At 35.5% G+C, this 280,802-nt stretch overlaps 3 protein-coding genes, 1 long non-coding RNA gene and 2 other non-coding genes across 11 annotated transcripts; 3 read left to right on the forward strand and 3 right to left on the reverse strand.

Moving 5' to 3' along the window:
• Window positions 1-290: 290 nt before the first annotated feature.
• On the reverse strand, window positions 291-43,793 carry DHX29 (DExH-box helicase 29). Of its 2 annotated transcripts, XM_010966282.3 has the most exons (27): window positions 43,462-43,793; window positions 36,526-36,599; window positions 35,321-35,434; window positions 34,293-34,422; window positions 33,401-33,546; window positions 31,636-31,761; window positions 28,616-28,742; window positions 27,713-27,871; window positions 24,822-24,987; window positions 24,439-24,562; window positions 22,571-23,179; window positions 21,201-21,344; window positions 17,270-17,446; window positions 16,720-16,860; window positions 15,435-15,579; window positions 15,182-15,299; window positions 14,471-14,555; window positions 12,891-12,979; window positions 11,681-11,809; window positions 11,457-11,532; window positions 10,462-10,686; window positions 9,218-9,354; window positions 8,695-8,788; window positions 5,063-5,365; window positions 4,119-4,250; window positions 2,978-3,074; window positions 291-584 (listed from the first exon to the last, which is right to left on the reverse strand). In XM_010966282.3, exons 1-27 carry the CDS (start codon window positions 43,637-43,639, stop codon window positions 529-531), a joined length of 4,101 nt encoding a protein of 1,366 aa, XP_010964584.1. In that variant the 5' UTR covers window positions 43,640-43,793; the 3' UTR covers window positions 291-528. The 2 variants fall into 2 exon arrangements, with proteins under 2 accessions (XP_010964584.1, XP_074214359.1); XM_074358258.1 differs by lacking the exons at window positions 34,293-34,422; window positions 35,321-35,434; window positions 36,526-36,599; window positions 43,462-43,793 and having other exon boundaries at window positions 31,636-31,783; window positions 33,401-33,537.
• A 140-nt stretch (window positions 43,794-43,933) lies between these two features.
• MTREX (Mtr4 exosome RNA helicase) lies at window positions 43,934-124,953 on the forward strand. Of its 2 annotated transcripts, none has more exons than XR_006728765.2 (27): window positions 43,934-44,217; window positions 51,372-51,509; window positions 52,780-52,846; window positions 55,534-55,596; window positions 56,504-56,616; window positions 67,274-67,448; window positions 68,460-68,550; window positions 69,770-69,894; window positions 70,976-71,074; window positions 71,711-71,813; window positions 73,273-73,404; window positions 74,724-74,803; window positions 77,173-77,283; window positions 78,522-78,623; window positions 80,918-81,043; window positions 84,610-84,760; window positions 89,406-89,578; window positions 90,185-90,253; window positions 100,975-101,103; window positions 104,607-104,717; window positions 105,989-106,177; window positions 109,983-110,146; window positions 113,819-113,924; window positions 117,070-117,126; window positions 118,136-118,298; window positions 123,129-123,229; window positions 124,661-124,790. XR_006728765.2 is itself a non-coding variant. In XM_010966283.3 (27 exons), the coding sequence occupies exons 1-27, from the start codon at window positions 44,084-44,086 to the stop codon at window positions 124,711-124,713; spliced, it is 3,129 nt and encodes a 1,042-aa protein (XP_010964585.2). In that variant the 5' UTR covers window positions 43,934-44,083; the 3' UTR covers window positions 124,714-124,953. The 2 variants fall into 2 exon arrangements, 1 of the variants encoding a protein (XP_010964585.2); XM_010966283.3 differs by having other exon boundaries at window positions 123,125-123,229; window positions 124,661-124,953.
• On the forward strand, window positions 85,876-85,948 carry TRNAA-GGC (transfer RNA alanine (anticodon GGC)). The gene has a single exon. It is a non-coding gene; the product is annotated as a tRNA-Ala (tRNA).
• Window positions 124,891-216,610, reverse strand: PLPP1 (phospholipid phosphatase 1). Of its 4 annotated transcripts, XM_074358301.1 has the most exons (7): window positions 216,139-216,610; window positions 190,068-190,210; window positions 184,703-184,857; window positions 153,784-154,064; window positions 136,211-136,268; window positions 125,845-126,021; window positions 124,891-125,300 (listed from the first exon to the last, which is right to left on the reverse strand). In XM_074358301.1, exons 2-7 carry the CDS (start codon window positions 190,087-190,089, stop codon window positions 125,169-125,171), a joined length of 825 nt encoding a protein of 274 aa, XP_074214402.1. In that variant the 5' UTR covers window positions 190,090-190,210; window positions 216,139-216,610; the 3' UTR covers window positions 124,891-125,168. The 4 variants fall into 4 exon arrangements, with proteins under 4 accessions (XP_074214402.1, XP_074214387.1, XP_074214391.1 ...); XM_074358286.1 differs by lacking the exon at window positions 190,068-190,210; XM_074358290.1 differs by lacking the exons at window positions 184,703-184,857; window positions 190,068-190,210 and adding an exon at window positions 158,691-158,842 and having other exon boundaries at window positions 216,139-216,606.
• LOC123611673 (small nucleolar RNA SNORA31) lies at window positions 152,791-152,918 on the forward strand. The gene has a single exon (XR_006718775.1). It is a non-coding gene; the product is annotated as a small nucleolar RNA SNORA31 (small nucleolar RNA).
• A 37,223-nt stretch (window positions 216,611-253,833) lies between the features above and the next one.
• On the reverse strand, window positions 253,834-258,893 carry LOC141575229 (uncharacterized). Its single transcript, XR_012502664.1, has 2 exons — window positions 255,795-258,893; window positions 253,834-255,314 (listed from the first exon to the last, which is right to left on the reverse strand). It is a non-coding gene; the product is annotated as an uncharacterized LOC141575229 (long non-coding RNA).
• Between the last annotated feature and the right edge of the window lie 21,909 nt (window positions 258,894-280,802).

The following is a 280,802-nucleotide window of genomic DNA, read 5'->3' on the forward strand; positions in this document are numbered from 1 at the left end:
GTGTGCTGAGTGCATGTTCCTGAAATAGGTGGCATCTATTAATAGTGTGCTACCTTATTTAGATTTTGACTTTGGGTATCAAATATTAAATAACTGACTCCTGAAGTTGTTCCTTTTCCTAGAAATTTAATTACAACTGGTTTTGGAGGTCATTTTCTCCACTGGGTCAAGAAGGTCTAAACTCTCCAGACATAAGGGACTGAGAGAGGATGAGGTGGGTACACAGGGAATCACAACACTTACAGACACAGGCTTTGCCCCGTAAGGCACATAATGATGTATACTACATGGATGATACCAAAGAATTTATTGTAAATGTAGTGGCAAATACATTGAGAAGACCATCATTAAAAAGAAATTAGAAAATTACACGTTTAAAGTGTGTGCTTTTTTCCACCACCTTTAATTTATGCCTAGTGCCAACATTTTAAGTACTGAAATACTTAATGGGATAGTCCATTTTCACATAATTTCATGACACCTGTCTTCCTCTTAATTTTTAAAGCAGTTGACCATGAAATTTCAGTTTTAATTATTATTCTCTGTCTTTATCAATTCTGTAATGATCTGTAGAATCTTATCATCTGGATAGAAGAAGAAGAAAAAAAACCCATGCATAAATTCATTGTTGACTAATTTTCCAATGTATACACATGTAAATAACAGGTATACTTCATTAAATGATTCTTTAAAATTAGAATACAGAATTAACATCAGCAATATTCACTATAAAACTAGAGATGCCTCCATAATATAATTTGTTGTCCTACAAATACTATTTTAATTATCAGTATAGCTATACCACACCTACTTTGACAAAAAGCAGGCAAAGGCCTGAAGAGATCATGTGATATAACTGTTAGTCCTTTATAAAAATTCTTTTAAGACAGGAAGTTTCCTAACTTTTTCACCTGGCTCAGATATACTAAAGGCTTTTTGATTCTTCCATGTACTTCAGAATTTGTCAGGATTCCAACAATATGGGCAAGGAATAAGGAACTGTTATCAGTTTCTCCATGTTTAATCCAAAGGAAACTAAAAATTTTTAACAGGGAAATGCTCTTAGAGAGGTGTCAGTGGCAAAGTGACAAACCTCTACACAACAAAGGAATCAAATACCAGTTAATTTGACAAACAGCAACAGAGGCTACATTATTTGCTAAAGAAGTTTTGTTAACAGCTGCTTCTACTTCTGCTAGCAGTATCAGTTGCTCTGATACTGTGACTTTCTAAGAACTTCATAACCACTCTCTGGGTGCTATAATTATCAGGGCTCCAAGATTGAAATTCTGTATTTATACTAGACACTTCAATAAGAGAATGCTCTGTGCTCTGTATTTCAATGATTGCAATGGGGAATTCTGATAAATGGGCCCATGGCCTGACACTCAGGTTCCTGGAGGCTACAGTGGCATTTAAAAAAGGAAGGGGGCGGTGCATGGAGAGGTCACCTGCTGGCTGGTCTAAAAAGAACCATGATTTTTAGTCTGAGGAAGAGTAGAAGAAAGCACAAGAGCAACTCCAGTCATTTCTTTTCTTACTATAAAGTCCAAAAAGGGAGGACACTAATGTACTCCATCCTCCATCCTGAATCAAAAGTATATAGTTCACCTAAGGGCAAGTTCTGCTTTCTCTTTTATGGCAAAGAGAAACTGACATCATTTTAAAATTCACTTTTCTTAGTTTGGAAGTTGAGATTCAACCTGTCCTCTATATATAATGTAATTCTTTCTAAGGCTGAGTTGTAGTGCACTAAGTTCCCTAAGAAAAGAGCCCACATCTCTCTCTTTTTTAATGGTGGTACTAGGGATTGAACCCAGGACCTCATGCATGCTAAGCATGCACTATACCACTGAGCTACTCCCTTCCTCCAAGCCTACATCTCTTAATATGCCAAGACCTAATCTAAGTTTCCAGCAGTATAGGAAAATTAATACAATTTAATGTTTATTCATTCACTTTCAGTTACACAGATAAACACTGAGTGTGAGGCTTCAGGGTAGTAGCACTAGACCAGTAGCTCTCCAACTTGCCTATGAGAATTAACTGGGGTACTCGTTAAATATAATCACACTGATCAATTCTTAACATTGTTAAAAGCAGGAAAAGCAAACTGGTGTGATACAATGGGAAAAATATAGTACTAACCAAAAAATATTTTTTTCCTAAAAACCTGATTCTAATCAAGTCTTTAGATATAACTACCAGGTTTGCAGGAAACAAAGAATGGAAAAATACATTAAATCAAAGCATGAAGACGCAACCAACCAAATCCTAAAGGGGGGAAATTCTACCAGAAAAATAACCCAGTTTATTAAAAATAATTATATTTAAAAATGGGGAGGGTAGTAGAGGGGAAGTGTTACAGATTAAAGGAGATTAAAAAATAATACAGCCATATGCCTCTCCCATAGAGGAGATTCAGTACACCTGGGGTAGGTCTTAGGACTTTGTATTTTTCACAACTGCCAGGAAAATTCTTATGATTTGGCAAGTCTGGGAAACACTGTACAAGACTAAGTGGAAACTCAGGTGTCTACTGCAGACTTCTGTTGAAGGACAATGTACTTATTTTATATAGACTAATGGGTCTGCATTTTTGAGAATGGGAGAGAAAACATGCTGGGAAGCTCACAGAAAATCCCTCTTTTTAATTTTTTATAACTGTATCACTAGTTTACTAGTATGTCAGTAAGTAGCAAAATTTACAAATGCTCAGTTTTATCATTCTTTTTCTGTGAAATGGCCAGAAGTTTAGAAGTGAAACTTAGAAGAGGAAGGAATAAACTAAAAGAATCTTAAGAGGATAAGTAGGTTGTGAATAATGAAAATTTATCAATCTAATGGAATTCAGTATAAAATAAATTTTATTAAAATAATTTTTAATCATACAGAATTTAAGACTTCAGTGAGCTATAGTGTATGCCAATGTTTAAAAGTATACTGTTTTCTACCTACATTATAATCAAATACTTACTTTCAAGGGACATCTTAGGATTTTCAAGCTTTTTTCTTAAAACAGAATCAATGAGAACTCTTAGCTGTTTGAAAATGACAGCTATCTTTACAGGTGCCTATTGAGAGGAGATGACAAATTTGACAAAGTTAATCCCAGGAGTGTGAATGTGTCTAAATAAAATCAAGGTAAGCATGTATACCTTACGATGTGCACATCTAGACTTTAATATAATACAAAATGTTATGGGAAAAATTTAAGCAGATTACTTACTGCAGCTAAGATACACAAACCTCAATTTCCTTATTAAGTACCCATATATTTGATATCTCTTTCCAAAATAAAGCAACCATTATTTCAATTATTGTTTTCTTAACATCAGCTCTGTGGGAGTGAAGACTATAGTTTCTGAGATGAAAATTGCAACTATCACCACAATCCCGTTACAGAACACTTCCACCACCTCAGCCTCTTTGTAAGAATTGCATATATTTTTTAAGTTGCCTTTAAAATTTTTATCTCCAGTCTTAGACAATCAGTTATCATGGTATTTCACAGCAGAATGTATTAGATTTACTCAGTTTAAACTGGTCAGTGTTGATGAGCTACAGAGAAATAAACTTACTGCCAGTATTGCTGGTTGTTCTGATTTTTCCAGAGAAGAATTTGACAATATGCATGAAAAGCTACGAGTCTGTATCTTTTTACAGCACAAGGATTGTAAGTGGAAGGATTATAAGTCTGAGGATCAGACGGTTCTAGGTTTAAATCTTGCTCTACCATTAATAATGGTAAATTACTTAACTTCTCACTTGAGCTTAAATGCCTTGTCTGTAGAAAGGAAACTATAGAAATTATCTAACAAGATTGTTAGGGTATTAAATTTGGGATAATCCATGTAAAGCTAACTATTGTACACAACACATGGCAAGTTGTAATTGTTACTGGCAATAAATGCAATCTGTAATAGCAATATAATTTGATTTTCAAATTTAACAGATTTAAAACCATATAGATAAGATACAATAAGGAAGTCTTCTATTTTAAGTCAAATTATAGGAAGAAATTATGCAAACTCCAATAAAATTTTTAAAAAATCTACCTCAATGATACTAGAAGTAGAAATTGTAATGTAATCAGTAAAATCAGTTGTAGCATGTACCTGAAAATAGATCCAGCCATCAACAGAGAGAAGACGTTCCCGGTGCTGAACTTCTATCTCACCACCAAAAAGTAAAACTGGAAAAGGGGTTATTAGGGTAGTTTCCCTCAGATAAACTCGGGCATACCTTATCTGCATGAAAAATAGAGAGAGAGAAAAAAAAAAAAAAAAAAAAAAAAAAAACATTTCACAGACTAAAAATGTAAGAAATTCATTTAGTCTATTTTACATAAGCATTTTTCTGTAATCTGCCACTATATATTTTAAATCATGCTTTGTAAAGCTACATGTCTACATTATCATATGTGTGTAATTTGTCAATTTTATAATCACAATCACCATCTGGGCATTTATACTATTAAAAGGATTTTAAACATTAACTGTAAGGCTGAATTATATACCTTCAACATAAATAGAACTATGAAGAAGTAAATTTATAATGCTAATGCTGTTAAATAATTAGTGTAAAAATGATTAAGTTTCAGAGTGTCTGGTTTCTAGACCAATGTTCAGCTATGGCCATTAGTCAGGAATCTGTCACGTTTTACATTTAAGTTTGATGATATGCTGGGAATTATTCAAGCCAGTCCTTGAAATTATTGGTCTTTGTTAATTTAATGAGCTATGGTTCAAAAGGTTGACTGTTTTAATTGTAATCTACAAATATTTGCTATTAAAATTATCTTAGGTTGCACTGTGACTCAAACTGTTGCCACATCATATGTAGTTCTATCCCATCCCATATCTCCCTTATTTGGAAATGTGGAAAAAAGGCACATTATATGTTTTTTTGAGAAACCATATACAGCTTGATTTCAAACAGGAACAAAAATGAATAGCTCAAAAAATTTAAGAACCAAATGTAATATTTGTTGGGAATCCTAACTTGTTATGACTTCCAGAATAATGCCTTGAATACTGGAATTTAAGAATGGGCACTTTACCTTCTCCTGGTATAAAAGCCATCCATAAGTTTGCAAATCTCGATTTACTGAGGATGGATGTACTTGTGCTTTGCCTTGGGCTGTCTCCACAACGCAAGCCAATTTTTCTGTAACATCAACTGATTTTGTATAGAGTATCTTCCCCACATTGTCATACAGTCCGGCGGTCAATACAGCTTTAAGAAGAGCAACTTCTTGGAAGGAAAGGGTCTGTAAGGCTCTGTTTCCTTCTGAGCCATTAGAAGTTGTGGATGATGAAAATCCTGCTGCCTTAACCAACTTTATTAACTCCTGCTTTACATCCTAGATTGGTTTGTTAAAAAGAGACAAGATCATAACTGATTGAAACAGAGAAGTTGCCAAACAACCTTATATTACTATTTCCTATCAAAATTGATAGGATGCCAGAAAGCTAAAATAGAATTACTACATGATCCAGCAATTCCACGCTAGGTATAATATCTGGAAAAAAATGAAAACACTAATTTGAAAAGATAAATGCACCTCAGTGTTCATAGCAGCACTATATACAATAGCCAAGATATGGAAGCAACCCAAAGGTCCATCAACAGACAAATGGCTAAAGAAGATGTGGTGTACATATGTAATGGACTATTACTCCACCATAAAAAGAATGACATTTTGCCATTTGCTATAACATGAATGGACCTGGAGGGTATTAATGCTTATTGAAATAAGTCAGAGGAAGACAAACGCTGTATGTTATCACTTATATGTGGAATCTAAACATAAAACTAGTGAATATGACACAAAAAAGAAACAGATTCAGAGACATAGAGGACAAACTAGTGGTTACCAGGAGGGAGATGGAAGGAAGGAGAGGCAAGAAAGGGGTAGGGTAAGAGATACAAACTACTATGAATAAAACAAGTAAGCTACAAGAATATATTGTCAGCGCATGGAACATAGCTAATATTTTAGAATAACTATAAGTGGAGTATAACTTTTAAAACTTTTGAATCACTATGTGGCACACCTAAAACTTCTAAGTATTGTAAATCAACTATACCTCAATTAAAAAAAGCCTTTGTGGAAATGTGGCAGCATGCTAAACATTTTCATTTCTAGCCTTATTATAAATACTAGTATTCATTAAATATTTTCCTAGTTCGTCATATTACTAAGTAAAGCAAGCAGCATAAAGCATATATCTCTGTGCATTATTCTTTGTATAAATAATACTTTGTTAAAGTTTAGCAAACTTTTTAGATTATGCATTTTATTAATATATCAGTTTATTTGCAAGTTTAGCACCAGCCAACACTTGTGAAGAAATGTCTTAATATATTACTATTTCTCAAGTTCCATAAATACCTATTATAGTAAAACTTTAAAAAAATGAAAAAAAAATTCTGCCATTTGCAGCAATGAGGATGGACCTAGAAAGTATTATGCTAGTAAATAAGTCAGAGAAGACAAATACTGTAAGATATCACTTATTTGTGGAATCTAAAATATAAACAAATGTATATAGCAAAAGAGAATCTGACTCACAGATATAGAAAACTGGTGGTTACCAGTGGGGAAAGGAGGAGGGGCAAGATAGGGGTATGGGATTAAAAGATACACACTAGTATGCATAAAACAGATAAGCAACTGGGATATATTCTACAGCACAGGCAATTATTGCCATTATTTTGTAATGACTTTTAATAGAGTGTAATCTATAAAAATACTGAATCACTATGCTATATAACTTAAAACGAATATAATGTTATAAATCAACCATACTTCAATTAAAAAAACTGATAGGATGCCAAATTATTATTTAGTTAAGTGTAGCCCAAATTACATTAGGGAGGAAAAAAAGATACTGGAAAGTCAAGGATTAAATGGAGTCACCTGATTCTGCTACCCTAAGACTTCAGACATAAAATGTAAGAATGTCTAAAATGTGAGAGCAATAAAAATGTGCTTGAATGCATTTTCACTCAGTATATTTACTGCAATAGTAGCTCTCCTTTTGCCATTGTTACTGCGTAAGTATGGTCACACAGAGAACACTGTGGAAGAATTACAGAGGACTGATCTTCACTTGTCTCTGGGACACTCACCCTAATTTCCTAAAGAATTCTGACAAAGCTTATTAATGGCAACAATCTAAACTTGTTGCCTAGAATCTTTTTCTACCTCTAGCAGTGCCAATCAGCTAAAATACTATAGGAAGGATGAGCATTTTTAAAAGTAAAGAGGATACAAATGATTAAAAGGTGACATTTACATTTAGGAATTCCTTTAAGTTTCTGGTTTGGGACTTAAGGGATTTTAATTCCAGGGGAGGAAAGACCAGACAGACAGTAGCTGTAATACTGCAGGGCTGGTGAAGAGACTGAAAACCTTGCAGCCCAGAGGAGGTTAGGAAAAGGTTCACAGAAAGAAGGGGCTAGGAGGCAACTTGGAGGCTGGGAGGAAGTGGAGTAGAGACAGAAGAGTGCTGATTAGCTCTCCATATCTTGAACCCCGGTCAGTTGGCCCAGAGGCGGCTATTCTTCAGTTTATCCTTCTGCTTCAAGGACAAAGTTCATTCCACTTAAAGAAGTCCTTGCTGTCATCTCGGCAGTTATTTTAAATCACAAAGAAATAATGGGTCAAATTATATGCAAATAAAAAATTTTTTAACCTTTTAAAATATGAGTATAGAATAGCAGGATTATTGAAAGATACATTAAATTTATTTTCTAAATAGTTTTATAGCGTGTCTGCACTAAACACCATTTCCCTTTAAATGATGTACTAAACTTAGGAGACATTATTCAATGTATGGACCTTGTTTGGACCATGATTTGAACTAGCTGTTAAAAAAACATTTACGAGATTATCCAGGATATTTAAACAGTGTATAGTTGATGATATTAAGGATTTTTTTTCTTAACTTATTGAAAGACATTTTATTATTGCTGTTCCATTCTTTCTACTTAGCAAGGCACTGGATGAGATGACAACAGGAATTACTTTTTTAAGATATGGTAATGTTAAAGAAAAAAAGAATCCTATACTTCAGAGATATATAACAATTTGACTCCTGGATTTTGCTTCAAAATAATCTAGAGGGCAGATAGTGGAATAAAGGGAGTATAAGTAAAACAACGTTGACCAGATGTTGATAATGATGGAAGTGGGAAATAGGGACATAGGAGTTCATTATACTATTTTGTTTACTTTTATGTATGTTTGAAAATAATAAAAAGTAACAACTGATTTTCAGAGTTGAGAAAAACTAGAATATCCCTATTCAATTCCTTTTTTTAAAATGAGGAACTGAGTCTTAGAATAATTAACCTCCCCCTGAAAAAAAAAAACTCCTCCCAAGCTGAGCTGTTGAACAGACAGCTATCCTAATTCTCAAGCTAGTGTTATTTTTATGAAATCATGTTGCATCTTTTATCCTTTCCTGAATATATTATGATTACTAAATACTATTTTGAATCACTGTGTAATACAGGTTACCTGTTGGGAAAAACAACAACAAAAAATTACAGATTTATTAATTCAGCAAATATTTATTAAACCCTTACTATGTGTCAAGCACTATCCCAGGCATTTCTTTTTCCAAAATAATCCTATTGGTCAAACATATGATGCTGAATTAAGATAGTTGTATTAAGATTTACCTCTAGGGTTAGCAGTGATGTTCTATTAAGAAAATTCCTCCGGCAATATGCTATTTCAGAACGATAGCCTCCTTCTTCCCGTGCTTTCTTCCATCTATGTAAGAAAAATGACCAAGGTTTAGTATGTTTGCTTCTCAAACTCTCTTTTTCAGAGGTACTAACCAAAGTAAGCCCTAATTAATTTATAATCCTTTAAAAAGAGGAACGGTTTTGCTTGTTTTAGGAACTAGCCAATTGTATATAAGAGTTTCAACTACAATATAGATTCTTTTTATGTATAACAGAAAATTATTAACTTCAAATACAATGTAATATACATATAATAATACAAAGTACATTATTCCTAAATTTTAGGATTATAAAAATATGAATCCCTAAAACAATTTATACCTTGACAGATTAAGTAACTAAAAGTAAATTTAAAATCTTAAATGCATCGTTTTAATAAAGTCAAAGATAATTTTTTTAAAAGGTAAATACCCTCAGGTTTGACCTACTGACAACATTCAGATTATTTCTTTACCCCAGATATGCATTGTAGATCGTCAGATGGTCTGAATCTGCCATAGCCAAAGCCGATTTTGCAAGATCTGCTTCATCTTTTCGACCAATTGGTGTGGTAAAAGGAGACTTCTCTGTCATAACTGCAGCTAGTGTTGCCTATCCATAAATAACCAAGAAATTTATCATTAAAGAGGTATATATTGAAAGCTGATCTGTAATAGAAAGCAAATCATAAAACAATTGCACTTTCAGGTTACATGTTTCTTTTCAATTTATCATATTCTATAATAGCTAACATATTTTCATTTTAATTGCTTTTTGTTCCATTTTATGGAATTTGAAAAATATATCACTTTACTTTTATACCATCTTTGTGAGAAAGGGAAGTTGAATCACCACAATCAGAGATTTTTAAAAATGAGTAAGTGATTTATAGTCTGTCACACAGTTACAAGCAGTTGCTGAATGATGGCTCAGATATCCTGACTCCTAGTCTGAATTTCCATTGCCTGCAATACTCTTTAAATACTTCTTAAATAATCTGGACTATATAATGGCCCATTTGTTGTTATTGCAGATTTCAGATCAACTATTGTGGGAGAGGTTATTTCTTGGGCTCAGCATAATTCTGGTGAGAATTTCTAATACTAGAGGTAAGTCATACTCTCTCCATTTTGTTTTCAAACAGCCTTGATTTGCAGTCCCAGAAAAGGTCACAACTTGATAATGCTGGAAAGTTGGAATGGCATAGCAGGCATACGAGCCAAGAGATTCAGACAGAGGTACAAGGTGTTAATTTTGAGGTAATTGAGAAAATAGAATTGCTGGTAATTGCTGGCTTGGAGATAACCAAAAAAAAAAAAAAAAAAAAAAGAGGAAGTTTTGATTCCACTTGTGTGTGGAGTTCAAAACTCCCTAAGAATCATCCACTATGTATTCAGTTAATATTTCAAGTGGGATGTCTGATAGCAAACTCTACACAAACCAAAACCCTCCTACAAAATTGTACCTACAATACACTTAGGTAAAATTGATAATAAGAGTATTGAAGTAAAATGAAAAAAACGGATGAATATATTTTCTTGTATATAAATATAAAAAGTTAAATATTCAAAAATTCTCATTAAGCATTCAGATTTCCTGATATTAATGTTAGGACATTCTATTTAGTTAAAAAATTAAAAGTTAAAAGTTGTTGCCAAACTTAAAACTTTCCCAGCCAAAACGATATTTAAAGTGAAGAAGCAACAGTGTTTGTCTTACCACTGGATCAAGGCAGCCAAATATGGCACCAAAAATAAGCATCTTGCCAATCTTGACATTCACGGGCAAAGCTGCTAGGTGTTGGCCCAGTGGAGTCAGTTTAGGCTCATTTAGTTCACAAGCTCCAATTTTTCGGAGTAAATTCATTGCATTGCTGATTACTTGAAGTTGAGGAGGATCTAAAGCTTTGGAGAGGAAATCTTCAGGAGAACCAAGATTGCATTTCTGCAGATTGAAAAAGTGATAAATTGGTATATGATCAGAAAGAATTAACAAAGAGATAGTCAAACTAGAACTAAATTTAAGTAAAATTTTAAGCAAAGACAATAAATATGTGTGCGTGTTAAGGGTGTAAACATGAGGATGAGATCTTCTAGTCCATATTTTTAGTTTCTTCATTACTGATTTTTATGGAATCAAAAATCTAGTAACTGACATAGCTTTTAATAAAAGATGTTTAAAAAAAAAGAACACAACATAGCTTTTAATAAAAGATGTCTAAAAAAAAAAATCTAGTAACTGAAGGATATTATAGATCTTTCAGACTAGGAGGCCCTTGGTCTAGGTCAGGAGTTCTCAATTCCAGCTCTGTTGTTATTTGGGGCCAGACAATCCTTTGTTTTAGGGGACTGTGTTGTTCATGGTAGAATGCTGAGCAGCATCCTTGGCCTCGACCCACTATATATCCATAGCATGGCTCCCCTCTCCCCCTGGTTCTGACAACCAAAATGTCTCTTAACATTCCCAGTGGTCCCCTGGTGAGCAATATCATTCCCAGTTGAGGACAACTGGTATAGGTTATGAGACTGTATTTTAATCTATAAAGTATGAGTGCCTATGGCAGATTTGAAGCACAGTGGGTTTACTTATAAAAGGTGGGGGGAGGGGACATTTATTAAAGAACCATAAATAAAATACTTGAAAATCTAGAGCAATTTTTTTTTTCTACAAAGAGGTGAAGAACAAAAAATTCATCCAAGTTCTTTTCAGATTACCATAATATGAAGACATAATTCCTCCAAAGGCACACGTAAGATTTCAGGGACAGAATAGTCCATAAAGCCTTCAAATCTGAAAATAAAATAAAACACTACTAAATACACATAATACTGAAGTCCATCAAGCCTTCAAATCTGAAAATAAAATAAAATACTACCCAATACTAGAAATGCCACACTGTACTGGTTTATGCATTTTTAATGTCTGGGCTACGCCATACCTTTCTCTTGTGTACATTCGGAAACAGAAGCCATCTCTGACCCGCCCAGCTCTCCCCTGGCGCTGTAGAGCACTTGCTTTGCTGACAAATGTCTCCACCAAAGAACTCATCTGACTGCTTTCATGGTACCTAGAGAAGTGTTTTAGGAGAGAATATATAGATAATTGACTTAAATAAAAATATGAAAAACTGGAAATATTTAACTCAAAATTAATTTGTAGATTAAAAAAGTCTATTATCTCTGTGGACCAACATTTTCCAAATTGTGTTTCATATTTAAATAATTTAGCAAATACTGCATACTAAAACTCGTATTACCAAATTAAAAGCTCCGACACAAGGAAAAAAATTGTTTAATTTAACCTTTCCCAAATTAATCTGACTATGGAACCTTTTTGATTTCAGTGTAATGGTTATTAATTATGCAATAAGAATTCTTTGAAAGAGTTTGAGAAATGCCTCTGTGAACATTATAATTCAACACATTTTTCACAAGATACAATTCAACCCTGAAAACACTCCCTCTAAAGGTATGATTTTAAAAAATCAAGGGTTTATTTTGTATTGAATAGTCATCCTTATTTCCAAGTATTGCTAGTTACCTAAATATTAATAAGGATAGCGTATATAGATTATAATAAACCACTAAGGTAGTCTCCCTTATTTATGCAGTATGAACATTAAAATATTTACAAAGTAGTAATCTTTGCACTGAAGATTCAGATAAAGTTACCTATTATATGTGTCAATTGCTGTACTATGCACTTTCAACTATGAAATTTTAATTTTCCTCATTTACATATGAGGAAACTGATGATTATAACTGATGGTCACATTACTTGCTCAAGATTACAGATCAGAGATTTAAATCCAACTCTGATTCTAAAACCCATGTTCTTTTCCTATACTTTCACAAATAATGCTTTTATAAAACTATTTACAAATTTATAAAAATTTATGTTCTGAACATTTTCTCAGCACTTTTCTAACAGTAGCAGTACACTGACATTACTTATGGGAAAACTTATAGCATGAATTTTGACATTTACTCTCAGATATTTTGAAGTTTCTATAGTTTCTCTGAGACTTCGTTTTGAGCTGAATTAGGACATTTGGGATTTTCGCTATGATTCTGTGATTTCTCCCAAGAATTCAAGAGTCCCAACCCTTTTCAGGTAAAAATGTTTTGATTTGGGAAATTGAAACTTACTTATTTTCTTTTGTTCTTCCAGTATCAATTACAAATACAACATCTGGAATAGTGATACCCGTCTCTGCAATATTTGTTGCTAAGACAATCTGAAAATAAGAAGCCAAAACATTTAGGTAACTACTTTCAGCAATGTGCCATCATTTAAACTTCTTTAGTTTTAGCCACTAAAGTTTAAAAAGTGAATTTCAATTTTATTTACAAAAATTCACCATCTAATTGCTATTACTGTGTAATTTAAATTTGTTCTAATTAGTTTTATCACTTCAACTTGTTAATTAAAGTTACAGATTTTTATTGTTAACAAGAATACTATTCCGCTAATTCTAGTCAGTCATCCTAGACACAGCAGCATGGGAAATTGGATCAGAGAATGGAGACTGCCCAGCAGAACACTTCACAGTTATTAGGGAAAAAATAGTAGTAGTTCTTCAGTAAGAAGAACTGGTGGGTTGCTGCCCTGGCTTTGCTACTTATTATGTTAGCTTTGTGACCTGGGCAAGTCATTTTACTTCTTTGGCCTTCAGTTACCTGACCTGCAAATTAGGAGGTAGGAATTCTAGCTATAAAATTCTTAATGGTGATGGCTGAAGAGTGCAGTCTTCTGTGTTTTGTTTTTATTTTTCTGTTGAATCCTCGGAGGTAAAACATTTAGGAAATTCTAGGTCAAATTCAGTATATTATCACTCTAGCTCAACTTTGTATTTTAATACTGAATGCCTGCTTTTCTTATTCACTTATTCTAGGAAATAGAACCCAGATTATTAAGACTTAGATGGGACCTAGGTGATCAGATTTTTTAAAGAGGTGGAACTTTTTTCTTCAGACAAAATTTTACAGGGAAGCCCAAATGTTATAGATCAGAGCACAATCTTTGAATCCTTGGAGATTTCAGAGCACAGTTAGAAACACATCAGTTTAATCCATCTCCTTTTAAAGATGAGAAAGTGAGGCTGAGTGGGTTGCCAAAGGCCACAGACATCGCAGTGGCTTAGAGGCAAGAACTCAGTCCTCCTACATTATAGTCCAGTCTCTTGCTGGGGGCTCTGTATTCCTCACAGTTTCTACATTGTGGTTTTTTCCTCTAAGAGAGTGTCAAAATCTGAGAAACTCTCTTTGCCAAGTATTTCTTCATTTAGAATCCTGAACAGAGGAGACAAAATACTGAGACTGTTTCCTAACCGAATGCTCTGTGTATTACAAAAATAATCAGGAATGAGTAACCTAGAGAAAAACAGAGAACTCGCTCAGGATTCAAGTAGCTCCTGACAAGCAACATCCTTTGTGATATCTTCTTGAAGGAAAAGTAGTCATTTTTCTTTTCTTTTCACAAGCAACATCCAAGCCGTATTTTAAAACTACCACTCCCCGAAAGTCTTTAACAATACATAATATAAACACCTAATATAAACTGAATTTTAATATTGGGTTCATTTTTGATTATGTTAAACTGCAGAGCATCTGGAGTCTGCCACGCATCATAAGACACTTAATATTGTCTTTGATGATAAAAAGTCATAACACTTTCATGAAATATTCTTCAGTTGGATTACATATAAATTTGCTATACTGAATTTTACCTTCCTGACTCCTTGAGGAGGAAGTGTGAATGCTGCAGCTTGATCTTGAGTTGAAAGAATAGAATGCAGAGCTATCACTTTATATCTGAAAGTTAAAATCATAGTTCTTAGCAAGTTTCTCTTTAGAAGACACTGCAAAGAATAACAAAATTTATTTGCAAATAAGAAGCAACTTTTAAATTTTTTATTATGAAAAGTTTTAAACACACAAAAGTTCTGAGAACGGGACAATGAAACCCCATATATACTCATCAAAGAGAAAAAAATTAATGTGAATGAATCATATAGAATGTAGGGTTTAAAGAATTTAAAAAATATATTCTGATGTTGAAGTGATAACCATAATAGCAGTAATAAACTGTATCAAAACAGACATAGTGAAGAGCCAATTCAATATGTATGGATGATAAACTGCAATTTTGTTGGGGTTTTGCACTATCCAGTGGGTTGGGGAGGGGAGTCACCATCTTTATTCTTAACCACAGGATTCCCTCTGCTTAATCATATTAAGAAAAAAAATGCAGAAATAGTTATCTAAAATTTTTAGTAGATAAAATGCTGTGATAGAAATTTAAAAAAGAAAACTTACTTCATTATGGACAATTTTAACTGAAGGTGGAAAGACTCTGACAACCCTGATCAAGAGTTATAATACACAAAACATTTTTCTATTTTAAAACTACCAGGAATATAATGAAGTTTTATAGTTACCGATCTGAAAAAAATCTTCTGTCAGTGGATAAGAGATCATACAACTGCTGAATATGAGCAAGGCCTGGTAGAAAGATCAGTACTGCTCCTTCAACATTTTTGAACTGGGGACTTCTGTCTGAAATTTTTAAAAAGATACAATATTCAAAATAAGGAAGAGCATGTAAGATATTAATAAAATTAATAAAACATCTCTAGCTAGTAGAAAAGTTTTATCAAAACAAATGGAGACACATTGGAAAGAGATACATACCTAAGTATGTCAGAAGTTCCAAAATGAGATCCAGGTTGATTTTATGAGGATTCATGTAGAGAATAGCATGCTGAGTGCGGACACTGTACTTCTGGTAAAATGGATTTAAATCAGCACTTGTTCCAGTCTGAACTGGGATGTATTCCTAAAAGAAAACAAAATCAGAAAGAGCTGAATAAAAATATTAAGAATTTTTATAAGACAAAGGAAAATATATTTGCATTCATTCAAATCTGTATTTTTCTGTCACCATTATTTGGTTAAAATATAAAAAGAATACATTTTTAACAGTATTAAAGTATTACACAATTTCATCTCTCTTATTAATTTAATTTCATCCAGCCTCCTTAAGAAAAGCTTTTTATCTTGGCATGTAAATACTAAATTAAAGAAACAAAGAAAAACAGAACAATGGATGCATTTTTCTGTGGCAACTGAAAAGCAGTCAGGCCAAGAGAGGTCATAACTTTAATAAGTAGTATACACCTGCCTCATTCCTTCTAGATTCTACTTTGGCTGCTGAGTTCCAGTCATCTCTTTTGAAATATTACCTTTAAGTTTTTGAAGTCTTTCTTTAGTTTCTAATTTCTATCTCTGCAGTTTTAGGGAAAGATTTCAGCTTTTTGGTATCTTCACTTATATGCTCAATCGAAAGATAAAGTAATCATAGCTTTGTGCTTCCATCAGATAAATGAAATATCATGGATATAATGAAAATAACTGTATATAATACCACTGGCTAAAAGGCAGAATAAGGTAGCTCTTGTGATATTTCTAAAACTGTGTCATTGAAACTGAACTAACTCTATGAAGAATTGTGCTTGCCCTGGATAGCTTCACTATAGGACTAAAGTTGGCTTATGCCAGGTCAGAGGCTGTTAGAAAAAAAAACAAAGGCAAGGATCTAGATATTGGACCTGCCACATTTCTGACTACCTAAGGTGTTGAGATAAAGTAGAGAAGATCACTACAAATTTACTGCTCAATAATTGATCCCTGCTACAAAACAATAAAAGCTGCTTTTAATTTATAAAGTCCTGGACTTTTTACGTGTATCTATATGGCTAAGAATAGTTTAAGAAGACAAAATATCATAAACTGAAGACTAGAGTTGTGAAACAAAGATTAAAGAAATGACCTTTAAAATTTGCTCATAATCATATCTATCCTCTTCTACCAAATTATATTTGAATGCACTGTGCCAGCCACATGATTTAAAAACTCTCATGGCAGTCTGTGCCCTGGATATCACTATCAGATGTCTTTCAAAATATTTTATTTTTACCTGATACTTTTTTATTCCCCCTGCTTTGCTTGTAACATTAATGGTTATTTCTTCTTCCTCTTCCAGAAATTTCTGACAATATTCTGAATCTTTCTCCAGGACAAAGCCTGTTTCTTCTATTATATCTTCAAGATGAAAAACCTGCACAGATTAAGGCATATAAATGGTGAATTCAAATTCATTTCAGTAAATACATTTTAAAGAGAACAAGCGATTGTTACCTTTTGAATGTTACCTAATGCTAATTTAGAATATTATGAAAAACGCTTTTCTTCTGCATTATTTGCAAATAAAGAACTTGGCTGATACAAATGGATCTGTCTGTCCCTCGAATTTTTCAGGACAAAGGACATTATGGTGTATATTTACATGTGAAAACCAATTAAAAGAGTAGTCTTTATCAGCTGATAAAGGCCATCTCCAGGCCCTCTCCTGACTTTCAATACCCTAGAAATAGTTCTAGGCTCAGATTATACGGGCCTATCTTCTGGGAACACTCGCTGGTGAAAATGCAGTTTCTGTTTACATATGCATTATGAAGAAAACTTACCTCAACAGGGTAACTTCTTCCTGAAATTCTCAGAATAGGGCAGTGTGTGAAATAGGTAGAAAACTTCTCACTGTCTACAGTGGCACTCATTAGAATCAAATGTAGGTCAGAGCGTTTCTGTAAAATTTCTTTCAAGATAATTAATAGGAAGTCTGACTGGACACTTCTTTCATGAACCTAATATAAAGGGAATAAAAATTAATCATTTATAAGGTCTAGTAAGAGGCTAAAACAGTCAGACCCTCAAATCTTCTAAAAGGTAACCAATGGTTACATACGTACACATGGAGGGAGAGAGAAGCTGTATGTTTCAAGTAAAGCAGATCTTTGGAACTGAAAATAAAGGCACCCTCCAAATTTGAAGTCAGTAAAAATCAGCAAATAATGAATAAGAATAGCTATGATAGTAGGTCTCTACCCTAGGAGATGGTTTGTTAGTGTTTAGCTGATAAGATTAGGGTATCTCCCAAATTTCACTTAGAAGCCAGAGTAACTCTTAAAGCTCTGCTACTAATACAAAAATGTACAGACACAAAACTGCAAGAAGACAGATGGTTTATCCACTATGTAGAAAAGAGGGAATCTGATTAGTAGGAATTTGACAGATTCTCTATCAACTGTCTAAGAAAAAGATTCTAATGCCCTTCCAACAGATGTATTTTTAGTGAAGAGCACTATAAACTTGCTATAGAGCATGAAAACATGGGACACTGTCAGAATTTAACATCTGCTGGATAAGTACTAGTCTATATTCCAACTTTCTGTACTGGGACTTATTTCTATGCATTTTATTTTATAAGATTTCAGGTAGCACACAAAAGATAGAATACATCAAAATAACAAAAAATAAAACAGGTTCGATCATTCATTTGCTTAGAAGGGAGGCAACAGTGGCTAAATGTTCATGCTCCAGAATGAATTGCTTCAGTTCAATTCTTCTTGGCTTGGTCACTTAAAATATGACTTTAAGTTATTTAAATATCTTTGGGTCTACTTCTTTTTCTATAAAATAAGAATACAAATACAAACTATAGAGTGTTTGTAACTATCAAATGAGATCATGCAAAGCCCTTTGAGCCTAACAAACAATACTCAGCATCGTGCTAAATGCTGGGAATTAAAAAATGATCAAGACAGTCTTTTCATTTCAGAGTTTGCAGCCTCGTAGGAGGATATTGTAGAGGATGGTTTGAAATTATATGTGAAGGGTAGCTAACTCAGGCGGTCAGGAAGGCTACTAAGAGAGATTTGCCATTTATGCTGAGAACTGAAATATGAGTTTGAAAAAAAGGAGGAAAAAGGAACAGCATGATAAAATGAGAAAAAGTGGTCATGGGATACAACTTGTGCTAAACCACGGTGGTCAGGAGATCATAATACATTTTAGGAAATGGAGAAACAGAAATGATGCCTTGAATACGGGATGAAGAATGAGCAAGAGAGAGAGCTGGTGAGGTACTCCATAATCTGTCCATATAAAGTCTTATAAACCTGTTAAGGAGCTGAGACTTTATCCTAATGAGTTAGTGTAGTGAATAAGACATTTTAAAGCAAGGGAATCATGTGGCCTGAGTTTTGTTTTAAAAAGATAACTCCAGCTATAATGTGAAGAATGTAGTAAAGGACAACAAAACAGAGAGCAGGAAGTTTAATCAGAGACTTTTGTAGTAATTAGAGAGATCATGGTAGCCTACATGAGGGTTACACCAGTGAATATTGAGAAAAGTGAATGAATTTGAGAAAAGTAAAACCAGTAAGTCTACGTGACTGAATTTAGGGGATATGGGAGAAAGAAGAAGGAATAATCTTGGATGTTTTTACTTTGGTGGTTTGACCAGGATATTTATATCTGAATCTCAAGAGAGAGATTTTTTTTCTGATGGATGAAACAGATCTAGAGAACCTCCTCAAATAGATGGTAATTTATACAGATACTGATTTTTTAAAAAAAGAATAAAAAATGATGATAAAACATAAAATAGAACTAATAAAAATGTGTACTTTATTAAGTACACCTGGGAGAGGTGGGCAACAAGTCTGGCTGTAAACATACCAGCAGTCAAAGGAAAAGCGACTTAACTCACACACTGACTGTAAACAAACAAATCACACAACTATTCCTAATAAGAAAGCCAGAAGTATTATCCTGAGCATCTTAATAAAGAAGGTCCTGAATAATACAATGAACTCTGTCTCAGCACCTCTTACATTGTTATACTCAACTTATACTCAATGATGATGAACTTCCCTGGGCTTCTTCTTACTCTTACTGTACTGTTCAACAAGAAGTTGACAGTATCACATGAAGCACAATTCAGTAAATCACATCTACAGACTGTTAATACTAAACCATTAAAGAGCAGCTCCCTGAAGTTGGTATGACTTTTAAATTATGGTTCACTCTGATGTATATTTACTAAGCAATTTTCTAATAATTTGGGGCTCCAAGAAAACTTACTGACTAGCTAATACAAATGTTTTATCTTACCTAGCAGTAAAAAAATTCTCACTATAAATAGATAAATTAGCATTTTAACTTAAGTTGATTCCTGAGGATACTGATAAATCTAGGTCTTGGCTATGCAAAGCTATGACACCCCATTCTCCACCCATCACTGCCAGAAGCAGTTACCCATGGGCCTACTCAGTTAAGCAGCCATACATCCTCTTTCTTTTTGCATCTTTATTTTTTATTTTTTTTAATTTTTAAGTGGAGGTACTGGGGACTGAACCCCGAACCTCACGCATGCTAAGCATGTGCTCTACCACTGAGCTATACCCACCCACCAGCTTTTAGACACCTTAGTGATAATAGTACAGTTTCTTTCCCCATTAAAGAATAAAGACTCCAAAGATAAAAATGAATTCCTATCTCTTATCTATTACCAAAATATATTTAAACACATCTTAACCTAAGCTTGTCCAACAACAGGAAAATGGTTAAATTACGGGATATCCAAATTATATATTATTATAAAGCTATTAAAAATGTTTCTGTAGACTATCAAATGATGAAAGAATCTGAAAGTAAATATACACACATACTAAATATACACACACAAAAATACACAAATGTCAACACTGATTTTTTTCCTGGGTCATAATACTATAGATAATTTTTATTTTCATTTTTGTATCTCTCTATACTTCTAATACTTACTAACCAAAAGGAGACGCAATAATCTGTATGTAGTCTATTAAGAATCAAAGAATGACTGAACTTTCACTAATGCCTTCTGAACTTTGTGAATTAACAGATGTTCATACAAACTTTGTATCAGGAAAATGAAAAAAATTTTTGAATAATAGAAATGCTATACATCTTATTTCTTCTTCAATAGATTATATACAAATCAGTTTACATATACTAAGTTAGTATACCATTTACAATAATTCAATTTTAAATGTGTATTCAACTTTACTCAAGTAGGGGTATATCTATAGAGAAAATGACATGTTGATGAGGATTCCTCATTTTTATAAGAATCAGAGAAAACCTTTTAACAAATGTAGTTGAGCAACAGCAGGTAAGAGATGGCTGCAGCTGGATTGCTGGGTTTGAATCCCCAGTTGCAGAACTTACTGGTTGGGTGAACATGAGCAACCTATTTAACCTTTGTGTGCCTCGGTTTCCTCAACTGTAAAATAGGGATAATAAAATCTACTTCACTGGATTGCTGGAAGGATTAAATGAAATTATATATATGAAAGTCCTTAGAACAGCACTGCATCTAGCAAATGTTATACAGTATTTGTTAAATAAATCAATTAATATGAGACACATTTGTTAGAGGAAATTAAATAGTAGTTATATGTGAAGTGTCGAGCATTTATAAGCATGAAGAAAAAGTTAGCTAATATTAGGAGTAACATCATTTTGATACAAAAATGTTTAGAATTTTTTCTAAACATGACTATAGAATCTACTCACCTCATCTACAATAACATGAGACACATTAGTTAAGAGACTATCTTCTTGAAGTTTCCTTAGCAAAACCCCTGTTGTACAATAGAGTAACCTGGTAGATTCACTAGCTCGAGACTCCATCCGGATCTGATATCCACACAAAGAATTCTGAAGGGAGGACACAAGGCCAAGATTAGATTTTCACAAGTGATCTAGGAAACAAGCCTTAAAAAGTGAAGCACAGGTGTTGATCCCGCTACTATATGGAGCAGTCTAAGTAAATCTATTTGGTGCAATTTATTACTTTCCCACGGTCTTCAATTATATAAAACTATAAAATGTTTTGGCAATTTTAAACAAGAAAAATCTTTTTTATTTTCAGAGTGTTGAAACAAAAACTGTTCACTGCTTTGAGTACTGTTAACATGATTATGAAAATATTAATAGATTTAATTAATTTCTTATTAAATTTTCTTGGAGCAAAACATTGAGGTACTCAGGAACAGAATTCTGGAGCAGCTCCTTCAATTTGGTCTACTTTTCTATCAGGATCTCATAAAAGCTGCCACCATTAAAAACCAGTGGTGTCTGACAGGAATCTTTCTATCACATTTTCTTTCTTATTCCTTCAGTCATTCCTTTGTTTTATTTGTATACATATGTCATCCCTTTAAACCCTTAAATGTAAATGCCTTTTAAGACAGAAATCATCTTTTTAACTATTACATTTCATGAAAGAAACCTAGACAAACTGCCACATAAAATTTTTTAATGAAGGGGTACCTAGCTTAAAGATAGAGACAAAAATGTTAAATTCTGTATCTAAAAAGAACAATTCCAAGTATAACTCAGCTGAGTTATATGAACTTGGAATTTATCGTATTTGGTTAAGGTCCAGCCAATTTTGTGTATACTTCCATGGCAAAATGCACAATAGTAGATATCTAAGTCCTTTTTCTATTATTTTTATATAACAGGATTTGCAAATAGTCTGGCATTTTCTTCTATATTGTTTTTTCCTTCTGTTCACTGAACTTATGAAAATCATTCAGGAATACATTCCACAGAAAAGATTTCCAAAAACTTGAGATATATGATATTAGAGTTATATTTGTATGTGTTTATATTCTTTGATGAATTTAGTATGTAATATATTTGAATACTCAATTATTAAAGTGAGTGTATTTTTCCTTTTATATGAGAATTTTAATAACAATTACTGACAATCCTTTTCATATGAAGAGTGGCATAACATCACATCATTCAAAAATATGGAAAGTGCCTGGGATGTGCTACTGAACAACCAGTATCAGTCAAAACTCACATATGGTACGGGTGCCATTTGGATCCCAAGACTATGGGTGAGTAATGTTACCATTCAAACAACAGCTTACCTTTCCTCCAGGTCCATTTTCACAGCCCAATTCATCACACACTCTTGTGGCTAAACTCACCGCTGAGATTCTGCGGGGCTGGGTACAGACAATGTTACATTTACTTGTTCCACACTCATTTAGAAGCAAATCTTCCAACAGAAAATGTGGCACTTGAGTACTTTTACCACTCCCTGTTTCACCTGCGACAACCACAACCCTGTGCCTTTTAAGAGTTTCAACAACTGAATTCCTGTGTTTGAACACAGGTAACTGTTGCCTTTCCTTTAGAAGTCTCTGGTACTTAGGTGTGCTTTGCAACCTTCTAAAGAGGTTCCTAACAGGTTCCAAATCTTCTGCCTTTTCTGATTCCAAGGACAATACAGAGAAATCCTCATCAGAAACTAAATTTTCCCAAGACTCCTCAGGATCTTCTGAGTTTTCTCTCTTATTTTCAGAATGCTGTTGTTGCTGCTGCTGCTGCTGTTTCAGTTTACTCAGAAGTTTGGCAATAAAAAGATCACGTGGTTTATTGGTTTCCATTTTATTTAATTCTTCCTTTTTCTTTTCTGTATCACTCCACTCCAGCCAAACATCTCGGTAAGTGGGAGGAAGCAACTGATGAACTGACTATAAAGGGGGAAAAAAAAGACCAAAACCATAGTATGTTGTTTTCACTAACACTCGATACCAAAATTCAACAGATTAGAACTTAAAAGGATAGCTATCTTCTTAAAATGTCTCTTAAACTAATAAGTTATTACATTAATATAAGATATACATGCATATGATGCAAATTTACAAACAGCTTATCATATTTAGGCTTCTAGACTAACTAGCTGTAAGACCTTCGGCTTGTAACTTAACCACTCTGTGCTTTAGTTTCTACATCTGTAAAATGGGGCTAATAAGAGCACTTCCCTTATAGGCATACTCTGAGGAAGACTAAGTTAATCATGTAAAATGCTTATTACTGGATCACAGGAAACTACTAAATACATGTTTATTATTTATTCTTATAGTGCTGCTATATGAATGTGTAGATGATCCATAAAGCATTTCTAAAACAAGTTCCCTTTGAGAGTCTGGCAGTTGTATAATTTAAAAATGAACTACACTGGATGGAATCTAAGTTATTCTAATTCTGTGTTATAAAAGAGCCCACAATGATTTCTATAACACTGGTAGTCATTTCCTTCAGTTAAGCTTACCTTATGATACCTTATTTTGCAAAATGAGGGAAATAAAGACATTAAGAGTGTCTACTGACAGAAAATGGAAAAGAACTATTGTTTGGAGTTCCACTTAATCACTGTCTAAATTTTCAGTGGTTCTAATTTCCCATGAAGAAAGATACACACATTTATTATTTTAAAAAAGGTGACAATACCACTCCCCACCCCACCCCACAAAAAAAGGGGCATTATAGTCTCTTAAAAGTGCTTTCTTCAGTAGTACTTTATTTTCATCTTTCCTTAAACTGGAAGCTTATAATCAATATAGCCTGAAATTGAAAACTGGAACCAATGTCTAATTTTTTATAGTTGAGAGACAATGTAACATTTAAGGAAAACAAATTTTAAAATTCTCCTTAATTCATCCACTCTAACACAACTATTTTTTAATCTGTAAATTAGTACAGCTTGTAAACGGTTCAGAGCCTTTGGTCTAAGGAGAAGACTGGATTATCTTTAGGGGTGCGAGGAAGTCAAAGTTATAAATAAGCAGAAACAAGGATTAATCAGAAGCAGCATTCAGGAAAAAGAAAACTGGCACAAAGGGCCATAATTAAATACTACCTTCCACATGCAGGTACAGTTTTATGTTGACAAAATATACTCATTACTCCACAAATGATTTTTGAAACACCTAGATCTAAAAAGTCTCACCTGCCCTTTCACTAAACGATAAAGAGCTAAAGTAGCTCCCAGGTGCTGAGCTTGCATGCCATCCTCTGTTAAGATTGTAGGGCAGACCACCAGTACGTCATCTTCAGACTTGATTACCCTTACCCTACAAAGAAGCCGAAAACATTTAAAAATAAAACTGATGAAGTAAAAAAGGTCAGAATTCCATTAACACTGAACTGTAGTTCACACTATTTAAATTAAATTATTTCCATGGCAGACATTGTACTAGATAGTAACTTACAAACACTATCAACCTGAGATGTGGAATTAAGCTTCCTAAACGTCTACTTAACTCATAAGAAACAAAAAGATTCTCATCTTAGATTTTCCTAAAAGTTCATTCAATTAACTGAAAAACATACCTACATTTCCAGTATCTACCTACTGGAACTTTTTCAAAGGAAGGATTTGGACTCTTGGGAAGATTCTTCCTGACCCAATCAATCAGAAATTGTTTGGGAGATTTTCCAGTCCAGCTTCGAGTAGTATAGTCAAAATTTCTTACATCATGAGGTTCTTTCTTTTTCCCTAAAATGACAGGAAAAGATTGGGTCTTTAAAATGGACATGCAGTAATATACAATCTCTTCTGAGGGATTTTAGAAGAGAATAGGTTAAGAAAGGATAGAAAGAAAGTTCTGCTCTTCTATAAGTGATGCAAGGAAATCCTCTTGATGGACAGAATTAGTGAAAATCTGACTTTTAAGAAAAGTATCTTAAGTTACATATTCTTGTAAAAATATCTATGATACTATGCATTAATGAATTGTTTAGAATACTTTGAATTACAATGTCTGGCAGGCTGCCACACAGGAAGGGCAATCCTTTGGAAAGATATAAATCAGATGTCATTCTCTGCTTAACAGCTGCCACTACCACCTTCAATAGCTTCATGTTATGTTTAACATAAAGTCCAAATTTTTCACTACTGCCTAAAAGCTCTCCATGGCCCATCCCTGCCTATTTGTTGTCACTTTTCCATCATTCTCACCATGCAGCAGCCAACACTGGTTATTAGTCAATTCCTTAACTGCTCTAAATCTGCCTGGCCCAATACAGTGGTCACCAGCCACATGTGGCTACATTTAAATTAATTACAATTAAAATTTCAGTTTCTCAGTTGTACTATAGTCACATTTCAAGTGCTTGATACAGTTGACCCTTGAACAACATGGGTTTGAACTGCACAAGTCCACTTATATGCGTATTTTTTTATTAAAAAAATTTTTTTTTGTTTGGTTTGGTTTGTTTTTTTGGGGGGGAGGTAATTAGCTTTACTTTTTTATTTTTAGAGGAGGTACTGGGGATTGAACCCAAGACCTCATGCATGCTAAGCATGCTCGTTACCATTGTGCTATACCCTCCTCCTTTTGAAATAAATATATAAAAAAAATACATGGAGAACATCATGTGTAAGACTTATATTGAAGTGGACAGCCTATCCTTACATAGGCATTAGGCGATATTTAATATAAAATTGATAACTTGTTAGTTTTCTATTTTATAACTTTGCTTTCAAAGAATTACACTACCACACAATATGCCCCTCTCTCATAACTGGAGAAACTGCATGTCAGGCTATCATCACAGGTGTTTTTTTAAAAAATGTAACAAAGTTTCCAATACTATATTATGAATATGACTGTAATACTGTAAGCCATAAAAATTTATGATTCATTCATTAGTGTATAAGGCCAGGCTACAGCAAAGCAACTTTGTCGATTACACTAGCCTATCATTAAAGCTACTTCTTTGTTATCAATGCATGAATTATTGTACCTATAAACAAGTAAGAATTTCTTTTTCACCTTATCCTTTCATTTTTGATGTCTAGTGTTAGTAATACATATAGCACCTACAGTGTTTTGTACAATGTTGATATAGGTACTGACAGATGATTCCTCTTGTAAACAGATGACGTAAACTCATGGAATCAATACAGAACAGTACTGTAAATGTATTTTCTCATGATTTTTCTTAACATTTTCTTTTTTCTAGCTTACTTTATTGTAAGAATACAGTATATAATACATAAAACATACAAAATATGTGTTAATCAGCTGTCTGTGTTATCAGTAAGGCTTCCAGCCAATAGTAGGCCATTAGCAGTTAAGTTCTGGGGAAGTCAAACGTTATATGCAGATTTTTGACTGCACAGTGCCCCTAACCCCTGCATTGTTCAAGGGGCAGTTTACTCATATTTGGCTAGCAGCTACCACATGGGATAATGCAGATGTAGAACATTCCCATCATAGTGTTCTGTTGAATAGTGATGCGCTAAGCTTTTTTCCACCTTACACTTCCAATGTACTGTCCCTTTCCTTAGAAGGTTCTTTCCACCAGCTTATTACCAGCCAAACACCTAATCATCTGTCAGATGTCAAAGCAAGGTATCAGGTTTCCCTCATCTAAATTAGGCGCTCTTGTTATCTCTATTGATAGAAGCCAGTTTTCTTTCTTTGATAGCACAGATCACAATTTGTAATAATGTATTTGTGTATATTTAAAGTTTACCTTTCCTCCTAGACTGTGTACTTGAAGAGGGCAAAAACTAAGTTTTTTTTTAGTAACTGACACTGTGAACAATAAAAATTCAATAAATATTTATGGAAAGAATAAGAACTGACAATTTAGTGTGGGACTCAACTAACTATATTACAGACTGATAAATACACTAGCTAAATCAGTAATTTACTTAGAAGCACAAAGAAGAGAACATTTACACACCTCTGGTGGTACAGCAGGAATCAGGGAAGGTTTAAAGAAGAGGTGCTGTTTGATTTGAGCCTCTAAGCAAGGGAAAGGTTGACCAAGAAGGGGATAACAGGATGAGCAAAGTCATGGAGCATATGTTTTAAAGAATGATGTGGCTGTGGTACATAGCTTGGAGAACAAAGTAGAGAGGTAGACTGTGGCAGAATGCAAAGGATCTTCAATGCCATGATACAGGATTTGAACTTGTTACTGATTAAAGTTTTTCACAGGAAACTTACATTTAGATCTGTGTTATGAAAAGATAATTCTGGCAGGAGTTTGGAAGATGGGCTGGAGAGAGATGAGGCTGAAGCAAGATATTTGTAATCACCATAAGTTATCATAATTATTACTTTTCCAAGACAGTGTGTGGAAGCACAACTCTACTGCTATCTTATGTAGTTTGCCAGAATACAAAGTAATATAATTTCTCAATTATACACTCCTTGACATTTTATTATTTACATTTTATGCCCTGGAACACTTTTCCTTCATTTTACCTTTCTCTTCTTCAGGAGCAGCTGTAGATTTTTCAAATAAATTAAAGTTCAAAGCACTTTCCCCTTCTGCGGCTACTGGAGGCTTCTTCCTTTCATTCTGTTGATGTGAAATCTTTATGGCTGGATTAAATACTGGATGGTCTTCTAAAGTTTCCATTTCTATCAAAAAAACCCATGATGCTTATTTGTTTTTGTTTTTGCTTATATTTATTTTTCATGCCTTGTTACTTTGCAGATTGGTTTTTGAAAAAAAAAAATTCCTCCTTCCTATAGCCAATTATTCAACACTTCCTACTAGGAATTTGTGCTAGAAGTCAGAGGCAATTTATTTTCACATCATATACTAACATTTTTAAAACAAATTATTTAACAGATGTAGAAGGCCTGGAAAAACATCTTCACTAGAAATAAACACTCATGGAATTGTATTCACCTCTCCTTCTTGAATGGAGATGGAATTTTATGTATACATCTGAGGTTGATAAACTATGGCCTACAGGCCAAATCCAGCCCCACTGCCTATTTCTGTATGGCCTGTGAGCTAAGAATGATTTTTGCATGTTTAACTGGTTGAAAAGACAAAAAGAGGAAATATTTGGTGACATGTGAAAAATATGAAATTTCAGCATCCATAAATAAAGTTTTATGAGAATGTAACCATTCTCTTTATGTACTGCCTATGGCTGCTTTTATGCTGTGACAGCAGAGCTGAGTAATCATAACAAATTGCAAAATCTACAGTATTTACTATTTGGCTTCTTGTAAAAAAAGTTTGCCCACCCCAAGTATAAATTATTAGGAAAATTATTAGAAAAAATTACTAGGAAAAAAGAGGCAACCTCCATTCTAGAAAGGCTGATAAAGAAAAGACATTTATACATCTAAGAATTTTGATGTGTTTACCTCTTTGAAATTTCCTTATTTTTTCTTGAGCCTCTTTTTGGCCTTGCTTGTTTTTTTCTAGTTTACAAGTAGCTGCTTGCTCCTTTGCATCCAGAAGTTTTGCTGCAAGGTGCAAGTATCTTTCATTCTGTTGTTTCAAAGATGATGATGATAAAGAAATAAAAAGGCCAGATTAGTTTATCTATCATCAGTGTACTATATCAAAACCTGTGATCTTTTTATCTTATTCTTTGAACCAACAAATCTACTTCTAGAAATTTTTCATAGAGAAATAATACAAATGTGCAGATTTGCAGGTATATAGATGTTTACTCCGTACTGACTGAAAAAGAAAATTGAAAATCAAGTGTGGTACATATCTACAGAGAAAACTAGTCAGCCACTGTAAAAAAGATGAGGTAGCAAAAGAATGAAGGTGATCCACATGGAGAAACTTCCCTGACATGTTACATAGAGCAAACTACAGAATAAAAAGAAGTATGAGCTCACTTCTGTAAAAAGAAAAATTAAATTTTTATACGTTTTATAAATACATATTTAAAGGATTGTATACACAATAATACAATAATATTCTTATCTGAAAGTTACTTTCCTATAATCTCTATCTTATGGAAGATAGGGGCATTAAAAAAAATGGCCTCTGGGGAAAACAGGTGTTATAAAACTTAAGGATTTAACTCTGTTGAGCAAAACCTGGACAGAGTTTAAAGCTGAACTCAAATTACTGGTGTTTTTCTTTAGGTTAGGTTAATAGATGAGAAGCATCAAAGCACCAGGGTGGAGAACAGGGCATGTGCAATGCTGCTATTTAAAACAACTGCTGAGAGGAAGGCAAGAGACACTAAAGAAGCACAACCACCTGAATTCTGGGGCGATTTTGTGTAGAAGTCAACATCAATACAGTGTAACAGATAGAAGGGTTAGCTATCTTCTCAAATTCAACCAAATCATATTCATTCTTTCAATCTTTCCTATGTGTGGCATTGATACCACCACCCCTTCACCTATGAATCTCTTGCTGTCTTTGGCTTAACTTTTATATTCAGTAAGTCACCAATTTCTATTGATTCTTGCTTTAACTGTTTTTCTTCTAATTTCCAATTTGGGACCTTATTATTTCATACCTGAGCAGGTGCAGGAGCTACCAAAATGGCCTACCTTTTGCAAACCACCTCAAGCAGTACTAAATTTGACCTAAAATGTCAAATTCTTGTCAGTCACCTGCCCCCACACTTCTAGCGACTCTTCACAATCAATAGGAAAAGTTGTCAAATTCATATTCTGGGCATCAAAATCTTCTAGTCTCAGCTGAACTTACCTGTTTACTCCTATCTGCCAGTACTCACCTACATGTTCTGCCCTCTATCTATTGTTTAATCCCGAAGGCCCCTTGCACAATTCTTCTTCTGTACCCTTATTCACACTATTTCATCCATCTGGACCATCTTCCCATTTTTTGCTGCCTTGCACACTTCATATATCCTTCAAGTCCCACCTCTCTTCTATGAAGTCCTGACCTAATACTCCAATGAGAAGAAAACTCTTCCTTCTCTGAACCTCAAAGTAAGACTTGTACTGTCTTAAATTCTTTTTGTTTATGCTACTTCCATACAGGCACATGGTTGAAAAAGCTTAAAGGATACAGAAGATTATTAAAAAAAGAAGCCTCCCTCCCACTCTAACAACCCCAGTCCTAATAACTAGTAATAGCTTCTTGTATATCTCTCCAGATGTTTTCTTTCTGCACATAAGAATGCAAATATATGTATATATATTTTTTTCTTTTACACAAATGAGTTCATTAGACCACGTATGCTTGTTCTGCAACTTCCTTTTTTTCTTTCTAAACCAACTTTATAAAGGTATGATTCACTTATAATAAAAGGTACCCATTTTAAATGTATAAGTGAATGTGTTTGATAAATGTATACATCTACATAACCATCATTATAATCAAGATATAAAACACTGCCTTCACACCCAAAAGTTTCCTCATCATGTCTAACAGTCAATCTCCTTCCCACATCCCTGGACTCAGGCTACCAATGATCTGCTTTCCCTCACTAGAGATTGATTTTGCATAGATGACTTCTCTGGAATTTAATATAATGAAATTGTTCAGTATGTACTCATTTGTGCCTAGCTTCTTTCATCCTTATATAATGTTTTTGAGGCTTGCTTGCAGTGTTTGGCTATTATAAATAAAGTTGCTAGGAACATCCGTGTACAAGTCTTTTTTTGTTTACATTTTCATTTTTCTTGTGTAAATACCTAGGAATAAAATTGTTAGATCATATGACAAGTGTATGTCTAACTTCATAAGAAAGTGCCAGTCTTCCAAGTGGTTGTACCATTTCATTTCGTACTCTTACAAAGTATGAGTGTTCCAGTTGCTCCACATCCTCCCAACACTTGGTATTATTTACCTTTCTAATTTTAGCTATTCTGATAGATACACAGTGGTATTTCATTGCAGTTTTCATTTCTCTTGATTACTAGCAATACTGAACTTATTTTTACATGTTTATTGGCCACCAATGTAACTGCTTTTGTAAAGTGTCTGTTGTTCTTTTAAAACTTCTTTATAAATTCTAGACAGAAGTCCTTTATCGGATATATCTTTTATATTATTTTCTTTCCACAACTTGCTTTTTTCCCTTAACGTTGTATTTTTAGTTTATCTTATGATATCTAGGTTTTTTCTGTCTAGGTAATGGATTTCCTCTATAAAGGAATGTGCTTTTAAAAATTATCCAAATAATTTAGCATATTCCTTACACATAACAATCATTTAAAAATATTTGGTGATGATCTCTTTAAACACAGAGGAATGCACTTAACATCTATTAGGCAGTTATTCTGTGTAATGTATTTCCCTAAGCGTTATTTTGTTTAATCTTCATATAAACTCCAACAGGTAAGCATTTCTTCAATTTACCAATGAGGAAGCTAAGTCTCAGAAAAGTTAAATATTTTGCTAGGATTATCCAGCTAGAAGCCCAATATAAATTTCTACTCACAGGGTCAAATCTTTCCTCTTCTAAACTTTTAGAGTTCTCGCTTTTTTCCTCTTCATTTTGTTGTTCAGCGTACCTCAAAATCCATTCTTTCATATTTACTTCCAAATTTTTTTCTTCCTTTTTTGGCTAGAAAGAAAAAAACAAATATCTGAAAAACCAAAATTAGAAAAAGGTGTCAAAACTATCATCAAGTGTTACTGCTTTTATAATTTCTTTACACTCAGAAACAGGAGACACATATGCCTCAAAAAATCACATTCTTTACTGTTCAGTGAAGGACAAATGAACTTAACTCAACATTACATTAATAAGTCTAAATTCATATAATCCAAAGAATACATTTACAGAAAAAGGCAAAAATAAAAGAAGGAACTGTTAAAAACTAGTGTTATTCCTTAAAAACAGTGATTTTGTGGGGATGATGCTTCCATAGATATTGTTGTTTTGTTTTGTTTATTGACGTATGACTGACACATTAAAAACTGCACATTTAATGTATATATTATTATAAGAATATGTTAATTTATTATATGTATATATAAACTCATCATCTTTAGGAGTTCGGACACATGGATATACTTGTAATACCATCACTACAATCAAGGTACTAAACGTATCCAACACCTCCAAAAATTTTTGTGTATTCTTGTGTGTGTGCATTTTGGTGGTTGGGCAGAGGGGTAGCTCCGATAAGAATTCTTAACATTAGATCTAGTCTCTTAACATATTCTAAAGTGCACTGTACTGTTAGGCGCTATGTTGCACAGCAGTTCTCTAGAACTTATTCATCTTGCATAACTGAAATTGTATAACCATTAAGCAACATTTCCCCATTTGCCTATCCTCCCCTTAGCCCCAAGTAACTACCATTCTATTCTCTGTTTCTATGAATATGATTATTTTAGATACTTCATACAAGTGAAGTCATGCAGTATTTGCCTTTCTATGACTGGCTTATTTAATTTAGCATGTCTGCTAGGTTCATGCATGTTCATAGATGTTCTATGATATGTAGAGTATTTGAGAATAATGCCCTACTGAAATTGAAGTACACTTTCCAGCATTAATGCATTTCTGTAATCCTCTTCCACACAGATTTTCAATTGGCCATATGACTTGCTTCAACCAATGGGACATTAGCGAGAGTGATACAAGCAAGGGAGAAGGGTATAGCTCAAGTGGCAGAGAGCATGCTTAGCACGCAAGAGGTCCCGGGTTCAATCTCTGGTACCTCCTCCAAGCAGAAATCAATGAAGAAACCTAATTACCTCCCCCTCAGAAAAGAGTGATACAAGCAAGAGCTTGATAAAAATTTGTACATTGGGGCTTATCATCTTAAGATACTTGTTCCAGGAAGCCAGATGTCAACATCACCATATGAGAGGAAACCTGAGCTAGTCATCTGGAGAGAGAGAGATGCTTTGCTAGCCCCTAGCTGAGGCACTAATCATGTGAGTAACGAAATTATTTTGGATGTTCCAGCCTGAGGAGATACCTCATGGAACAAAAGAACTACCTAGCTGAGCCAGCCCAGACTGCAAAATCATTAGAAAATAAATTATTGCCGTAAGCCACAACGTTTTTGGCTGGTTTGTTATGTAGCAATAGGTAACGGAAACTGGCAGTGATAGAAGAGTTTGGCAAACCATTAGTCACTTTCAGTAAGTAAAAATGTTACTGCAACCTAGTAATTATACTCTTATGAACTGCTGCATGTGCATCATTCTGATTTTATACAACTCTGAATGTTTAATTCTTAAATTACCTTAATCTTAGGATCTCCCTCTTGTTTTTTGGCTTTAGGTTGCAGTGGAAGTGAAACAGTGGCTTGTATTTGAGGAGACTGGAATTTTGGCCTGCTTTTAGGTTGTTGCTCTTCAAATTCCTGACTGAATCCCTCAGGAAGTGTATCTTAAGAGAAATTGGGATGAAAATAAACATGTACATGATACATAAAATACACAAATATTCATTAAACATACATATAAACCTTGCCTAGGCAAAGAGTACTTAATTTTCTTCTACCCCTCATCTTCTAAGAATAGAAACACTATGAAGAACATAGTTTTATCATCAAACCAGTGGGAACACTCACCAGATGACAAACAGCACATCTCTATTTCGCCATTTATTTCACCCTCAATGGGTTAAGACTCCTAAATTTTCTTCATAAGAAAATCTTAACACTTCCCTCTCCTTGGCTGCCTGTCATACTAAGTGGTAGTATCCTTAACCAGCCATATAAACAATTTGCACTCCAGGTTCTTGCCAAAGATTACAACCTAAACCTTCTGCTTAATGAAATATTATTTATTCATAAGCAGACAGCTCTAGTTTTTAAACCAAAACAAGGATACACAACCTGACAGGTTATAGATAGGCAAACTTTGAGAATTTGCTGTCTCAAGTGCATTGCAAAATGGCTATCAACAACTGAAAGCAGCACACAAAAGAATAATTTCTTCTTGCACAGACCACAACCTCTAAGAAGAATATACTGAAAAGATTAGAAAAAGATAAGAATATTCTAAAAATAAAATTAAAACAGTGAAAAAAATTTTAAGTACAAATCAAAAACCTGATATAAATATCATAAATACTGAAATTATTTCAAAAAGTTTTATAAACTGAAAGACTTTTATGACAATACTGCTTACCATCTGAAAGGTTTAAACAGAGCCAATCCAAGGCAGAATGAAGATCACCTCCATGTAAGAGTGTGTTTGTCATGGCATCTTCAATGTCCTTAGTCTTAAATGAAAATGCTTGCAAGGCCATATATAAATCCTATGAAAGGAAAAACGTAAAAACATCATTCTGTCCTTTTTTTCCCCTTTCATTTCATAAGGCTATTCTCCCATTAATTTTAAACCAGAAACTGACACAAACGTAAAAAATATTTATTTTCCAGTTACAAAAGTTCAATGTGCTCACTGTATTGAGAATTTGAGAACTACAGAAATAAAAAAGAACCAGGAGAAGCTGCTCATATTCTCTCTACCAAGATACTGTTTACATTGTAGTATTCAATGTAGTTTCCTTTCAGTCATTTTTCTATGATTTTGTAAGAACAAATTTCGCTCAACATTATAACATAAGCACCTTCCCAAATTATTTAAAGCTGTTCATCACTTTTAATAGTTACATAATATTCCTCTGGGTAGAAATATCATAATCTATACATTTTCCTATTGGTAACCACTACTTAGGATTTTTTTTTTAAATTATAAGCAGTGCTTCAGTGAACATGTTCATACATAAAGCTTTTTAATGTACTTTCTAAGGCATGATTTTTAGAGCTGGGCAGGATGGGTTCAAATCCAGACTCTGCTTTCTTTGCTACTTAGTAATTAACAACTCAGGCTATAATTCATGGAACCTTTCCAAGCCTCAATTCCTTTATTTGAAAAGTGGGGCAAAATACTTCCCAGGATTTGTATGTCAGAGAAAAAGTATGCAAAGTGCCCACCATAAGTCCAGCATAATTTTAGGAATGTAACTTATTTTTCATATCACCATTTTAATATGTGCACTTGTATCTAGCACAATTCCTTCCCCATTCTTGCAGATGGAATTAATATGAAATCTCAATGGACACTGAAAATGTCATTTTATCTCACAAGTGGAGCTATCTTTAAAATGCTCCACTAAAAATAAGTAGCTTAAAAAAAAGTTTGCAAAATACCTGTAATTTTTTGGCAGTAAGTCTTCCAGAAATCACTCCCTTGTCATTATTTTGCTTTTTATGTTCATTGATCACTCTAATAATTTTTTGCTCTAGTTTGTTATTAATTACCACCTGTTGAAGTCAAAAAGTCATATCAATTAGAAGCTGAATTATAAAATAACATTTAATAATGAAATAATTAGAAGCAAATCACACAGTTTTCTATATCCCTGCCAACTAAGACCAGAATTTCAGTTAATCAGATAGTGATTATCATATGTTGTATCATTACTGAACCACATGCCTACCATATATTTAAGAAAAAATGGGATATGGAAAAAGCAACAACATGCGGCAAAAAAAAAAATCCTTTTATAAAATCTCTTGCAGCCATGTCTCAAGACACTGTCTGTGGACCACCCTTTAGACTGTTACCACATAGATTTCTAAGCTCTATCCCAATATACTGAATCAGAATCCTTGGGGACAGAATCCAGAAATTTGCCTTAATATAAGCCAGCCCAAGCATACAGCCTGAAGGAATGGATACTACACTAAAAAGGGGTATATCAAGTAAAAGTAAAGCTATATAAATTTTAATAGTTAAGTTACACAAATTATTTTGGCTTCCAGAGTTTGTTCCCTATTTTTCTCCTACTAGCCATTCTATCTTCTGCTGTTTCCATATATTTAACCTAACATTACACAAACATCTATCCACAGGAATACCTTCCTTTTCGATTACATCTTTACTCAATGCCCACTATGACCAAAGCACAAAAATATACTTCAGGAATTCAGTCTAGCACAGGACACATGTATAAAAAGATAAATTGTAACCCAGCATGGTAATTATTTAAAAAGATACAAGAAGTGCTGATGGAACCACCAGTAAAATCAACCTGGTGTGTTAGCAATTTGGGGGAACAATGAGATGTGAACTAAAATTTTAAGTGGAGAAGAGGCTAGAAAGGTATACTAAGTCAGATATGAAAGGGTGTGTATGATACACTCAGAAGTCTGGACCTTATCCATTTCTTTCTTAATTTCTTATAGGCTCTCAACAGATGTGTATGATTTACATCTATTTAGTACAGATGAGCAATTATTGCACTACTTACAAAAATTCAAAACACCTCATCACTTGCTTACATTTAAGAATATAATATTTTTCTTTTTTTAAGGTAATATTTCTTGAAATGACTCAAGATCTTGGTACTCACTTTCAAAATAGATTTATCCAGATTTGCAGGACCACCAGAATCATTTGCGGAATTAAAACTATAAATTTTCGGACCTGTATATCACAGACAATAAATAGTCAAGGCAATTTAATGGTTAATACCCATACACATCACACTATTTTCCTCTAAAAATTGCTAAATATTAAATATTTGATTTCAGCTCTCTCTTTCCCATTTCACCAAATAACTCAATCTAAAAGTCAGCAATCTTCCCTCTAAATTTTGGAAAACATTTTACCACTTAGCACTCTCTAGGTTAACCAGTTTCTTATAAAGTACAAATGCCTGTTTATCTTGTAGATTAAATTTACCTCCATGTATTTAAAAATTGGATGCTTTTCTGCCTGGCACTTGGCTGAAGTAAGACCTCTCAGAGAATATTTGATTCCTGGCAGAGTAGATGGGTAATTTTGAAGAGAAAGTATTCCTCCTAAGGCAAAAAGGAGGTGGGAGTCCCTATCATCCTCTTCCATTAAGTACAAGGTTGCTATATTTGTTTCCAAGGCTGCTGTAACAAATTACCACAAACCTTGGTGGCTGACCATAACAGAAATACTCTCTCACAATTCTGGAGGCCAGAAGACTAAAATCAAGGTGTCAATAGGACCATACTCCCTCTGAAGGCTCTAGACAAGAATCCTTTCTTGCATCTCCTGGCTTCTGGTAACCCAAGGTGTTGTCTGGCTTGTCTGTTTCCTTCTTAAAATGAGTCTTCACATGGCCTTCTCTGTGTCCAAATCTCCCTCTCCTTTCTCTGGGTAATAGTCATTGGATTTAGGTCCCTATGTCCAGGATGATTTTAGATCAAGGTCCTCATACAAAGATCTTATTTCCAAATAAGATCACATTCTGAGGTTCCAGGTGGACACGAACTGCTGGGGGGCACTACTCAACTCACTATAGTTGCCAAGTCTCTTCCCATCTACAGAAATGCTATATACCAGCAGTCGTCTAACAATGAATAACCAGGAAGGAATAAATTTATTTTCAAACCTTTGGTCTCATGATTTCCTTACTCTTTAAAAATTATTGAACATCTACAATTATTTTTGTTTATGTGGGTTATAATTTAATATTTATCAAATTATAAATTAATGGGAAATTTTATAAAATTCATTAATTCATTAAAAATAATAAACCCACTACATGTTAATACTTTTTATGAATTCGTATATTTTCCAAAACAAAAGAAGTTTTATTTTTGCAAATCTCTTAATGTCTAACTTCTGCATTCAATCTTCTGTAATACCCCACATCATGTAGTCACAATACATTAGTAAGAAAATTAGCATAAAAATGGCAAATAACATTTTAGATTAAAAACATAGTTTGATCTCATTAAGCCTCTGCTAGAAAGGTCTCAAGAATTCCCCAGGATACCCTGAGTGCACTTTAAGAACCACTGCTATATAAAAATAATCCTAGAATCATATAGAACCTAGTCACCCTGCTTTTATAAATCTTAAAATAAGGATTTTTTTTTTCATTTTAAGAGAGAAACGTAAACATTAAATTTAAAAGTTGCTTATTATGATTTTAAAAGTCAAGGACTTATATTGGGTTGTTCTTTTTAAGATGCTACTTAATGAAGCATTTAGAAAGAAAAACCAAAGTTTTTGAGAATAACTATTTACATCTGAGCAGTCTGAACTAGGGATATTTGTGGTTCCCTGAATTACTTCTGTGCTATAGTTAAGGAGGTACTCAAAGTTACCTATAGAATATGTTAAAAGATAATAACAATTCTGGTATAGTATGGTTAGTTTCCTCATCTTTTAGTCTCAGACTTTACCTTAATTTCAGTAACCTTGCTCTAAACCCATGCCAATGGTCATAAAGAAAAATATATGTAGTAGTCTTTAACCATTTCTGAGGGTCTTACCCATTGTAGTAAATTCATTCACAAATTTAGCACACTAATTATAGAGTTTTAGAAGTCCCTAAACCCACAGAAGGGCCAAATTATAATCCTTTTTGAAAAGGTACAGACTGATGAACATTTCATTACCAAGATTATACTGAAAAACAGTTCAAGATTGATGTGTAAGATTGTAAATTCCTTTAATAATCTTTTTTCGGTTTTATTTTTTTTAATTAGTGAATTAAAGATTGCAGTCAGCTCTCATTTGTCTCCAACCACTTAAGAGGTCCAACCATATTACCTCCTTGAGGTCAGCTTACACTGCAGACTTGTAGAGGGCAAATAAAAGATCTAAGTTCCCAGAACATCAGGAGAATGAACACACACACTGCTGCACATTCACTGGGTGTCAATCAGGGCCTCTAAAAATGGTGTATTCTCATTTTAATCAATACTCTGAGGAACTGAAGCAATGAGATCTTGCCACAGAGATATCACCATTTAAATCAAGTAAACCAGTAAGGCCCTTTCATTTTTCAAATTCTTCCTAAAACATGTTCATTTAAGATTTTTAATCAGCATGAACAAAAACTCTAGAATTTCAAATGCGTTTTAAAAATAATTTGATGTAAATCCTTGTAAATTGTATTTACATTTCCTGCCATAATATATATTACAGTAAGCAAAATTCAAAGCCTTTCATGATGCATTACTTATTATGAGTATCTATGACCATGCTGAGAAGATTGCCGAGGCTACTCAATTCTCTGAGGCTGCTCTAATTTTCTATTTGGTGATTCTTGGTCTCCTGTCAGCTGCCAACTTTCAGAATGCTAACCTAATAGCTCCTCACCCCTAGATTCTAATCTGTTACCTAGGGAAAAGTAAAGGTACCACAAGAAAACAGTTAATGAAACTTGTAAATTAGCAACCTTATTTTCAAATACAATTCTAAGTCAATAGGCCATGGAACAACGATGGTTCCCATTCTTTTTGCCAAGTAGTGTGCATAAGATTTATGACAGCTATCTTTCTTGCTGCTTAGAGACTTTTCTCTGTAAGTTTCGGTTTTCTGTTTGAGATGGAGGGAGTTACTGGAAATAAGGAGGTGTGCAGTATGTATCTCCAAGGCAAAAGCACTAAAGATTTAAATTTTATAATGACAGTTCATGAAACAATGCATCACATATAACTGGCTCTCAAAAATATTTATTACATTAAAGTTGAAGCAAAGAAAAACCACGTGATTTCCTCAACATGACTCAGCCAATAAAAAAAAAGCATCAACCAGAATCTACTTCTCATTGCCTAATACTCTTTCTTTTAGAACATATTCCTTTTATATTGTATTGCATTTTACATCATAGTGATTATAAAGGCCCAGTATCACTAAGACATTCACATTGAGGTGCTGCTGCTAAGTGCACTGAGGCACCCTGACTCCCTCTGACCAACAGCACACATCTGCAAAGGGGATCAAAACCAGCCAAGGGACCCAATCAGGGATAAATAAGACCCATTCCTTATCCTCATGGAGCTCATACACTGGTGGAGTAACTAAGCAGGTAATTATCCAAATAGGCTATAAAGGGGAAGGACAGGGTATCTAGAGAATAAATGAGAGTGAGCTGATATATTCTAAGGTTGGTGAGGAAGGCTGTACTGCCAGAACTACCTGACTAGTCCCCTTGCTAAGGTCTTTCTCCCATCTAACACCACCACCAGCCCCTTCTCTCACTCCACCCATACATTTCTTCTTGTCTTCCTGTACCATGCCAAGCTTGTTTCCATCTTAGAGCTTTTGCTCTTGTTTCCTAAGCCTCAAACGTTCTGTCTCCAGATAGAAGAGCTGGTTGCTTCCAATAACCTCAGCAGATTTTCCTCAGAAAAGCCATCTCTGTTCTAAACTAAAACAGACCAAACCACACCGCCCAATTTATTCTTTATCAAGTCACTGTTTTCTAACCTTTATGCACCTTTTCTGTTTTATTTTGGTGACCTTAAAAATATTTACAATGGTTTTTAATGAGTTTATTCATGACATCAGTCCCCTAGTCTTATTTTCCTCTTAAGATTTTAAGTCTCAACTAGATTTAAGGATTTTCACAAACACAAGCCTTATGGCTGTAAGCACCCTCCACCAGCCCCAAATAATGTAGGCTTCTTGAAAGCAGTGATCTCAGTCTGTTTTGTTCTGTGGTATCCCCAGCGCCTAAAATCTTGCCTGGTACACAGCAGCTCTTCAAGAATTATTTGATGAACAAACAAAATGAAAAGACAGGAGTGGAAGATTACTCAGAGTTGTGCCAACAGCCATTTTGTGGCACTAGTCATTTTCTACCTCTAGACAGGAGTTCAATTTTGAGAAAGTACTCTATGCACAATCCTGCAATTGTTTGAGAAGACAGAGAGAGATGGATTAAACAATTATATTTACATTAGGAGCAACAGAGTTCAGAGATAATGTTTTTTTGTGTACTTCTCCATTTTTTTTCAAAGTAGGCCTATTATATGTCATATAAAAAAACCAAACAGGAAAAAGAAAACAAAATCAAGTGTCAATCTTGTTATGTTTTATTTATACTGCTATATATACTGATTCATGGTTATAAAAAATTCCTACAAATTTGGTAGATAACCTCTCATTTTCTCTTTCTTGATTTCTTGGTCTTAATAATTCCTCTGAATTTTTCCTCGTCACTAATCCAAGAAATTTTTTGAATGACTATATTCATAGCACTTGAGTAAATACTGAGGTATATTAATACATATCCATGAAACTGTTCCTACCTCCTAAAATTTTGTAAGATAAGTAAAATGTATAATTCCTCACATAGGCAAAATCTAATACCAAATACCATATCATACAATAGTCAATATTTAAATATCAAAAAGAATGATTCAAACAACAATGATACATGAACTGTGGATACAGGAAGAATTCAAAAAGTAGTTGACATCTGGGGTGGGTATTATAGGATTTTGGTAGATAGTATTAGGGACAGATGGCATTCCAATAAGAGAAAACAGCAAGAATAAACATAAGGAGGCAGAAAGCCAACAGCTGTATTTGGAGCAGTAAAAATACACCAGACTTAGCTGAATACAGGAACTAGTAAAAAGGCTAAAAAGGAAAGTTTAGATACTAGCTACATGGTTTGTATTTTATGACAAAGTCAGTAAGGATGCTGAGAAAAACCAGTAAGTGATAATGATCAAAATAGTGGTTCTGAAAGATCAATCTGATGCTTTATGCAGGACTGGAGGAGGAAAAAAGGGCACAGCTAGGGAGACCCATGAGAAGGCTGTGTTAGTACTCCAGAAATTCATGAGTGCCTAGACTGAAGTGTGAACAGTATAAACCAAAATTGAAAAGAGTATACATGGAAGATAAATAAGTGAAGACTGCACAAAGCTTGACAACAGATTGGATATGAAGAAGAAAGGAAGGCAAAATAACTATTGACATTGGATAAAGAGGAATATGTAAAGACAGAAACAAAGAAGTCAGAGGAAAAACTAGTTTGGGGGAGAACTGTAGTTAGTATTAGCCAATGTTACATTTGAGATGCTTGCAAAATAGGGCCAAAAGTCCAAGTAAATGTAGAAATGGCTCACTTGAGCTTGGACTAGAGACCAAGACTGGACATGTTGATTGAGAAGTCATCTACAAAGGAAAAGACAGAAGAAGTAAAGGAAGTAGATGAACTCTCCTAGAAGGGCTGAAGAGAGGTGACCATATTGTCACCGACTGACATCTTTGGTAATGGCCATATTTTGGGGCTAGGGTATTGGGAAGTCAAAGAACACAAAATATGACTATTAGAAAGTTCAAAGAATTCAAAGAAATATCAGGAAAAGACAAAGGGAGAGTCAGAAAGAGACTGATTCACAGAGTAAAAGTTAAAACATAACAGTAAGTTGCATGACAAAGAATTATTATGTAACTTCTAGTTGAAGGTTTGTTACCTGCCTACTTCTTCAGTCTCATCTCTCTTCCTTAGGCAATGCTTACATTCTGAGTATCTCAAAGGTCCATGCTGTTACCTGACTCAAGATTTTTGCATATGGTGTGCCTTACCTCTGCCAGGAATACTATTTCCTCCATTTTTACAGAGTTGACACCTATTCGTCCTCTAGATCTCAGCTTAACCGTCACTTTCTCAAAACAACCATCCATGACCCCTCTTCTCCCCAGCAAAAATCAGATTACCCTGTTAAATTTTCTTCCTTAGTTTTTCTTTGTGGCACTTATCAATCATAAAACAATGTTTGTGTAATTACTGAATGCCTGTGTCTGCCATTAGACGGGCAAACTCCAGGAGACATAATTTGTCTATTTTTCTTATCCCATCCCTAACATCATGCCAGATACACAGTGGGTTTTCAATAAATATTTGTTAGACGCATATTTCAGTAAGAACTACAAGCTAACAAGTTAAGCAGAACAAAACAGCTGTAACTGTTCATCTTTTGAAATCTGCTGTTATAGTGTCCTGTTCATCTGCAGCCGGAATCTGCAATCTCCTCGTTATTAAACCACACTGCACAGTAAGCAAAAGTGCACTGCTGCAGTAAAGACCGCTGATAATTTTACAATAGATTATACCTATATTCGGTCTGTAAGTGCTGAAATTCTTAAGTACTGTTTTTTCCATAACACGCGGAAACACTACATCGTGGCTGAAATTGTCTGAGGAGCAGATAGAAAATGCGTCTGGCTCCAGCAGGTTAATAACTCCATACACTACTCTGCATTCACCTTGCTAGTTTAGATGATGGCTCAGAATTGATCCCTGCTAAAACAGGAGCTAATGCAATTTTCGTTTTCTTTTCAGGAGAAAAAGTGGAGGTTGGGTGCCAGAGGCCAGTCTAAAACAGGTTTACGGTCGGAACCCTGGAGGCCCAAACAGCTTACACTGATTTAAACAATGCTACCCAGCGGCTTCAGGTGTGGGAGATACAAATTTTAAGGGTCCGCCCAGGTGCGAAGGCTTCTCCCTCGAACTAGCAGCCACCGGCTCGAGAGAGAGCCCGGGGCCGACCGCTCGTACCTTGCTTGACTCTGGGCTCCCTGGTGCTGGCAGAGGCAGCGGGGGACGGCCTGGCCACAGGCTTCTTGTTTTGGGCCTCCCCGGCAGCTCCTGCCTCGGCGGATTTGGCTCTGGAAGCAGAGACGGCGGCCCGGACAGCCGCAGCCCCCGGCGCCTTATGTTTCTTGTTCTTGCCCATGTTGGAGCTACGGCAGAAGATTCCTCCAAGTCCAAGTCCCGGAACAGCTCCCGCACCGCTTCCTAGAGCGCTTCACATTCCCCGGGTCCCACGCCGCCACCGCGCGTCCTCCATCCGGGCTTCTCGGGCCTAGAAGACCGCAGCTTCGCAATTGGTCCAGATCACCAAGGTCCCGCCTTCTCACCGTCCCTGTAGGTGTCTGCTGTGTGCCGGCATCCTTGCTGCATACTCTCTTTAGCCACGGAGCTGCCCATCTACTAATGTTTGGAGAGAAAAGAAAAGATCGGAGGAGAAAAAGAAGGGAAGGAAGAACCCTCGGCCGCCGTGTGATTTGACTAATTTTGTCTCCCACGGGCCCCTGTTGAGGCTTCCTTTGGCGTCACTGGCGGTGCGGTCGCGGAGCATCGTGGGTAGGAGGGAGATTAGGTCTCACAGCTCCGGAAGATGGCGGACGCTTTCGGGGATGAGCTCTTCAGCGTGTTCGAGGACGACTCGACCGCTGCGCCCGGAACCAAAAAAGACAAAGAAAAGGAGAAAGGGAGGTGGAAGGGGCCATCAGGGTCTGCAGAAAAGACTGGGTAAGGATGATATCCAAGGTATCTTTTTTCCATCTCTCAGTGCTGGGGAAGGAAAACCCGATCCTCTTTTGAAGACCACGAGAAAGTGGGGAGTACTTGAGTGGCGTAAGAAGTGAAGGAGTTTAAGAAAAATATTGAAGAGGGTGGAAGAATGTTGGTTTGAGGAAACGGGGTTTTGGTGTTGCCCGTTTGGCCGCAGGCAGCATGAGCTTCTGACGCGGCATTTCCCTTTCGTTAGGCGGGAGTCTACCCCTGTCTGCGCGGTGGAGTCGTGAGGGCAGATAAGCTATTTTTTAGCTTCTGTACCCCTAACACCAGAATAATACCCAGGCCAGAGCCTTTAATACACAAAACGAACGATCAGTAGAGTAAAGGGTTAAGCAGCTTAGAAAAAGTGACTTGGATTGATTTGGAGAGGACATGGCAAGGACCAACAGAAGGTAGAGAAATTTAATCTCCATGCTCCAGTTTTTTTTGCCTATAATAAATGCTAACTACTACGTTTTTGTGAGGATTAAATGAGATAAAGTGCCCAACTGTGCCCAGTACGTAATAAGTTCTTAAATGTTGGTTTTCTCTGAGTTTATTAAAAAGATTTTTTAAAAATTATTGGTTGCTAAACATACATAACCACTAAAAAGTGTACAGAATTGTTCATAGCAAAACAAGGAAAAACTACCACTTGAATTAAAAGGAAGATGATTCATTAATCATGAATAAAATTTACTATTGACATTGGGGGAGATACGCAAAAGATGCTTCAGTAAAATTAGACCTGATTTTGCTCTGAAGGAATTTTTAGTCAAGGTAAGCTGGTAGAACAGTTTAAAGAGTTAGTACAAGATTGAAATACAGTAAGCTGTATATAGAGTTAAGTGCTGTGAAAGTTAAAGAAAGAATATCTGTGATGTCTAGAGAGCCTTCATGGAAGAGGGTATTTTGGGCTAAGGAGGTGATTCTTTACTGCTGCTGAGAATTTTTTGAGTAGCACAAATTGAGCTCTAGGGAGTGTTTGCTTATGGACTACAAGAGGTAAAACAGAATATAAATTGGTTTTAGATTATGAAGGACCTTGAATAGCAAGCAGATGAGTTTTGATTTCATTTCAAAACCCTGGTGAACATTTTGTTTTTGTTTTGCTAACTTGGTGATTGGATAAGTAGAGTGATAGTTAAGGAAAATTAATTTGGCAGTGGTGGTCAGTGTATTAAAAGAGTAGAGACACTGATAGTAAAAGTAAATTAAAAAGTATTTAAGTTATCGAATTACGTGATTATGAGATCCTCAACTCAGGAGGTGGCAGCGGGAAGGAAAAGGAAAGCTATAAAATGTTGTGAAGGAAAAAACTGACAGGCCTTAATGTCAACAATGGAAAGGGGGTCAAAAGAGACATTTTGAATTTTAATGTCAGGGAGAAGAAAAATGGGAAATTTAGGGAAGATTTTGATTTAGAAATAAAATTAATTTGGCTTGAGACAGTGAAGTGATGGTAGTATATTGAAGTATCTGGACAATTTTTTTTATTTAAAAAATTTTATTGAAGTATAGTTGATTTACAATGTGTTAGTTTCTGGTGTACAACATTGTGGTTGAGTTTTACATAAATATTTATTCTTTTTCATTATAGGTTATTACAAGCTATTGAATATAGTTCCCTATGCTGTACAGTATGAGCTTGTGGTTTATCTGTTTTATATTTAGTAGTTTATATCTGCTAATCCCAAACTCCTGATTTATCCTTCCCCTCCTCTTACCCCTCTTCCCCTCTTGTAATCATAAGTTTGTTTTCTATGTCTGTGAGTCTCTTTCTGTTTTGTAAATAAGTTGTGTCATTTTTTTAGATTCCACATATAGGTGATATCATATATTTGTCTTTCTTTGTCTGATTTACATCATTTAGTATGATAATCTCTAGGTCCATCCATGTTGCCGTGAATGGCATTATTTCATTCTTTTTTATGGCTGAGTAGCACTCCATTGTGTGTGTGTGTGTGTGTGTGTGTGTGTGTGTGTGTGCGCGTGCGCATGCGCGTGCATGTATGTATGTGTATACCACAACTTCTTTATCCAGTCATCTGTTGATGGACATTTAGGTTGCTTCTGTGTCTTTGCTCTTGTAAATAGTGCTGCTGTGAACACTGGGGTGCATGTATTTTTTTGAATTAGAGTTTTCTCCAGATATATGCATTGGGCAGTTTTAATCTGTTGGGCAATTTTAATCTGAGTTTGGAGAAATAGGCAAACTGTAGGTATATATTTGGATGTTATTTGAATTGGTACTGCTTGAAGTAGAGATTCCTGTGAGAAAGTACAGTTATCCTACACGTAACATAAAGATTTGAAGGGTAGCAGGATAATTAGGAGTGTGAAATGTCACATAAGTAAGAATGAAACAGGAGAAAAAGTCTTTCTCATTGAGTTAGAGGCTGTAGTAGTTTTGGAGAACTTTTCAGGGAAAATGAGAACGGAGGACAGATTCTTTTTATTTTTTTCCAAACAGGAATATTTAATAATTGCTGTAGTTTGAATGGGGAACTATGAAGTTATGAAAACAATACATATATAATTTCCTACTGTGGTAAATACTTGGCTTTAAAATTACCAGGATAAAATTCACTTTGCAGTGTTATTTGGGGTAAGCTGTTTTCCACAGCCTTCCAAAGTTAAAATTTGTAGGATATAAAAAAATCTAATTTATATTTTAACTTTACTAGGAAATATGTGAACGTTAGAGAAGGGAAATACATAAGAAAGTGTAGATCATGACTAACTTAAGGGACTTTGTTTACTACCAACACTTCTAGCTAGACCTCTAGGTATTTTTCGGGAAAAATCCAATTTGGCTGATTCCAACTATCATACTATCAATTATTATTCTTATCATAATCTATATGTATCATGATTTTCATCTAATTTGTATAATACAAAGGAGGATGAATCATGGAACTTCAGAGGATCTTTTGTTATGTATTCAATATTCTAGGCTAAATAGATGCTCTTCAAAAAACTTTATATTATGAGAATTGTCTAGAGAGTGAGAATAATATGAAGAACTTCATGTATGCATAACTCAGCTTCAGTAGTATCAAGTCATGGTCAGTCTACCCCCACACCTCTTTTTTGTAAATCAAATGCTACTAATTATGTTATTTCTTCTTAAATATTTCAGTGTGCATCTCTTGTTGATAATAACTTTCTTTTCCAACATAACTGGCATGCCATTGTTATACCCAACAAAATTTACAGTAATTCCTTAATGTCATTGAATAGTCAGTCCAGGGTGAAATTTCCCCAGTTGTCTCAAAGGTATTTTCTTTTGTAGTTGGTTTATTTGAATCAGGATCCAGACAAAGCCCATATACTATATTGGTTGTTAAATCCTCTAAGTCTTTTATTTTACAACAGTGTCCCTCTTTTTTCCTTATGTCATTGATTTCTTTTGGAGGGGTGGATGAGAGACAAAACCAGCTCCTTTGTCCTATTATAGTTTCCCACATCATGAATTTGCTTCCTTATGCTGTCAATTAACTAGCGTCTCTACCCTCAAGTATTTACTGTAAACTGTTTTTATATCTAGAGCTGAACTGTCCTATGTGTATAGTCCCCCTTATCTGAGGGGAATAGATTTCAAGAGCCCCAGTGGATGCCTGAAACCATGGATAGTACCAAGTTGGTACCATACTATTTACAGTATGTTTTTTCCTATGCATGCATACTTACAATAATGCATAATTTGTAAATTAGGCATAGTAAGAGATCAATAATAACTAATAGTAAAATAAAACAATTACAACAATATACTACAATAAAAGTTATATAAATGTGGCTCCTCTGTCAAAATACCTTATTGTACAAATGTAATGCCTTTTCCATCTTAACTAAGTGCTTGTGCACTGTGGCTGTAACTTTTGCAGTTTGAGGTCCAGCAGCAAAACTAGCACAATTTCAAAGGATTCGTTCATACTGTAGATCTTAGCAACCTCAGCAATAGTTGTTTTCCTTCCTTTTTAAGTCAAGAACTTTCACCTTTTCACTTAAAGTAAGCACTTTATGGCTTCTCTCTGACACGTCAAATTGCTGGCATCACTACTTTTGTACTTTGGGGCCAATACTAAGTAAAAGAAGGGTTACTTGCACACAAGTGCTGCCGTAACATGACAGTGATCTGATAACCTAGACAGCCACTAAGTGACTAACGGGCTGGATACTGTGGGCAAAGGGATGATTCACGTCCCATGCAGAATGGAGCAGGAATGCAAAAAGAGTTCATCATGCTACTCAGAAAGGTGCCCAATTTAAAACTTATGAATTCTTTATCTCTGGAAGTTTCCATTTAATCTTTCTGGACATCAGTTGACCTTGCTTTCTGAGGCAAAAACTGCAGATAAGGGGGCAACTCTTGTAATATAGCTACTACCCACCTGTAGCTATTGAGCACTTAAACATAGCTAATCGTAATTGAGGTATGCTGTGAGTGTAAAATATACACCATATTTTGAAGATAATATAAACAATGTAAAATATCTCATTTTTATCTTGATGATATGCTGAAATAATATTTTATATGTTTTAGGCTAAATGAAATATATTAAAATTAGTTTCTTTTTAAACTATTTTAATGTTACTATAAATTTAAAATCACATAGGTAGTTGGCATGTATATATCTTGGACAGCGCCGATGTAGAGGCTTGATTAGATTCAGGTTCAATTGTTTAGATAAGGATACAGTTGAATACAGTATTAAAGAATGATAGAGGTCTTCTAATGGAAAGTATTCTATCATTAATTCAGGTTTAAAGCTTCTCAAAGGTATAGGAACTATATGTTTCTTTGTTTTATAGTTGTCACTGACTCCTCGCAGGTTTTAATTACCATAATTTGGTTGATGCTTACTAATTCAGACGTAGAATAATAAAATTTTAGAATTAGAGGGATCTTAGTTATCATCCAAATGTCTTATTTTACTGAGGCCCAAGGATATTGATGGCTTGTCCGAAGGAGTAATGTAAGTAATATGGAACAAATATGAATATCTATTCCACTAAATTGGTAATGAGAGGATTTACAAATTTCAGGTTTTGCTAAACATCAAAAAATAAATTTCATTATGGAAGTGTTCAAACATATAGAGCAATACTACTATTTGTTACTCTTTTTAAAAAATGTCTATTGAAATAAAACATATAAAGAAAAGTGGGAAAGTCATGGGATGAATTTTTATAGCGTGAACATGCCAATGTTACCGTCATTCAGGACAAAAAAATAGAATATTGCATAAAATCTTGTTTTTCTCCAGAGCAGTGACCAGTCTGATAACCCACGTATGTTAGTTTTTTTCTGTTTGTAAATATAATGTAAATAGATTCAAACACAATATGTTTTTTTATGTCTGGCTTTTGCTCAACATGTTTGTAAAATTCGTGACTGTACCTCTAGCAGTACTTCTCAAAGTATGATTGAATTTTGGTGTGGAATTAGAGGAATATTCACAATTATCTGAAAAGTCTGCTTTTTTTCAGCCGTATATCTGTTTGAGACTGGATTTTTCTTCATATACTTCAGCTAAAAAGTGTATCACAACAAGTTGAATGTAGAAACATATGAGAGTCCAGCTGCCCTTTATGAAGCCACATTAAAAAGTCTTGCAAAAATATAAAACAATGCCACTCTTCTCATTAAAAAATTATTTTTCTAAAGTACTTTTTTTAATAGAAGGTGTTAATTTATGTTAACTTCTAATAGTTTTATTATTGCCATTTTTAAATGGGTAAGTAAATTAAAATTGTTTTCAATTTTAATGTTTAATATGGTAGGTATCAATAATGGAACTACATAAACAAAATTCATTGGAATTTTCAATAATTTTTAGACTGGAAAAGGATTCTGAGATCAAAAATTTAAGAGCCACTGATCTCGTATAGTCTGCTTTCATTTACATTTTCATGATAATTAATGGTTTTTGAGTTCCTTTCCATATGCTTATTGACCATTTGAATATCTCTTTTAAAGTGCCTGTTCAAGTCTTTTACTCATTTTTAAATTGTTTTGTCTTTTTTTTTAATTTGTAGCCTTCACCTCCAGTATTTTAGAAATGTATGCCTTTTGTGAGTTATATGTGTGTTTTCTCCCACTCCTTACTCCCCTAAAGGTACCTTTTGATTTACATAAAAACTTTCTTTTAATATTTTTTTTAAGTTGAAGTATTGTTGATTTATAATTGTTGATATATAACAATTACAATGTTGTTATAATTGTTGAAATGTTAGTTTCAGGTGTACAGCAAAATGATTCAGTTATATATATATTTATATTTTTCAAATTCTTTTCCATTATAGATTGTTACAAAATATTGAATATAGTTCCCCATGCTATACAGTAGGTTCTTGTTTATTTATATATAGTAGTGTATATCAGTTAATCCCCAAATCCTAATTTATCCCTGTCCCCCACATCCCCTTTTTACTTTTTGGTAACCGTAAGTTTGTCTTCTATGTCTGTGAATCTGTATTCAATCTTCAGAAATTCTTAGTTTCTTAGTTTTACTGTAGTCCAATTTGTCAAACTTAACTTTTTGGTTGATAATTGTATGTCATGTTTAATAAAACAAAGATAATTTTCTTATTTTATTTTCTTGAGGCTTTCTTGTTTTTGTCTTTCACAATTATATCTAATATCCATATTGATTTTTGTGTATAATGAGGGTAGGGGTCAGGTTGAATTCCCCTTTGGCTATCCAGTCCACGAAGCACCATTTATCATTACTTTCAACCAGTGAATTCAACCACACAAAACAATTTTCTCTCAAATAGTAATGTCACGTCATTAGAGAAAGCATTAAATGTTTATTAAAGGAGCACATGTAAATGTCTAGCCGTATTTCACAATTTTAAGAGTATTATGTTAATAGTTATGTTAACGTGGGTTGCAAAATATTTTTAAAACAATTTCCAAGGAAATATGAAATGAGAAAGGAGTAGTGCTCAGTTTCATTAGTTAAGATTATGGTATTCTGAGCTTTAACCAATTTGATTTGTAACATCTCTTTATATGCGTTTTTCTGTTAAGAGTGTATATTATATTTAGAATAATATTTTATGAAGTCACCAGGAAGAAGTGATACTGTGAAATTCATTCTAAACTGTTTACTTTTCAGAAAACATTTTGATGGTAAACTACAATCTGAGTCAACTAACATTGGAAAAACCAAGAGAGATGCAGACTTCGAGGGCACAGATGAACCCTTTTTTGGAAAGAAATCCAGGGTAGAAGAGTCAGTAACGGAAGACTTAAGGTAAATATTAGTAACTCTTAAGTTAGGTGGTTGCCTGAAGTTTTGAAAATTGCTTATATATTGTTATATAGTTAAAGTATTTACTGAATTAGAGAAATGGAGATAAATATTCTTTATTTTATTTATACTCATTCAAACATATAAATGTAGAACATTTATTTAAGTTTGAGGAAATGGAAAACAATATAGAAAAGATTCATCTTTTAGTACTTTAGAATCCAATTTTAATAAAGAATCTTGAAGCCTGATTTTGTTAAAAAAGAGATGACACATTTCCTTTATTTGTTAATGTCCCAAGAAGAGGATCACTAGAAGAGTGGGATAAAAGGAAAGAATGAAACTGATCCAATGGAAGGAATAAGTGAGAAGGAACATTAGGAGGAATTAGATTTTCACTATTGCTTGTAGCAGTAGAGTGGTTATAAATCTCAAGAGTCAGTGAGGGAGACCCATAAATATCTGTGTCTGAAATAGCTGGTATCTCTCTGATTTTGAAAGTTGGAACTTTCTGGAAATTCATGCCCATTTCTTAGGTTGACCTGGTTCCTATTGTAGTGATGATCATAACTGCTTTTCCCTTCTTTGCCATATTCTAGCTTGGCACTAGGAGGAAGAATTTATTCCTTTTTTCTTTTAACCAGTTAGCTGTTGTAGCTAGCAAAAGTAGCTACTGTAACTGGTGGTAGATATGTCACTGTGATATTTAAGATGCACCATTTGTCCAAGCTAGTGGAATAGGTTACAAAATAATATTGACAATTTAAAATCATTGTTGCTTACTATAGTAACCCTTGGGTTTTATCCAAAGTATGGTTATTGATTTAAAGTAAAAATCGAATGTATAATCAATAAGAGAATGAAGAATCTAGTGCAGAAATTCATCTGTTTTGTCTCAGCTTAGCCACAGTCATGTTCCTTCAGAGTCCAAACAGAGAACCTAAATAAGTGTAATTTAGGATTTTGATGCAAATAGGGAGCACTTCTATAGATTATAGAAAAATTTGTACTAGGGTAGTTTATTTTATACTTCCTATCATGTAATGGTTTTAATAAACAGCTTACTGTTTTGAAGTAGTGAAAATGTGTTGGAGAGGTACTTTATTCAAAATAGTTAGTGAAACTAAGCTGACATAATTCTTTGAATTATCCACTTGGAGTCTGTTTGTTTTGTATTTGTAATAAAAGATGCTAACTGACCATTTTGAATTCTCGGTGTATCTAATTCTCAGTAATTTATTTTAGTGTAATTTAAACTTTTTTTTTTTTTTAGTTTGGCAGACTTGATGCCCAGGGTCAAGGTACAATCAGTTGAAACTGTTGAGGGGTGTACACATGAGGTAAGCACAAACAGTACATAGTAAATTGGTGTTATAAACGGGATTTTGATTTGAACTATCTAGTATGACACTCAATAGGCAGTTTGTCCTTAAGGGCTTTGGAAGCAATAAGTAGTTTCTGTGAGATGCACATAGTATAGTGGAAGGAGCTGGGGCTTTGTAATCAAACCTCAGCTTAGATCCTGGCTCAGGACTTTTCCTAACTGTAGTCTTGGATAAATTTCTTAACCTCTTTGACATTGGTTTTTTAATTTGTTAATTTGAAATAATGGGATTTACATCATAGGATGGTTGTGAAGATTATGTAATAACATTAGGTTAAGTACCCAGCACAGAGTAGATGTTTATGTTCCCATGCTCCTAAAGTCATGTAGCAATGATGTTTTTAGGTCACGGTCTTTTTCAGGTATTGCTTTGATGACTGATATATTGTAGTTTCATTGTTCTGCCACAAGATGGTGGTCATTGATGGTTTGTGTAATTGCTTATCAGTGAGAGTTTATAAACATAAAGGACATAAGGAAACTGTAATACTAGTTTTTTCTATTAAGTCCTGTCTTTACCATGTAACCTTATAAGTTATTGTTACTGGTAGTTGGGAAATCTTATTAAAAAGCAGAGTAATTCCAAATTAACAAAAATTGCTTTTAATGTAGATTTAGAACCTTATATTTTATTTAAAAAATTTTCTTTTAGTTGAAGTACAGTCAGTTACAGTGTGTCAATTTCTGGTGTATAGCACAATGTCCCAGTCATACATATACATACATGTATTTGTTTTCATATTCTTTTTCTTTAAAGGTTATTACAAGATATTGAATATAGTTCTCTGTGCTATACAGAAGAAACCTTTTTAAAATCTATTTTTATATATAGTAGCTAACATGTGCATATCTCAAACTCCCAAATTTATCCCTTCCCACTCCCTTTCCTCGGTAACCATAAGATTGTTTACTATGTCTGTTTATTTCTGTTCTGTGGATGAGTTCACAGTGTCTGGAACCTTACTTTTAAAAATAACTGTTTTTCTACTTGAAAGTTCTTTGTCTTCCTTTAGAATAGCACTTAGTTTGGCAAGTATAATATCCATGTGATCATTTAATGCTTATGTTAGACCCTATTTGATGCTGTTGTCTTAAAATGATGGCAAAAAAAACCCCAAACACACAATTTTGCTCTCAAGAGGTCAAAAGTTCTGTCTTCCTTCATGATTATCCTCAAGCCCTCCATTCTGTTATCTCCTCTCACTTTTTTAGCAAGTAACTTTACCTTTTACTTTATCTAGAGGTTTGAGGATATCAAGTTGGAGTTACATCCACTCAGAGGAAAAGGTTCTGCCTTGTTTAGACTAAGGACGGTTTCTCTGTCACTGTTCTTGGTTGTATCTTATCCTGCCTACACAAGATTTGGATTATTCCACTTTCCCTTAACTGTTTCTAGTGTCTCCTTTTCTCTGTTTGCCCTTTCCTAACATATGCATATTCAAAAGTTTCTCTTTTTGTAGGTTGCTTTTTAGCCTCTGTATTGTTTTTCTTCCTCCTCATTGTAGTCATTCATTCAGCATGTATCTTTTGGGTGCCAGGTACATTTTATTATTCACTGAATATAAAGAGATAAATAGAAAAGATATGGTCTCTTTTCAGAGTTGATATTGAGTGCTCTGCTTGGAACATCCCTGCTAACTTTCCATTCATCTTTTAACCTACCACAATTAGACTTCTTCTCTCTCCATTTCTTTCAAACTGCTCTGGCAAAAATCACCAATAACTAATTGCTAAGTCTGTTTGACTCTGTTACTCTGCTGGTTTTCTATTTGTCTGACTCCTTAAGGGCATCATCTTGATTGTAACTGAACTGCAAATTTACTGAAGTCTTTCATTATTTCTAAGACAGCTAATCTTGTTGTTCTTGTTGTTGTTGGTTTTTTTTTAGGGGGAGGTAGTTAGTATTTTAGGTATTTAGGTGTTTTTAGGTAGTAAATTAGGTATTATTGGAGGAGATACTGGGTATTGAACCCAGGACCTCGCGTATGCAAAGTATGAGCTCTGCCACTTGAGCTACACTTTCCCCCAAAACAGCTAATCTTATCTCATTTTGGTTTGCTGAAGTTTTGCTCTTAGAAATTATTTCTAATTTCTGTGTGTACTTTACTTTGCCTCTGTTCATTATTTATATACTAACTGGCTTAAGTCTTGGAAATTTAGATATATTGTGAATTGCTCTCTAGTTGTTAATCTTCACTAGAGAAAAATTAGTTTCCCGTTCCAGGAAATAAGAGTATCATTTTATTCCGTATAGTTTTCTTTCATATAGTGACATCCCTTTTTATGTTCATTCAGCTTTTTTGAGCACTTATTAATATCAAGTAATATATTAGATGTAGAAAATACAAAGATAGCTGAGATAAGTCCTAAACCTCAATAAACAATCTATTCAGGGAGGTAGTGTTAAAAGGTTTAATTATGTTACTATTAGATAAACACTAGTAGAAGTTTTTTGAATGTTCTGGCTTTTTGCATTTTGCTTTGTTTCTAAATGTAGTTATTTATCTTTACAGTGTCTAGACTGTAAGACTGTCTGAAACACTCTAGTTTATCACTGCTGTTTTTTAAATCATCATTGATTATGGAATGCTGGATGCATCAATTCTCAAATAGTAAATAGATTTTTTTTTTTTTAAACATCAGGTTGCTCTTCCTGCAGATGAAGATTATCTACCACTTAAACCTCGAGTTGGAAAAGCTGCAAAGGTCTGTATTTGAGGCACTACAGTGTACAGTTTTGTGAGTCTCTTTTCCTTAAAAATCTTAAACTCCTTCAAATGAGATTTTTATACTTTCTCAATGTATATGTACTAAGAAGAAGCCACCTGTAATCAAATATGGTGAGAACCAAATTAATAAACTTACCATGCTGAAAACCAAACATCATATAAGATTTTTAAAAATTAAAATGATTCTCAACCTTTCTAAAGAATCTAATGAAAATTATCAGTCTTTCTCTACAAAAAAAAATGCATGTGTACAATAAGTTTTGCATATAGTTTTTGTAGTTTAGCTTAAAGCTTCTAATGAAACTTAAACTTAGGTGGATTTTGAAGCCCTAACAGACCATAAATGATTAATATAAATGTTTCAAGTCATTTTCTCTAAGTAAAAAAGTCAGTATGATAGAGTAAGCATGAGCTCTTAAAGTCTAATAGATGTATTATTCTGCCTCTGCTGAGTGAACTTCATTGAGGAGTTGACTTTTCAGAGCCTTAGAGTTTCCATCTGTGAAAGGAAATAATACCTAAAATAATACCTACATTAGGGGTTGCTGTGAGGATTAATAATAATATGTGGGAAATGTGTTGCACAGTGATTACCATAAAGCATATTCTTGATAAATGGTAATGATTATTGTGTTGTAATAAACATGATCTATATATGTAAGCCTAATATAATGATTGAAAGATTAGACTGCAGAAATAACTTATGCTGTCTGGTTAAAGATTTTTTTTTTAATCTTCCTAATTTTTGTTAGTGGGTAGCATATTTCCTAAATAGACTCATAAAGAAATGCTCCCAGAATGCTTCTAGGGATAGTATCTCTTGATTTTAAGTGTGATCTAATCTGGCTAGGTATCTTCATGCAGATATTATTTTGTTTTTATAGGAATACCCATTCATTCTTGATGCTTTTCAAAGAGAAGCCATTCAGTGTGTTGATAATAATCAGTCTGTTTTAGTATCTGCACATACATCAGCAGGAAAAACTGTATGCGCTGAGTGAGTAGCTTTCTTGTTAAATGAAATTTTAGGACTGTTAATATTTGCTTTATACATTTGGGTGCTCCTATGTTGGGTGCATAAATATTTACAGATGTTATATCCTCTTATTGGACTGACCCCTTTATCATTATGTGATGCCCTTCTTTGTCTCTTGTCACAGTCTTTGTTTTAAAGTCTGTTTTGTTTATATATAAATGTATCTACCACTGCTTTATTTTAGTTTCCATTTGGGTGGAATGTCCTTTTCTATCCCTTTACTTTCATACTGTGTGTCCTTTAGAGTGAGTCTCTTGTAGGCACCATATAGCTAGGTCTTGTTTTTTTAATCCATTCAGCCACTCTATGTCTTTTGATTGGAGAATTTAGTCCATTTACATTTTATCGTTGATAGATGTGTACTTACTGCCATTTTAATTGTTTTCTGACTGTTTTGTATTTTTTCTCTGTTCCTTCTTACTCTCTTCCTGTATAGTTCAAAATGACATTTTAAAATAACTGTTTCTTATCTTACTCTCTAAAAGTTTGTATTTTTTCTGTTTGATTTCTGTAAGTAAATTTAGACTATTTCCTTCTACTTTGGGCTTCGTTTGCTCTTTTTCTAGTTTTTTAAATGCAGAAAGATGAGATCATTGGTTTGAGACCTTTCTTTTTCTAATACAGTTATTTAGTGCTGTAAATTTCCCTTTAATATTGCTATAGTTGTATTACAAATTTTATTATGTTTGATTTGATATGTTTGGGAAATGTTTTTGATATAATTTGATATGTTTTAATGTTATGTTTGAGCCATATTTTTATTTAAAATTGTATCATGATTCACTGAGGCTATGTTCATTTTTTGTGTTTCATCTCAGGTGTTTCCTAATGCCATATCTTCAGGTTCATTAATCTTTGCTTCTGCATTACCTAATTTGTCATTAATTCCACTCAGTGCATTTTTCATCTCAGACATTATAGTTTTCCTTGCTAGAAGCTCATTTGTATGTGGGTGTGTTTAATGTTTTCTATATGTCTACTTAACTTTCCTCCACCTTCTTGAACGTATAGAATACAGTTTAAAAACGTTTTAAATGTTCTTGTAACTACTTCTTTCATCTGTGTTTTTTCCTCATCTGTTTTAATTAATTGACTTTTCCTTTCATTGTAAGTTAGTATTTTCCTGCTTCTTTGCATACTGCTTTGATGGGATGTTTGGCCATTTTTAATTTTATCACTGACTTTTGGCTGTTTAGTTATGATGTGACTTTACATAGTTCTTTTCATGTTTCTTATGCTGGAGTTTGTTGGCCTTCTCAGTTTCATAGGTTTATTAGTTTTCATCAAACTGAAAAAATTTCAGCCCCTTTTACTTCAGATATTCCGTCTTCTAGTACTTTGGGGACTTCAGTTTTACTAAAACCTGCCACTTTAAGTTGTTTCACAGCCTACTCTTATTATTTATTTTTTGGTGGTGATTCTCTGTGTTTCATTTTGGTGATTATTCTTTGTATTTCATTTCTTAAAAGACTTTAAGTTTATTCATCTTTTTTTCTGCAGTGTTTAATCCACTTTTAATCTTGTCCAGTGTATTTCATCTCAGATTTGGATTTTTTATCTCTCAAAGTTTGATTTGGGTCTTTTAATATTTTCCATGTTTATTAATATACTATTTAATCTTCAATCTTCTTGAATATATAGAATATAGTTACACTAAAGTAGTAGCTTTCAGTGTCCTTGTTTACTTAAGTCTATCTTCTGTCTCATTTTTGGATATATTTTTATTTATTTATTTTCTTACTCCTTATTGTAAGGTGTATTTTCCTCCTTGTTTGCTTATCTGTTTTTGTTTTTTTTTTTAATTACCTGACAAGATATTGTGAATTTTACCTTCTTGGGTGATGAATGTTTTTCATTTGTCTTAATACTCTTGAGCTTTGTTCTGGAATATTGTTACTTGGGGGAAAAAATACAGTCCTTTCAAGGGTTGCTTTTATGATGATTAAATGCAGTATTTAGTTGGCTAATTTTCCCCACTATTTAATTAATATACTTGTTGGTATTCTAGTCCGTATCTTGTGAATTATGAGTTTTTCCACTGTGGCTGGTGGGAACCGGAATTACTTCCAGCCCTGTGTAAGATTTGCTCATTTTCAGCTCTGCTCCATTTAATTGGTTTTCACCTGGCCTCAGGTAGTTTCCTAACATTTATTCATTGATTATTACTTACTTGAAGTCATGGAAATGCTCGACAGATATTTGGAGCTCTCCCTCTGTCCAGCTCTCTCCTCTCTGGTTATTTTTCATTGCAGTCTAGCTACCTTGGCCTCCCCAGACTCCCACCTCTGTCTGCTTAACTTAGAGAAACATCTAGGGTCCACCTCCTGGAACTGTGGCTTGGAAACTCTGTGGACAATAATCTGGGATTGCCTTATTTGCTTCGCCCTTCTCAGGGATTACTATGCTTGTATCCTGTGTCTGAAATCATTGTTTGTGTATTTTGTTCTATTTTATAGTTATTTCAGGTGGATAGGTAAAGCCAGTCCCTGTTACTACATCTTGGATATAAGTGAATGTTTTCCACATTATTATTAATGTGTGTTCTGTATCACTACAGTAGTTCACATATCTAATTTGTAAATAAGTATGCATATTATCTCTGTTTTAAATTTTTTGATGTCTTTTCTTCTAAAATGTATTTTAAAACCATGTTTCTGGAGTCTTGCTACTCAAAATATTGTCCTGGACCAGATACATGAGTATTACCTCAGAACTTGTTAGGCAGAATCTTAGGCCCCACCCCAGTGAACAACTGAATCATACATAATCTGTATTTTAACAAGATTACCTGGTGATGCATATGTCCATTAAAGTTTGAGAGGATCTGGGCCATTCTGAAAGTGGATTGTGCTCTTTGACATGGATGGGATTTTGCAGTCTGTTGGTAGATTGACTTTGTGGGTTAACTTTTTTTCTTGACGTATGCAGCTGTCACCACTATCTAGTTCCCAAGCATCTTCACTGTGGCCGAAAGAAACCCTGTACCCATTAAACAGTCATTCCCCATTCCCTTACCCCCAGTTCTTTTCAGCCACCAATCGCTTTCTGTTTGTATGAATTTCCTTTCTCTGGGCATTTCATATAAATTAAATCAGACAATATGTGACCTCTTCTTTCTGTCTCATTTCACTAAGCATGTTTTTTAAGGTTCATCCATGTTGTAGCATCTATTAGAGCTGAATTTCTTTTTATGATTGATTAATGTTGTGTTGTATAGATATATCACATTTTGTTTATCCATTTGTCAATTTATGGCAGGGATGAGTGTTTCCGATTTTTTGCCTATTATGAATGATGCTGTTGGAAATGTACAAGTTTTTGTTTGAAAACATGTTTTTATTTCTTTTAAGTACCTAAGAGTAGTTACTGGATGATGTTTAATTCTATGTGTAACTTTTTGAAGAGTCACCAAACTGTTTTCCACAGCAGCCTTATCATTTTATATTCCCATCAGCATTGTGTGACGTTTTCAATTGTTTCGTATCCTAACACTTGTTATTACCTTTTTTTTTAAAGCTGGTTACATAATGAATTTATTGTACAATTTTTTTTAACAACAAAAACATTTTTTTAACATGGATTTTTAGCCTAGTAGAAGTTAGTCAGAATAATACAAAACATTCTTCAAGATGAACAAATTAGGTTTCTGCAAAGAAATCCAGAAAGAAAAAACATAATGTTAATATTTCTAAGCAAGATTAAGGGTCTGTGGATATTAGTAAAACTGTTTCTTATGTGCATTGTTTCTGATTTCTGATAATCTGAAGTTTTATTTTATTATTTTTAAATTATTTTTTCTTCCTGTTTTATTGAGGTGTACTTAATGTACAGCACTGTTTAAGGTATACAGCATAGTGGATTTGCGTGCATCATTCATCTTTATCCATTCATGTATTGATTATCACAATAAGTTTGGTGAACATCCATCATTTCATACAGATACAGAATTAAAGAAATAGAAAATAATTTTTTCTTGTTATGAGAATTCTTAGGATTTATTTCCTTAACAGCTTTCATATATAACCTATAGCAGTGTTAATTATATTTGTCATGTTATACATTACATCCCCAGTACTTACTTATCTTATAACTGGAGTTTCTACTTTTTGACTATCTTCATCCAATTCCACTATCCCCCACCCCCTGCCTCTGATAACCACAGATCTGATCTCTTTTTCTGTAAGTTTGTTTTTGAAGTATAATTGACCTACAACATATGTTAATTCCTGGTACACAACATAGTGATTTGATATTTCTGTGCATTTCAAAATGGTCACCACAGTAAGTCTAGTTATGATACGTCACCACAAAAAGATATTACATAGTTACTAGACTATACTCCCCACACTGTATATTTCATACCCATGATTGATTTATTTTGCAACTGAAAGTTTGTACTTTTTAATCTCCCTCACTTGTTTCTTTTCCTCCTCTCACTACCCTCCCTTCTGGTAACCACCTATTTGTTACCTGTATCTATGACTCTATTTCTTTTTTGTTATGTTTGTTCATTTATTTTTAAGATTCCACATATATGGGGAAATTATACAGTATTTGTCTTTCTGTGGCTGACTTATTTCACATAGCACAATACCCTTTAGGTCCATATATATTTCACATGGCAAGATTTCATTCTCTGTTATGGCTGAGTAATATTCCATTGTGTGTGTGTGTGTGTGTGTGTGTACTTACCACATCTTTATCCATTCATCTATTGATGGGCACTTGGGTTGCTTCCATATATTGGCCGATGTAAATAATGTTGCAGTGAACATAGGGATGTACATATTTTTTTTAATTTAGTGTTTTTGTTTTCTTAGGATAAATACCCAGGAGTGGGATTACTGGGCCATATAGTATTTCTATTTTTAATTTTTTGAGGAATCTCCGTACTGTATTCCATACTGGCTGCACCAATTTGCTTTCCTACCAGCAGTACCCATTGGTTCTCTTTTCTCCATATCCTTGCCAACACATGTTATTTCTTGCCTTTTTGATAATGGCCATCCTGTCAGGTGTGAGTTTGATACCTCATTGTGGTTTTGATTTGCATTTCATTAATGACTAAAGATACTGAGCAGTTTTTCATATGCTTGTTGGCTATTTGTATGTTTTTGGAGGAATGACTGCTTAAGTCCATTGTCTGCTTATTCATTGGGTTGATTGTCTTGTTGGATTGTGATAGTTCTTTTGTATTCTGATACTGGCCCCTTGTCAGATATATGATTTGCAAACATGTTTTCCCCTTTTGTAGGTTATCTTTTCACTTTCTTGAGAGAGTCCTGTGAGATACAAGGACTTTAATTTGACAAAGTGCAATTCATCTGTTTTCTTTCGTTGCTTGTGTCGTCTTTAAGAAACCATTGCCTAATCCAAGGTCACAAAGATTTACAACTATATTTTCTTCCAAGATTTTTGTTATTTTAGCGGTTATATTAAGTCTTTGATTCATTTTGCTTTATTTTTTATATAATCTGTAAGGTAAGGGTCCAACTTCATTGTTTTCGCATGTGGATATCCTGTTGTCTCAGAACCATTTATTTAAAGGCTGTTTCTTCCCCTCAGTTTTGGCACCTTTTTAAAAATCAGTTTGAGTTAGGTTAACTTTTAATAATTTGTTACATTTTATTTCTCAATTATGGAAAAATTATAGCTTGCCTATTGAGCAGCTGTATTAGGTACTCTAACAGTGATCACCTAAAGAGTAAAGAAGATCGTAGAGAAAAAAATAGATAAAAATAGCACAACTCACCGTTTATCATTACCATTACTTTGGCATAATGGTGGAATATTTAATGAGTTATGGAATCTTGTTCTTTGGAATAGCAGGCCTGTCTGGTTGCTGTATATTAGTCCTTCCAGACCTTGGCTTAGGTGTAACTCAGAATTTTCCTCTTTGCAGCGAGGTTCGAGGAGTGAAGCTTTGGATCTTAGATTATCATTCTAATGGTATCAGCCAATTGCCAATAGTCTTCATCTGTTTCCCAGCTTCAAACATATTGTGGTCCTGTACTGCCCTAGTTTTATCCAATGGAGTAGATCTAATTTTTTACTGATCCACCTCTTTTCAGAAGGTGCTGAGGTCAGAAACTAGTTTCCTTCTAAGGCACAAATATAAAAGAGGTTTGACTGCTTTTAGTTCATTTATTTTATCTCACTTAGAAAAGTGTACAGTATGTTTGGTGCATTATCCATTTAAAGCCAACATACATAGTTGTTAGAATTCTGGGCATTAATATAACTTATTTTTCCTACAAAAGCAGGGAGATTTTCAGTACACGAAGTTTTCATATATATGCTGACATCTGCTCTGATACTCTGGGTTAAGAAACCATAAAGAGAAATTTAAGAAATTTACCAGGGTTATAGATACTTTTGAAAATCTGGTGAAGGCTCCTATGGAAAACAGTCTGATAGTTACTTAAAAAGTTAAACATAGAATTACTATATGACTCAGCAATTCCACTCTAGGTATATACTCCAAAGAATTGAAAACAGATACACAGATACTTGTACGTGAATGCTCATAGCAGCACTATTCAGAGTAATGGAAAAGTAGGAACAACCCAAAAGTCCATCAGTGGCTTAGTGGATAAATAATTTGTACAGTGCCTGTCTGTACAGTGAAATATTATTCAGCCATTAAAGCAATGAAATACTGATACATGCTACAATTTGGATGAAACTTTATGCTGAGTAAAAGCCAGACCCGATAGGTCACATTGTATGATGCCATTTGTGTGAAATAGCCCATGTGATCTCATTTATGTGAACTATCCCAGTTGGATAAATCCCTTAGAGACAGAAAACAGATTGGTGGATGCCAGAGAATGTTGAGAGGAGGGGAACAAAAAGTAACTGCTTAATGGGAATGGGGTTTTTGAGAGGATGAGAATTATGTTTCAGAACCAGGTAGAGGTGGTCGTTGCACAACATAGTGAATAAAATTCTACTGAATCGTACACTTTAAAATGGTTAATTTTATATTGTATGAATTTCACCTCAGTAAAAAAAACAAATCTGATGCGGTGTGTATTTGTATATACATACCAGATTTTATAATTTCAGGGAGTAGTTCACGGCTCTCAGAGATTTCCTCTAGGAATTCAGGGATTTAAGGTGAATTCCAACTTTAGCTGATAACTGTAGCAAGTATAACATTAGGTGCTAGGTTTAACATTGGTAGCAGATTGTTTATCTATGTGATTGAGTAGTTTTCTTGGTGTTGTTGGTTTTTTTATTCTATATAAAGCTTTTTTAAATAGCTTTATTATTATATAATTTACATACTATTAAATTCACACATTATAAGTGTATAGTTTGGTGAGTTTTAATAAATTTGTACAGTTGTGCAACCCTCACCAGTTTTAGACTTCCATACATACAGTATTTTGTGTTTGCATTCAACCTACCCATACCTCCAACCCTAGGCAAACACTGATCAGCTTTGTCTGTCTAGTTTTGCCTTTTTTAGATATTTTATATAAATGAAATCATGTAATATGGAATCTTTTCTGTCTTTTTTTTCCATTTTGTATAGTATTTTTGAGGTTCATTCACATTGTCAGTAGTTCTTTTTTTTATTGATAAGTAGTATATTTTATGGATACATGACATTTATTTAGTTGATAGACATTTGAATTGTTTTGTATTTTTGGACATCATGAGTAATTCTGATATAAACATTCATGTATAAATCTTTGTGTGGACATGTTTTCATTTCTCTTAGGTGCATACCTAGGGATGTAATTGCTGGATTTTATGGCAGAATATGTATTTAACTCTTCAGGAAACTGCCACACCGTTTTCCAAAGTGGCTGTACCATTTTGTATTCCTACCATTACTGTGTGAGGAGGCCTGTTTTTCTATGTCGTTACCGACTCTTGGCTTTATCTTTTTTGATTATACCTATTTTATTGGCTATATAGTAATGTCATATAGTGATTTTACATTTCTCTCATGACTAACTTATTATTTCATGTGTTTATCAGCCATTTATATGTCTTAAGTGAAATAACTGTTTCAGTCTTTTGCTTATTATTTAAATTGGGTTGTTGGTCTTACTGCATCATAAAGAATTCTTTAAACTATCTTAATGGTATCTTTTTTAGAGCAAAAGATTTTAATTTTGATGTTCAACTTCTCAGTTTTTTTTTTCTTTTATGGATTGATCATGCTTTTGATATCTGTACTTAAGACATTTTTGCCTATCCTGATATCACAGATGTTTTCTCATGTTCTTCTTGAAGTTTCTAGTGTTAGCTCTTCCATTTAGAATTATGGTTTCCTTTGACTTAATTTTTATGTATCATGTGAGATAAAAGTAAGGGTTTAAATTAATCTTTTTATATGTGGATAATTGTTCCCGTTGAAAAACTATTATTTTTCCACTGAATTACCTTTGAACTGAATTGACCATTGAACTCCTTGTGAATTGACTATAAATGTATGGGTTGGGTTTTGGACTTCCTGTTCTACTGATCTCTATGTCTGTCCTTATTCCAGTATCACACTATCTTGATTTACTGTAGCTTTAAATTTAAGTATTGAAATTAGGTAATAAGAGTCCTCTAACTTCATTTCTTCTTAAAACTGTTTGGGCTTTTTCAGGCCCTTTGAATTTTCCAATAAAATTTTAAGATTAGTTTATTAATTTCTACCAAAAAAGACTAGTAGAATTTTTAGAGATTGTATTGGGAGAGAATTGTCTCATCTTAATATTTTTCAATTCCAATCCATGAGCATGGTATATTCTTTCATTATTTACATCTTTTAAATTTCTCTCTGAAGTATTGTGTAGTTTCAGTGTATAAGTCTTACATTTTCTTAAATCTGTAAGTATTTTACTGGTTCATACTGTTGCAAATGGCATTCTCTCAAGTTCATAGTTGGATTGCTAATAGCTTGAATACTAAAGTATAGTTTATTTTTATATGGTGATATTTTGTCCTGTGAATTTGTTAATAAACTTGCTCATTAATAAGTTTTAGTAACTGCACACTCTGTAAGACTTTCTGCGTAGACAATGATATTGCCTGTGAATAAAGACAGTTTTTGCTGCTTCTTTCCAGTATGTTATGCCTTCAGTTTCTTTTTCTTATTGCATTGGCAATATCCAGTTCAAGGTTGAATAGTAGTAGTGAGAGTGGACCATCTTTGCCTATTCCTGAGCTTAGAGAAAAAGCATTCAGTGTTTCACCATGAAGTGTAATATTAGTTGTTTTTCCCTAGGTGCCCTTTATCGGGTTGAGGAAGTTCCTTTCTATTCTTAGTTGGGAATAAGTGAAAAAAAAGTTTAAAACATATGTTTGAATGGCTGTTATCAAAAAGATAAGAGATAGCAAGTGTTGGCAAGAATATGAAGAACAGGGAGCCCTTGTGCACTCTTGGTACAGCCACTATGGAAAATAGTATGGAGGTTTCTCAAAAAAGTTAAAAATAGAACTACTATATGAGCCAGCAATCCCACTTTTGGGTACAGTGAAATTAATCTCTCAAGGAGATAGCTACATTCCCATTATTCACAATATCCAAGACAAGGAAACAACCTCCATCCATTACAGTTGAATGGATAAAGAAAATGTGATATGTTTGTCTTTCTGTATACACATACACACACACACATAATCACAATGGAATGTTATTCAGCCATCAAAAAAAGGAAACCCTGCTATTTGTGACAGCATGGATGGACATTGAGAGCAATTATCCATCCAGATAAATCAGAAAAAGGCAAATTCTTTGTGATATCACTTACATGTGGTATCTAAAAAAGCTGAGCTCATTGAAACAGTGAATTAAATGGTGGTTGCCAGACGCTAGGGTGGGTGGAGTGGAGGAAATGGGAAGATGTTAGTCAAAGGGAACAAACTTGTATTTATAGGTTCTGGGGATCTAAGGTAGAGCATGGTAACTGTAGTTAACAATACTGTTTTATATACTTGAAAGATGCTAAGAATATAGATCTTAAATTTTCTCACCAGAAAAAAGCCAAAAGATAATTATTGAGGTGATAGATATGCTAATTAACTTTATTGTTAATTATGTATGTATATCAAGTCATCATATATACCTTAAACTTATACAACTTTGTACATCAATTACATCTCAGTAAAACTGGTAAAAAGCCAAGTCTGTTGAGGATCTTATAAGAAGCAACGTATTTTATCAAATGCTTTTCCATCTATAGAGGCAAGGATGTGGCATTTGCTTTTTATTCCATTAATGTGGTACATTACATTAATTTTCTAACAGGCAGAGGCTCTGTAAACTTCTAGAGGCCTATCTAGAGAACCAGAGGTGTTTCACTTTCAAGAAATAGGGTAACCATTAGTAATCCATTGGTATTAGTAGTTAATGTACATTAACTTCAAGAGACCAGAGTTAAAATTAAAATGTTCTTTTTTATTTAGACCAGTATACTTCAGATTTATCATAATTACTGCTGTAATAGTTTGTTGAAAGTAAGTAGAATAAGATATTAATATTCTAAGAAGTTCACTTAACTGATTGGGAAAGTATGGACACAATTTATATATTAATAGAATTTTTTCAATTGTATACTTTTAAAGACAAGTTTTTATAATACTTTATTCTTACTTGTTTTCACATTTTTAGATATGCCATTGCACTGGCCTTAAGGGAAAAACAGCGTGTAATATTTACCAGCCCAATTAAGGCTTTGAGTAACCAGAAATACCGTGAAATGTATGAAGAGTTTCAAGATGTTGGTCTGATGACTGGAGATGTTACTATTAATCCTACAGCATCTTGTCTTGTTATGACCACAGAGGTAATTTATATGGTGTCTCATCAGATCTTTCCTTTTTAATTTAATTAATGTGGCTATTCAATTAAAATAGCTAATGTTTTATTACTTGCTCTATATAGATAAAATGTAATACTTTACTTTCTGAATAGATTTACTTGAAAGGGATAAAGTTCATCTTTTAAAGGCATATTGTCAGTGACATGAAAATAGTTTGATGGTTTTCTGTAGTTTTAAGAATTTGAATACATTGCTTCAAATTAGTAGTGGCGCCTTGTTCCTTGTGATTTTTTTTTTCCTTCTGCATCTGAGTGTTGATACAAATAGATAAATAACTTTAAAAAAAAATACCCAATTATATTTAGCTGCTTCCCATAACTACAGTTAAGTTTTGCATATACTTACAGCATCTTACATTTTGTACAGATCAGCTGTCTTTACAGTACTTTTGTACATGCTTTAATTTTAATCTTTGCATTTTTACAAAGAGACACTAGAGAGCATAAATTTAGCTTCTTGTATGTAGCAGCCAAAAACATTGCTCACTTTTCATCTTGGTGCCCAAAATCAGTTCATTTCCATTTTCAAAACTTTTCTTCTATCTGTGGAAGATTTTCTTTAACTCAAAATCAGGATAGTGATTGCTAGAAAGTATCTATATTGTCAAAATGAAGTAGAAAAAGTGAATAAGCAGTATGAGGTTCATTGTATTGGTTAGGAGATAACTCTAAATTGCTCTCATATCCTAGAAAGTGTATGTCTTGGGATAAGTGCTGTACCTATAAGGAGGTGGCTTCATGTTCGACATATATAGAGATAGAGATGATAATAATTCTCTCCATGGATTGTATCAGATTAGTAATTGTTGAAAAATTTGGATTATTTATTTTGGATTTAGAAAAGAAATGTTATATATTTAAGATATGTAACCTCCTAAAATTATTTTAATATTTCCATTAAAAAAGAATTCCCCAGATTCCTTGTTAGAAGAGCTTTTCATATGTCACAATCTTGCTAAATCTTCTTTTACTTTAGATTTTGAGAAGTATGCTGTACAGAGGTTCTGAAGTTATGCGAGAAGTTGCTTGGGTCATATTTGATGAAATTCATTACATGAGAGATTCAGGTATATCTTCCTTGTTGTTGAGACGTGTTCTATGTTTTTTTTCTCTAAGAAAGGCATTAGGAATTTTGAACAAGTAGTTGTTGAATTTTCATGTGGCTAGAGTTCTAGTCAGCTAAATTGTGGACAACGTGATATATAGCATTTCCAGTAGGATCTGATTCAGTTACAGCTTCTTAAATAGTAACAATTTCTGGATGCGAAAATGCAAATTTGAATTTAAAAATGGGGTTAGTTTGATTTTAATAGAGTTCTCTAACATAACTAATGTTAAGGAATTTCCAAAACTTACAGCCTACAGTTTCTTGATTTTTATTTATTTTAGTTTTTAGAAAACTAAGAAATGCATGTGTATAGTAAAAAAAAAAAAAATACAGTGAGGATTATGAAATAAAAATGGCCAAAAAGAATAAAATATAAATATCCCTTTACTTGAACTGTTAAACTACTGTAATGGAAAAAGTAAGTGTACTTGGAATTTTGGATGGCTCTTGGAGGATGAAGATTAACAAACTCATTTAAAATTAAGTGTTTAATGTGCATGTACACACTTAAAACTTAGTTTTTATTTGAGCTAAAGCACTGTTAACCTCTATTTATAGTGAAAGTAATACAACTTAAGAAATCCTTTACTCTTTAAACATTTACTCTTTAACAAATTTATAAGATTAAATTCTGAACAGAGTTGTTTTGGTTATTAAATCATGAATCCTGTATTGATTTGTTCTTGTTGGGGGGAAATTTTCTAACTAATTTTTCTGTTTTAATAAAACTGACTTAGAGTTTTGCTGTTCATCAAATCTTTCATCTCTAGAGGTTATGAGGGTAATTTGGATGAAAGATGCTGTATGGTATAGTAATGATGTTTCTATGAAATTTGTTACTGTGACTTTCTATAAGCCAGTAACTTCTGTTTCTCAAAGTGGAAATACTATTTCCATTGTCATGGGACTCTTGTTAGGCTGTTTGAAAAAGATTCAGTTTGGAGCTGCTTTTTGCTGTTATTTCAAAGTACGTTGTCTTTATGGTGGTTTAGTCTGCTGACTTTCTACTAGATAAATTCAGTGTAAGAACTAAAGTAGTTTACAATAAGGGTCTGTGGCTAAAAATATCCTTGTGTAAAGTCATCTGCATTTCTAATTATTGATCTTGAGAGGAAAACAATTTTAGATTCTTATCAATAAAGTGACATTGAATTCCAAGATATATTTGTATTTTTCAGAGCGTGGTGTCGTATGGGAAGAAACTATTATTTTGCTTCCTGATAATGTTCACTATGTCTTTCTTTCGGCTACCATTCCAAATGCCCGACAGTTTGCTGAATGGATTTGCCATTTACATAAACAGGTATTTTCTTTCTCTTTTTTGATGTTTTCAGTATTTAAAATGTTGCAAGTTGGCCTTACTATGTCCTATACTTTGTTCCTAGTGCTGCCTAGAATAAACAAGACATTTTAATGTGAAACTACTTTTCAAATCAGGCAAGCTTATTATAATCAACTGACTATTTTTTTTTTAAGTGTGGATTTCTGGGTCCCATCTCAAACCCAATATATGAAAACCTCTGGGAGTAGGGGCCTAGAAGTTCTAACTTTTAAAAGCTCCCAAGGTGATCCTGATGATCTGCCAGGTTTGGAAACTACTGCATTGTACAGTGAACCATGAGTACACAATAGAGAATTTCCTCTAAGACCTTGGTATAAGGAAAAAACTGGGCATCTCCTGAGCATGTGATTTGATTTTTCTCATGTAAATGCAGACTTTTCATTGACTTTGTTTCTCTTTTTACTTTTCTAGTCCAATATCAACAGCATTAAAGGATTTAAAACAAGCATTTGTTCATGTATACTAAACTTTTTCTTGGTTTTATTTTTCTGTCCTTATTTTCCCTTTACACAAGAACCCTCACAAATTTATGTTTAACTATCTATAAGCTCTCTAATGATGTTTTTGTAAAACATGTTGCTTCTGAAGAATAGAAACCCAGTGGATCTTCTGAAGGAATTAGATCAACCTGCTGCTTTAGTCAGGCTTTGAAAAGTTTCTGTGGGGTGGAAAAGTTCCATTTTACTTAAGGGAGCATTCTGTGTTACCTTATTACTGCTCCATAGAAACAGACATCTTTAATTATGGCATCATAGGTATAGGGTATGGGTCTAAGATCATTATTGAAACTCAAATCATGTATTTGGCCCTGATTAGGGAATTAGTAAAACTGAACAGATGGTAGTATGATTTGATAGACCTAATTTTTCCAAATTTTTTCTTACCTGGTTTTTAAAGTTTTTTTTAAAAAGTGTTTTCTTTTTGAAATATTGAATTCAAAGATTTATCTCCTCAGAATCCTTTAGGTAGGTCAAATACATGGTATTATTTTGAAGAAACAAAATATATGCTTAATTATTTTTTTGTTTGTTTGTCTTTACAGCCTTGCCATGTAATTTACACAGATTATCGGCCTACTCCATTGCAGCACTACATTTTTCCAGCAGGGGGAGATGGTCTGCACCTTGTGGTTGATGAAAATGTAAGGGAGTAATTGTCATTCTTACATCTATAATATCATACCTTGCTGTTTATACCTGTTTTTCTTTAAACTAGGTAAGAATAACAGATCCATTTTTTTTCTTAAATAGTTTTATGGTCCAAAGTTATTAGTTTTTTGTATTTTTCTTTCAAAAATTATATTTAGGACTCATGTTTTTTTTAATTATTATTATATTTTATTTTTTAAACTTTTTTTATTGAGTTATAGTCCTTTTACAATGTTGTGTAAAATTCCAGTGTAGAGCACAGTTTTTCAGTTATACATGAACATAACATACATTCATTGTCACATTCTCTTTCGCTGTGAGCCACCACAGGATGCTGTATATATTTCCCTGTACTATACAGTATAATCTTGTTTATCTATTCTACATTTTGAAATCCCAGGGACTCGTGTTTTTTTTAAATGCATGAATTAGATTTCCCTCATTTTCCATTGTTTTCAAATGCCTGGAGAATAAGGGGCTATGGACACATTTCAGATATATTTCGCTTTTCCCAGTTTTATTATTATATTAAGTTATTATTTGAAGAAGCTTTGTTTTGAGGTATGAAAAATGTTTGGATTATGATTAGGTATTTGTTAAGTTACATAGAAAAATATCTGTAATTCCAGGGTGACTTCAGAGAAGATAATTTTAATACTGCGATGCAAGTACTTCGGGATGCTGGTGATTTGGCAAAAGGAGATCAAAAGGGGCGGAAAGGAGGAACAAAAGGTAATTTGGTACTTTGTTTTGAGAGAATTTTACATATATTTTCAAGTTACATTTTATGTTTTTTAACTTTTTTTCCTCAGGAAGCTATGTTAAAGATCTAGATACAGAATGATAAAATTGGATGAATAAAGGTTGATCTCTTTTTCTGATATGAGTTTTATTGAGATATAATTCATATATTCTACAATTCACCCATTAAAGTATGTAACTCAGTAGTTATTAGTATATTCACAGAATTATGCAAACAATTTTTTTATTGAGATACAAGTCATACCATAGAATTCACCATTTTTAAGTGTATGATTAAATGGATTTTAATATATTTACACAGTTGTGCAACTACTATTTAATTTCAGAACATTTTCATTAACTCAAAAAGAAACCCCATACCCATTAGTGGTCATTCTTCATTTCCTTCCAACCTCTTCCCCACTACCCCTCAACCTTAGGCAATTACTAATCTATTTTGTTTCTATTTTTCTTTTCTGTATGTTTCATATAAATAAAATCATTATATATATGGTCTTTTGCAACTGGCTTCTTTCACTTGCTTGTTTTCAAGATTCATCCATGTTTGAAGCATGTATCAGCCCTTCATTCCTTCTTATGATCAAAAAATATTCCATTGTATGATATACCATACATTATTTATCCATTCTTCAGTTGATGGACATTTAGGTTGTCTTCCACTTTTTAGTTGTTGTGACTAATGCTGCTGTAAACAGTCGTGTGCTGCAAGTTTTTGTATGCACATGTTTTCTTTTCTCATAAGAATACACCTGCGAGTGCATTTGCTGAGTCATATAGTAATTCTGTGTTTAACCTTTTGAAGTAATTGTCAAATTATTTTCCAAAGTGGCTGTACCATTATACATTCCCATCAGAAGGGTTATGAGGTTTCCATTTCCTCCACACCCTCGCCAGTACTTACTATAATCTGTGTAGTTGATCATGGGCATCCTAGTGAGTATGAAGTAGTATCTCAGTGTGGTTTTAATTTACATTTCTCTGGTGGCTAATGATGTTGAGGATCTTTTACTGTGCTTATTGGCCATTTGTTTATCTTTGGAGAAATATCTATTCATATCCTTTGCCTATTCAAAAATTAGATCCTTTTTGTTGTTGAATTATAAGAATTCTTTATATATTTTGGATCCTTGATCATTGTCAGATACGTGATTTCCAAATATTTTCCCCCATCTGTGAGTTAGAGTTGTCTTTTCATTTTATTGTTGGTTTCTGTTGAAGTACAAAAGTTTTAAATTTTGATGAAATCCAATTCATCTGGGTTTTTTTGTTGTTTATACTTTTGGTATCATATCTAAGAATGCTTTGCCTAACCCAAGATCATGAAGATATACTTCTATATGTTTTTTAAGAGTTTTATAGTTCTAGATTTTACATTTGTCTGTGATCCATTTGAGTTAACGTTGGGGTATGGTTTATGTCCTCTTTGCAGGACCATCAAATGTATTCAAGATTGTGAAGATGATTATGGAAAGAAATTTTCAGCCTGTAATTATTTTCAGTTTCAGTAAGAAAGATTGTGAAGCCTATGCACTTCAAATGACCAAATTAGATTTCAACACAGGTACTATGTAATTTCAGTATAATTTCAATGTTATGTGGTTATGTGAAAATGAATGTAAATGTATTTCTGATAAGGCATTATCTATTGTGTATTGTTAGGATATGCAGTTCATCTTACAGTTACAGGAGTAGGTACTCATCACATCTGTAAAAGCTTTAAGAGGCCCCCAATTTATCATTTCTTTCCCTTTCTTCTGTCTTTTACTGGAAGATATGTACATTGTTCTATATAAAATCCAGAGAGCCCTACTAAGAAATACCAGACTCATACATACCTTCTTATACTTCATTGCCATAGCTCCTTGGTTACTGTGGTTTTCTATCTAACTACTTAAGGTAAGTCTCTTAGTCAGACTACCTTCTGTTATGCTTCGTTCTTCTAGAAATTGAAACCAGAAAAACCTGCCCTTTACCTAACTAGGGTTTAATTTTTGTATAAAATACAATACCTTCTAGCAGATTAATAAATTATTCCCATATGGTAATGTAAATGTAAGTCACCTAAAGTCACACAGCTAGATAGTAGCATTGCCCAGGCAAAAATTGCAGCCTGCTGAATAACCAGTGAAGTTGCACAGTCAGCCTTTTACGTATCTAATTCTGTACAGTGAGAAATAAATAATATCTTTAGTCATCCAAAATCAAATTCAGTTGTCTTATTTTCTTTATCAAGGTGTACAGGTCTAATCTTGGGTATTTTAAAGCTAATTTTTACTTATCCATGGGTAAAAATAACAGATGACAGATAACGCATATAACCTTATAAAGCCAATAGTATTTTAACTTTTTGACAGTGAATTGCTCTACTTAGAAATGTTTTCTTAAAATTACCAGTGATGGATATGCTTAATGTTTCATAGTTATATATTGGTGAAGTCAACAAGTAATTATTGACTATCTTTTAATAGACATTGTACAGGAGAGCAATGTAATTGTTTAGAGCATAGGCTTCAGGATTGTTGATCCGACAGTTAATACCAGTGCGCATCATTTGCTCTAAGCCTCACTTTCCTCAGTAGTGGGTAATAATAATCCCTGTGTTCTATTTTTGTTAGACTTCAGTATTGGATGTAGACACTTAATGTAGTTATTGTTTCTATTTTTATAGTACTCTTATTCATGGATTAAGTCTGCTAGATGTATTTTGAAAGGCGTAATTATTAAATAATTACATAGTAAATTTTATCTCCTTGCCCTTCTGACTATATCTTAAATCCTGACTCTTACTCTTTATAGACTCTTATTCTTTGCAGTGTGTGAAATTTGGTATCACTGACTCACCACTGAGATACTGATATACCTTTGGCTTTTCTCTCTTAGATGAAGAGAAGAAGATGGTTGAAGAAGTATTCAGTAACGCAATTGACTGCTTATCTGATGAAGATAAAAAGCTCCCGCAGGTATATATTTAATGTCATTAAGTATGGGTAGTTAATTAACAGGTAGCATAATTCACTTTGTATTTCCTGCTTTTATTACTATTTTACTGCACTGTTTGCACACTGTAGTAAATATGTTGCATTGTGCACTGCAACCTTGATTTCTATTTTAAACTTCTAAAAAGGTGACAAAAGGAAAAATTTGCTGCCTTGAGGGAACTTTTCTCTGAAAGCTAGCACGGTCTGGAAATTACTGCTTCTGTTCCTAATACTACAAAATTTTTAGTGCTAGTTTTAAGTCAGTTTTTTAATTCGTAAAGCTACCAAACAACAGTAGAGCACACCTAATGAAAATTGTATATTTAGAGAGGCATTTGATGTCTACTTTGCTTTAATATGGTGTTTTCCTTTGACTATTGGAATTGCCTGAGGAGTTCTAAAGTAAACTGATGCCTCACTGCCACTCCCAGAGATTCTGATTTAATTGGTCTAATGGGTGTCCTAATCATTAGAATCTTTCAGGAGCTCGCCAGGTTATTCTAATGTGCATCCAAACCTGAGAACTAATGCTTTAGTCTAAACTAGTACTATATGAATAAAGTTTTGTTTTGTGAAAAGAAAAATTAGAAGGTCATACTGTGCTTACAAGTGTTTGCTTTGATTTATCTGGGATTTAAGATAAGACTGCAATATCATGTTTCTTGGCACTTAAAATAGTATTTAATTTACAAAATCTTACTGTCATTTTTCTTTCCAGCTGAATTATTAGTATCTAAGGGCTAAGCCATGTCTTTATACATCTTAGTTTTCCTACCACATTTCTAATAGTAGAATTAATGGCACTTAACAGTGTTAATGATGTTCAGTATCACTAATTATCAGAGAAATGCAAATGAAAACTACAATGAGGTATCACCTCATACCAGTCAGAATGACCATTATTAAAAAGCCTACAAATGATAAATGCTGGAGAGGGTGTGCAAAAAAGGGAACCCTCATATACTGTAGGTTCAATGTAATTTGGTGCAACCACTGTGGGAAATAGTATGGAGATTTCTTAAAAGACTAAAAACAGTTACCATATGATCGAGCAATCCTAATCCTGGGCATACACCTGGAGGAAACTCTAATTTGAAAAGATACATGCACTTCAGTGTTCTTAGCAGCACTGTTTATAATAGCCAAGACATGGAAACAACCTAAATGTCCATCAGTAGATGAATGGATAAAGAAGTTGCAACACACACACACACACACACACACACACACACACACACACACACACACACACACACACACAGAGGAATACTATTTAGCCATAAAAAAGAATGAAATGCCATTTCCAGCAACATGGATGGACCTAGAGATTTTCATACTAAGTGAAATAAGTCAGAGAAAGACAAGTATCATATGATATCACTTATATGTGGAATCTAAAAAAAATGATACTAGTAAACTTGTTTACAAAACAGAAACAGACTCGCAGACATATAAAACAAACTTATGGTTCCCAGAGGGGAAGGAGGCTGATAAATTAGGAGTTTGGTACTTACAGATACAAACTACTATGTATAAAGTAGGAAAACAGTAAGATCCTACTGTATAGCACAGAGAACTATGTTCAGTGTCTTGTAGTAACATATAATGAAAAAGAATATGAAAAAGAACATATATATAAATGTATACCTGAATCACTATGCTGTACACCAGAAACTAACACAACATTGTAAACCAACTATACCTCAATTTAAAAAAATAGTGTTAATGAGAATGAACTCTTCAATAATTCATTTGTTTTTAGATAAAGTGTATATTTATATTAAATGTTCTTTATAATTATTTATTTCCTTTTGGTTTTAGTTGGCCAGGATTTTTTAAGTTTATTTTGTGCAGATAGAAACTTTGCCCTCATAACCTTTAATTTTTTTGGAGAAGATGAAGTGATGCTGAAAAATTTGAATGAGGAAGCAAAGCATTTGTAAAGTTTATTTAAAATACGCCTTTCATATTAAAGAAAGCTGGGACAGAATTATATTGTGTTTTAATAATCTGTGAGAATACGAGTTTCAGTTTTGTTTTTTTCTGAAAAGTTTATATAACATTTCTTTAAACATCATTCTTTCTTGATTATCCATTTTTCTTTTTTATGTCTATATATTCTGGGTTGTTTTTAATTGAAGTATAGTCAGTTAACGTGTCAGTTTCTGATGTACAGCATAGTGTCCCAATCGTGTATATATACATACATTCATTTTCATATTCTTTTTCACTAAAGATTGTTATAAGATACTGAATATAGTTTCCTGTGCTATTTTTCTTAATTTGTTAGTTTAACATTTTAAAAGTTCTTTTCTTCACATCATTGTAAAATAAATTTATTCCAATCGTAGGTTGAACATGTTCTTCCTCTCTTGAAGCGGGGCATTGGTATTCACCATGGTGGTTTACTTCCTATTTTGAAAGAAACTATAGAAATTCTCTTTTCTGAAGGATTGATAAAGGTATGATTTTATTTTTATTTATTATGCCCTAAAATTGTGTGAATAGTTTTAAAATTATCAAAAACCCTGTTTATACGCAACTTTTTATTGTTATTGTTATTTTAGGTAGGTCATGTGGAATGACTTAGATAATGAACTTGATTTTTATATATGGTGTTATACTTCCCAAATTTTAGACTGTAGGCAAAATGTTTCTTTTCCTATTCTTAAAGTAAGAAATGGTAACATTACTGAATACAGGGTAGAATTTTCCAGAGTATTATCAGACCTAGAGTTGATCCTGTAAGTGGACTTCTTTCTGTACACAGATTAGAAGGAGCAGTTTAGAGAAGACAAGGAGAATTGGTGGTTAAACTTATGAAAGTTATTTAGGATGTTCTCATTTACACCAAAGAGATTCTAATTTAATTTTTAAATTTATCAATGTCTGTACCCAGAATGGGATGTTAAAATGGGAAACACTCCAAAATGTAGTCGTAAGCTTTTACATGACTCATAAATTATTTTATGTTTAAAAATCAGATTGGAATTTTAAACATCAGATTGGAGATTTGTCATGAGAACCTCATCACTAAGTAGGATATTTAAAAGAAATTTGTTCACCCAAAATACCATACTTGAAATATTTTAGGTAGAGAATTGGTCACTATTTATACCTGTGTCTGAGTAGGCCCTGTTGATGTTCTCATATAGATTGCATGTTTTGTTGAGGCCTATTTTATTAAAGAATCTTTTAAGTAATATTTGTGGGTTGTAAAATTCACACAGAACTGTTGCACGTAAAGTAAAAAGTTAAAGACCACTGTTGCCCTTGAATTCCCCAAAATAGCCACTAGCATACATACAAATAATGTGTAATTTAATTTTTAAACAAAAAAAGTGATTATACTACCATGTTATTAACCAGTTTTGTCATATGCATACCAGTAGTCTACTCTAAGTTACTACCACTGAAATTTAAGAAAGACTATATCCCTGATTATAAATTTCTGAGATGCAAGGGACATTAAATATTATAATATAACTTCATTATAATAAATATAAATTAATTGCATGTAAATTGAAAAATTTTTGTATATAAAATACTAAAATACATCTGGGGATAGCAGGCCTTATTTTTTATAGAGTTTCATTAACTAATTTTAAAATGATTTATTTATACTTGAATACTTTATTTATAAAAATAGTTTTTCTAGCTTAAAATAAATGTTTAATTGTATAATTATTCATTCATTTAGGCCTTATTTGCCACAGAGACTTTTGCTATGGGAATTAACATGCCAGCTAGAACTGTTTTATTCACGAATGCCCGAAAATTTGATGGGAAGGATTTTCGATGGGTAGGTAAAATAATTCATATATTAAAATAACTTTTAGCTTTAATTGTTTTACCTAAGTTGATTTTGGCTCATGTAGTGCTTGAGATTTTCAGTTCTAAATACGCAAGAACTTGTACCTGAGTAATAAAAGAAATTCATCAAGGTTAAATTTTAGGTCCTTTACATCTTCATCCTTTAGCTGGCAAGAGGATGCGGGGTAAACTAAGTGAAAGAGTTTGGTGATGAGAAATAAGTGTGCAAATGAATAATGAATGTTTTAACACATTTGAAATATATCTAGAATTTTTATTTCTTTAAGTTATTTAAAGCTCCTCTACTATAGTGGCTACAGTTGTAGCTCACTGTTTAACTCTTCAGGTTTTAAATAAAGGTTTTAACAGGTTTGCACATGTCTTTTCTAAAGCAAAAGAGGAGAGGAAATTGGGATCATGGATGAAATTGTGAATTGGAGTAAAAGTAAATCCTTAATCCAGAGGCGAGTAACCCATTCAGCAAGACAGTTACCAAACTTAAACTATGGGCCTAGGACAGCAGTAGGTACTGAGGATGATAAATTGAAAACAAAACCAAACCAGTCCCTCCTGTGAAGAGACCTAGTAGCAGGTGAAAATTTATGTTATGTTTTCTGAGAAGTATATATAGGAAGGATAAAGCATAAGGAAAGAAGTCACTTATATGAGGGATCAGGGAAAGTTTCACATAGAAGGCGGTCCTTAAACTGAGCAACAAGAGCAGATGAATATTTACCAGCCAGGCAGTGGACCATCGCAGGGATGAAAAGCAGATGGAGGAAGAAAGATTCCAATTTGAGTACTTACGGCAAACCAAAGAGTCACATAATATGGTGTTTGAGGAGAATTGTAAATAGTCAACTGTACCTTTTGTTCTTGAAAATGATGATTTGTTTCTGCTTAAACAAGTTTTTGGCAGCAGTTATTAATCATCAAACGCTGAAAACTCCCATGGTAGAATTTTAAAGGCAAAACATTTTTCTCGATTTGTTTTATTTTTAAATCTGTTGGATGCTAAACAAAACAGAAATGTAAGTATAGTGAGGCAGTGCCATTTCTCTTTAGAAATTTTTACATAGCCTTCAGAAATCTCTGTAACTTCTGACTTTTTTAAATCAAAAGAAGGCTAACTCATGTAGAATGTAATTTTTAATTATAAAGCAGTTAAATGCCTTTCATATGTTTTGTTTTAAGTTCATGTAAATTTTAAAGTTCTTCATAGTCTGTTTGTTTGAAATTACTTAATTCTTTGAATAAAATTGGTGCCACAAGAAAATAAATGTCTTTCATGACTTTACATTCTCCTTGGCATCCCATGGACTCCAGGGTAATGAAAAGAAGTAAAGTGGATGATTGAATTTAAGAAAATGACCTTTTCTTGATTCAAGATCATAATTATGAAATCCAAAAATCATAGTGTGTCATAATGTAATGATACTCTTGAGCCTTGTTGAGATTTTATTGGGCTGCCTTTTTGAAACGTTCTTTTCTGATCTTTAGGGTTGGCTTTTTTTTTTTTTTTTTTTTTTTTTTTTTTTTTTTTTGGTTATCTTTTTCTGATGCCTTCCTTGCTCCCAGGTTGTTAGTCTGTTTTTTATGCTGTCAGTAATATGCCTTCTAGTTAGCATAGTGGTTTGTAACTCTTCTTGAGTCATGTTATTTTTTGAGAATCTGAAGACTGGACCCTTTCTACAGGAAAACAAGTATATATGCACTTACAAATAAAACTTTACCCAGTGTTCAGATGGTTCAGTGTCACCCTAAAAGATTATCTACGGGATACTTACTAATCTTTCTCCCTTAGCTGGTTTTTACTGATGAATGAACTCTTCTGAATGCCACGGATATATACTGAGAAAGTAGAAAATTGGGCTTTTTTAGTGTGTGTTTATTTTTATATTAATCTCATTTGGAAGTTTAAAAATGTGTTATGATCAACTCAGAACTGGCATTTAGTAGAATTTGAATCGTTGTTTACTTTCTTGGGCTTCGCTGTTTTCCAGAATATGTAGCTCAAAGATGTTTCTATGTTGGTGAATTAACCAGTCTTTCTCTGTAGCTATTTGATAATTTTGGAGCTAAAATTTAGTTTTGCAACATTATTCTCAAGTGTTGTGCATTTTTGTGTTTTTACTTAAACTTTCCTAGAAATTCATGTTTTGAATCATGTTTCCTTTTTTGGAATGTATAGCTTGTGCTTGTGTATTTTATGATAAAAATTTGAAGAATTTTTTTTTTTACCAGATTTTCTCCTAAACTGCATTTTTTAATATGTTCATTCAGATTTCCTCTGGTGAATACATTCAGATGTCTGGTCGTGCTGGAAGGAGGGGAATGGATGATAGAGGAATTGTAATTCTCATGGTAGATGAAAAGATGAGCCCAACAATTGGGAAACAACTGCTTAAGGTAACCGAGTTAACTTTCTGTGCCTTCACTAGAAATTAAAGAAACATACTTTAGGACTACATCGAAGTTAGTTGTGTCTGTTCAAATACTTTCTGAGTGGATGAGTTAATTTACTAAACTGTCTGGGCTTAGGAAAGAGGAAGAAGGTGACTGCTCAAAGTACTGGTATTTTGTTACCCTACATTCTAATAGCAAAAAAGCAAGTCATGCAATGGAGGGACATGAATTCGTAGAGAGGGCAGAAATGTTTACTTTGTCCTCTAAATTTAAGATACCTCTGCATCTGTCCTCTCCACTGCACGAATTGCTCTTTACCTATCAGAACAGGAAGTAGGGCAGATGATAATCAGTATTTTGGGCAGTTACCTTTCTCTGCCTTTATAAGCCCAGGTAGCTTAATAAAGTAATTCTACAATCTACCATTCTAATTTAGCTTATTGAGAGATTATAAATATCCCAATAATAAGTTAAAATTTATAAGCTTTATATTGAATTAACCTGTTCATTTTGCTTGCTAGTATTTGTGTTTTGGATTGTCTAAGATTTTTATTTTCATTTTGTTTTGAAGATCTTCTCAAGGAAGTTTGATCTGGTTGCTTTCCTCCTCCTCAGTGTTTTAAGGGATTATTAAGTTGATCCCTAGAGAACACTGTGAATAAGATAGGAAACTTAAACATTAGTTAAAAATATAAAATTAACTTCCGGCTGATTAGCTACTTGAAATAGAGCTTCAAAACACATTAAGAGATACAAAGGTCAGTGTCTCTGAAATACACTGTGTTCAAGTTCTAAGACTTAGGAATTGCGTGCAGAATTTGAGATATGGTTGTAGGTATGCTAAAGCAAAAATAGGTAAATATCTAGTTTTTTAGTATGTTTTTATATGCATGAACATGAAACTTATCTGTACATAGTCATGGTGATCGTATGGTTTCTTATTTTCAGTTTCAAAAAACACTTGGAAATCCATTTTTAAGCATTGCTTATGTAAAGAAGATGCCTCAAGGTTAAAAATTAGTATTTTTATTATTTTGTTTAAATTTTGTCAGATATAATAAACAGTTTTTTCCTTCCTCATACTCTGTGTGGAAAGAATTGAATGAGGACATAATATTTTAATAATAACATCTGGTTCCTTTAGTACAGATTTCTTTCATTTCATTTACTTGACATCTCTGGATTTGTTACCTTAAAAGTGTAAAGTTCTATATCATCTTTCATTTCATTAAAAATTTTTTAAAAAATTTTATTGTGGAAAGAACACCTAACATGAGATCTGCTCTCTTAATAAATTATTAAGTTGTAAAATATGTTGTTGACTATAGGTACAGTGTTGTATAGCAGATCTCTAGAGCTTAGTTATCTCTTGCTTGAAACTTGATGCCCTTTAATTAATGACTACCCATTTACTCCTCCCTTCAGTCTGACAACCACCATTGTACTCTTTGATTCCATGAATTTGAGTATTTTAGATACCTCACATCAGTGGAATCATGCAGTGTTTTTCTTTCTGTGACTAGCTAATTTCACTTAGCATAATGTCCTCAAAGTTCATTCATGTTGCTGCATATTGCAGAATTTTCTTCTTTAAGATTGAATGGTAATTGTATAATAATATATTTCTCCATTGGTATTTTCAAGGGATTGGTTCCAGGACCCAGCATCCCTACATATACCAAAATCTGAAGATGCTCAATTCTCTTATGTAAATGTCATAGTATTTGCATATAACCTATGCACATTCTCTCATATACATTAAATCATCTCTGGATTACTTATAATACCTAATATAATATAAATACTATGTAAATAGTTGTAAATACAATGTAAATGTTAGTAGTTGCCTATGTTGCGTGGCACATTCAAGTTTAGCTTTTAGGAATTTTTCTGCAGTTTTTTTCCCTTCGAGTATTTTTGATCCATGGTTCATTAAATCCTCAGATGTGGAACGCGAGGATACTGAAGGCTGGCTGTATAGCCATATTATTTAGCGTCCAAATTAGGATACTGTAATAGTGAAAGAAAGGGCTATTAGTAATTATATCAATGTAACAGGTGTAAGTTGTGGTTACCCTAGGCTCACTTGGATACAGTGTTAAAATGCTATGTTGAAATTCTGGTGACTGAATTTAGAATAGGTATATTCTATAGCAGTTAAGAATAAAAAAGCAGAGTTTGAGGTTGAAAATAAACATTTGTATTTTTGAAGCCCCAGATTTCTTAAAGGAGGTAAATAGTAGAAAAGAAAAAGAATAGTAGAGGCTTGGTCTTTTTGCAAAATTGTGAAGTAGCTGAAGTTGTCTTTAATTCCTCTCTTCCTCAAGAATGTGGTTTTCGTACTAATTCCCCATCTCCCTTTGGCCCTGTTTTCAAGGAAAGTAGATAAAAATTAAGGTTTTTAAGGACTTACTAACTATCCCACTTGAGTGAGTGGCTCTTAATTTTTTAGAAGTTAAAGAATACTACCATTTGAGACTGTTGAAAGTTCTGCTCCTTCTCCTCATAAAATCCTATGTGGATACATTTATATTTCTAAGTGTAATAAGACTGGCTTATAGACCTCAATTTAAAAGCCCCTGACTACCCTAAGAGTAGTTGTGTATTTTGCTCTGCCATTTAGAAATTTGCATGTTTTGTGACACTTCATTTCTAAATATTTCAGCATGTGTCTCCCTATAATTTGGTCATTCTTCTATAATCATTTTTATCCTTAGGAAGTATTTGCATTTTTAAAAAAATATTCCTGAAGAAACATTGTAAGAAAAGTTTAGATCTCAAGGAAGTATTTTGGATATAAGCCTTGTTTCAAGCTAGTCACACTATTGTAGATAAATGTTTTATTCTCTCTAGCCATTAGCTAGCCCTTCTTAGGAGGAGAAAGAGGAATTATTGAAGTGAGGATAAGAATGGCCTGTAAATTTGTGGAAAACACATTAGCAGTTTTATGTTACTCTAGGAAGCTGAGAGTTTCAAGATAACTAATTTTTATCTGCATATCATTCTGAAATAAATTTAGCGTGCTCTGTCAGCACAGGCTAGGTTATGCTGCAGTAACAAACCTAAATCTCAGTAACTTAACGGTTTCTCTTATGTGTTTTTTGGAGATTTACAGAGGAGGTTTTGCTTATCATTATTGTTTAGGAATTCGGGCTGGTGGAGAGACCACCATCTTGAACATTATCAGTCACTGCCAGAAGGAAGAAGATAGCTTTTCACACCAGCAGTTAAATACTTGGCCAGGAAGTGATACACCACTACAACTTACTTGCCCTATCCCCTGGGGACAAAATGTGTAATCCTGTCAAGTACTTAGAAGGCAGAGAGCTAAACATACTTGGCAAACAGTATTTTAACTGCAACTGTCCTATTTAGTGATTTTTTTTCCCCCTTCATTTTCCCAAAGATCAACTGTTTTGTCACTTTATATTGGTCGTTTAAAGGAAAGAACTTAATATATGTCTCTAGTATTCCCTAATGCAGACTAAATTATTAAGCAGTTTAACAGGTTATGAATATTTGTGTGAATTTATTTGAAAAACCTCCAACATTGTTTTTTTCTCTCTTAGGGCTCAGCTGATCCTCTAAATAGTGCTTTCCATTTGACTTACAACATGGTTTTGAACTTACTACGAGTAGAAGAAATTAATCCTGAATACATGTTGGAAAAATCCTTCTATCAGTTTCAGCATTATAGAGCAATTCCAGGAGTAGTAGAGAGTAAGTATAAAATTACCATAACAGCCTCATTTAGATAGGAGACTAAATAGCAAAATTACTGCAACATTGGCTGTTTTGGCCAATTTTTTTTTTTCTGGTAAGCCACATCTTTGTCCTTACATAAAGTAAAGTAAAGTAAGAACTACAGTCTGGTCATTGTAACCAACTAGAATGCTTTAAGTGAAAGTAAGGAAACTGTCAGGATGAGTTTCTGTAGTTATTTCAAATTTAGTATGGTTTATTGCTAGAGACATATCACATAATAACTCATGTTTATGAATAGGGATGTAACAAACAACCTGGTGTATTAAAATTTTACCTGCAAGAAGCATGTATATTAGTCTTATCCTTTCACCATTTTCTCATTATATAACATTGCCATATCATATGTTTATGAATGATTAAGGAAACATATATTTTAACATGGATTTTAGAATTTTTAGCTCTCAGTAGTAAGATAATGTTTTCTAAAGTCCAGAAAGTAATTGTTCCCTGGTAAGTACATTCAAGTAGAATTGTGTATTGTGTGTTAATCTCTAATTTTAGAAGATACTATGGCTGATCATCATATAGAGCTGATTAAAATCTAAAATTGAGGCAAAGATTTAAAATACTGGTTTGGGTAAGTCTTATAAAAATAATGTATAGGGGAAAAAAAACCCCAAATTTAGCAAAAGATGCAAAGGAAATTTAAGATCATTTGCAATCTCACACAGAGACAGCCACTGTTAACAATGAGTGGTTCTTCCACATTTTTCATACATATTTTTTATATAGATTTTTAAAAATCGTGATCAGATACGCAGTTTGGTAGTAATAATGATGGTACTTACAATTGATATCATTTGTTAAACATTAATCATATGCCTAGCCTTGTGTTAAATGCTTTACATTCACTAGCTCACTGATTCTGGCTTTTTAAAATTTAATTTCAAGTATCCTTTGAATGACTGCATAATAATTTGTATTTTATAAATGTACTATGATTTATTTAACAGTACACGCAAATTTGAGATATCTTTCTATCACAAGTGGATGGCACTTTCACTCAAGTTATATGTAGCTGCAAGTAAAAGAAGTGTAATAACGTGCCCTTAAAAAAAATAAAAAGGTGGGGAGGGTATAGCTCAGTGGCAGAGTGCTTGCCTGGCATGCACGAGGTCCTGGGTTCAATCCCCAGTACCTCCATTAAAATAAATAAATAAACAAACACACAAATAAACAAAAACAAACCAACCAACCAACCAACCAACCAACCAACCAACCAAATTACCTTCCCCTCAAAAAATAAAATAAAAGAAAAGAAAAGAAGAAAAGGCTTAGACCATCCAAGTGAATTAAATTCTCTCTCTTTTTTTTTTTACCTTTACCTGGACAATAGATCATAATTATTTCCTCTTTCCTTAATTTCTTCGATCTTAATTGTGAGTGGCTGCTTCATTACAAACTATGGAGCTAAAAAGAGCTTTGGCATCATTTTACAGATTTTTTTTAAGGCCTAGAGAAGTTAAGCCAGTATGTAAAGTTACACATTTGGTTGGTAACCATTTGAAATTAGAAATCTTGGACTCCTGCTTTTAGCCATGCTGCTTTTATTAAAACATGGGTCATCCCTTTTTAATATGATGAGAATAGATGCAATAACTTCTCTGGATGAAAAAAAAGGGATGAAAAAAATAATTTCAAAAACTTGAGCTGGCTGATTTTAAGACTTACCTTTACTTAAATTTCCACAAGCAAAGCTATTGAATCTTAAAAAAAAAAAAAAAAAACCTCAAAATTAATCACAAATGTATAATTTTGGATCACAATACATTTTATTATTTTCTTGTATTTAATGCCATTTATCTTGATAATAAACTGCAGCCTTAGCAAAGAGAAAGTATGATTCTATTCTCAAAGAATTGTGTTTTTAAAGGAGCTATTAATCTCCGCACCTCTCACAAAAATAATATATAATAATAGAATGAAAATATCATAGGATTTCAGTACAGTGTGCATCTGAGTTTGAATTAAGTGGGTATTAAAATCAAATTAGTCCTGAAGAAGGAAATATAGTACACATTGGAGCACTTACTTTTGTTTTTTTCCACCCATTTTTTACAAAAATAATGTATTTGAACAATTAGTAAACCGCTTTTTAAACTTCACATTGTATTTTTTTTGTAATTCCATAGAAAATATCCCAGATAATAGCAGAGGGTAGAGGGAGAACTCTCCATGTATTTTCCCATTTATTTAAAGCCCTTCTTAGGACTTGTGGCTGGGCTCAGATTGCTCAATAGGACTTTAACCAAGACTAGCTACCCACTCTAAGAACTTAAATATTGCCACCGTTTCTCTATCCCCTGTCCTTTGTCTCCCAAAGCCCCAGCTGTTGTCACTGTTGTTTTCAGAGTGATTCTAACTGACTTACCTTTTAAGAGGATCGTAACATAATCTCTGACCCCTGGCGTTGCCACTGTACACTAGTATCATTATGGAAGCAGCAAATAGAAAGACTAGCAAAAGCATAACACTTTTAATGGGAGAGGTAAGAATTTAAGTGATGAAAGTGATAATCGATGAGGGAATTGCAACACCTTTAAGTAGTTTGCAGGGCTGAGTAGTGTGACCAAAAAAGAGTATATAGTGTAAGAGGAGATGGTTAGAGGTGATAGGGGCTATCCTTTGTGCTTTTGATATGCAGAATATGTGTTGAATGAGGTTTATTCCTGTTTCACTTATTACTTGTGAGAGTATAATTCCTTTTTCTATTGATATGTAGAATCTTTTCAAGAGACCTGGTATTATTTTCATCACCTTAAGTGAACCAACATTAAAATGTAGACTGTTACCTTTGGAAGTATAGATTTAAAGTTTATTTTACAAATACCATGCTTTAATTTTTATAATAAACTTAGATGGCTGACATACATGAGGTGTTTTTCATTTTGATGTTCTGAATCTACAATAGATTTTCCAAGGAGCCATAAAACTTATAGGATTTCACTGTTCCTTTACTGAAAAGAAAAATGCAGGTCTAATTTTAATCTTTTCATTTAGTTTCTTTAGTAGATGATGCCATGATTGTCAATAATTATTATTAATAATGACCATTAATAATTAAAATAGAGAATGCCATGGTTATTGGTAATAATCGAGTGCCTAAAAAACTATGAGGATCAGATTAAATAATTTTAAAAACTGCTTTTTCAGCTATAAAGTCCTCACCACATGTTAGCTGCCCTTGCCATCATACACCCTTTGCTGATTGTCTCTTCGGGTTTCAGCTGGAGTCAAGACATTCCATAGAGCTAATCTGTGCTCCTCATTCTGCCCTGCAACCCTCCTATGCCTGTTTTTAATGAAAACCAAAAAGCTACCAGCCACCAGGTGGTTGTTCTCTATCTCTTTATAAATGGGAAATGCTGTAACTTGCCCTTTTTTCCCTTCTTGAGGTGCTTTCTGAATGCATATTGTTTGTTCTATTCTGGACCACCTCTCATACCCCAAGATTATACTTTGATTCCTCAGTTCTATAGACTAAATTGAACACAGGGATGAGAAATCCTCACTGATTGGAAGAATAGTGAAGAGTTGTTTGGTAGGCATATTCTTTTCCAAAAATAAATCATTGTCCAGGGGTAAGAGTGAAATGAGGCAAGATAAAATCCTTCTGCCATTCAAAGTGGTTATACCTTCTGTAGGAGAGGACTCATGAATGAACTCTGTTGACAACACCCTGAGAGTTCTAAAAGTAAGTGTTTGTTCACAGTGGGAAGGAGGCATAATGGAATGAGTGAGGAAGGGAGGTCAGCACTAGATGCAAGAATTAGAGCAGGGAATGCCATCATAGATGGTTAGATTAACTGAAAGGACAGTTGCTGAAAGGGGCTAGTATTTTGCCCACTGACTGAGTAGAGGGATTACTGCGGTTGAATTGCCTGTCTTCAGTTTTAGAGACCTAGTCCTAGGAGGTGGTGAAGGCCTGGTGACATTAGCAAACTGGATTCTTTGCAGAGAGTTAAAGCGGCATATTATTTAGAAGATCCAAAATAGTGCTGTCCAGTAGAACTTTCTAAGGAAGGTTAGGGTTAAAATATTCTATGTCTGTGCTATTTAAGTACTGAAGTCAATAGCCACTTAATTGGCTATTGAGCATTTGAAATGGTGCAATTGAGGAGCTAAATGTTTAATTTTATTTAATTTTAATTAATTTAAATTTAAATAGCCACACAGTGTCTTCTGGCTATTACATCAGAAAGTGCTGACATAGAACATTTCTACCATCATATAAAGTTTTAAGGATAGTGCTGTGTTCAACAGTGTAGGTTCAGAATTCTCAGAGATAGTCTCCTCTCTCCAATCCACAGGAGAGAATTAGCTCACCAGATAAAAATCACTGTCAATTCAGGCTCACTTTGAGGATTCAGTTGGTGAGTTGGGAAACTGTGGAAAGAGAGAAGGTGAACCATTATGGCAAAGGGAGAAATAAGACGACAGTATGCCTTACGGTTGTCTCTGAAGCTTTTCCTCAAAATTTCTAATTTATGCAATCTGCATTTGTTTCCTACTGTGGTAGTAGGGAAAAAAGATATATCTTTGGTATAATTTACATAAGATGTATAATTTTTTGATGTTGTTTATGTGTTTTTATTTACAGAGGTAAAGAACTCGGAAGAACAGTATAATAAAATAGTAATACCAAATGAAGAAAGTGTAGTCATCTATTATAAGATTAGACAGCAGCTTGCTAAATTGGGTAAAGAAATTGAAGAATATATTCACAAACCAAAATACTGCTTACCATTTCTACAACCAGGTCGTTTGGTAAAGGTATGTCATTTTTTTTTTCCATAAAATTTTTGGATATTTTAGATATTTCAATATTTAATATTTTTTGGATGAAATTTCAATTTTTTTTTCTTATCTTGGTAAAATAATTCCTGCTAGAATAGTTGATCTATATTATATTGTTTTACCAGTTTCACGTCACACTGATTAAGAAAGGGGGGTTATCTGATTGCCTTTTAATCTCTAATGATTTTCATTTTAGGGGGTAAAAATTGAAGTAGACAGTTTTGGAATTAGCATGACATATTTCCAGTTTTGAGATACTGTCTGAGAATCAGACAGTTTTAAGACGTGGGTAAATTCATTAGCTATAAAAGATATTCTCAGAACAAATACACCATATCATTTTTAACATTTGTTTGCCAACTGAGAGATTCCTGTTATTGCTGTTCTAGAAGCCTGTGATATTTGGCAGTGATTTCTTTCTGTAGGATTAACATCTTTTTCCTTAAGTTTAACAATGATCTTTCAAAAAATATTTTATCAGGAAAACTCACAAAGTTTTACTAGCCTATAATGTGGGTATGACATCTAAATTGCCTTTTTGAACATAAACATTCTTATTTTCTTGCTTTACTTTCTTTTCAGGTAAAGAATGAAGGAGATGATTTTGGCTGGGGTGTAGTGGTGAATTTCTCAAAAAAATCAAATGTTAAGGTAAACTGTTGTCCTTAAAATAGAATTGTATATAAATTTTTAGTGAAATATTTTTTCAGACTCAGGAAATTGGTTGGATTAGTAATAGCATTACCTTAAGAGAAGCTGTAAAAAGTTCTATCATAAGGAATTAACATTTTGAACAACCTAAATTTTATCCTAAAGTGGTATGGTTATTTTCCTAACACTATCACAAATTTTAATTTCATGACAATTTATATTTCTCCTCTGAATTCATCAGTCCTTTTTATAATAATTTTATTCTTTAAGTCACATATTTTAAAAAATTAGCATCTGACACTAAAAATTAGAATTTTGATTTAGGTATATGTTATAGACTTAGAGAAAATAACTTAGGAAATTTGGTCAGTTTTACTTATTCTCTCTAAATGAAAGCAATAATAAAGTTGATTTTGGTTGTTATTAGTATAATTATTTCAGAAAGATTATTTATATAAAATCAAGGATGATTTGTTAATTTATTAGAGAAATGATTACCTTGAAATTAAATGAGCCTTCCTGTCTATTATATTTTCTTTACCTGAGGTAGGCACCAACCTGTTATCTGCCAGTATGTGACTTCTGGCAAGACATTTTGTATCTCCAGGCCAATTTTTCTTTATCTTTAAAATGAAGGGTTTGCGTAAGATGATAATCTACTCTGTTTTAAAGTTGACAGTTTCGTGATTTTATTGTGATTAACTTCTTTGTACCACCTATGTGTAAAGGCAATTAGGAATTAAGCCTTGGGATTGAAAGTTAGTTCTAAAATAGGTAAATGAACTTTTGAGGTACTGAAGTGATTTGTTGTGGCGAAATAATTAAGTTCATAGGTTTGTGATAGGTGTTTTGATTGATGATCTATGATTAATCCCACTGAATAACTTCTTAAGGATATTTACCATTAAAATTTTGATAAATTATCTTGAGTAATTATTAACTTACAGGAATCTTTTTCACACTGTCTCATTTGAGTCTAATTTAACAACCATTCATTGACCATAGACACAAAATTTTTGTACTCATTTGATGAACAGTGGCAAGCAGATAATGAAAATATAAGGCAGAATATGAAATACTTCAGTAAAGATATAAGCAAAGAGCAGTTGGAGCAAGAGGAGGAAAATTTTGAGCTATTAGAGTTGGCACCTGAGAAGGAAGAAATTTTTAAATTTTAAACAGATCCTTGAAGACTGAGTAGAATTTCATTTGATAAATATTCACTGGTAGAGGATCAGTGGTATGCAACAGTCACAGAACATTTCAGGTGAAGGAAAGGAATAAAATTTTTAAAAGTATGAAGTTAATCATAGATTATGAGTATATTGGGTCCAGATTTAAACACTTGAAAGCAGTGGCAGGCCATTGAAGGTTAATTGGTTTGCTTGTTTTTGTTTTTTTCTTCTAGTTTTATTGAGCTTTAAATGACATACAGCACTATATAAACTTAAGGTGTATAGCATTAATGATTTGATTTTTATATACATCATGAAATGATTACAATATGTTGAATGAGCATCCATCATCACATAAAGTTACATTAAAGAAATTTAAGAAAAATTTTCTTCGGTATGATGAGAACTCTTAGGATTTACTCGCTTAACAGCTTTCATATGTAATGTACAGCGCTGTTAATTATATTAATCACATTGTACATTACATCCCTAGTATTATTTATCTTATAACTGGGAGTTTGTATCTTTTTACTGCCTTCATCTAATTCTCCCTTCCCTCCGCAGGCCTCCCCACCCCAACTCTGGTAACCACAAATCTGATTTCTTTCTCTGTGAGGTTATTTTTGGAAGCATAGTTGACCTACAACACTGTGGTAGTTCCTATTACACAACATAGTGATACAGTATTTCTATACATTTCAAAATGTTCACTGTGATAATTCTAGTTGTCACCTGTCACCATGAAAAGATGTTATAGTTATTGATTATTTGCCACACTATACATTTCATGCCTGTGACTCATTTATTTACTGAAAGTTTGTACCTTTTAAACTCCCTCACCTATTTCTCTCCTCCCCCAACCACCCTCTCCTCTGGCAACCACCTGTTCTCTGCATTTGTGACTGTTTTGTAAATAGATTCATTTGTATTATTTTTTTAGATGCCACATGTAAGTGAAATCATACAGTATTTGTCTTTCTCTGGCTGGCCTATTTCATTTAGCATAATACCCTCCAGGTCCATTCATGTTGTTGTAAGTGACAAGATTTCATTCTTTTTTATGGCTTAGTAATATTTCTTTCACTGTGTGTGTGTGTATACACCACATCTTTATCCATTCATCTACTGATGAGCACTTGGGTTGCTTCCATATCGTGGCTATTGTAAATAATGCTGCAGTGAACATAGGGGTGCATATATCTTTTTGAATAATGGTGTTTTCATTTTCTTCAGATAAATACCCAGGAGTGGAATTGCTGGACCATATGGTAGTTATTCTGAAGAACCGCCATACTATTTTCCATAGCAGATGCACCAATTTACATTCTAACCAGCATTGTAGCAGGATTCCCTTTTTTCTACATCCTACCAACACTTGTTATGTCTTGCCTTTTTAGTAATAACCATTTTGTCAGATGTGAGGTTATTCTTATTATGGTTTTGATTTGCATTACCCTGATGTTTATTGATGTTGAGCATCTTTACATGTACCTGTTAGCCATCTATATGGTTTCTTTGGAAAACATCTCTTCAGGTCCTCTGCCATTTTTTAATCAAGTTGCTTGGGGTTTTTTTTAGGTATCAAGTTGTATGACTTCTTTATATACTTTGAATGTTAACTCTTTATCAGATATATTATTTGCAAGTATCTTCTCCCATTCAGTAGGTAATCTTTCATTTTGTTGATAGTTTTCTTTGCTGAAGAAAACTTTTTTACTTTGATGTATACCCATTTGTTTGTTTTTGCTTTTGTTTTCCTTGCCTGAGGAGACATATCCAAAAATATATTACTAAGACCAGTGTCAAAGAGTTTACTGCCTGTGTTTGCTTCTGGAAATTTTATGGTTTTACGCCTTACATTTAAGTCTTCAATCTATTTTTAATTGATTTTTGTGCATGATATGAGAGATTAGCCCAGTTTGATTCTTCCTTGTGTGTCTGTCCAGTTTTCCCAACACCATTTGTTGAAGAGGCTGTCTTTTCCCAATTGTGTATTCTTGCCTCCTTTGTTGTGGATTAATTGCCATGTAAGTGTGAGTTGATTTCTGGGCTTTCTATTCTGCTCTATTGACTAATGTGTCTTTTTTGGGTACCAGTACCAGACTGTTTTGATGACTGTAGCTTTGTAGTATAGTTTTGAATCAGGGAGTGTAACATCTCCAGTTTTTTCTTTCTCCAGATTGTTTTGGCTATTCAGGGTCTTTTATGTTTCCGTACATATTTTAGACTTACATGTTCTAATTCTATGAAAAATGCTGTTGGGTATTTTGTTAGGAGCTGTATTGAGTCTATAGTTTGCCTTGGGGAGTACGATCATCTTAACAGTAATAATTCTTCCAGTCCATGAGCATGGTATTTTTTTCCATCTGTTTGTAAAATCTTCAATTTCTTTCATTAGTGGCTTACAGTTTTACTATAGTGTAGTATACTTTTCTTTTAGTACAGGTCTTTTGCCTCTTTAGATTTAGTCCTGGTTTTTGTTTGTTTGTTTGTTTGTTTGTTTTTGATGCAATTGTGAATGGAATTGTTTTCTTAATTTCTCTTTCTGATAGTTCAGAAGTTTCTTTCTCTGTTTTTTGGACTAGTGTGAGAAGGATAGCTGTTAAGTCTTCTCTAAATGTTTGGTAGAATACACTTGGTAGAATACACTTGTGAAGCCATCTGGTCCACCTTTGCTTTTTCTGATAATGTCCTTTGACGCATGAAAGTGTTAAATTTTAATGTAATCCAGTTTTTCTGTTTTTTTCTTTCGTTACTCAGGCTTTTGATGTCATATGAAAAAAACCACTGCCAATATCAAGGTCATGAAGATTTACCCCTGTGTTTTCTTCTAAGAGTTTTATAGTTTTAGCTCTTACATTTAGGTCTTTGATCCATTTTGAGTTAATTTTTTTTTATGTGACTTAAGGTAAGGATGCAGCTTTTTTCTTGTCCTAGCACCATTTGTTGGAAAATTCTTTCCTCACTTAAATGATGTTGGCATCCTTGTCAAAACTTGGATGATCATAGATACATGGATTTATTTTTGAACTCAGTTCTGTTCAGTTGATCTGTATGTCTATCCTCATGCCAGCACCTGTCTGGATCACTGTATCTTTGTAGTTAAGGTTCGAAATAATGGGCTGGTGAGTCCTCCAACTTTGTTCTTTTTCAAGATTGTGTTGGCTATTCTGCCACTCTTATAATTCCATATAAATTTTATTGTCTGTCAGTTTCTACAAAGAAGTCAGCTCGGATCTGATAGGGTTTGCATTGGATCTGTAGACCATTTTGGAGAGAGTATTGTCATCATAACTAAGCCTTCTGATCATGAACATTGGATGTTTTCCCATTTATTAGATCTTTTAAAATTGATTGCAACAATAATTTGTTTTCCAGGTATAAATTTTGAACTTCTTTTGTTAAATTTATTCCCAGGTATTTTAATCTTTTGATGCTATTGTGAATGGTTCTTTCAATTTCACTGTTTTCATGGCAAGCATATATTAATACAGTTGAATTTATATATCGATCTTGCATTATTCAACTTCGCTAGTAACTTTATTAGTTCTGATAGCTTTTTAGTGGGTGCTGTAGGATTTTCTTGTCTGCAAATGGAGACAGTTTTACTTTTCCCTTTTCAATCTGGATGCATTTTATTTCCAATTTTTACCTAATTGCCCAGGCTAGAAGCTCCGGTACAATACTGATGAAGGACATATCCTTGTCTTTTTCCTAATCTTCAGGAGAACACATTCATTCTTTTACCATTAAGTGTGATGTTTTCATAGGTGTTCTTCATTAAGTTGAGGAAGTTTCCTTTTATTCCTAGTTTGTTGAGTGTTTTTGTCATGAGAGTTGTATTTTGTCAAATGCTTTGTATGTGCCTATTCATATATCATGTGTTTTTTTTTTCACTCTGTTTTGTACTTATTCTGATATGGTATATTATATTAATAGCTTTTCAGAAATTAAACCAACTTTGGTTTCCTAGGATGAGTCCTACTTGATCATACTATTATCCTATTTCTATGTTACTGGATTTGTTTTGCTATTATGTTGTTAGAAATACTTGCACCCATATAAAAAAGAGATACTGGTTTGTAGTTTTCCTTTCTTTTGATGTCTTAGTCTGGGTTTGGTATTAGGGTAATGCTGACCTCACAGAATGGGTTAGGAAGTGTTCCCCTCCACTTCATGTACTTTTTGGAAGAGTTTTTGAAGAATTGATATTAATTCTTAAATATTTGCCTTTGAGGTCACCTGGGCCTGAGCTTTTCTTTGTGGGTAGTTTTTTGAGTGTTTAATCAGTCTCTTTACTTACTATAGGTCTGTTCAGATTATTTTCTTCTAGAGTTAATTTCAGCAAGACAGAGACAGTTGAATTCTCCAAAGAACCAATCTGCCACCTAAATGATATTAAAGATTGATTTGCCCAACTATTTTTCTTTAATTTGCTTTTTTATATAGTCAGAAGATTTCCAACTAAATTAAAAACTAATAGTTCTATGTTCTAGAACTTTGGTGTTCAATTTATCATGTCTTCAAAAGCTTGCATAAGGCTTTCAACAAAAGCCCTCTTTCTGAGTGCACAGATTAGATCTAGAGCAAAATCTTTATTATTTTTACTAGCCTTTAAATATTAGCTTCCAGTTTTACTTTATATTATGTGGACTCAGGCAAACCTATTGGTTTCCTTTAGTGGTTTTTAACTAATGTTATCTGAAGGGCAGATTTATAGGCACTGTCTCACAATACCAGTCAGGGGAAGCTTTCCCTAGTGAAACACGTCTATCCCACAATGTATTCAGGCAGATGAAATGTAACCATCTTACATAAAATCTATTTAAGTGTATACCAGTTTTTTGTGAACTTTTATCTCAATTCTGTCAACTTTTATACCTTTAACTTTAGTTTCTATTCGGGCCCTATCAACAAGCCTTTGTTTCATAAAGAGTCCAGAAATCTTTCTTTTTATCCCAGCCATTTATCATCTATTTTGGTATAAAATGCTTTGGTCTCAAATGAGAGGTTGAGCCAAAAGACTCAGGTTCTTTTGTTAATTTTTTTTAACTTGATTAATTGATCCAAGCAATTGTTGGTCATATATCCCAGTGCAATTTTTTTTCAACTATATGTATAGTTTATATATACGGCTTTTTAAAATTTTTTATTTATTTTTTAACTGAGATAAAATAGAGCAGACTTGTTTGGGACCATTTAATGTTCAGGACCAATTAGGGGGTCCCTTTGGCCCATCCAACCTTAGGTAGCCTTGCATCAAAACCTTTTGTTTTAACCCCATCAACATTCATTTTATTTATCCCATTTTAAAATAACCATCTAAAGATTTCTTTATCCATTTGGGTCAGATCCCTTTTAAAGTTTTACCTTGTTGTAAAGAAGTTTCTAGGCTTTCTCTTTAGTTTTTCTTCTTACTTCCCTGTTTATCAACCTAATTAACATTATCCTAATGGTTTTGTTAGCATCTGTATGACCCATGGGGGAAAGCACAGACCACAAATAAGGCTTCCCAGACCATTTTGTCATTGTTTTTGTGTATTTGTTTGTGTTAAATTAAAGGAGTTCTTAGGCTAACCATTATATGTATATTTTTTTCCCACCTTCTAATTTGTTTTTTCGTAAGTACCAATAAAACAGCTCTTTATTATGAGAGCTCTCTAAAAATTTACCAATTTAGAAGTTTCTCCAATTTAAAGGATCCATCACCTGGCCATTAATGAGATATAATACCTTAATAATGACTCAAATCAATAAGATGCAAGAGGTGTCCCCACAAGAGTGTGACGGGTGCCACCTAAACAAGAACCAGGAAGTTTACTCCCCAAAATAGTAAAGGCAGATGCAGTGAACATTAAGATGGCAAAAAGCTCGCTGTGAGTTGTCACCGTTAGGCAAAAGACTGCTCTGAATCCCAGTTTATTTAATTGGCTGCCAGGTGTATATATATGTACCTTCAGGTGGCAGAGTTAGTGATCTTAAAACACACACACAAAACAAAGATCGGGTAAGAACATTTACATCTCAAAGACACAGGAAGAGAAGTGCAAGTTCCCCTTAGAAGGGCTTTTGTTTCTTTAAGGTCAGAATTCTGAAAAGATTTTATCAAGCCAGCTTTCTGTAACTTAACTGTGCATGCATTAAAAGAGCTTCTTCTTAGTCATGTTCAGGACAAGATTTCCTTTAATTCCCAATTAAGTACGTAATTGAAAGTGTGAGTTTTGTACATACATAAACCTGGTTGGAATGTTAGATGGAGGCTGGCAGTCTTATCGTTCCTTTTTCCCTTTTTTTTTTTGAAGGCTTTGTTCCCCATTCTGCGATCAGTTTGTCAAGATAAAATCTCTAATTACAATCGTGTGATGGGCCAGTGTGCTGTTTGTGAGCTTATTAACTCCTCTAGATTTTACTCTGGGCTCGTTTTACCTCTCTTATGTGTCTCAGTTTCTCCCTTTGGTAACCTAAGACCACCATGGGTGCTGGGATCACAGAGTGACCAGCTCTTCTGCATGTCAGCAGAGCAAGTTTTAATGAAAATGAGTAGGTTTCTCTATAGGGATGGCTGCAAGGTCGGAGGACTTACCTCCATCACTCCTGCAAGTTTCTTAGTTGCCTGAGAAATCTATTGCCAGCTGGAAGATGTCCCTTTTTCAGAGCTGAAAGCTCTCATGAAATATCTTCCCTTCTATTCCAACAAACACTATTAATAGTAGTCAATTCAAGGAAAAACTCCGGACCATCTTCCACCTGATTACTCAGTCCAACCTTACTCAGTGTCTTTCACTGAGGATACCCAGGTACCTCTTCTTGAAACTAAGTTTCAAAGATAACCTACTCCTCCAAAGAGGAGTTTAACACCACCAAATAAAACTCAGGATCATCAGCCAATAATGGGAGATCCAAGAACCAGGAGAGACTTACCCAAATTCATCTGGACTCTTTGGGGAGGCAGATGGGCCCAAGAGGCCATTGTTGGTACCAAGGCTCCAGATCCTTGTGGAGTTAAGGCAGAGGAGACAAGTCTGCTCTGGGTCCCTTCACTGGTCGCCGAAACTGTCAACTGAAAAAAATTACACAGCCTAAAAGTTGAGAAATGATTTATTCAGTGGACTCACTGGGGACTTAATCCCAGGAGACAGCCTATCAGATAGCTCCAAGGGACTGTTCTGAGTACATAGTGGGGGAGCCAGGATATATAGGGATTTTTGTAAAGAAAAACAAACAAAAAAACCCAAACCCCAAAAACCCACAGGTGTTCAGAACATCAAAAGATTACTGACATCTTCAACTTAATCAATTTAGCACTTTTCTGTGTGTGGTAAGATGCAAGAGTCTGGGCGTATTGAAATTGTTCCTTTGATATGTGCCTTAATTATGTAGGGCCAGTATCCTGTTTTTCTCTGACCTGAGTCGGCTCAGGGTGTACCATTGTGGTTCATGGCTTCATGGCAGGCAGCCTGTTTATTTCCATCCTTTGTTTACTGGTGTAGCAGGCAACATTCTTTGTCCACAGAGATAACATACCAGTGACAGGCAGCCTGTTTATCTCCATCCTTTGTTTACTGATGTAGCAGGCAACATTCTTTGTCCACAGAGCGACATACCAATGAAGAAAATAGTTTGGAGCATTTTAGGTAGATAAAATGTATTCTCAATATTTATTTCATATTATTTGTGTCTACATTATAAGCTTGAGATTCTCAAAATTATTTTAATCTGGTAATTTTCATTCACAGTAAGAAATTAGACATATCTTACAAGGAATGAAGAGAAGTTAGGGAGATGAAAGTTCAATTATATGATTAAGAAGTTAAAAACTAGGACATATGAGCAAAAATTTATGCTAAGGCAGTCATTGGAAAGCCAGATAGAACATTTAGTAACTATTTTGTCTTATGTGAAAGATGACATTGTTGACCCAGCTTTACCAGAGTACAGAAATAGAAGAAGTTTGCTGAAAAGAGATTTCTTATCTTAGGAAGTAAATTTAACAGCAAATTTTCATTGAATGCTACAGTAAAGAAGGCTTTCAAATGAATTTCCGTAGTAACCCTTGAGGAGATCTGTATAATGTTGTAAGTGATTTTGGAAGTTCTACAAGGATAGATGGTTATGCATGAGATGCTTGAGTTCTAATTGTCAATTCTGTGATTGTTGTATCTTATAAAAGGAGAATATTAAGTTTACAAATAAAATCTACAGAATTGAAATTAAACCCAATAATAGTTCTAGATTATCTAGACACATTAACGATTCTATATAAATCTTAGGTTAACTTTGTCCAGATGCTCTTATGTATCACATCACTTTGGAGTTAATTTATTCATCTAATTGTGGAGTGTATTTTATTCAGAGGGTTTTCCCCTGCCTTTGGAAAGCTAAATATTCATTGATTGTCCTTACAGTTGTTGACCTGTTGGACAGATGGTCATAGCTGTTTACTTAGTTCATTGTTTGTAAAACTCATTTTATGTTGACTAAGATATACATGTACATAATATTTGCAGATACAGATCTAATTGAAAATACTGTGCTTTGTATCTGTACCAAGCTGAAGAATGTTTTAAAAGTCTTTTAAATTAACTGTATTTGGGGGGGGGAACGTATGCTGAGAAAAAACTAGTTTTCCTTTTGAATTGAAAAATGGAGCTTATGCTTTCTTTGAGGAAATTTGAACTTAGTGGTTTAAGATAATTATAGTTGTATTTTTTATTTTTTGGGAAATTTTACTGCTTACTATTCTTAGGCTCTTGATAGTTTATTACAGAAATAGGTTGTTGGTATGGATCCATAGTCATTTCTTGACAGTTTTTCATATTTGCACCAGAACTCTGAAGGGTGAATGAGAGGAGACCAAGCAGTCATTTCTTTGCCATGCTCTTCTCTCAAACAGAATAACTTCTTCCTGTATCTAATTTTATGCAAAGGAGATTATTTAAATAATTGAATTAAAAAGTAGAGAGGAATTCTTTACTAAAGAAAAAAGTCTTCTATTACTATTTGAAAGATGCTGCTGCTAAACATAATATAGTGCCGATGATGTGATTACTCTTGGGTCTTTGAGAATCATGTTTTTATTAGTGAATATAAAAGGCTAGCAGACTTCAAATTATATGAAGCCACATTATGGAGGTACTAGTAGACTAAGCAATAAAATAATCTACTCAGTATCTATTTTTCGTGTTGCTTAATTAGGGCAATTTGAAGATACGTATTCATTTCCTGCTACTTTCTTTTAGTTTATTTTTTAAATTCTGGTGTATTAAATAAAATTATAAATTAATCATTAGAAACTTAAAATGGCATTTTGTGTCACAGTTGACAGTAATCATGCTATTTAAATTCATAAGTATCAAGTAATTTGTTTTCTCATCCAGTGGAGAAAGTTGAAGAGAGACAGCCCTCATTTTATAAAATAAACATCTACTCTGCAGTATGTACCAGACATAATGCCAACTACTGAGAACATAGTCCCTGTACACATGGAACTTAAAATTTGTGGGCCAGTTTTTAAGAATTAATAAGCTTTTTCCTGTTTTTTCCTAGCCTAATTCTGGTGAACTGGATCCTCTATATGTAGTAGAAGTACTCCTGCGCTGTAGCAAAGAGAGCTTGAAAAATTCAGCTACTGAGGCTGCAAAGCCCGCTAAACCTGACGAGAAAGGAGAGATGCAGGTTTGTACTTTTTTATTTTCAGATTTCAGGTATTATTTTATATTATTTATAATCACTAGATTTACTGAATGTGACTATAGTGAGCATACTGTCATGATTTCTAAATTAGAAGTTTTCAAGATGTTTTAAGGTATGTTAAAAGCTATCTAAATCCAGTAGGATAATTAATGAAATTTAGCTCTCTTTTATCAAGGTAAATAAGGACAAAGTGAAAGATAAGGGAAATTTAATAATTTAAATTTTTACATGAAGCTGGAATTTACCTAGGCTAAAAAGATATTTTGTCATTTTTGTGATTGAATAACTTTACATTTTTATTTCCTTTACTGTTTATTACATCCCTGTGAAAATAATGATTGAAAAAATGATCCAGTGTTTTGATAATGAAAAAATTCTAAATTTCCTTAAAATGATTTAATTTATATGTGCTTTTAATTAAGTTCAAAATGTTTCCATATGAGATTTATTTCTTGAATGTCTATTTTATTTTACTTTAAAATAATTAATATAGAATAAAAGTAGATAAACCTTGCTGTAGAGATTCCATGTATCTATTTGAAGGCTAATATAACTGGAATTTTGTTATTTTTAAACATTGCTTTAAGTATGTGGCACATTGGCTAGATCTTTTAGGAAATGTCATTGTAATGATACTTGTAATAGGCTTTGGTTTGTGGAAAGTAAAATCTGCCACTGCAGCAGTATAGGCTGCTGCTTTGGATCAGTTAAATGACTGTGAAATTCAGAGTTGGCAGTAGTTAAAAAGACTATTCATTATTAAGCATTTTAAAATAATGATTTAAAAGTCTAATTATTTATCCTTCTGAGTGCCAACTAGCCTTTGATCTTTGTTCCTCTGTCTTCTAATTTGTTCTCCTCCAGACTTCCACCACCAGTGAAACTTGTAAGATATTTTTCTCCTCATATATATTTACCGACTGTTTAACTATAAATGAGGCTAAAATTCCCATAACTTGGCATATATTTATTGTAGCCAAAGGAACCTTTGAAATTATTGCTGAAAAATTACTTGGTCCAAAATGCATAACCTGAATCTGATGATTCTTCATGATTACACAAACCTACAAAATAACTAACCTATAGTACTAAAAAATGTTAATGTCCTGACAGTCACAGAAAAACTGAAAAACTGTTCCAGATTAAAGGAGAATGAAGAAGTATTACAACTAAATTCGATACATGATCCTAATTTGGATCCGTAGAGTGGTGGAGGAGAAGGGAGGTTGAAATAGAAGATGTTTTGGGGAAATTAGGTAAATTTTAATATGGACTATAGATTATATTATATTATTGTATCAACATTAAATTCCCCTCTTTTAATACTTGTTTTATGGGTGTATGGGTGTGTATGTATATGTATATGTCTATATATATATAAAGAGTATGATATAGCGAATGGGGCAAGATGTAAATAATTGGTGAATCTGGTTAAAGATACATGGGAGCTCTTTATCTTGTTCTTGTAATTTTTTTGTAAATTTGAGATTATATGAAAATGTTAATACTATAAAAGAAAAAAAAATATGTGGAATATTCTAGATTAAAGAAGATATAAAGAGACCTGACAACTAAATGCAATAAATGATCTGTGGCTGGATCCTGGATCCAAAAGTAGTAGTATCTATAAAGGATGTTATTGGATCAGTTGGGGATATTTTAATATGGGCTGTATATTAGATGGTATATTATTGTTAAATACTACTACTATGAAGGTTGTAGTGCATGTATCTTTTGAATTAGAGTTCATCTTTTCCAGATACATGCCCAGGAGAGGGATTGCTTAATCAATGGTAGCTCTATTTTAAATTTCTTAGGAAACCTCCATACTGTCTTCCATACTGGCTACACCAGTTTACATTCCCACCAGCAGTATAGGAGGGTTCCTTTTTCTCCACACCCTTCCAGCATTTATTTTTTGTGAACTTTCTGACTATGGCCATTCTGACTGGTGTGAGGTGATACCTCATTGTAGTTTTGATTGGCATTTCTCTAGTAATTAGCAATATTAAGCATCTTTTCATGTGCTGGTTGGCCATGTGTATGTCTTTTTTGGAGAAGTATCTATTTAGGTCTTCTGCCCATTTTTTTGATTGGATTGTTTGGTTTTTTGATATTGAGTTGTACTAGATGTTTGTTTATTTTGGATATCAACCCCTTGTCAGTCACATCATTTGCAAATATTTTCTTCTACTCCATAGATTGTCTTTTCATTTTATTGTTGGTTCCTGAGCTGTGCAAAGACTTACAAGTTTATTAGGTCCCATTTGATTGTTTTTGCTTTTATTTCTTTTGCCTTGGGAAACCGATTTAAGAAAATACTGCTACAATGTATGTCTGAGAATGTTTTGCCTTTGTTCTCTTCTAGGAGTTTTAATGCGTCATGTCTTTAGGTTTTTAAACCATTTGAGTTTATTTTTGTATATGGTGTGAGGGAGTTTCCTAATTTCATTGATTTACATGTAGCTGTGCAGCTTTTCCAACACCACTTGGTGAAGAAAGTATCTTTTCTCCAGTGTACGTTGTTGCCTTCTTTGCCATACGTAGACTAATTGACTGTAGGTGTGTGTGGATTGATTTTGGGGCTCGGTATTCTCTTACATTGTTTGTCCCTGTTTTTAAAATGGGGAAACTGAAGCTTTAAAAGGCTAGGTGACTTGCTCAAGGTCACACAGCTAACTGAAGACTGCATTCAAGCTCAGGCTGTCTTGACTCTAGAACCCACATTCAATTGCTGTACCATTTTGTTCAGTAAAACACAGCAAATACATTTGTTACAAGCAACCAGATGATAGTTATTTTTTCAGATCAGAGTGATCTGAGTGTAAAGGTAGCCATAGGAGACCAATACACTGACAGTTTGGACCTGTGAAAATGTTAACCTCTCCTCAGTTTCTAGAGGCCCTCTGAATTTAAAGGAGGTAAATTTAAAGAAGGCAAAATGACATATTTAATTGTGAGGGAAGGGTATTCTTGTCAGGAGAAAGCATGGAAGAAAGTTTGAAAATAGATGTTTTTCAGGATTGTCTAATCTAGTATACTGTTTTCTCTGCTTGAAATACTTCTTTTCTTCTCTTCATTCTGGCCCATCCAGAGCTTATGTGAATCTTACTTGGCCATCCAAACCCAAAAGGAACGCTTCTTTCCTCTGTAGTATTATAATACTTTTAGGTATTCAAAAAGTGCCAAACACTGAGGATGCAAAAATGAATAAAGTATGGCGTCTCTGTTGAGGGAATCACTTATTTTTATGTACCATTTATTTGCCTGTTATTTAAAGATTTGAATTTGTTTTTACTTTTTTAAGCATAGTTTCTTCTAAGATATGAGCTTCCACAATGATTACTATCTACTTATTATACCTGTCATATATTGTAAATGCAGCTTTCTTTTAAGGATTCAAGCTAAATTTAAGAAACGGCATAATTTGAAAACATGCAATTTTAATTGTAATATATATAAATATATAACTTTTTTGTTGGTAGGTTGTTCCAGTTTTGGTGCATCTTCTGTCTGCTATCAGCAGTGTTAGGCTTTACATTCCTAAAGACCTTCGACCACTGGACAATAGACAGAGTGTCTTAAAATCAATACAGGTATACATGTTAGTTTTATAAATTAAATATCAATTTTATGTAAACATAAATAGGGTTTGTAACAAGGCAACTGAAATACTTTTAAATATTGCTTTCTTCCAGAAACTATAAATACTACTAATAGTGGCAATTATTTTTAACAAAAATAGAGGCAGCAGATCTACATGTAGATTATCATCTCTAAATCTGCCAACAAAGTGAATTTAAAGGAGGGTTTACAAAGGAAAGTGTGCCCACTGTTGTATGTTAAATATGTTTTGCTTTATTCATTATGAGTGAAGATAATTATAGATATATTGAAAGTTTTATGTATAAAATCAGGTGCCAGGACTTTTAACCACTTTTTAATATAGTTAATAGATGGATGAGATAGTTTTATTTTCAGTAGGAAAAATTGAAACTTTATAATTTAATTTAAGGAAACTTTGTTGGTTATTTAGTCAATAAATATTTGAAAAGCATTCACTGTGTAGCAAAGACACTATACTAGAATCTGAGAAACAGGATGCTTTCAGTGTAGAGTAGGAATTTTTAAGCTGTAGTCCATAGGTAGGTTTCCTGAAATGAATAATTCTCTTGACAATTTTACAATTGTGTTTAACCGTTTCTTTTTTTTTTTCTTTTTCTTTCTTTCTTTTTTTTTTTTTTAATTACTTACTGGCCAAATCCTGTCTTACCTTTAAAGCCTATCTAAGACCCCAGAAGTCTCCCAGTGGGATACCAGCCTACAGTGACCTATCTCTTCTCTGAACTCACATTCTCATTAAACAGTTCAATCATGTTTAAAACAAAATTTTTTAGCAGTAGGGATCTTGACCTTTGAAAAACTTTATATCTTTCAACTCAGGAGTCCCCTCCATAGGAATCAGTCCCAAGGAAATAATCAGAATATTGAAAAGAATTTATACTTCAGATGTTCGATACAGGATTATTTATAATGGCAAAAAATTACAACCACCTAAATATACAATAAGGGGTTTTATCCAATAAGTTTTACCACAGCCAGACCTATTAAGCTCTAAATATTAGAAATATTAGTAAATTATTATACATCTCCATATCAATAAATCATAGTAAAATTATTTAAAAGGAGTTTTCATAAACGAATGCAGTAGAAAAATGCACTCTAAGTGGGAAATGCAAAATTATACATGTAGCATCCTCTTTATGTCTGTGTGCATAGAAAAAACATAAAGGGAAATTTGATTTAGTTTAGTCTTAACTAATTTTATCTGTAAGATGAAAAATGAATTTAAAATATTTTCTTTCAGGAAGTTCAGAAGCGTTTTCCTGATGGTGTTCCTTTATTAGATCCTATTGATGACATGGGCATTCAAGATCAAGGGCTGAAAAAAGTCATCCAGAAAGTAGAGGCTTTTGAGCATCGAATGTATTCTCATCCACTTCATAATGATCCAAATTTGGAAACTGTGTATACTCTTTGTGAAAAAAAAGCACAGGTATGGCAGAGACTTACTTTTTATCATAGAGTTCTATGTATTTTACTAAATAAGTGAGTATATATTTTTCATTTTCTTTTCCTGTTGGTTTCATCAGCTAAAACAGGAAAATGTCTAGCTATTTTTTAAGTTAACTGTCAACTCTTAAAAGCAAAACAAGATGATCATTTTGAGATGTCATTCATATAACATAACATTCACTCTTTTAAAGCATACACTTCAGTGGTTTTTAGTATATTCAGCTATCTGTAGCCATAACCACTATTTCCAGAACATTCTCCCTAACAAAAAGAAACCTCAGATCAATTAGCAGTCATTTCCCATTTCCCTAACCTCCAGCCCCTGACAACTACAGATCTACTTTCTGCCTCTGTTGATTTACCAATTCTGGAGATTGCAAATAATAAAATAATATAGTATGTGGCCTTTGTGTCTGCCTTCTCACACTTAGCATAATGTCCTCACAAACGATCCACATTGTAGCATGTATTCCTTTCTATGGCTGAAAAATATTCCATTGTATGTGTATACCACATTCTGTTCAACCATTCATCAGTTGATGGACATTTGGAGTTTTTCCACTTTTGGCTATTATGAATAATGCTGCTATGAACATTTGTGTACATGTTTTTGTGCAGACATATGTTTTCATTTCTCCTGGGTAGAATTGGGTAGGATTGATGGGTTAGATTAACTCTATGTTAACTTTTTGAGAAACTGCCAAACTGTTTTCCAAAGTGGGTATACTATTTACATTCTCAGCAGTGATTTATTAGAGTTCCAATTTGTCCACATTTTCACCAACATTTTTTATTGTCTGTGTTTTTAATTATAGCCATCCTAGTGGTATGAAGTAGTAGTTCACCTTTTTAGGGTAATTAGCTATATTCTCTAACCAGTAAAAGCATTCTTACAGCCATTTTGAATAACGAATTTAGAAAAAAAACTTTTCAAGATGAACACGTGCCTTCCCACTATCCATTTCTCCAACTAGAATCTTTTGTATGTATAAATGTCATTTCTTCCTTGAAATTTATAAGTCCTTACTGCTATGCTTTTTCAACTTCTGTCACCTGCCACTTACATCACATTTGTCTTCCTGTCTCGCAAACTAGATTTTAAGCTCCTTAGGTTCAGGTATTTCATTTTAGCTTATTTGTACTCTTCCTTATCTCCTGTAATTATCTACCTTTATAAAGTAGATACTTAGTATTTATTGAATAAATAATATGATAAGGAACTTCTTGGCTTAATAGAGTAATGTGTTTGGTGCATAGTTTTACAGCACTGCCTCTTTCTAGCTTTTTGTGAACTAACATAATGTGGCCCTGTGCCACGCTGGCCACAGCAGGTGTGTTCTCAGTAAACATTTAATACACCATGAAGATTTCTTCTCAAGGTGAGGAAACTGAGACACAAAAAGCTTGTATATTCAGTTGTGATCCTGGCCTGCTCATCTCTCACTGGGACCATTGCAGCAGGTCCCCTGGTGCTTCCAGTTAACTCCCTACATGGTCACTGGAGAGTCAGCCTTAACAGTTCCCCAACACAAGAACAGAGACTTGAGTTTGGTTGAATGGTGACTGGAAAGTATCCATGGAGAAGGTAGTTTGAAACCACAGAGAGAGACATCATATGAGCTACTGAGATATAACTGAAAAAGACCCTAGTGTCTGGTTGAAAGACTGGCTAAATAAACTTACGAAGATTCTGCAATACATGGAAAATATATTTCCTTGTGCAAGAGCATTAAATGAAAAAAGTAGGACCTAAAACCAATGTGGACTATGATTACAATTTAGCAAAAGTAAAAACATACACTGGAAAAGTTGAAAACCTTAAGTGGTTGTCTTTGAGCAGTGAAATTATATTAGGTCTCCCCTGCCCCCATTGTCTGTAATGTGCTTATATTGTATTTCCTAATGAAGGAATACTACAAAGAGTTACCATTGTTTGTAAAAGGAAATGAATATAAACAGCCTCAGTGTTCATCAGTAGAGAATTAAATACATGAATTAAGAATATATTCATAGTGAAAATCAATATAGCTATTAAGAAGAGTGAGGTAAATATATATGTACTCTTTGGAAGAGAAGTCTTAATATATTCAGTGGAAAAGGAAGCTGATCTCACTACTGTGGGAAAAGCCCCAGGCACGGATATCTGTGTTCTTCTAAAGTGTGTAGAAAAAGATGCAGAATAGCATTGTCCAATAGAAATATAATACAAGCTACTTAAGTAATTTTAAATTCTTTAGTAGTCACATTTTTTCTAAGTGAAAAGAAACAGATGAAATTCATTTTAATAAGATTTTTATTTAACTCAATATATCCAAAATATATTTCAACATGTAATCAATATAAAAATTATTTAGATAAAAATCCTAAATAGTAGACTCTCTTCTACCAACTTAGTAGGCATTATATACCTCTGAGTACTTAGCACAGTCTTCTGTTCTGCTCATATATTGGTATACTCAATCAAAGAAACTTTAGGAAACATTTTTTTTTTCTGATAGCCCTGATAAGTCGTGCTAGGTAGTAGCATAGAGTTACCTAACATAGAAAGTGTTGCTTCTTAGCCTCATAGTGTTATGACAGCACATCTGTTCATAGCAATATAAATAACTGCCAAGAGTTTAGAGTCTAGATTCTGATAACCTTTTTGAACCCCATCTTTATCACTCACTAGCTTTGTGATCTTGACCAGTTTGCTTAGTAATCTCTCTCTCTCTCTGTTTTCTCATCTGTAAAATGCAGATTTAATTTTAGTTGCTTACCTCTTATGAGTGTTGTAAGAATTAAATGAAATAATGTTAAGCACTGGAAATAGGATACATCGTCAGCTATCAATAAATGCCAGTTACTGACTACTGTCATTGCCTTTATCATTTCTACTCCTCAACTGAAGCTTAATAAATTATCTACAGAATTTCAGAGTCAGAATTTCAACTTAATCCTGAACTTCTTTGTCAATGTTTCTCTGAACTTCAGGCCTCCACTTCAGGATCCCAGTATTTTCTTGCTCTCACACTGTCATCCTCTGTCACAGTTGAAAAGTGTGTAATGTTTACAGATTAACGGAATTTTAAATCTCATCCACTCTAAAGGATGACCTCAAAATTGATTTTCCCTTTAAATTTTATCTCTGTCTATAGAATAAAGACCTGTTCTCTCTGTTAAATCCATTTCCATCCTGGGCAAATAGAAGGAATACTTTTCAGGGCATCAGGAATCATGGGGAAAATAGAAGTAGTTAAGAGACAAGATTCATATACTCTCATCTTTCTTTCCCTGTTGTCTAAGTTACCCCCTGATTCCCTAAGGATGAGAAGCTGGAGCTGATGTGATTGCTACTTTAGGAGTATGGGTATCTTATGCATCCTGTCGTGGGAGACCCTATCCTAATTCACACTGACTTTCTGCTTCCTGCAGGTTACCTCATTTAGCTTGTGGCCAACCACCTCAGTCCTCTCCTTCTAGACCTTCCTCCTTACCCTCCTCATTTAAGCAAGAGTCATGCTCTATGCCCAACTTCTTAAGCTTTTAACAACTCCTTAATCTCCCTGCTCTGCCTCGTGTTTTTGAAATGGATATTTTATATTTCCCATATAGTTAACATTTTTGCTGATATTTAATAACCTCAGATACATCATTCCTCTTGTGTAATATCCTGGGACAGTATCTAAGAAGCTCCTATATTCCCCTTCACCGCCCCCCAGTGTAATAGTTTGTTTCATTTCGTGACTAAATCTCATTTTGTTTGCTTTATTATTGAACTTCCTTTATACTTTTATATGCCTTAGATTGCTATAGATATTAAATCTGCAAAGCGAGAACTAAAGAAAGCAAGAACTGTCTTACAAATGGATGAGCTCAAATGTCGCAAACGTGTTTTAAGGAGGTTGGGATTTGCTACATCTTCTGATGTCATAGAGATGAAAGGACGAGTGGCTTGCGAGATAAGCAGGTAAAACTTGATTGTTCTGGAAAACTGACTTTCAAATGGGATATTGTTTTTTTTAGAGAGGGCTATTGATATTTTGGCAGAAGAGCTGTCTTAAAAATAGAAAGTTTGTATAGTACCTCCCATGTTAAATACAGGTTTTGACCATGAAGTTGAAAATTTAGAAAGGGAGAATAAAAATCTCTTGGATCTGACTAATTAACACAAACACCATTAGCATTTACATATATTTCCTCTTTATTTTAATGCATTATGAAATTTTTACATGATTGTAATCTTAGTTTTATACATGATTTTGTATACTTTTTTTAGCTATTAGGAATGTTTTCCCACCTTGAAACTTAATCTAATAATCATTACCCTTTTTTTGGTAAAGTTTTGGACTAAAGATAGAGTATTATAGTATAGCATGTTACAGACCTCAGTTTAAAATTGGATATTAGCTACTGTCAATTGGATATAAGTTATTGTCTATTTTGATAATCTTTGCCACATTACAAATGACCTTAAAACTATATAACTTAAAATAACAACAGTTATTTCATTCTCCCTGGTGGTTTCTGTGGGTCAGAAATTCTGGAATGGCCCATTGGATGGTCTGGCTCAGGGTCCTATGTGATTGCCATCATCCTGAAGATAAATGTTTTGCTGTAGTCATGAATATTATTCTCAGTGAGTCCATAAAAGACATTTTGAAACAGCTTTTTATGTTCTCACCATGGCCCTAGTAGATGGGGCCAGAGAATTACAAACCTTGTATATGATCTTGGACATTCCTGAAGAAGGCTTATTCATACTGTTCTTGTTGTTTATACAGTTTAGGTATGAATTCAGATGTCTGAAGGGGCCACAATTCTGTGGTAAACAGGACAATTCTTGGCCACCAAAAAGGGGTCAGTGACTACCCATTACCAGTCAGTTATTACAGAATAATGTGATACAGATTCTTCAACTTAAAAAAGCCCCAAATCCAGAATTTTAGATGCAGTCTCTTGATTTTTAAATTTTCACAAGCTAACTCCAGTTTTGTTTTGTTTTTTTAAGTCACTGTGCAAGCCAAATGAAACATTTCTTCAGTTAGACTTGGCCCACAGGCTTGAAGTTTTCCTTCAACCTGTGATAAAATTAAGCTTTCCTACTTTGTAATTAAAGACACCTAGGCACTGTAAAGTTAATAATTTATCCAGGATTAAATCTAGACCACAACACTGGTCTGCTGATTTGTATGCCAAAATTAATGTTACTGAAATTATTTCTTTGTGATATTATGTAGTATTTAGTAAGTAATAAAGAAATTAATTTCTCTCAGATGTCTGCAGCTAGATTTAGCCTTGGAAGAAAAGATACTGATTTTATCCTGAAATAGAATATTTAGGGAGAGAGGGAACAAGAATACATATCAAAGTATGTTACCTTTCGCCCCAATTTGCCTCTCCCTCTTGTCGGTCTTGCTGAATAAATAAGACCCTGCCACTGAAGGCAAAAACTGGGGAGTCATCTTCAACTCCTTCTCTCCCTTCCTACTCTCTTCCCACATCTTCCTGATTGTTTTCTCCTACCTCCATGCTGTTTTAACTGTTCCCACTGACTAATGTGCATCCTTCATTGTTTATTGTCTGAAGTATTGCAGTAGCCCTCCTGACTATTCGTTGATTCTTGTCTTAAGTCTCTACAACCCATCTTTTATACTCTTACTTTGAGAATATTCTTTCCAAAGCACAAATTCCACCATGTTACTCTTTTGGTAAAAGTCTCTCAATGATTTTTGTATTGCTTTTAGAATAAATTCCATAATTTAGTATATTCTTGCCCTTCCCTCTCTAGCCTGTTTCTTGTCTGCACATGGTGTTTCTTTCATTTAGCATGACCTTTCCTTCACTCCCCTTTCCTGTATATTTTTTTTGAGATCTTCCAAAACTTGCTTTTAGCTTCTTCAATTTGATTTTAGACCTCTCAACTTTTTTTTATAGTTGCCTATGTAATTCTGTGTTAAATTGCTGTCCTGTGATTATTGTCTTTCTTGTCTGCCTCACACATTAGACTGTAGAAGTAGTCTTGTCTTATTTGTATTTTTGTCCTTTTGGCTTGACTTAACTGTCAGTTTTGCATTAGGAACCTAAATTTTGTTTTTTACTTTATTTTTGAATAGTTATAACTGTTTGTAAAGTTTGATAGTTCATGGCTTTATTCTTTTTTAGAGTTCCTCCCCAAAATAGAAAGTTTGTCATTTGTTTTGTTTTTTTAGAGTAATGTCCTTAACAGTTACTGAATGGATCCATTAAACCTTTATATAAATGTAACATGCTATATGGAACCTTGATTTTGTTCTAAAGACACCATCTTTGTAGTCTTTTTTAGCTTTCATTGAACACAGTTGAGAATTCAGAATTTTTTTTTCTACCCTTGATGATAAAGGTGAAAATAACAGAAAAAGATATTTTGCAATTATTACACAATTCAGAGAATTAACACAGAGACAAAAAGCACTCTAGGCAAGGTGATAATGAGATTGATCATATAAGCAAAATCTCAGGTCCTAGGTAAATTCTCAACTCAATCAGTGAGTGGATAATCTGTTTCTAAGATCAGGAAGAAAATTCTAAGTTTTTGTTAGTTTTACTCTCCTTTATGTTCAACAGGAGAGACTTCAGTTATGTAATGTTTTCTGATAAGAACTTGGACCATCCCATTTTTCCAAAAAGGAATTGTGACTATATTTTTCATTTATGATTGGTGTGCTAACATTTCCTTGATACAGTTCTTAGGTAGTCAAATACTGAAGATAGTTGTAAGTACAAGGAAACTGATAAACTGATGATAAAAAGATGAGAATAATTTATTGGATTGATCACTTATCTTTGTAATATAAATCTGTTATCTTTATAGTATAAATCTGGATGTGAAAATGCTGTACAATAATAGAGCAAAGAAGATGGCCTTTCTTCAGTGAAATTATGACTTGTCAAGTCTTTTAAAATATTTTATTTAGATGATGCAAAAGAAGAACTAAAAATAATAATAAGCTAAAACCTAAAAGATACATTTAAAATCTGGAGTCAATAGTATGTTTCAACAATGGAAGTGCAAGAAGAAACAGAAGTAATGATGAGCTAGTACCTATTAGAGAAATGTTTGAAATATGGAATTGTATTTACTAGGTGGATATAGTCCAGATTCATGAATGACAGTTGAGCAGCAATTTGTTACATTCTCAACACTGGGAAACGATAAAATATGTGTCTGCTATGGGTACATTCTAATTAAGATTCTAATAAAGTTTTTCATTGTCTTTGTTTTTTTAGTTATTTATGAAATAACTTAGAATTGAAAACAGTCAGAAAGGTCCTTGGGCCTGAATAATAAATGGTAGTGACTTTTTTTTCTGTATTCTAAGAGTTAAGAAATGGTTCTTTATTTCAGTGAATATGCACATTTTGACATTTACTTTTTATATGAAACACCCATTTCGCATTTATTATTTATATATTGGTAAGTATAATGACCTGCCATTTCCTCAGTAAATGTTTGTCACTCCTCATAGCCAAATAACATATTTTATTTAAAACTACATCTTAAGGTTGTATGGGTACATATGTGTGTTTTTGTATTCTGACATTTGGAATTTATTCTCTCTCTTTTTTTTTTTTTTTTTTTTTTTTGCATATGGCGGTATAGTGCTGATGAACTTCTTCTAACTGAGATGATGTTTAATGGCCTTTTCAATGACCTATCTGCAGAACAGGCAACAGCACTACTAAGCTGCTTTGTGTTTCAAGAGAATGTGAGTTAATAGATTTTAGCACATCTTATTTTAAGAAATTAATTTACAACCCTATAATTTAGTATTACTATGGATATTTTTAATGATAAAATATACTTTATATTTACATGAGTAATGTTAATTAGACATCAGTATAACTAACACAAATATATAGTAAGAGAGAATTAAATGCATATTATCAGAAGAAAGAGTAAAATAGAACTCTATTTGTAGACAGTCATCATTAATCAGGTTCCAAGTTATAAATTTGCTCTATAACCCAATGTATTATTTGAAGGTGTAGCCTAATCAGACAGTCCTAGAAAGAAAAAGAAAAGGTAAAATCGGGAAAAACTAGTAAATCTGTATGGGGAATGAAATTTTGAAGTACTATCCCTCCTCCCACTCTTGGAGAATAACTGTGAAGCAGCTGATCCAACTAGAGGCTGAAGTCTTAGTTTTCATAGCTAAGATTTGAGGTAATAGCCATAAAATTCTTATTGTTGGTTTAGCATTTTTCTCATGTGAGTAGTTGGTTTTTAACAGCTCTTGAGAAATCAAAAAATGAAGCGCTGGATCGAAAACCATAAGAACACTAATCATTGTTTATTCCAAAAGGTAGTATGATTTGTTTTAGAAAGTAAAATGCATATTTCACATTTCAAAGTTAAAACTATATTCATTGTGCATGCAACAGACAAAATAGTAAGACAAGGACATTTACCTTCTAAAAATAATTTAATGTTGCTATCTAAATTTTTAGAGAACCTTTTACATTTAGTTAAACTTTTAAGTAGTAAATTGTAAGACAAATTGTTTTTTTCAGCTCTGCCATTGATCTGTTTACTTGTTAACTATTTCCTTACTTTTAACCATATAAAATATGTAACTTCTTGAAGTAGGTAGGTATTTTCCTCTCAGCTCTCTGATTACAGATTAGATTTATAACTATAGTGACAATGATAACAAATAGCATAGTAATCCAAAAACGATTTCTGCTCTTGAGAATGCCTATTATCCACCTATGAAGTAACTTAATTTGCACATGAGGAATGCATTTCTTTACAGGATGTTTTGTTTGGCTATTGTTTGCCTTAGGTTCGAAATTTTATTGTATCATTTTCCAAGATAATTGTTAAGAATGTTTGTCAAATTTTCTTTGAACAAATCTAAGATTTAGAGATTATTTGGAGTTTGGTGGTCTTCTGCCTGTGTCAGACTTTTTCCTGTGGCTAATTGCTTACATTGTGCTCTTTCTTTCTTTTTTAATGTCGCACTACAAAAATCCTGTCTTCTGAGAGGCCAAATATGTTACCTCCTCACCGGTGTTGGGCCACAATTCTTTTTAAGTCTTGGGCCAAGATGTCACTATATGTAGTTAAGATTTGTTCAGTGAAGCCATACTGTGTTATGTGTGGTGTCATCAATTCTTATGGTGGTGCCTTTCAACATCAAGTTGGATATTTTGTTAATACTTTTAAAAATATGCTTTCTATTCAGAAAGAAAGGTAAATAGAGTAAGATACTTACTATAAATAATATATGGTCTGCTTGATATGTAACTTCTGTTTAAAAATATGTTGCTTCTAAAACTGTACCCCCACATTTTTATATCATTTGTATTATTCAGAGTAATTTAAAGATTGTATGTAGTCTTTATAATATAAATATCAGGTACTTATAAATACTTATTAACCACCCACTGTGCAATGCGGAGATCTAGGCACTAGAGAGACAACAAAAATTTTTGCTTTCATGATACTTATATTCTAGTGGATGAAGATAAACAATAAAGAAATAAAGTTTATGTATATTATGTAAAAAGGAAAGAGGGTTTTGGAGAAAAGTAAAGCAGAGGAGGCAGATGGAAATCACCAAGGGGATGGGGTTGCTGTTGACCGTGAATGGACTCAGTATCAAAGATATTTACAGTCTTGTGTTCTTTTCACTTTTAAACTGAGATGTTGAGTTCATTCTGGCCATTTTGCTTTTTTATGATTCATCACAATTTTTTGTTTGTTTTAACAGGAATAATAACCTGGTTCATGATTTATTACATTATATACATATATATGTATATATTAATGTTACATATCAAAACGAAGTCCTGTATACTGCATACTGATGCTTAATATAAAGGCAGATCTATTGGAACTAACCTGTAATTGCTTTTTTAAATTTACGTATAATTTAAATCATGTTTCACACATGGATACAAACATATCTTTCTTACAATAATTTTATTTTTGTACAATAAGTCTACCTTTGTCAAAATTTGCCCCTTAATAATGTCTTTATTCTAATCACAATCCAATAGGTTTTGAGGATCTGAGCTTATTGTTTCTCTTTGACAGCTTAAGAAGCCAACAGGGAAAGCGTACAGCTTAGTGGTAGAGTGCATGCTGAGCATTCACGGTCCTGGGTTCATTCCCCATTACCTCCATTAAAATAAATAAATAAACGTAATCCTCCCCCCCCAAAAAAAAATTAGAAAAAAAATTTTTTAAACCTTAAAAAAAAAAAAACCAACACACAGAATTCAAGCAGCTAGTTTAAGTTCATATGACAAGTTAGTAATAGACCTGAAACTCCTATTATTCTAATTGAGAAGTTGATGGACTTTTCACTATTGGGAAGACAATATTAAGAATACTAAAACTCATGCTAAACTTTTAACTGTCTTAAAAGTACTTAGAGAGCTAGAAAGAGCTGAGTAAAATTAAAATTGAGGGCATTATTTCTAATGTTCTTTATCCCAGATTTTCAGTTTCTACAGATTGAGAATTGCCTAGAAGCCAAAACTTTCAAAAATCAAACTGTGATACAACAGTTTATAAATGTTGATGTAACTAAACTACTGTGCATGTTTACAGTATTTGCTCTCCTTCAGTTCCATTTATGGGGACAGAAAATAGCACACTTTACAAATTTAGAAGTGGAATCTTTTCCTCTGAAATATAAGAGCATAATATAATTCAGGATGAGAGGAATGATAATTTTGCTTATATAACCTAGAAGTTGATTGGAAACACCAAATGCTAATGACTGAGGTCTTATAATTTGAAATTAATGGATATCATGAAAGCTTTGTTTTGTTTGTTAAAGCAGGTAGGAAATACTGCATTTTAAATTTGGGTTTTTACATCTACTCTTTTTTCTTCTACAGTCTAGTGAGATGCCAAAATTAACAGAGCAGTTAGCAGGACCACTTCGTCAAATGCAGGTAAGGTTTTTTGAACTACGTATTTTGTGAATAGTATATTGTGAAATAAACATTTTTGACAGTCTAATCATAGTATTTATCATTCCACAGAGACAGCTTCCTTCAGGATTAAATATGTCATTTGATGTTAGTCTTGTCATTTAATGCTATTTTGATAACATCATTTCTAATTTTTATTTTAAAAATTAAACATTTTCCCCCACGAATATGATAAATTGTATAGAGTGAATATCTGTGAATGCAGATTTAGCATTGCATATGTAGATAGGCCATACTAACAATTCAGTGCCTGCATCATTTTCCTTGGTGCTATGAATGGCATCTAGATGGGCTAGGTTTTAGTTAGCTTATTTTTTTGTACATTTTTTCATCCTACCTTACAACAAATTTTAAAATCAGGTTTTAAAATCTGTTTTAGACTAAGAAATGATTTATTTCTGGGTCCTCAGAGCCACAGTAGCTCATAGTAATGAATTTGTGTCTTTATAAGAAATTTAAACTTCCAGAACCAGGGGAATCTTTATTGCTCTAGGAATTTTTGACCTTTTAGATTACCGAGGAGTAAAGAATGAATCCAAATTCTCATTGTAGGGAAAAGAAAATACTGAGATTTACATTTTTAAAAGTATATTTGGGGAAATAGCATCTTTTTGCCCATAAGATTTGTTTCTCTGTTTTGTTATTGTTATCTTTATTTTGCTAATGAAACAATTAGAGATTATTAAATGTTACTCTTGAACAGTTTTAATGAAGAGTTCTGGTTTTTGTAGAAAGTCTTGCTCTTGATGTTTTTCTTAAGGACTTTAACATAGTGGGAAAGCTTTGCTGTTTGATCCCTTAGCAGTGTTAACAGGCACTGTGGCTACTTAGAAGCAGAATATCCAAATTGTGGGCTTATTACCTAGGAAGAAAAAGGAACCTTGTAGAATGATGACTTTGGAAACCTAAAGAAAAAGTGGTAAGAGAGATCATAAGTAAGACATTTTAAGTGTATCTTTTACCTTCAAAGGAATGTGCTAAAAGAATAGCAAAAGTTTCAGCAGAAGCCAAATTGGAAATTGATGAGGAGACTTACCTGAGCTCATTTAAACCTCACTTAATGGATGTGGTATATACTTGGGCGACTGGAGCTACATTTGCCCATATCTGCAAAATGACGGATGTTTTTGAAGGTATGGTTAAATTTTGTATGCATGCATTTCTTTCGGATAAGAGAAATCTACTTAGGATGGCATTGATTCACTGAACAAGAATAAGATCTTATTTTCAGTTTTTGGTCATAAAAGGGAATCTTCTGCTTATGTAGATCAAAAATAATCTCCATAAACCCTTTGTATTATTTAATAAACACAGTCTGCTCATTGTAAGAGTTTATAATCTTATGCCCATGTCTCTGCAATCACAGATAAACAGATGATCCTAGTAAGTCCTGTTTGTGTGGGTGTTTTCACTTTTGGTTTTATTCTCTTGGTAATAACCTATTGGCTTACTATATAATTCCACTAAAAAATGACACAGTTGAAAATGCTGTCCATCATTGCATTTCTGATAATAGTTACTCAACTGAAAAAAAAAATTTTTAATGAAAAAGTAAAGGAAGTATATAAGGAGTAGTCATAAGTGAATTATAAGAAGTAAATAATATTCACAGTAATTAAAGAAGACCGTATTTAGAAATGCTGTATTTGTTGTAAAAAAAAAAATTGGCTTATGTAGATTTTTACAATGGTAAATTGTGGTTACATTGACCCTTCTTAAAAATGAAAATTAATGAGCTTGGGCTTCACAGAGATTATTATAAGAATATGTAAAATATTACTTGTAAGTGTGTTTTGAGAAGAATTATATTTTTAACACACCCCGTATTATGCTTTTTACCTGATATTATTACTAATAGATTACTGTGTTTATGAATCAGTGATTTTTATGATGCATAGGTTAAACATCTCTGCAACAGAATCAACCATGAACCTTTACTGCATTGAATTTTATGGGTTTTAAAGTTTTAAATACTGTAGTTTACAGTATATTTTGTAATTGTGGTATGCTGTTTTAATCCTTTCCCTAAAGTTTATTTCTAAGCCTCCATTAAATGATCATTATTTAATATGGTCCCAGAATCGTCCTCTGAATACTATATTCTGTTACTGGGAAGGTCATTATTTATTAACTGCTATGTTCCAGACATTGTGCTAATCAGCATTTTATATAATTTAGATCTAATCACCAAAATAGCACATCAGGGTAGGTATTATTTGCACTTTACACAGGGAGGCTAAACTTAAAAAGGTAAATAATTTGGCCAAGGTCGCGACAGTACAGAATGGCGCTATGATTTGAATTCTGGCCTCTGTGACTGCAGGTCATATGGTAGTTGATAACTTCATCTAAGAACTATAATACTTTATTCTTGAATTTTGGGTCACCCAGAGACTTTTAAATACTATCCTAAACTATACATACTATCTCCATCCACTGAAAATTCGTGCTTGTAGGAATGGTAAGCAGGTCTGTAATAATTCATGGTGAGTAGCTATCGTTGAGGCTGTGAGTAGAGGGAAGCATGACATCCTCACCGCGTTTGTGAATTTTGCCTAACACACAGGAACCCTAGATGTTGATGGCTTATGTGTTTTGGAGGCCCAAAGGCAATCCCTAAATTCTAAGACTTTTTAATATAATAGCGCATATTTATATAATACCTACTTCTCTGAGAAGGTGAACACACCACATGAAACAATAGTGGTGCGTAGTGGAGAGTAGTTTTTGTTTTAAGAAAAATGAAAGGGCAATAGACATGGAGATCTGGGGAGCCTTATGAAAAATTATCTTTGTGGATTATTTTTTACTCTTTATGCTTAAATGGAAAAGTTATCACCATATGGAAGATAAATCCTAAACTGCTAAAATTGAGGACAGTTTATATTTCTGCTACCTATGAGTTGATGTTTTCCACAACATACTAGCATTTCTGAAATGTATTTTGCCTCCTTTCAATTCCGTGGGGCTATTTTGACACTCAGTTTGCCTGAGAAAGCTAAGTTTGAAAATTGAGGACTTCACTTTATAACTATAACTTGAAATTGGGTCTAACTTCAGCATAATTTTCATGGTGCCATTATATCAGCTATACTTTTTCTAAAATTAGGATATACTATATATATTAGCTCATAAAAATAAAATGTAACCAAACATCAAAAAAAGTCATTGAGAATCTTGATTTACTTAAGATAGAATTTTCTTTTTCTAGCATACTCTCTCCTCACCACCAACCCCCTTTTTTTTGAAAGATGTTGTTCTTTCATTTCAGAATAGCCATTCTCTCTTCATCTTGTTACTGTACATGCTTTATATAATTGGAAAAATACTGTTCCCAAAGCTCTAGCCCATGGTTATAGCGTGTCTTTTATTTTTACAAGCAGAACTTTTTGATTGGAACTTTTTAATGTGCTACGCTCAAGTGTCTGATCATGTCATGTCATGAGCCTCAGAAGTAGTTTTAAATATTTTTCAGACATTAGCTGGGGCTAGTTAACATTGTAATGAGTAACACCGGATGTTTAGGGACTATCTCATGTAAGAGAAGAGTTTATACTGTGATTCAGTTGAGGAGTTTTGAAGACTTCATACAAATAATTATTTCCTCTGTTATCACCCTGAAAAAAATGATAAAATGTAATTGTTTCTTAGTTCCATCAAACTAAACTTGAGGAACAGTTGGAAATATATTTGTATGGGCTACAGCCTAGGGTTTCAGTCTACTAACTAATCCATGTAGTAGGGCCATTGTAATCTAGACAGGGGCCATTAACTATTTCTTTCTTTACAAAAACAATATTGTACTCTTCACTGTATGAAGAGTACAATATTGTTTTTGTAAAGCATGAAGAATTTGCTATCCACAAGCACATGTCATCAGGAAAGCTTCTATGACGAACTGTCACTTGAAACTGTTGACGCTATTTCTGCCTGCCACAGGTTTTAAAAGCAAACATTGTTGCATTCCCACTCTCTACCCCCACCACATGCTCTTCTCAAATGCCTGTCAGTAAGCATAGTTTTATACCCTTCTCTGGGACAGGGTACGTCAGTATCTAAGAGATTTTCCAGTAGATTTATTTTGAAAAATACTTTTGCTAGTAATAATGGAGTAACATTTTATTAGTAAGAGTAATTTCTGTGTTTACATTTTAGAACAGTTTTAGTACTGAATGACAGGAATTAGTACCTGATACTTACTCATTTTATGAATAGTTAACTGAGACCCTAGTAGGGATCAGGAATTGTGCTGGGTGCAGTGTGAGCAACGGTCTCTGCCCCCTGGGAATGGTTTCAGTGTAAGCTGGGATCAAGTGGTAAACAACTGCAGGAAAGTATATTTATGACCCTAACCTTCGGCCAAACTCATTAAAACCACTTAAATAGGATGATTAAATCAAGTTTAGGTCATGAACTGTGGGGAACCACGGAATGCCAGAAAGCTGGAGGTAGAGATCTCTCTCCAGATAGAGAAATGTGTTATTTCTATCCTCAATTAGAATGTTTTTTGTTCAAGAACCAGATGAGCCTATTGTGGGCAAAACTGCCCTTAAAACATGTGCACTCGAATGTCCGTCAGTGGCTGAGTGGTTAAATTACGGTTTATCCATGTAATGGAACAGTATTCAGCTGTAAGGAGGAGTGAAATACTGATTCATGCTAAAATATGGATGAACTTTGAACACACTAAGGATCTAAGTGCAAGAAGACAGACACAAAAGCCACCTATTGCATGATTCCATTTATGTGAGAAGTCCAGAATAGGCAAATCCATAGAGACAGAAAGTAGATTTGTGGTTGCCATGGGCTGGGGTAGGAGGAACGGGGAGACAATGACTGCTTAATGGATATGGATTTCTTTTGGAGTGATGAAAATATTCTAAAATTAGATAGTGATTATGGTTGTACAGCACCAAATAATACTGAAAACCACTGAACTGTACACTTAATTAAAAGGGTGAATTTTATGCTATGTGAATTATATCTCAGTGAGTTCTTCCAGAATGGTGATATAAACCTGAGTATAAAAAAGGGCAGTGACATTGAGGTGTATGCTTTAAAATGGTGCATTTTATGTGTATTTTGCCACAGTCTTTTTAAAAAGGCAGTAACCAGTAAGAATTCAGTTTGACTTTCCACTCTGGCAATACCAGAAAAAAAGGTTTGTAACAAACCACTAGGTTGTTAGTGTGTTTATTTCTGTTTCTGGTCAGCTTCAGATAGCCTGGGGATGGGTCATGGCTTTGTATCTTTTGTCTAACACTTAGTCTAGGTAGTCCTAATTGATGAGGCAGAATGATTTCCAAAGCTGAGAGTAAGGAGAACACTTGGACTAGCGGATAGTTACCTGGGTGAGATAGGATAAAAATGCACAAAACTGCTTGAGGTGACAGTAAGGAAAGGATGGGACTAAAAGCAAAATAATGAAGGATGAATGATTGAACCTTTACAAAGATAGATCTGATCCTGTTATTCCCCTGCTTAAAAATCTCCTGTTGCATTCTCTTCACAGAATAGCATCTAGATAGATGCCTTAGTAGGCCTCACTCAGGGTCCTCAAATAGCTGCCTTTGTTGGGCTTTTCTGCATTGCCTCAGTGGTCTTCCCTTGTCACTGCCTGACAGAGACCTCATTCTTAAGAGACCCAAGTTATGTGTCATCTCCTGTACTTCCAGGGCATTTTGTTTACTTACCTCTGTAAGACCAAGTGTCAACATGTTACAGTAAATCCATCACTCTCTACCATTACTCAAGGATGGGAATTAAACTTTTTGTCTTTGTAGGCTCCCTGATGCCTAGCATTAGCCTGTCAAGTTTACTAGCTGATTTACTGCAGGAGAAGTTCCTCAAAGTACTATTAGTTAATCATTCCATGGTCGCCTTCCTTGCCTTTTAACAAAAGTTCTTCTGTTCCTGATTATTTCCATTTTACAAGTGATTTGTTTCCTTTTCTGACAAGGCAGCATAATTCGTTGTATGAGGCGCCTGGAAGAACTACTTCGACAAATGTGTCAAGCAGCAAAAGCCATTGGAAACACTGAGCTGGAAAATAAATTTGCAGAAGGTCAGTATCCAGCCCGTAAGTTTTTTTCTAATAATCTAGGCAAATCTTACTGAGATTTGGCTCCAGATCACAACCTAGGGGGATATTTTCAGATGCTCTTCACTGGATTGCCATAGAGGGCCATCTAGTAGTGTTAAAAAAAAATAGTGTCTGTTGAAAAAAGTTTGTAAATGAATTTATATAGTAAGATCTCAAAATATTTATTCTGTACTTATTGTGCGCCAGGCATTGTGTTAAGCACTAGGGAATACAGCGGTGAACAAAAAGGACACAAAATCCTGCCTTGATGGAGCTTACATTCTAGTGTTGGGAGGTGGACATTAAACAAGTCAGCAATTAAAATGTATCAGATAGCAATAAAAACAGAGACAGCAGGGAATTGAAGGATGGATGCAATGGCCTAACAGCCCCCACTCAGAATGTGGCATTTAGGCCCTTCATACATAATTGATATACTTGAGCAACAAGAAGCCCAGTGTGGCTGCAGCAGAGTGAGCAATAAGTAGAAGAGTAGAAGTTGGAGGAAGAAAAGAAATGTCATGTAGCCCCCAATTTTTTCCTCTGAAATGACCAGAGGTTTTGAGCACAGGTGTGGTGTCCTCTGACTTGGGTTTTATAGGGCAGTTCTTGCTGCGCACTGTGGGCAAGTCTGTAGATTAGCAAGATGGAAGCAGGAAACCAGATCCAGAAAGGATAGCCAGACCAAGGTGGCAATAATGGAAGGAAGCATACATGCCTGCAAATAATTTCAATCCACCTGAATGTTGGCCACAAAAAAGGACTGAGTTTAAAAACACATCAAAGAAAACATCAGCCATGTTCTTGCTCTGAGTTGGTTGCTTGCAATCAAACCTAGTGATTTCTGTTATCAACTTAATGTCCTAAGAGATTTGCAAAAACTGGTTTGTATTTTCACATCAATAAATAGAGGCAGACCTATTTAATCACTCCGGGCTTAAATCTATTTATGTAAACTTCCTAAATAAAATTTGTCCTGCCTTAGTCCAGAAAGAATTTCACATGGTAACTGAAATACAGAGCCTTCCAATGTAGGTTGAGAATTCATGCCTTTGGGTCAACTAACTTCTTTTGACAGCTTTAGTCCTTCCATGTCTTTCTGAATAGTTTTAGACACCCTTTCCCCTACCTTCTCTCCACCCTCCTATCCCCCAAGCCCCCTCACATGAGGTACTTTAGAGTCAAAAGTCCTAAGAACAGGAACCTGGTTTTTAAGTTTCCCGCTTCTCAGAGATGGCTGTGAACTCTAAGGTATCTTTCAGGCCAGCTAGGGTTTTCCGTTTTTCAGGCTGCCCTCTCACCAGTTATGTCAGCATTGTTGTGCTATCTTTAAAACCCTAGTGGAGGGGAATTACGTTCTTTGTGGTCTTAAAAGTTTTTTTTTCTCATAGGAATTGTTTTCTTTTCTCATAGGAATCACCAAAATCAAGAGAGACATTGTGTTTGCTGCCAGCCTCTACTTATAGAGTCAGCTAAAGGAATGTGGGATTTTAAATTGTTCACCACCTGTCTGATTACAGTTGACAGCAAATGTTTACAAGTACTGACTTGGTTTTCCCATCTCAAGACAGTTGTCCTCACATATTTTAATATGTATTATATTTAAGTCAAGCATCATTCTAAGAAAGCATATTACATACACATTTATACATAAGCATTACATTTTTTAATAAAAAATGTACAGGTGGGGCATTGTTTTAGTGAAAGGCTTGAAGTTGTTTTTAATGAACTTGAGCTATTAGATAACCGTTGTGTTAAATGTTAACTATATACACACAGGTAAAGTGGGCATCCAAGAGGTATAGCAGCAGCAGTCCCTTAAAGGTTTATACACCGGGAAGAAAGACGCATCCTCTTGCTTTCTGGTTGCCATCATTTTCCTTTAGAAAGCAGGCCAGCTTCTGTGGGCACTCCACCACCTTTAAGGTTGGTGACTGTTCCGGTAATGATTCCCTGTCGTTGGTGTTTCGTGCAGAGTTGTGTGAGAGTCCTCCTCTTTCCTTTCTTTAAAAGGAGAATTTCTCTCCTTGAAGAAATCAGACACATATACAGCCTATATAGAACAGGAAACACTTAGAATGGGACAAGCAATTTTAAATAAGTTTAAAAACCATATTCAGGTTTCAAAAATAAAAGGATACACACTATAGGGTTCAGGTTACGGTTACAAATAAATTGGGGGCTAACAGGAATTTCTGTTTAAGACATTCTGAGAGTTGCTTTATTATGTATTGGGCAAACAAACAGCTTCACTCTGCCAGCCCTTAATGAAAGTGTCATTCTCCATGTAAATTAGGGGTTTTTTTCTTTCAGTTCATACCAAAAAGAAAACTTTATAGCTAGAGATTTTTACAATTAAAAAAGAAACTCAGATTTTTTTTTTTTATAACTTTTGCAAAGAGTACATAACCTAGCTCTTCTTTGCTGTCTATCCTAAAATGACTTTTAGTATCATTGGAGTCCTTAACCCAGTGGCAATTACTGAGCCACATTCTCTGCCTTACTTAGCACAGTTTTCTCATTGGGACATTTTTTCCTACTTACTTATCCAAGTGTTTATCAGTATTAAGACAGAGGCTGCTGCCCAGTGTACTTACAACTAATACTGCGACCAGAGCTCCTTGAATGAGTCCAGTCAACACATCACTCCAGTGGTGTTTGTAATCAGAAACTCGAGAAAGGCCAACATAAATGGATACGGCAACAAGACCAAATTGCAGTGTGGGGCGTAAGAGTCTTGCCCAGTCTCCCTTCATCCTGGCTTGAAGATAAAGCTAATAGAAAAAATAAGAATAAAGAAAAGAGTTTAACACACCAACTAGAGGCTATGTTAAGTATCACCATACCTCTAAAGGGTTGATATTTTAAATGATTAATAGTCATTAAATATTAATACTCAATAAATGTTTTTATTATATATGGAATAGGGCTATAGGCAAGCATTCTTATACTCATTAACACCTAAAAGTTAATCCCAAAAGAAAAAAAAAAAAATTTCCCTAGTAACTGTGTTTAGAAGGACTGATTACCTATCTATCTAGCTAGACAATTCTTCAAACTGTAAACAAAGCAAGCATTTCTCTGTTTATGACTTTCTTGGATTTCAGGGGCAGCTCCTCCCTCCCCTTCCTATCTGAGTTATAATTCTGCTTCAAAGGCAACTGTTGTCATTAGTTCAGAATCCTGGGATCGGCTGGCATTGATAGTAGCATTCTGAGCACACGTTGCCCTTACCCTGGGGCAGGCTACTGTGTTTTCGGCCTAGCCTATCTCGGAACTAAGTGCTTAATTCACCCAGTTTCCTAGAGAGCTCCTCTAGCTTCAAATTATTTAACAGCAACTGAGACTAAACAAATAATCTGTATTTGTAAGTAAATACAATAATCTGCCTAAATAAGTAATACAGTTTGTAGTTTAGTCCTGGGCCAGCATAGGAGTCTACTCTTTCAATAGCACTTGTATCCTTTAAGTTCTATGACTTTTCTATGCACTAATCAGACCTGAGAATTTCCTCTTTCGTGTGTCAGCCTGCCTTTGGCTTTGGGTGCATCCCAAAAGACTGTAATGGAGAAGGGATTTGGAATAGTTTCCTTTCAGTAAATCTGGTCTCACTTAAAACAAAATTTTCTCCCCTAATTTCCAGTAAGAATGCACTTTTAAACATTCATTTTAAAATTTCTGTTCAAAAATTTATGACATATACTTAATTAAATGCAGTCCTCAGAAAACAATTTAGTGGCTATGCCCATTGACACTGTCTACTTAAAACAGATGTGCAAATCCATTCCCAGTTCTTTGGGCATTGCTGTGTCTGTTCTGTTCTCAGCAGAGACTCAGAAGTTGTCCAATTTTATCAAGCACTTTATAGTATAAGCATCTAATTCTAAAAGAGCATACCAGCTGTTTAACTGAGTTGGACTCATTAGCTGGCTGAAGTGCTCCTGTTTTCTGCAGAACTCTCCCTCTTTTCTGTTTGTTGTTGTTGAAGCTATAAAAAAGTAAACAGTAAGAGGCTTGTCTCAAGATTCTGGAATTGGGAAGATAGCTGGTGCTGGTTGAAGCAAAGTTGGCATCTGCCAGCTGAAGCCAGTTAGCACAGCCATGCCAGATAAGAGTCACCTCATTAGTTCCATTTTAACTGGAAACTTTTTATTCATTTTAAGGAGAATAGTTCCTTGACTGGGGCTGAAGCCAAGTTTTGTATATTACTGTCCAAAAGTTTAGCTGTCCCCATTCTGGTTATTAAGTTACTTTTCTAGATAACAGTTAAAGGCGTGGGTTATTCAGACTATAAAAACAGATACCTAGAAATTACAAATACTTACATGAATGCAGACATCTTAGGGAGAAATGCACCCATCCCTACTGGGGACAGAGCAATAAAAAACTCTCAAATGGACTTAAAACTAGTCCTATTTTATACTTCCAATGTAAAAGAAACTCAGAGAACTTTCAAGGTCCTTCCTCACTTAGGATTCTGAAATCCCTCTAACAGTATTTTCCTTTCAAAGAACCCTGACTTTGACTCAAGGCAGCCTGCAGACCTATGTTAAGTATTGTTTTGCCCAAATCTCTTCCTCAACATCCCTGGGAAAACAGCATTCACTTACAGATCAGTAATCAAGTAAGTTGCAGTATGCTTTAGGTGGAACCTCTGTTGCTCTAAGTAGCTAGTTCTTAGACATCTACCCAAATATAGATGGTTCCCCCATGTCTGTGGACCCAGAGATTATTTCTCCCTGAGCGGGCTCTGGGGTTCCTCGATTGTGATTAGACCTAACCTTATGCTCCACTCTGCACCCTGGATTCTCCCGTGACTGATGGCCGTGGCTTGAGTGCAGGCTGTGGTCGCAGAACAATCCTACACTCGGTGAGGCTGGCTAATTGAGTGTGCTTCCAATTTGCCTGCTCTGTTTCCCCGCGTCCAGGATATCTGATGCAGCTCTGCAAAAGCCGGGCACCACCTATAGCCCTGCTCTTCCCTGTGAAGACGTTTCCACTTCAGTAGACCCCAAGGGGGTAAACATACTGAGTTTCTTGAACTTTGGGTCACCTGAGTTCCACAGCTGACATGCCCTAACTCTGGACCATGACAACTCCCCTCCCATGTTGCCAGCCAGAAGTCTCCTATATAAGCAGGTCCAACAAAGCACACAACACTGTCTTTCTGGCGGCTCCACGTCCTAAGCCGTTCTCAGGTTCTGCAGCACAAATCTCCCACCCTCTAGAGGCACTAGAGATTTCGCTTCCTCTGCCACTCACTTTAACTGCTTTCCAAAATCTTACCATCTCCTTTTTCATCTTCTGACTTTGTGGATTTCTTATTTTTTGTCTTACTCCTTGTCCCTTGAGAGGGGAGAGGAATGTATATATGTTCCTTTATAAAGAAGTCTCCATTCTTTCACCTTTCCCAACCTGTCTCAGAGAAACTGAGCTTCATGCTGCTCAGCACTGGTGAATTAGAACCAGATGCAGGGATACAGCTCATTCTTTAATGCCAGAGCTGATAATAAGGCTCTATAGGGTCCTGCCTTTGCAGCTTCCACTCTTCCCCTTCCTCCTCACTCGTGCAAATGTTAACCATGTGTGTACTAGACTCATTCAGGGTCAGGTACTTGGTTGCTTCTCTCTTCAGATTTAGAAGAACTTAGCAGAACTCCATATTCAATACTGTGTATGCTACCAGACAGGCTCCCTGGCAGTGTCTACGACTTTTCAAACTCCCTTTCTGGAGGATGTTGCCCATCCACGGACAGAGCTGAAAGGGTAGCTCTGTTTAGACCACACAGCCCTGCCTTCTTTTCTGAGGCCACTGGGCAGGTGACATGACAGGCCTGACCCAGAGATCTGCTGGGCTGTATTACCCTCTGGGATTTATACTTGAAGTATGAAGGAGGGTCTCTATTTTCAGAAGTTTTGGAAAGGGCTCCTAATGGATACATGCAGCTACTTGCAAACTAAAGAGGAAGCAAAAGCTAAGGTTAGACAAGGAGAACAGGTATTTAACAGAAAAGAATGGAGCAGAATGGCAGCCACACTGTAAAAACCCAGGTGGCCAAAGAGACACGTGGAGAAAGGAAGCTCAGTTCCGAGTGGTGTGCTAGTTCTCACCCATGTGGGCCTTTCCTCTAGACCATCCTCTCCTCTAGGAGGGCTTAGCAGGTCAGCTGCTTACAACCAAAAGATTTCAAAAAGCCTATTAACAGCCTTCTGTGTGTTTAACCAAAATCCTGTTTTGTTTTGCTTTTTAATTTGGATTTCTGTGACTCAAATGATACAAAGTTACTTTTTTAAAAGGCAAGTTTCAAATGAGAAGGAAAACTTTATATATACCTGCATTCAAACAGTGAGAAAAAGTTAGAAAAATTAAATCTCACATCAGAACGAACATACTGAATGTCCACTGAAGGAACAATTACAAGAGAACTGGGGCATGGGGCATGGGATTTACTTCTATGACTTTTTTCTACAAACAGTACAAGGATGTGAGCCCCTAAATCAAATGACTCTCTCTTTCTCTCTCTCTCACTGTCCCAGGCCAGTTATAAGATTCTTCTCTGACCGCGCTTCACTTTGTCCTAGTTCACTGACTTGTCTAATGGGTATTTGATGGGGGATGGGGGTAGAGGGAGTAGGGTAACTGCCTGATGAGAAATTCTAACCTCTGGATCCCTTCCAATTCTAACATCCAACTTTCTGGTGAAGCAAGAAGCTCCGAAGTAGGAAGTTCACAACTAGAAATAAAAGACAGGGTGGAAAAGGCAGAACAGAAGCAGTAACCTGCAGCTCTTCACTGAGGTGCTCCCCAGAAGCAAAGGCTTCACACTATGTTAGTACAGGCTTCGTGAAGCCCCAGTGCATGACAGCAAGCAAAAGGAACAAAGGGCTCCAAATGCAGCTGGCAGGTTTTGTAACTAGGGCAAACAGAAGTCCAGTCACCAGCCAGTGGAAGATTTCTTGGTTGAGGTAAAGCTGCAGGTAAAAAAGCGCGTCTAATTTAGGGATTTACACTGAGGTGGATTTGCAGTGGTAACGGTTTTCAAGAGGGGAAGCAAAGGGAATTAATACAAGGGTTAGTTAGCCCTGGACAGAGAGTGGATGGGGGAGAATCCCCAGTTAGGTACCCAAACCAGAAAGTGCTTGCTTATTAGAAAGGATGACCTCATATGCCTACCTCCCTCACAAATTTGAGCACTGTTCTGAAACATTTAAGAGGACAATCATGTTTATAAAAGGAATCCCTGAGCCTGTCACTAGTGTCAGCCCTGCTATAACATCCAGGAAAACGCAGGAGGCCTTGCATTTGCAAGAGACACAAACTGAGAATGAAGAAGAGTTAACAGGAAAAATGAAAATACAGCATATGCTTCACTAACCTTTAGACTCCTCCCTCCCCCCATTTTCACCTGTTAAAAGTGGCAGAGTAGACAGATACCACAGGAGGACATGATAGGGAGAAGGAATACAACCTCAAGGCCTCAAAGGAAACTGCAGTGAGGCCTGTCTGTCCCTCCCTGTCTTGAATCTGACCAACGAATCAAACCAAGAGCTCAAGCAAATCAGATACAACCACTGACAGCATAGCTCGGTTTCAGAAAGAGAAACTAGTTTGGAGAACTAGCCTTACAGCTCAACCAGTATCCTCCAGGCACCACTACTGGGCCCTGTGAAAAGGGAGGTTTCAGGGGTTGTTTTACCTCCAAGAAGAGCAAACTGAGCCACCTCCTCCAGATAGGGCTTCTGGTCAGGAAAGCCCCACATAAACCCTACTGCTCAATGCAGGGTAAGTGTCCAAGCTCTCCTAGCAAAGTAAAACCTACCAAAAATGGGTTGAAAATAAGCCACTATGCCTGAAGCTTTTAAAGAAATAAAAGCTTCTTAGCTGAAATATTATTAGAGGTTCATAAAGGTAATTTTTTTTTATTCCTTTGGTCAAGAAGGACAGAAGGAGTCAATTTGCTCAAAATAACTAGATACACAAGCTCAGAGAGGAGGGTTGTAGGAAGAAGCTCCACGAGGCTGGCAGAAAATGCTTCACTGCCAAGTGCAGAGAGGCCCTTGCCCAAACACAGAACCTAACACTTGTGTATCACTTCATGAAGCGCCTCATGAAAGTTTTATGTGCACAAAGAAGACCCGGTCAAGATCAACAGGACTTACTGCACAGGGCCACGTTGGGAAAAAAATTATGTGTACGTATTTCTCCTTTAGTGTAAAAATTATATTTACTTTTTTTTAAAAAAAATAAGGAAATTCAATGTCTATGACAGTACTTAAGCATTCTTCCCTTGTTTTACTATCACCAAAGGGTAGGACATAACTTTTTTTTCATAAAACTTCTGAACATTCAGCTTCCATTTAAGGATCTAGTTGTACAATCCCATTTTTAAAATCTAATTGTTGAACAAGATATTTTTTGAAGCTGTCTTATTTTTATTTTGCCTTTCCTGACAGACTTTGCAACACTCATCTACAAAGTGCTATGAAGTCTCTTAATGCAGACATACGTTGGAGACAGTGCAGGTTCTGTTCCCGATCACTGCAATAAAGTGAATGTCCCAACAGAGGAGTCACGTGAATTTTCTGGTTTCCTAGTGCATATGCAAATTGTGCTTATGCTGTACTGTATGCGATAGCATTTTGTCTTAAAAAATGTACATACCTTTATTTAAAAATACTTTATTGCTAAAAAATGTTAACAGTCATCTGAGCCTTCAGCAAGTTGTAATCTTTTTGCAACAGTAATATCAAAAAGATCACAGATCACCAAAATAAATACAATAATGAAAAAGTCTGAAATATTTTGAGAATTACCAAAATGTGACAGACACAAAGTGAGCAAACACTGTTGGAAAAATGGTGCTGATAGATTTGCCTGGTGCAGGGTTACCACAAACTTTCAATTTGCAAAAAACACACTATCTGTGAAGCGTGATAAAATGAAGCACGATAAAATGAGGTCTACCTGTACTCTCTACTCTTAAAATAAGGGGTCCCCCCCCCCGTTTTCATTTAGAGTCAACAGATCGTTTTCACATTTTTATACGGTTATTTGAAAAAAAGACAATGAGACTGAGATTGCATCTGGCTTACAAAGCCTAAATACTATCTGACCTGTGACTGAAAAATCTGCCAACCCCTGAACTAGACTGACAACAGTATGCTCAACACAGAAATATACCTTGGTCTACTTATTTTGAAACATCACTTCTAAAACCAAGCCAGGTAAACCAACGGATTATTCCACCTTCATTTGATGAGAGACCTGGCCAGGAGAGTACTGTACGGCAGGACTCAGTTTTGTCTTCTCTAGACTTTAATGTCACCATCTTTAGGAGTCACAGAGTTCCTAAATTTAAATCTCAAATCCCACCTTAAAATTAGGCAGGATTCATGTAGTTTATGGGCTATTTCCCAATGCTCAGCATTAATCCACACTTTGGGAAACATCTTCATGAAGTATCAACAGTGCTAGGTAGTGTATGGTCAATGCCAGATCATACGAACCCTGAGAAAAGGAGGTGGCATCAGAGCATCTGAGTAAGACAGAGTTTGGGGGGGGGAGCACTATCCAAACAGGTGGGGGTGAGGCCCCGATACGAGGCATTTTGTGACTGGAGCGGGGAGTCAAGCTGAAGCACGGACACTGAAAACTACTTAGGGCCCCACTGTAGTAATTTACACAGAAATGTCATAACAGGAATTGATATAAACAATGTGGGGTTTTGGCCTCAATATGACAGTACTGGGAAGTGTTCTGGTATATTCCTTACTGTACAGAAAAAAAGGACAGTCTCATTCCATGCATCTTTTCCTGAATAATTGAGTGAATTTGGAATCTTTGGCATCTGGCCAAAGGGGTTCACTAAGCACATCAAGTGGCTAAATGCAAAGCAGCTCTGCCCTCTGCTTCCCCCACAAAGGTGGTTTTCACGGGTCTGACTCCTGCCACTGTAAAGTGTGCAGTGCTTGGCTACCTGCCAGAGGAGAACAATGGTCTGGGTATTTTCTTTAAGAGACATTTTTAACTAAAAGTTAATTTCTGGGTGTCAGGAATTCTTGACAGGGAAGTTTTGGCTACCAAAGACTGTCCTCAGAGAGGATTTAAATGACTGTACATCTCCACCCAAATCTGGGGCTTACCCTTCATGCCAAGATGCCTAAGGGAACAAGATGAGTCACTGCCTAAGGAATCTGGGGGAGGGGAGCAGCGGTTAAGTGTTGTATATAAATGTGAAAGCTGGAAAGCAGGGAGACATCTGTGTGTTCAGGGGCTGAAATAAAAGCTGGAACCTACATCCACATCAAGTAAATCTTTCCACTGCTTAGTCAGTGAAATGCACTGCATGGCTGCTGTGGCCTGCCTGCTTCTCCAGAAAGGCCATGGTCTATGACAGACCTAATTATCTTAATTTTTTTTATTATTATACCTTTACATCTAAATGGCTCATAATGACCCAAATGCTACACTTGAGGTCATTTGTCCTCTGCTTACATCCCTTATTTGCCTCCTCATTTGCTCCTGGATGGCCACAGAGCAGACTAAGCCATTGAGCCCTCTACACATTAATTTCATCCTCTATACATTAATTTCATATTCCACAAAAGAGCTCAGTAAAACTTTCTATTTAAACAAATATACAGATGTTTTAAGGAAGGTCAAGGGAGCAAAGAGCAAAAGAAATAAGACATGGAGACACATCTGAGAATATTACTTGAAATTAAAAACCGTGGGTTGAAGTTACATGTCACCATTTTACTTTCAGAGATCTGCATCACCTCACCTTCTTCAAAATAACTAGACTGGAGTTCAGCGCAGGTAAGCAACAAAGCAAGGGAGCCTGATCAACAAGACATCACCTGACAGCTTACAGACCTCAGCAGCCTTCTCCCAAGGCCTCTATTTCCCCCTCTGTAAAAGGGTAGCAGGCATCCCCCTCTCCTACTTCATGGAGGCTATAAGAAAGAGTCAAAACTTAGAGCAGTGTAAATGTGAGTCATCATTAATAGCAACCAAACCTCAGATTCTCAGGTCTCTCATAAAGGACTTAAAGATACTGACACACAGGTGAGTGAATAACCAACCACAAAAGCTGCCCTGGTGACGTCTGGTTCTGGGGCTACAGACATTCAAAAGCCATTCAGTGCAGTCACAAACTCATGCTTTGGGAAAAGTTTTCAGGCTATATTAATGGCTGTAGCCACTGTCGGCATTCCCTTTCTCGCCTAGTCCCCATGTCCTATTTAAAAAGAAAAAAATATGGCGGTGTCCTTTTGAAAGAATGGTAACTTTTCCTAGTAAGATAAATGAACAGAGGATGTTAGAATAGTATTTGTTGTTACTACCTTCAAGTAAGTCACATTTCCCACGGCACATTTTCAGAAACATTTGGGTGAGTATTTTAAAAAGGAAGCCCTAAATTCTGCTGAATTGGTACCCTGTTGCTTCCTCACAAAATTAAATTAACATAAGATTAAAGCCTGCAACTTCCAAAAATGTTGAAGAAGCCAAAAATTAACTCTTCTGGAATGGTTTTGAAGTTGTGGGTCTGAATTTTATATAATACATCTGCAATTTTTACATTTCACAAACTTTTGTTTGTTTGTTTAATGGAGGTACTGGGGATTGAACCCAGGAACTTGTGTGTGCTAAGCATGGGCTCTACCACTGAGCTGTACCCACTCCCCCCAAATTTTATGTTCTTTTAACTTTTTGAATTTGGTTTTTCAAATAAAAGCAAGATTCTGATAAATCTGATTTTAAATTCTAAATAAAACCAAGTAACTCCCAGCAGGCTACTCTTAATCTTACACATCATGACTCTTTAATCCATATCATGGATTTAATACCACACAGTGCTTAATGTGATGGGGGGGGGGCAGGGTCCCAAACAGCAAATTTATATACCACAACTACAGAAAAATCCACTTATAAAGAAAATCAAGACAAAAATTATAGCTGATCTGGTGGGTACAGATCTCCCTCTTCCCACCAAATTTTGATCATTTTATATATACAGAAAAATAGGACAGTATAAAAAACAAAAGAATTAAGTTGACCTTTAAAAACCGCTTGTACGTGCCCTAAAGCCTAGTCTTCCATTAGTTACTCTTGATACACATTCATCTCTAGTATGATATGCAAAATACAGGTGCCAAGCCTCTCTTTGACAAAGTGAAGAGTTGACTTTGTACAACGTGAGTGCAGTCAGAACGACCTGGAGACTGCAGACAAGCTCCTGACGCAGCAATTGGCTCTTCCTGAGTTGAAACCTTTCTAGCCCCATGGAAAGCAGTCTAGGAAATGTTTCAGAAAGTGGAAGGAAAATAAAACCTGCTCAGGAGCAACAGCCGCAGCCTTCACTTCAGATAATCCAAACTCCTCACCCAGCAGGCCCCAGGGGGATGGCAGGCTGCTCAGCACCCACACCACGCATTTGAGGCCAGGGCTCTCAGTCAGGGTGAGGTACCAGGCGCAGCAGTCACCTTGGTCTGTATCTCAGATCAGTGACCTGCTGAGCCTACACAGAAGCTATTATATGTTCCAGAAAAACTCTTCAGAAAATCTGTCCCAAAGTAAGGGCACACGTCACTTAATTCTTAGCCCCAGGTGTGCAGGTTTGCTGATTGTTTAGGCCTTTACCACTGTCAGAAAACAATCTGCTTTAAAAATAGACTCCCTAATTATCCTGAAGGTTCCCAATTTGCAGCTTGCTATACAATTTGCCTGGGTGCTTCCTCTAAATGAAAGACAAAGGTAGCTTCAAACAATTGCAGTTGGCTTTGGCAAAAGCACAGGCATCCATTCCTCCTCTGAACTTACTGCAGCCAGCAGTGGGGTCCAGCTGACTGAGAAGTAAAGCCAGTAAGAATGTCAGAAGTGGCTGCACAGGAGAGGACACAAAGGCCGAACACAGAGTGCACGCAGGACATAACCACCATCGACAGACACAAAGTACTTACTGCCACGAACAGCATGCAGTACATGGAGAATGAAGAGTGGCCCGAATAGAAGGACAATCTAGAAGAGAAAGGAGAGAGACATTAATCTTCCTTCCTAGAGACCAAGAATATTTTTGATTTCATGTATCTTCTTACCTCCCCAGCGTACACAGCTTTGTCCCCTTACCTTTAGAAATTAGAGGGGTGTGTAGGGGACAGTTAGGACAGGAACATGAAAAAGTAAGTCTTAGGAGGGTCTGAGGTCTGATTTCTACAGTGTCACTTTACTGAAACTTTCAGGATCGGTAATGATTCATTGAGGGCAAACTTACCTAAGCATTTCTAAAGTAATGCATGACAAGCCCTAACTGGCTCAAATGGCCTGACTTTAAAACTTACATGACCATGATTTAATTTTTATTTTCCTCTGAAAAGAGTTTATCCCTGAATAACACCAGTAAATATCTTCTTTGGAACATTCAGAAGTTGACTACTTTTTAAAAATTTTTAGATTTATTTTTCAGTGATATTTGTGCATCTTGCCTTAGATTTCCCACCAGATTAAGTGCTTTTGACATTAATTTTTAAATTGTACACTGATATATACTCCTGAACCAGATGAATCATCTCTTTCAATATTATATTTTATAAACATCTTGGTATCATCTTCCCCACCTAAAAATGACAGAATGCTTATAAAACTTAATTTTATAGCACTTAAGAACAAAACCAACAGGGACATCTTCTTAAGTATTTCATTTACTATGCCCTGCTTGGTTCAAAAGGAATTTGGTTCCCCTGTGATTCAGAGAGGAGGAAAGACTCCAAAAACACATACCAGAAAGTCACGTGTGTGTGTGTTTGGCAACTGAGAGGAGGTAGGAAAGCAGAGATTTCCTAAGCATATATTGATGATGAGTCTACCAAGAATTATGATAGTCTTTTTTTATAACCAGATACATTCTGAAGAAAGAGAATACTCTTAACTTTTGCTAACCAGAATTTATGTAATCAGACTTGATAACTATTCTGGGTTTAACCTATGTAAAACAAACAAAAATAAATAAATAAATAACTTTCAGCCTTACCAACTGTTTGGCTGTAGAGAGCAGATCAATACAAATTCTTATTTTAAATCAGTAATTTGAGCAGAATTCTGTATATTTTATGGCTATTTTCAATTAGTTACATTGAAAAGCCTACAGTTAATAAAAAGCAGTTTCCAAGACTGTCAAATCCCATGGAGCCAACATGACCATGATCACAGAAATGTTCACAAAAGTTTCACAAATAACTTTCTAATCATCTCACTGCTCGTCCCCTACCACCCAACTTTCTTCCTTTCCTCCTCCCAACTCACGAAACAATTAAAATATGAAAAACAGTTACATCTTTAGCTATTCTTTGAGTTTGAAAATGTCCTTATTTTGCATTAATTCTTTTTTCTTACTGAAGTATAGTCAGTTACAATGTGTCTACTTCTAGAGTACAGCATAATATCCCAGTCATGCATTAAAGGTTATTACAAGATACTGAATATAGTTCCCTGTGCTGTACAGAAGAAATTTGGTTTTTTTAATCTATTTTTATATATAGTGGTTAACATTTGCAAATCTCAAACTCCCAAATTTATCTCTTTCTACCCCCTTTCCTCAGTAACCATAAGATTATCATGTCTGTGAGTCTCTTTTGCAGATGAGTCCATTAGTGTCCTCTTCTTTTCTTTTTTTAAAAATTCTTGAATGATGATACTCTCAGTATAGAATTCTAGGTTGATGGTTTTTTTCTCATCACTTTGAGGATGCTGTTCTACCATTCCTGGCTTCTACTTCTGCTGTTAAAATATGAGCCATTTGTCTGCCATTCCCTTCTGGGTTATCTGTCTTTTCTCTGTCATTGCTTCCCCCACCCTCAAAGTCTTCAATATTCTGTAGTTTCACTATTATGTCTCTAGTATCAATTTCCTTTTATTTATCTGGCTTAGTATTCCTATGTCTGAGGATTTGTATACTTCACCAATTCTGGACAGGTCTCAGTCATTATATCTTGAATATTATATATCCTCCATCCTATTACCTTTTCGGAGATTCTGATTCAACGTTAAGACATTTTCATTTTATCCCTCCATATCTGTTAACCTTTCTTTTGTATTTTTAATCTTGGTCTCTTCCAGTCTAGCTTCCTTCCCTTTCACTGTGTCTTATCTGCTTAATCTTTTTTTTTTTAATTTAAAAATTTTTACATAAATGTATGTATCATTTATAGAAGATCTCTTTGGATGTTTTGCAAATCTGCCTGGTCAATTTTAATTCTCTTTATCCTACATCACATTCTCAGTCTCTTCTTATTTATTTCTATACAGCAAATATACTGATTTTATAACCTATAGGGTAATATCTGTAATCTTTGAGATTTTATATACTTTGTTTTATCTGCTGACTCTCAGAATAGATTGTATGTTCATTTATATTAGACTATGAGCTCATGTTCTTGGGATTCCATCTGTGGGGAATCTTAGATGCCTTGGTTTAAAAAGAATTCTTCCAGAAATATGTGTCCTCTTCTGCTGGACTCACTACCAATCCACTTGAAACCTCTAATTTTTTTTTTCTTTAAGCCACATAGATAGTATACATTCTGGCCTTCGAAGAGCTTGCGTGTGGTACTGTGGTTAAGAATTCTTTTTGATAGTTCCTCCTAAGCGGATGTTACCCTTTGAGAGCCCTTATATTATCCACGGGCCTTCTGCACTCTGGCCTCAGCCTTCACCTCCTGTGCCCTGTGTTCAGAGCTGATCAAAATGCAGGCTCCAGGATACCATGAGCTTTCAGGGCACACATCAAATCTATAACATTAATTGATCCCAGCCTCATAAAATTTCCTTTACTGTCCCACCAGCTCAGCTATTTATTTAAAAGATTTACATGTGTTTTAAGATTTATATATATTTTAACATACAATACAAAGATGTGCATACGTGTGTGTGATATATTATCTAGCACATTTAGTTGAACTGTATCAGTAAGCATTTCTAATCCTCCATATTGCCATAAATAGAAGCAGTCTTTTTTAAACAAGACTTAGGACTAATAAAACGTCATCTAAAATAAACTGCTTTACTAGGAGACACAATAGTTTGGCAGAAAGTTTGTTTTTAATTATAAAGTGGCCAGCACTCACAAATGTTTCCAATTATTACTATTCCACCAGTTCACTGGGAATGCCCAAGTGGCTCTGTTGCAAATTAGAAAAACTTCCTTTTCCCCCTAAAAATCATCCTAAAATCGATTCCTAAAGCATTCTAGAGCAGAACAGTTGTCAAAAGACTGTTAATGGATACAAGCTTCTGAGTACCTTCTATGTGCAGGCACTTAATACACAGTATTTCCACTCTTTACAAAAACCCCCATAATAGCAACTGTCAATCTTACTTTACACATAGAGAAAACTGAACCTCCCAAAGGTTCAGCAACTAGCTCAAAAGTCACATCTCTTTGAGGTTTAAATCTGAGTCTTCCCAACTCTTCCCCATGTGCCATGATTCCACTGCTGTGAATGGGAGGCCAGCCCAGCAAAAACATTAATCCTGCCACCACCTCTAGGCAGGGAACACCCAACAGGAAGAGCAGGAGTCACTGCTTATACATGGTAACACGTTGTGAAGTTGATATAAGCAAAACTTAGACAACTATGCAAAAATAAATGCTGTCTGTGTGTAAACAATCATCTAAAGAGAATTCTAATTTGTCCTTTGTACAGTCTAAAGGCCAAATAAAAGGAAGTTAAATTTCAGAATGAGGCATTTTCTTCAAATGTTATTTCCTGATTATAAAATTTACATAACAGCAAAATAACTTGAAGGACATGATAGATTTCTCTTCTGTGATAATCTTTAAACAAAGACTAATGCTGTAAACAAGTTAAAATATGTCCCACACAAATGAACACAGGAGGGATGACCCTTAATAAACAATTTCCCCAGTATTCGTCCTACTTTATTTCAAACAGGATTTTTACAACCAATAACTGTACTAAGTGCTTAAGCAATGAGATATCAAGTTATAATCTTAAAAAAAAAAAAACTCACATCTAAGATACTTGGAGAATCAAGTAGGTTGTGAAATGGGAAAAATGGGTACATTCATACTGCACTGCCGTGAGCACACACTTTTCAGAAGGTGGTCTGGTAAGATCTATCTAAATGTATCCATCTATATGTAAAACCAATATATTTTTTGACCCAGCAATTCCACTTCAAGGCATCAGGGATCCTAGACAAACATACACAAGCACAAAGATGTTTGCTACACCACTGCTGGCAACTCAAGGACCCGAGAGAATGGTTCTATCACTATTCTTCTGAATACTACAAGTCAGCTAAAAGGAATTAAATAACTATGTGAACTGACAAAAAGTTATCTCCAGGATATGTTTTAAAATGTCATTTATGTAAACCACATAAAACTATATAATTCCACATTCACTGTAAAAATACATAGAAAACTGAAAGGATACATAAACTGTTAACAGTGGCTCTAGGGAAAACTATCAAATGGGGATTGAAAAAACTTTCACATTTTATAGTAATAATATTAGAAACACAACCTGTTGTAGGGATTATGTAATATATATATATATAAATATTTTAAATGGTAATCAAAATATCTTTGATATGCCTGCTACAAATTTCGTACAAACCCCTTCCCCAATAAACACACACACACACACACACATACACAGACCCACCCCAACTCCTCTTCCTGAGCAATAGTTTCCCTGAGAGTTGCTCTGCCAAGCATCCTACGATTTGGAGTACAAATGCAGCTCCCTATCTACAAGTTCATGCCCCGAACCCAGCAGTGACTTAGGCCCTGGAAGCCTGTTTCCACATCTCTCAGTGAAAGGTGTGGACTTTTACATGTATTTTTAAATATCGTAAGTTGTGTCTCCAATAAAAAATATATCACACAATTTAAAACCACTGAAACTCAGTGTATTAACTCTGTGCTTATTACAAGCAGCAGAACCACTAAACATGTTACGTTAAGACTGAGTCTTTAAAGAATGAAGATTCTTTTAAAGAAATCAGATTTCTAAAAATGTCCAGAAATACAAGAACTATGGAGTCTCTCTCCTCCCAAAGGGTACAGAGACAAAGATGAAGGTAATTAGTGAAGGAATATAAGATAATCCCAACCAAATTTCATTTCAATAAGATACAATGAAAAAATGTAAATTCATCTCATATCCTTGAACTACCCAGAGATTGAGAAATTATTTCAGCAGCAAAAAACGTCATATATTCCCTGAATTACTTTTACAATGATTTTACTATATTCCTATTTAAAGCAATGCTGCATTACATGGGATCAATTTCAACCAAGCCACTTAATACATAAATGTGATATGCCTATCTGAAATAAGTCACATGTGACTATTCTATTTATTAATATTAATGCATCAAACATGACTGCATAGCCAATAACACCATTTAATCATATACTGAACAATTGAATATTTGCAGATATTATTAGACTATAAACTCTAAAGAAGAGAAACTAGCAAGACCATGAAAAATGAAAAAGAGGGAGAAAAAAGTAGGACACAATTGGTTTATGTGGAGGGTATTTTAAACTCTTGACTTAATGAACCATTTGATGACGAAAAACAAATGATCATTTGCCTTCTGTTTAGAGAAGAATCTTCCAAAAAGCAGGAATCTAGAAGTTGCTGAGAACCTTCAGACAAAGGAAAGTAGAACCATGTGTGTCTTGAAAATCAGATGACTGGGGGGAGAAATGGTTCCAAAACTCTCAGCATCTTACAACAGATGAGGAGAGAGTAGGTATGACAAAGCTTATTGACAGGGTAAAACACACGTACACAGGTGTACTAACTAGGGTAAGAAAGGTCACACGTTTCCTTTGGCATGAGAGAAAAATTAGGACTTGGTGCAATAAGACTCCAAATCACCAAAGCCACCTTATCTAAGACAGTTAAGAAGGAAACAAGGGGTAAGCGGCAGATTAAACAAAGGACACACTGTGAAGTATTCCAGTGCGGCAACTAACAATACCTTGCCTACCACCCTCCTTTTTAAAACAAGTTAAACAAGGAGACTACTTGCCAAAAGGTAAAAGATATCAAGTGAAACAGAAGGAAGAAGCAGTTCTAAATCACTTTCAAAGCTGTTTATCTTTTTTAAGACAGGATTGCTAGCTAGAGGCAAGATCGAGAGATTTCTAGTTTTAGCCCTCCCTCAAAAAGACCACACCAAGGCCAAGAACGCCTTTTACCACCAGCCAGTAAGCTCCGCTTCCAAACCTAACGCTGACCATGAAGTCACCACTAACCCTTGGTCACCAAGGTTAAGAAGGATGAGGCTCAAGACATCAATAAAACTGTCTTTTGGATCACACCAATGCAGAACTTTAGATCTGAGCTGAAGCAGACACTGCCAATAGCAAGAGAAGAGGCAAAGGCCCACAGATGTAAAATTTAGAGTCCAACAGGAAGCAGGCCAGACAGGCCACTCATAGTCCCTTTCAGATTAGACCAGATGCTATCAGTAGAGCCCATGTCACAGGAATAGCAGAGTGCCACAAGACTTCACTTAGAGAAATCTTTCTATAAACGATGGACAAAAGCAGGTAAGTCACATTTCCTTTAGTACCTCAAGTCCTTCTGCTGTTAAGAGAAAAGAAAACTGTACCAATTCCTATCATACAACATTTAATGCCTATTTTAGTGGATATTTAAATCAGAATAAAATGGACGAAAGCTGAATATTTTTTACAAGTATAAAAACAGAATTACTCTCATGTTTCAAATCCTTCACTAGCACAAACTGTTCACCACAGAGTAACAGACCCTTCATAATCCCCACCAACCTCTCCAGAACCATCATCTTCTACCAAACTACTTAAAATTCCCAACACACACCATGTTTCATGCTCTCTGTGCTTCTTCATACCTCTGCCTGTAATGGGCTTCCCACATTTCTTTAACAATTATTACATAAAAGCCAAGTCAACCACTGTTTCCTCCAAAAAACAGCTTGTACAGCTACTTCCCTTTCCTTGAAGCTACTGCCCTTTCTCCACAAAGGAGAGACATACAGCACTCAATGAACACGTCTATCTTAGCACCAACCTTCTACAGTAAAATCATGTGTAACTATACTTCTTCTTCCATTACATCAAAAGGGGAGTGGTGGAACAAGACATTTTAAATAGGAATTTCTGTATTTCTGTATGTTCATTACAAAAATCAGAAGGTACAGCTAAACAAAAGAAAAATTGATGGTAAACCCCATCCTCCCTGACTGGGATCACATCTTAATTCATCTTGTATCCCTACCACCCAATACCATTATTAAGCACAGAGTAGGTGCTCAATGTATTTTTTAACCTAAAGCAGAATCTAATCTCTTGAATAACAATTTTTATTTAGTAATCTCAGAAAATATTAAATTTTTACACTTTTCATATTTTAAATGTCACACATATAAACACCTTTCCTGCCCACCCCCTTCCCGTCATGCATCAAGAATCTGCTCTCATTTTAGTGGCTCCAGAAGAGGTACACTTTAACAATCTTGTTTTGTAACAGTTGTAAAATGCATAAAATAAGGAAAATATGTTATATTTGCATGATAATTTTATCATGTAATTAAATACTATGCTTAGCTTATCTCAGTCTATGCCAATAAATTACAGCAAACCACATAGATAAACTCTGATTTTAACGTCATACCCTCTGATGTGTTTTCCCTTGTAGTGATTAGAAAATCTGACTGTATCATCAAAGTTCAGGAGAATTAGGAGTTTCACCCTTCTGTCAGAAATTTTATGTCAAAGTGTTACTAGCTTAAACATGTAGCACCTAATGTATCTTCCCAATACATCAGGCAAGCATTTTAATAATGCGTGTAAAATGTGCATAAACCTTTTTACATTATGATTAAAGGCAATCAGATTAGTGGAGCAAATGACATCCAAATGAAAAAGTGACAGATATATTCTGTTGTAAATAAAAAACAACTTAAGTTTTAAGCATTCTCAAAGCAAATATAAATGGCCCAAAACCAAAAGCAAAGCAACAAGGGAAGATAAATATGGAAAAGGGTTTTAGGTATTATCTGAATCCTACTTTTCATTACCCATATGAAGATTTTCTCAACTTTTAAAGGATTCACTTCTATCCAATAAACCAAAAATCTTGAAAACTGCCCATCTTCTTCACAAATTTCCAAATATCACCTGAGAAGCAAAACACTGCAGTTGCAAACAGATTACATAAGAAAAAAATAATGGTTAACATAACAGAAACATAAAAGTTAGCCAATCCTGTAATCCCTCTCAAGTGCATATACAGTAAGTTCATTTATTATATAAATGAATAGTAATGTTATCTAATGTCTTCCCAAACCTCACTCTCCCAAAAGAGTAGCATTAAAAATCCCATTAACAACACAAGCCTTTTCTGTCAGCTTACTCAATAAAAATGGCATTACTCAACAGAGAAAGGAAATCAAGTCAAGATCCAGGCACCTAGTGGTCATTACATTAACTGACAGTAACCTGTTAGGAAATCAGCTGGTCCACGTGAGGCTGGGGCCATTTTGGTACAGCAAAGTCACAGGACAGAGCAAGGCTTGCTCCTCAAACTAATGTATAGAGGAAATCACGTGGGGATTCTGTTCAAAATGCAGAGTTTATGGGTAAAGCCAGTGATGGAAAGTAAGATTCTGAATGTCAAACTCCCAGGTGATACCCAGCCTGCTGGTCAGCGCAGAGAACCACACTCCGAATGGCAAAGGGAGACAAGTGAGAAGAAAAGTAGTTCTGAGCTCAAGTAGGAATACACTTAGGACACATCCAAGTGAATGCTGATGCTTTTTTTGTTTTCCATCTTCTCTTTTTATTACAAAAGTTACTTAAAACAGGAAAATACTGTGTTTTCTTTATTTAACATACACTCTAACACAGATTTTAACTCTCCAAATATGCAGTCAACAAAATCAGTACGTTAGACTTGTTTCACTGTTTACTAACTCAACTTACTTCCTACCTCTCAATAAAAATATTTATTTTCTATCAGATGAAAATATCTAAAGGTATTGTTCACATTTTTTTTTAATGGAGGTACTAAGGACTGAACCCAGGACCTCATGCATGCCAGGTATACACTCTACCACTGAGCTATACCCTCTTTCCTTCACATTTATTTTGAATGAAAACTTATACATCACCATTTGATCCATGGGGTTTATCATTATATCATTATATTTTAATCTAGAAAAAGTACTCACTAATATATTTAGGAAACAATTTTTTTCGTATTTCAAAGATGACAATGTGGAATTCACGAATTCTAAGGAGAAGGTACAAAGCATCAATATGAAGTCGTCAGCTAATGACATGTTAGTATGATTCAGTAGCCTTTTAACATTTAAGATGCAGCACCGGGTGATTTATCAAAAAACTTAAGGGTAACTTTCATCTTAACATATCCATTGCAAGACCTACAATCTAACTCAAAAACTGAAAATCCAAGGAGAAACCCAAGAAGCACCAAAAGCTGATGCATTTGTTCATAACTAATTCTCTAAACAACCATTTAAAGGGGGAGGTGGGGAATAGCATGAAATGACAAGCATCTAAAACTTAAGAGTATTGCTAATTTGGTAAGTGTGTGTGGGTGTAATTGTTTTTAAAATAAATTATGTATACAAATATTTACCAATAAATAGTGGCAGAAAGTTACTAAAAGTGGAGAAAGGAGTTCATCTTTCTAAGCTTGCACCTCAGCCAAAACAGGGTCACACCTAGACTCAACATACTCTTCCTCACAAGAAAATGAATCAGGCACCAAGTTAAATCTAAGAGAGTAAAAAATTTTTGCTTTTATTGCCACATTAAAATAAATAAAATTATATGGAATATATGAATGCAAACAGGCAAAATCAGACATTTGCATAAAAATATATGTAGTTATTTAATTAGGTACCATGTTGTATAACTACATTTTCACTCTTTAATCAAAGATGAAAAGTTCCCTTAACTTTCAACGCACCAGACTTCAATTATGCTGCTCCCTGGACCTGATACACATCCCATCCCAATTTTATACATTCGAACCTTTATTCATCCTCCAAAATGCCTCCTGTGCTAGAAGTAGTTCTACATCCTCTGAATTCATGGAGCATTTTATCTTCACTCCTGTAAGGCACGTATCACTTTCTATCACCCACACAATCTCCAAACATGTCTCAGCTCCTATGTAGTGAGCACCACAAGGGCAACCAGTATACCTTGGTAGCACCCATGCTGACTAGGACTTAGGAGTAATAGGTATTAGTCAAATTTAGTAACTTCACAGAATAGACTGAAACAGTGGTTCTAAGATCAGCAGCCAAAGCACCATCTGGGCACATTCTGGTAGAAGTGCAAATTCTTGGGCCACCTCCCAGACCCACTGAATCAGAAATCCTGAGGGTGAGGCCAAGCAATCCTTCTACGTGATTCCAATGTGGCTAATACATACAAAAACTGGGGGCAAAAAGAGTCAGAGCGGTGTGGGGGTGATGCAGCAGTCACAGCTACATGTCACATGTCAGATACTGACATTTAGAACAGAGGAAGTGGAAAGAGGTGCTGGCCCTTCCTTTAAAGTCACTTCCTTTTAAATACACTAACAGCTAATGTCCTTTCGTAGAGTAAAGGATCTTTTAAAATCATCCCTTTTCTTTCTGTATGTTGATATTTCCATACAGATACAAGACTAAAAAGAAGGCTGTCCAGGTTACTGATACACATGCCTGAGAAATACTGACCACACAGTCAAACAAATGAATCTTTCTGAAGGCATAAAGGCTTATCCAATGACGTTTACAATTAGATTGCACAGAAAAAGCCATTCTCTCAAAGTATAAAGCAAGTTTTTCCAGGTACTTAGTACCACAGCCAGTCAGTCTAGTTATAATTGTTTATCATCATTACAGAAGGCACACCCTCAAACTTCAGCTTTATTTACCTGCATGTGGGCTGCATTAAAAAGAGAAAAGGAAAATTATTTTTCCCATTCAAACAAACATATTGCAATTAAACATCTAAGCAACATAAGCTGCCATAATCCAAACAAAAACAACTTTGTATGGGTTACCTGATTCATATAGTCAGAGATCAATCATTCAAAACTAATCAGGAACACTGAGTTTACACTTAAACAAATGTAATTTAAAGAAAAGCCAGAAAAAAAAAAAGTGAATCTCTCAAAGTCTAAAGTTCCTATACTGTATTATCATAAATAGAGCAGCTCGTCGTGCACAATCTTAAATTTACTCTACCTAACAGGGTAAGTATCAGCTCCCACATCTTGAGACAGTAGATGTTGTGAAAGGTTGTGTTCCCATATCCAGGTGATATAAAGCAGTGGTTCTCAAGATCAACAACATTAGCAGCATCTGAGAACTTGTTAGAAATACAAATTCTCAGGCCCCACACCAAATCTTCTGAATCAAATATTTGGGGATGAAGCCCCAGAAATCAGTACTTTAAAAAGCCCTCCAAGTGATTCTAAGGAACCACTAATGTTTGAGAGCCACCAGTCTGAAGACTCTCTAAAGAGAATCTTGACCTATGAAGGGAGCTACAAGTCTAAACTGCCTGGGCTCATTAGTAATTTTTTTCAAAACCTGAGAGTAATGCTATTCTCACTGGCATAAGCAATGGCAGTTGGATGTCCTATTGTTACAAGCATAAACCCCTTTTCCTTCATAGTAAATTCCCAGGTATTAATTTTAAATAATGAAGAGGAGCTCTCTGGATACTACAACTAGCAGAATTCCATTACAGTCCATTATGTTCTCCCTCCTATGCTTAGGACCCAAAGGCCACCATAAATGAAGCCCAATAAAAGTCCTGTGACATCAGTGATATCAGACAGAACACAAGAGCATACACATGTGCAGGAAGGGAGCAAGGAGAAAGAGAAAAAGAAGTAAGAGAACAAATGGGAAAAAAGTCAAGATCAAATACCAAAACTGCAAGAGGGTACTCTCATCCTAAGATATATCTCTGACTTATTTATAGCCAACAAAAAAGACTCATTTCAGGTGCTTAGGTTCCCTTCTCTCCAATGTCAAACATTACAATTTTACAATTAAAAATGTACAGAGGGCAGGCTGTGGAGATAAACAAATTAAAAGAGCAGATTGCACTATAATCCTAATAAACTTATGGACAATGTCTAGACTGAAATGTTTTTGCATTTCTGGCATCCTGACCTTTAAAATCTAAAAGAAAAGGAACAGGAAAGCCTGTATCCAACCAAACTGTAGAATAGCAACATAAAACCACAGTTATGTACCAATGTTATACAGCTCTGAAACTAACAACTAATTCATTCTAGAAACACTGATGGGAATTATGTTTTTCTTGTAAGATACAGTTTTCTTAAAATTTCATTTCTATGTTTGATTTTCCTTTATCCTTGTTTCAGAACCCCAAAACTTACCAAGAGATGTTTTCCACTGAAAACTATAGATAATAATTATTTGTAATATACAGTTTCTGCAATTTGAGTTATCCAAATATTTATACTGCTTTCAAAGAGATTGTTTTCCTGACCCTTACACAGGATGTTAAGTGGACAACTGCATATGGGTTGGTGTAGAAAAGTTAAATGATGGGTAAAAAACCCAAGTGTACTTAAGTCAAAAGTACAATCAGAGTAATGGTACATGATGGCCAATTTGGGTACACTAGGAAGAGTTAGGGAGTATGACACATGTAGACTAAAAAATGTAATTCTTTTTATACCATTTTAACTAAATTATATTATTTCAAATTTTGTCCAAGTGGCTTGAGCAAGAAAGAAAAATTTCTCAATAAGATATGTCACAAGAAAATTTTGAGCTAAGATTTATGTACCTGAACCAGAGAAACAATACATGTGTGAAGAATTTGTGTCCTTTAAGAATCATATACAAAGACACTTTCTGGAGTTTAGGTAAACTCCTATCACCACAGTGGCCTTCTTAAATTCCTTGGCTGAGAGAAAATTATTAAGAGTTTTCCTGTATGTTTTCTGTTTGGTGATACAGGAGAGAGATTCTTAGAGACACAGGCACACTGCTTGATGTACAAGTGCTAAACTAAGACTAGAATGTTAAAAACCATAAAGAAGCTGAACAAACTCCAGGCAGTCTAAATATAAAGACAGAACCATACCTAGACACGTCACAGTAAAATTGACAAAAGCAGTATGAGAGAAAATCACATAAAGGAGAACAAGAATACAACTAATAGATCATCTCTCATCAGAAACAACAGAAACCAAAAAACTGTGCAATGACATAGTCAACCTATGGAAAGAAAAAAACCACATCAAAGAATTTTATACCCAGCAAAACTATTCTTGAAAAATGAAAGCAAAATAAAGATATTTCCAGATAAACAAAAGCTAACAATTTTCTGCTAGCAAACCTGAGCCACAAAAATACTAAAGAAATTTCTTCAGGATGGGAGAAATTACACCAGATGGTAACTTAAAGCCCAACTGTATACTCCAGAATTCCAGTTCTATAAAGAAACCTATATTTTTCTTGTATCTTCAAACTCTTCACTATGATTCACTGTATCTCCTAATCATTAAATTGAGGAGAGTTTCATTTAATTTCTTCTATCAATTTCTTTAAACATAACTGTTTAAAGCAAAAATAACAACAAAACTTTGTTGAGTTTAAAATGTATATGGATGTAATACATATGATAATAATAACCCAAAGTGTGTGGGGAGGTTGGAGGCACAGAGCTATGCTATGTACAAAGGGCTAATTTTGCTGTAAGAAAGTCAGAATTAACTTGAAGTAAATTATGATAAACAGATGTAATCCCTAAGAAACACACAAAAAACCCCACAAAAAATCAGGGTTAAATGTCAACAGAATACTTAAAATTTTATACTAAAAAATATTTATGTGATACAAAAGAAAACAGCATAGGAAGAATAGAAATTAAGAGAGATGAAAAAAGAAATTACACCTGAAACTAATATAATGTTATAATACGTTATAATATGTCAAGTTATATCACGATTTTAAAAAAGAGCCAGATGAGACAGAGAACACACAGCAAAATGGCAGACCTAAATTGAGATGGATAGTTACATTAAATGTAAATTAATTAAACACTGTAATCAATAAGCAGAGATTTTTTCAGACTAGATTAAAAAGTATAAACAAGATCTGAATTACATACATTAAATATCCAACAAACACACTTTAAATTCAAAGATTCCAATAAACTAAAAGTTTTACTTATGGAAATTATATACTATTCAAACAATAAACATAATAGGACTGGAGTGGATATATATTACTATCAAACAAAATAGACTTATAGCAAAAAATAATTCTAGAAATAGAGACATCTCATACTTAAAAGGGTACAGTAAGAAAAAATAAGTTAAAAATGTTACACACTGAACAGCAGAATCACAAAATGAAATAAAAGCTGGCAGAAATGAAAGAATAAAAACAATTCAACAATTACAGTTAGAGATTTCAAACTCCTAAAGAATAACTGACAAAAAACCTCTGTAGAAAATTCATACAGATACAGAAGATTTGAATAACACTATTAATCGATTTGACCAAATTTATATGTACAGAACACTCAACCCCAAAACAGAAGAATACACATTCTCTTCAAATGTACATGGTATTATTCTCACGGACAGACCATATACTGGGCCATGAAACAAACCTCAATAAATTTAAAGGCATTCTAATCATACAAAGTATGTTCTCTGATCACAATATAATTAAACCAAAAATCAATGACAGAAAAATAAATAACTCATAGATCAAAGGAAAACACAAGGGAAATTAGAAAATATTTTCAGTTAAATGAAAATGAAGATACAACATATCAAAACTTGTGACATAGCTAATTAAGTTTATACCTTATGAAAAAATAAGAGCAAACAAAACTGAAAGCAAGCAGAATAAAGTAAATCAAAACAGCAGAAATAAATGAAATTGAATACAGAACAACAAAGTCAGTGAACCCAAAAAGAACCAATGAAACTAATAAAAAGATCAACAAAATTGATAAACTTCTAGCAAGACCACTCAAGAGAAAAAGAGGTATGATACACATTATCAATGGCAGGAATGTAAGAGGGCTAGCTCTACAGTTCCTACAAACAGTAAAAGGATAGTAGGGAGACACTGTGAACAACTTGATGCCAATAAATTTGATAGTTTAGATAAAATGGACAAATTCCTTCAGAGACAAATGATTAACACTCATATAGGAAACAGATAACCTGAATAATCCTACATCTATTCTTAAAAATGAAACTATAGCTTAAAACATTCCCACAAAGAAAACTCCCATTCTAAATAGATTTACTGGTGAATTCTACAAAACATTTAATACCAAACATTTGATACCAAGTCTGAGCAAAAACTTCATAAGAAAACTACAAACAAGTAACACTCATGAACACAAAAGTAAAAATCCTTAATAAAATATTAGCAAATTGAATCCACTTAATATAAAAATTGTAAAACACCATGACTAAGTAGGGAGTTTATCCTTGGAGTTTATCCAACCCCTCCACTGTACAGTCTGGAACTCCAATTCTGTTGTTAAATTCCTCTATATTTCTTCATGTCTTCAAACTCTTCACTGAAGGTTTGCTACATCTCCTAGTCATTAAATTAAAGAGCATTTCCCTAGGATTCTGCTCGGTCCTGTATCACCATCAAAGCAGAGAATGAGATATCCACATCTCACACCTTAAGAGTCCAGTGTTGATCTCGATATCTTCATCACTCCTCAAAGTCATTTCTGGACCATTCTTTCCCTCTTATAAAAATGCTTGCTTACCTAAGCTCAAATCAACAGTATCACCTTCTACTATCTACTTCTCAACCACTTACCACTTAAGTAACTTTTCCCTCTTCAATCATTAAGACTTTATATCCATAGTGGTCCTCATATCATCACCTCAAAGCCTGCCAATCAATAGTCTCTCTATTCTTTGGCCTTGTTTATCAACAGGGAGGTTCTCTTCCATTGTCAACATTTGTTTAATGTAAGTCTTCCCTGCTAGACTAAGCTCCATAAAAACAGAAACCAGAGCTGTCTTGTTCACTGCTGAATTCCAAGCACATAGCACAATGGATCCTCTTAAATGCAAATATTGGGGACTACTAGTAGGCCTGTGTGACCACAATGACAATAAAGTGTCTGGGAATCATATATAAAAAAACAATCAAAGGATGTTTTACTAAGACAAAGTATTTGCTGGATGAATAAATAAAGGAAAATGATATTAGCTATTCTAAAATATAAAAAAGCCAAACATATAAAACAAGTAGGACTGACAATTCCAAGACGTGGGATGAGCAATTGACTCTGCTACTAATTAGCGACTTTACTTAATATAACTGGGCTTCTGTCTGCTCATCTACAAACTACAGGAATCAGACCTTTTGGGTTCCAAACATTCTCTTTCCATTCATGTCTAATAGTGCCGCAAATGTAGAAAGAAGCCCAACAAGTGTGTTATAAGAAGGCAACCTGCTGCATCCACTGATAGACCTTGAACAGTCTGCTGTTGTTCTTTTGGTTTGCACTAGGATGCGAAAGAAAAGTCCCTGCGCTTTCTGTCTGTCTGTGTGGCAGCCCAGATTGAATAGGGGAATACACCTGTAGCCTAAAAATGTTAAATACTTTCTTTCATATTGGAAAAAGATATTAATAGAATCTTCCTTGTTTTTACAGTAACAAATTTGGCTGTTTGGATCTATCACCTGTCGTCATAACTGGCTGGCCACTGCTTTCATCCACACAACACCAGGACTTAAAAGACAAATGGAACTGATGCCATCTTGAGCTTCATTTATTTTGATGTTGATTTATTTGGAGCGGAGGCATTGTTTTTGAGAAAAAAAATGTGTAGGTTGTCTAAAAATAAAATGCATTTAAATTCATCTGAAAAAAAAAAAAAAAAAAAAAAAAAAGAAGGCAACCTGAGGAGCTATAGCTATCAAAATATGAATGAAGTTACCCTACAAAAAATATACTCTATGAATACTAAGAGATAAAGAAAGCTTCATACATGGGTGGACTAGATCAGAAGTAAATGATAATCCATATGGGCAGCCATTGTTTATGTAATAATAAAAGTTTTACTGGAACACAGTTAACACTCATTTGCTAAAGGACTGTCTATGGCTGTTCTTTCCTGCTACAAAGGTAAAGTTGGACAGTAGTCAACATATGACCCACAAACCCTAAAATATATTTACCATCTAGAACTTTAAGAAAAAGCTTGCTTACCCTGGACTACATGATTTATAAAGTGCATTAAAATGCTCTTAAATAGAGGATAGGGATAAAATAGAAAATAAAGAGTAAGCAGAGAAAATAGATCAAACATGATTTCAATTCACCTCTCAGTGATTACACTAGCTTCTCTCTCTATGCCTGTGGATGGCTCATTTTTTCAATCATTGAAACCTTCTATTCCAAAAATACACAAGATAAAACAAGCATTAAAAATGTAACACGCACCTGCCCTCCTTCACTTTTTGTGCATTCCCTCGACATATGTAGTTTTCAATGTAACCATCACTGCAGTTGATTTTTGACCAGTCTGGGTCACAAACATCCAAGAAGTGAGGCCGCAGTCTGCCTATGGAATACTTGGCAATGTCAGTCAGAGACTGACTAGCAGCTGCACCAAATAAAAATGTTCCAATGGCTTTGTAAATAGTGGCTATGTAGTTATTCCTGATAAAGGAATTCGAGTGCAAGAGGTTAAAGTAAACAGACAGGGTTTCTCCAACAATCATCTGAAAAAGAAACAGAAAAATAGTATGTTAAAGAAGTAACCAGGCACTTTAAACAAAGAAAAAATAGAAAATAAAATTGTAAATCACAATAAAATCTTTGTTTAAAAAACACCTCCCCCCTTTTTTTCCCTCTACAAATGGAGAGCAACTTCAGATGTCTAATTCTAGACCACAAAAAAAGGTGTCAGATCAATTGTGAATACTGTTTACAGAGTAATGGTTAAGCCAAAATAATTTCAAAGTCTACCCTGAAACAGTAAGACCTTATTCCTTTGCTGGTATTCAAATAAACTGAGTCTTAATAAGTACACAATGATGTATCATGGAAACAAAAACCATGGTTTGTTCAAAGAACATAAACTTCCCCAAGGAGAACATCCCTTTTATAAGTACTTTTAACTGACAGAGGCTGCAATTTCATCAAACATTCCTTTGAATCAAAAACATCCATCATATTAAAAAGGATAAAATAGTTTCAGAGAGAGAAAAAGCTAATATAAAAGCAGGGACCCAACACTGAGGCCAAAGGGTAGAGAGGGCAGAGATTAACTGACAAGGCCTCCCAGTCCTGCCTCTCCAGGAGGCCTTTAGGGCCAACTGACTTAACAACTCTCATTAAAAGACCAAACACACTTGATGCTCTCCTTCTCCAAAAAAAATCTCAAGTGACTTCTTCCTCTTTATTTTTCACTGATTTTTGTAAAATGAGGGTTACAGCCTTCCCAGATTCTAGTAGAGTGTGTATGTGTGTAAGCATGCACCAGTATGAGTTTAACCTTTTTATGGTTTCCAAATACTTTCCAAATTCACAGACCAATACCTTGAGAAATCTGAAAAAGTACTGAATGGCAACATGATAAAAAAAAAATCACATTTGCTGATAAAATAAGCCACACTCTAGCTACCTGAGACCAAAATAAAAACATTCTGCTTGCTAATTTATGTTGGGTGGATATAAAATCACGAAGTTTCACTTAAGATACATACTAGGTTTACTGCTTCATCTTAAATTTACATAAACAATTTTACAAAGTTGTGAGGGTTATCTGGCTTCAGAGTGAACCCTTCCATAAGAGAAATAAATGGCTGCCTCCTGAAAGGGGTTTCAAGAATCTGATACCAAAAATTCTTTCCTCATTTGGCTCAATGGCTCCTAGAATTCCGTAATTAGAATGTTGTAACTCTGACAACTAGGCTATGAACTCAACAAAAGCAAGAATAAATTTTTAGTCATTGAATGGAAAGCTAGTACTACCACAGTGACCTAAAACAGAGCTGGTGGTCAATAAATTTCAACTGAAGGTGCTACCTCTTGGGTTAAAAGTAAACACCCTTAGACACATTAAGCCCCACAGAAACATTTTCCTTGCATAATCATTAACGTGAATGACTTAATGAGACCTTTTCTGAGAGCAGGTCTCACAGGAGAATAAAACTAAATGCACTTCTGGGGATACAACACTTCCGCAACTGTGCTAAAGGTTCTCCCCCACGACTGCCTAGAGGTTCTGCATTAAAGTTAAGTCTCCGCAGACTGTTAAGGTGTTACAGCAACTGCCTTGATAGATTAGCAGCAAGAAAAGATTTCTCTAACATTTTGTTATAGAGTTGAACTCTGATAATTTTAATATATACCAAGTATATTAATCTACCACAATTTGAGCAGTTGAAACTTCCATACCTTAGCTGCCAGCATTTCTTGCATAAGCACTCAACTATTTTCCCAAAACAGGTATTGATGTCTGCGAGTCTTCCTGCTCATAATAATCATTGTTTAGGGCCAACCAACCCTGGTTCTTGCCACTGATGACTGAACATCAGGTCACTAGGACCATTTAGAGCAATGGGCACAGATTAAAAGCTGATTTACAGAAGCAATATAGCTGAAACTTAACCTGTAACACCAGGGAAGAGTGGGGGGCTCTAAAGCTGACAAGTGCTAGGTTAACTTACATCATTTTTTATCATGTACTCCATCTTTATTGAGAGAAATAGATAATAGAGATGTTCTAAATCAATTCTTCTAATTTAAATGTAAGGATATGTCTGCATTTCACCTACACAATAGCCATAGTTTTGTTTCATTTTAATATGTTATCCTGCCTTTTGAGCCATTTATGCCAACTCAGTCTTTAGTGAAGTCCACACTTAAGCTAACTGTACCCTATTCTTAGAGCTGGGATGACTTGTCATGTATTATTTACTCAGATTCTAAAGACAGGATAAATTATTAAAGAACTAAAGATAATGTTTGGGGGAGTAAAACAGAATACTTTTGAAGATAGAAGCTAATAATTATCTAAATCAGTGTGATCCAACCCTTGAAAACCTATGTACCACAGTATTTTCTCACCATCTCCTTTATATCTCCAAGATATATATACCAACCAAGATAATTTCATACAGCTCTACACTGTCCATATAGCTATGTGTCTTCCACTCAAGGCCCACCTTCCCAAACGAATATATAATCACTGGTATACTTTCACTCCTTCCTAAACACCTCAAAATGCCTCCATTCCCTTTATTCCACTGAATCTCTCTCCAAAAAAGTCATAATGGCCTTATCAATCAAACACATTTTTATCAACCCAAATCTTAATTTCTCAGAAGTATTTGATATCACTGACCATTTTATCCTTATTGAAATTCTCCCTTGGCTTCTGGGAAACTCTATTAATTCTGATTCTCTACCAGGCTTTCTCAGTCACTCATGTTTGTGAATCATTTGCACATCATGTCAAAGACCTGGCATGAAGTCTCAATCACGGTCATGATTTCTTTTTTAAAAAATGATTTACTTTCTAGAAAATCAAATGAAACATAAACTAGTCTAACCAAGTGCTTCCTGAAAGAAGCTGAGTTAATGAACAAACTGAAATTGTTTTAAATTAATAGATAAAACCACTGCCTTAGGCAGTGTTTGTTGATACAGCTGATATGAAAACAGTACTTTTACAGTACCTTTAAACAGTCTGTTCTTTTTAAAGAAAACTATATGCAACTTACTTGATGTTTTATAAAGACAACTTTCTCACAGGTGATGGTGAAATAATCAAAACTTCCAAGTTAATAAAGTATAACTAATAAGTTTTTGCTGAGTGCCTCTCAGGTCCTGTGCTTGCTGTACAGGCTACATATAACCACACAGTGCCCAGAGCCAGCACCTTGTCCTGTTGCAGGCCTCTGGTCTGTAGCAGATTTCTGTAGTTTTGCTTGTGCAGCATCCTTCTTACTGAGACACAAAGAAAAGTAGAATTGACAAGTACATTGGTAGCAGTGTTTGAGTACTTGAATCTTGTCTGATATCAGCTATTACTTGCATAGAGAGTCCTACTAAAATTGTTGTAAATAGCTAGTAAACTCTCAGACACATATAAAAGGCCCTACTCATACTCCCTCTTTAATGGAAAGATCATAAATATGGCTTGCTTTCTTTTAATAGTAAAAACTCAGTGTAAAGACTTGTCTAGATTAAAGGGACCACCAATTTCTTAAAACTTCACTGTACTGTAGGAGAGTCACCAGCATTACTGCATAATCACTCCAGTTTCGTCCCAGCACTTAGGACATGCCAGGCTCCAGGGCAAGCAATGAGTATACCAAGATGAACAAGGCACCATCTCTGCCTTCAAGGAGCTCACAGTTTTGTGAAACAAACATTTGTGTAGCAGAAGTTTCCTCTTATTAATTTTACACCACAAATTATAAGTTTAACTTTCAGTGCTAAAAAGGAGCTGAGATCATTCTGCAATAAGATGTTAAATTTCTAAATTAAGAAGTTTTTTTTTTAATACACTCCAAAACAGAGAAGATAGCATGCATATATATATAAAGCATGCATATATATATATGCTATTACCTTTTTAGCCTATCTCCTGTATAAGACCAAATTTTCTGCTTTTAACATACATCTTATTTCTAAAGATAAAACTTATGGAGGATAAAACTAAGTCATAGAACCTTTGAGTTGAGAGATTATAAAAATCATCTGGTCCAATCACTTAAAGTTTTCTCCCCAGAGCATATTTTCTAAGCATTCCCACCTGAAATCCTAGAAAACAGCAACTACTATTGTGTTTTAAGTACCAGTAAAAATTCTTTTATGTTCACTGCTAATTATACATAGAACTTTGGCTTTTCCCTCCTATTTCGGCCATTATCTAAAAATTATTTTAATTCTAAACATGGGTTTAATGAAATGTTAACATTAGTCAGCAATTTTTCTTTTCTAGAATCAGTAGCTAGAAAGTAGGCTCATATACACAGTTTCAGTAATTCATAAAATAATATCCTAGGTATAAAGTATGCTAGAAATATATTGACATAAAAGTCACCTATTGGATTATTACTGAAACAATAACAAGTTAGAGCTCTAAAAAAATCACAGTGACTTGAAAAACATCAGCATAAAACCTACACAGATTCAGTAAGATTATTCTCATTATACACTGTTACTCTTCTGTCCCCACTTAAAATAGCTGAGTTTATTTTGAACAAATAACATTAAAGGTTACAAAAAAACATTGTTTTACAGGGTTACACATTCAATCATTAACACAGATTAACACAAAATTAAGCCAATTGCCCAAAAGTGATAAACTTGGAAAAGTGGATTTAACTTACAACGATAATACTGAATGGAATGATTATTCCACCTAATAACGGATAAGGTATGGTGTCTTCTTTGTAAGGGTACTTGATGGACTCATCATTACAGAATAATCCTCGTTGGAAGGGGGTATGCCTTGAAGTAAGAATTGCAAAAGGCAATCCAGCTAGCAAAAGGAATAAATGAAAATATCATTAAAAAGGAAATATCAAAACTAATAAATGGCAATAATTATCCCAGCGACGGTGTTTAAAATATTTTTTCCATGAAAATAAGAGCACATGGAAAAAGGAAATGCAGCAACACATGCAACAGAAGTTAGAAAAATTACAGTTTAGGGTAAAGATCTTTTTTCTACAGGAAATAACACCTCCAAGTCCTCTATTAACCAATTTAATCAAAAGCAACTTCTTCCCTTCATTTTTACCACAATACACTCATCTGTTTTGGAGGAAAAAAATCTCTTCTCATGCTCTTGTCATTTAATCATAGGGTTTTCAACATTATTTCCAAACCAATTTGTCACGATCTTAGCTTCCAAAAGGAAAACAGCATTTTGATATTCCCCATTTTATCTTGATATTACTACCACATTTAGACAGGTCATAGTCACTGGCTTAGCTATTAAGGTATCTAAATAAAGTTTATCCACTCATTTCTGTAATGTCTACAGCAAATTTAGAGCTGCTGTGAAAAGGAGTCTGAACTTAAAGCAAGTTCCTTAAGAAAAGATGGACAATGGAGTCAAGCACAAAAGCACCTAAAAGACAGCTCTCTGTTTTCATCATCAATGTCTTCCCTAAAGATCATGTCCCACATTCACCTCCTAAAATGTCTGAACTTTTGCCTAAATGTGAACTTTATGAATTCAGTCCTCTTTTACTTCACTCACTGTACCCAGCATCCTAATTCATACTGCAGCATACTGACTAGGACACCTTTCTTAAAAAGACAAGAGTTCAGCAGAAACCCTCAACATGAGGTCTGCTTCAAGACTTTTCAAATTATGGACAGGTCTCTCCCTAAATGACCAATTCTCCCAGCAGTAATATCATAACCACTAAGTTAACATACTCACTGTATCTTCAAGTGTTCTTTCTGTGAAGCACCAAGTCTTGATGAGACCATTTACAGTCCCTATCAGTTCCACTAAGCCCTAAAGGCTCAATGACAACCAAGCCTCTGTCACAATGCCTGATGCATATACTACTAATATTAAATGTGTTCAATCTCTAAGGGCCAAATGAAAAGGAGACGCATGTTCCTGGTTCTTTTTATTTATCTTCCTGTTTTTCATTTAGACTCTGAATACATGAACCAAAGTTTATTTCTTTGTGTTAGCCAATTTGCCAAGCTGTCAACCCATTCGAAGTCTTTATGATGCAAGGAGTGGACAAAAAGGCAGAGTAGGAAGACCCTGAGCTCAGCTCTTCCAATAGGCACAGCAAAATTACAACTATTTACAGAGCAACTATCAATGAGAGTGACCTGAAGATTAATGCAAAAGATCTTCTACAGCAAAAGATAAAAAAAAAAGAAACCACAACAAGACATGCAAGGGTGAAGACGCAGTACAGTCATCACCCATACTTCCGGGGTAGGCAACCCACAAATGAGAGGATAATTGTAATTGCAGAGGTTTTCCCCAAGAAGGGAAGGGTCTTATCTTCACATCAGACTCCTCAGCCCAGAGTCCTGCACAAAACTCCCAGAATGTTTGGCTTTGAAAGCCAGCAGGGCTCAGTCTGGGAGAGCCAGAGGACTATGGGAAATACAGACTCTATTCTTAAGAGAGTGCACATAAAATCTCCTATGTTCTAATACCCAGGGCAGAAGCAGTTATTTGAATGGAGCTTGAGTAGAACTCACTTGCTGGGAGAGCCTCCCAGAGACGTAGAGGCAATTGAAACTCACCCTGGGGACAAAGATGCTAGCAGCAGACACTCTGGGGAGCTCATCCCACCATCACAAGGATACTGGTGCTGCTAAGTGCCATTTTAGAATCCTTCCTCTAGCCAATCAGTGCCAGACCAGCCCTACCCACCAGATGGCACCAACCCTGAGATGCCCCAAGCCAGGCGGCTAGGTGGGTAGGAATACAGATCCACCCACCAGAAGGTCAGCTGCTGTAGAACCCACTGAACTCTCAGCCACCTAAGAACACAGCCTGCCCACCACAGGACCGAGGACCTGACTCCACCCACGAGGGGACCACTGCTAGCCCTGAGACCCCGGAAACACCGCCTACACACACACAACTAGCTAACTAACCCAGCTCCACCTACCAGCATGCCAGCACTAGCCCTAGTCCTGGCCTCACACACCAGTGGTCAGGCACCAGCCCTGGGATCCACTAGGCTCCAGCCCAACCCACCTGTGGCAGACACCACTGCTGGGATCCCTAGAGCCCTGCAGCTACAAACTCTGGGACCCAGCTCTGTTCAAAAGTGGGCTGGCACCAGCTGTGGGACACCCTGAGCCCCAGCACTGCCCACAGTGGGCTGACACCAGCTTCAGAACCTCCTGGCCCCATAGCCAAAGACCCCAGAACCAAGCTCCAACCATCAGTGGGCCAGCAATAGCCCCAGGTTCCCCTGGGCCCCAACACGGCCCACCAATAGCCCAATCTAAGCCCCATGACCACTGCATCCCCACAGCAAGCTGTGTAAAGACACATTCCACCTGCTAGTAGTCTGGCACCACCCAGGACACCCAGCCCCACCCACCACCAGCTGGCAGCCTCCATCCAAGGCAAGGTCTGGCAACCAGTGGAACCAAGGGCCACCCATGCCTACCAGTGCACCCACAGTTGTTAGCCAGTCACAAAAGAAGGACTGATGCAGCCCACATAGAGAGCATCCCTAGAACATATAGATCTGATGACCAGAGGGAAGTATGGTGCTGGACCCCATAGGACATTTCCTACATAAAGCTTCTTCTCCAAGATCAGGAAATATAACCAACCTACTAAATACAAAGAAATAAAAACAGTGAATTAGGCAAACTGAGGTGACAAAGAAACATGTTCCAAGCAAAGAAAGAAGATAAAACCCCAAAAGAACTAAGTGAACTGGAGATAAGCAATCTACCTGATAAAGAGTTTATGGTAATGATCATGAAGCTGCTCAAAGAACCTGGGAGAAAAATGGATGAACAGAGTGAGAATTTACAAGTTTTTAACAGAGTTAGAAAATGTAAAGAACCAAATAGAGCTGAAGAATACAATAGCTAAAATAAAAAATACACTAGAAGAAACCAATGGTAGATTAGAAATACAGAAGAATGGGTCAGTGAACTGGAAGACAGAGTAGTGGAAATCACTGAAGCTGAAGAGAAAAAAGAATAAAAACAAATAAGGACAGTTTAAGAGATTGCTGGGAAAATATAAAGCTTACAAACATTCACATTATAGGGGTCCCAGAAGGAGAAGAGAGAGAGAAAGGGGCAGAGAACATACCTGAAGACATAATAGCTGAAAACTTCCCTAATTTGGGAAAGGAAACAGACATCAAGATCCAGAAGCACACAGAGCCCCAAACAGGATCAACCCAAAAAGGACCACACCAAGAACATTATAATTAAAATGGCAAAAATTAAAAATACAGAGAGAATATTGAAAGAAGAAAGGTAAAAGCAACGAGTTACATACAAAGGAACAGCCATAAGGCTATCAGTTGACTTTTCGGCAGAAACTCTACAGAATAGAAGGGAGTAATATGATATATTTAAAGTGATGAAGAAGTAAAAGCCTATGACCAAGAATACCCTACCCGGCAAGGGTTTCATTCAGATATTAAAGAGAGACCAAAAGTTCTACAGAGAAGCAAAAGCTAAGAGCTCAATATCAGGAAACCAGCTTAACAAGAAATGTTAAAGGGACTTCTCTAAGTGGAAAAGAAAAGGTCACAATTAGAAATATGAAAACTATGAAAGGAAAAAAATCTCATTAGTAAAGGCAAATATACAGTAAAGGTAAGCAGATCAATCACTTATAAAGCTAGTAGAAAAGTTAAAAGACAAAAGTAGTAAAGTCATCTATATCTAAAATAAGTTATAAAGAGAAATACAAAACAAAGGCATGTAAAATACGATGTCACAAACAATAAACCGGGGGGAGGAATTTATATGTAAATATTTATTTATTTATTTATTTATTATATTCATATTTATATGAAGTATGTTTAAATTACATTCAAACTTAAGAAATGAACAATTTTATATATATATATGTAGTTATATACGAAAAATATATATATATATATATATAAATATGCACACACCACATGGTAACTACAAACTAAAAATCTATAATAGATACACATAAAAAAGCGAGAAAAGGAGTCTAAACGTAACATTAAAACACTAAAGATAGTCATCAAACAAGGAAAGGGCAAAAGAAGAGACAAAAAAGAACCACAAAACAACCCCAAAACGATTTACAAAATGGCAGTAAGTACATATATATCAATAATTACTTTAAATGTAAATGGACTAAATGCTCCAATCAAGAGACAGTGAGGGGCTGAATCCACACAAAAACAAGATCTATATATATGCTGCATATAAGAGATTCATTTTAGATCTAAAGACACACATAGGCTAAAAGTGAGAGGATGGAAAAAGTATTCCCAAACTTATATGGGCATTAATCTATGACAAAGGAGGCAAGAATATACAATGAGAGAAAAACAGCCTCTTCAATAAATGGTGTTAGGAATAACTGAACAGCTACATACAAAAGAATCAAACTGGACTACTCTCTCATACCATGCACAAAAATAATCAACACAGATTAAAGACTTAAGTGTAAGACCTAAAACCATAAAACTTCCAGAAGAAAACATAGGCAGTAAGCTCTCTGACATCAGTCTTAACAATATATTTTTGGATATGTCTCCTCAGGCAAGGGAAATAAAAGCAGAAAGAAACAAGCTGAAAAGCTTTTGCACAGCAAAGGAAACTCAACAAAACAAAAAAGCCACCTACTGAATGGGAAAAAATTTCTGCAAATGATGTATCTGATAAGGAGTTAATATCCAAAATATATTTTAAAAACTCATAGAACTCAACACCAAAACAAAATCAAATAACCTGATTTTAAAGTGGGCAGAGGATATGAATAGACATTTTCACAACGAAGACATACAAGTAGCCAACAAACACATGAAAAGATGTTCAACATCACTAATCACCAGAAAAATACAAATCAAAACCACAACAAGATGTCACCTCACACCTGTGAGAATGGTTATTATCCAAAAGACAACACATAACAAGGGTTGGCAAGGATGTGGAGAAAGGAGAATCCTCATACAATGTTGGTGGGAATGTAAATTGGTGCAGCCACTATGGAAGACAGTATGTAAGTTCCTCAAAAAAATAAAAATAGAACTACCATATGACCCAACAATTCCACTCCTGGGTACTTGAAAAGATAAATGTACCTCTGTTCACTGAAGTACTATTTATAATAGCCAAGATATGGAAGCAAACTAAGAGCCCAACAACAGATGAATGGATAAATAAAATGTGGTGTGGGTGTGTGTGGGTGTGTACAACAAAATATTACTCAGCCATTAAAAAAAAAAGAAATCTTGCCATTTGGGACAACATGGATGGACCTAGAGGGTATTAGGCTAAGTGAAGTAAGTCAGACAGAGAAAGGCAAATACTCTATGATTTCACTTGTATGTGGAACCTAAAAAAACAAAACAAATGAACAAACATAACCAAAGTCATAGATACAAAGAACAAACAGGTGGCTGTCAAAGGGGAGGAGGCTGGGAGAAGGAGAGAAATAGGTGAGGAAGATTAAGAGGTACAAACTTTCAGTTACAAAATAAATGAGTCACAAGTATGAAATGGACAGCGTGGGGAATATAGTCAATAATTACATAGTATCTTTGTATGGTAACAGATGATAATGAGATTTACCATGGTGATAATTTTGAAATGTATAGAAATACAGAATCACTGTATTGTATACCAGAAACTAACATAATGTTGTAGGTCAATTATACTTCAAAAACAAACTACAAACTCATAAAGAAAGAGATCAGATTTGTAGCTACCAGAGGCGTTGGTTGGGGGGAAGGGGAATTAAATAAAGACAGTCAAAAGGTATAAACTTCCACTTATAAGATACATAAGTGCTAGCAATGTAATGTGCAACACAATAAAGATAACTAACGCTGCTGCACATTATAAACTGTTAGTAGAGTTCCTCCTAAGAATTCTCATCACATTGAAAAATTTTTTTTCTGTTTCTTTAATATATCTGTATGAGATGATGGATGGTCACTAAACCTATTGTGATAATCATTTAAAATTTTCAAAAAATTAATGAAGTCTCTTTTGACTTGAAAAAAATAAACAGTAACATTCTTAGACTTTCAAGAGGAATGAATAGTCAGAGACAATATTAGTACCTAGATAAAGTTTCCAATACTACACCTTTAACCATTTCAGTACAAATATTTTCACTTCAGGTAATTAAAACAAACAAACCAACAACAATAAATAATTTACCTAGCCAACTAAATATTCATTAAAGAACAGGTTTATAATGTGGCTAGAACCTGAGAATTTCAGAGAATGGAAAACATGTTATAGGAAAGAAATATTACAAATAAAATAAGATAAATAAACCTAACAACTCTTAGCTTGCAAGTTTATGCTAAAAGTAAATATTACCTTAGCTAATTGGATTATGCTAAGTGGAAGGAGAAGAAAAAATGGAGTAAATCAAAGTCACAGAAAATTCTTACACTAAATTTTAACTATGAATTAGAGGGCTTTTTTTCCTTAGAGCTCTCTACAATTGGCAAGTGGATAATTAGAATTTAATTTATTATCGCTTTCCTTACCATTTATCTAGTGAAGACAATAATTAAAAAGGCAAACGATTGTTTAAAAAAGAAAGTCTTTAAGATGCTTACAAGGTTCCCAAAGCTATAGTTCTAGTAAATCCAACATTACAAAAATTAAACTAGAGCTGACTTTTCCAACTGATCTTTATACTATCTCTCATATGTTAATTTAGACTATCCTCTGATTCACCAAATTATTTGCATGGAGAATAATGGAGTGAAATGCCCAAGTCTTTACTACAATTCACAGTTACAAACCTTTTGCACTTATAATCACACCTGTGGAGGTTGAATACTCAGATCCGTAATTTTAATTGTTGCCAGCCCTATGAAGTAACTAAACATGCACTCATCCTTCAACCAATAACAATACTCTAACTCATAAGCAAATTTATTTTGTATTTACAAAGAACTGCCGCTTCTAGAATTCATTTTACTTGTAGGAACTCTATACATAATGGAAATTTGCAGTGACTACAATGCATTTCCAAATTGGTTGAATTTTTTAATGAGCATTTCTTTCTTTTGGAGTAAGAAAAGATACGTAGTACAGAAATTAAATCCACATGTGATTAGTGTCTAATACTCAATAGGCTTTATACCCTTATTCTCAAGAAAAATTCATAATAAACCCAAATATACTGAAAAATGTTAACAAGAATATCCATTAACATTAAGCTGTCTTAACAATTCTCCAATGAAGAGAAAATGCTCAGTATCGCTAATTATCAGAGAAATGCAAATCAAAACTACAATGAGGTATCACCTCACATCAGTCAGAATGGCCATCATTAAAAAGTCCACAAACAATAAATGCTGGAGAGAGTGTGGGAAAAAAGGGAACCCTCCTACACTGTTGGTGGGAATGTAGTTTGTTGCAGCCATTATGGAAAACAGTAAGGAGATTCCTCAAAAAACTAAAAATAGAGTTACCCTATGATCCAGCAATCCCACTCCTGGGCATGTATCCAGAGGGAATTCTAATTCAAAAAGATATATGCACCCCAACGTTCACAGCAGCACTATTTACAATAACCAAGACATGGAAACAACCTAAATGTCCACTGACAGATAAAGAAGCTGTGGTATATTTATACAATGGAATACTACTCAGCCATAAAAAAATAAAATAATGCCATTTGCAACAACATGGATGGACCTGGAGATTGTCATTCCAAGTGAAATAAGCCAGAAAGAGAAAGAAAAATACCATATGATATCACTCATATGTGGAACCTAAAAAAAAGACACAAATGAATTTATCTACAAAACAGGAACAAACTCACAGACACACCAAACAAATTTATGGTTACCAAGGGGAAAGGGGGTGGGAAGGGATTAATTGGGAGTTTTAGATTTGCAAATACTAACTACTATATTCTGTAAAGCACAGGAAACTGTATTTAACATCTTATAGCAATCTATAATGAAAAAGAATATGAAAATGAATATATGTATGTATATGTATGACTGAAACATTATGCTGTACACCAGAAATTGACACACTGTAAACTGACTATACTTCAATTAAAAATAAAAAAACCCACTAGGTTGTTTTTTCTCCTTTGACCACAAAAACTATGTTAGAAATTATTCTTAGATTTAGAAGAAAATTTTGTGGGTATTTTTGAGGATAGAAGGGAAATAAAATCACATACAAGTGTAATTAGTCCATTTTTTAAAATGGGAATATTCAAGTGGGCAAATATTGAGTGAATCCATTGTGCAAGGAATTCTGCTAGGCAAGATCAGGAATACAAAGTTGAATAAGGCACAGTACATATTTACAGCAGAGAATAAACAGAGGTACAGAGAGCTATGAAGTTTCAAAAGAGAACTAGAACTAGTGAGGCTCTAAGTGGTGATATTCAAAAAGATACTGGTTATCTGAGTCAGAATCTCAGTAGAGTGGGTCTAGCAGGGAGACAGAAATTTAGGGATATAAAGTATCCCTGAAGCCACAGGGTAAAAGAAATTGTGTAAGATGGACATGAAGTGAAAAGAAGTGAAAGGTGAAACATGAGGCAATAACATTAAAGGGATGAGCACAGCAAGAGAATCTACTGAGGTAGTTGACTTGATGGGCTGAGGGAAGGTCAGGAGAAAGCAGCATCGTTGAGGCCAAGTCCAAAGACAGCATTTCAGGAGGTGGTGCTTGGTCCACAGTGTCCAACAGGTTTTCAATTGCCAAACTTAATACAAGTCGTTTTAATAAGAAAGAAGGGGTAGAAACCAGACCACAGAGGTTTTAGTAAGGAATGAAAAGAATATAAGCATGAATCTACCACAAATGCACACTATCCTTTTGAGAGTTTGAATGAAGAGATTGTATCACAGAATGCCTTAGAAATATTTTAGAATTAATACTAATATATAATGGAAAAGAACCTGAAAATACATGTGTGTATATATATACATATATATGTATATGTATAAGTGAATTGCTTTGCTGTATACCTGAAAGTAACACTGTAAATCAACTACACGTCAACAAAAAATTAAAAATTTTTTAAAAACCAATAATATTTGTAATCTCTCATATAAACCCATGAGATGTATCACATCAAAGTCATTATCCAATGCCATTTCATTTTCACTAAATAACTAAACCTGAATGTAGCTCCCCCAAAAGAAGGATGGAGAGAAAGACCAAATCACTAAGTGTTCACTGACCCACTCAGGGCTGAAAAAGATGAGCTAGTCCAGAGTCCTGTTCTGGAAACTTTGGAACTGAAACAAAGACTGACTCAGTCAGAGCTGGCAAACAAAACTGGGCCATGCACAAAAAACACTGGCTGAAGAGGCCGAAGACAAAGGAGGTCTGCAAAGAAAACAGAAGTGACTAGTCTGACCTCTGAGAACGAGAAAAGGTGAAAGCAGCTTTGGTTCCCCACTGCCAAAGGGCCGTGCTGATCATCCTGCTTTGGGGTTGTTAGTGCGCCCTGTACCCTTTCAACAAAACTCAGTTTTACTTAAGCTAGTTAGAAAGAGATTCTATTCTTTGCAACCAATAGAGCTTTTTTATGTGGAATTATACACTGAAAGATACAAACATTAAGATCCTTGACAAACTGTTCTAGAAAGGTTATTCTGCATCACCAATTTATTCTACCAGCCACAGTATATAAATGTGTAGAGAAATACAAAAATTTAAAGATATCTGATGCTATCTTTAACACTTACTACAGATTTTAGGACAAAAGTGTGAAGGGTTGCATTTAGCAATGGTACTCTTACATCAATTCAAATCAAACATCCTTTTCCTTTTACCTGAAGACTGACATCTCTAAAACAATCCCTTTTTATCATTTGTCAAATGACTGCATTTGTCAATGTTGCTCTTAATACTTTAGTTTACAAAATTCATTTTCATTCCTTTTAAAGCAATTTAATTGAGGTATAATTTACACACCATAAAATTCATCCACTCTAAATGCATAATTTAATGATTCTGGCAAATGTACAGAAGTGTACAACCATCACCACAATCTAGTTTTAAAACATTTTCATTATCCAAAAAATTCCCAAGAGCCCATATGCATTCAATCCTTGTTTCCACCATTAACCCCAGGCAAACACTCTTCTGTCTTCTGTATCTACACAGACTTGTCTTTTCTGAACATTTCATATAAATGGAATCAGACAATATGTGGTATTTTGTAAATGACTTACATCACTTAGCATAGCATTTCTGAGGTGCATCCATGTTGTAGCATGCATTTTGTTCCTTTTTATTGCTAAACAGTATCATACTGCATGTATATATTATATTTGGTTTATCCATTCACCAGTTAATGGATATTTGGGTTGTTTCCAGTTTTTGTCTATTATGACTAATGCCATTATAAACATTCACTTTCATGTCTTTGTGTGGACATTATTTTCATTTTGAATGAGTAGACACCTAGGAGTGGAATGGCTGGGTCACACAGTAAGTTTGTGTTTAACTTTTTAAGAAACTGCCAAACTGGTTTTCCAAAATAGCTGCACCGCTTTGCCTCCCACATTCTGCTTTTTAATACGCCCATGTGGCTGGTTACATTAGCCCATCTGAGAATCAGATTCTCTGCATAGTAAACTCATACTCACCCTCAAATAAATATAGCCTTCCACATTCTATGAGTGAATATTTATAATGGTTTAAAAGAGAGCAAGTGACATGTAACTCATCATTTCCACAAACAAAATACCGCAAAAACACTTCTCCATCCTTTTGCCAAAGGCAGGAAAAGACAACATAAGAATTTGTCCATACAACACCTTCTTCAACTTCCTCTTGCACTAATACTCATGATGATCTTGAAACCATAATATAAATACTAACAACTGCATTCATTAGAAAAATTGGTAGTGGAGTGTCCAGAAAAACTGAGAAACTATGTAAAAAACATATTTTACACATTAAGGGAACTGTTCCAGTGAAAACTACATAAATGCCTTCAGAAAATATTTTTGTTTTTAAGGTTCATCCATGGTGTAGCACAGATAGATATTTTATTCCTTTTTATTGCAGAATATTATTCTATTATAAGGATATAAAACATATCAGATGCCCAGGAGAGAGTGGCATACAACTTCAGAGTTTACAGTAGCAAATATTTAAGGGGCATGTTGCCTCAGAGCTAACAGCAGTAGGCAATAGCCTGAGAAATCATGACACAAAGATGTCAAGCACCTCAAGATTTGTTGCAAGAGTAAGTACCACATCTCAATAGCCTGGAAGAAGAAAATATTCCAATGGCAGACCAAAAGACCTCAAACAGAGATGATGATGTTCATTTGTGAAATATCTCAAGGATCATATTCTTCTCCTAATGCCTGAACAATAAAGGAAGGATACTGATGGAGATAAGAAACCTAAAGAACCCAAAGGTACAGGCTAAACAGTAGAATAACATTATTTTTGCCATCTGACTATACCCCTATGCTAAATATGCATGTGAGGTATGCGTGTATTTAGTCTACCTTCTCTATTAGGTCACTGGAAAAGTTATCTTTATTTACAAATGGGGAAAATTTCAAGTTGAAAAGAGTCAGTTTTGAAAATGCAAGTTGTCAAAGATGCTAGTGAGCACCTGAAATATAATCATATTAATAAGATAGGAAAAAGAATATGCCAATGCCTTATTTTTTTTTTCCTTCTGCTTATATTTAAAATAATGAAACTGTGGTGACTATTTCAGAAAACCTGGGACGTTACCATTTCCCACTCATGCATGAACTGAAGTGCACTAGGGTACATGGGGGTATATTGATAAAATGTAGTTCAGGAAAAAGAAAGAATGAACCAGAAACAAAAATAATTACTGAACTATACCAAAAAACAAGAGCTAAGAAAAAGATGAATATTGTATAACCAAAAGAAAACCTGGACTAAAAGCATTCCTTTATCACTTAAAGCATGAATGGATTTCTTCTGTTGTAAACAATTAAGAGCATTATCATATACATAATATACTCTCATATTACATGGGGTGCTTACCTGAGTATATTTCATTAATATTATTAATCTTTAATAGAGGTAGGGTTTTAAAAAAAAAGAAAAAAATTATTTTCAACCTGCATAACAAATTCTAACTAAAATAAACTGAAGCTAGAATATTTTCCTATTTGTAAACTCTATCACCGTATCTTTAAAGGAAAAACTCTGTAACAGTTTAATATTAACTATATTTGAAAACAATTTAGTATACAGACTAAAAGGTTAAAGAATTCCATCTATAATCGAATTCTTTCTATAGTCTTAAGAATATAGGAAACTTAAGGAAGATGTAAAAATTATTGTTATTTTTGTCACCATTGAGGGATATTATAAAACTAGAGAAAATAAGATCTTAAAGAGATTTCTTTAATAAGGAAGCAATCATTCAATTCAATTATTTAACAATTCAACAATTAACTGAGTTCCAAATACTCTGTACAAAAGCACTGGCTTGAGTTGAGGAGGGACTGCAGGTAATGGCACAGGTCTCACAGTGGTCAAATTCTGGATTTATTTCCAAAGTAGCATCAACAGTATTTGCTGATGGATGGATATGAGTGTGAGAAATGAGGAGACAACAATGACCCTAAGATTTTCCATTTGAGAGACCAAAAGTTTAAAGTTGGATTAACTGAGATGAGGAAGACTAGAGACTGAATAGCAGGAGCAAAGAATAAATCCAAGAGTTCATACTTGTATGCATCAAGTTTGAGGTGCCTATTAGTAAAGATGTCAAGTAGGCAAGTTGGATGTAAAGTCCACTGGGGGCGGGGTCCAGGCTGAAGATAAAAATTTGACATAGAGATGGTATTAGAGCTATGGAACTGGATGAGATCACGAAGGAGTGAGTAGAGATAGAGGAGAAAAGAGGACCCAAGGATTGATACCCAGAGCACTCCACAATTAAAAAGGTCAGGAAGAAGAGAAGGAACTTGCAAAGTAGAAAGAGAAAAAGTAGCCAGTTAAGTAGAATTAAAACCAGAGGAGTGTAGAAAAATCCCAAGGAATCTATTCCAAAATTCCTAGAACAAATAACTGTGTGTATAACAAAGTCCCAGAATATAAGGTCAACACACAAAAGTCAATCATACTTCTATATAGTAGCAATGAACAACTGGAAACCAAAATTAAAAACATAATAAGGGGAAGGGTATAGCTCAAGTGGTACAGCACATGCTCAGCACCCAAGAGGTCAGGGGTTCAACCCCCAGTACCTCCTCCAAGTGGAAATCAATGAAGAAACCTAATTATCTCCCCCTCATAAAACAAACAACACAAGCTAAAAACATAACACCATTTATAATAGGTCAAACAATTGAAATACTTAGGTATAAACCTAACAAAATATGTATAGAATCTGTATGCTGAAAACTACAAAACATTGATGAAGAAAATCAAAGACCTAAATAAATGGAAAGACATCATCTTCATGGATTGAAAAATTTAACAAGGTAAATATGTCATCTCCGCAAATTGATTTGCAACTTTAATGAAACTTTTATCAAAATTCCAGCCAGATTTTTCATAGATACATTGATTATAAAATTTATGTGGAAAGCAAGGGAACTATACAGCTAAAACAATTTTGAAAAAGAATAATAAACTTAAAGGAGTTATACTCCCTGAATTTTTTTGAGAAAAATGTATTATATTTTTCCCCATTTGATTTTAAGCTACTCAATATATTTTTCCTACCATCAAACAACTACAGTAATCAAGACAGTGCACTATAAGAAGAAGGAAAGACACATAATATATTAGTGGAGCAAGAACAGAGTCCAGAAATAGATCCACACAAGGACAGCCAACTAATTATTTTTTTTTTACAAAGGTACAAAAGCAACTCCATGGAGAAGGAAGGTCTCTTCAGCAAATGATGTTGAAAAAACTGATAATCCATACACACACACAAAATGAACCTCAACAACACCCCATACTTTATACAAAACTTAACAAAAAATGGATCATAGAGATATGTAAAACACAGAAAACTATAAAAATTTTAGAAGAAAACAGAAAAAAAAAAGTCTTTCTAACAGGGTTAGATGAAGAATTCTTAGACATAACACCAAAAGAAGAGCCTATAAAAGAAAAATATATATATTCATAAACTTGATTCATCAAAAACAAAACCTTTTGTTCTCGAAAGACACTTTTAAGAAAATGAAATGAAAAGCTACAGGCTGGGGGAAAATACTTGTAAATCACATATTCAAGAAGACTTTCTGTACCAGAATATATGAAGATCTCTTTCTAAACTCCATAGTTTGAAAAAATCTAATCAGAAAATGAGCAAAAGACTTTAGCATACACTTCACTAAAGAAGTATACATGGATAGCAGGCAAGCACATGAAAAGATGTCCAACATTAGTAGCCATTAGTGAAAAGCAAACGAAAGCCCTAATGAGATATCAATACACACATACAAGAATGGCAAAAATAAAAAATACTGATGCTACTACTGTTGGTGAAGATGCAGAACATTACACACTGCTGGTGAGACTGCAAAATGGTATAGCCACTCTGGAAAACAGTTTGGCGGTTTCTTATAAATTTAAGTATAAATTTATCAAAAGACCTAGAAATCTCACTACTGGGCATTTACCTTAGAAAAATGAAAACTTGTGTTCACCCAAAAGCCTGAAGACACATGTTCATAGCAATTTCTTTGTAATTGTCAAAAATTGGAAATAACCAAGATGTTTCTTAACAGATAAACTGTGATACAACCATCTATCAGAATACTATTCAAGAGTTAAAAATAAAAACAAACAAATAAAAAATGTACTACTGAAACACTCAGCAACTTGGATACATCTCAAGGGTATAACTCCAAGTGGAAAGAATCCAATTTTAAAAGGATAAATACTGTATGAATCCATTTATATAATATACTTGATAAAATTACTGTGATGGATCAGTGGTTACCAAGGGTTAGGGACTGGGGGAGGGTATGACTATAGAGAGTATGAGAAAGTTTCTCTGACATGATGAAAAATTCTGAACCCTGATTGTGGTAATGGTTACACAAATCCATACAAGTGATAAATTTCATAGAATTATATACATACACAAAAAGAATGCATGCAAAAACTGGTGAAGTCTGAATAAGGCCTATATTCTGGTTAACAGAACTGGTAATTTAACCATAGTTGTGTAAGGTGTCATCACTGGAGGAAATTGGGTGAAGGGTACATGAGAACTCTGAACTATTTTTGTAACTTCCATTTGAGTCTACAGTTTTGTCAAAATAAAACATTTCTAAATGTTTTATAAATGGTGCTGATAGATTAAGTAAGACGAAGACCACTAGATTTAACAACTTGGAAATTGATGGTGACTGATCGGAATTATTTGCATTAAGGTGGTGATTAGACAGTAGAATGCTTAAAATTCAGATTATGGAAGGGTTTAAGTTATTAGAAATGGCATCATCTAGGATATGACATGGGAGGTAAATGGCTAAGGCAGACAAAGGACAGGATCTCTGAGGTTGAAAAGTTTAGGGAACCGAAAATTCCTTATTAAATTGGAGGGGGAAGATCAGCTTATTCTTGAAAAATTCCCAAGGGGGCAACTGAGCTATATCGAGTACAATAAGCAACCATGCATTCTTCTAGAGTTGCTTTAAGGTCCAGAGAAAAGCATATTAAAAGCCTAAATAAGTAGTAAAGATAGACAATGAGAAAAGAGCAGGGAAAGAAACACAGGCAAAGCATTTCACTCCCACATAAATGTGAACAATTGGCAGTTCCTTTCTCCAAAGTACAATACCAAAGAGGTTTACTATACTGAGAGCTAAATCAGTGAACTCTATTCTTAAGAACAAAGACAGACTTTGAGAAAGGTTAGATGTCTGCTTCCATAAAACAAACCCTCTTCTCATAGCTTTCTGATAAACCAAAAATCATCCTTTTAGTTAAAAAAATATATATGAACAGATTAAGTGATTTCTATAAGGTCACACTGAATTTCAGGAGTGGAGATAAGAGATAGATCCAAATTCAAATTTTCACTTTTGAAGAATCTAGATCATGATTCAGAAATTCTTCTAGGAGATAAAGTCAACTTAGACAGATAAGCTCCACTGTATGCTTTGGTGGCTGCTACCACACTAACCCAAGTTTCCTACTACTCTTCTCTAATCTAATCTTTACCGCCTAGACTTACATTCAAAACTTTCAACTGATAAAAGAAAACCAGAATAAAAGAGTTTACAGGACTTACCTACTTCCGTCAAAATAGACCCACTCCACATAGAAGACAATGAGGGACTGTCCAAAAGAACATGAACAACAGAGTACTTCAGACTTGATGAGTTAAAAATCCCAATTTAGCCTCTTGGTAGCTATAAAAGAGAAATACCTACCAACCTCAGAGAGTTGTTACAAGAAAAGAATCTGTAACACAGTAGTATTTCATACACAAAAGACACAATAAATGACAGAACAAACACAGCCTTCCATTTACCATATATGCAAAACTTCTAAACCAATGAGCACCCAAATTATAATCTTTTCTAAGAGAATAAGCAACATTTTACAGTAAACAAAATGGGTGCCTTCACAGTTGCTCTTTCCATCTCCCTGTCCAATGATTTTCTCACTGGGTCCCACAAAACAGTGACTCTTCACATTAGAAACAGGAAATTTGCTCCTAAAATTACACAAGGGCATTCTTCCCCAAGTTACAGAGAAATTAATTTGTGAAGCCCACAGCAATTTAGCTACAATAGAATATTAAGTGATTTTCCAGAAAGCTAGCAATTTGTAGCTACAGGGAGACACCAAAATGTTCTTTACAGGACACTATTTTTGCTCATACTTCACAATTACTTAGTAAGGTAGTATTCAAAATCAATGTGCTGCATAGGACACTTTTTTTTTTTTTTAATGGCTTACTTCACCAACCCTGCATTCCAATCACAAATAAGTTGGTTTCACATAAACAGTTCTAAGCTTAACTTTCAACCATAGGTCCTGCTTCTCAACAAAAACTAAATTTAGGATTTTCAAATATTTGTTTAAAGTAACCACATAACATAAAAAATTAAATAAGTTTAAATCGGCTTTCATTAAAAGGCCTGTAATCCCTTATTCTAAGGCCCAAAGTCCTCAAAATCCTAGTTCTTTCATAATATTTGGCACCAAAACCTAACCTGAACTTATCTAATGGCAAAACTTAACCTCAACAAATGAAGGAATGATCCTGGCCTTTATTTACCCCACTTACTTTGACTAGTCATATTTCGCTATATAAATATTGATGTATTTGATTACAAGGTACTGTCCTAGACCCTGCTGAGGGCATTACACAAGGTGTATGAATCATATAACCCTCCAAATATTCAGAAAGTTCTGGCTCCAAGAGTTCTGGATAATGGACTGTGAACCTATATTTAGATAAAATCTTCACTATTAAAAGATGATTCTACATTCAATAATTTTTCAGAGACAACCAAAAAAATTTTAGTGTATTACAGGTCTACTGCATAATAAAACTTGAAATGGTCCTTACATAAAATGAACTAAATACAGCCCATACATATATCTTCTTAATTATAGGACTATAAGTGCCAAGATTTCAGTTCCTCTTTTGTTTTTTATTATAAAAACTGAAAACTTGCACTAAATTTGTATATTTTCTAAATTTAGGTCTTCACTACATTATTAAGTCTAATAAATTAAAAGTATTTTATTTATTAAACTGTCAACCAATTTTTGCACTCCTTTCCTTTGGCAAGAACCAGTGATCTCAAGTCCAAACAAACACTCTCAGGGAATATACCTCAACATAATAAAGGCCACATATGACAAACCCACAGCTAACATCATACTCGATGGTGAAAAGCTGAAAATATTTCCTCTAAGATCAGGAACAAGTCAAGGATTGCCCACTATCGCCCCATTTATTCAACTAGTTTTGGAAGTCCCAGTCAGAGCAAAGAAAAAAAGAAAGAAAAGGAATCCAAACTGGAAAAAAAGTAAAACTGTCAATGTTTGCAGATGACATGATACTATACACAGAAAATCCTAAAGACGCTACCAGAAAACTACTAGATCTCATTCAGTGAATTCAGTAAAGTTGCAGGATACAAAATTAATATAGAGAAATCAGCTGCATTTCTATACACTAACAACAAAATATCAGAAAAAGAAATTAAGGAAACAATCCCATTTACCATCACACCAAAAAGAATAAAATGCCTAGGAATAAACCTACCTAAGGAGGCAAAGGACCTATAATCTGAAAACTGGAAGACACTGATGAAAGACACTGAAGATGACACAAACAGATGGAAAGATACACCATGTTCATGGATTGGAAGACCCAATATTGTTAAAATGGCCATACTACCCAAGGCAATATACATATTCAATGCAACCCCTATCTAATTACCAATGACATTTTCCACAGAACTGGAACAAATAACTTTTTAATTTGTATGAAAATACAAAAGACCCCAAATAGCATAAACAATCCTGAGAATGAAGAACAGAGCTGGAGGAACCACACTCCCTGACTTCAGATTATGCTACAAAGCTACAGTAATCAAAACAGCATGGTACTGGCACAAAACCGGACATATAGACCAATGGAACAGGACTGAAAGTCTAGAAGTAAATTCACACACTTATGGTCAATTAATCCACAACAAAGGAGGCAAGAATATACAAATCAAAACTATAATGAGCTATCACCTCACACCAGTCAGAATGGCCATGATTAAAAAGTTTACAAATGATAAACGTTGGAAAGAGTATGGAGAAAAAGAAACCCACATACACTATTGGTGGGAATGAAAATTGGTGCAGCCACTATGGACAACAGCATGGGGGTTCCTTATAAAACTAAAAGTACTAAAAGTAGACTTACCATATAATCCAGCAATTATACTAGGCATATATCCAGGGAAAACTGAAATTCAAAAAGACACATGCACCCCCAGTGTTCCTGGCAGCACTATCTACAATGGCCAAGACATGGAAACAATCTTAAATGTCCATCAACAGATGAATGGATAAAGAAAATGTGGTTGCATACCACAGGGAAATATATTCAGTATCTTGTAGTATCTTACAGTGAAAAGGAATATGAAAATGAATATATGTATATTCATGTATGACTGAAGCATTGTGCTGTACACCAGAAATTGACACAACACTGTAAACTGACTATACCAAATAAAAAAAAATGGTATATATATACAATGGAATATTAATCAGCCTTAAAAAAAATGAAATAATGTCACTTGCAGCAACATGGATGGACCTTGAGATTATCATATTAAGTGTAGTAAGTCAGACAGAGAAAGACAAATATCATATGATATTACTTACATGTGGAATCTAAAAAAAATGATACAAACTTTATTTATAAACAAGAAGTAAACTAATGGACATAAAAAACAAACTATGGTTACAAAATGGGGCCGGGGGGGCATAAATTAAGAGTTTGGAATTAACACATACACATTACTATATATAAAATAGATAAACAACAAGGACCTACTGTATAGCACAGGGAACTATATTCAATTTCTTGTAATAAGCTATAATGGAAAAGAATCTGAAAATATACATATGTATGTATAACTAAATTGCTTTGCTACACATCTGAAACTAACAATGTAAATCAACTACACTTCAATAAAAAATAAAATTTAAAAAAATAACAAGAAAAAATAGTGAAAGAATTTTATTATTTAAAAAAATACTCATAAAATGAGCTAACAAATAAATTATATAAGAACAGCCTTGAAAGTTTACTTTTTATATATTATCAAGTAATACTATTCCTAGCAATTAATGTATAAATTATTCACTATAAAGATAACCATTTGTAGCAATTATTACTAATACTATTTAGAAAGAGCATTGACATTTCACCAGACTTTGTGAGCAAATTTTTTTTATTTTCAAAAATTTTAAGATTAATACACTTTCTTAAAATAATTTTAGGTTAATAAAAAACTGAGCAGAAAGTAAAAGATACACTCTCTCTCCACAACCACCACCCTTAATTTCCTCTATTATAAACATCTTTCACAGATGTGGTGTATTTGTTATAACTGATGAACCAGTATTGATACATTATTATTAAGTAAACTTCATAGTTTATATTAGGGTTCATTCTTTGTGTTGTACAGTTCTAGAGGTTTTGACAAATATGTAACATCATGCATCCACCATTATAATATCATACGTAACAGTTTCACTGCCCTAAAAGTCCTCTGTACTCCAACTATCCATTCCTTCTCTGTCCTCCTGCCAACCCTTAGCACCCACTGATCTTTTTATTGTCTCCATAGTTTTGCCTTTTCCAGAATGTCATATAGTTGGAATTATACACAATGTAGCCTTTTCAGATTGGTTTATTTCATTCAGCAATATGTATTTAAGGTTTTTCCATGTCTTTTTAAGGCTGGATAGCTATTTCTTTTTATCACTGAATAATATTCCATTGTATCGATGTACCAGGGTTTATCCATTCACCTACTGAAGGACATCTCAGTTGCTTCCAGGTCTTAGCAGTTACAAATAAAGCTGATGTATCTATATTATATCTGTAAATCCCAAACTTTTAGTTTATTCCCCCCCCAATTTCCCTTTGGTAACCATAAGTTTATTTTCTGTATCTGTGAGTCTGTTTCTGTTTTGTAAATAAGTTCATCTGTGTCATCTGTTAAGACTCCACATATAAGTGATATCATATGGTGTTTTTCTCTTTCTGACTTACTTCACTAACACAACACTGTAAATCAGTAACACTTCAGTTAAAAAATAAAATAAAGCTGCTATAAATATCATGTGCTTGTTTTTATGTGGCCATAAGTTTTCGATTCATTTGGATAAATATCTAGGAGCTCGATTTAGACTATGGTAAGACTATGTTTAATTTTGTAAAAATCTGCCCACTCTCTTTCAAAGTGGCTTTACCATTTTACATTCCTATCAGCAATGACTGAGAACTTCTGTTGTTCCACATGCTTATAGCATTTGGTGATGTCAGTGTTTTGACCGTTAGCCATTCTAATAGATGCGTAGTAGTATCTCACTGTTGTTTTAATCTACAATTCCCTAATGAAATATGATATGGTGCATCTTTTCATATGCTTATTTGCCATCTGTATGTCTTCTTCAGTGAGGTGTCTATCTACTTTGATCTTTCCCCCACTTTTTGATTAGGTTGCTTGTTTTCTTACTGTTGAGTTTTAAGAGTTCTTTGTATATTTTGGACACAAATCCTCTATCAGATATGTGTTTTATAAATATTTTTCCCTAGTGTATGGCTTTAGACAGAGCAGACATTATTTTTAATAAAGCAAAACTTATTACTTCTTTCATGGATCATGATTTTGGTGCTGATATCTAAAACCTCATTGCCAAATCCAAGATAAAAATTTATTTTTAATTACAAAAAGTTTTCAAAGAAACAACATCACAAGTTCAACCAATTTCTTAGGACCTAAGAAAGTATATAACATCATCAGCTAGAGTTTTCAAAATAGTATTTATGAAAGAAGGAAATAAGTTTATGAAATATTAACACAAATGCCTTCACTTCAATTTTACCTAAAGTATGACAGATGACATTCCCAAAATAAGTCATATTGAGATACTTCACCTTCAAACTCTTTGGTCCGCAACAGAAAAACACAAGATATTGCCATGTTATTTTCATGTATTCAGAGACAAAAACTTTATTTTTTTTTAATTTTGGTCTATTTTACAAAAAGGAGTTAACAAAAAAGAGACAAATCTGAGCTTTTCCATATATTTTAACATAACTGCATGTTAATTTCAATACAACCATCAAAAATATTTTGCTTGGTCATTTTGCCAATTCAATATTTAACAAACTAAAAAGTTATGTCACTTCTGCTTGAAACAGTGGCAGGGGTGGGGGTGTAACTGATTGCAAGTTTAGATGGCAAGAGGACTTAATTCCTGGTGTAGGCAAAATGAACATTTTAATTTCAATTATCTTTTTATCACATACAATTCACTGATGGAGGTCATTTAGTAGAAGGAGATTTTAGGGCTTCTTAAAAATCAGAATTCCCATCTAGGAATAATATTTAACCCCTTCAAATGCTGCAGATTTGTCAAGATGCATGCATTAGAAAAGTTAGAAAATAATGTCTACTAATTTAATAGAGCTATACTCAGCATGTGAAGCAATAGCTCTTGATCACTTAACCTTAGCAGAGGCATTCCATAACATACACAGAAACTATTTTTAAAAAGATTTTATGAGCAGCTGTTTTTCCCAATTAATACCTTAAAAAGCCATAGCATTAAGGAAACCAGCAGTGGAATTTCATAACCTCGATTAATGTGACGCTAATAGAGCTTCTGTTTTCATTACTGGCAGTATATACTCAATATTTATATAAGTTTTCTTTCCTTTAAGTTCATCCAGTATATTAAAATTTATTAAAATATTTTCAAGTGTTCTGTAAAATGGATATATAACAAACACTTAATATACCAAATCTATACATTACCTCTTCCAAAGGTAGTATAAAAAGCAGACTTAAACAAAGAAAATGTCTGTGATTATAGCAAATTACTTAAGGATGCATCTGGTATTACTTCATTTGTGACAATTATATAAAGAAATGGTGCTGGAATAAATGCTCGTAAGAACTGATTAAACCAGTACTTTTCATAATAATGTAGACAAAAAATGCAGCTCTATGCTGGAATAAGTAAACAAGGAAATAAAATTTATTTCCATTCTAAGAAACTAAGCTCCATAATACCATATGTCTTTCATTCTAATACATACTCCCCCATATTTTAACATATCTCTAAACAGGTTATGTATTCAGTATAACAATGTCCCTTTTCCTAAAAAGCTATTTTAATGAGGTACCTGACATTAAGAGATGACTTGGAAATATAGTATTATTTCCAAAGAGTTATGGTTGTAATTATTATTAAACATAAGTAATAACCTTATTCCATTTCACATTTAGTATTTTTTCATTAAATTTTGCTATCTATATTTATTAAACACTTATTACATATTAAGTGATATGCTTTGTACTAAGGATACAAGGAGCAAAACAGACCATCCCTACCCTAGTAAAGCTTATTGCTTTGTGTCTATTGGAGGTAGGGGGTGGAAAAAGGCAGTATAGCACTTATGTCAACATGAAAACAAAGGAGTTAAAACATTCAAGTGTGGGCAAAGGGTCATTTTGATACCAGCTTTCTGGGCTGGTATAGGAAAGAGTGGCAAGAGAGACTTCCCATGCCGTAAAACCCAACAAACACCAATGTCCTCCAATAATGCAGGGCATTTATAGCCACTTTTGCTATATGTAACACTTTACTTACATACTACCCTACAGCTTATAAATACAAACATATTACTAACCCTTCCTTCGTCATAGCAATTTTTTATTACCATCTAAGTAGCTACTCAAAAATAATAAAAATTGGGCCTCAGTTACCTCCTTTGGGATAGTCACCTGAAGAAATACGATTTTTCAAACTATATGCCAAAACAAAGAACTTGGGAAAACCCACATATCCATAGTAAGTGATCTCCCTCGTCTTCCTAAACATTAGTAAATCTCAGACTTTACAGATATAGTATTATATAACAATCCAATTACTCCCCACCACCAATGCCCCAAATTATCCTGTACTGTCTTTTTCCTCAGGCATTAATAAAGGGAGTAAAAGTGATTTTTAAAAAGTTAATTTGAAAGCAATTAGAGTACCAAAAATAGAGGAAAATATCTCTTCCAAGTTGTACTTTATCCTTTAAAACTGTGAATATTATCTACTTCATACAGCACACTGGTAATACTTGTAGCAAAAATCTGAGGAATAACCAATGCTAGAAAAATACTTGTGCTGAATGCTATACAAAAGCCAGGCATTCTTCCTGTTACATTCACACACCACAACAGCCGAAAAGAATAATCCAAAGTACATTATTCTAAATTTTGGTTTAAAAGGCTATTGACATTTCTGTATTTTTAAACAATAATCACCAAGAATGACTTCACTAAAATTCCCCCATCAAAAATGGGAATAATCAACATCCTAGAGAAAGAGAATTTTAATAGACGAACACTTCAAATAGAGACATAATAGGATTTCAAGTAACAAATCTTTAACATACTTAAAGACTTTTGCACATTAAGATATGTTTACATATATGTTCTTCTATTAGGAGCTAATAACTTAATATATAATACACACTTAGGATGAAGGTTATCATAAATGATAGTACAAAGGGACAAAAACTCTCCTTGACCAAACTTAGGCTTCGCTGAGCCCTCTTCTCGATTTGAGCAACTGCTACTCAAATAATGGCTACAACAGATACCTTGTACTTCATATAAGTACAGCACCATTGTCTATTATCATCTAAGTAACAGTACTATATGCTTTCCTGCACATTGTTTCATAAGCCTGGTGGTTAACATTAAGGTTACCAATTATGGTGGAATTTACTTAGGAAAAGAGTAAATATTTCCATAAACTAAATCCCCAATTTTCTCCCTTTTTTATACCTATAAAGGTGGTTATAATCAAATTAGGATGTATAGACTATAAGTGGAAGTATTTAATATATTCTGGAATATAATAAAATCCAAGTTCTCTGCACCTTTAGAATACTGTGCTAAAGAGCATCAACAACAACAAAAAATCTGCTAGCCAAAGGGGCAGAATGGACTCAGAGATGAAATGAAAAACCAAAGAATTAGGTTATTATTATTAGAAAATTCGGGGGCAACAGAGGGAAAGAAAAGCCAGCCCATCATCTTATTGCAGAAATAAGGCTGTAGAGTTTGCTAAAGCAATAACATTTTTAAGTCAACTATCTGAGGAAGGCAACTGACAAGAGATAGGTGGTCAAAAGAGAAATATGGCATGACCTGCTGGACTCCCAAAACACTCAAGGAGATAAATCTTTACTTTTTCCTTCTCATTTATTTTCATCTCACATAAAGAGATACAGGCCAAGGTGCAGGAGTCACAGCCAAGGATAAAGAAAGTAAGAACAAATCTGAAGTGCCAATCTTAAGCTAGTTTGTGAAACTTAACCTCAGAAGGAAAGTTTCCAGTTATCTAAAGTAATGAAACCCAGTATTAACCTATAAACTGATGAACTTTCTTAAGGACAGTAAAACTTAAAAAACAGTGATATATCTTTGATGTATTCTGAGGATTTTCTTTTGCATATGTATTTATATTCTTTCTGATGAGCTCTTTTCTCAAATTTAATAAATAAATCTATCTCCTTTTTCATGACCTCAATTTCGACTTAAATTGGTATAAAACAGGCATAATCTTAGTTTCAGCTCTGCCATAAAATGGCTCACAAGGCTTGAGCAAGTATCTGAGCCTACATTTCTTCACTTCTATACCAAAAAGTGTTGATCCAAATGACTCAAATGAACTCTTCATTCTAAAATAATCATTCTATAATTCTTTATGATGTCATCAAGTTGGTTTAGGTAATATCTCCTTTTAATTGGAGAAACACTGCCCTGGTTTGAAATAGTGGGTATATTCTTCAAGCAATTATTCACCACGTCAACACTGGTGAAGATAGTACTATGGAACTACCCCCACCCCAATTTGATCACTTCATACAACCTCCAGCACAACAAACCCATCACTACCTACTTATTAATTTACTTACAGAGGAAATGGGTAAACCAAGCCCCACTATGGTGAGGACAGTGGATGTGACGGTACTGTCATGGTACGGATACTGGATGCTGTTGTCTTTACAGAAAAAGCCTCTCTGAAATGGATATATTTGGCCCAAATTTAGAACAGCCATAGGCATGGAAGCTGTTAGGGAAGGGAAAAAAAGACACAAATGGTTAAATTCAATTCACTTCATTAGGAAGTAAGGTCTACTGAATGGGATATAAATCTTAACCATATTTTGCCCTTTTTGAAAAAGGATTACACTCCATAATAATATCCAAGAGTAAAGACTGAGGAAACCATGCAGCATTAGCTTGTCCATATCAGCCCCAACTCTATCAAGTTTAAATTCTCTTACTTGCGTTGACCTCTGATTTTAGAAACAATCAATAAAAGAAACCCCAGGAAGAGAGCAAAATTGGTCCATGAAAAGATAAAGGTGAGAAAACAGGAAGGTTTTATATTTTACATTTTGCAACTAAATCATTTTTAATTGATTGCTTGATATAATAAATTATGTTTAAGAAAAAAAGCAAAACTCAGTAAATACATTTAATAATCAATAAAACATCAGAATAGCCAAATGTAGTCAAGGAGGGGAAAGATAAAAAAATTTTGTTTCATATTAAAATTTAAATTAATAGGGCTAGAAAAAATAGAAACCTTAAGTATACCTGACAATTAAAACAGAAACAAGTCCTTTGTTTTCCAAAGATAAACTAAAAGTGGTTTTCATTAGCCCAGGAAAGGCTCCAGAAGCACTTTAACAAGTTGTACAGGAATAATGTCCTTTTGAAATTGCTTACCCAAGTAAAATGAAAGACCAAAGAGAAGTAACTTAAATAAGTAGCTTTTTAGTATGTTCAAATTTACCACACCTTCAGGCTTCATTTTATCAGTCAAGCATCTACTTACTAGATGCTTGAAACTAGGCTATGCCATACCCAGAGGAGACAATTAGTGTAAAATAGACACTCGGCTCAAGAGCCTAAACTGTACATGAAGAAACAGAATGCATACTCCAGAAATAGTTTTAAAAGTAATACTTAGATTTGTGAGGGGTGATGAAATTTTTCTTTATCTTGATTGTGATGGTAATTCCACAACTCTAAGCATTTGTCAAAACTCATAGAATGTACAAAAACAAAAAAAAAGTAAATTTTACTGTATGTAAATTTTAAAAGGAATACCATAAAAGAGAGAAAATGTGAGTAATTTCTAAAATGATATAAAAAGTCCTACAGGAATTCAGAGGTCAACGTGAACTAAAGTAGTTAGAAAAGACTATTAAAGAAAAGGCAACTAAGCTGAACTTGAAACAGCAGGTCAATCATAGGCAGTAGGGAAGGGTTCAAAGAAAGCATTTAGTGGGAGAGGGATGCAAGGGCAGCATGAGGTCCCAACAAGAGCACAGAGAGAATGAGCAAAGACTTTTCATGGGACATAACATTTTATAGCCAACAGGTACTGCGTGCTCACACATGCTGGGCACCAGGCTACACAGATTAATGCAATCCTTACTTCAACCCTGTGAAGTAGACACTTCCCCCTTTTTTTAAATAAAATTATTATGAGGTTTAGGGAAATGCAGAACCTTGCTGGAATTAGTAAGTAATGGAACCAGGATTACAACACAGGCTATCTGCTCCTACTGTCAGTATATATATATGGAGCTTTCCATAGAGGCAAGTGATTGGCTAAATTAACAGGTTGGAATTGTGATAAGGAAGATGATTTGGATGGGGAGGGTGTCCTCTGAAAAAGTTTGTTCAGTATAAAATACATGTTATGTTCATAATAAAAACTCAACATTAGTGAAACAAAATCTTCTTTACTGCAATTACTCTCATTCTGTGATTGTGTGAGATTATGTGATTTTTTTTAATAGTAGAAAGAGAGCTTTGGGAATTTGTGTTTAACTAAAAGAATTATGAATACTGGCCTAAGAAAGGATTTGTCCTGTAGGAAATAAAATATCACTGTTCTCTTTTGCTCAATGTTACTGACAGGGTAAAATAAGTGATTTTAAAAATTAACTTTTAAAAAAAGTTACAAAGGGGAACATTTAATACAGCTTTGAAATAATCCAGTAATTAAGTGATAAGTAGTGTGTTGATGGTGAAAATAGAAAAGGATACATGAAAGAGTGTTTTGAATATAGAAATGACTCAACTTGATGACTGATCACAATTGCTGAGGCAGGCCTAAAGATGACACTTGAGGGCTTTGGAGTAGGGAGAATGATGGTCCCACTGATAAAAATGTTAAGTTGGGATGAGGAGCTGGTTTATGTGGAAAAAAATTAGTTTAGAGTTAAGAATACTGCCTTTGGGGTGATCTGGGACCTTCTTAAATGCTCAGCCTCATCTTTCACTCTTCCCTATGCAGACCTTAGGGCTCCAATTACACTGAACTATTTGCTGTTGCCTGAATATACTATGTTTTCAAAACCATAGGTAGCTACATATATGTTCAGCCTTCTGTTGGGGATACATGCCCTCTTGTTTCCCATTCAAGTCCAAGCCAGGCACTCCCTACTTATCTGTCCCAAACTCTTATGTTGAAGTTCTAACCCCCCAATTTTACTATAATTGGAGATAGGACTTTTAGGAGGTAACTAAGCTAAATGAGTCATAAAGGTAGGGTCCTAATCCAATAAGACTGGCGGCCTTATAAAAAGAGGAAGAGAGATCTCTTTCCTCATGCATGCAACCAAGGAACGGCCATGTGAGGATACAGCAAGAAGGTGGCCATCTGCAAGCCAAGAAGTGAGCCCTCACTAAAACCTGACCATCCTTGCACCCTGATGTCAGAATACCAGCCTCCAGAACTCTAAGAAAATAAAGTTCTGTTGTTTAAGCCACCTAGTTTATGGTATTTAGTTATGGCAGCCCAAGCCGACTAAGACATACATATACAAACACACAGAGGCATAGCCATCCCCCTAGAGTAAACAGACACTTCTACTGTAAAAAGCAATGAAATAATCTCAATCTACTACAGAAAGTATTTTCAGTGGTAATTTTTTAGTAGTAAGAGAGAGTTCTGGGTCAAAGTTAATGTTACAGGAAGATTCTTCTCAAAATAAACCTTTTCACAGGACAGGTATATTCATTCCTTAATATATGAAGGATACATATATATTTAACCCTTATCATAATTCCAGGATATTTTTCTCTTAATTGAAATTCCCTTCTTAAGAGAAATCACTTTTTAAAAGTTCAATCTTTTGTTAGCTACTACAGGTCTGCTCTTAGTGCAATTCTTCTAAGATATATTGAGGAAGATAGATAAATATCTGGAGATACACATAATAAACATTTCCTATATTTTTCCCCAATTAAGTAATAACTGAATTATCTCCCATTTTGTATATAGTACATACTTCCTTAAAGACAGGCTGTTACAGTAGATTCCAATGGAATATATCTATAATGCATTTTAAAGAGAGCCAATGTTAATTTCTAATATATAAAAGCAAGTGTAAAGGAAAACAAGTTCTAAGTTTACATTTTGAAAAGAACGAAATATAAATCTAGATGTTATTTAAGTGACTATACTGACTTCAGTACCCACTAGCTTCCCCTATTTCCTCAATTTCAGACATCTAAATAAAGATTATGCTATACTACAGGAAAATTCAAGTGTCCATCCTCTTGAAAATCTCCTCTCCTTATTCACTCAGACATTTCAATTCCTATTACCTGGCAGCCATGGTGCCAGGAAAGGAAAAAGAAAAAAAAAAAAAAAGACAGACTAAAAGAAGGAAGGAATAAAAAAAGACCTCATCAAAAAAGTTTTAACAGAAGAGAGAGATACCTGCTACAGGAAAATAACACAGCTGTAACTGCAAGCAGGACTGAGCTTAGAGGACTTGGACAATGTAGCAGTCAAGATCCCAGCAGGAAACAGCACCCTCAAACTGGGGAACTTAAGAAGAGCTTTAAAAGGGGCTATTTACAAGATATAGAAGGTGTGGGCAGAGTCAAGAGATAGTACAACCTCCTGAAGCTATGACTACTCCTAGGCCTAAAAGGTTCAAAGAGCTATGACTTCTGGGAGAGCCAACATGACAGGATTTGGAAAGAGGAAGCCAGGAGACTAAACACAGCAATCCCACCCTCCTCCTGCCCATTGTTCAAATCCATCTAGAAGCCAAAGGGCAAAGTGAGCCTCCTAATACTGAGGGTAAGGTAGACAATGATGAGAACAGGTCTGCACGGGGAAACAAGCTATCCAGAACCAGGAGGCAGAAGGTAAGACCAGTCAGGGTCTCAGCAAGGAACAGACAGTAAGTAAAACTGGATAACTCAGGGGAGTTTAATAAAGAAACTATCTACAGAATCTATATTGAGATTATATATTAAGAAGTTTTAACTTTATTCTGTGGGTAACAAGAGACACACAACCCAATCTGTGCTTTAATGGGGCAAAAGACTCTCAGAAGAACTGTATAAAGGAAAAAGCAGTGTAAAGTTAGAACAGAGGGTTAAGTACAGAGGCAAGAAATACTAGTGTATATGAGAGATGTTGAGGGAAAGAAAGAAAGAAAGAAAGAAAGAAAGAAAGAAAGAAAGAAAGAAAGAAAGAAAGAAAGAAAGAAAGAAAGAAAGAAAGAAAGAAAGGAAGGAAGGAAGGAAGGAAGGAAGGAAGGAAGGAAGGAAGGAAGGAAGAAAGGAAGGAAGAAAGGAAGGAAGAAAGGAAGGAAGAAAGGAAGGAAGAAAGGAAGGAAGAAAGGAAGAAAGAAACAGGAAAAGGAGAGAGCTCTAAGACTGTTTAGATGTTTCCTTTAGAACTTAAAACTATGGACCATGTCTCTGTATATGTATATATGGATGTATGTCTCTCTCTCTCCTAAATACACACACACACACACACACACACACACCCCTATCTTCAGCCTTTCGTATCCCTGCAAAATATATTTTCCAGTTTTCCTTTTCCCTGAGTAGATTATTATCTGATAGGCTTCCCTCCATAATCCTGCTTACAGTAAGCACTTCAAGGAATATATGTTGAATGAATAAATGACTAACGAATAGACAAGCAAGCAAAAGCCTCTGAGGCACATAAACAATAATTTTGTATAACCATAACCTTAGGTCCTAAAAAGTTTTAAGTTATTTTTCTCTCCACAAGACCCAAGTTAAAACAAATAAGCCAAGAAAAGAACAAACAAACAAACAAACAAAACTGATTAACAATCGTAAGTCCAAGGACATGCTAGGGAAGCACTTCCAATTCTGTATTCTAACAATTATTTTTCAAGCTTGTTTTCCACTGGGAAACATAATCCATAATTCACAAACTCCTGTAATCTTGAAGGCAATTTTTGTACAGTCCAGCATTACCTCCAAGCAAAGCTTCAGACATGGCTATTGCAGAAGCACTTCTCTCAGCAGCACCCCTTACTCTTTCCTCAATGAAAAAAGAAGTCGGGGCCCCAATTCAATCCTCTTTACTGATCCACCCAAAACAGAGGTCCACAAATTCCCTGCAGGAAAGCAGAAGGATCAGATTTCCAAATGAAATGATGAAGAACATAAAGCAATAATACTTTACAACAGGATTTTATAAGTAATTATCAGCTGTAGATCCATCTTTTCCTAATCTCTTCTCTAGAACTTCTAGAAACAATCAGATCTGAAATCTTATCACAAAGCACACAATTACATATCCTGCTCCATAGGAGAAGTGTTGAATTTCCAATCTCAGTATCCATTCTATACATCTTCAAATTTAGCAAAGGACTTTGTTCCAAGATTCCCATGTAAAACGTTTGCACATACTGTATTTTACAGTCACACTATACTGTGCACTCTCAGTAAAAAGGATAAATCACAATCTGGTCTCTTACTCACTAGTAAAAAATACTTGCTTTTGCCAGAAGCGCCTAAAATAATTGGGGCAGCATAGCTTACAAGACTCTTAAATAGCAACCATGCTAGTCTTGTAGCAATTTATAAACCTGAATCACAAAACACAAATATTATTAAGAGAAAGGTTTGTGTTATAGCGGAGGGAAAAAAAACAGTTAATCACCTTCCATGGCCTTTCTCATATATGTCCAAGAAGAATGGAAACTAACATGTATTGAGCACATATTATAGGTCACCATTATGCTAAAGCAGCTGCACTACGCTACAACTGTATATTATCTTCATATAAAATATACTTATGCTTTAGATGTCCTACCATAAAATCTGGAAGTAATTTAAACCTAATCAGTAGTATGAGTATGGATCATATACAAAGAAATATGTATATGTATATATTGCTTAGTAGGCAAATTAATCTGTAAAAACATTATATTTAATATAATTTAATTTATGTAAAACAAATTACTTATGTCTAAATATACATTGGAAAGCCTAGAAGAATATATAACCAACTTTTAAGTAGCCATCTCCAGACAGTATTAATACAAATCAGGTAGAAAACTCACTTTTTACTGTAAATACCCCCATGTTTGAATATTTCATAATAAAACAAAAGATCCCAATCATTAATTTTGAATTTTAAACAACACTTTATCACAATGAAAACTTTTTCATTTTGTTTCCTAAAATTAAGTTGTACATGCAACTTTACTGAAAAAGTCCTATCTATGGCAAAGAGATTGTCTGAAATCGGGGCAAAGGAAAAAGCCTATTTTTCTATTCTCTTTAAAACAACAAAAAAGTGACAAATTGTCCCTTAGCTTTCATGACTGACTGAAAGGTTCTCAGAGAAACAGGATTATAGTGAAATAATTACTTTGGAGGTTGTCCTCTCTTGCAACTTTTGAGAGCTATGATGATCTATCGCATACGAAGTAGATAAATCATAGTAAGTCTAGTATGTCCTAAAAATGTACAAGACAAAGGTAATTTTCTCACTTTAGAAACTTCGTTATAACATGTTAGACCTTTCAAGAACATGCTTCTCTTACAGGCAGTAGAAATAATCAAGTGGGTCATCAGTTTAGTAGAGGTAGTTGAATACAAACCATAAAGAATACACTTATTTTAGTCACCACTTCTTGAAAAATCTTATAAAATAATGGCACTCAGGCAGATCATTCTAAAAGTGTATCTGTTTTTTTAATTATATAATAAGCAAAGGAATATTACTCTAGTGAGTCTTTCAAGTTTTTTATTTTAAAAAACTCATTACATATTAATATAAACCAGCATTAGTCTGATGGAGGAAAGAGGAAAGAAAATAAACAATTTCACTTAGGGCAGTGTCCAATAAAATCTTCTGTGATGACAAAAATGTCCAATACAATGTGCTGTCCAATACAGTAGCCACTAGCCACACAAGGCTAATGAGCACTTGATACATGGCTGGTGAGAATGAAGGACTGATTTTTTAATTTCACTTTAATTAATTTCATCTGAAATAGCTACATATAACTGGAGGCTTTCATGACAGGTCATGCAGATTTAGGGGGTTAAAAATAAACTAAGGTTGAGAGCCATCAAATTTTATTAACACTTAATACTCAGCAAAACTAATTTTGAGTCTCTAACTTCAGAGGAAATAATTACGAAGTACTTGAATAAACATAGACTTCACATAGATTTTACTGTGAGCCAGTGCTCAGAATAAAATTCCCCCACATGAATACTTTTGACTTGCTTCTTTTAAAGAACCTATCCCTGCTTCATCCCTCAAATTTCAGAATCCTGAGCTAGCTTCTCTCTCCCGGCAACTAGCCTTCCTACAAGGGGAAATAAAGTGGCTGGTCAAGTGTGTCTGAGGTACTCTCCAACCCCTCCACCAACCTCAGATTCTCCCACTCTTCTGTCCTTGGATAAGTCTCTTAATCTCTAACCCAGCAGAGAGCCTTCTTGCCTATGTCTGCCCATAGCTCACCTTTACAGTACCCCATATCTTCATAGCAGCAACCAACTGCTTCCTCCTACTCCCAGAATTATTCCTTCCTTGAGTGGAAGCCAAGAACACTTGGCTTAGGTGTAACTGACTATACTTCAATTTAATTCATTCATTCATTCATTCATTCCTTCAAAAAATAATAATCAAAGGCATTTAAGGTGTTGTCATTCATTACAAGTAGCACAATATCTATGCTTATAAAGTATCATGTAGTTTTAAGTTTTACTTCAGTAAAAGCTAAATTCTGTTCTTAGTACATTGCCTCGTCATCTGCTTCTAACCCGAGGAATTGTAAGGAACACTCAATCTCTCTTAAGTGGGTAGTAGTCATTACTGTAACAGGAAAAAACAGAATTCTTTCCTGGTAAGCTTCTCAAGTTATCCCACATGATGAAGTCTCTAAAGAAGCAGTTCTTAACTTCTTGGGATTCACAGACTCCTTTAAGATTCTAATGAAACTATGGACCCTCTCCTCAAAAACATTATGAATATTTGCCATATAGTTTCAGAACTTGCACATATATACACTCAAAAAAAAGGTCATCTATGGATACTTCTGTTATAAAGGCATAAGAAATATAGTAAAAATGATTCAAATCCCAAATCCCACAGACCTAAGTGATCAGTAGACTAGTACCTCAAAGAAGCTAGAATTAATTCAACTTGATAGTCCTACATCCTCCTTTACTTCTCCTTCCTCCTTCACCTCCTCCCAGTTTTACCCCTTTCCCATCATCCCTCTTTGCTCTTTATACATCACCTCCTTATTTGGCTATATTACAGAAATAAAGTGACTTGTAGTATTATTTGTGCTTTTTACAATGTCGTTTCCTGTTTTAATTTCAAAAGTCAAAGTTTATTTCTTTAAAGAGAAGTAAAAACATTGTTGAATACTTACTGTTTGCCAGGTATTTGCCTATATTCTATCTCTAACAATTCTATGAAGGGGAAAGAAAAGAAAATCCCCCAAAATTTGCATATTTGAAAACTTAAAAGTCACTAAGTCATAGAAGAGTCAAAATGTAAATCACAAAATCATTGGATATGAATAGAAATATGACAAACAAAAATTTAAAGTATACAGTTAACATTCTACACATGAAAATGTAGAGCCTTAAGTTTGTATATTAGAAATTTATGAAACAAACATTCAACACAACAACTTATTTTTGTAAAGTTCAAGAAAGTAAATGGAATGAATATAGGACAGAAATTAATGAAATAGAAAACAAAGGAAAAATCAGATCAATAAAACCACATGAGTTTTTATAGGATAATGAAATAATGTCTTGCTAAAGTTTAAGAAAAAAAAGAAAAACACAAATACAGCAAATTATTAAAAATTTTAAAAGGTACTAACTATATCTCTGGGCTAAATTTTATTAGAAACTCACAGATGTTAAGCAACTCACCCAAGAGTACACGGCTCTTGGGGGTGTACTAGGGCAGATAACCATGTTACACAACTGGTAAGGAGGGAAGCCAAGACTTTAACAAAAAGTTCCTCTTCTTTTCACAACATACCACCTCTCTTTTAGGAAAGGAGACTAACCGCCAGGGTCTCAGTTTCCTTATCCACAAATGAGAAAGAGGAATGACATTATCTTTAGGTCCCTTTTCAGTCCATAATTCTACGACCCTAAGCTGGTCTGTATACAGACCGCTGATTTTCTTCTGTTTGTTAGATTGGGGTGAAGGGGCAGTTGCTTTGTGTGACCTAGAAAACATCTTAATCTACTATACTCGGGTTGATTAAGCCAGCCTAATGTGAAAGTACACTTTGCTGCAACCTATGGAAGAGAAGTCAGAAACCTCAGCAAAAATTACAAGAAAAACAAACAGTGAGGGAACTGCTTCTAGGAGCTGATGTTTTACCAAAAAGGTAATGGATAAAACCCATATGTAAGAAATATTCTCCCTTCCAAAAAAAAAAATCAAGCATATATAAATGTAACCATGTTTGTTCATTTCTCTACATGTATATTTGGGTCTAATAAGTAAGTCTAGTTACTTTTGTGAAATTTGCTTCTACAAACCCTTTCATTGTCTCCTTTTAGCAGTCTAAGGTTAAAAGTAAATAAAATTTTTTTGGCTCTTTACTACTTTGTGTTACCTGAGCAGTTTTTAGAAAGTTCTATTCATTCCAAATTTAAGGAATGTTCTTTATTTGGTGTCCAATTCAGTTTGAACAAAATACATTTTGGGGAGGAAAACATGCAATATTTTTCTTGCTTTCTTTGGAAACAGGTGTTGCAAATTCTTTCCAGAATCACATGAGAAATCTTCCTACTAATTGACAGGAGTTGTGTATTATTTCTGAACAGAAAGGGTTTCCTTCTCTTCCTTTATAAAGGATCACTAGATGTCCAAAAGTAAAGAAGTCATTCAAAATTTTACCAACAAGCGAAATTAATAAATTTGCCAAGTAAGATAGTTTCCTCTATAGTTCAAATGCAGAGACTCCTTCCTGATTCTTATCCCTGAACATTTGGCACACAGCTAGACTTTCATATCTGGCACTCAAAAGAGAATGCAGAGTAAAGATGAATATCTGAAATTGCAATTATAAAAGGGATAGCTGAAGCCATGAGATTTTATTAAAAGATCGTTTAGAGGAAGTGGCAATAGCCATAATCTTAGAAAGAAAACAGAAAGTCAATATAGCCAACTAATAAGGAATTAAATACCAGATAACTAGGATGCAGAACATGAAAGAAGTGTCAGGGAAAATGAGGGGGCACTTTTCAAAAATGTTACTAATAGTTTTTATTTAACTCCCACCACATATCCTGACAGTATGCTAGGTGCCCTTCAACACCTTTAAAAGGTAAATATTATTACATCATTCTCAAGATGAAGAAAACTGCCCAAGGCAACTTAGGTTGCAGAATTAGGATTCAAACCTAGGTCAATGAGGCCATGAGCCCTCTGGGTTCAGAGGTTCTAATAACAGATACCCACTTGCAAAGAAGCTGAGTAGAAAAAGAACAGGCAAGAGGTCACTGATGAACCCTGACAGAAGGACTGAAGTATTCTGAGTGAGAACACAAAGACTGAAAAGAATTAGGAAATGAGAGTAAGTGGGTAGAAAATGTTTAAATGCCTTCTGATAAAAAGGAAGGAAGGGGAGAACTTGGTCTATACCTTGAAGGCAAATAGGGCAAAAGAAGGTTAACAATTTTTTTTGGTCTTTATAGTGCAAAAGATGTGATAGTGAGCTGCTGTGGTGAAATGCAGGTGGTGAGATAGGAGGACTTGAGAATGAGGATGAATGGACGGAACTGAATCCATGGGAGATGAGAGGAAGTGTAAACATATACAGATGACCAAGACCATCAACTCACCAAGAGCATTAAAAAACAAACAAACAAAAACCTTCCTATCTGATTTGTATTACCATGTAGTCAGGTCTAGGTAGGTAATGCTCTAGGGAGGCAACATCCAATTATTAGTATCGATTGGCTTCACCCTTTTTCCCTCCCACATTCCCCTTGGCCATTTGGCCCTGATGGAAACTGTGGAAAAAGTGAAGAAAGAAGGCTAAAACACAGTTTGAGCACCTCTATGTGTCTGGCACCACACAGAACATTTAACAATAATTTTCATTTAATCCTCACAAAACTAGAACACAAGCTCTAAGAAGGCACAAATATTTTTTTCGTTCTCTGATATATCCCAACCACCTAAGGCAATGCTTAGAACAAGGCAGGTCCTCAACAAATATTTGATGAATGAACAAGGAGTCATCTTAGTATTATTATCCCCATTTTAAAGATGAGAGGATGACTCAGAGAGGGTAAGTAACTTAAGTCATACATATAAAAAGGGTGAAATTAAAAATATTTAACAACTAGCACTGCACCAGCACAGGCCACTCAGAACAGATGCCAGCTGGTGCTAGAGAAGCTGGGTTCTGCTTCAACCTTTTGGCTGTGGGATCTTGGGGAAAGTCCACACGAGGGTTGTGGGCAGGGGAAAGGAAGACTCAGGTGTATATTGCCTATCAGCCTTGGTAGTAAGTGATACATCCAGGTTTCAAACATGCACTTATCTGACTCTAAAGTCTTCTAAATGAGGTGGGAAATGATACCATTTACTGAAAAATGAGGAGAGCAGGAGATAACTGATGGTTCTAATATAGGAGAAAAATCATTCAAAACAACTGCAATGGGAAACAATTAGAAATGAATTAAAGATTGATAACTGAGCTCAGTCTGTTACCAGCCAATTTAAAAAACAAAAACAACAGGATGATCCAACTATAGTACGGTAGAAGGAAATGAGGAATAAGAGAAATATGAATGGGCAAAGAAAAACTACAGTATGAGGATTTTCCATTCTAGGTAAATAATTTGGATATGCTTCAATAGAAAATGAAAAATCAACACTGGCTCTTGAGCAAGAAAGGACTTGGTGAAAGCTGTACCTCAAGAAGATGAGTTTGTGTTAAGTAGAAGGGGAGAAGGTGAAGAGCCTGGAGCCTTATGGGAGGGGTCAGAGGTCAAGAGCACTGTATATGTGGGTGTGATTCACAGAGATGGCACTCGAAGTATCCAGGGGCAAGAGTTCAAACAGTGCACCCTCAGCTTTTAGAAACATCTACATTCTGGTCACTAGCTTGTAGTCACCACCTCTCTGTGGCTGACATGGTTTTACTATAAAAAGTACTTAGTTATCTTGTCAGTGTTTTGTTTTGTGTTTAAGTTGGAACAAAAGGGAGAAAGTGCAGTTTAGTTTAGATATAAGTGACATTTACCAAAGAAAGTTTTTACTTTTTGTGGTTTTCTGTCAATAATTACCTATAATATCCTCAACCTTGGAGTCTCTTAGTTCATTAAGACACTTAAAATAAATTTGTGTATGTATTTAAACAGCTTTAAAAAAAATCCAGGAAAAATACATGGGCAGGTTATTTTAATATGGACTCTGAGATTTCTGCACGAAAAACAAGTTAGCCTATTTATTTATACACTAACAAAAATAAAAAGCAGCAGTTGGTCACCTGTTGTTACTGCCCCAGAAAGGCACACAGTGCCAACTGGCCAGGAATAACGTTAATTCCTTCTACCCTCTCATGGTAACAGCTGTTCCCTTTCTTTTTCGAGCTGGTAAAGGTCACAATCAGTAGCAAATTTTCCATGCAGATTTCCATATGCAAAAGACAAGGAGATGGCTAACACAGTTAGGTGTGGGGAGAGACAGTTTGTTTTCTATTTTACTTTCTCTGGCACTTATCAGGAATCTATTTTGGGCTTCTTTGATATTTGAAGCTATAACTATTAATCATTTCTTAGCCAAAAAATATTTTGTTTACATGAAACTAGACTTGGCGATGATATAAGCACATTTTAAAAGAGGCAAAAAACTGCAGCAAAATTATACAATAACATATTCATCATTAGTGGTTGCCTAATTAGAAATGCATTATGCTAAGTGAAGAGGCCATACTGAATGATTCCATTTATATAGCATTATAGGACATTCCATTTATATGACATTATAGGATGGAGAACAGATCAGTGGTTGTCAGAGGTGGAGGACAGTGGGAGGACCAAAAAAAACAGCATGAGGGAATTTTGGGGGTTAACAGACTAGTTCCGTACCTTGATTGAGTGGTGGTTAATATGACTAAATTCTAAAGGGTCTCAATTCATAGAACTGTATCTCAAAAGTGAATTTTACTATATACAATTTTTTTTAAATGGTGGCTTAAGCCTTATATCACCTCACTCTACTCCCCTCACTGATTTCAAACCTCTTGCCAAGCCCTAACAATGACTCCACCCCTCCACTTAGCTAATGCCTACTTGCCATTCTAGCTTCTATTCAGCTCCTCCTTGAATCGTTCCTTTGGTGTGGCAGGGTGGGGTCCTGGATAGAGCTGGGGCTTTGTAGTCAGATACACCTGGCTGGGTTTACTTTTGGCATTCTCCCAGTTACTACCTGACTGAGCATGGGCAAATTATCTACCTATCTGAGCTCAGTTTCCTCATACGGTGAATACAAATAAATGTAATTTTTGTACCTCCCTGTTGTAAACTAAGAGCCTGGTAATATGCCCAACGTACTACCTGGCACATTAGGAGAGCTTAATTAAATGCTTATTCCCTGATCTTTCTCCTCTGCCTACTGCCTTCACAACCAGTGCTCTCTTAGTCTCCACAGACCTGACGAACATAAATTATCACACTACAAAACTCATGTATTGAAATTATTTACCTCTGGCAAATAAAATGAATCTAAATGCCTCTCTGATCCCTGAACTCACAGAGGCCATCATATACATTCCCGAATGGTCAATAAACTGTTTGAAGAATAGTTCGTCCACCTGATCTGGTCTTATAATTTAAGAAGGAAGAACTGGAATAACAAGAGAAACAGGCAGAAAGGGCCAGAACACACTGAGATAGTCTAGGATGGGCAAACCAAGAAGGCTTTCCAAATTTCTACAAGGATGGTCTATGCAGAATTACAGTACAAAACTGCAAATAATCTAAATATTAAAAAACAAAGGTAAAGTGGATTATGCCAAATACAAACAATGAAATAATCACAATCATTAAAAGTAATTTTGTAGAAGACTAAGTTTAAAAAAATTAAAGAGTACATTCAGTAATATCCCAACTTGTTTTTTTCAAAGCACAGATTTTTTTAGAAGTGTGAGTTCATAACATAAAAAAAAGCACTGGAAAGATACATAACCAAAATGTTAAAAGGGATCATCTCTGGATGGTAGTGAGATTAGTAGTTATATTTATTTTCTTTTCTGAGTTTTTCAGAGTTTACCAATTTATTACAGGTGAATTTTAGAAAATTTGGAAATCACAGAATAATTATTTGTAAAGAAAACACTAATCTAGATTTTACCAATAATGGCAGTCTATAACCAAGACTCAAATGTCCAAAACTGGGGGATAATTTTAAGTACATTATGCTGAATCCATATAATGAAATAGCATGTATTTCCAAAGTAAAAATACTAAAATATATTATAAACTATATACCTTTGGGTAAAGAAATAAGATATGAGAAGTTCCTCTAGTGAAAAAGTTATTTTTAACTTGCAAAATCTATAAACAGAAACATTTCATCAAATACCAACTACAGGTATTTTAGTTATCTTTCTTCAAAGGCTTATCAATAGCCAACAAATTTCAGAAGACAATATAAGATAGTGAATCAAGGGGAAGGTTCCTCTTTGAAGTAGAGTTTCCACAGAGCTTTAGTCTTTAGTTTAAAGAAATTATGGCCTGCGGGGTTTCATCTGGGTATTATTGATGCTTGTAAATCAAAGCATCCGTTCAGGTGAGAATACCTGGTTAAGTTACTTCTCTCTCTGAACCACTGAGACTTCCAGTCTCAGCAATTCCATCCATAAACTTCCCTCAACCAATGAAGTCCCCCTTATTAGCAGCTAGGCAAGAGATAACTTCTCCCATTCACCAGAAAAGCCTATATTCCAAAGAATAACAAGTATGTTTACTATTATATTGATTCTTGGAAGGCAGCTATGCTCACCACTATACCACCAACGCCTCTATTATATTGATTCTTGAATAAAGCTGGCAAACTCTAATGCCCTTATAGAATTTCTAGAGTAGTCATCATCTAGAAAGGCATATAAACAAATGTTTCTCTATGGATATGTAAGGTGGTGATTGGGAGGTAGAGTTTAAATCCTTTAAGGAGACTGCTTTAGGAACTGAACTTGCAGAAAATAAATCAGACTGATAATTTCACCATTTTATTACAAAATATGCATAAGAAATAATTCAAGAATCAAAATTACAAATGAAAAATGTAAACAACCAAATAAAGTCCAGACTTGAGACCTCAGCTGCTTTTAAGAGTTCACATGCTCCCACCAGTTTAAAAAAAAAAAATTGTGTTGTTTATTTTAAATCTTAAAAGTATTTATGTGGATCCATCATGTCTAGTCCAAAATTATGCCAAATGGCAAGGTTCCAGAAGCTAAAATAAAGCTATACTAAGGTGTGTCTCAGAAGAAAAACATAAAAAATCTTACTTTGGCAGGAAGTCACCAAAGTGGCATATCTAAATTAGTAAGCTTTGTTTAAAACACACACACATTCTTTTTTGAAGGTACACAAGCCAAAAAGTTTGGTAAAATTCTTTTTTTAATAGTTATGATCATTGCTGTAGCAAATCATATATCCATTTTCCCAAAAATCTATATTTGTACCACTCAAGTTATTTTATACAGAAGATAAGCTAAAGAAGGAAGGACTCCCACAAATTATTCCTTTAAGACTAAGCGCAAACACACAATGTTGAAACTATACAATAAATAGCAGCTACCATGAGAAACAAGAAAAAAAGACAGGCAGACATTAGTTTGTTGAGTGCCTACGCAAGTACCAGGTACTTTATTTACATAGATTCTCATTTATATCTAACAACTCTGTGAAGTAGATGGTGTTCTCTCCATTATGCAAGTGAAGAAACTGAAGCTCAACAAGACTAAATAACCATCTATGTGACCTGAAGCAAAAATATACAGCAAAGCAGACTTTTGAAATCAAGTCTACCAGGCTCCATATCCCAAACTCCACCATACTTAATAACAGTTACTTTGAAAAACCAGGGTATGAAATAATCCATTGTTCTCAACAAAGAAGGTTCTGTAAGAAGAGTTCAATTATTCCTGTACCATTGACCTAAAAATGATTCCTCTGTCTGGCAAGATCATTCTTCCCCATCCAGCATATCACAGGAAACCATGACAATTTACTATCCCAGACTATCAACTTCTACATTCTTCCTTCTCAGTTCAACTTTTTAAAAGAAATATCAGTACCCACAGATTTCTACTTTATTCCTCAACAACCCACTTTTCAGGCCACCCTAATTCAGTAATGGCTTTACATAAGGTTATCAATGACCTTTGTGTTGCTAAACCCAACAGACACTTTCCAGCTGTAATTTTACTTAACTTTCAGGAGAATGGAGACACTGTTACCACTCTCTCCTAGAGGCATTCTCTTCACTTGGCTTTCCAGAAACATTCTCCTGGTTTTTAAAGCATTCCCTTGCTCTCAGTCTTGGTGTTTTTCATTTCCACCAACCAATCTGAAATGTTGGTGCTTCTCATGGCTCAGTCCTAAACCTTTCCTTTTCACTTTATAACTTCTTTCTGAGATTTCATCAATTCTCATGACTTAAATTATCATGAATATGCCAATGACTCCCAAAAGTCAAACAGTTCCTCTGAGTTTTAGATCCATTTATCCAAACAAGGACTTGATAGTTCATTTAGCAAATTTCAAAGGCACCTTAAACATAATATGCTCAAAACCAAAATCACCATATCCTCTCCATCCCCCTCCCTACTCAAATTGGGTTCTCTCCCGGTGCTCCCCACCTCAGTTATTGGCAAAAACCAACATTGATCCACTTATACAAGCCAGAACTTCAAGAACTATCTTTGATACTTCTCTCTCTCCAACTCCCCACTTTCAATATATCACCAAAACCTGTCCATTTTACCTCCCAGATACCTCTCAAATCCATTCAACTTTTCTCCCTCTCCACCTCTTTATTCTCACTACCATTATCTCATTTGGACCATTTGAACAGCCTCCTAACTGATCTCCCTAAATCCATTCCTGTCTAGCTCTGATCTATTATTCTACTCTGCAGCCAGTCATCATTCTAAAAAGTGACCCCACTCTCCTCATTCAAAATCCTTTTTATAAATTCTCATAGCACCCATATCTCTCCTTCATAGCCCTTATTGGTTCATTTTTATATTTATTTGTGTGATTATATGCATCTCCACTGCCTAAGACAAAGCCTAGCACACAATATGTGAGGAAATAATATTTGTGGAATAAATTAAGTGCCTACTATGTAGCAGACACTGGGCTACAGCCAAGGAGAACAGACATATGAAGACCCAGTCCTTTTCAGATAAAGCAACTGAAACTGTGAACTTGGGGGTAGGTGATAAAACTAGTATTAGTATTCAAACTCAGACCTGTGTGTTTCCAGTGTCCATACTCTCTAATTTTCTTCTTTTCTTTTCTTTTCTTTTTTTTTTTTTTTTGGTGGGAGGAGGTAATTAGGTTTACTTATTTATTTTTAGAGGAGGTGCGGGGGATTGAACCCAGGACCTCGTGCATGCTAAGCATGTGCTCTACCACTTGAGCTACACCCTCCCCCTCCCCATACTCTCTAACTTTTATGCATCTCATGAATATAAAAGAATTCTGTGAAACTTTTAGACATTAGTAAAAAATAAATGGAAACTTATTTCATATCTTGATAAAATACAAAATATTCTAATAAGGTTCTGTTGAAATTGCAAGGTAAAACTCACCTTACATTTAAACCACTTTAAAATAATACAACAGTCCATTTCCCTTTTATTTGGAGTAATTATAGTTTGCATATATACAATGCAAGGCCACTTTAAAAAGTACCCATTCACTCAAAAAAGTACCCATTTACACTCTTTATTATAATAAGCATTAATATGTATAGCATTAATATGTCTTTATCTCCTTTAACACAAACACCTTCTCCTGAATTATATTCAGAAAATGCACTAAAACATGTCTATAGCTAGCCTCTATGTGAGCTATAATCTGCCACAATTCTACCTAACATATCTGACAGTTCAAAATTTCAAACTCCTCCGCTTTTGACTTAAAAAACATTCAACCAAGTTATGCTGTCTCCCAATCTCAGTATTTTACTCTTAATCATGAAAAGTCTGAGGACATGAAGTAAGGGTAACTAACACAAAATCTTTCCAGCGATTTGGCCTTTTTTCCTAGTTAGTTCTAAATATAAGTTGAATTATAGTAGACCAACCTAAAGGATAAATTCCTTACTTCAGGAGATTTAAATTACTATAAATGTGACCCTTAGATTAATCAACTGAAATCAGAATCCCCACTACAATCTCTTTACTGGACAGCAATCTCAGGCCTTGTGTAGCCTGTCTTCATGATTAATCCTCTCAAAGAAGCTTCATCCTCTCCTGAATTCTTCTTGGAAAGTAAAAACAGACTATAGCAATATTTACTTCTATAACTTTTAAAATTTTCCTTTTCCTCATTCTCCTCTTTGCCTCTCTTTTTTATCAGAAGAAATTAATTTAAACAAAGCCTACATTAGGGCCTTTGTGCTACAGAAGCTCATGAGTTTAAAATTTCAGTCACAACTACTAAATAGCTCAATGCTTTTAAATGTAAGCTTTAAATTATTAAATTATTAGCAAGCAAAAACTATGTCTCTTAAATAGGACTCAGTTTTGTTAAGATTCTCTTACAACTTTGGTCATGATATTTTAATTCTGGTGTATATATTTCCAATTGATGGTGGGTTTCCAGGGCTATAGGATAGATGAAATTTCTTAACTGTTCAATGATCGCTATTTCCCAATGCCCTACATAATAATAAATCACTCTGCCAGCTATAGCCACACAGTTAACATTAAGATCTCACCATTCCAAACATTACTGGCTAATTAACTGCCAGACTAGTACTGAGGAAAACAGAAACATAATCTTAGATAATGTAATTAACTTTATTTAAAAAAAAAACTCTCGTATTTATTTTTCTGCAAGTCACCAGAACAGAAAATAGCACAGGTAGATTACAACTTTAGAAGATTCCCCTGGCATTTCAGATCTTTGGCAAAAGAATGACTCTTCGCTGAAGACAAACTGCTGTTGATACAGATGACAATCTCCTGATATTAAGCAGACTAGGTTAGAATCGTAGTTTATTTTCCTTTTTTTTTTAATTGAACTATAGTCAGTTTACAATGTTGTGTCAATTTCTGGTGTACAGCACAATTTTTCAGTCATACATGAATATACATATATTCCTTTTCATATTCTTTTTCACTGTGAGCTACTACAAGATCTTGTATATATTTCCCTGTGCTATACAGTATACACTTGTTTATCTATTCTATACATACCTGTCAGTATCTACAAATCTCGAACTCCCAGTCTGTCCCTTCCCACCCCTCTTCCTCCTGGCAACCACAAGGTTGTTGTTGTTTTAATTACATGATAGGTGAACACTAATCTTTATTTTTTTAAAACTGAAAATCTCCCTGCACTGAAATTTCAGTGAGTGTGACCAAACTGTATTTTGCTTTGGTTTCTCAAGGTAGGATGTGTCACCATTTCTCACAGTATGAGTGACACAGGAACAACCAACTAGTTGCAAGATTTCATGAGACACTTGTTCACTGTAAAGTCACGTATCTATGGGTAGCAAAAGAAGAGACTCAAGAAGGGGGCCTACATTACTTTGTAACAGGGTCTATTTTTCCTGAATACTTCCTGAATACTACTTCCTGAATACTTCAATTAGTCTTCAGCTGTTTCCTATTTTCTGCTGACAGCAACACTCACAGCTTTCATGGCCAGACTAGATTTATAACTGATCTCCTACAGGTCTGCTGCAGTTGCTCAAAATATCCCCTATATACCATGGGCTCTTTGTCTTCTTACCCTGAGTCCACTGATGTCAACTGCTGCAATATATTCTGCAGTAATTGACTCTCCTTAATAATCAAGGTTTGCTTACCACTATGATCCCAAGAGACAGGCAAGGCAGACATTATTCTCATTAATCCATATATGAGTAAATGAAGCAGCCTATGTGATGATGTTCATGTGATCAGAGAGAGTAGCAGAAGCAAAACTAGAGTTTGATGCTGGAGAGGGTATGGAGAAAAGGGAACCCTCCTACACTGTTGGTGGGAATGTAATTTGGTGCAGCCACTATGCAGAACAATACGGATGTTCCTCAACAAACTGAAAACAGAGTTACCACATGATCCAGCAATCCCACTTCTGGGCATATATCTGGATAAAACTATAACTCAGAAAGATACATGCACCCCAATGTTCATAGCAGTACTATTTACAACAGCCAAGACTTGGACGCAAGCTAAATGCCCATTGACAGATTACTGGATAAAGAAGATGTGGGGTATATATACATAATGGAATACTACTCAGCCATAAAAAAGAATGAAATAATGTCATTTGCAGCAACATGGATGGACCATGAGATTATCATACTAAGTGAAGTAAGCCAGAAAAAGAAAAGACAAATACCATCACTTATACATGGAATCTAAAAAAATGACACAAATGAATTTATTTACAAAACAGAAAAACTCACAAACACAGAAAACAAACTTATGGTTACCAAGAGGGGGAGAGGGGAAGGAAGAAGGATAAATTAGGAGTTTGGGATTTGAAGATACAAACCACCATATATAAAATAAACAACAAGCTCCTACTGTATAGCACAGGGAACTATATTCAATATCTTATAATAACCCATAATAACCTATAGAGTATGAAAAATATATATGTATAACTGAATCACTACACTGTACACCAGAAACTAACTCAACATTGTGAATCAATAATACTTCAACTCAAAAAAAAAGACTAGAATTTGACTTTCAAGCCAACTGTTTTCACTACTAGATCATACTTTGAACCCTTTAAATAAAGTTAAACAAAATTGTTACTCACTGAAAAATCATCCACTATGTCAAATCCTAGGCAAGGGGGAAAGTCTATGCAAAAACTTATCTTCATAAAAGGTAATTTACTTATTTGCTATAGCAGTTAAACAATATTCAATGGCAGAACTTGGAATCTCACTCATATTGTGGTACATAAATTTAGTATTAATACAGCTATCCAACACTGACTATGAAGTTGAGTATTGCCCATAACCTGCCTAACAAGTTTTGATAATATCACAAATGGGCCACTGGGTCAGACAGAGACAGTATCTGGGAAGGAGCATATTCAAAATTCCTTTCTCTTATCCACGCTATCGGAAAAAAAGTAAAATACAGTAAATGTCACTTGCTTCTGCTACACTGCGTAACGATGCCATGTATATTTTCCAGATCAAATTGAGATGTCATTGAAAAAGTGTGTTTTTTCAAATGTTTTTTTAAGAAAAATATTATAAAGTATAAAAATATTATAAAAGTATTAATGTTAATTATACTTATTCATACATTTAACAAACTGCCTCTATGAATAAAACTATTACCTAACATTAGGACTATCTCAGGACACTGCAGATGGGCGTGATCACTATTTACATTTATTTCTTAAACTCTATGTAAAGAAAAAAGAACAAATTCTTATTGATCAAGAGAAGGTATGACGCAAACTGGTTATATTTAGCTCCTTCAACCTGTACTGCATTAGCTTTTGACTAGTTTATATTCAGGAAATAAAATCTTCATGTTTTAGAATCTGATTACTAACAGAAGTTATGACTATCCGTGCCATTCTCACCTCACACACACCTTTGTTTATTCCTATTTCTAGTTTGCTCTTCTCTCTCCAACCACAAACATTCATTTCGGTACCATACCTATGAGCTGTGGAAATACTGCTCACCTAGAAGTAAAATGAGAATACCTGAGAAAGGTATCCGATTCTAGAAAGAAACAGGTTAGAGGCAATCAAAACAACTGTCATGGTGATTAAGGCACTAAAAACTGAAATATGAACCAGGTTCCAGTTTAGATGCTGTTTAAACTGAAGCTAGAACTACACTAATGTTCCAAAAGAAAAGTCACCAACACGTGATGTCAAATTTAAATAACAGATGGGTCAGTGTACCAAAGTGGTTTATTAACTTAATAGTGATAATGACAACAGCACAGGACTATGCTAAACACATCACATACATTGTCTCATACATTATCTCATCTAATTTCACAGCCCTATGAGGAAGGCACTATCATCATCATCTTTCCCCTCATTAGATGACAAAACTCATAGAGTTGAAACAATCTGCCCAAAATGTCATACAGTTTGTAATAGATGGAGCTAGAATTCAAACCCCGGAAGAGTGGCTGACTCAAATACATTTCCTATTCACTCATGTAACAAAAATATGAATGCCTACCATGTGCCACCCACTTTCTAAGCACCCATATTAGTGTTTCTACCCAGTAATATAGATGGATTCTGAACTATCTACAGGAATTATTTCCAGAACTTAGCACTAGCCAAAAGTAATGTTCCTAAAGGTTTACAGTATCTCTGCTGGAAAGTAAAAGCAAAGATCTCAGGAGAAATTGTTTTGAAACATAAATAGACTTAATTAAAATACCTACTCCTCTCCCCTTACAGGGTTCTGTGTACCTCTTGGGGATGGAGACCCTATCACACTCACTCTTAGTAACCTAAGTGCTACGACCTATCAGGCACTCAGCTTACTATACAATATTGTCATTGTTATAGGTCTGTCTTCCACAGTAAGCAAGAAGCTATTTGAGACCCATAGGTTTATTTTTTCACCCATTTTTTTAACCGAAGTGATAGGGCATACAACGAGGCTAATACCTCAGAGTTCTGTGATGATTACATGAGTTTACATAAAACATTTACCAAAGGTTCACTTATGCATTCAATAAAGAATGGTTTTCTTCTCTTCTCATTTACCTCTCAAGCACCTAAGCAGCCAACCCATCTCTTCCTGCTGACGTAAATGAACCAAAAGGCAAGCCAGAACCCGGCTTAACAAGCTGCCAATTAACTCAAGAGTTCATCCGCTACACATTTCCTATATGTCATTTTCCTGGGCACTCCACCCTGAAAAAAGACCCAGGAAACATTTCCAAGTAGTGACAACTGAGAACTAAACCACGAGGTTCTAACTATATCTGCTGGAATGAATTACCAAAGGTGACTCTGAACTCTATACACATGCATCACATGAAATGCAGTGAAGGACAAAGGTCTTCCTTTCCTGTGTAGAAATGCCTACAACAGAGCTATTTGAAGAAAAAAGTTTGTGGGTATGTTACTGAATACGGCAAATCAGTTACATCTTCCAGTGTGATATAACCTCCTAGCAAACTCTTAGTAGTTATTAGGAGCTTGACTTACGAAAAATTTAAGTGCTTCCTGTGGACAGAAGACATAAGCTCAAAATATGGTAAGGAGAAACTGAGTCAAGCTACATCATATAGAATAAAGATAGTTACAAAACATCTGGACCACCTAAAATAATCTCTGCTTTACATCTATTAATCCCCTGAATTCCTCATTCCTCACCCTCTTCATTTCCCAAATCTGGACCAGTCAATCTGTATCTAAAAGTTACAATCCTTAAAAAATGCATTTCCCAATTCCTAACCATTAACACTTCTTAGCTGGGTTCTGCTGGGAGTTTCCCAACTACTCTAGGCCTCAGTTCCATCATCAGCAGACTAGAGATGACTAAGATATTCTCCCTGAGCAGGTTGCTGAGAGATCTCACAGTTGCACAGGACCTAGTAAGCACAAAAGAAGTGTCAGTTGTTATTATTATCTACTCTGACATTTAGAAATAAGTTACAAAATTCACTATTAAGAATACCAAGTATACACAGGGAAATATATACAAGATCTTGTGGTAGCTCACAGCAAAAAAAAAAAAAAAATGTGACAATGAATATATGTATGTTCCTGTATAACTGAAAAATTGTGCTCTACACTGGAACTTGACATAACATTGTAAAATGACTATAACTCAATAAAAAAATGTTAAAAAAAAAAAAAGAATATCAAGTATACATACTACATTCCAGCCATACTGGCCTCTTTTCTGTTACAAGATGCCCTTTACCCCTTTGGCCCTCAACACCTGCTCTTCCCTATGCCTGGAATCATCTATTTCCAGCTCCTCCATGATCAACTTACTTTCCTCCTTAAATCTCAATTTAAATTTCTCAGAGAAGCCTTTCTTGAGATTGCTACCTCCTAACATCTCACTGTTTTCTCACCTTGTTTTCACTTTCTCATAGTATTCACAAATATCTGTAATTGTCTTATATATAAGTATAGAGATCTTACCTATCTTTTTCACAGTGATATTTATAGCTCTTAGCATTGTAATAAGCACATAATCATCACTCAATAAATAAATGAAAGATATTGCAAAGTCAAATATTTTAAAAAACTTAACATTGTCTCAAACACAACATAAAAAATAATATCAGGTTAATATATCTCAAAATAAACACCTAAAAAAACAAGGATAAGAGGGAGAGGAGTATGGAGAGGTATTATACAACTGTTTTTTCTTTGCTGCCTGCTTAACTGCAGAGAGGAATTCAAATAATAGAATTTACACAAATGAGGATGTACAATTAAGGTCACTCAAAAATTTTAGGAATATTAAGCCTATTTTTTTTCACATGGTCACTCAACAATTTCAAAGGCCTGGGTAATAAAAACAGTGAAGGTGACCAGAATGCGTCTAACTTCATTTTCTTGATTATGTTGAAATTCAGGACTTAACCACTGTATAAAGTAAGTTTTTCCATTTGTTTAATTACACTGTACCACAGTATACAGATCAATTTCCACCATAGCTGGGATTGCCACTACTTGGAGATCATATATGTATTTTTTCACAAATGACTGATAAAAACACTACTATTTCAAGATGTTCTGACTCGAGTGCAGCTTCAAAAACATTCCATGAGTACTCATGGGAAATGTTTTAAAGTTTGTGTCTGCCCCTAACACAAAACTAAGTTGATATTTTTACTAAGATAATTGTTATGTTATAGTTGGTAGGATTACAGAAGATTAATTTTATTTGACAAACATATTGTGCACCTTAAGTGCAAGGCACCACTCTAAACCTTTACATAGTGATTCATTTAAGCCTCACAACAACCATATGAGGTAGATACTTTTATCATTACACAAATGAGGCAACAGAGTCACAAAGAGGAGACTTGCCCAAAGTCACACAGCTAGTAAATGGAGAAGCTGGAATGTGAACCTAGACAGTCTGGATCCAGAGTCCATCACTAGATTATGCTGTTTCTCTAATGTTTTAAAGAAAAATCTACAGTTTACAAAGTCATTCCAATGTTAGACTAATTTCAGTTAAGTAAAAAATAGCTGTCTGAGCCATCTGGGCTTTAAACCTAGACAAGCAGGAAGGCTGAAGAGAAGAACAGGAGGAATTAGGGAGGAGAAATAGTGAAAATGAAAAATAAGGTAAGTAGGAAAAGGAGGACAAAAGGAAAGAAGAAAGTTACTTGTAACCACTGTTCATAATATCTGAATGAATGCTTTTTTTGAAAGAATGTAAGAAAAGAAACAAGACAGTATCTATATAATCCTAACTAGTTTATTACACAGAATATATATATTTCCATCCCAAATGCTGAATTAAGCCACTTAAATTAGGAGGAAGCAGACAATTAACATTCCAAATTCCTTTCCATAAAACTGAAGCTACATATTAACTGGTTCAATCAAAATGCGGGGGTTCAGTGACTTTCTACCAACTTCTTTTTTAGTAGGGTAAACAGTAACAATTTAAACTTCAATTTCTTATCCAAAAGAATCAGAATAACTTCCCAAGCTGAGTAACACATAGGAAACTTTGGTAGAGCTCAGCCAAAAATGACTAAACAAGAAAGAAATTAATAAAGATTTATAACATGTCCATGAGTTTCCAAAAGGATGTAATTCAAAGAGAATATAAAGGAAAAATTTACTTTTCATAAAAGCTATGGAAGGGAATGTTCTCTGAATATTTCCATACTCTATTCCAAACAAGGTAAATTAAGCTGAAAGTCATCTGCATAAAAACCAACTAGAGCCAAATAGTAGCAATTTCCTCCAGGCCACTGCTTTTGTTCCAAACTGGCCATTTAAAGAAAAGGCCTTGCAACAGGAGACCAGTCTGACCAAGAATATGCCAGTTTGACAAATCTGTGTTCATTTTTTGCGATTCCTTCCCTCTGAGAGAAAAGAGAAAAGGTACATAAAGCAGAGAAACAAACCAGGTGAACTTTGTTCAGAAGCAAGTTTGCTTAATAGAAGTTAATAGAAGCTGAAATGGCAAGTGATCAGGATAAGCACTATGTCCTATTTATGTATTTACTTACTTATTTACCTATTTTTCTCTTTGAAATCTAACAGAATGCCCAGCACCTACCAGATATTAAACAAACACATGCCCAAATGAGTGAATGAACAGTTAAATGTTAGAAGAAAAAAGGAGGCTGGAGCCTGTTTAGCAAGTGAGACTCACTAAATATGCGATTTTTCCTTGAGAAAGCGGTCCAGATTGAGGGTCAGGAAAGGGAGCACTCCCTAGGGGTAACACTTAAGGGGCAGAATGATGTCAGCATTATGGTGATGACATACGGCATCAGTATTTGAGATAATTACTGGGAAAGAATAAGTAAGTGCGATTCCACAACCATCTAGTATTGGCTACCAATATTTTTTGCTGCCAGATTTTACTCTAAATCTACTGACTTTGATTTGGCATAATGGTGATACCACATTTGGAGCATGCTGAGGAAACCATGATCCCCCTCCCTTCCAAGAAAGTCAACGTTAGGGCCCATGAGCTCCTGTTACCACCTGCTATTATGGGCAGCTGTAATTGGTGTAAAGGGCAGAAAGGGAAGCTACCTCAGATCTGTTTTGGATAGAACGTGAGCATTACCAATAGAGCCCAGGCAAAAAACAGCACATTCAAATAAGATATTCAAGAGAATTTAATGAAGGAACAATCTTCAAAAGTATAGGTAGGGTTTAGGTAAGCAGCAAGGGATGGTGGAATACTTCCAGGCCAGAAATATCAGGAAGCCATTATCATCTCTAGGTGTAAAGGCATAAGTCCAGGGTTACCAGAACCCAGAAAGATCTGTAACTGTAGCTGCCTGGCAGAGAGGGCCACTGAACAGAAGCTATGACCTACTCACAAAACACAGAACAGATCTCGCAACACAAATAAAGCAGGAGGCCTGGAAGAGCCAACTTCCTCCTGCTGTTGTCCCATTGGTCAAAGCCAACCAGAAACAAAAGAGAAGAGCCCAGCTGATGCAGCCCATAGAAGAGCCTCCCAGAGCATAAAGCAGGATGGAAAAAGGATGTGGAAGGGCAAAAGGAGAATATGCAGTACAGAGAGGTATTCCAAATGACTGCCACCCAGCAAAACACAAGCACATAAAAAGGCTTTGCCTGTTCCACCTAAATCTTCTAGGCATCATGGTATATACCTCCAAAAAAAGTTATAAACAGAAGTACTTACTTGGGTTCCCATGGCCCTATTTCAAGTTGGGGAAGGAAAAAAAAAAAAGATTTTAAGAGTATCCCAGGTAACTTTTGTCATTTCTGTATCTCTAACGGGAAACACATAACCCATTTATCTATAATCGATCAGATCTAAGACAACTCCCTTCTCTGCAATATTCCATACCTTCATTATTACACTTACAATGTTGTATTGTAACCTTTTGTTTATCTGTTTCTCCCTTATCAGACCCTGAGCTTCTTCTGGGCAGGGATTGTCTTACTCATCTTTTTATCCCTAGCACCTAACATGGACTTAGCACAGAGTTAACCTTCAATGTGCACTGAATCCATTAGTGGACACAATGTTCATTCACTGGCAGCCTGATGCCAGGGTAGATAAAATCTAAAATGACCATAAGCAATTAGACACTAATAAGTTTTATTCAGGCCATAGTTTAACACACTGACCAAAAACACAGTTCCTTTCATATCAGTCCACCATCATTCTCTGTAAAGCAGTTTTCTTGTGTGCTCAGATGATACTTATGGCCTTTTCTACAATCACAGAACTCATCATCAAAAGAGGTAGAGAAAGATAGCAAGACTATGGCCCATCTTAGAAAGGAATCAAATAAACATCACTGTTCAAAACTCTCACTCTTTTTTCCAAGAATTGACCAGATTCACAGAAGGAACTAATAATCTGGTTATATTACATAGAGGAATTCATGTTTCACAGTGATGATGATATTGACTTAGGGGTAGAAATCCTGGTGTGAGCACACATACACAGATACACAAACATACTCAAAGGCATGTTTATCGGTACAACAGACATCACCCTCTGTGAAATTATAAAGTAGCCATATAACACAATCACATAATATCATCATATTAAATGGATTCACTGTATAATGTTGGAGTGATCATTAACAGAACCTGAAACATAGTCACATTATAATTATGAATCACTTTTACATAACCCTATACTTATAAAGTGCTTAATCATCTTTTTGTTGGTATAGTCCACTCTTACCTGTAGTTCGCCACAGAAAAAGAAAAAAGTTAATGCCAAGTAGATAACCCTCTTTGAGCGATTTTAGGCTGCCAATCTCCTGCTGTCAGTAAGATGAATAAAAATCAAATTTACAATGATCCTTAGACTCCACTAAAGGTAAGTTTGCTATAAAAATATATTATCACCCAAAACTCAGCAAGAAAAGTTTTGTATTTCTAGCACCACTGTTCTCCGTTGCTGTATTTTGGAAATCCAATGTTGTTAAATCTAATGTCATTTTATATACCAATTTAAAATAAGTCAGTACTTCATTTTCTTTTGAGGAAAAGGGAATTCTGGACTTATCTTGACAATTCACTGAATTACTTTAAAATTCTAGTAATACAAAAACAGATAAAATGTGTTTCAAATAGATAACTTATCTTTTCCTAAAACATACTTAATGCATAAGTCCCCAAAACAAGATTTTTCCAAAACCATCAAAGATATTTAAAATTGTAAACACAATTTCATCTTTTTTCAGAGCCATCATAAATCCTGCAACCATCAGGTCAACGTAGCAATAATATTACTCTTACCTCTATAGGGCAATTATGTGATGTTTGCATCATATTGAAAATATAGACTATAAGAACCAACAATTTATAAAGCTGCACTGCATATAGGCTCCTCCATTATACATAAATTAAAACAAAACAAAACATAGATCCACCCTATGACTCTGTGTTCAATAATACTATTTTCAGCTACCTCAGAGCAGTATTATGTTTCATCTGTCCTAGTACAGTGCTTGGCCCAAAGAGAAAACATGATGTTTGCTTTATACGTTAGTAACTCCACAAGGTAGGAAAAGAAGAAGTTTGTATACAATCCTGACAGTACACAATATGTGGCAATGACAGGTAATATATATTAGAATTATCAAAATTACTTCTGACTGAATTTTCCTCTCCCTTCACTAAAATATAAAGTTTAATAAACCTCCACTAAGTACAAGTTAAAATACATTTTAAAATATATCTTTACCAAAGGCATGCTTTTCATTGCAAATAAATAAATTTGAATATATTTTAGTGTAATATTATTAGTATGTCCAGGTATCTGAAAGGATTATTTGTGTTTCTATAAAAATAATATTCCAAAATTGTGTTTCCCTTTCCTAAACTGAATTCCTAAAATTCACTGTGGAGCTATACAGGAAGTGTCTTGGTAAACAATAGAGATGCTCCATAAATTGAAAAAAGAAGAGAGATTTTTCTGATCAAAAAAACAAAGAAAAGAATTTATAAAACTCCAGCAAGACTGCAAGCACCTAAATGGTCAGGTTTGAGGTAGGAAAGTGGAATACTGGATTAAAACCGGGGGAAATCTATCACTGAAAAGCCATTATGCAGACCTGCATCTAGGATGCTGAAGTCACAGCTCTCCAACCCTGAGAACTTGCCAATACCATTACTTAAATACTCAAACATGAGTAGGACTATCCAAACCTCAAGCAGGTCTTCTTGCCGTTCTTTCCATAACATATAAGTAGTTCAAAGATACTGCCTTACACAACGCATATAAAAAGGGTGAAAGTCCCTCCTTCCAATGCCCATCCCTTATCCAGATGACTTCAATTCTTTCTCGCCAAAAGAAAGGAGCAACTGGCAACCAGAAACCCCACTGCTGAACTCTTCCATTGGAAAGACAACACCAAATTTGCTGCAGCCAAAGAAATGTCTAGTGCTCTTTGTGGGCTCTCACAGAAGATGGAAAGCTACACCATGGCAAGGTCTGCGCAGAGAAGGAAACAGTAGGTCTGGGGCACACCATCCCTCCCCCACCTCAAAAAAAAGCAAGCTTCTTGAGTCCTACAGGCAGAAACCTGGCATCCTCACACCCACTTACAGCCCGACAATTTACAACCTGGTAACACCTTCTAATTAGGCACGTTCTAGCCTTTTATAGACAAAAAATTAAACTGCTTCCCACAAGTAAGATAAACCAGGCACTGGCGCCTGTTACTGAGAACCCCGAGTGCATCAAACCTCCGGTTTCACTACTGAACCTGATGAGCCAGTGACCAGGCTTCGCTGCAGCAGAGAGGGGAGGAGCCCACCCTCTGGGCTGGGAGTGAAACGGGAAACAGAGGACAGCACAGCAAGGGATGGAGCGCAGAGGCGTGAACAGGGTCCAAGCAGAGTGGGCTCAGCGGACCGGCGGGCGACAGGCAGGCAGTGGCGGCCACACGGGAGCCGGGGTGCAGGCTGCCAAGCGGGGTCCCCGGGCTGCGGAAACCGCCCCCAGCATCTCGCCCCGCAAGGCTGGCGCGTCAGGCACACACCCCCCACGCCCGACCGCGGCCCTCTCCGAGTCCCTCCCAGCGGACACACGCCCGCACCCACCGGTGCACCCCACCCCGGGGCTCGAGCGCACACGCCCCTCGGGCCGGTGGCGCGTACGTACCCAGCAACACGCAGAGCAAATCGAGGGCCACGTACGGCAGCCGCGTCTTGTCAAACATGGTCTCGGCGCGGGCGGCAGACTAGGCACCCGACTCACAAGACCCGGTCAGGGACTGGCGACGGCTCCTCCCAGCCCGGGTAGAGCAGCCGAGGGCTGACGGGGGCCCAGCGGCGCTCTGACGAGCAGCAATGGCGCCCGCGACCCCTCCCCTCGCAGCTCCCGCAACCACTCAGTCCGGGCCGAGACGCTCGTCTGCCAGCCGCGGCTGCTCCGTCGCCTCAGGCCCTCCTCGGTTGGCCCTGGCCCGCCCCGGCCGGCTGTTCGCTGTCCAGATCCAGGCGCCCTCTCCAACAGGCGGGGCGTCTGGACTCGTGCTTTAAGGATGGGGACCGGTAGGGAGGAGGAACACGGGCTCGGCCCCTCCCGCAGACAGCGCGGGACCGGCCAGCGCGCGGCCTCGCGGGCTGAGAGAGCGCGGCAGAGGCGGGGCGGCCAGTGAGGGGCGACGGGGCGGGGCCGGGGAAACCCCAGGCCCGGGCACTCCAGCCAATCGGCGCCTACAGCCCCGCCCCGCCCCGCCCCGCCCGACCTGCGGAGTCAGCCCGTGAAGTGGGACGCCCGTCGGACGGGCGGAGCGTGGGGGCGCCTCCGGTGCGGTGCGAGGGACATTGCTCCGACCCGCGTTCTACTGGCGAACGCTGAACCCAGCCTCTTCATCTCCGGCCGCCGGTCGTTGCTGACTCGGAGGAAGTGCCAGGCCCCGACCCGGCTGCCTGCCCGCTCTCCTCATCCATGGGATTGGGTAATAAAGAGAAACGGGGTGGTCAGTGACAGACTCTCCCCTTGTCCAAACTTTAGTCGGGCTTGTCCGAGCCCTCTTCTCGCCTAGGCCTCCGTTTAGGCCTTCAAACCTGGCCTGGCAGAGCCTCATATTTGCGTGAGTTCTGCTAAGTCATACCTGCACCTTTGATACCTGGTTACCCATATGATCAAATTCCTTATGTATAAATCCTTTGATATGTAAGTCTGTGGCCTGCCTTTAGCCAAGAATTCCCCTGTCCTTAATGTTTTCTAAGTAATTTTTCATCCACTAACCCCTTCACTCTGCTTTTTTCTTGGCTATAATAAATTCCCAGCTGTCTTTGCTTATTCAAAGTTGAGCACTATTTCTTTCTCCTGTTACAAGTTCTGACCCCCTATTGCAATGGTTTTGAATAAAGTCTTCCTCACCGTTTTAACAAGTGTCAGAATGAGTTTTCTTTATTCCTCTTAACCCTGATTCCAAGAGGACCCTAGCAAAATTTAGTAATCTGTTTCCTAATCTGTAAAATTGGGGTGTTGATAATCCCTGCTCTGTGTTGTAGTCAAGAAGCAATGAAGCCTGGGAAAAAATAATATCAAAAGTATTTTATAAAAGGTTAAACCCTCTAGAGATGTTAAGGATTGGTATCTTTCCTCCTCATTCATATTTACCTTCTTTATCGAAGATGTGAGGCAAATTGAAAACTGTACCTACTACTTCTCAGACTTTTCCTGTAAAATCAATCATAAAACCAGCACAGAGATAACATCACCCTCAGGGAGTCTTAAAATCTAGTCCCTACAAGTGAACCCTACAAGCAAAAAATGTATGTGAAGAAGCACATTTTTCTTTAAAAGGAATGTGAACAGTTGGATTTCACCTTTTGTTTGAATATCTTTTAAAAGCTTTAAACAATTTGTACCTAAGAAAGATATGCCATTATTTATTCTGTGACTTCCCTTACTTCCAGAGTTACAGGGACCCCAGATTGTGAGGCTACAATCAATTGAAATTACTTGTGATATGTATGAGGCATACAATTAAATGAATATTGTGATAGAAGTGTGTTGATGTACAGAAGACACAAAGCAGTTAAGGGGCGGGGAGGGGCAGTTCACCTGGGAGCTCTGAAAACACTTTACAGGAAAGTGATAGTTATGTTGCACTTTCTTGTCCCCCTCTGACACCAACAAGCCATTTTCTTAGGTGAGAAGTTAATGAAGAAAACAGTTGATACAGTAACAGATATTTTGACCTTTGGAGGAGACACAGATAATGGCTTTAAAAATAGATCAGCAAATCAAAGTCCATTAAAATGCATTGTCATGCCCTGTAATTTTAAATAGGATCTGTGCCATATGCAGATTATAAGCAATAAGTCCTCAATTAAACAGAGAATGACTAAGAAATGTCATTTTATTTTGGGGTGGGGACCTTTGTTCGTTTTTTGGAGGGAGTGGTGTTTGTTTTGATCTGTTGCCATGATTGAATTCTAATGTAATCACTGGAATTGAAAGTGGGTTAAATAATCTTGAAATGATGGCAAAAATAAAAAAAAAGGAAACACTGATTATACGGTGACACCATTAACACCCCCTTGGGGGTAGGTACTAGTATGTCCCTAGATTGGACATGAAACCTTAGAGGTTTTCTTAAATGCTTAACAAAGTTTGTCCTATGGCCTGTATTTTTCTCTGTGTAACACAGTCATCAAACATAAAAGCAAAATAGAGTGGGCTTGGGAAGTGTGGTCCTGAAGACTTTCTGAAGAAGAGAGAAACTAATTTCCTCTCTTCTTTTATTATTAAGCATTTTGAAAAGGAGACTGTGATCTATATCCTCCATTTCAATTTATCTTTAAATTCTTTAAAATTCTCACATCTGTCCCTATTCCTTGACTTGCACTGCTGTTCTTTAACATAGTGTTATTGGTAAGTCTCCCTCTCTCTGTTCTAACAGTGCTTGCTTCTTGCCTCAACTACTTTTTCATCGCGTAAAGTTTCTGCAAAGTAGTAAGAATAAATTCCCTTAGAGTATTTGTGTTTGTATGTGCTTATGTCCTTTACCCCCACCTGGACTGAAGCAAATATAGTTTTTATTATTTTCAAAAAGCACTGTAAACTAAAATAATTAGAAATAAAAATGTCTGGTTCCCTAGTGCATGTGCTCCCCTCCCTGAAAATTTCACAATATGGAATATTACAACCCTTTTGCCCTTGTTGTCAAAGCTGTTTGTTTCTTACCTTATGAAAGTTTTTTATTATGTAATGTTTGATACATAACTATATATATTATATAAGTTATGAAGGATAATAATAGGCACCTGTGAATCCACTCTCAACTTAATACTTAGAGCATTGTGGTATCACTGAACCTACCTGTGTGTTCAATCCCTTTCTTGTTCCCTGCTTCAGGAGAGATAACCACTATCCTGAATTTTGTGTGTATCTTTTCCTTGCTTTTTTTTTTCCATGTGGAAAAACACATAACCACATGTGTATGTATCTCAAAAAATATATATTATTTAGCCTTCTTGTATTTTATCTTTTAAAAACTTTATGCCCTAGATGTAGTTTTCTGCCCTTGGTTTTTTTCACTTGTATTTCTTATACCCATTCATGTTGCTGCAGTTGTTGTAGGTGTATCCTATGAGTATATAATTTTATTCAGTCTCTGACAATGGCCATCTGGGTTATTTCCATTTTTATTACAAATAAGGCTATTACAAATAAGGCTGCGAACATTCATGTATGTGTCTCCTGTGTGAAATTGCTGGCTATGGAAGTGCTGCATCATGGGGTCCAACTTCACTAGGTAATCCCAGATTGTGTTCCTAAGTAGTTACATTATTTTACCCAACCCCCACCAGTGGTGGATAAGACTCCACATTTACATCAACACAATGTTTTTATATTTCTTAATTTTTGGTAACTTAGTGGCTATAACGCATATATCAATGTAGTCTTAATTTGCATTTTCCTGATCACTAATGTGCTTGGGCAGCTTTTCCTAAATTTATTCACCAAAATTATTTCCTCTTCTGTCAATTGCCTATTCACATTTTTTTCCTCCTTTCCTATTAAGTTGTTTTTCTTATTTTTATCAAACTATAGAAATTCTTTGTATATTCTCAGTAGCAATTCATTGTGTTGTAAATTTTCCTTCCAATGTGTGGCTTGTCATTTCACTTCCTTTAAGAGCAGCTATATGACAGAGTTATTGTAAATGTAATGTAAGCAGAAGTCTACTGGCAGATTTGTGAGAGTTTTTGCTCTCCTGACCAGAGGAAAAGCCTGGCTTCCCTTCCCTTCTCTTTCTACCTTCCTTGAACATGAACATCATATTTAGATTTGCAGCAGCCACCTTGTGATCATGAGGGAAAGGCCAAGAAGAGTATCATCACTGGTCTTTATGATCTTGAGCTACTAAAACAACCAGCAACTTGGCTACCTCCAGATTTCTTCTGAGGTGAGGGGGAAAAAAATTGCTTAAGCCTCAAGGTCACAACTGATACAAGATTCATGAGTACTTTGATTACTACTTCTGAGAAATCAAATGCCATACTATTCTAAGAAAACCTTTTACTTGAGCTAACTTCATTGAATGTCTGATCCTTGAAACCACAAAACCCTGAATAAAACAATTTGTGTAGCTAGAATGGACTTTGAAGATTGCAGAATGGTTTGAGCATAGAGGCAAAACAAATGACCTATTCTGAAGTTTTTGAGTACTAAAGGCTGTGAAATAAGGAACTCACATTGAGGTCAGGTAGAAGATAAGGTTCTAGGAGGTAGGTTATAGCAGTTTGTAGCTTAAAAGTATGTCTATGGTACAGCCATTATGGAAAACAGTATGGAGATTGCTCAACAAACTGGAAATAGACTTACACTATGATCCAGCAATCCCACTCCCGGGCGTATATTCGGAGGAAACTTTAATTTGAAAAGATACATGCACCCCAGTGTTCACAGCAGCAGTATTTACAATAGCCAAGATACGGAAGCAACTTAAATGTCCATCAACAGATGGCTAGATAAAGAAGTTGTGGTATATATATATACACAATATATATATATTAAAAAAATGCAATACTACTCAGCCATAAAAGAATAAAATAATGCCATTAGCAGCAACATGGATGGATCTGGAGATCATCATACTAAGTAAAGTAAACCAGAAAGAGAAAGAAAAATACCACATGATATCACTTATATGTGGAATCTTAAAAAAAAAAAAGACACAAATGAACTTATTTACAAAAACAAAGACAGACTCACAGACATAGAAAATTTATCGTTACCTGGGGAGAAAGTGGGTGGGGAGCAATAAATTGGGAGTTCAGGATTTGTAGATACTACTATATATAAATAGACAAACAACAAGGTTCTACTGTATAGCACAGGAAACTATACTCAATACCTTATAGTGGCCTATAATGAAAAAGAATATGGAAAGGAATATAAATATGTATAAATGAATCACTATGCTGTATTCCAGAAGTTAACACAATAGTATAAATATACTATACTTCAATTTAAAAAAAAAGTACTTTGGAAGGCAAAAAAAATTACTGAAAATACATAGTGACATTGCTGAAAATGTCATTTAAAACAAATAATCTAGTAGTGAAAGAAAGTCATAATCTCTGCAGTAGTCTCTAAACTCAAGATGAGTAAACCTTATTTTGTAAATCAAATTATTTAGTTTCAAGTCCTTTTCTGTGTTTATTTCCATTTTGTTATCTTCTGCCTTTTCTAAAATCTTGCTTATGGCTTCCAGCCCTTTTTCAGCTTTGCTCAGAGTATTAAGGGGAAAGTCTTCTGTTACACTTGAGCCAGTTTACAAATGTGCAGAAAGTAGTTGTGAGAGTAACTCACCTCCATAAAAGGATGTGAATCTCTAGGATCAGAGTTGGAGGCCTCGTGGGTGGGCAAACCAGCTCCACCAAGATATTCTTCCACCAAGGCTCTCTCTCCTTCAACATCAAGCTTGGAGGGCCTGAGTTTACTGTTTTTTAGGAAAACAATATTTCCTTAATAGGCTCATTGTGATAATCAAATACAAAAATATAGGTGCAAACCTTGCAAAAGTCTGATTTAAGCAGACACACAATACATACTTTACAAAAACAAAGACTTCTGTGAATCCACACCCTTTATTTCTGCTTCCCTACCACCCACTGAACCCAAAATCTACCATGGTTCCCTAATCTATCAAAGAAGTGAGGTTGGTCTGGCATAACTTGTTCTTAGCTCAGGTGATCACCGCTTCCTTTCTCTAGGATGCTCACAAATTATTTCTTTAACAATCTCTTAAGAATATGTATCACCCTGTCTGTGAGTTGGTTTCTGTTTTGTAAGTAAGTTCAATTGTGTCATTTGAATCACTATGCTGTACACAAGAAACTAACACAACATTGTAAATGACTATACTTCAATTAAAAAATAATTATATATAAAACCAGAGATACAGAAGTTAATTACCTATAAAATATCTATAGTCTTAAAGACAGCACATATATTTTTCTTTAAAAAAAAACTTGAGTAGGATTGCCATCCAGGTACTGGTCTTTAAGCAGAATCCACCTACTTCAGCTGTTTTAGAAATTATACTAAAATTCTCCCTTCTCTCATCTTCTAATTTCTTTTCTGTTTATAACCCCCAGTTTGTGGTCTGTTAAACCTCATCCTTGTTGATATGACTGACTAACTCACCTCCTGAAAGCAAAGGGAGTAAGCCTTCTTCAGCTCTGTATTCCCAGCTCCTGGAGTTGTACTTGGTACAATAAAGTCAAATGCAGTTTTTTTTTTTTTTAATTGCTTGAATAAACAAATGAACAACAACAAAAAAAGAAAAGTAAATAAGAGTTTAGGAGAGAGTCAAGCTGTGCCTCCCCCCAACCTTTTTGTTGTTATTCTAGCTTCCCCCCCCAAATTAAAGCTTATCGGGGGTAGAGGTGGGGAGTAGGGTTAATTTTCCTGCCACTATTCTTACAGATTCATGACACCGCTTTATAAGTACTTTTTTGTGTCCTCGGTAATGTGAACTACAGTTGACCCTTGAAGAATGCAGGGGTTAGGGGAGCTGATTCTCAGCTAAAAATCTGAGAATAACTTCACCGTCGACCCTCCATGTCCCAGGGTCAACATCCAAGCATTCTACCAAACCAGGATCAGATCGTGTAGTGCTGTAGTATGCATTTAGTGAAAAAATCCAAGTCTAAGTGGACCCGAGCAGTTCAAACCTGTTCGAGGGTCAACTGTACTTTATAAGGTACTTTAAAAAAAATTGATACTAGTGTTTTCCCAGATATAGACAGTTTTATGGTATTTAAAATAAAAGTTCTAAAAGGAGGTCACAAGAGACACTTATTCTTATGCCTAAATTAACAGTGGGGAAAAAAGATTTTTCTGTAAACAATCCCAGTAATAAATATCATAAACTAAAAAAAGACAAAAACAAAAACAGACAAACAAAAACAACAACAAAAGCTATCCCCTTCTAAATGACTATATTAGGGAATACTCCTGATTGGAAAATTCCTCTGCTTTTCTTCCTCATTAACATCAGTCAGAAAGGCATTTCTAAGAACTTCCTAACCCTCAGAGCCACCTTCCCTTCCAGAGTTTCTCCCATAATGAATTTCACTACCCTTTATAAAATCTATGGCAATATTTCTCAGACTTTGCACATTATAATTATCTGGGGCATTATTTAAACATACAAGTGCCCAACCCCAGCCCCAGAGATTCTGTTCTAGGATGAAGGTCTAAAATAGAACCCAATCATTGTTTCATTATGTTTAACAAATGCCCCAGGAGGTTCTGAGGCCCATCAGAATTTGAAAACTTTGGATCTAGTCAGCCCACATTTTCACTCTCCAGACAAATTTTAATAAAGTATAATTACTTTCTTCAAAGTAATTGCTACACATTAAGACTGCAGTACAACGTAGTAATTAAATACCTGGCCTCAGGAACCAGGCTCACTGACTATCCTTAGGCAAATTACTTAAATCTTTCTGTGCACTATTTTCCTTATTTGTAGGATGGGGAATGATAATAATAGTACTTACCTCTTAGGTTTGTTATGAGGATTAAAGGAGATGATACGTCTAGAACACTTAGCACATTCTAACACAGTGCCAAGGCACATATTAGGTGCTCAATAAATGTGGGACATTATTATTCAAAGATTCCTGTCATTTCTTTAGAATCAGGTTGATGGAGTGTCCTATTAAACATGGCCTAAGGATAGTGACCTGGGGCCTTCCAAACCCTTTGTGTGGAGCCCTCTGGCGCTCTCTGGGAATGTGGAACCGTCTGGCTGGCGCTCTCTGAAGCTGCTCTGAAGTCTATAACCCCACCCCCACACCCTCACATTCCCCACCCCCGCTCCTGGACTCACCCTGTGCCTGGAGCTGACTGGCACCCTTAACCCTAACTCCTCACTTCAGGACCCTCCACATACTTGCATTTCTGCAAGATAAAAAAACATCTTCCTTCCATGTGTGTTTACCCTAACAAAATTAACAACCCCAGGAAATGTCTAGTCTCACAATATCCTGGGCGGACAGGCCTCACGGCACATCCTGCCCTTATCAGAGTCATGAATGCCATTATTCAGAGTAGCCCTTGACAAGTCTTAGAACCAACCAGGTACCTGTGCACAAATCGATCATGCAACCCCTACCCGTTGTGTTCGCAGCCCCTTCCACTCAATAAAAGACCCTCACGTTCAGCCTTGCCTCACACAGACATCTCATCTATGTGGCCCACTGGTGCCTGTAGCAGCGTAACTATAAATCTCTCCTTTGTTCTTAAACTTCTCTTTGTCTTTGGTAAATTCTTTTACTTGCCATGTCCCCAAACACTTTGCAGTTGTATGTTAACATCTATGTTTATGAGTTTTGCTGTGAAATGGAAATATAGATAGCTCTTACCAGGTCTCCAAAGGGCGCCTGTGACACTGTGCTGAGCTCTAGACCCTAGCTGCTCAGCAGTGCTCTCAACTGGCAGTGTCTGTGTCACCTGAGGCCTCTCAGGAAGAAGACTCCACGGAGACTCCACCCCAGGCCTCCTGAGTCAAAATCTGCATTTCAAAAAGATCACAAGTGTTTCCTGTGCACATTAATGTTGAGAAGCACTGCCCCAGAAATTTCCCAGGTTTTCCTGATAGTGAGAACCACCTGATATGCTTATTAAATATGCAGATTACCTGGTGTCTTTCTTGGAAATTTGGATTCATTAAATCCAGTCATTTTAAAAATTACTCTGGGTTATTGTTATTTAAGGTGGAAACACCACTCTTGAAGATGAAGCTATCAGCGAGTGAAGAATTTATCAGATATTCTGCTTATAGCTGAACCAGCCTTCCTGCAACAGATTCTCCCACCTTTGTGTAGGAGAGCCAAGGAGAGAGTATTTGGTCCATTGGCTGCTTCAAATCCTGGAAGCAGTTCCTATCCATATGAATCCTTGGGATAAATCCCTTCGTTTTCTCTAACCAGCTTGAATACCTAACTTGGAAAAATGTCTAACACAATGCCACTAATTACCTCGGTGGGGTTTTGGGGGTTGGGGTTTTTGTTTTTTTATTTATGTATATTTGACATACAATGATATATTAGTTTCAGGTGTACAACAAAGTGACTGATATTTAAATACATTACAAAACAATCACCACAATAAGTCTAATAACCATCTGTCTCCATCAAAGTTATTAGTGTTACTGTCTATATTCCCTATGCTATACATTGTATCCCTGTGATCTATTTATTTTATAACTGGAAGTTTGTACCTCTTACTCTATTTCAGCTATTTTGCCCACTCCCCACTCTCCTCCCCTCTGGCAACCACTGTTTTTTCTCCTCACCTACTAGTCTGTTTTTGTCTTATTTTGTTTGTTCATTTGTTTTGTTTCTCACATTCCACATATAAGTGAAATCATACAATATTTGTCTTTCTCTGATTTATTTCACTTAGTATAATACCCTCTAGGTCCATTACCTTGGGGTTTTAAAAAATATTTGATACACATAAAGGAATATTTATAACGTGTATAAATTGTAAAGCATAACAAAATAAACACCTAGGGACTCACTACCCAAGAAAAGAGCTAAAACATCTCTGATATTTTTGAAGTTACCTGGGTGCTCCTTCCTGATCCTATACCCCCAGCCCACTCTATTTTCCATCCACACTAACCCCGAGGTGACTACCTTCTAAATTTTGTCTTTATCATTGCCTTTATTTAAAAGAAAATTATGACTTTATCACATATTTGTCCCTAGTCAATATTTTATATGTTTTGAGCTTTATAAAAAGTGTCACATCATGTACACCAGTAAATGAGGGTTTGCTTTTGCACTCACCAGGCCTTATTAATGTTGTTTCCTGTTGCTACAGATCAATCATTGTCACTGATGGATACATTTCTCTTTACATGAATATGCCACTCTTTACTTATCCAGTCACCTATCAACAGACATCTGGGTAGTTTCCTTCGGACTTTTAAAATGCATTTTGAAAAATACACCTATGAACATTCTTGTATGTGCTTCCTGGTGCACTTTGGCAGGAGTATCTCTAGAGCATTTAATAGGAGTGGAATTGCTAGTGTAGGCTGACAATTGCCCCTAAAAATATGTTCACATTCTAATCTCCCAAACCTGTGACTGTTGCCTTATACGGAAAAAGGTCTTTGTGGATGTGATTTAATTTAAGACCTTGAGATGCGGAGATTTTCTTGGACCATCCAGCTGGGCCCCAAATACAACCACAAGTGTCCTTTTAATTTGGAGGCAAAAGGAGATTTGACTCCAGACAGAAGAAGGTAAGATGCCCTGTCAACACTTTGATTTCAATCTAGTGAAACTGATTTTGGACTTCTGGTGTTCACAACTGTGAGAGGATAAATTTGTGTTGTTTTAAGCCATCAAGTTTGTGGTGATTTGCTCCAGCAGCCATAGGAAGCTCACACAGATATGCCTATATTCAACTTTACAAGATAATGCCAAGCTATTTTCAACCAAAATTGGCAAGTATCCAGAAACTAAGATGTGTCCATGTCATATATCAAATATTAACACCAGTGGTGGTTTCAGAATTCTCATATAGGAGGATTTAGAAAACCTGTCTTAAAGCTGCATTTACATAACACATTCAAAGCAACTGGAAAAAAAAATCAAAGTTCTTATCAGAGAATACGAGTGGAGAGAGTAGGTTGCCATTGACTGGCACACTCCCAAGTTATTACTTTGCAGTCTTGCTAATAACAACAGAGTTCTCTGCTTGTTTGCATTATTCTTTTGCTGTTGGGGACCTTGGAGAGATCATCTTGGTGGCCCCAGGTCAAGGAAGTATAACCAGTTCTCAGGTGTGTGAATGGGTTTTTAGAATCATTGGCATGCCACGTGTTTTACTTGAATGATTTCCCTATTTGTGAAGCTGTATTTGTTGTTACACCAAGGGCAGGTGTATGTAGGAACATTGTCCTGGCCTCTGCACCTTGCAGAAACAGCACTTCTTTTCATGCCAGAAACTCTAAGGACAATGATGGGGTTGAATTGTAGATAAGCTCTCTGTGCCCTTTAGTCCTTGCATATAGAACTTCCAGTCTTGCAAAACTTCTGACATTCTAGCGTCATTGTTGCTGCTGCCAACAGTGGCAGCCCATAAGGGATGAAAACATGAGATTTTTTTAAAAATGCATTTTAACAATCAGTAAAAGGAAGGTGAATTAGTTTTCTATTGCTGCTGTAACAAATTACCAAAAACTTAGTGGCTTAAAACAGCACAAATTTAGTACTTCAATTAAAAATAAATGAATAAATAAATACAATTTATTTGCACTCTGAAAAAAAAAAACAAATTTATTATGTTATAGTTCTATACATCAGAATTTCTACATGTGTCTCACCGGACTAAAATCAAAGTGTTGGCAGGGCCATGCTCCTTTCTGGAGGACCTAGGGGAGAATTTATTTCTTTGCCTTCTTCATCTTCTAAAGGCTGCCCGCATTCCTTGGCTCATAATCTTCCTCCACCATCTTCAAAGCCAGCAGTGTTGCAACTCTCCAAACTATTCTTCAATAGTCATATCTCCCTCTGACCACATTTGGGGGAGGTTCTCCACTTTCAAGGATACATGTGATTTTAGTTTGGGCTCATCCTGATATTCCAGGATAATCTCCTCTTCTCAAAGTCCTTAATTTAATTACACCTGCAAAGTCCCTTTTGTCATGTAAAATAATGTACGTACAGGTTCTGGTAATTAGGACCTGGAGATATTTGGTGGGGGGACCTTTATTCTGTCTACCACTGAAGATGTGTTTAAAGAGGGAAATACAAGACAAATGCTTTTCTTATTTAGCTGTAAGTGCTATAGACATATAAGCCATCTAAGCAAACTTGTTCAGAGGGCCCATTGGAGCATTTCATTCCTTTTACAGCTTTTTATTAAAGTATAACATACATACATAAAAGTGCACATATCAGAGTACAGGTGGATACAATTTTTTACAAATGAACACATCCTTATAAACTGTACCCACATAAAGATACAAAATGTTGACCTCAGCTTAGAAATTTTGCAGAAATTCTAACTGTTCTAACTTCTGGTGCCATAATTTTGTTTGCATTTCAACTTAATGGCAATGGAATTACATAGTATGTACTCTCAATAGCAACGGATTATCTTAATATCATGGAATTGCATAATATGGACCTCTTTCACTCAACATGATTTTTGTGAGATCCATTCATTTGTTATATGTAGTTGCAAATCATTCATTCTCATTGCTGTAGAATGTTCTGTTCTGAGAGTATACCACAATCCATTTATCCTTCCAATTGTCTATAGGCACTTGGATAGCTTCCGAGTTTGGCACTGTAATGACGTGCTATAAACATTGTTCATGTTTTTTGGTGAACATATGAACACGTTTCTGTTAGGTTATACCTGGATGTGGTGTTCCTAGGTCATAAGATATGCATACGTTCAATTTAAGTGAGTATTGCCAGTTTTCCAAAATGTTTTTACCATTCCTGCCAGGAATGTGTGAGAATTCCAGTTATTGCACATCCTCACCAATACTTTTTCTTTATACCCCATATTTTTCATTATAGACATTCTGCTGGATACGTAGAGATATTTTATTATGGTTTTGATTTGCACTTCCCTAATGACAAATGAAGTTGAGCAATTTTTTACATATTTATTAGACACTTTTATGGCCTCTTTCATGCACTATCTATTCAATTCTTTTGTGCATTTTTTTCTGTTTGGTTGTCTTTTTCTTAGAGATTTTTAGGAGGTCTTAATATATTCTGGAAATAATCTCTTTGTTGGTGTAATATTGCGATTTTTTTTTTCTCTGTAGAAGACTTTCAGGAACCTTTATTTACAGTAACTGAGTTACATGTACAGTTTAAAGGCTGAATCAATCATGCTAACCAAATGGGAATCGTGTGTAGCTTTCTGGTCATGCTGGCAGCAGAGCAGGAGGTGCCCAGACCTTGAAGCTAGTCTACCTCCACATCTACTGTGGGATCTCACACTGCTCTTTACTCATCTATAAAATCAGAACAGAACCCTCATGTCTCCTGTAAAGCTAAATTTTTTTAACATTTTTTTATTGAATTACAGTCATTTTACAATGTTGTGTCAAATTCCAGTGTAGAGCACAATTTTTCAGTTATACTTTAACATACATATATTCATTGTTACATTTTTTTCTCTGTGAGCTACCACAAGATCTTGTATATATTTCCCTGTGTCATACAGTATAATCTTGTTTATCTATTCTGCATATGCCTATCAGTATCTACAAATTTTGAACTCCCAGTCTAACCCTTCCCACCTTCCTCCCCTTTGGCAACCACAAGTTTGTATTCTATGTCTATAAGTCTGTTTCTGTTTTATATTTATGTTCTTTTTTACTTCATTTTAGATTCCACATATGAGTGATCTCATATGGTATTCTTCTTTCTCTTTCTGGCTTACTTCATTTAGAATGACATTCTTCAGGGACATCCATGTTGCTGCAAATGGCATTATGTTGTTACTTTTTATGGCTGAATAGTATTCCATTGTATAAATATACCACATCTCCTTTATCCAGTCATCTGTCAATGGACATTTAGGCTGTTTCCATGTCTTGACTATTGTAAATAGTGCTGCTATGAACATTGGGGTGCAGGTGTCTTTTTGAAGTAGGGTTACTTCTGGATATATGCCCAGGAGTGGGATGAGTGGGTCATATGGTAAGTCTATTCCTAGTCTTTTGAGGAATCTCCATACTGTTTTCCACAGTGGCTAACCAAACTGCATTCCCACCAGCAGTGTAGGAGGGTTCCCTGTGATTTATAAGAAATACATTCCTGGTCATTCAGATGACCAAAATATATCTTTTATATATTTGGTCTTTGTCCCCAGTTCCTGGCTCAGAGATCCCCAAATCCTTGGAGTTTGCTAAGTGTTGAGAGTGATAAAGTGAATGAGGTGACTTTGGGAAGCACCTAATGGTTGCCAGGGGAAACAACCATATGATCAGAGAGTAGGAACTTTCAGTTCCCACCACCTCTATCTTTTAGAGAGGGGCTGGGGATTGAATCAGTTGCTAATGACCAATTATTTAATCAATCATGCTGATGTAATAGAGCCTGTGTAAAAACTCAAAAAGGTAGGTGTTGGAGAGCTTCTGCACTGGTCAACACGTGGAGATTTTAGGAAAGTGGTCCCCTTGGAGAGGGCTTGGAAGCTTTCCACCCTTTCCCCATCCTTAGTCCTATGTACCTCTTCCATCTGGATGTTCATGTGTATCCTTTACCATATCCTCTTATAATAAACTGGTAATCCATTAAATAAAATGTTTCTCCAGGTTTTGTGAGCTCTTCTAGCCAATTAAGCAAAACTGAGGAGGGGGTGTGGGAATCTCTGATTTTTAGCCAGTTGGTCAGAAGTTCAGGTAACAAACAATCTGGACTTGTGACTTGCATCCTGAGTTGCAGGAGGTCGTCGAAAATTCAGTTTGTGCAGCCAGTGGGTCAGAAGCATAGGTAACCTGTGGCTGCAACTGGTGTCTGAAGTAGACGGCAGTCATGTGGGACTGAGCCCTTTATCTGAGGAATCTGATTCTGTCTCCAGGTAGATAGTGTCAGAAATTGCCGTGAATTCTCAAACATCCTGCTGGCATGAAAGAATCGGTTGTTGGTATGGGAAGCCTACACACACAGACACATGCACACAGACACACACACAATCTAGAATTGGATCTGGGAAGCCCTTTTCAGTTCAATATATAAGTTGGTTGTCTTTTGCTGAGCAGAAGTTCTTAACTTTAATCTAGTCCTGACCAATGTGTCAATATTCCCCTTTATGGTTAGCATTTTTGCTGTCTTTTCAACAACTACAACAAAAAAAAAACCTTGTCTTTTTTAATTTTAACTTTGTTTTCTTTTTCAACTTAAAGAAGGATGAGTGCTCATTCTTTTAGAAATATATGGATAACGAAAAAGAAAAAAGAGAGAAAAAAAGTCAATCATAATCCAGTACCCCCGAAACAAAAACAGTAGTTTATAACCTTTAAGTAACTTTGTATGGGGACAGATGGTTACTATACTTATCGTGGTGATTGTCCCATAATGTATGCAAATGTCAAATCACTATGTAGTAGACCTGAAACTAACATAATATTGTACATCGACATTTTAATTTTTGACTTAAAAATTATATGTTTTAGTTATTGAGACTAATTACATAAAAATTTTGATTTCATGGAAATTTAATCAATAAAAATATTAAATATACCAACTTATATTGAAAAATTAACCCATTAATCTCAGTACGTTCTGCTTTTTCCTAAATCTCAATTGTTTTTCCAGTAATACTATACTTTCAGTTTCCTGGGACTGTTAACACTATACTACAAAACTGGTAGAATTCTAATGTAATAAACATCTGATACCATGTATCTCATTAACATGTATTTTTTGCAATAGTAAGACACTGACTAATGTTCATTGCCAGGTAGATAAAAATAAATTCCTAGTTCATAGGCCTGGTTTTCTAGTTAAAAAAAATCCTGACTTAATCTCTAGAAGATATTATACAATTCCAAAAGAAAAAAATTCTGAGTGCTTAAAAATAAAATTAAATAGTTTAAGAAAATAACCTTTTGTTTCCTTTTCATGCCAGAAATATTTGTTGGATAGAGGTGAAAAGAATCTCTTTCAAATTCTTCCCTCTAAATCTGATCAGATTGTTTCCCTTGCAAACTATGCACATCTAGGCAACAAATATTGATTAAGTAGCTACCACATGCTAGTTACTCCAGTGGTATGATTTCCAGAAGACGTACCCTTGTGACCAATTTTTAAAATCACAAGATACAGCCTGTGAGAAGGCACCAAGCTTTATCACACATTTGGAGAATGCTGAGGCATACACCCCAGGGCTCCACCCCAAGACTGAGGCCCTCTCTGTCTTATTCTTGGCCACCTGCCTCAGGACTTATTCAGTTCTACCTGCTTCAGGAGTGACTGAAGATCGGGGTCTGACACCCTAGCTAGCCCTGTGACTGGGGCCATGTATCAGCCAGGATCCAACAAGGAAAACAGAAACTGTTCTGAGTATTTAAAACAAAGAGAATTGAATAAAGGAAATTGGATACGTGGGTGATGGAGTAGTTGGGAAATTATTATAGAATTTAAAGCATTCCAGATATTAGCAGCAAAAGAAGGAAGGGACTTCTGCTTACTTTAAGCCCGGAGGTACAGAGATTAAAAATGATATGATTAGGGGCTGGGGGCTAGAGTCAGCTCATGGAAACAAGAACCACAGAGGGCCTGTGTGATGGACACTGAAACCATGAAGACACATTTGCAGCCAGAGAAGGAGGCTAAGACAGAGATGTGGGAAAAAATGCCCTGGTTTATTCCTTCTGCCCTCCAGACTTATGCCAATATCTCTTATTGGGTAATCCCAGTGGGAAGTCAGTCTATAGGATCCCTGGAAACAGCCTGCAGGAACAAGACACCCTGCTGTACCAAGCAGAGCAGAAAAAGAGTTGAAGAACAGATCTGAGACCAAGTAGCCCAGAAGTGGTACAGAACGGCTGGGAGGCTTCTTGGATGCCTTGTGCTTACCTGCCTTATAGTTTACCTGCAGCTGAGTTCTGTACACTAACCTACCGAAATTCCCTATTATTTCTTGCTGGAATTCTCTATTGCCAGCTTCTTGCCTGAGTGCCCATTGGAATCACCTGGGGACCATTTGAAAAATACAGATTCCTGGGCTTCTCCCTAGATACTGACTAAAAATCTTTGGTGGTGAAGTAGAAAAATCTATCTACACATTTTTATTTTTGTTTATTTCTTATTGTACTATTGTATTCATTTTTTGGCAGGGAGGGAGAGGAGATTAGATTTATTTATTTTTAGTGGAGCTACTGGGGATTGAACCCAGGAACTCATGCATGCTAAACATGCACTCTACCACTTGAGCTACTCCCTCCTTGCTGAAAAGCCTATATTTTTAACACCTCAAGATGATTCTGATGTAGGCAGTCTGCAGACTCATTTTTTCAAAGCAGTGCTTAAAGATGAGCACTCGTCCAAATTTCAGGACCCTTCAACTTTTCTTTTATTCTGCTAGCATGAGACCTACAATCCTGAGGCGGACTATAGAATGAGGGTAACCTCCAAACACACACACACTATTTAATATATAAATAGATTGAATTTTATATTTACATTATTGCTAAAATCCAAATGATAGATTAATAACTTCTTATTAACTACATAATGTCTAATGACATTTGTCAATACTCTGTTTTGCTTTAAATTGAATTAAGCATGGCATTAAAGCAGGAAACTTTCTCTGCAATCCAATTTTGGTTAAATTTGAGATTGGCCATTTTAGACTTTAATCATAATTATGTATATTTTACTTAGTTTAAAAGGCAAATAAACATCAGAAGCATGTATCTGTAAAAGATAGAATTGGGGAGGTGGCCAAGATGGCAGAATAGGAAGACCCTGAGCTCACCTCCTCCTACAGTCACATCAAAATTACAGTTATTTATAGAGCAACTATTGACGAGAATGACCTGAAGACTAGCAGAAAATATTTTCCACAACTGAAGAAGGTAGCACAATAAGATGAGTAGGAGGGGTGGAGACACAGTATAATTAAGACCTATACCCCTAGGTCGTGACTCACAATGGGAGGACCATTAAAATTGCAGAGACTCTTCCTAAGAGCAAGAGATCCATGCCCCACATTGGGCTTCCCAGCATGGGAGTCCTGCCTTGGGAATGTCTGCTTTGAAGGCCAGCAGGGCTCATGTACAGAAGAGCCAGAGGGCTTAGGAAACAGAGAGTCTGCTCTTAAAGGATGCGCACAAAATTGTACATGCTTTGAGACACAGTAATTCGAAAGGAGTCTGGATCAGACCCACTTGCTGAATTTAGAGAGCCATCTGGAGAGGTAGAAGGCAATTAAGACTGCCCCTGAGGACATATATGCTGGTGGCAGCCATTTTTTAGGAGCTCATCCTACTACAAGGACACTAATGCTAGCAAGCACCATTTTGGAGTTCTTTTTCTAGCCTATTAGCACTGGCTGGCAAATACCAGTCCTGGGAGTCCCCAAGCCAAAGAGCCAGTGCCCCAAGACCTGGCCCTACCCACCTGCGGCTCACAGTCTCCACACGAGGCAGAGCCTGGCAGCCACCTGGACCAGGGCCAGCCCCATCTACCTGTGTACCCACAGAAGTTGGCCACACCACAAAAGAAGGGCCCCTGCAGCTCACAAATATAGGAGACACCACTGCAGTATATAGCTCTGGTGTCCAGAGGGGAGTGTGAAACTGGGCCCCATAGGAAATCTACATAAGATCTCTTCTCCAAGATCAGGAAACATAACCCACTTACATAACACATAGAAATGAAAACGGAGAATTAAGCAAAATGAAGTGACAGAGGAATGTGTTCCAATGGCAGAAACAAGATATTACCCCAGAAGAAGAACTAAGTGAATTGGAGATAAGCAATCTACCCAATAATGATTTCAAGGTAATCACCATTAAAAAAACTCAGGAGAAGAATGACTGAACACAGTGAGAACTTTAATAAAGAGTTAGAAAATATAAAAAGAGCCAAACAGAGCTGAAAAATATAGTACTGAAATAAAAAATAAACTAGAAGGACCAACAGCAGATTAGATGATACAGAGGAATGGATCAGTGAAGTGGAAGACAGAGTATTGGAAATCACCCAAGCTGAAAAGAAAAAAGAAAAAAATTTTTTTTTAAATGAGGACAATTTAAGAGACCTCTGAGACAACATCAAGCATACTAAAATTTGCATTATAGGGTCCCAGAAGAAGCTGAATGAAAGAAAGAGGCAGAGAAATTATTAAAGGAAATAATAGCTGAAAACTTCCCTGCCCTAGGAAAGGAAACAGACTTCCAGGTCCAGGAAGCATAGAGCATCCCAAACATGATTGACCCAAAGAGGTCCACGCCAAGATGCTATAAGTAAAATGGCAAAAATTGAAGATAAAAAGAGAATCTTAGGAAAGGAAAAAAACATTAGTTACATACAAGAGAATTCCTATAAGACTGTGAGCTTACTTTTCAGCAAAATCTTTGCAGGCCAGAAGGGAGTGACACAATATATTAAGAGATGGAAGGAAAAATCCTACAAGAAAGAATGCTCTACCTGGCAAGATATCATGCAGAGATAAAAAGTTTTCTAGACAAACAAAAGCTAAGAGAGTTCATTATCACTAAACTGGTTTTACAAAAAATGTTAAAGGGGCTTCTTTTAGTGGAAAAGAAAAGACCACAACTATAAGTATGAAAATTATGAAAGGAAAAATCTCATTGGTAAAGACAAATATATGGCGAAGGTAGTAAACCAACAACCTGTAAAGCTAGTAGGAAGGTTAAAAAACAGAAGTAGTAAAATCATATGATAATCTCAATAGATGCAGAAAAAGCTTTTGACAAAATTCAACATCCATTTATGATAAGAACTCTCCACAAAGTGGGCATAGAAGGAACATACCTCAATATAATAAAGGTCATATATGACAAGCCCACAGCTAACATCATACTTAATGGTGAAAAACTGAAAGCATTTCCTCTAAAATCAGGGACAGGACAAGGATGCCCACTCTCACCACCTTCATTCAACACAGTATTGGAAGTCCTAGCCACAGCTATCAGACATGAAAATAAATAAATAAAAGGAATTCAAATTGAAAAGGAAGAAGTAAAACTTTCACTGTTCACAGACAACCTGATACTATATATAGAAAATCCTAAAGACACTATCAAAAAAAAAAAAAAACTATTAGAAATAAAGATTCAGTTAAGTTGCAGGATACAAAATTAATACACAGAAATCTGTTGCATTTCTATACACTAACAATAAACTATCAGAAAGAGAAATTAAGGAAACAATCTCATTTACCATTGCATCAAAAAGAACAAAATACGTAGGAATAAACCTACGTAAGGAAGTGAAAGATCTGTACTCAGGAGACTATAAGATGCTGATGGAAGAAATTGAAAATGATACAAACAAATGGAAAGATACATTAGGCTTATAGATAGGAAAGATTAATATTGTTAAAATGACCATAATAGATGACTAGAAGGGGAGAAAGGATGTGTGTAGAAAGCTAGAACAATGTCAAAAAATATTTATTATATGTTAGTGCATCTATCAGAATATATCTATATGTATTAATTCAGTTGTTTGTATGAGCCCAATGTGTGCATTAAGGTCAAAAGAACTGATTATAAATTAATTCAATAAATATTTGTTTCTTGGCAAAAAAAGAAAGAATTCTTTTTTTTGCAGACTTGGTCCCTCTCCTTATCAATACCTCATCTATTATTTTGTTTCATTTCTTGTTCTTTAATATTTTTTAAATTTTATTTTACTAAAAAAATTTTTTTAAATTGAGGTACTGGACATTGAACTCAGGACCTGGTGCATGCTAAGCATGTGCTCTATCACGGAGCTATACCCTTCCCCAACTCTTGCTTATTTTAGACCCAACTGCCATCTGAGGCTGTACGTCAAGGACCACAGTACTGGGGAAAGGAGAAGGCTGAAGAAGTGAGGCTCTGAGCCTAGATCTAGCTTAGACTTGAGAAGACTTTTCTTTAATGTTTTACATATTAGATTTCCATATAAAATTGTATTAGAAAAAGTGTTCCACTTACTCATTTTTTAAAATCCTGGATTATGGATAGTGCTTTACATAGAGCAAATTAATAAAAATTTCCAGAATTGCAAGGTCCAATATGTCTGATGTTTCTGGGAATCTGGCTCTTGATAGAGGTGTGACTTAATGCAGCTTGGAGACATAGGTATGAGTCTGTTTTTTAACTGTTGGGTTTCTTAATGACTATGGTATAAAACAATCTGACAGCTGACAGCCAGGAACAATGAGTGCCATAAACCAGGGGATCAGAAACCAGGGCAGCAAACATTGTGATCAGGAAACATTGTGGTTTCCTAGATTAACTGCTAATGAACTATTTTAGCTAAAAACCTCCTCTGTCTCTGATGTGACTGTTTTTTAAAGAGACTTTTCACTGAACTCTTGGGTGACTTAGATTTGCTGTCAAGAAATAATTTTTTATTCTTGAAATATTGGTTTATTCCCTTCATAAAATTATAGAATGTGACTCTTTTGATTCTTTTTCTTATCTTTACAGATATAAAGCAGTTTTAAAAAATTGCTTGTGTATTTTTTTGCCTCTAATAAGACATGTTGTGTATAGTCACACTGAGTTCCACACAGGATGTGGTTAAAGCCAGCCACTAGTGTTAGAAGTTAAAAACAGTGAGAGGTAAGTGTCTCATGTATACAATATTCATATGGCTTAGAAGTATGAATTCACTTGATAAGATATTATGCAGCCATTAAAATGATACAAAGTTAATGTGATATATTGAAATGATATAATCTTTAGAGGAAGTGAAGGACATAATTATATATGATGTAATTATGGTTGTGTTTTAAAACACATGCACAGCATCCTTTGATCCAACAATTCTTTTTCCCAAACAGGTGTGCAAAGATACGAGGATATCCACTCTATTGTTTACAATATCAAAAAATTAGAAAGAACAGATCTTCATCAGTAGAGATTAAATAAACAAACTATGGTACATCCATGCAATGGAAAACTACTTAGTCATTTAAAAAATGGAGTAGGTACACATATCTGGATTTTGAAAGGTATCTAGATATATTATGTGGAAAAAAGCATATTACAGAACACAATGTGTAATATAAACAATTTGGTAAAAATGTCAAATCATTATACATAATAGATAATAAGTAATAGATGTATATTAAATACAATATATCTATATAGACATTGTATTTATCAATTACTTTATATTTGATACACTATCTATAATCTTGATATACAATAGATAATGTTATCAACTATTATGAATTGGTATCTGGCTTTGGCTTTGGCAGTATCTTTGTTATGGGTTGGGAGGTTACCAAATGTTAGTTTCTCCGTTATTTCTTATGTGAATTGTTTATAGAAAGCATAGTGATTTATAATATAATATTATACATATGATTTATAATGCAAAATATATAAAATTCCTGCATAGAAAAAAGACTGGAAGGAAATACATTCACATGATTATGATAATCATTTCTAGCTGATGGAACCATGAAAGATTTTTTAAAATTATTTGTGCTTTAATAAATATTATTCCATGGGTATATGTTGTACCTTTGTAATTTAGAAAAAAGAAAGAAGAAGGTAAGGGGTCAGGGAAGAAGCTGTTAGGGATAGGATTAGGTCATTTAAACAGCTAAACATCTTCTAGGTTCAAGTTATTCCCTTTAGTCACTGATAATGTTGCATTTTTCAGAATGCCAAAAGTGCAATTAGATGGATTAGGCTATTTAAGAAGGCCAAATTATGGGGGAGAAATGCATCAGGGATAGATATATAAATTGCTTTTGCTGGGGGTTTCCACCAAATGTGTTCTTACCACTGTATTAGTGATATAAACTGCTGACACTGGAATCCCTTATAGCAGAAGACACTTGCTCCTGGGGCAGAACTCCTCTATTTGCTTGTAAGGAGGCATCAGTGTGTCTGACTCTTAGCTAGAGTCTATTTTAAACAGTGGCTTTGAATTTTCTAGAACATTAGAGTCTTGAGGCAAGAAGTCCTTCAACTCTGTGATGTCAGCTTATTTCTCAGAAGAGCTCCCAGCTGAGTTTTTCCCAGAAATGTTGACCATCTGAGGCAAAGATGGAGACACCAGCTCCTCACCTCAGAGATTCCTTTTCTGGTAAACTCTCTTGTGGGCAGATTTTAATATTCCAAGAATATGGGGCAAATTTCAGATGCCCCAGAATTTGAATTCCATAGTTCATAAATGGTACCACCCACAGAAGACTCCAACCTGGACCCTTGTTTTTCCAGCACCTACAACCCTACTGATTTTCCACCTTTCTAAGAAAGGAGGGATGGCGGCCAGATAAAAATCCCACGTCACCAACCAAGACCACAGCAGGTAAGATTTGCCACAAAACCAGAAAGACAATCAGATTTACAGCATTTGAGCCACCAAATACCAGTATAATTTTGGAAGGAGCTTGCTGATGGAAACCATTTCATTGATGGAAAATCATCACATTGCTTCACTTCTTCGCTGTTGTGTTTTTAATCGGCGTGCCGTAAGGCTTTGTGGCAGGAGTTGCAGAACACATAAAGTCATTTCATGACCTAAAACCTTTTCAAATGCCAAAACTCGAAAAGGAAAGAGGAGTTGATTCAAATGCCACAGAGACAAAAATGTGTTTTTTCTGGGACAAAGGAAAAATGAATGATTTAAGTTTGTGGCAAATTTTAGTCTCATTTGCACACACACATAGATAACCTTTTTTAACAATTCTATTCAGCACTTGGGTACAAGCACATGGTGTACCCAGGAAGTTCAAATGTCAATGATTGTTATTAATACCCTTGTTTTCCTTGCTTGCTCATTGCCAAGTAAAACAAGGAATTAAGCACAAGCTGCAGCAGCAAAACAGCCGTAAGTATCCCAGATAGGAAAGGTCCCATCAGCTTTTCCGTTTCCTATAGGGAGGGTTCCTTCTCTTGTAAGTTTGGCCACTTGGAGAAGGTTGCCACAGTGTATCATACTGAGTACTGTCTCATTTCACCAAGTAAAGGAGTTTTCTACACTTTTGTGTATCTGATGGTAACAGAAACAAGTATTCCCCAAAAAGTGGTTACCTCCTTGGCAGTTAGAATAAAAACAGATCTTGAGGGTTGCTACTATCTCAGTGGCTGTTTTCTCTCTGAAAATGAAACTCCATCTGGGATCAGGTATGGTTTTGTGTTGTTTTCTCTGGTGGGTTTTGCACAGACTTCTCCGATCTTTGTAGACAGTTCTAAGTCAGTTCTGAGCCTGGAGACTCAAGCAGGGATGCTTTGGTCCCAGAAGTATGCAGTTTTCAGCTAAAGTGGCCAAAGGAATGTCCCAACCAGGCATTTCTACCAATGAGGCAAGCTAAGGGATTCTGTCTACTTTTTGGAACTTCACTGAGCTGTGGAAGGAAGAAATGAGTATGGTTTCCTTTTTTTCCCCTTCTTCTTCTTCTTTTTTTAAAAGCTGAAACAGGAGCAAGATTGTAGCTATTACAAGCTGACTAAATATTTTTTTTTACAGCACCAAAGCCTTTAAAATCCTTGGAACACTGGTAAGAACTAATGTTTATGTTGGGAACTTTACATTAGTTGAGGAGGGTATGTGTGCGAGTTACTTGTGCTCAGAGCCAGCCACTGCCCAAGGACTCCACATCTGAGGGGAGTTGGGAGAGCAAATCATTTATCCACGGTCTGGAATAACTTAAAACTGCAGAGAAATAGACTTCAGCTCAACAGTCTGAAAATGGAGGAGTCAGAATGAGGTTTGCAGCAAGCCGAAGAAGGCCCTTGACATTCAAACCACACACCCTAGCCTCCCTGACTGCGACACGTAATTCTTCTCCTACCCTGCCTGTGGATGGTCTGTGCAGTGTCAGAATTCAGCCTGCAGGCCTCAGAACGCTGTGAGGATTCTACTTCTTGGAGATAAGCCTAAGACTCAGTTGCAGGAGATTGATTTCAATCCTCTCCCTTAACAGAGGCCACCAAGATTTAAAATATATAGAAAAAAAGGAGACTGTGTGGCTTGAAAATTTTACTTTAGTTAGATTTATGCCAAGGTTGACTTAGCATTTATCCAGTAATTGGTTCCCAAGTTGAAACATTTTTAAAAAAAATGAATCTGTGGATTAATTTACTGGAATGATCACCAGGTGCTCCTCCGCATTTGTAAAATGTTAGCTTTTCATAGGATTGTTGAGCCGGTTTACACAGGATTTGACCCTTAGGAAAGTCATTCAGAGTGTGCTGTAAAGATCATTACCATGACTTAGAAAAATAACAAAAGGGTTTTCTTCCCTATGGTGAGTCAGCAGGGTCATCTTTCATGCAGGAAATTCAGTTGGCTATTATTGTCAAAATGTAATTTTTAAAAAGTGAAAAAGCATGGCCCTTAACACAAATATTTAAGTGAGCACATGTCAAATATTTATTTACCTTATTAGTTGGGGAGTCATCAAGATGAGAAAACTGGTTCACAGGAGAATTCAAGAGGCTGAGTACATGTAATTTAGGAAAGAAAGAATCAGGACTAAGATTGCTAAATTAGATTTTTTAAAAAGATGAGAATGCAAAATGATGCAGCCACTTTGTTTTTATTTATTTATTTATTTATTTATTTATTTATTTTTATTTATTTTTATTGAAGTATAGTTGATTTACAATGTTGTTTGTTAGTTTCTGGCGTACAGCATAGTGTTTCAGTTACATACATATATACATATTCTTTTTTATATTCCTTTTCATTATAGGTTATTACAAGATATTGACTATAGTTCCCTGTGCTATACAGTAGGCCCTTGCTGTTTATCTATTACATATATATATAGTAGTTTGTATTTGTTAATCCCAAACTCCTAATTTATCTCTCCCCCAACTTTCCCCTTTGGTAACCGTAAGTTTGTTTTCTATGTCTGTGAGTCTGTTTCTGTTTTGTAAATAAGTTCAGTTAAAAATAATAGCACAGTTTGTCATTGATACTGAGACTACCTTCTATGATGCCCTTACATTAACTGCAAGGTGAGGAAACTATAAACTGGGGGTATATTCATGTCATACACATCACTTTAAACCATGTTTCTGGGGTTGTAAAAGTGAATATCAAAAGTTTGAGGTTTTGATGCCTCAAAATGGATTTAACTTTATGAACATAGGTAATAGCTGGGAAAGGAAATCAAAATGGGGTTGGCATTGCTAAGACAGCACTCTTCAATGGAGCTCTTGAGGAAGCGTGACTTAGGCAATGTCTCAGCTTGGATGGAATCTGAACCTTTGACCTGATGAAGTTACCAAGAACACTGTCCAGAAACTCAAGATACTTATCAGACCCTTACCCTAAAATACCTTTTGATAGTCTATCTACTTATCAGACCCCTACCCTAAAACAACTAGTGATTTCTCAAGGACAAATATTTTCATGTCAGAGTTGATGACAATTCTCTCCAGGCAACTTTTAACCAGTGGTTTTTTGCCTTTATAAATGACTGACTCTTTCTCTTTTTTGGAACATTCTTTCGGGGTTACACAAATCTGAGTTTCCTGAACTGCAATTAATTAATTAATTAATGGAAGTACTGGGGATTGAATCCAGGACATTGTGCATGCTAAGCATGTCCTCTATAACTGAGCTATACCCTCCCTCCTCCCCAAACTGCAATTCTTAAGACCCCTAAATAAACTCTTCTTATTTTCAGGCTCCTGTATTATTAGTAGTAGCAGTTTTTGGTTGGCACAGCTATATTACCTTCAAATGATATTTGGGCTCTATAAAACTTAATAAATTGGATATTTTGAAAGATTTGGTATGATATCCCAAAACATAAATGCAAAGATTGAACCAATACAAATTGTTTAGCTTCTGTCAATGTTACCCCATTACTGAAAGTGAAACTAATTTGAAATGTGCTCAGATGACCAAAAAATGTTCTTTTTGGCCCAAATCAACCAGAAACTTTACCTAAATTCTCCTTTTCAACTTGTGTTTGGACAGAGCCTGTAAACTAAGCTTAGTTATTCTTTTGAATGTCAAGATGAAGTGACATGTCAAAGAACTCAGCTGGTGCCATGATAAGAAAGTTTTTAAAGGTATATGTTGAAAAAATCTTGCCAGACAGCTGAAATTATAAATGAAATCTAGCTGGTTTCCTGCAGAGCTTTATCTTCTCTTTCTGTGGGTTCGTTCTTATGCAAGTCTTGGGGCACTTATTTTGTTTTGGGTATCTTCCTGCTGTGTGACTGTGGCTGAAATAATCAGTTATTCTGAATCAGTTGCCTCTTCTCTAAGGCCATCCTGTGTTTAAAGACATTATCTGAACTAATTTCTTTGCTTATGTCAGTCTTACTGGCCCAAGAAGTGATTGAGAAGAGTGATAAGTGCACAGGACAGGTTTTTACAGCCAGACACAAACAGAATTATCCTGAGGACTCATTACTCATCTCTACTGTGACAGATGCTGATTTTGCATGTCTTTTCTTGGCTTGGGACATTTCTTCCACCACTGAAACATCAGAAGCCAGAAGTTGGGAAGGAATGGAGATAAACTCTTTTCCTAGTGGCTTCACATCACAGTCCCATTTCATTCCATAGTCAACTGCAAATTTATGATGAATCATTCTCTATGATGCCATGTAATTCTACCATTGAAATATAAAAGCACAGATTCAAATGGCTATTACAAAGCAGTAAAAACCCCACCAAACTCTTTTATTGGGTTTATTGAATTAGTAACTTGTTTTGAACTCTAAACAATGGCATACTATTACTGTGCTCTTAACAGAGTGGGTGTTCCACAAATTCTTTTTACTTACCCAAGATAAAAAATAAGAAGAAAAAAAATCCCCACGTGGAACTATCCCAGTTGGAATTTGATGAAGACGTGGCTTAAACAAAATCCAACCCACTTCTTTGAAAATATGTTTCTATTACTGCTTTCATTTTAATTAAAAAATCTTCTGTCTGTACAGCAAGAGCTATAAATTATATCTCAGAATTTCCCAAGATATCTTACAATTGTGGCAGGAGGTCAAACTACCAAAAAAAGACAATGGAGTGAATTGATGAACAGAGGAGGAAATTGCATGTGTGTCTGGGCTTCTTCCTCTCAGGCTCCCACGAACTCTACCGAGAAGAGGCTGCCAATGGGGTATAAAGGTCTGCCCTTTGCTGCAAATAACTGTGCTATTCTGAGGGCATCAAGGCATCCACAAGGCAATGAAGCCAGTACATTTGTGAGCTGAACTCAGTCATAAAGAATTTACCATTCCAGCAAGGAAGATTCTAGTGGATCCCGCTAAATCAGATGAAATCAGAATTAGATTAATGCCTTTATAAAGCTCTATGCGCTGGGAGAGGGCAGACAGCAGGAATTCACCATGCCACTTCTGAGTCTAAATCCCACAGACACAAGTTAGTTTGGCCCTGATCCAAGCACACACATGTCTCTCTATTCTTAGTTAACTGTGTTACCACCGACGGTTATTCAGAAGGGTAGAAAGGAGGCAGAAACGCATATCCATGACTCCTGGAAAACCAAGTAGAAGCCCAGCAGCTATCTTTATAGTCAAAAGATAGAATGTTAACTAATAATCAGAAAGTTAAGGCAAAATTATGTCAAATTAATCTTCTGCTGTTGTGATCATAGCATTCTGAGCCATGGCAGGATATAAAAAAGTTGGTGGGGGTAACTGTTGTTATAGTTATTTATTTAGTCAGTACATTTCATGATGTCCCTGTTTTTGCTTATGTTTCCATCACTTACCAATTACTCAGCATTGAAACCCCAAAGACTCACCTTAAACTCTTCCATCAATTGCCACCTGTAATTAACCAATACAGTGAATCTATTATTTTTTTCTCACAATTTCTTGGGTGTATAACTCTGGCCTCCCCGGCCAAATGTCATACTCAGTTACTGGGCTCGTCCCATAATCTGTGTTCTTAGTTTTGAAGAGCCCCTTTATTAGACTTATGTTCATCTTTAAGCTTCATTACTTGATACTGTGGCAGAAAATTATGGAATCCAGGCTGCAGTCAGCTACTGATCCTCATCTACTGATCTACACATTCTAGAACCTGGCAGTTCTATATGAAAAATGGCTTCTATACGTGATACAATCTGATTTTAGGTGAAAAGTACTGCAATATGGAATATTATTGCCAAAAGGAGTCTAAGAGACTGTCTTGTATTTTACTATTCAAAGGGAGGTCCACAGACTAGCATTGTTTCATCCGGAGCTTGTTAGACATGTAGACTGTTGGGGGATATCCTGACCTACTGATTAGATTCTGCTTGTTAACAAGGTTCCCCTGAGGATATGTGCACAAGAAAGTCTGAGAAGCTCCGGGACAGTCCCTATCTTGAGATCCAGAATGACTGCATGACAAGATGATAAGAAAGATGCAGTGTGCGATAATGGAAATCATTCTGAAATAGGAACTGAAGTTGTATGTTTTACGTCATTTACCAGTTGTGACCCTGGAAAAATCACTTAACCATTCCGGGCCTCACTTTCTGATATTTCAAATGGAAATAGTATCTCCCTGCTGTTTCATGGGGTGGCTGTGAGATTAGGGAAAAAAATACATGTGAAATGGATTTAAAAATCATATCAGGTTTACACATATTTTAGAATCATTTTTTAAAAATTACTTTTCTTAGGATCACACAGCTGGTTTGTAGCAGGGCAGGGACCACGACACAGTTCTCCTGACTCCTACTCCAGTCTACAACGAGTCAGCTTCCACCACCACAGACTCTAGAAGGCCCTTGCGCTGTAAGAAGCAGTGTTGGGACAATCTTTTAAGAAAGGAATCTGACAATTTGTCTCATGAGTGTTTAAATGTCTTAATACTACATGACTCCATACTTTTTCTACTAGGAACCTAGCTTGAAGAAATAACTGAAATCAGATGAAGAATTTTAAGTAATTATATTCATTGCAGATTTACTTACAGTAGGTAAAAAAAAACTGCAAACAATCTGAATGTCTAACAATAAGGAATGGTCAACTCCATTATAAGACAACATGGGATAGTATGTTATGCAGCTATTAAAAATTTTGTCTAAAAAGAGTTTTTAAGGACACGAGATGATGTTTGACATGATGTTAAGATAAAACAGAGGTAGATCATGAAACTATATAAGTATGATCTCAAGTATGTTAAAAAATATATGGGGGGTGGGAAGGGACAGACTGGGATTTCAAAATGTAGAATAGATAAACAAGATTGTACTGTATAGCACAGGGAAATATATACAGGATCTTATGGTAGCTCACAGAGAAAAATAGGTGACAATGAATATATATATGTTCATGTATAACTGAAAAATTGTGCTCTACACTGGAATTTGACACAACATTGTAAAATGATTATAAATCAATAAAAAATGTTAAAAAATATGTGTGGGGAAACAAGGAAACATAGGAAAATATTAATCGTGCTTGTTCCTGAGTGGCAGCATTTTTTGTTCTGCCCTTCATTTTTTTAGAATGAGACTGACAGATTTTGATCAGTGTACATGGGCATGCCTAAAATTGGGAAAAGTGATAGTTTCTCTAACCACTTGTGCAATGGAATTGAAGTTGTGTTTGTTGGTTGGTAACTTGTGGCTAATTTTTAAACAACTTTTTCTGTCTTTGTCTCTGTCTTTCTCTCACTTTGAATAGAGCATATGTGCATAAGTTAAAAAAAAATTGGAGGGTCCCAACAGAACAGGTAGGTAAACAGTATCGTAAATCTCCCTCCCACCCCATTCCTCAGGCCAGTTCGCCTTTCCATAAGCAACCACTTTTACCAATTTCTTCTGTTCCCTTCTAGAGGCAGTGTACACACTTCTCCCAAAAGGGAGTACACTATAGACTGCTTTGCACCTCTATTTCTGTCTTTTTAAGGTTTTCTTTTTTTTTAATTCAAACCTTCAGAAAAGTTACGAGAATAGTAAAATTACTCTTGCATTCTTCACTTAGATTCATCAATTAACATTTTGCCACAACTGTATTCTCTCTTTATATATATGGATAATTTTGATTATTGTTACTATTATTATTGCTAAATCATTTCAGAGTCAGTTGCAGATATCTTAATCCCTAAATACTTGTTTGTGTATCTTCTAAGAACTAGGACTTTCCCTTACCTAACCATGATACAATGATCAAATCAGGAAATTTAATATTGATACAATACTACTATCTAATACATAATCCAAATACAAATTTTTCCAGTTGTCTACCCTTTGTGGCAATTTTTCTTCTCCACATACCCTGAAACATATTCTAAGCATTTTGTAAAGCAGCCTATTTCTCTTTTTAACAGTTATTATAGCATTCCACTGAATGGATGAGGCATAATTTACTTAACCAGTATGCTACTGATGAACTTTCAAGTTGTTTTCAATCTTCCCCTACAACATACAATATGCAAGTTGCACATTTCTTTGTCTGCATATGCAAGAGAGTGTGTATCTCCCTGATAAATTTCTTGAGGTGAAATAGCCCTGTCAAAGAGTATGTACATTTTCCTTTTTGATGGGTGTTGCCAAAACATAACTTCAAAGAGGAGGTATCACTTTACACTTCCATCAGATATGCATGTGATGGCCAATTGTTTTATATCTAACCTAATGCTACATATTATCAAGTCATTTGACCTTTGATAATGTGCATGTAAAACGGATACTTTAAGTTTGTCATTTTTCTTATTGTAAGGGTGAAAACAGTTTATATGTTTAAAACGTAATTGTATTTCCTTTTCTATGAATTGTCCTTTGTTATTATTTTTGACTTGTGCATGTTTCCAAGTCAGGACTCCTAGGAACCAGTGCTTTTCTAGAAAGCTGCATGGGAAGCCAGTTTTTCTTTTCTAAATAAAAGTCCCAGGTCTCTCCACAGCTTGAGGCCCCAAGTGCTTGGGAATCACATTGCTCATTCTTAGCAAGTGCTTGGCCTATCAGCTGTTCTTTAATAAGAACCTCCACAGTGGACTGGGTGTATTCTAGGCCTTTTGTCATTGGTTCTCTGTTTTACATATTCACTGGAGTCTAGATGGCACCAGTGGGTGTAATGGGAAGCCATAGATGTCACCTATGACAGATCTAGGTCTAGGCTGTTGGTGGGGTTAGAGAACACCATTGGTGCTCTTCTGCAGACCCACTCATATGGTACAGTATCCCTCAGCTGACAAACTGGTATACTTGATTTTGTTCTCTGCCTCCAGGCCCATTCCTAACAGTTGTGGAATCCAGGGCAAGAACACAAAGGAAGGCCCACATAGTATGTGTCTACATATTAAAAGTTATAAATAAAGCCAACATACTATACATTGCATATTTTATCCTCCTTCCTTTACAAATACACCTTCATGATGACCTGGAAGGCTGGCTTCAAGTTTAGGGTTATCAGAGACCCTGCAGTTCCACAGTGGAATGTAGAAAACCAGCCTCTGGTCTATTTCCCATTCCCTTCACACCCCTTGGCCAACCCAGGTCCCCTCCTGGGATTCTTGCACACACATGTGTAGACTCCCCAGTCACCCAGGGCTCCATAGATAAAATCCCTTTGGCCACCTTCTGGGCTTAGAAGGTGCACACCACCAGCACAGTGGCCCTCTGGAGGTCACACCTGGGGAAGAGGTCTGTGCAGGAAGCAGGTGCAGGAGACTGTTCCAGTTCCCAGATACTTGGAGCATGATCTAGAAGTGGGTGAGCTTGGCTCCCTGGATTCCTGGCCCTGTAGGAAGGATGGTGGCCCAAAGGAGGACCACAGCTGGGCCCTCTATAGCTTGTGGCCCAGGAAGGTCTCTTGACCAGCCCTAAGGCAGTACCATCTGCCTCCTTGTCTACCTAGTACCTCATCACACATTGTGTTGCTGAAGAACTCCCTGTGACTTTTCTTTTCATATTTTCTTTGAAAAATTTTTGACAATTTGTTGAGTCTTCCTGGTGGCAAGCTTCTGCAAGGATTTTGTTATCTTCAGGTTATCTGCAGCAAAATATGTAAAACTACAAAGTAGTTTATGCTTACTTTCATGTATCTGTGTTTCAATAGCACATGTATTCATAGAGATATTTGTTGTTGTTGTTCTAAATAAATACATTTGTTTTCCTTCTCTTACATAAAAGTAATATACACTCATAGTAAAAAGTCCAGACATTACTTAAAGGTAAATAAGAATGCAAAAAAACCTCCTATAATCTCACCATTTAGAAAGAACTGCAACTTATATTTTGGTATATATCCTTCTAAACTTTCTTCTGTGGATACACACACGTGCTTTTTTATACAAAAATAAGATTATTCTATTCATGCAGTTTTGTAATGTGCTTTTCCTTTTAACAATAGTTGACGGATAGCTTTCCATGTCAATAAATATAAATTTGCTTCATCATTTGTAACAGCTATAGACTATCTACTATATTTATTTGTTCATTAATTCAGTAAGTATTCCTCTATGGACCAATCACTGAGATAGTCTTGAGCTGCAATCATAGGAAAACAAGTCTTTACAAACACAAATTTACTATAATTCATTTAATTAACCCCCTATAGCTGGACAGTAAAATTCTCCAATCTTGCTATTATGAAAAGAGTTAACGATAACTATCCTGTATATACACTTTTATGCCTTTGCCTGAATCGTTCCTTAGAATAAATTCCTAGAAGTGTTAATCACTTGATCAAAAGTAAATGTATTTTAAATATTGATATAAATGCAGACTGACTGTCAGAGAAGTTGTTCCAATTGACATCTCATCCACAGCACTTACTGCTCCATATTCTTGCCATCTTAGGCAAAAATTAAAATAAGTGTTATCTCTTTCTCTCTCTTTTGTAAACTGACAGCTCATATCTTTTACCTTGGGATGTTCATCTTTTTCTTAGTGATTTGCAAAAGGAATTATGTACATGAAGGAAATCTCATGTATTTTACAAATACTTCCAATTTTTTGTTTGTCTTTGGACATGCTTTGTGATATTTTAACCATATTGAAGTTATTTTTTTCCCACATGGAACTATCCATAGGTTTAAATCATGATTGTGATTAATAAGTGGATTGAGTTGAAGGAGTTTGAAATGATCAGGATCCAGGTCTTTGTGTGTAGAAACCCCCATATTAGCTTGCAGATCTCCTGTTGAATTCTTGGCAGGACAAATTGAGGCCCTCAGGAACATGTGAGAGGAACGTAGAAAGACTTGAGATTCTGTTCCTTTGCGTGGAGAAGTAGTCATTGGGTGGAAAATGCAAGCTAAGTGATTCAAAGAAAAGGAGTGGGAAGAGAGGTAACAACCAGTTTGGCTGTAAGAGGTCTGGGGAGGAAGATGGGGCGGAGAGAGAGAAAGAAATGTGGTGGCTGTGGTGAGGAGTGGAAATTTGAGGAAAGAGAAAGAGGTTTACAGATAATTTTTAGGAAGTTTGTCGGTATGATAGCCAGTTCTCACAAAACCTGTGGAATAAAAACCACATTACTCATCATACTTTGAAGTTAGACTTGGACATATTTTTGGATTCAAAAGTGGGAGATGGACCCCAAGGCAGCTGCTGGTGAATGCAGTGCCAGCCCAAGGCACCCAACGGTGTTTAGTGTCCCCAGTGTGGTCACACTGAGGTTGACTCCCCAAAGCTCAATCCATTGCTAGGTAATTAATCCAAGCCACTCATGGTCACTCTCCCTCACCGGGACTCCGTTCAGGAATTTCTGCCAATGGGATGCCAGGGAAGGCTTTGCTAGGGCTTTCAGAAAAGAAAAGTGTCTCTCCTGTTGAAAGAGAACAGGGAAACATGTTATCTCAGGTTGTATGGCCTCAGGGGGAACTTGCCTTAGAAAGAGCTGAACAGGTAGTTAACAGTGAGAGAGAGAGAGAGAGAGAGAAGCTGGGTCCCTAACGACATTGTTAAGCCACTGAAGCCACCAACCTTAAAGTCTGCCTTCCTTCTAGTCTTCCCGTAGCATGAGATAATAAATGTCCTTAATCTTTCAACCTGGGGGAGTCAGACTCTCTATTACTTGCAGCTGAAAACATTCTGACACAAAGAATGAAGTTTGAACAAGCTGGAACCCTGGCAAAAGCATCAAGTTCCTAGGGGAGGGCATAGCTCAAGTGGTAGAGTACATGCTTAGCATACACAAGGTCCTGGGTTCAATCCCTAGTACCTCCTCTAAAAATAAATAATAAGTAAGTCTAATTACCCCCCCAAAAGTACTAAGTTCCTAAATATAATCGCCGAGACTCAGTGCAGACCAAATGTTTAGATCAGACCTGAATTGTTTTCAGTTCCCAGAACATGCTGTGTTCTCTCCCCGCTCAGGGTCCTTGCACACACATCACTTCTTCTTTTTCCTCACCTCTGCTCTTTGCATCTCTGACACTGGCTCAACTTCAGGCCTCCAGCAGGAAGCAAGGGCTCCAGAAAGATCTCCCTGGCCCCTCACATCTGAGTGAGTGTTCCTGCCATGTGCTCCCACGGAGCCGTGTGCTTTCCCCGGGCACAGCCCTTGTCGAGCTGTATTGAATTGTCTGTATCTCCCTGTGAAGGCGAGGAGATATCTGTGTTGATCACAGTTTGGACAAACCTTGACGATATTATGCTCAGTGGAAGAAGGCAGACACAGAAGGCCACATATTATATGATTTTATTTATATGAAATCTCCAGAACAGGCAAATCCATAGAGGCAGAAAGCAAATTTGTAGTTGCCAGTGGCTAGAGTTTAGGAAAATGGGGAGTGACTGCTAATTGATATGAGGTTTTTTTGGGGGGGGTGATGAGAATGTACTGGAATTAGTGGTTATGGTTGCAGATATCTGTGAGTACACTAAAAACCACTGAATTGTATGCTTTAAAAAGGGGGATGTCATGCTATGTGAATTGTATTCAATTTTAAAAAAAGAAAAAAAACCCACCATTTTCCTCTTCCTCTGATGAAACCAGTAGGAAAAGAAAATGAGAAATATATACTCATTTATTTAGTGAAATACATAGAATTCTACAATAAAAAGATAAGTGTATCTTAATTGTGGCATATGTTGGTACTTCATTCTTTTATATGTCTGAATAATATTCCATTGCATACATATGTCTCATTTTATTTGTCCATTTATCAGTTGATGGATATTTGGGGGCTATGATGAATAACGCTGCTATGGATGCTGGTATACAAGTTGTTATGTGAACATATGTTTTCAATTCTCACAAGTATCTACCTAGGAGTGGAATTGCTGGGTCAAATGGTCACTCCATGTTCATCTTCTCTGAGGAACTGCCAGACTGATTTCCAAAATGACTGCACAGTTTTACATAACAGAAGCAACGTATGAGGGTTCCAATTTCTCCACATCCTAGTAAAAACCCATATGAGTAAATTTATTTCAGGCAAACAGAATGCTGACCTGGATAGGAATGAGACACTTCATACTCATGTAGTTAATGCACAAGTATCAAATGATCAGTAATGACCTCGCCAACCTGCCGTTTGACATCTCCGAGCTTGTAAGAACAAGGCAAAAGAAAAACAATGACTGCCTTGGGAATAAATGACTGATGTTATCTGTTAATTCTTTTAAAAAAGCATATCTATTGTCCAAGGAGCCTGCAGTAAATTTAAACTTGAAAGTTATACAGCAATGGCCTTAGCTTAAGCCAGAGCCATCCCCTGCTGGGGTTCAGATGTGTCTGGGCTTGTTTGGTGGACTAAGCGGCCAGAAGCTGATTTTTAAGAAGGAAAATGAACTTGGGAGAGAGAATTAATTTAAGGGAACAGAGATTGAAACAGAAAAGTTTGTTAAGGCTTTTGATGGGAGGTAGTTTTAAAAACATAGGACTCCTCAAACCCTAGCCTTGCCTTTATGTACCCAGGACTGAGTCCCAGAAGAGAAAGGCCTGTACACAAAATCCAAAAGCATTATTTCTATAGTTTGAATGTTTGTGTCCTCCTAAAATTCATATCTGGAATTCCTAATGCCCAATGTGATGGTATTAGGAGGCGGGGCTTTGGGGACGTGATCAGGTCATGAGATTGGAGCCCTCATGAACGGGATTAGTGCTCATAAGAGAAACCCCACAGAGCTCCGGAGCTCCTGTGCCATGTGAGGTCACAGCAAGAAGTCAGCAGTCTGCAACTCAGAAGAGGGCCTTCCCCAGAACCCGATCACAAGGCACTCTGCTCTTGGACTTCCAGCCTCTAGTGCTATGATGAATTTCTGTTGTTTATAAGCCACCCAGCCTATGGTATTTCTGTTACAGCCTGGATGGACTAAGACAATTGTTCTCATTAAAAACTCTAAGACGCTAGATGAAAGGCAGTACTGCCTCAGCATTCCGTTCATATAGATATATAGATAGTACACATCAGGGAGAGAGGCTTTCTCCCATTTTGTCCCCAAACTTTATAACCTCCAGAATATTCCTCTCCACATTGGGACACTGAAGGCTCCTGTGTATCAGGGATGGTGGCAGTGGCAATGGACTTGGAGGCGGTGTTGACTGGGGACATCGGAGGCAGCCTTGAGATACCTTCACTCAGCTGCCTGGGTAGTCCAGGCCTGGGCAGTTGACATCACTGGAAAGGGACAGAGCAGAGGAAGACAGTGGTGGCAACCCGTGAGTCCAGGTGAGATGCTCTCTGGGGACTCCCAGAGAGACACTGCTGGGGACTAGAAGTGAAGATGAAAACAGAAGACACGTGGATCATCAATGTTTGTTATTCAGAGTCCGCAGCATTTGGGCTGGTGTGGCCTAGGGAAATACAGTCTAACCACTATTGAAATAAAATAAAAAGTAGGTAGCTGAGGAATGAGCCAAACACATTTGAAATGAATGACTAAAAACACATTGTTCTTTTGGGATGATTGGTAATTTTATAAAACAATTTTTTTTCCACCCCAAGAGTCTTTGCTATTGTGACAGCTGATGTAATAAAGCTGTTTAGTGGCCTTTCCCATCATAGGTTGCTGTGTTGTTCTCACACCTGGGAATGTTCCATTGCTCCAGAGACGAACTTTCCCACAGTTTTCTTTCCCATGATGTTTGAGGTTATAGATGAAAATGTAACTGGTGGTCAATGGTAGGGAAAATAAGGTGATATCACACTGGGTGATATCACAGTGTGTAATAATAAAAAAATGAAGCAAGTTCAGTTGTATCCAAGATGTTAACATAAAGCCAACTTAATAGACGCAATAGAACTGGTGAGGATAACCAGCCCCTGGGGTCCTCCCATCCCATGAGGGAGGTGAGGGAAGGATCCGTAAATGCTGCCTTCTCCACCTTATGGAAATGAAACCATGTGATCACATCTCTGTTTTTCTAGGAAAATGAAATACATTAAGTTCAGGCCAGTGTTCTTTTTTGAAGACATCACAAGTTACCATTAGACTAACTTTCCATCAAAGGACGTTTTCCAAATTTTAAGAAAGAAACATAATAAATCTCACCCGATAAAGTTCTTGGTATGTGTTGAAGTATAAGAATCATTCTGGGAGGGGTGGGGAAGTGTTGTTGGAAGAGCACCTGACATGTCATGATCAGAGAAGATGCCACATTCCCTCTGTATGTGGGGAAGACAGATTAAACCAATGGTTTTCAAACCCTGGATTCAGTGGGGCCCAATGGTACCCTTAAATGATCCTGGAGTTATTGGGGAGGGGTCATGTGGGAAAAAGTCAGACAGGCTGAGTTTTGATCTTTTGTATGTTGGATATTGCCTAAGATTTACATTTGAACGTAGGGATTTGCTGCCAAAGAAAGGGGGGAGAGAGAGAGAGAGCATGAGAGAGAAAGAGATTGAGATTGAAAACCCCTGGGGTTTGCTTGAATCCACTTCTGCACATGTTATGGTTTCTCAGGAGGCGCCTTCTCCTGGCTGAACCCTACACACGTTAATCACAGTCACAGCAAACTCGGTTGCTGTTTTCCTTACTCACACTGGGAATTCATCTTCTGGCTCCTAACACATGGTCTTGGCAATCCTTGTTGGGCTGCTTTGTTTCTGAGCCGCATGGTGGAAACTGTGCAGAGCCCTTGGCTGGATCCGTCACACCAACCCCTGGCTGACCTTCCGAACTGTACATCTCCACGCACAGGGGAAGAAAACTCTGGAGTCCCTGAGAGGAGAGGGCTGAACAGCAGGTCCCGTCCAGAATTGGGGAAGCTCTACTCAGGACAGCTGAGATTAAAAAAGAGTCAGGAAAGAGAAATCAGCAATTCCTTTAGGGGCAGAAAAAGGAGCCAGAAAACTTATAGAAATGCCAAAAGATGACAAATCCAGAAGGCTTGGAAATTTTGGTCACTTTAGCCCTCAGCTCCCTGACCTTTGAAAATGACGTGTCATGCTATTGAGTCCAAAACCAGCTTTGATAGGTTTTTTTTTTTTTTTTTCATCTTTGTACTCAAGCATTTTAAGACACTGTAGAGAGGTCTTCTAATGTTTTCCACACATCATAATGGCATAAAACCAGGAGAGGAACAGTGACAGCCAGAAAGAATTACAGAGAATAGAAGACCAAAATAAAGGGGGGGGGGGGCGGAATTAGGGTAATATCTATGGGCTTAATCAGTAACTGAATCTGGCAATGCAAAATTTAACCAATTAAGAGCAAACAGAACCCAGTTAAGCCCCTGCCTCCTAATGAGCCATCACCCCTACCTCGGGCTTTTGGGTTCCTCTGGCAGCACCAGGCAGACATGTCAGTTCCTGCTGGCTTTGATCCCGTCTGGCCTCTGGAACAACAGCCAAGCACTTGATCAGGCAGTATTTCCCAGCTCTGAGCCTCTGAAGGCCACACGTGGCATTATTGGGAGTTTTTTGCTTATTAGCAGGCCTGAAATTTGCCTGCTGCACCCACATCTGGCCCCCAGATGGTGGGACTCCCCTGAGGCTACCAGGTGTGCACTAAGCTGCAGGTTCCGTGTGTTTGTGGTCAGTCTGCCTGCCTAGTTTTTGGCCTGATTCTTGCCTTTTTCCTGGGACTAGAGCCTGGTCTAGAAGCTGGTGTGGGCTGCCATGCCTTACCTGGCTCCTGCCAGTCTGCTCAAGCCATCATCTCTCTCTCACTCCCACCCACCCACCATGGGGCCACGCAGAGTACTAAACTTGTGAAAAAGCAAAGTTGAGAAACCAGTACCACGAATCACCACATAGCCTTCATTTAGAATTACTAATTGTTAGCATTTTGCCACATTTGTTTTTCTTCCTTTCTTTTCCTACACACACACACGCACACACACACACTTGTCTTTTATGGCTATTTTGTTGTTATGTTGTTGTTCAGCATCCAATCAAGGATTATGCATTGTATTTAGCTGTCATATCTCTTTAGTTTTCTTTAGTCTAGGACAGCTTCCTTGGTTTAAAAAAATCTTTCTTGACATTGCTATTTTTGAAGAGTCCAGAGCAATTGTTTTGTAGAATGTCCACAGTTTGGATGTCTGATCATGTTCCCCCGATTACATTCAGTGGGGCCACAAGGATGTTCTTTTTCCCCGTCCTCTGCACTGCTGCACGTGCAGCATTTTGGCAAGAATACTCTTTAAGTATGACTGCCTCTTAGACACAGGCTGTGCCCATGCCCGCTTGCCTTCCTCTGTACATCTTTGCATAGCAGCCACCTCCCCCTGTCTCTGCCAAAAGATGAAGCATCAAGGGTGGCTGAGGAGCTTGTACTGGGCAGATCTGGGCTCCCAGGGGCCACCAGACAACACTCTGACGATTCATCCTGACTGGACTGGTTCAGAAGGGAAACAGCTTGAACGTTCTCCTTCGGCTCCCGCTTTCATTTGTGACAGATGAGCTCTCAGATATACAGAGCTCTTAGATCTCTGTAATAGTCCAGTAATGGTCAGGCTGAGGAGACAAACAGGGCAGAGATTCCACAGAAACAACATCTTGGAGGCTCTGTAGACTCAAAGACTCTGGTATATAATCTTTTGTATGTGGACAGAGAGCTTCTGAACTCAACTGGAAACTCCAGGCAAAGGGCTGCCATGCTAAGCTTGAGAGACAAGAAGGACCAGGAGAAGCTGGGACCGGATATCTCGTTGAGTACAGAGATTTGGCAGATATTCATGCTCTACATTAGCAAGGAAGCCAAGTTCCTCCTTGGAAAGGAAGCATGGGTACTCAAAGTTCAAAAAGTGAAAGTCAAAACCCAAACCAAGAGTCCTCATGAGTTGGAGACTTGGCACCAGGAGCTCCTCCAGGGCAGGAAGCCCTTCCTGTTATTCTGTGCATCCCCATGACAGAGCTCTCTGCTTGGTGGATGGGAGACACCCAACCTTGCAGTTGAATGAAAGAATGGATAAACAAATAAATGTATATGATTTCTAAAGAAAAAAGAGCCATTCTAGTATCCAAGTGTCCAGTTTAATTGGGATGATCTAAGAATCAGTATCTGAGGGGATAGATGGAGATGGCAGAATGTAGCAGAAAATGGGGTTGAACCACAGTAAGTTTTTGAAAAGTATTGTAATTCATCCTCAATTCACCTAAGTCCAGATTTTTCTTTTGTGATGAGCTCATTAGTGTCCTGATTTTCTGAGGGCAGAGACCCTTTGTTCAGCCACTGTGTAGCTGTCAGACACATAATCTGCTCTGATAAACTGGGAGTGAGGCCACAAGGATGATTTTTTTTCCTGCCCTGCCCTGCTGCATGTGGTAGAAACAGGAGATAAGATGTGGACACACTCATATAATATCCAGGCTTTTCAAAGGTCATAAAGCAGCACCCAAAGCTCACTAGATAATATCATAAAAGCTGGGAGGAAAGTCTAGAAGTAGGAATGGAGAAATTACATGGAAAGAAAGCTCAAGAAGCTTGTAATAAAGCATGGCTTAAACATAAGGTTTGGCACTTTATTAAGACAAGGAAAATAGCAAGGGGTCAGTGATTGAGTTGCGGGGTGGTTTCAGCACCTGGAGAGCTGGGAGCTTCCAGCAAGACCTGCTAGACCGAGAAGGTGGCTCTGGAGGATCTCCTAACGGATAGAAGTGCTGTGCAGGGGAAAAAAGACTTAGGTGATTCAGAAGAAAAGTATTTTTAAGTTGAGAAGAGTGCAATTGTATTACCATCCCCACATTTAGAGATGAATAAAAAAGGCACAGAGAAAGGAAGTGGGCTGTTTCTGGGCCTCCCATAACTACAGTCCAGCTCAGCTTCCTTATATAGGTTTTTTTTTTGCACACATGCTCTTAGTTTAGGTTTCTAAAACCCATGGTTTTTATTTATAGGTTAAGCAAACCCCAATTTTTCTAAATACTGAAGACAATGCTAGCCAGACCTTAATGTTTGTTATCACCATGCCTAGGGTCCCTCCCTCCTGCCTTCCTGTCTGAGCCCCTTGAGGAAGCTGGGTGGCCTCCTCATTTCTATAAACATTCTCCACTTTCTTCTTTGTTCCTTCCTTCCTTTTTTCCTTGCTTCCTTTTTTTTTCTTTCTTTCTTTCCTCTTCTTCTTCTTCTTCTTCTTCTTTTTTTTTTTTTTTTTTTGCCAACGTGTCAGCACAGCTGAACGCTCCTGATCTCTGTTGGCTGCACAGACCCAGCTTCAGTTCTGTCCTTCTTTTACTGGGGAACTGATGTCAGCCTGGATTACAGCCAGGCAACTGTACTGTAGCTAATGAATTGGCAGGAAGAACAAAACACTGCAGCTCTCCTGGAACTGTTTTGTCATCTCTAGTTGGAGCACAGAAAACCTCGGGATTTGGAAAAGAACAAATGTCATTAAAAGGTTGCTTATTTGCCTTAGGTTGTCAAGACCCCCCCCCCCCCCCCCCCCGTTCACCACACCCTGAGTGTTTATCTGATTACAGAACTCAGGCAAATAACAAAAGGTTAAAGGAAAACTCCACCCTTGCAGCATTTCCCTACTCATTTCCCGCCCTCCAGGACTGGCTGTCAGGCTTGGATCAGGACAGTTTTATATTTATAGTCCTGTGACTAGAAGGGGCCAGACTTGGCAGCTTCAAAGGGGCTGAGCAAATTTTGGAAAGCTGGGACTGAAAGAGCCCTTAAGGAGCATTAAGGCCAACATTCTCCGTTAAAGATGAGAAGCCAAAGCCAGAGAGGCTGCTGGGTGTTGTGGGTTGAATTGTGTCGCCCCGAAATTCATGTATTGAAGTCAGAATGTAACTTTATTTGCAGGTAGGCCCTTTACAGAGATATATGTTAAAGTGTGATCACTGGGGTGGGTCTTAATCCAATATAACTGGTGTCCTTATAAAAAGGAGAATTTTGGACAGACATGTATACAGGGAGAATGCTACGTGAACACAAACTCAGCCATCTACAAGCCAAGGAGAGGGGCAGGAACAGATCCTTCCCTCACAGCCTTCAGGAGGAGACAGCCTTGCCAACACTTTGATTTTGGACTTTCAGCCTCCAGAACTGTGAGACAATACATTTCTATTGTTTAAGCTCAGTTTGTGTTACTTTGTTACAGCAGCCCTAGCAAATGATTACCTCTGGAATCTAAGTTCTAGAATGGCCAAGCCAGTGGAGTCTTCTGACGCTCTTGCCCAGTGCTCTGATCACATTGCTGCCTAGACTAGAGACACACTATGAAGTTACTATTTACAGAAAACAGAGTACTTCTCAAGAGGGCCAGTTTGTCTAAGAACTTGAAAGTCAATGTCTCTGATCTTCCCCGCTGGAATCTGTACGTGTAAACAGAGACAGGAAGATGCTCCCCAGCTACCTCCATCCTATTCAGCTTTAAAAGCTGCCCCCATTTATTCATTTCCTCAGAGCCTAGGAAATAGGCATTCTCTTCTATATGGTTGACCTGATTTTTAGTACTTGTCTCAATCTTTTAAAAAAAATTACCTGGCCTTAAAAGACCACAACTAGAAACACAAAAATTATGAAAGAAAAAAAAACTCATTGGTAAAGGTAAATATACAGTAAATGAAGTAGATCAACTACTTATAAAGCTGGTAGGAAGGTTAAAATACAAAAGTGGTATAATCATCTATATCCACAATAAATAGTTACAGGATCCACACGCACACAAAAACCCATGTAAAATATGATGTTAAAAACATTAAATGGGGAAAGGGTAGAAAAAATTCAGGATTGTTAAAATGTCTGGCCTTTTTCTATGTTTTATGGTATTCAGTTTCCCAATATTTTGTTTGAGAATTTTGGCATCTGTGTTCACAAATGAGAGGGCCTATGAATTGCATTTCTTACACTGAAAAAAAAATTACCTAGCCTTTCTATTTGTGTGAGAACATTCTCAGTTTAGCTATTATCATCTTCTATTATGTCTAAAGTTGTGTTCCTTATTTGTTATTAACAGTACCTTTGGTTTCTATCAATTTATAATTATGAACGGGCTTGAACTCCATTTGTATGCACATAAACCATGACACTTTTTATTGGAAAAACATATTTGAGGAATGGAGTGATCTGGATAAAGTACAGTAACTTTTCACAATAGATTGAAATTCTGACCTCAAAGGATTTAAAACAACATCACCAACAACAAAAATAATATTTGTGATGATGGCAGGCTCTTTTCCAAAGTGAGGTCCTCCTAAAGAGGGCATCAGGAGACCAAGTTGTTGACTGAGAGCAAGTGAAGCCTGTCTTCTCCCCCACGTCTTCACACTGAGGGAAGGACAGGAACAGTAAAGCATTCGCACTGAGCTCAGGAACATCCCAGAGATCCTGGTGGGCAGATGAAGAGCCCAAGGGGCCAAGGATTTGCCAGGTGGTCCCAGAAGAATATTCTGTGAGAAATCTGTGCCTCTGCTACACCCTAACTCATGGGAGTCAGGCTGGCCTGTGTTGTGGGGGACCAGCCACCATGCCGGCTTTACCACGTGGTTAGTTTGTGTAAACCCCTGCATTAGAAAGTGTGTGCTCATGTGGGCTTGTGATCCCTGGCTCCGAGTTTAGGATTTCATGACACTCCCCCAACACCACATAAAAGAGGGACACTGGCAAACCATTGGGCCATTTTAACTCTGACAAATAAGAATATTATTTTTTTAAAAACAATACCTTCTATCAGTATCATTTCATAAAAAGATGAACATTTAAATTTTTTTTTTATAATTAAAAAGACAAAACCTAAGAACAATGACTGTCTTTCCACTGTGGACAAAAATGTTGCCTGCCATATCAGTAAACAAATGATGTTTCGGCCATTAAGCCATCAGCCACTGCAGCCACCCTGAAGGGGCACCCTGAGGGGAATTCAGGATGGAGAAAAACAAGACACTGGCCCTAGATAGTTAAGATGCATATCAAAGAAATAATTTCTTTAAGAATTTCATTAAGCCCAGACTCTCCCATCTTCCCATACAAAGAAAAGTGCTAAATTCATTAACTTGAGATGCCTGTTTTTATTTCAACAGTAATTTTTTGCTATTCCAGTTATCAGGTTTTGTTTTGTTTTGTTTTTTGCAAAATTCCTATATATCCTGGCTCCTCCCTTACTTCCTCACAACAGTCCCTCAGAACTATCTGAGAATGTGTCTCCTGGGTTTAAGTTCTCAGTAAGTCCACTGAATAAAACATAGTTCTCAACTTTTAGCTGTGCTTTTTTTTTCCAGTCAACAGTTTTTGCAACCAACCAAGGGACCCAAAGCAGACTTCTCTCCTTCACCTGAAGTCTGTGAGGAACCAGAGAGGTACCAGCAGAGGCCTCTTGGGCCCATCTACCTCCTTGGAGAATCTGGGTGGGTCTCTCCAGGTTCTTGGAGCTCTTGGTTATTGGTTGATGATTCTCGGTTTTATTTGGTGGTGTTACCAGGTACCTGACTCCCCAGTTGAAAGACACTGGGGGAACCTGGTTGAAAGACACTGAGAGTTACTCAATTGAGAGACACTGAGTGGTCTGGACTGGGTGATTAGGTGATAGGCTGGCCTAACATCATTGCCTCCAACTAACACTCCAGCCAGGTTTATGTATATACAAAACTTATAAGTATTTAGTTACTTGGGAATTTCATCCTGAAAATGGTCAAGATGGAGGTCTTTCATTGCATATGCTGTGAATTAGGGAAAGCCAGTTTGATAAAACATTTTTTCCAGAATTCCAACCTTAAATAAAAGCCCTTCTAGTGGTACTTTCATTCCTCTCCTTGGAGATGTAAATATTCTACCTGATCTTAGGCATTTGTCTGTGTATAGGGGGTGGGTGTGTAGGTGTTTTGAGAGCTTGGTCTCTTGCCATCTGGAAGGTACACGTATGTTGTATATTTGGCAGCCACTCGAATAGACTACGATTCTGAGCAGTCTTTGTGCCAACACTCAGGGACTTTTGTCATTTTAACCTTTGCTGCATCTGCCTATGCAACGAAGGACTTTACTTTCTTAGACTGTTTTCTCGGGGAGTAAACTTTCTAGATCTTGTGATGGTTATGTCCTTCACACTTTTATGGGGATGTCTCTTGCGTCTTACTGGTTTGAGTCACTATTAAGATATATCACTTTAATGGCCAAACAATGGATCCTTTAAATTGGAGAAACTTCTAAATTGGTAAAATTTTAGAGAGCTCTCATTATAAACCGCTGTTTTATTGGTACCTATGAAAAACCACATTAGAAGGTGAAAAAATATATATAATGGTTAACTTAAGAACTCCCTTAGTTTAAAACAAACAAAAAAACAGTTTGGAAAGCCTTATTTGGGATCTCCACTTCCCCTCAACTGGTCTTACAGATGCTAATGAAAATATTAGGGTAATTAATGTTAATTAGGTTAATTAACAAGGAAGTAAAAAAAAAAACTGAAGGGAAAGTTTAGAGACTTCTTCCCAACAAGTCGGAAATTTTAAAGGGACTTGTCCCAGAGGATTAAAAAAAGTTGTCTAAATGGTAATTAAGAAATGGGATAAATAAAACAGATGTTAATGGGATTAAAACAAAAGGGTTTGAAACAATGCTATGTAAGGTTGCCTGGCCCAAAGGGACCACCTTTGGTTTCCAACATTAAAGGGCGCCAAGCAAATCTGCTCTGTTTACCCCAGTTTTTAAAAAATATATATGTATTTAAAAGGCTGGAAGAAAATTACACTGAGATACTTGGCCAACAATTACTTGGGGCAAAAGTTAAGCCAATTAATAAAGTTAAAAGATTGACCAAAGGGCCTGAGTCCCTTGGCTTAACCCTCATTAGGGACCCCAGGCTGTTTTATACAAAAACAGATAAAATGGTCAGGGGATAAAAAGAAAGAACTTCTAGGACTTCTTGTAAGACCAAAGCTTGTTGATGGGGTCCTAATGGAAACTAAAGTTAAAGGTATGAAAGTTGATAAAACTGAGGTGAAAATTTATAAAAATTGGTATATTTAAATGGGCTTTATATAAAATTGTTACATCTCTTTGCCTAATTATGTTGTGGGATAGACACGTCTCACTGGGGAATGCTTCCCCTGCCTGGTATTATAAGACAGGGCCTATAAATCTGCCCCTCAGACAATATTAATTAAACATGTTACCAGGAAAAGGAAAATAAGAATTACCTCGGTTCTTAGTTGCCTGAAAAGAAGATTTTTGATGAGAGACAGGAAGCGTGATATAAGCAAGATTTTTATTAGTGAGGTAAAATAAGTAAAAGATAGTACACTCCCGAGAACTGGGAGTGGGCGAATCCAAGGGAGGAAAAATGGCGCCGTACCCTCATTTTTTCTGTTTTTATATCCTGGTCTCATGATTGATTGATTGATTGATTGGTTAATTGACAACTCAGGTTCCCTGCGCTCTGGGTAATTGACAGCTCAGGTTCCTTGTGTTCTGGATTGTTCCTTTCCCCCTGCCCAGTGCTCATTTCTATCTAAACTACCTAACAAACATACTAAAGGAAACCAATAGGGTTACCTAAGCCCACACAATATAAGGTAAAAACTGGGAACAATATTCAGGGGCTAATAAAATAATAATAGAAATTTTGTTCTGGGTCTAACCTGTGCATTCAGAAAGAGGGCCTTTGTCAAATGCCTTGTGCAAACTTTAAAGTCATGATAAATTAAACCCTAAAGTTCTAGAACATAGAACTCTTGATTTTTAGTTTAGTTAGATATCTTCTCACTGATATAAAAAAGCAAATTAAAGAAAATATAGTTGGGCAAATCAATTTTTAATATCATTTAGGTGGCAGGCCAGTTCTTTGGAGAATTAAAAGCAATTGTCTTTGTCTTGTAAATCTCTACAAATCAGAAATGTAAGTATAACCCACATTGACCTGAGGCTGAGCCTAATTAGCTCAATAAGGTAGAACCTGAAACCAAAGGGAAAAAGGCTGGATGGGGGTGGAATAGTGGGAGGCCTTTTAAAACTCAAGCCACTGAAAAGGCTCCCTCACCCATCTACTTCATTGCCTCCTTATGGGTCTATCAAGGACAAATACAAATCTTAAAAGTGTTTTCCACAAATAGCAAAGTCATAGTCATCTGAATAGACAAATTTAACTTATTCCAACTGTTATTTGTAATCTACTAAGTTTATATTGTAATACCTGATTCATAACTAAGTTTGTAAAGTGAAGCTATGAGGTCTCTAGTTTTGTCTGTTTATATGTCTGTGTGTACATTATACATACGAGATGTCTCTACCTCTGGAAAATATTATCAAAATTAAATTTATAAAAGAGTTATATTTAATTGACTTAAAAGTAAGCACTGACAAATTAAATATTTCTGAATATAAACAAAACTGGCCAGAATAAATTTCAGGTTCATGTGATCTAGGAGATATTCAATATTAAATTAATAACTGGTATTAAAGGTAGCTTAAAAGTTTGTTGGACTAATCAATACAGACATGTCTTACTTTTATTTTACCTAGGTTTACTGAATCTCAAGTTCATGTTACTTCTGTTGCAGAGTTTGTCAGCAAGAAAAATTAACTTGGTATGATATTTTCATAAGTTATAAAATAAAGGTAAATGAGATAAGAGTTTCAGGTGGACTCTAGGAATAACTGTTTTAGGTATGTCTATCTGAAATAGTTTCTCCAGATTTTTGGTAACTTGAAACTTTAGAGTCTTGCTAAGTCAAGTTAAATGATGAGAATTCATTGAATATTCAGGTCATCTCAAATCAGATAATACTGGAACATTAATTGCTAAGCAGGTCTAGCTTACCTACTTGTGTCTTCTTGTGAGAGGAAAACTAAAGATATTTCTTGTTTATTAGATACGTCTTACACCACACTGAGAAAAGAAATTATGCTATGAGAAGATGTATGTTTCTAGAGGTTATTCCTCTGGAATATTAATAAGTTTGCCAGCAAGGAAACGTTGGTATGATAAACAGTTCACAATTACTTGCTGCTTGTTGGTTTTCACTAGAGATTAAGATTTTTAAGGGTTAAAATTGATAAATACAGCTACTAGAAATAATAAGGAAAACATTTCAGTATGCAAGGAAAATAGGACCTGTGTTTTCAACAAGAGAAGGTATGAGAAATGGAAATACAGTTTATTAAGGGGAAGGATTGATTTTTGTCTTAAAGCTGGTTATTTCTAAATGGAAAAGAAAAATAAGAGATAAACTAATAAAGATACAGAAAGTTGTGGAAGGTTTGTGAAAGGGAACCCTGAGAAAAGAATTTTGTATGTGGTAGCCTGGGATTAGATTAAGTTTAATTAGGTAAATAGATTTTGTTATTGAGGGTGGGCTGGTGCAGGACTGGATTTTGATTCTTTCTTTGTTAAGAGAACAAAATTTTCTTGGAATGTTGAACTACTTTTGATAACAGATTGTGAATTTCCTTCTAAATGATCTATATTTGCCTTAAAAATCTTTTATTGTCACTTTGGTTGAATAAGTATTGTTTCACAGTGACCTATGATCCTATTTGACCAAGTGTTTTAAAACCTTTTACTGTCTTTGACAAACTCCCCCTAGTCAAATTCTAAATAAAGTTCTTTTGACTTCCAGCTACCTTTGGGCCCCTGAAACATCCCAAGGAGAGCTATTAAGCTAATTAGATTTATTTATGTTAAATTACATGAGAAACATTATCAAATAAGTGATGATAAAATCTTCTTAGGTTAGATGTCATTAATATTTATATTCCTAAACTTATATGGAATTCTTAAGTGTCTGCTATGTCCTCATATAATATTATCAGTCATAATTCTGGTTGTTATCTGAAAATGTATGTCACAGAAATATCCAAGTTTCTTATCAATTGCATTGTAATCAGATCTTTAACCATGCCTTTTTAAGTCTTTTGTTGTTTTTAAACAATAATTGTTTTACTCTGATGCTTTTATAAAATGAAGATCTTCAAGAAGATTCATGAAAAGGACTTTTTGACAAGTCTCAGAAAACTTTTAGGTCATAGCACTGAACTGAGTAAGAAATTACAAAACTCTAATGGAAAACCTGATGATTTCATTCAGATCAACAGGAATTAATTAAACAGGAATGAATGAACTGATAAATATGGTTTATAATTTTATTACTTTTTTTCTGAAATATACTGGCTTTTAATCTTTGTTTCTCAGAAAATCTTTCCTCTTAACACTAATTATGACCTACAGCAAGTTGATAAAGTGTATCTTTATAAATGAAGATGAAATACTTATCTTTTTCTATCTAATCCTTCCAGAATTTGGCTTCACCTGGCTCTCCTGTGGCTTTGATGGTTTATTGCAACCAGATTACTAGTTATACTAATCATGGTTTTAATTTGTTCTCTCTTATTGTTTTCAAATTATTTATTCCTTGTGCCTGTCTCTGCTACACTGTGACTTTATTAATATTGCTAGATGTATTACTTATATCTTGTCTATTTTATAGGATTGTTGTCTCTTGAACTATCCAATGTGTAACCAGGCCTCCAACAAAATTAATGAGGTCTCAAGACAGTTGATCATGTATATAACTCTACATAGAATATTACAATAGTGCAACTCTAGGTGTGGGAAGAAACAACAAGGGAAAACATTTCCTGGATCATACTAAACTAGTAAGACAGGAGGCCCAGAGAATTTTAGATTATCAATAGGGCCTAATGCAAAAATCAGCACAGTAAGTGGCCTATGAACAGAATCTTTGCCTGATCTAAGAATGAGTCTTCCTAGAGCCACAGGACAAAATTGGTTGTGAAATGCCTCCCAAATATTGGTTGAATTTATGACCAAGACAAGGCCCTGTTGAGGAAGAATGTCACCTGCAATATAAGTAAACAAATGATGTTTCAGCCGTCAAGCCATCAGCCACTGCAGCCGTCCCACTGGTGTACCCTGAAGGGAGTCAGGATGGAGAAAAACAAGATACTGGCCCTAGTTAAGATGCATAAGAAAGGAATAATTTCTAAGCTCAGCCTCTTGTACCTTTCCATACATAGAAAAGAGCTAAATTCAATAACTTGAGATGTCTATTTTTCTTTAATTAGCAGTAATCTTTCAGTGTTTTGTCTACTTGTTTTTTTTGGTTTTTTTTGTTTGTTTTTTTTTTTTTTTTTTTGCAAAAACTCCTATATATCCTGGCTCTTCCCTTAACCTCTTTTAGTCTATGTGAGAGCCTATCTCCTTGGCTTAAGTCCTCAGTAAGTCTGGCAAATAAAACATAATTCTCCACAGGGAACTAGATTTAATATCTTGTAGTAACCTAATGAAAATGAATATGAAAAGGAATATATGTATGTATATTGAAGACTGAAACATGATGCTGTACACCAGAAATTGACACAACATTGTAAACTGACTATACTTTAATAAAAAAGAAAAAAAATATATTTCCCAAACAAAAAACCCCCATACTTCTCAATTTTTGGGTTGTGCTTTTTTTTTTTTTCAGTCAACACCATCAAATGACACTTGACAATCCTGAAGTGACATCTTTTTTTGAAACAAGGATATATTTGTAATTTTTTTAAATGGAAAAATCATAAGATTTATTTATCACTGATACTTCAGTACAGTCACTGGTGGTTAAGACTGGACCTGTCCGAGTGGCCCCAGTTCCTGTGGGAATTCTCTTAGCAAGCCCAGGAGCCCCTGCTTCAGCTAGATGGTGTCAGGTATAATAAGAGTTCCCTGCCCTGAGATTCACCCTTCCCTTTTGTAGCTCCCTTGTCTCTACAAAAACAGAAGAATCTTTGCATCTCTCTACAGAGTGAAGAATTAAAATTCATTATTACTTATAAGTAGCTCCTTAAAATGCTTTGTTAGCTACTATTAGTTTTCAAAAAGATATGTCATCTCCCACTAGAAAGGTCATGTCCCCTTCTGTCTTAGGTTGGGTTCCCCTAGCAGTAGATTCTGAGACAAAGATTGGAGTATAGGTAGGCTATTTGGAAGGGGATCTTGGTAGAGGAATAGGGATGTGAGACAGTTTGGAAGGGATCTTGGTAGAGAAACAGGGATGTGAGACATGGAGGGGAAGGCAGTCCATACAGAGGAAGCATTAATGAGCTGGGTGCTACTGGGGCAGCTGGGAAACTCTTCGGAAACTGCAAAGAGTACCCATTGGAATGTTGGACCGTAATTCCCACCTGTTACTGGTTGAGTTCTGCTCCCCAGGGCATGGATTCCTCAGCATTTGCCACTTGCCCTGTGCACAAACCACATGAGCTTCTGAAGGCAGAGCAAGTCTTCAGGAAGAGTCATAGAAGCCACCTGCTTTAATCATAGCAGAGAGTGCTAGAGGATGTGGGTGGGGCACCAAAGACATCTGATATCCCACTTCAACCCCACCCCCGTCTGCAACCTCTGAACTCTTGATATGAAATCATGTCATGGACCTTGCCCTGTGATATAGAAAATAGGAAGACCTATGACTCACCTCAGCCCTTAAAGGAAAAAGGAAGGGCCTTCTTCCCTAAAAAGCCACATCCTACTTCTTCATGGGAGGCCAGACCACCTGCAATAATCCTTGTCTCGCATCTGTGGGCAAAATCACTGATGCACAACATGGTGACAAAATGCAACACTCGAGACAAAAATTTTCCACTGCTACCATAGGACTTTGACTAACAATGAACTAGACCAGAGGTGGCAAACTGATTCCACCTGTATGTCAACTCTGATCAATTGGTCGTGGCTGCCCAGAGCACTGCGTTGAGAAGAACTCTGAAGCATGGAGAGAAAACAAGGTTGATTATAGATTAGGGCAGCTAGGTACCAATTCATAAGGGGTGCAAAAAAAAAAAAAAAAAAATCACTGGAAAACTTCGAAATTTCAAAAATAATGAGGTAGAGAAAACTGTATTTTTAAGGTCCTTTCAGGAACATATTCTAAGAATACACATGTGATTGGAAGGAATAATTTCATAAGATCCTTGGAGGTTGTGTGTGGGTGAGGCACACAATGAAACCCTCAAAAGGCAGCATACTCTACCTACATCTTGGGTGGGGGTTGGGTTGGGGCGATGGACAGTCTAGGTTTAATTGTCGATGTAGTAGGCAAAATTACATTTAAAATTCTCTTAAAATGTCCTAAAGTCAGTAGTGTCTGGGCCCTTAGAAGCTTAAAAGTCTGTATGGTTAAATCCCCAAATACATATATGATGCAGCTCCACCCTAACAATGCATGGTCCCTAACTAGCCTCCACAGCGGGCAGGTCTGGGAGGCTGAGAGCTTTTATTTTGCTGAGTGGATTGTGTGCCCTGGTGGCTGCCTTTAGCTGCCTTCCTTCCTCTTTCCACACCTAGTGCTCTGCTCCTCCCCCACAGTAAATATTGACAAAATGAATACATCAAGCCCCTACCTCAAGTAACATGTGAGAGCACACTCCAGGCAGACTAATGAGCTAAATGGAAGAGGTTAAAGTTATTTTTAAAAGCTTAAATCACACTGAGAGTTTGATAATATCCAGTGTTGGCAAGAAAGTGCACTCACAGGTGTAATTTCATAAGAGGACTATTTCTTTAATTTTTACTTCATTTCTGGTTATCTAGGCTGTAAAAATACTCACTAATACCAAGACACCTATACAAAGTTATCCATTGCAGCATTGTTTAAAATAGTGAAAAGAAATTGGGAATAACCAAAATATCCCTCAAAGGAATATGGCTAAATAAATTAAGGTACATCCTTATAGAATGTTACACAGCTTTTAAGAAAAAAGGTAAATTCGTACATATTTATACATAAGACATGGAAATAGCTATAAGACGCACTGAAACTTACTTGAATCCAATTTCTTCATCTGTAAGATGGGGAGGTTGGACTGAAAAAACCCCTAAGTTTCTTTTTAACTACAGTCAATGAAAAGGGAAGTACATTATACCACTCAAGAATTTTGTGCTCCTAAAAACAGAATTGTCACTTTTTCAACTTTTTCCTTGGGAAAATCTAAAATTCATGAAACCAATAACTCCCTCTCCACTTTTCCCCTTTTCTCAAGATTAAATCTTTCTAATTTAAGATGATCAACACATATTGGAACCTAAAAGTAAATAAGAAAGCTCTGAGGGTAAATATGTTCCAACAGCTTTACTAATGAAAAACAAAAATCCTGACTGGGTAGGTTTCAAGGACAATACACTCCATAGCCAGCAATTAAATGATCACTCTCTCCCGCTCTGGATAACACTGGGGACTGTCAGCCAGAAGAGGGCTGCCTTTGATGGGGAGGAGAGGCCTAAGAAGAAGCTCCTCTTAATCACTGACTGGGGTGTCCTGGAGAAAACTGGTTCCAACTAGCGGGGATTCCAAATATACACGTGTCAGAAACAATATCCTAGGAACTGATGAAATAGAAAAGATTTTGTTTTTCAACAAACCGGAAAGATAACCTAAGGAAGCAGTAGTTTCATATCCATTTTGACTAGATTCCCGCAACCACCTGAGAGCCCAGAATTCCTTTGTTGCCCTAGTAGGAAATTTGCTTAATCTTTCCAGGCCCCAGCTTCTCCATATGGAAAGTAGGTATGGAACTTCTGACTCATCTTTCAGGATCACTTTTGAAGAAAGGTGAATATTAGAAAAGTCTTCTGAAAACAGGAAAGAACACATCAATCACTGAGGGAAAATCAGGACAAAGCATAACAATAAATTATCTGCTGCCTAAGAAAGTCCTGGATCCAACGGAGACAATCATCTTGGTTCGTCCTTACAGCCAGAGAGGCCTCTGAAGCTCATTAGAGTCTGGAATTACTTCATACACTGGGCTGGAAATTTCAAAGGAAAATTTCAAGAAATTTTAAAGGAAACTTCCAAATCCGCTAGCTGGTTTGCTCTTCACTAGACGTTAACTGGACCATTTACTTAAAAAAATCAGGCTGAATTTTGCACTGGCTGAGCTAAATTCTGCCTCTATCTCTGAGCAGCTCTTGCTGTTGTCAGTGTAGCTCTGTGTGTGGATGGGAGAACAGAATATGGCCCATTGTCCTACCAGATGCAAATTATGGTCCCAAGTCAACAAAAAACATCTGTCCTGCACACAGGGAAAAACAGAAGAGACTCTGAAGTCAGACTGATCTTTTGTGACATGGCACCCCATTCTTGCAGAAATTCACGTTGTGGTTTGTGATTAACAACAACAAAAAAAAGGATTCTGAAGGTCACATGATTTGTAATTTTTCTGTTTGAGGCCCATACTAATGATAAAAATCTTTATGAAAACTCACTCAGAATAAACTGACAGTTTTTTGAAAGAGAGCAAGGACTTTGAAAGAAGAATTTATCTGCCTGACGTGGCTGCACATGACAAAGTCGCTGCTTCATTTCATTGTTCTCTCTGGTCCTTTGGGAAGCCAATACCCAATAAAAAGCGAATCAATAAAGTAACTAATTTCATAATTTTTGTAGTCACTGATGATACGAATGACAGAGATTAAGTGTTGGTGGACTACGTGTAGATAACACTTCTCAAATTAACCAAATGTTGATCTCTACCTATTTGTAACAAAATGATACTTTCATATGAATTTATCATCATTTTCAATTCTTTGTACTCCTACCCCTCTCCCATTATTTCAGTAGCAGTGGGAGTTTTTGTTTTGTAGAACTGTAAGGTAGGATCTAAATAGTTAAGAAAGAAATGGATGCAATGCCTAGCTGTGAGTTTTAAAAGTTAGCTGCGACGATCAAGAGCCAAATATGAAGGAGTGTGGCCAACTCACTGCAGCCTGGTCAGTAATGAGCACTATAATTGATTGTGTTCTCTTTTTAATATCGTTTTTAGAAAATAGTTTTTGTTATTTATGACTATTAGTCATTTGGACTTCCTCTTTTGTGAATTTTTATGTTCTTCCCGTTTTTGAACTGGAATCTTAGAGTTTTCCCCCCTTATTTACTTCCACGTTGATATGGCATATATGTAGCCAATATTTTCCCAGTTTGAAATTTCTTATTTTAATGTAGCTTATGATTTTTTGGGGGGGGCAGTCTATAGAGTTTAACCATTTCATGTAATCAAGTCTGCCGCTTTTTTTCCCATGTGATTTTTCTCCATGGCTCTTGATAGTTTCTACGCATACAGTTGAGAGAAACATTCAGTCATCATTTCTTCTGTTTTGTTTGTAGTTTGATTTGTTACAACAAATTCTTTATTTGCTCAGTTATTTTGTTCATTCCATCAACAGGCATTTCCTGAGTGTCTGTGTCTGACAATGGAACAGGTGTTAAGAATAAAGCAGTAACCAAAACACTTAAGAGTCAGAGAGTAACAATAGGCAATTTCCAAACAGTTGAGGAGTGTTGGGGAAGGTGGTTTGAGCCTAGTGAAGTTGATCAGAGTTGAGAACCACTGGAATCTCTCCAAACCTTAGCTTTTTCTCTCAGAGAATCCCCTTGAGTTAACTTGATAAATGAAAACAGTTTCTGCAGCAGGCTAAATCTGATTAACCACAGAGCATTAATTGTGCTCCAGCTACTGGGCAAAAAGTCATCAGAAACAAAGGAACCAAGAGAACTACTTAAGAACTTAGAAAAGCAACCAAATATTCCTTTGCCAAGATTTCAAATCAGGACTCAGGGTAGCAGGGCTGTCTGAGATGATTTAGACTTGGCCTTTGACTAATAAACAATTACAGGAAACCTCAGAATGACCAGTAAATGTGAAAAAAAAAGAGAACATTCTCAACTGTAATCAAAGAGATGCTCTGTGTGTTTCCTGAGAAAGTTGCCACCTAAACTTGACCTGATGCTGCCTTTTGGGCTCAGTGTGAGGTCTGGGAGGTGCTGGGCCCAACAGACAGGGAGTAGAATTGCTTTGTGAGGGCACTGTCTTCTGCTGTGCCTTGAGCAATGGCCTGACCAGAGGATCTGTTCAGGCACCTCACTCCCAGTCCCAGGGCTGGCTTGTCCCTGGGGTTGCCCATTTGGGTCGTCCCATTTGGGTCTCATCTCTCAGTGTTTTAGAATTGCTGTCTACTGGCCCTGCTATCATATGACATGTGGTCTCCCTAACATGGCATACCCAGCATCACTCTTGGACATCCATGAGCCTTAAGAAATTCCTGGAAAACTGACAAGGAAGGGAGGGGGAAACTGTTTTCAACTTGCTGCTGTGGTTTGTAAGTTGGTGAGTGTGATGGTTAATTCTGTCATCTTGGCTAGGCTATGGTATCAGATATTTGATCAAACATGTCTGGATATTGCTGTAAAGGTATTTTTTAGATAAGGTTAACACTTAATAGACTGAGTAAAGCAGATCACCTCCCATAACGTGGGTGGGTCACATCCAATCAGTTGAAGACTTATAGAAAAAAGACTGTCTTCCCCTGAGGAAGAGGGAATTCTACCAGCAAACTGCATTCTGATTCAAGCTGAAATATCAACTCTTTCCTGAGTTTCCAGCCTGCCAATCCTGCAGATTTTGTACTTCCAGCCTCTACAATCACGAGTCAGTTCCTTAAGATAAATTCTCTCTCTCTCTCTCCCCCACCATGGGTTCTGTTTCTCTGGGAACCCTGACAATTACAGTAAGGAACTCAAGTAACCCTACTTTGGGCTTAGACTGAAGCAAGAACTGGGGAGGTGGGTAGGATATCTCCTTTAACTTTATTTGCATACACGTAACATAATCATGGTTTCACCAAAAAATACAAAATCAGAGCCAGCTAGGACTAAATAGTCCTGATTTGTATGATGTAATTAAACACAACAATATTTTGTTTCTATGATTTCCAGATGTTTTATCACCCACTTTCACTTGAAAACCACTGATCTCATTGCACAAGTCAGAGAAGATTTCTTTTCCTAACCCACTTCCATGCTTCTCTTCTTAAGCAGTAGAGTCCCACAGTAGAAGGGGTCTGGCCAATTCTGTTTTCAGGAATGTAATGATATAATCCCCAAACTGAGCTTTTGTACAGTCTATCAGTTCAATAAGGTACTTTTACATACAGTGTTATATATTCTTCTAAATAACTATATGAGTTAGGTAAGAGAGGTATAATTGTTATAACCATCTCTATTTTGCCAAAGAAGAAACTCAGGACCAGAAGTTAAGTATGAATGTGTCATAAAGCTAGTCTATTCAGTAAATCTCTGGCAAAGCCAGGATTAGAAACCAGTTCTTCCATGCCCCATCGAGCACTTTTTCTTACCACCCCAACAGGTATCTAACCAGGTAACCAAACTCTTTGCCAGATTAGAGTGCCAACTCAGCATCCTAAAAGGGAAATTTATTTTCAGTGATTTCTGACAATAGGATGAGAGAAAAGGGAAGTTGAGGCAGTAGGAACTAGGCCCAGCTAGGGTGTAGGATAGCTGGAGAGCTGGAGGTTCAAGGAGCAACTGGTGAATCATTTCCATTTTTATACAGAATGAATTTCTAAAGTTTAACAAGGGACTCAAGGCTTTTTATTCCTCCTTTCTTCTCAACTTCTCAAAGTCAGTCTGATTCAAATGGGCCCTATTCTGGGAAGAAATTCTTAATCACCCAGTCAGAATTTATTACCCCCTCTGTGTGCTCATTCACATCTCCTATTAAAGAACCACGTTAGACATGCATGTCTCCCTAACTATGATTGCCCTAAGGGTGACTGAGCGTTCTCTGTGCACTCATTTAACTGAGATTGCAAGCACCTGCTCTATTAGACAATGCTAAAATCCAGTGGGTATAGAGGTGAACTTCCTCATCTGGCCGGTGAAATATACACACTCAGTAATTACAACATGACAAATGCTACAATAAAAGCATGTATGAAGTGGAGAGCACAGAAAAAGGGGTACCTAAACTACCTGGGAAGCAATTAAGAAAGGTGATTTCCAGGTACTGTCCTGAAAGATAAAAATTTGTCAAGTGTACAAAAGAAAAAGGACATCCCAGTCCCAGGACATAGCATGTACAAAGGTAGATGGAATAACAGCATGGCCAGTGAGAGAATTAGTAGTTTTGTATGAGCTGGAGTGAAGTTGGAAATGTATTAAGATCATAATAAAAAGGGCCTTGGACACCAAGGGAAAGCGTTTCTACTTTATGCTTTAGGTTGGTCCTTCCCAACCTCCAGACCACAGAGCTGTTTCAGTGTTTGTAATGTAGACTGAATACACCTGGAAGGTGTGTGTGTGTGTGTGTGTGTGTGTGTGTGTGTGTGTGTGTGTGTGTGTGTGTGTGTGTGTGTGTGTGTGTGTGTGTGTGTGTGTGTGTGTGTGTGTGTGTGTGTGTGTGTGTGTGTGTGTGTGTGTGTGTGTGTGTGTGTGTAAATGTTTGTAGACACTTTAATTATATATTCAAAGCTATGTATAAGTGGTATAGAGTTAACAGTAGCTTTTCATCATTATTTTTATCAATCAATAAACACTAAATATATAATTGCTATTATATGAGGGTCCAGAAGATTTTACTAATATCAAAAGGGGTCCTTAGAGTTAGTCATGAGAAGTCAGTGAAAGATATTTGTTTAAGAAAAAAAACTTTCAATGCTTTTTTTTTCATAAAACATGATACACTTTAAAACTTCAGAAAATACAGATAAACAAAATAAAAAACACTCAATAGTCCTAGTATCCAGAAATACCTAATGTTCATTATTTGTTATATAAACTTCCAGCTATATATGTGTATAATATACATATACACAAATGTTTTAGATTCTATTCATATTTAATTATAATCTCTTTTCACTTACAAACATCTTTTTGACATTTATTACATATATGCATCTGCATCATCATTTTAAATAGCCACATAGTATTCAATTAGATATTCCCTAACTTATCTCCTACTGTTGGATATTTAGGTTGTTTCTAATTTTTCCATTACAAATAGTAAAGAGATGAATATCTCTCTATGTGTATATATATCCACACTTGTCCAATTACTTCATTAGGATCTACCTCTGGAAGGGAGTCAAAGTATGCAAGCATTTTGAGGCTCTGATGCATATTCCAAATTACCTTCAGAAAGTCTGCACCCACTTTTACACCTACCACTTGTGCATTTGAGTGTTCATTCCCACACCTTTGTCAGGGTATAATAATAATTATTATTATTTTAGTATCTGACAAGTAGAAAGCATTTTAAATTACTTTTCTACTACTGAGGTTGAACTTTTTTTTCCCCTGTAACTGCTTCAAGGGATAATTTACACATCATGTAATTCAATCAATGTAAGTGTACAATTCAGTGATTTTAGTAATTATATAGTTGTGCAACTGTTACCATACATAGTTCACTTATAGAACACTTCTATATCACCCTAGAAAATCTTCCCCCATATCCATTTACAGCTAACCCTTGCTCCCTCCTCCAGTCTTAGGCAACTACTATTTTGCTTTCTACTCCTATAAATTTGCCTTTTCTAGATATTTCATATAAATGGAACCATACAATATGTTGCCTTTTGCATTTTAGCTTCTTTCACTTTCATAATGTTTTTGAGGTTTATCCATTAACACAAATCAGTATTTTGACCTTGAACTTTTTTTCTCTTCATGTTTATTTGCAGTTGTTTCTCTGAGAGCTGACTGTTACAAAGTCCCTTGCCCATTTTTCTACTGGGGCATTGAAGGATTTAACAGAGGGACATAATCAGTGTCATATTACATAAAGACAATTCTGGCAGCACTGTGGATGACTCTACACTTGCATTTCCACATCTAGGACAATCAGTACGTTTACTGCATTGAATTAGGCTTTATCCACCTACAATAAAGAACTATAATATGAACTACAAAATATATATATATATATTACCAAGGAGTAATTATTTGAGTCAATTTTAGTTTCCTCTCCTTAAGAAGTGTCGCAAATTTCTAATTTACTCTCTGAAAGATCTTCAAATTAATCCTTCAAAGCTGATTTTACTTTATTGTAGTAGAAATAGGTCCTTTCTGGAACAAGGTGAAGTCTAAATAATTAAGTGTTGCCTTACTCTAATGTTGCACTTGGTAGCTTGTTGTCTGCATCAACAGCTCTTTAAATGTTCCTAATAATATTCATCAAATAGCTATTTGACAATTAAACAGTATCTTCGACTTCTTTTATTATTTCTGTGAAGTTAAAAAAAATCCCCAAAAAACCACCTTGCAAAACGCCTTCCCAAATAAAAACTCTCTAGTCTAAAAAAGAAAAATGTCCTACTGTGATTCCAAATTAACCATTACTGAATACAAACTCATGCTATTTTTTGCTAAATACAATTAGACTCTTCTAGAAGAGCTCAAATCTGGTAGCAGACGCATTCAAAGCTGGACATATCAGAGTGCTGAAACTTTTTTCATATCTCCTTCAGTCTTTTATATACTGTCTCCATTGTGGTTTGTGGATGATTTACCTTAAAGCTAAAAAAAGCTAAAGCAAGGGCTCCTCATTTATATGGGCTCCTTCCTAATTCTGTAGGTTTTTCCTCAGGAGGGAACTCCAAATCATATACGCTTTAGGCCCCACAAAACCTGGATCTGCCCATGTAACCAATGATCTCTCTCCCCCATTCCATAGGTTCTTTGTAAGTTGGTCCTTTACTTCATGGGTTGAGTGTAGATATATTTCTACACGCCTTCTTTTTCACGATTTATAACAGATATTCTTTTAGAAAGTTTGTCATGTAAGTAATAAATTTAATAACATATATGACTCACCTAGAATCTCATCACTTCAACAGGTCACCCACGTTCATTCTTCGGTGATGCCTTCCAGTTTTTGTCCACATGTCTACACAACTTCATGTGATTATAATTAAAGTTTTATCTTGAAAAACATGCTTCACTTTACAAAGTTTCATTTATTGCACCACTATTCTATATTCATCTCTTCAAAACACATGCATGATTTGGCTACATCAGAGCATTCACAGGAGACAGGGCAGCAGGAAAGGGAGAAAACGACCAGCTCCCAGAGCTCAGGAAGGTGGGCAAAGGACACTGTCAGGGCCACATCCAGCTTGTTCCCCACTGGGTGCTCTGTGCTTAGCACAGGGTCCAGCATCCAGCTAGTACTTAAATATTGACTGAGGGACTAGTTCTGAACTTGACTAACCCAATTTTGATTTTTTTTTTTTTTTTGGTATGGGACTCCAAGTAGAAACAAAAAACTCTTAAAAAATAGCAATTAAATAGCAATTATTGTTTTCCATTAAAGGGGACTCCTGCCCCATTAATTAACTGATTGATTAAACAAGTGTATATTAAGTGCCTGTTATGGCCAAACACAACTGGATTACTTGGGGTTAAGAGAGAGCCAAAGGAGGAAAAATCTATAGTGTGTGCTCTTTCTAATCCCCATTCCAGTCCTGTACTTTATGGCCCAAGATGAGTAAGGAGAATGGAGAAAATTTTAATCTTTTAAAAAGACACAGCCTTATTTTATCTTTGCAGAAGAGTTGAAAAATACAGAAAAATGACATTGGGAAAAAAAAGGAAATTTACTTAAGGCAGAAAATTAGAGCTCTGTATTGCCTTAATGGCTCTGGAAGATTATGATACTAAGCTCTTTGCCAGAAACTGGGCTACACTTTTCTGAAGTGCCACATTCATTCCTAAATGCTTGTAGGAGTAGAAGTCACAACAGTTTATTGTCCAAAAGGGGACAATCATTTTAGGTTTCGGTAAACACAAAGTAGCATATAGCTTTTCCAGGATCAGAACACGAGGGAGGACTCCTTGTGGCTTGCCCTGAGACATGCATCCGTCACTTGAGTGACTTGATGTGATACAGGCGAAGTCCCTTGAGCAGTCTGACCCTGTAAAAGACAGACTCCAGCTTCTTTCTGCTGCGGGGTCAGTGCTACTAGGCAACAGCACTTCCTGGCAGAATTCAATTAAACAAAATCCCAGAGTTGTTTTCCCTAAAAATAATTTTGATTTAATTTCTTCTTCTATATAAAAAGTCAACAAATTACATTTCAGAGAATACTGTTTAGGTTATGAGGTTCCCATCAGGGCTGTTTTGCAATACGTGTTTACATAATCTGAAGCGAAGCCGGCAGTCGACTGTGAAACTGGGGCCAGCCAGGCCGTCTTGTGCGCATTTCGTTTTGGACAACAAGCTCATGTAGAATTCTATTGTTTAGGTGTCAGCTGGATTTGGATTTTGTTTTGGACCTTCAAACTGGGATGAGAAAACAAACCACCACCACCACCGATTCTAAAAAGCAATAGGTCAGTGCTTTGTAGAGAAGACAAGCAGCATCAGTATCTTCTGACTCTGATCAATGAGCTCAAACATTTGACATTTTGAATACTGGCATTTAAATGAGTCAAGGTTTTGGAGAGAAAATGTTACAGAACCTTCCTGTTCGTACTGCCCAACGTGCTTCTCATTATTTCCCCTCTTGGTCAATTGTACTTTATTGTTCAAGAGTCACAGAAGTGAACAATGCAATGTTAAAAATGCAAAGAGAATAAACAGTACACAGAAGCAGTTAAGTATGTCTCATAAAACTTAACATAGAGGGCAATTTGCCAAAATAAAAGCAGTTACACTTTACCAGATCCCACTTGATGATGAATGTATCAAATATCTAAAATTTTGGACAGTTATTAGAAGACTGAAAAAGAATCCTTGCATTTTTACCACTCAGCTTCCTTCCCCTGCCTTCCCTGAGGATCCCAACTGGCAGGGATCTGTTTCTCCTTGTCTAGTAGGCTCCTGGATTATAGTAACTACAGGCATAGTTCCTTTACCAGACTAAAAATTTCTTTAGGATATGAATGTTATCTTATATATATTTGCCTCCTCCAAAGCACTGAACATTGCAGCGTTGGGGCTCAGGGCAGGCTACCCCAAGATATGCCATAGTGGCATATTGATTATTCTGAATTAAAGTTACTGGAGAAATAGCTGGTGGGAAAAAACTGTATAAAAAACACCCTGATTCCCCTCTTTCCCCTAAAAGCAAGAAATATATCTCCCAGGTGAAGGTATCCTCCCAATACCAGGAAGATAGAAAGCATCCTTATCACCAGAGTTAGAGAATCCAAGGCTTAAAAAGCCATATAAACAAACTTTTTAACTTCTTCATTAGTTTGCTACCCAAGCACAAGTTAAATCTTCACAAATGTTTCTTTGTCTAAAAGTGATATATAAACAGCCTGCTTTGGCCACTTCGGGGGTCTCATTTCTATGAGAATTCCATGTGTGTGAATGAAATTTGTTTTTCCTCCTGTTAATCTGTCTTGGGTCAATTTAATTATTAGACCAGCCAAAAGAACTCAAGAGGGATTGGGAGGAAACTTCCTCCTCCCTAACAGTAGTTTATTCAACTATTTATGGAAATGAAAAAGTCAAAATACAGATAAAAAATTATCCTAATGAACTCCAAGTAGAAACAAAAACTCTTCGACCTCTCCATTTAGTAG

Source organism: Camelus bactrianus, chromosome 3 (genome assembly GCF_048773025.1).
Source record: "Camelus bactrianus isolate YW-2024 breed Bactrian camel chromosome 3, ASM4877302v1, whole genome shotgun sequence".
Taxonomy (NCBI): domain Eukaryota; kingdom Metazoa; phylum Chordata; class Mammalia; order Artiodactyla; family Camelidae; genus Camelus; species Camelus bactrianus.

Coding starts and splice junctions, on each gene's coding strand:
- DHX29 (XM_010966282.3), bottom strand. CDS start 43,639: ATGGGCAAGAACAAGAAACATAAGGCGCCGGGGGCTGCGGCTGTCCGG. Junction 14,556..15,181: donor AGAAGATTTTTTTCAGATCG/GTAACTATAAAA, acceptor TTTAACTTTCAG/ATATAAAGTGATAGCTCTGC. Junction 11,533..11,680: donor CGAATGTACACAAGAGAAAG/GTATGGCGTAGC, acceptor TTTTATTTTCAG/ATTTGAAGGCTTTATGGACT.
- MTREX (XM_010966283.3), top strand. CDS start 44,084: ATGGCGGACGCTTTCGGGGATGAGCTCTTCAGCGTGTTCGAGGACGAC. Junction 55,597..56,503: donor GAGTTGGAAAAGCTGCAAAG/GTCTGTATTTGA, acceptor TTGTTTTTATAG/GAATACCCATTCATTCTTGA. Junction 77,284..78,521: donor TTTCTGAAGGATTGATAAAG/GTATGATTTTAT, acceptor TCATTCATTTAG/GCCTTATTTGCCACAGAGAC.
- PLPP1 (XM_074358286.1), bottom strand. CDS start 216,196: ATGTTTGACAAGACGCGGCTGCCGTACGTGGCCCTCGATTTGCTCTGC. Junction 184,858..216,138: donor TTTGCTCTGCGTGTTGCTGG/GTACGTACGCGC, acceptor CTTCCCTAACAG/CTTCCATGCCTATGGCTGTT. Junction 125,301..125,844: donor CTCTGGTCGCAGTATTAGTT/GTAAGTACACTG, acceptor TGTTCTATATAG/GCTGTATATGTGTCTGATTT.